This window comes from Phoxinus phoxinus (genome assembly GCF_949152265.1).
Source record: "Phoxinus phoxinus genome assembly, chromosome: 6".
Classification (NCBI taxonomy): Eukaryota; Metazoa; Chordata; class Actinopteri; order Cypriniformes; family Leuciscidae; genus Phoxinus; species Phoxinus phoxinus.
This window is the reverse complement of record NC_136881.1, coordinates 25,893,834-26,181,281: the sequence shown is the minus strand read 5'-3', so window position 1 is coordinate 26,181,281 and position 287,448 is coordinate 25,893,834. Positions and strand designations below refer to the sequence as shown.

General features: G+C 38.1%; 5 protein-coding genes across 22 annotated transcripts; 1 reads left to right on the top strand and 4 right to left on the bottom strand.

The window, feature by feature from the left end:
- Positions 1-14,534: 14,534 nt before the first annotated feature.
- lmo7b (LIM domain 7b) lies at positions 14,535-53,971 on the top strand. Of its 14 annotated transcripts, XM_079616888.1 has the most exons (31): positions 14,703-14,835; positions 15,678-15,767; positions 18,290-18,360; positions 18,484-18,553; positions 18,952-19,058; positions 21,153-21,183; positions 21,984-22,097; positions 23,810-23,999; positions 25,789-25,948; positions 31,653-31,682; positions 32,303-32,510; positions 34,705-34,850; positions 37,053-37,455; positions 39,053-39,322; positions 39,590-39,704; positions 41,368-41,529; positions 42,131-42,303; positions 43,389-43,452; positions 43,575-43,634; positions 44,608-44,633; positions 44,765-44,872; positions 46,201-46,290; positions 46,425-46,627; positions 47,290-47,334; positions 47,793-47,848; positions 47,944-48,115; positions 49,615-49,881; positions 49,992-50,021; positions 50,799-50,907; positions 51,965-52,070; positions 53,472-53,971. In XM_079616888.1, exons 2-31 carry the CDS (start codon positions 15,699-15,701, stop codon positions 53,492-53,494), a joined length of 3,678 nt encoding a protein of 1,225 aa, XP_079473014.1. In that variant the 5' UTR covers positions 14,703-14,835; positions 15,678-15,698; the 3' UTR covers positions 53,495-53,971. The 14 variants fall into 14 exon arrangements, with proteins under 14 accessions (XP_079473026.1, XP_079473021.1, XP_079473016.1 ...); XM_079616900.1 differs by lacking the exons at positions 43,575-43,634; positions 49,992-50,021 and adding an exon at positions 14,535-14,643 and having other exon boundaries at positions 14,721-14,835; positions 42,212-42,303; XM_079616895.1 differs by lacking the exons at positions 43,575-43,634; positions 49,992-50,021 and adding an exon at positions 14,535-14,643 and having other exon boundaries at positions 14,721-14,835.
- A 31,183-nt stretch (positions 53,972-85,154) lies between these two features.
- Positions 85,155-86,441, bottom strand: kctd12.2 (potassium channel tetramerisation domain containing 12.2). The gene has a single exon (XM_079616753.1). It carries the CDS (start codon positions 86,379-86,381, stop codon positions 85,569-85,571), a length of 813 nt encoding a protein of 270 aa, XP_079472879.1. The 5' UTR covers positions 86,382-86,441; the 3' UTR covers positions 85,155-85,568.
- A 16,334-nt stretch (positions 86,442-102,775) lies between these two features.
- slc5a7a (solute carrier family 5 member 7a) lies at positions 102,776-111,298 on the bottom strand. Its single transcript, XM_079616913.1, has 9 exons — positions 110,934-111,298; positions 110,399-110,649; positions 109,680-109,793; positions 109,400-109,555; positions 109,104-109,252; positions 108,493-108,642; positions 108,097-108,250; positions 105,762-105,979; positions 102,776-104,910 (listed from the first exon to the last, which is right to left on the bottom strand). The coding sequence occupies exons 2-9, from the start codon at positions 110,580-110,582 to the stop codon at positions 104,257-104,259; spliced, it is 1,779 nt and encodes a 592-aa protein (XP_079473039.1). The 5' UTR covers positions 110,583-110,649; positions 110,934-111,298; the 3' UTR covers positions 102,776-104,256.
- Positions 111,299-114,921: 3,623 nt separating this feature from the next.
- arl6 (ARF like GTPase 6) lies at positions 114,922-121,210 on the bottom strand. 3 transcript variants are annotated; one of them, XR_013798133.1, is made up of 9 exons: positions 121,049-121,116; positions 119,174-119,319; positions 118,985-119,046; positions 118,826-118,894; positions 118,614-118,708; positions 118,373-118,502; positions 117,462-117,517; positions 115,696-116,868; positions 114,923-115,636 (listed from the first exon to the last, which is right to left on the bottom strand). XR_013798133.1 is itself a non-coding variant. In XM_079616915.1 (8 exons), the coding sequence occupies exons 2-8, from the start codon at positions 119,294-119,296 to the stop codon at positions 116,843-116,845; spliced, it is 561 nt and encodes a 186-aa protein (XP_079473041.1). In that variant the 5' UTR covers positions 119,297-119,319; positions 120,917-121,056; the 3' UTR covers positions 114,922-116,842. The 3 variants fall into 3 exon arrangements, 2 of the variants coding, with proteins under 2 accessions (XP_079473041.1, XP_079473040.1); XM_079616915.1 differs by having other exon boundaries at positions 114,922-116,868; positions 120,917-121,056; XM_079616914.1 differs by having other exon boundaries at positions 114,923-116,868; positions 121,049-121,210.
- A 1,761-nt stretch (positions 121,211-122,971) lies between these two features.
- On the bottom strand, positions 122,972-265,599 carry epha6 (eph receptor A6; the record flags this gene model as incomplete). Of its 3 annotated transcripts, none has more annotated exons than XM_079615760.1 (18): positions 264,926-265,599; positions 244,315-244,379; positions 217,182-217,851; positions 161,137-161,292; positions 158,858-159,193; positions 140,696-140,820; positions 140,431-140,593; positions 139,870-139,978; positions 138,296-138,366; positions 138,055-138,180; positions 137,382-137,567; positions 135,986-136,047; positions 133,358-133,567; positions 132,771-132,920; positions 131,789-131,982; positions 131,411-131,560; positions 124,432-124,540; positions 122,972-124,167 (listed from the first exon to the last, which is right to left on the bottom strand). In XM_079615760.1, the coding sequence occupies exons 1-18, from the start codon at positions 264,999-265,001 to the stop codon at positions 124,132-124,134; spliced, it is 2,994 nt and encodes a 997-aa protein (XP_079471886.1). In that variant the 5' UTR covers positions 265,002-265,599. The 3 variants fall into 3 exon arrangements, with proteins under 3 accessions (XP_079471886.1, XP_079471884.1, XP_079471885.1); XM_079615758.1 differs by having other exon boundaries at positions 132,771-132,935; positions 264,926-265,123; XM_079615759.1 differs by lacking the exon at positions 122,972-124,167 and having other exon boundaries at positions 124,426-124,540; positions 264,926-265,123.
- Between the last annotated feature and the right edge of the window lie 21,849 nt (positions 265,600-287,448).

Genomic DNA, 287,448 nt, shown 5'->3' with positions numbered 1-287,448 from the left:
ATTAGATAGCAAGATTACAGTTGTCAACACTTAGAAATGGAAAAATAAGTAAATAAAAATCCCGGTGTTAAGATGGTGTTTTTAATAGTATTTTTTTATATTTTGGATTAGATTTTATTTGTATATTTCAGGTTTCATTTTAATTCGAGTCATTTGTTGTGCTTTTGCATTAAAATATATATATATATTTAGCTAATTTTTATTTATTATTTGTAATAAAAATTCTTTCAATTAGATGCAAAGTTTTATTTTAAATTTTTTAAATTTCCACTTACGGAAAACAAATAGTTTTAGTTGATTACTGATTACAAAATGGACAATCATTAAACCGTTTTATGTTTGTGAGCTAGTTATATCACAGACCGATGAAGAAATGGCGCTCTAAGTCAGATGTGTTGTGATTTGGTGAAATTTCGCTTAGTGTCCCCAATGTACAAGGGTTGCTATTGTAATTTAGGAGGTATGTTTGTGTTTGTTCTGAAGCTTGATAATCCCCCAGCTTGACACATTTCTATTTGACAGCAACACTCACAAATACAAACAGCATGGACACATTTGTGCAGCATTATGGGTAATTGATTGCACTGGGCAGGGTGCGTAATATGATGTAACATATCGTGACAGAGGATGAGGAGACACTTTCAAATCAAACAAAATGTGATTCGGTTCTGAGCAAACTATAGATTCAATATAAGTGTACTATAGGTGTGTTTAACAACAGCTCTCATGTGAATAACGTTCACTAAACCAATGAACGACTCTCTCAGAACAAAATCAATTGCTTCGATCAGACCGTTCCTTAGTTCACCTCAAACTGAGAAGCATAACCTTGGACATCTTGTTCCTTTCAGTCTTATGTTCACTTCAGGGTTTCATTGTGGTTTTGCCGTCCAATATTTTTCTCAAAGTCTGGTGCTTTTTTAAAAAACCTAGATAATGTATTTCTCAGTGCTTGTACGACTCTTCAGACTCTCGCTGCAAAATCAGCCCGACGGATCACCCCCCACACAGTCTGCAGGGGGCCAGGGAGTGTGTGTGTGTGTGTGTGTGTGTGTGTGTGTTGTGTGTGTGTGTGTGTGTGTGTAAGCATCGGAATGTGTGTGTGCGCGAGAGAGTAAATGCATGTGTGTTTGAGGGAAGTACTTCCTCCTTGCCAGTATTCCCACAGCCTCCATTTTCCTGTTGTGCTCAATGTGTCCTTTAACAATGCATCGGAGCAAACACACACCTTTTAGAGGTGCAAGTTAGAGCTTTATAAGGCAAAATATAACTGCACACTTACTTCAGCATTTTCTTCTTTTTTCCTCAACATTTCACCAACAAGCTCTTTGTCAAGGTACCTTGACAAAGGCTTGTTTCAAAACGTTGAAAAATGATTAATTTTGCTGAAGTTAATGTACAGTTAAATTTTGCCTTGTAGTCAGACTGACACAGCACACATATACAATAAAACACAATCACCATCATATTAGTTTGACTTTCTCCTGTGTGAACTGCCTTTCTTCCCATTCCTTCCATGTCTGTCTGTTAGTTTATCCCCCCGTAACCTCGCCGATGGTTATTGAAATTGCATGGTTGGTATCAGTGAAATTCCTCTCTAAACTGATGAAGCTGTTGATGAATTACTGGCAGTCCTGGTAATTCATTCCAGAGACTGTAGTGGACAGAAATCATTTATGGGAAATGTGAACGAATCCATCGTATTCATTTGACTGCTCCTCATAGGGTGTGTGGTTATGCTGGTCGGCACATAGACGCACACATTCTGCCACGTCGTTTGGGGTCCGCACCCCGGCCCCCCTTTAAAGCCCCAGTGCAGACCAGAGCGCAGTGGGAAAATGAGAGACAGCTTTTCGGCGTGGTGGAGGGAATGCTCGGACGATGAGAACATGTAGTGGAGTGAAGTCAATAAGGAGGGGGAGCTGCTGACTGGCCTGTGGAAAAAGAGAGCAAAAGGAAAGGAGAGAGAGAGAGAGAGAGAGAGAGAGAGAGAGAGAGAGAGAGAGAGAGAGAGAGATGAGAGAGAGAGAGAGAGAGAGAGAGAGAGAGCACCATGTCATGATTCAGAGGAAAAATAGTTTGTTTTACAACCGTGTTCACATTTCAAGGGTCTTTCATATAGATCAGTCCATGTTAAACAAGACAAGGAATCAATTTCACGCCCGCTTTGTATGTTACATGTGGTGTACTTTTTGTGGTAATTGGTGACTTCAATTGTCGGGCAGGCTAAGGGATGGTTAATCAAAAACTCTGTGGTCATTTACTCACCCTCATTTGGTTTCAATCCCATTAGACTTTCCCAACAGAAATAAACAGATCTTTAATGAAACCTGTGTGATTTCTGTCGCTCCATTGAAAGCCCATTCCAACAAAAGGTTGACGCTTCAAAAAGTTCATAACGGCATCATAAAATTACCAGTGATCCAAATGAATCTGCAGCGACATGATCACTTGGTATGATTAACAGATTTTAAGAAAATGTAGGCTTTAATTCACATTTGAACACTGATCAACATCAACGCATAAAAATGGTAAATGGAAGCTCAAATGCTTGCTTAGAAGGAGCCTCATTGGTTCTTATGCATCAAGCAAGCACATTTGATCTACCGTTTACTATATTTTATGTTTTCTATGTGCATCGATCAATGTTTACGTAATAAAATAAAACAAAACCATAAAATAAACACGTGTCTCTTCAGAAGACTTGGATTAAACCATGCACTCCATTGATGTGGATTACAAATTTTGGTGGAATGGAAGGACAGAAATCTCTCAGGTTTCATCTCAAATGTCTCAATATGTGTTTCAAATGTCTTATGGGTTTGGAATGACATGAAGGTGAGTGAATGATGACCTAATTTTCATATTTGGATGAACTAAGCCTTAATATAGGGATAGTTTATACAGACATGACAATTCTGTCAGGACCACTATCGTCAAATATGATTGACAATTAGCATACAGTTTGGATTGGCGGTATGGTTCCGATCTGGGCAAGAATTCCTTGCACATCCATGCAGCCTAGCATGGATAATAACCAACATGAATGTATGCAGATATCATTCATTCAAGATTTTAAAGTACAACATAATTCGAGAATTTATTCTGATTCAAGGGGAATCAGAATGCCAAATCCTGACTGGACGAGAGGAGGAGCTGGGGATGGAGGAGGGTAATTCGCTCCTGAGAACGCGATAGCTGATAACACTGAAGGGGTTTATATATGTATACGGTGATAGGCGTCGTATTCCTATAGGTAGACATGGATCAGCTTGACTAACTTGACCTGCCAGAACTAACATACGCTTGATTTCTGTCATCATTTTACTCACTTTTTTTTTTTTTTTGCTAATACAATGAAAACTGATGGGTCTTTCATTGTATGGAAAAAACAAACAAACACAAAGACATTTGTTATAATACCTCCTTATGTGTTGTACAGAAGAAAGAAAGTCGATAAGTTGAATCGACATGAGGGTGAGTAAATGATGACAGAATTGTAATTTTTTGGGTGAACTACCCCTTTAAATGTCAGGACAGAATGTGAGTACTACTATAAACATTTGTCTGACTAGGGGTGCACACAAACTAGACCCATATGGAACCAAGCCGTGATGCCTATTACATTGCATCACAGGAAATAAGCTTACGGGAAGCGTCTTTTGATAAACAGAACCTGCGCTGATAAAATTCATTACGGAATGTTTTTTAAAACGGATTTAGAGACAAGTTGCGGGGGTTACAGTTGAAGTGGAAAAAAATAAGAAGAGTAAAGGGGGAGGACAGTAGGGGGAAAGAGACGAGAGAAGCCAACAATGTGACACAGAAATGAAAATGATAGAGTGCCTGCGAAGAAGTAAAGGATGAGTGAGAGAGAGCATAAATAAGAGGTTATTTTGAAGTGAGTGCCTCAGTAGGAAGACAAAAGAGAGGGGGCGAGAGAGAAGAGTGGTTGGCAAGGTCCGGAGGCCCTGGCTTAGCTCTGAGTCTGTCTCCTAATGGGCTCAGGGCTCCCTGATTTTCAAAACCAGAGGGAAACATGAGCGCAGACTCCAACCTCAGCATTCCAACACACACACACACACTCTCAGACCAACCTCGATCTCTCGCTCTCTTTCTGTTTCCCTTCTCCCCATCTTACAACAAACACTCTCATCCTTGCGTTCCCTCTCATTCCAACCTCAGCCTTATCCAACACACTTTCCCTCTCGAACCCACTTAACCCTTAAAGGAACAGTTCAGCCAAAAATAGAAATTCTGTCATCATTTACTCACCCCTCATATCCTTCTAAACCAGTGTGACCAACTTTCTTCCATGGAACAAAACATTATAAATTTTAAGTTGTTTTTTGTTGATCAAGATAATCTTCACAAGTGAACATGTTCATTTTGAAGCAATCGCTAAAAGTAAAAAGCTAAACTTAGGCTATAAACAAACTACATCACAGGCACATGGCTTCACCAACACTAAGATTTGCAGCAACTAAATCTACAAGTTGGAATAGTTTTCATGAGCGAGAGTATAAACAAACCTCATGTGTAGATGGGTTTATGTTTAAATCAGCATGACTTTTAATGCCACCAACATCCATAACCCCAATTACCCACTTGTTAACAAGTGCTTTTTTTCAAGACATAAAAGGATGGGTATAACTGATGTATTTTATGTTGTAGAATAAAACGTGAAAATATCTTGAGCTTTTGTTAACCACAGACCTAATTTCAGGCATTTAACCCCCAAAAAAACATACTCATGGACAATGAAAACGGAAGATCCAAAAAATGTTAAAGGGTAACTAAACACTAAACCAACTTTTTTTAGTTAATGATCTGTACGAATGGAGCTTCATAAATGCTGTTCATTGATTCGAGTACTTTTTTTAACATTTGAGTATAAAGTGTTTTAATTTTCAAATATATGGTGTAAAAACGTCTGAGTGCTGCCCTCTTCAGGTTAAACGGAATCTCCTGAAGCAGGGGTACTCTCTGACGTAGGGTACTCTCTGACGCTGCGAGCTCACCACGCCCCTGGCTGCCCCTGCTATAAAAGCATCTGGTTCCGTCAACACCAGAGCGAGTCAGGAGCTGGAAATTGGAATTACGAGTTTTGAAAACGATCAGGATAGCGTATTTTAGCATCTAGTTAGCATAGCATTTATAGTTATTTAGATTATTTCGTGTAGCCTAGGTAGTTATTTAGCATAGTTGTTAGTGTTGTTAGAAGCATAGTTAGTTAGTAGCATAGTATTGCATCAGTTAGGATAGTGTAGATTTTTAGCATTAGTTTTGTCTGTGTTTAGTACAGTGGTTAGGCTGGTATAGGTGTAGTGTTGCCGGTTGCAACAGCGCTGCTGGACTGTATAACTTCCCACCAGACTTAGAAATTAGCGCCAGTGTTTACATGCACTTGTGTGCCAAACGCTGCTCTTCCTGCATGGACTCCACAACCGCCGGCGCGTTTTGCTGGATATTTTTTTTCACATAGCGGCAAAATATGCTTAACGTAGGTCAATAGTAATAATAATCCACCCAGATACTGGACCCATTCTCTCTAGCGCGGCTGCTTCGCTAGCATCGTCGGATGCCGATCGCGATGCGGGAGTTAATGCGATGCGACACCGCAGTTTGAGCTAGTGGCTCGAATTGATATGATTTTAGCTCTGTGTCCACAGACAATTCCTCCACTTCAGGTGAGAAAAGTCCTCAACTTTAAATGACCGCTCTGTTGCAAAGCTACTTGCGTCACTCTCCATCTTAGCGAGTCTGACAGCAGCTGTCAGTCACTGCGGGTCTGTCAATCACCCGCTCAGCCCCGCCCTCGGTTCGTCCGTTGGGCTCTGCCCACTTTTCCAGCATTTTTCAAATATTGCCAGTGGGTGGAGTCAGGCTCTGACCAGGGGTTTAGTTACCCTTTAACTTGTTAGGTTTTTGGACTCATACCTGCAGCTCTCTGAGGACTGGAGCTTTCAAGCTTCAAAAAGGCTTTTTTCATAAAAGTGATACATATTAAAGGTACAATATGTAAGAATTTTGTAAAAAAAAAAAAAAAAAAAAATCACTTGCACAGTATGATATATTTCCTGCAGTTGTGTACTTACAATATCCCAAAAGTTCCCAAAGATTTTTAATTTCAGAGAAATTCCGAAAAGATTCAGCGCAAAGAGGAGGCGTGTTCCGGCGCAAAAGTTCCCTGGTGCTATTTTCCAGTTTTAGAAAGCTATTCCGCCACTGACCAGGAAAAGGACAGTGGCGCATTGTGCGTTAGTCATATGGTATTTTAAGGGCGCGTGCTTGGCCATTATGTAGCGTGTGAACAACGTGCATGTACTTTGATTCTCTAATATAAACAGACGCAGCTGTTTTCATTTTTGCAAATCATGCATTATTACAAGGAAAAATATTAACACACGAGGGAAATCATTAATTGTTGTGTCCGTGAAGATGTAAAAAAAATCTATCTAGATTAAACAAAAAATAATAATCTAGATTACACATTTACCCAAATTATACGCCTGTTTAACCGAAGCTAATTCGGGTGGGTTTCTCACATCATCCCCAATGTCACTTCTCTGTATTTTACGGCCCTGACGAGACCGTCGGTCTCCTCGGCTGTGAACCGCTCCTGGACATAATCCGCCGTTATAATAGCAATCCACGTTTGAACAAGCGCGCCTGCTCTTAAAGGGAATGTGAGAGGACGCTCTGATTGGTTTATTTCACGTTACGCCCAAACCACACCTATGAATAATGAAGCTACTTCAGACCAACCCCTTTTAGATTTGCGCCGGGCGCAAGAGGCATTTATCCCGCCGGGAAAATAGCAACAGCGCCGGGATCTGCCCACAAAGTTACTTGTGCTTTGCACTTTGACAATTGCGTTCTTCTTCCATATATCTTTAATCTGTGTTATATTAAATCTTCTGAAGCCATATTATGACCTTTTTGTAAGGAACCAAGTAACTGTTTTGTCAATTGTTAGCGATGTATGAACCAGTCTTTCTTTGGACTAAAATATTTTCAGTGAACCATTTGATTCTATCCCCAAAATTATTCAGATTGATTAATTCATATATCAGAGTCAGACGGTTCTAGAGTTCAACTCATTAACATCTTTGCAGTGATATAGGGCTATATAGTGAAAGATTTTCAATGAATAACACATTCGTTGTTTGTTCCTCACACATTTTTATTCCTTCAGAAGATTTGGAAATCAAGTGGACTATTTTTAAGGCTACTTTTATGATGAAGCTTGAAAAAAATAATAGACAGTCTTAAATAATTGTCCTTTTGTGTGTGTATATATATATATATATATATATATATATATATATATATATATATATATATATATATATATATATATATATAAAGTTGCTGCCTTTAATTAAGTACAATTAACTTGAATGTTTAAGTATTTTCAACTTACATTAAAGTGCCCCTATTATGGATTTTTTGAAAATGACCTTTTATGCAGTGTGTAAGTTACATCTCTCAGTGAATGAAAACATCCTGCAAAGTTTTAAATCTGAAAGTGCACCATATATAAAGTTGTTGTCTCACAGTTGACTCTGAGTCAATTAAATGAATAGTTTTTAAAACCAATCCTAAGCACCAAATCCCAATTCCACTTTTTGAGCGGCAAACCTTGAACCCCCTCAAACACTGCAGCTGATTCCTGTGGATACTGGATAGCATCATGTCGAGAAGACGCTCTACAATGTGAATCTAAAGCCAGATTTTTTTTCACTGCCCAATGATGAGCATGGAGCAAGATTTGTTATACCAACTTTTATGTTACATCAGTCATTCACGCTAGAGCTCAGCTAATGTATGCACTGTTATTGATACAGTTCCAACATGTTCACCGCAATAATTTAGAAATATACTCATCGGTTTGTTGATGGACATAGACTTGTTAATGCAGATAATGAGGAATTACAGTTGCAACATCTCATAATTTACCTCAAAATGAGTAGCGTATCACTGAGAAACGTCCAAGGTTCGGGTTGAATAATAGTTCTTCCAGTGTTTCATCATCAGACTCATGCTTGGATTGATATGGTAAAATCGACATCATCGTTCGTTACTGTCTTTAGTTTACGGTGTACAGTCACTGAGCTGACGTTTTTATGGCAATGGGCGTTTTTGTTTTCGACATGCGCGCTGTAAGGGGTAGACCAATCACAACAGACTGAACTGTCTGGCCAATCAGAGCAGAGTAGCTCATAGAAAGTAGGGATTTAGAGACACTGATTCATCAATGGAGTCCTTTGAGAATCATTGAAAAATGTGGTGATGACGTGCAATGTATATTATGAGAAAATGAAAAAAAATATTTTTACCTTTGATGTTGCATGTTGTAGGAGACTCTAAAACAACATTAGGAAATGTTCAAATAGCATAATAGGGGCACTTTAAGTGATTTTACATTAAACTGACATAAAATATGAGTTGAATCTTGTTCAACTTTAAAAAGTTGAAATTGCTTAACTTATTTTTATTAGGTGAAGCAATGTAAAATCATACATTATCATTATTGATCATATAATTTTTTACAGTGTACTTCTGTGGAACACAAAGGAAAATTATTTAAGATTATGTAAGACTGTCTGTTATATTTTGAATTTGGCTTAAACCATAGAATTGCTTTATTAGTCATTCGAGTCATTGTTCCACTGATACCTCATTATTGACCATTCAGCAAATGACAGCAGCAAACTGTCACTAACTCATGGGTGCTCTGACATGCAGCCCATACTTTATTGTTGTACAACCACACGACTGCATGTTTTCTCTCTGCAGCACAGCCTTCATAATGCCACTGTGAACAGACTGCCGACTGCCTTCCGCTGCTTCACCACAACCTGCAATGCTTCTGCCTGACCAGCCTCAGCCTAACAACTGCCTCACTACTCTTCTGAGTCCCATCAAAGTGCCTCACTGGCTATATTGGCTCAAGAGTGAGATTACAAATGATATCAAATTTGTCTCTCTTATTACAGACATTGGAAGTTGATCAGTTGGTGTGTAAGTGAACTCTCCTCCATCTGACACATCAGTTTGTTCTCACTCCTCTGACACCACAAGGCATCACTATAGCAACTTCTCACTCTATCACCCTCCTTTGGTCCTGTTGAGAACACATGATATGGTAACACACACACACACACACACACACACACACACACACACACACACACACACACACACACACACACACACACACACACACACACACACACACACACACACACACACACACACACACACACACACACACACACACACACACACACAAGGTGACCTCACCACATCTATATTGTTCAATAGAGATTTGGAGTTATTGCACTGAAAATTGCTTGGCCAGGACATTTTAATTATTTGTGCTTGCTAATACAAGCATCATTATAGCTCTGTTCCAAAATCTAGTGGGCTGACTCACTACCTTTGAAGACAGTACCCCCTAACCGTCATGGTGGAACCTTGAATAGCACTCTACACTTGTATGTGTCATGAAATGGGAGCAAGGAATGCATGAGAAGATGAGGATCTTTTTTCCCCTTTCCTTTTTAAATGCCACGCCAGCTTCTATGGCTATGTTCATGGCTAGGGCCAGGTTTCATTATAAAAAAAAAATAAGATGTTTAAGATTATATTTATATATTTTTACACACAAACATCCGGACAACAACCTACAAAGAACATAACACCGGGGTATATATAAGGGGTAATGAGACAAGACACACTTGGAAACAATCAGGGAACACTACAACAGACTAAAAACAGGGCACTCGGGACAGGAAGTAGAGTGCAACTGGGGTAAAAGGCGCATTTTACTTTATTCTCCTTCAAACCACTAGATATAACAAAAATTCACCTCAGCACTTAACCACGTTTGACTATGCACATGGAAATTTGGCATATCCTTGACAGGATTGCGAACAGCAACGCAAAGTTGATCTAATGTTTAGTGTTTTTCAAAATGTTGTAGATTATTGATGTAATATATCCGATAAATTTCCGTGAACCGGTTCTTTACAACAATTCGTTTCAATGAACTGGTTCGAAAAAACGATGATGTGGTTCCTTACGCCATCAATCAATGATGACGTCACTACGCAATTCTTTTCTGATAACTCAGTGTAAAGTTATGTATCAGGAGAGCCATGTTGTTATGTTCCTGCATGTCTTGTCAGGACTTTTGTTATTGAGTACAACAGGTCCAAAGGCACAGGAAAAATGCTTTTCACTACTCCCATATTGCAAAATATATATTCCCCTCTAACAAAAGTCCTGACAAGACACAAAGAACATATAACAACAGACTCACAACTATTTGATTTCAATAGAGTTTGCTATCAGCATGTTGCTAAGCTAAAGTTTAATTAGCATAAAAATGCACAAATATTTGGTAAAATAATACGTCTTCTTAATCACATCGGATATTTTTAGCACTACCTTGCAGTATTACATAGGGCATACATTTGTTTATAATCTCTGGTCCTATCCCAGCAAACAGAATGCTCCTCTAACATTAGCATAAGGTTCCCATTTGATTGTTTTTGTGAACTAATTAAATTGTTAGCTGCGATCATTAAGACTTGAGGGTATAGGCTTCTTTGAACAAAGCCAGTAAGCAAACAAATAGCAATCAACCTTTTTAATTCAAAGATTCCCTGTTGTTCACAACAATATTCAAAGGCCCCATAATTTGTACAGTGTTTATATATATCAGTATATATACTTAACCTTATCCTTAACCTAAAACACAAACACAGTTTTTTTTTTTTGCCAATCAAATATTTTAGAGATTGGCATTTCTAGAACAATGCATATTCATCATTCCAGTTTTAAAATGATGCTGCCTCACATATCCCAGTTCTTCAAGACATTGAGAATCCTGGTTCTTCAAGAAAAAAAGAATGTTGAAGGGGTGAGTAAAATAAGAAATTTCTAGTTTTTAGTCATTTTGACTTAATTTAATACGTGTTTTATCTTATTTTAAATAACCTTTCATTTAAGTCATCTTGACACCCTCTTGGAAGTTTGTTGAGGCCTCCTAGTGGGCTCCGGTCCCCTGGTTCAGAACCACTGACATAGACCATGAACCGAACATTATAGCAGAACATAGAAGAACATTATAGCAACCTTCTATCCCCCACATCATCAAAAGCACCGCTTATTTTGTTACATTTAAAAATCTATTCTAGAAATTGTTGGTGATGTAACAATTTTTATTTTATTTTATTCTGATTCAAACAGTTTTGACTTTGTCATCAAATATTTGCTGAACCTTGTAATGGGTGTGGGTCTGGATGGTAGTGGTTTAAGATGTGTGTGAACAGGAGTTAAATGTGCCCTTGGCTGGACTAACACATCTGGACGCCCACCATCCCTCTTCTCATGTGTCTGCTGGGCAATGGCAGATCAGGACAAAGCTACAGTGTTCAGGGAACTGTACTGCTGTTCCAGCTGTGCAGCTCCAGGTGAAATAGACCACCAGTCAGTGGGCAGGGACAAAAGAAGCACACTGTATATATATATATACACACACACACACACACACACACACACATGCATACACATACCCTGAGGCTCTACAGCAACTCTAAATGAGGCATTGCAGAGGGCCTTCAGAAAAAAAAGACATCTAAAAATCTTTGCTCAAAATAGAATATTGTTGCAAGAGGATGATATTTCAGACTTTCAGAAAGGTTTCAATCCATTATGTAGCTGAAAACAATGAAAAATATGAGAGAAAAAGTTCTCCTCTCAGCAACCTTTGTGAATTGTTTAGCGCTGTGTGTAGCACTGGCTCTGCTAGATGTTTGTTTTAGAACCAAACTTCATTGTTGACTGAAAGAAAATGCCTTTCTAGCAAATGTGCCTTGCCAAACCAACATTCATTTATCTATTCATTTCTGGTACACTTTGTCATATGTGTATCCAGCGTATATCCAGTAAGTAAGAAAAAGAGGTTGAACAATAGAAACAACACTTCACCTCTAATATATATGTGGTCAAGCTCTATAGCCACTCCAAACTGTAAACAAATTTACTTTGTATGTTTTTAGTTTAGTTCATTCCATCCAGTGGCTTTAGAAACCAAGAATTACAATCAAAAACACACATTTCAAAAACAGAATGGAATAGAATTCTGGGCCGATGGATGTGCAAAAAGATTATTAGAGATCTACTTTTGCTTGCTAAAGATTCTAGAACTTCTAGCATGTTTACTTAAACTCTGCTCTGTTGGCTGTGCTTAAACTAACTTTAAATACCAGTTAGATGTACCCACTGAGAAATCCTCTGATTTTGTACAACTTTTCGTCTGAATAAGTGCACGTTCCATACATCACCAATCAGACTATTGGCCTCTCTGGTCAGGTGTCTTCACATATTTATTTAGGGTTTTATATAGCCTATATATATATATATATATATATATATATATAGAGAGAGAGAGAGAGATTACAGCCACCCTTTACAACAGTAAAAAAGTGCATTTAAGAATTCATTAGTCTACTTATTTTTATCATTGCAATAAATAGGCTAATTCAAAGCTTATATATCAATAGCAACACCTTCCACAAACATCCTGTGCAGAGATGCCAGCATAAAACCTATACTGCTGTCTTTTGGTTCATCAGATGACAACAATAGTGTGATAAAGTGCTGTGTGTCTGACAGCAGACGAGTCACACAGGAAACCAGTGGGCAGACAGGCTTGTACATTGCTCCAGCTTTGGTTAACACTTCCTGTCACTGGATGAAGCACTTCCTGTTTTAGTTCCAGCTGTTGAAAGCACCTCTCAGTCTTGCATCTCACCCTACTTCTGGGTTTTCATGTCTTGAATAATCATTACACACCATTTTCAAATAATAATAATTATTATTATTGTCATATTATTACTATCATCTATTTTGCAATTATATTCAATATGATATTCATATCTCAGCTACCTCAGTTAACCCTCTGGTGCTTTTCAGTTATGAAAAATGATATATATATATATTTTGAATATGTATAGGCCTACTTCATCAGAATAGCTCGGAAATTGGTAAAGGTTTTGGCTCTTGCTATGCAAACGCACACACACACACACACACACACACATACACACACACACACACACACGCACACACACACGCACACACACACGCACGCACGCACGCACACACACACACACACACAAATTAGCAAATTAACTTGTATTAGGCTTGAAAAAATAACTTTTAATTTAAGTGAACTTAAACGTATGATTTCACTTTTCTAACTTTAGTTAATGTGTAATGTTGCTGTTTGAGCATAAACAACATCTGCAAAGCAGCAGATCATTTGCATTTAAAGGGACACACACAAAACTTCGCGTTTTTGCTCGCCCTCAAAAAGCGACAATTTTAGCAGGCTATAAAAAAAGATCTGTGGGGCATTTTGAGCTAAAACTTCACATACACACTCTGGGGACATCAGAGACTCATTTTACATCTTGTGAAAAGGGGCATCATACCACCCCTTTAAAACAATTCTTACATAGACACATTATAATAAATGACATAGCCTACTTTGTCTTATCGCGCTTGAATGGTTTAAAAGCATATGCATGCATACGAGCCTGCAATTTGCAACACAACTTGTTTAGATTTATGACTTTGATTTTCTTGCAGTTTTAGAGTAAAACGTGTTTTGGAAAATATATATTTCATATAAATATTTAAAATTATATTTTTTATTTTTCATAATAAATGTAAAATTCTACAACTTTTGTAGTTCTTTTTCCCCCCCACTTTTTTCACTTTATCAATAATCTGCCAAGCGGTGTCCTTAAAACGAGACCAAACTTAAGTCTGTGCTCCAAAGCATTTAAAGCAAAAAAAGATTTATGACAGTTTAAGTTGGAAATGTCATTTTCAGGTCCATGCTCAAAAAGGGAATACATGGTTTGTAATTAAGCATAAATATAATTTAGTTCAATAAAATCCCATAAGAATATAAAATAAAATAAACACTATTGAATTAAAATGTAGTTTATTAATTTATTTGAAATAATAATAATAATAAAAATATTCAGACATTTTTCTGGCCATAAATTAGCTAGACTAATGTCCACAACCACAAATCAGCATCAGTGTTCTTATTCAAATAGAATCTAAAATGTAACATGTTAAATGTTAAAAGATACAATTTTCATAGTAAAGTTCATTAAAACATATTTATTAGCTGAGGGTGTGAAGTCATGTTTGTTAGGCCTACATCAGTCCATTTTGTTTAAAAACATTTATGGTTGAGCCTTAAAATAATTCAATTGAATACCCCTGACTGTGTTAGCATAAAATCACACAGTATTAAGGGCTATTTTTAATATAAAAATGTTATAATTCAAGTGCTAAATCGTGAATTGGCCCTTATAGCGTTCAACAGCATGATAACGTTGTTGATTGTTTGTCGCCATCTGCTGGTCGTTGTTGACATAGCTCGCGAACCCATGTCATCACTTCTTATCAAGGGGGCGTGGCATATATTTAAACAACTCATCATAATCATTTGCCTCTGCAAACACGCAGCTGTCCTGTGCACTTATCGTCCCTCTATTCACTGAACGACGACATTTCTGTTCCTGCTTGCAACAATCACGTTCGGTGGTAGGAGAGCTGCTGGGCGTTCAAGGTGTCAGTTTGTAGCGGAATGTTTGCAACTGATTAAAAGAGTTGTGTTGCAGGCACGCGCGCTGGTAGCGGGAAAAACACCTTGCGGTTTCGAGTCGACATCTGGGAAGTGAAATTTAAGAGTAGTTTCAGGAAATCAGAAAACATAATTAAAACAGTTGCTTGCAGGTAAGTTTGGGAGGGGGATTATTGCAGGGTGCCACAGGTGCACAATTATGAGTCATACCATATTTTGGGGTTGCAAACATGGATGATGGTGATGGAAGTTAATTTTAACCCGTTCAGAGTCACTTTTGGTGTATATACTCTGGTGTATTTGTCCTTTGGATTAGATTAGACGCTGGTAATTGCTTTTTTGACACTAAATGTTATTTTAAATCCACATCAATAATAGTTAGACTGTTTTAAAATGAAGTTGTAGGGTTAACATTAAAAAGACCGTAATATGAATGAAGTCATTATGAAGATGACATTATATTATGAAGTCATAATATAGTTTTTTAAAAACATTTTTGAAAATGTACAATATATTATGTTGCAAAACTGCTAATGTGATTTCAGCTATACTTGTCCTGCACGCTTTGTACCAAAATTGATTGTGTGAAATATAAGCGTTTACAGTTATAATATTAAGCCATATCTTTAGGCTATATGCTTCCAACACTGAAATTTAAAATCAGTGTTAAATGTCAGCTATTTTCTTTTGATGTATGTATGTATATATATATATATATATATATATATATGCATTTAAATTCACTTAATTTGTTAAAATCAACCTGAACTATCTTTAATGTTGCTTCTTTTCAGAAACAACGTGTCTTATAAGAAATTAGAAATAATTTGACGCATGCTTATCCTTTTTTTATAATTTATATACACGTGTATATAAAGATGAAATATTATACATGTAAATATTGGTATAAATTAATATAAATGTAGATGAATATTTGTGTCCTTGCATATAATCTGTGAATGTTGAAGTGAGTTTGATTGTGAAATGCACACAGGTGTGGTGGTTTGGAGCGGTGATGGAGTGGCGTCAGCATTCTGCAGTCAGCTGTGAGCCCGCGTTCCAGGAGGCACAACGATGGCTTGAGGTAATGACATCATCTAATGTACTTCCTGCAAGAGTGCAGGTCTTTTTTTACCCTCATGTTCTGTTGACAAGATTGGCCATGTTCTATGGGCACCCAGAAACACCAGTGCTATTAATGTGTAAACAATTAGTCAATTTTACCTGACATATATTATTGAGGCTTTACCCCTTCGGTTATATTACGCAAGCATTTTTTCAGCATGCAAAGAACGTGTGTGCGCTTTATTTCCTGAACGTTATTCAGGAGGTCCAATTAAATGGAAACTTAACAAGATAACATTCATCATGATGTTTTCAAAGCCGCTTTAGATGGCCTCTACCATTGTGGTTGTCTTACTTTATCAGTTCTGAACCATTTGCAAAGTAGCCAAGTTCCATCAGCTCCATAAAAGATACCATGTGTCATCTTTTATTCAACTATTGATTGTTTTGAATAATGATGTAATGCTTTGTTTGTTTTTCATCATGGTGGTTTTATTAGTTCACAGCAAGACATTACTTTGAGCAATATGTGTACTGTGATGACCTTATAATAAAGTACCATCACAGTTAGCACAGAACAGTGATTGTATCAGATGCTTGATGGTGTAGTATTTGTTTAGTACCATAATATATATATATATTTAAGTACTATGGTATTTATATGAAACTTCGAAGAAATACAGAGTTTTTAACCAATTGTATATGTACACCAGCATTCAAAAGTTTGGGGTGGGAAAGATTAAAAAAAGTATGTTTGATTGAAATATCATGTTTACCAAGGCTGCATTTATTTGATAAACGTACATTAAAACACTAATATTGTGAAATATTACAATTTAAAATAACTGTGTGTGTTTATTTATATATATATATATATATATATATTAAATAAATAAATAATAATTTGTTATATTTATATAGCGCTTTCCTGGGTACTCAAAGCGCTTATATACGTGTATAAAAATAATAATTATATGAACTATTCCTGTGATGGCACAACTGAATTTGCAGCATCATTCCAGTCTTCAGTGTCACATGATCTTTTAGAAATCTGATTTGATGCTCAAGAAGCATTTCTTGTTACAAATAAAGTTTTTGAAGACAAACTTTTGAATGGTAGTGTAGTGCATGTCCAGAAAACATGGTAGTACATTGGTACTTGTTTTTGTTAGTGTTTAGCTTTGCATGGGGAATGTGTTCTTGCTTTCAACAGCCTGCATTGAAGTCTCACCTCTGAGATCTAACCACCATTTCCTGAAGACCTGTCGCTCACCTCCTCTACCATCTAGAATGCTGGCGCTTTTTTATGCTTCCATTTTGTTGCATGCTTTTCAAACCTAAAACTATAAAACTAATGCTTTTCTTCACTATTACATATATTTGCAATTGTATAAACTGGGATAGAATAATGGAATTGTGAGTAGTAGTTAGATCTCGCAGGTTCTGCTTTGGCTCTGTTGTGACGTAGACCTTACACAAGCAGCTATTGATGGAGTACATTCCATGTGCCCAAACAAGCTGATGATCAGGATGCAGAATTGGGCAGGCACCAGGGTAAGCATGGATGCTTCAGTGCATCTCAATCTGATTCTCAACACAAAGGACCCCTGAGCTGTTTGCAACATTCTGCGTGCCAAATGCCCACTCCAACACATTACTTGTACAGTCAGGAGCCTGCTTGCTTGGGCACCTCAGTCTCCAAACATGATGCACTGTGTGGGAGGGTCTGAGGCCCTGTTTGAGTGCACCATTACTGTATGTGTGGATGGTAAGGCATTAGGCAATGTTTTGGTTACAGAGCTGCCTAACTTTAAGGCAGTGATGGCATGGATTGATTTGTGACTGATGTTGGAGGTTAGCAATGGAGATATTGGTGTTTTTTTCTTCTTGTAAATCATAGGACTCTTGTTGAATTTGCTCTCAGGTTGTTTTGCTTGCTTAATGGCTGTAAAAGCAATTATTTGGTGTATTATTGTATTGCATGTGATGAGTGAAGATCATACTCTGGTTGCAATATATTAGGTTGGAGTGGAAATAGCATGTGTTTTTGAGAGGGCCTGTGGTTTCCTGTTTGCGGACATTCGTTCACTCATTCATATATATATATATATATATATATGTGTGTGTGTGTATTTATGTCCAAGTAAAATAAATAAATGTATTACCTTGAGAGTTTGGCCAAAAAAAACAACCCTTTGACCATTGTTAGATGTTAGTGTATGTTAGTTTCTGCATGGTTTTGAGGTTCCTTCTCATTTAAAATAAAATGCAAGAGTAATTCGTTTTTCCTTTCTAATCGTGATTAATTCGTTTTTTAGAATTTTAAATAGATTATTGACCGGAAAAAACAAATATTTCATGATTCTAAAATCCATGTTTCAAGATCGATGCATATGCATCATCAGGATTTGTAATCCATGCATCAAGAAAACGAGTGAATCGTTTACACACCTTGTGTGTATGTATATATGTGTGTGTTGTATGTCCTGTATATAGTCCTGATTTGTACCTGTGATCCGTTTTTTTTTTTTTCCTTAACAGGAAGTGACCAACAAGCGTTTTGGAAGCAAAACCTTTCGAGTGGCCTTGGAGGATGGAGTCCTTCTGTGCGAGTAAGTGCTTTTTCTATGATTTTTATTTCTTTGAACATAGCAATGGGTCATTTTGCTAAATTTCAAGGTTTGTCTAAAATAAGCAACTTATTTTTTTTGTATATATATTCCATCTATTTTCAGTTTGATCAACAAACTGAAGCCAGGCATCATCAAACGACTTAACAGGCTGTCCACCCCTATTGCAGGCTTGGTGAGCATATTTTAAATTACATCAAAAATAGATTTTATTTAGTTAATAGAATTAAGATTTAGTCAATCATTTACTCGCCAATGAAACAATAGTTTTTTTCATCAAACAATTCAGATATACTTGTCTAAAATTGTGCATATGCCAAGACATTTTTCCCATGAGTCCTGAGTATTCCATTTATAAATGCTGAGTGTGTTGGACAGCACCTGACAACTGTCTCCTAAAGTTTCCACCCCTTTTCTGTTCAACTTGTCTCTTGTACTAGTTAGTTCTCAGTGGAGCTTTATCATACAAGCTTCCCTACCTTGTAGCATCTCAACTTTTTGCTTAATATTTGAGGATGATGTTTAACTTTTCGTTTACCCTAACTGCAATAGTCAATGCTGGTTTCTCTTCAGGATAACGTGAATGTGTTTCTCAAGGCTTGTGAGAAACTAGGGCTCAATGAAGCACAGCTCTTCCATCCTGGAGACCTGCAAGATGTGTCCACGCGTGTGACTGTCAGGTGAGCAGAGAGAAGTGAAAGTGCAAGTTCTTATTTCTGGTTTGTTTGTTTGTTGTGTTTCATTGCAATGTAAGACCTGTAACTGTAATGAACTGAGATGGCTGGATTTGCTGCCTGTGCCTTCTAATGTCTCTCTTGCATTATATTTGCACAATTCAATTATCCTTACTGATGCAAACTTATCTGTATTTAAACTTTATTACTGCATTTGCGGTTTGTGTGAGTATAAAGAACGAAGTAAGTCTTTGAATAAGGTTCATTTGAATAGTGTTTGCAGTCTGATTACATTTTCATATTCAATAAAAGGCTGGATGAGTCCTGTCACACATTATCTGTCCAACATCAAACTCAAACAATGATACCTGACAAACCAAGACCCATGTTTTAGTCAAGCTGCTTTATGAAAATTGTATTTTGAGTGATGACATTTAAATGGCGGAACAGTCAGACATGAAGTTTTGACTGATGATCAGTCACTAATAAATGGTTTGGTCACCCAAAAATGGAATTCTGCTATTTATTCAATTACTGTCATTACAAAGACTTTAGTCACTTTAATCATAAATTAAGATCCTGAGAGGTTTCTGTTCTTCCATTGAAACTTAAAAGATCCAAAAAGGTCATAAAGGTTTCGTAAAATGAGTAAGTCTTGTGAAGAGATGGATATGATTGTAAAGATTTAATTTAGTCTTATTTGCGTCTAAACAATGAGTGGCACACCGAACACATCACATGGTAAACACGGAAGCTTAAAAATGCATGTGAGTTTACCAAATGTGATGCGCTTTATGTATGTGCGGTTTTATGTGAATATGAAATTTCAAAGATTATCTATAGTCTTATGGATTTGGAATGACACGAAGCTGAGTAAATGACATATTTTCATTTTTGGGTGATCTGTCCCTTTAAGATCAGGGCTTGATCAAATATACATGGAGCATAAACTTTACAGCCAACATGAGATGTTCATAGCTTATTTCACTTTTGATTAAATTGCGATTGAGCTTATTGAAATGTGAAAATGGTCTTTGTATGACAGGTAGTTGAAGGAGGAGGGGTTCAAAACTATTCCTTCTCTTTCTTGTCCTCTCTCTACCACAGTGCTTCTCATCCATTTTGACTCGATTGCCTTCTGTATGGGAGAAATATGGTTTTAGTTCACATCTTGATGGTAGTTTTTCATTATTTGAATTTGGATTTAAATTTAGATTATTAATTTATTAACAATAATGTATTGATTTACATACTGTTAAGTCATGAGGCCCTGGCATCCAACTGCTCTACTATCCTGATCAATACAAAAAGGTATTTTCAAGGTATACCTAGACCCAACTCTTGAGCTGTGTATTTCATCACACAGCCTAATTCGTTTTAGGTCCTGACCCTAACCCTGAACAATAAATCTTGTCGTCCACCCTGCTGAGAGCTTCATGTCCCCACTATTGGTCTTGTGGAGGGACGAGGGGGCAAGAGTGGGTGGAGATGAGGCACGGCGACCTCTAAATTTAGCCCCAAATGACTGTCCCTTCAAACCAAATGCTATAGTGGATCTGACTGCTATTTTTAACTCGCATGCTTTCTCGCGGTCATGTTGTTTTAGGGCTTAATGGAATAACAGAAACACTTTCACTTAATAACCTCGGATCAAGTGCTGTTTCTTATAGCGCGTCTGACTTATTTTTAAGATAACGCAACACTGTGTAATGAGCGTCGGGTGTTTAGGTGCATTCCTCTGCAAATGCATGTTTGCTAGTCCATAGTGACAAACAGATGGCTCACATGTCCCGTGTCAGCACGCTGTGGAAACAAGTATGTTCCCCTGTCAGATAGGTTACGGGTTCTTTTTGAGCACTTGCCGATTGTCTTTATTGGACATAATGGTTATTGTAAATAAAAATCAGTGTACATGATTAGTGACTTACAGTAAAGCTTATGCGGTATGTAGTTGAGGTCCATTTATAGCAGTGACTTAATTTTATTGGAGGGTATGGGGTGGATTTAGTTGCTGGTCCTGTTAGTGTAAGCTGGAACTGATCTGTGTGTCTGACAGTGAATGCTCGTTGCATTTTAACCTCCTTCTCTCGTTCTGCTTAGACGTGAAGAGACGAGCAGGAGACTGAAAAACGTAAGTATTTATTTTCTCTCTCTCCTGCTATTGAAAACTTGGTATTAACCACAAACTAAACGGTAAATCAAGTGTCTATGCATGGCTTGTGTTTGATGTGGACTGAACGTGGCCTTTGACTCTTTAGTTTGCATACCAAACAAGTTGATTTGTAATTTTATCTCATTACAGTCTTCTCTGGTATTCTCAATGCGGTTTCATTTAAAAGTGGACATTTAAAGCCACATATACTGCTTTGCATGCACTATTTGGATTAGGGATTGCTGACTAACATTTTGAAATATGAAGTGTCTTGATACTGATGACAATGCATGTAAGATATTGGAACTGGGGGTACTCTGCATCTTTATTTAATTGGTAATATTATATAGACAGACATACTTTTAAAAGTTGAAAATTATCTTGTATTTGATTCCTTATTAGAATAGTTCTAATGATCTTCGAGATCCAACAGGCACTACAGAGCCCACTGTTGTCTTCATTGTCTTGTACGTGTGCCACATTCCTACCCTGTTGCCACCCTGTGTTTGTGTGTGTGCGCGCAAACGGTCATGGTTTTCTAGATGGGAACAGAAATGAAACTGGGACACAGAAGCCATTCATGCCACACGCTAGCATGCACTACATTAAATTCTCAGAGGCTTTGCTTTGGGCTTGTATCATGTTAAAACTTATGAAAACTGATATAAGTCGTATAAGCTATAAACTAATCTTTACATGTTAAAAAAGTTAATCATCTTAAAATATTATTTTGTCCTCATTTGTGTTATCTCACTCTCACATACTCTTTCTACATACAGGTTTTGATCACTATATACTGGTTGGGGAGGAAGGCCCAGTCTGATCCGTTTTACACTGGACCACAGTTGAACTTAAAAGCCCTTGAAGGTTTGCTCGGCATAGCATTATCTAAGGTATTTACTTTTTTGCATATTTAATTTTAAATGTCCCCTTTTTCTTCATTTTCTTTTAAAGGAAGTGCAATGTAAGTTTGAGTGTTGTTGCATGATCTAAATAAAAAATGTACAGAGGTGGTTTTCCATGGTGGTGGAAAGAAATATGAGATGGGAGGTAAAATTATTATTCAAGGTGTTTGCGTTCCCTGATAAACTTTTTCACGCACAAAGAATTCAAAAGTTTTGGGAGTGAACATAAACTTTTTTCCCTTTTTTTGCGAGGGGAACTAAGGATTTGTGGGCGCAAGCTTATTATTTTTCCATCACCATGTCCCTTGAGGGGGTCCGTAGACATTGTACATTTTATAGCATTTTATTTATTTTTGTTTTAATTAAATTTTTCATTTATAAAAGTATATAAAATATTTATAAAATCTTTTCATTTTACATTATTATTATTATTATGGCTGTGAACCGATTAACATTTTTTTAATCTAAGTTATTACCTGATGTGCTGATTAATTAATCACATCAAATTTGGCTGAGTAATTACCCTCAAAAGATGATTTAAAGTCATGAATGTGTAAAGAGCATCATAAAGACATCACAAAAAGTTGTTTTAGAAAGAAGTATTTTATTTGATTCAACAAATTTATTAGACCATTAATTTTTTTTTCAGAAGCTATATCTGGATTAATGTGTGCGTGTATATATATATATTTTTTCAAAATCACTTTTGATGTTTTGTTGGTGGCCATGATGTTGTGGCCCTCCTCCCCACGGGGTTCGGGAAAAGTTAGCGATTGGTTATGGCAAATCCAGAGTGGCTCTGGGCAGATCCAATAGTTTTAAACTTCAACGAGTAGCCGCCTACAAGGAAGTTAACGCTTGTCAGTGGAGAGTGGCCAGACTCTTTGTACAAATTAAATGTACGAGAGTCTGGTAGGACCAGGCTAGTGATGCTCTTAAGACATTAAAATTGCCTGTAGTTGGCAGAAAATGTCTATGGTAAATTTGAGTCATTCATTCGATTCGTTCAGGAATGCAGTAAATGGGTGTGTTCAGCTTGAATTCATTCATTCAGAAAAAAATACCACTGTCTTGCTCGGAGATACACAACAGTTCTGCTCTGGCTTTATAGGTAATATGTTCATGCTAAATTGACAGCCCTAATTATTATACAATATATTTATAAAAATAAACAAGGATGTAAGTCAAGAGTTGTCTTGTAAACGATAAATTGTCAATTTGATTTGTATAGAGCTTAAAATGCCTCTTGTTTAATTGAAACATTTCACATAGTTTTTACAACTTCGACTATCAAGTGTTTACATTGAATCAAATCCCCTCAAGTGTTTATGCATTGTAACATCCATAAGTCAAATAAGCCCCTAGAGACAGATTCATTACATTACTGAAATAGGGAAATGTTACTGTACATTTGAGTCTCATGCGTTTTGTGTTCTCACTAAGGACGTCATGCAGGTCCTGAACTCCCTGTGCATTTTAGCCGCCGATAAACTGATTCACTCAGGCGTAAGTCTGTGTTGTCGGTCCTCGCATGATAATTATCAGAGCACTGACTGACATATTGCTCGGTGTGTAGCTAATTTCTTCAATCAACGAAATGGAAAAACTACTGTAAAAGTCCACTGGAGATCAAGTCTATTCTCTAAAAATCACTCATTTGCCTCTCTGAAGTTTTCTGCTCTTTGTTCACCTTCTTCCAGGCTCTGGAGGAGTCCAGGTCGAGTGTGAGGGACAGTGGGTACGTGGAGGGCTGGCTTTCTGACAGGGAGGATCTGTTAAGTCTGAAGCAGTCGGGCTACAGGAGGGAGGACTCAGTCGAGAGCCTGGACTCAGTGGAGTTTCGCACACACAGTGTGGCTTCAGACTGCACCATCACAGCCGGCAGTGAAGGTAAGACTGGGCAGTGTGTGTCTGTCTGTTAAATTAATCATTCTTTTTGAAACCAATTACAATTGTTTTTTTTTTAGATAAACTTTACTGTGGATATGTAATTAATGAAATCTTTACGGATATGTAATTTTTATTCCTTTTTATTGTACTAGTGTGCTCTTTTTAATATGGTCATCACAGTGAGAACTTTGCAGAACTTGTATGTCTAACGTCATTCCGAATGAATCCAATCACGTTTCAGGGTCTGAAAGTAAAGTTTATGCACTAAATCTAGTGTTTTTCAATTTAAGTTTTAAAACTATTTTATTCAGCAAGGATGAATTCAATTGATTAAATGTAACAGTAAATACCTTTACATTGTTAAAAACAAAAAACAAAAGCAAAAACTTTCTATTCAAAGAATCCTAAAATAAACTACAGTTTCCACAAAAAATATTAAGTAGGACAACTGCTTTCAACATTGATGGTCAAGAAACAATTCTTATCAAATCAGCATATTAGAATGATTTCTGAAGGATCATGTGAGACTGAAGACTTGAGTAATGATGCTGAAAATTCAGCTTTACCATCACAGGAATAAATTGCATTTTAAAATATATTAAAATAGAAAGTTATTTTAAGATAATAATATTTAACTTATTTTTTTTTTTACAGTTTATTTATTTATTTATTTTGATCAAATAAATGCAAACTTTGTAAGCATAAAATACCTTTTAAAAACATTTAAAAATCATATCAACTCACAACTTTTGAATGGTAGTGTGCTGTCTTTGGTAAACTTTGCCATCTAATTTAAAATGGTTGTTTGTGGCCATTACATCCATTTCAAACTAAATTTCTGTGCATATGTACTCCATCAGTAAAAAACAGGGAACGCGTTAGAATTTCACTGGAACTAACTGCGATATCTAAAACAAATAAAATAAAAATCAGACATGCCTTTTAGCAATTTTTTTGCACAAATTTAGTCTCTTCCACTGACCATTTCATAAGATGTAGGTAAATAAATAAATGTGACACCATGACACTGATTTTAAGAGTAGTTGGAGTCAGAGGCTTTCATATTTAAATTATTTAATATCTACACAAACAGTTTTAATCTGATGGGAATTGTTGGATTGATTGAGGTGTTTACATGAAGGCTTTTCAGATCCGATTATTAGGTTGCATGCATATATAGCCATTGTTTCTTAATCTCAAATGAGCAAAATACCTCAGGGCATGATGGTCCATACAGTTGCTTAAATATTTCCAAATTTTATCACCAAAATCACAGTGTCTTGTTTACTTTGTGACTTCGATATTGCATCTCTCAAACACTTGGTAATGAAAGTTCAGTGCCTAGACCTTGTCCCTTCGCCCTATCCATTCACGTAAGTGTGACATTCCCAAACGTTCCACACCCATTTGGTAACGCGCAGAGCTGCTGCCAGATGAAGGCAGGCTTGTGCCTGAGAGACTGCATTACTGCATGGAAGGCCGTTTGCTGCTCTAGCGCTGTCATCATGATGTCAGTTGATCGCAATAGCTGTGAAATTTCACAATGCATAATTTCACAACGCATAATTTCACAATTGATACTACACTTTTATTTGAAAAAGATGTGTAATATAACAAGCATAAGTGTAAATTAAGTTATCGGAGGTCCACTTATAAAGGGCCATTTATTTCAAAATTTTCTACCCAGATTTTGACCCTCTGGTTTGAACACAAGCCGCATATTTCATTACCCGAATTGAAACTACGCCCAATGGAATCCTTTTTCTTTTTTGCTCTGGTCTTCACCCAGGTTGCTTTAGTGACGCAGAAGCTGAACATTGCTTCAGGATGGCGGAAGGCTGTAAAAGTGATGCCCCCATCAGAGGAAGGGTGCATGTCCCATCTGCCCTGAGGAAGAAAAGACCGGAATACCCGCCGGGAGACAGGAGTTATGCAGGCCACCTCATCAGGTATGATACTCTATTCTGCCTCACTTTCGCTTCAGAAACTGACTCCGCATAAAAATGTTGGATGACACATTTTGCTAAGCTTATAACAGATATTCAGCAGGGTGACAGTGGGTTCTTAAGTTTTTATTCGTATTCAATTCTTATTCATTTTAATTTATTCCATCAGAACATCAGAATATCATTTAAAAGACTTTAATATTTTTAAATCACACAATTGTTTGGGTCTTGACTTCAATTTTCAACAATGCTTACTGAACCTTGCTATAATAAAAACAAAAATGTGCATATAAAATTATTTTCTTCAGTTAATTGTAAAAGGTTTTGACTAGCACACCTTTTCTCCGTGTAATTCGAGGTGGTTTTCTTAGTCTCTCCACCTCATGTTTTGGCTGTAGCGAAAGTGGGCGGGGCTTAGGCCACAACCTCCCACCTGCTTCTGCCTTCCTCCAATGGGCAAGCAGTTACCAGAGTGACAGTGACTCTGACACGGACCACCCTGAACCAGACCCTGTGCAGGACGACCTAGCGAGTCGCAGATTTCGCTCTGTAACCTCTATGGCCCCTGTGAACTTTGCAATCCCTTCAAAGCCCTCGGGCCCCAGGGTGGCCACTATGGTGACCCCAAGTGCTAGGAAGTCATGGCTCACCTTTTCAGATGCTTCACGGCTAGCTGCAGTGCCACCACACAAATCAAACCAGAGGTCAGAGTTTAGAGTGTGTTTCGTATATACAGTGTGTCTGCAGTGGTGCCCTAATATTTGTGTGCTTGTGTTCATCCAACTGGCCCTAACCACTTTGTTTTGCTCATGAAAAGCAATTATGTCTTGATTGCAAATAAATAGGCTTTATTAATTTAGAAGATGTGCTTAGTTTTTTCTGAACTCACGTTCAACTCTGGAGCTTGTTTGGAAGCATTATTGCTTTGCCTGATCCTTCGATTTCAAGATTCATGTTGGCATTGTGTGGGTCTTCACTAATTAGCTGATCATTCATCTCATTACCAGAACTAATTGTGGTTTGATGTCGCTGTGCATTCCACTAACTAGCACTAAAAACAAAAGAGCGGTTAACAGGTCTGAGGCCTGTTGCATGAAGCTGGTTTCAGTTCCTACAAAGGTAAGTTTGAGATTAGTTTGAGTAAACAGTTTTTTTAGGATCAAGAAGGTGAATTGGTTTTTAGAGGTGTTCATCGGCATTATAACTTGCGTCACATGGCTAACCTGTTCCATAGTGTTTAAAGATGACAAACCAAACCTGGACCAATCAGCTGCAGCAAAGCGACACAGTATAGTTTCTGATGCATTAAAGCCACTCCCACTGTTTCTCTAGCTATAATTTGTTATATACTATCATACATTTTGTTATATGAATTATAATTCACACTGTCAAATAATGATTATTATATGAATTGATAATTAATAATAAAATGTGCATTTAAAAAAATATATTATACATGCATATAAATGATAAAAAGATTGAATATATAAAGCCTTTGGAGCTCTTTGTGAACCTATATAAATGATTTAACACTAGAACTGCCAGGGGTCGTTGTACCAGGAGGTAAAATTTGCCTATGTTAAATAACACATGACTATTGTTTTGATATGGCTAATTTTTTAGTCATCAACTGTTTTTGTCCTGTTGTCTTATGTTCGAGGCTATTTTAAGCAGGCAACACTGCAGGCTGATTTAGCCTATATTCAGCGATTAATGACTGAGAATTAGAAGGGAATAAATGTTTTTACATATTCGGATGGTGTAACATTATAATAACATGCCATTAATCTTATATTAAGATAACCCATGTTATTTAAATGACTAAAATACCCTAAATAGACAATGTGCAATAATAATTAACTGCACTACATAGGATGAATGATGCAACGGCAAATTCAATCGCAGTTTCGTAATTTGCCTTCATTTGTTTAGTTGTATAATTAATAGGGGTGTAACGATACCCTTATTTCACGATTCGATACATATCACGATACTGAACTCACGATACGATATTATTATGATACTCCCAAAACATATGATAAAAGGTTATCAAAAAAATGTATTGTTAATTAAAATGCTAACTTTGATTTTATATTGTGAAATTTTATCTGGTCTGTTCATGAATAGGCTTGGGCTTGGTGCTGGAAACCTAAGGTCAACAGTGACACCAGATAAAAAATATTAATGATTCTGAAGCTGAAAATACTGAATTATTTTAGACAAATATCCTTAACATTCTGGTAACATAAGACGTTTGGCATAATCATTACATATGCAGTAATGGGGCAAATATTCCCCCATTACATTATTATACAATCAACATCATATATTAGTTTAATGTAGCCTAGTACTGACACTAAAACTCAGAAAATATTCATATTTTCTCACACAGTCATTTTTTTATTTTGGGTGAACTATCCACGATACATATTGTCACTATCCACGATACGTATTGTTGCATTTTTGTATTGCGATATATTGTGGCACGATATATTGTTACACCCCTAATAATTAATAATTTGTACGAGAACATCATTACAACATAGATCAGATTTTTTTTTTTTCAGGAAACTGGCAGACTTGAATAAATAGCAACATAGTAAAGAATACACCAATACAAATTGCAAAAAATAAATAAATAATTTTAGTAGGGTAAGACATCTTCATTTGAACATGCCTTGTGCGACTGTTTACAGTTAATCACAAACTCTAGATCAAACCTGAGTTGACAGAGGATGTTTATACAGAGTGCTGTGACCCAACTGAACCTGATCTAAACCAGGCTTGATGTGCATGGGTTTTTCAAATCCAATCCTTCAGAAACTCCGGTTGTTCAGCTAGCTTCTTGCAACAGGCCTCTGCATGCGTGTTCATGCATGTGCTTCTTGGAGACATTTTTTCTCTCATCTCATATGGATGGCTCTTTCTTGGGAAGCAGTGTGTCCTCCATTCCTTCTGAAAATGGATCCCCAGAATGTGAATCTGCTACTTTGGAGGAAGAGTTTCTTCAGCGATCCCTGAACAATGGCATGAGTGACTCCGATGAGGACAGAGGTTATGCCGATCCAGTGCTGGACGATCTTTACACGCGTCGGGTGCTCATCTCCGACCATCAGACCTCCATCAATGCTGATTCAGACAGGTTTCTGCCCAAATATTGGACCCCTGAGGAAGCTCTACATGTGAAAAAGATCAGGCTAGGGTCTCAGCGCAGGCCATGGTATAAGAAGATGCAGGGCTTCAGGTTTGTCTTGTAATATAGAAAGAGATGTAATTATAGGACAGTTGGAAATCCTAGAGATTTTTTCAGATCAATATTTAAATGCATGTTAGATGTACTCTAGGTAGTGTCTGAAATGAAATCTATAAAATATCACACTTGCTGTTAAAAACTAAATTTGATCATATATGCTTGTTTTTCAAATAATGTTTTCTTCACATTTTCCATGTCTCAACCCTTATAGTATCAAGTTCTCAACCCTTGTTTTTCTATTGTTTTTGAGTAAATATTATTTATATCAGAACGATAAACTTGATATAAGTTTATATCAAAACTTTATGAAAATTATTGCTGACTGGTATGGATTAGATTTTATATTTTTTTTAGAGAATTGCCCACACATTTTTGTCTCAATTTGCAACACTTGTTATAGAAAAATAATAATAACTTAAATTCACCCCATAATGAAATACACACGCACGCCTCCTTTTCCATACACACGCGTATGACGACTTGTGTGACCATCCTATGGTCTTTATTTTTTGTTGTATTTAAAATGTCCCTGTTGTTTCATCTTTTCCTTTTCCTCTGCTTTTGCTTTCTCCTTTTTCCCCTTCACTCTCTGTCTCTCCTTTCTGTAGCCGACAGATGTCTGGTTCCTCTGAGGACGACACTGATTTTGACATCACTCCTTGGCTAGCTGCACCTGATCCAAACTTTTTTCATGATCCCAAATCCCCCCACACCTTTTGAACCAATTCTTGCGCTTTTATTTTCTTGTGCTGGAGTGCATTTGATAATTAACTCACACATATATATTTTGAGAAGGATATTGTAATACTAATTAAATGCAGATAATGTTTATATTAAAATGTACTTCGTAAAAAATCTGTGTAATATTGAAAGCTTAATTTTGCTAAACCATTTGTTTGCAATATTGATGTAGCAAAGTTTTAGCAAGTGCAAGCAGTTTATACAGCAGATACTATGTATGTTTGTATCACAACTTTGCTTCCTTTTTAATGAAGCTTGATTTTAAGTCTAGCAGTTGTGGCCATCTTGAGTCTGTAGCAAGTTGTAGCTAATTTGGTAACATCCATTAAATATTGGATTGTAATTTCAGTGTTAGACTCATTTATTTATAGGTGTGAGATGGCTTGGATAGAGTAGTCATCTACCACATTTATATAGAATAATAATGCCAAAGAATGCAAGCACATGTCCTTTGTGAACAGTCCCTAAGACTACATTTGTGCAATAGCAATTGAAATGAAACCTAGAGCCCATTGAAACAGTTAGCGATTGTTTTGCTGTGGTTTACATTTTAAAGGTAGGGTAGGCAATTTTCAGAGCGGCTAGTAATGGCAAGTTAGCTTTAAAAGCATGAGATCCCACCCTCCCTTCAGAGCGTCTCCAAGGCCACATCTCGAAACACATGATGCATGACACAGCAGAGTTTGCAAAGCGTCATGAGACCAGAGATGGTGTTAGAGACTTGAAACTACTTCAAGTCTCAAAGCACATATACAATAATAATGAACATAAACAACAGAGAGCACTGACTTGTACCACCTGACTTCTGCAGATTAATTTCGGCATTGATAGTTGCCATTGAAATGCATACATTTGAGTAATTAACCGCTCAGAGTGTAACGTCACAGGTTTCCATCTCTTCCAAATTACAGTAGTTATGGTGTGAACGGTATGGAATGGTATGGAAATAAATACTTTGATAGGATGTCCTACCTGCCTGTCAATGCATTCGAACCGAATGCAGTGATCGAACAAACATTTTATGGTCCTACGACTTATGTATACATTATTTAGACCGCTTAACTTAGTGATTTCTATCAGGATATGAAGAGACCTTTGCTTCAACTCTAACACATCTGTGGCCGTTCCTTGCACGTTACTTGCTAAATTAGTCTTACAGAATTCAGTCAAACATATTTACTATTATCTGGGTTATGTAACAAATGATGTTAATGCAGTCATTACAACTGCAAATTGCTTTTTCACTTTTCATACACACAATTTATTTGTGCCTTTCTGATATGCTAGAGTCTGAAGTCAAGCAACTTGCACTGAAATGTCAAATCAACTTGTTAAATGTTCTAAGCCAATAAAAAAAAAACAGCTCAGTAACGTGTCATTCGTGTGAATTTTTGCAACTTATCTCTGAGACTCTTATTTGCATTCACTTTTGTATAGTATGTACTTTACATTTAATGGAATAGTTCACTCTAAAATGAACCATTTGAAAGCCTATCTTCATTCATTGTAATTGCATGGAAAACAGCAACTGGTACCATTGTCAAATTTTTTCCAAAAGACCAAAGTTTCATTTGGTCCAAGGCTTTTTGGACAACGTTGGTGGGTAAATAAATTAATTTGTGGGTAAACTTATTTTTAAGTGAGAAAAAAAAATCTATATCCATCTGTACTATAAAGAGGAATTTACAATCAAATATTTCCATGGTTTCCCAGATTTCCCATCAGACGCTCTCGGTACACTGGGTGAGTTGAGCATTTTGAATGTTGCTTCAGTGGTGGTGTCGTCATGTGCTAGCAAACGCCGGATATCTTTTGCATTTGTGGCTTCATTTTGCAGCCTGCTTTTTAAAAAAAATTAGTTTATTTTATTTTTTATTAAATTACTTGTCCTTCAAATAATTAGATCGTTACAAAACATTTTAGAAAGTGCTGCATGCTATAGCATTGCCATGCGTGTGTGTCTCTGCAATAATGTACATACGCTTATCTTTGTTTTATTTTGTAAGCTTTAATGCATACGCTTGTTATACATTGTATCATAGTATTCTACTGATTATTTCTCCTTCATTGTTGGGTCTTTGTGAGCTTTAAGCAAATGGGGACTATATACTGATACAGTATATGTATTTACAGTATCTTTGTATGCGTGAGTTTCTGCTTATCTTTTTATTTACTTTATGCTGCTAATGGCATTTTGGCAGTCTTTGAGGCTTGAATGGAGACACGGTACTGTATCAGTTCTTATTTAACCTCTAGATGTCAGTATAACCCAATTGTATTTTTGCAAAATCCAACATTGCATCTTTTTGGTGTTTTGAATGAAGATTAGCATTTAAATGACCATGTCCATCTCCACTCAACAGAAGCAAATCCATGGGTGACATCCCATTGGAGCCCATACCCCAAGAATCTGACAACTGCTCCAGCTTTGACCCTCTGGGGTCGCGCCACGTTCACCAGAGGTCTGTTGGAGAGCTGACCCTTGAGCCCTCAGCCATACAGAGAGTTCAACAAGAACAGTTACAGAACATGAGGGCCAGAATGAAGGAAAGTGAGGCCAAGTGGCACGAAGTGAGTGATGCTTAGTTATTTGAGTAACACATTCTATGTCTAGAACATTCTACAGTGCTGGAACTACTGAACACCAATTATAATAGGCAACATTTTTTTAAAGTCCCCCTGTGGTGAAAATCAAGCTTTTAATGTTGTGTACTGTATGTCTATTTGGTGTTTTTAATATGCTTTAAGACATACCATGTGCAAACTCATAGTCCACACCATTGCAGAGTATTTTCTCTTTAAAACTGCACTGAACCAAGAATGCGGTTTGATATCGCGTGTGTTTCTGACATCACAAACTATCTTGTGACCAATCACGTAAACGTGTGATCGACAACGAGTGGATCTCTGAGCTGGTGTGAGTGGAGGCGGGGCTAATTTGCATATTCATAGGACCGCGTTTACATTTAATCATTTAGTTAGTAGACTCTTTTATCCAAAGCAATTTACAGGAGGAGAGCAATAGATGCAATCAAAGTAACAATAGGATAGCAATATGCAAGTGCTGCGACCCTTCCCAGTTAGTCTTGCATAGTACACGTAGCAAGGCTTTTTTATTTTGTATTAATAAATAGATATAGAATGGTAAGTGTTAGTATTAATGCATCAAGTGTTGCCGAAAAAAGATGCGTCTTCAGCAGTTTCTTCAAAATGGCTAAAGACTCAGCAACTCTGGTTGAGTTGGGCAGGTTATTCCACCAGCAGGGAACAGTGAAGGTAAAGGGCTGTGTGGGGACCTAAATTGAGGTACACAAGCTTTTATAAGTGAGTCAAATCTTCTGACACTGTCAGAATTATGTCGGAGATCAAATTTGATCGCAACGGTCATTAATCGGCTGTCGGTGAACATCTCAAACTAACGTTCAAAGACCTCAGATTTTAGCCTAGGATCAGAGGATTCTTTTAGGATTTGCTAAATTTGTCTCAGATGGCAAAATCGCGGCCAAAATCATACCGTGTGCACCCAGCTTAAGGCAAATCTGCAGGACTGGGCAGTTCTAGCAATGTGGTCTGTGAGGTTTAACTTATCAATCACAACTCTAAGGTTCCTGGCTGTCCTGGTTGGAGTTATGGATGACGAACCTATCTGAATGGAGCAGTTGTGGTGAAGTGTTGGGTTAGCTGGGACCACAAGCAGTTCTGTCTTCGCAAGGTTGAGTTGAAGGTGGTGGTCCTTCATCCAGCAAGAAATGTCTGTCAGGCAGGCTGAGATGTGAGCAGCTACCATATACAGTACTAAATGAGGCAAGGGTGTAGAGCAGAGGTCTTCAATCCTGCTCATGGAGAGCCACTGTCCTGCAGAGTTTAGTTCCAAACCTAATCAAACTCAGCTCAAGCTCTTCAGGATCCCTTGAAAATACAAAGGCCGGTGTGCTGAAGCAGGTTGGAACTAAACTCTGCAGGACAGTGACCCTCCAAAAGCAGGATTTCTGTTGTAGTAGAGTAACATTTTAAGCAATTTTAAGGCATGAATGTTTTTTCTTTCAAGGAAAAATTTTTCAATGTCATTTTGGTGTTTTAAGGGATACAATTATTGACTACAGGGAGACTTTAAAGGAATAGTTTGCCTAAAAAATACAATTCTGTCATTTATTCACACTGATATTGTTCTAAACTTCTGTGACTGACTTCTGCTGAACACAAAGGATATTTTGAAGAATCTTGTAAACCAAACAATTTTGGTTTCTATTGACTTTCAAGACATTTTCTCAAAATATATTTTATTTCCACAGAAGAATGAGTCTCACACAGGTTTGCAACAACATGATTGTGAGTAATTGACAGAATTTTCACCACTTCACCTTTAAACTGTAATGCTTAAAGGAATGGAGGCAATAGCAGCAATCTTATATAATTGCAAAAATAATGACTGTTTCAAACAACCGTCTGCTATTTTTCGAAACAAATAGTCCCTCTACAAACTTATGTTAGCCATTAACTTAAAAATTGCTGGTGACATTTTCTGTATGTTCCATAAAATATTGCTTTAGCATAAAAGTTTTCTCGATGAGGTTGCTACTTCTGGATTGGCACTGTGGGGGGCCTCAGCGAGCCAGATAATAGCAGAAATGGTTTCGACTGGCCTTGGAGAAAACTCTTACCCGTCTTCTATCATTCACACATCACACTGATGTTATTGTCTGACTTTTTTTTTTTTCATCATATTTTTTCATTTATCACTCAATTTTCATCTCTGTCATTGCAGGATCTGAGCAAGTGGAAGAGCCGGCGGCGGAGCACAAACTCTGACCTCCACAGAAAGCGTGAGGAGAGGGAGCAGATTGAACTTATTAGTGGTGGAGTGCCCAGTGACATCAGGACTGCACAGCTCACCGGGGGGCCGGAGGAGAGGTGGTTTATACTAGAATGTATTTTACTCTCAATAATGCTCTTAGAACTATTCCTTAAAAAAAAATTGTACTTGAACAGATTCAATTTAAACACAAATGAAAATATTGTTAATTATTCAAACTTGAATTACTGACTTTCTTTTGTGGAACACAATATAAGGAATTAAGCAGAATGTTTGAGTTGCTGTCTTCTATAGGGTACAATGGGGCAAAAGGCTCCATGAGGTAAAAGGCTCCTTTTTGATTTTTATTTTCCTCTAATTCACTTGATGGCACAAAAGCTTGCCGAAGCACTTTCCAAAACATCCGCTTTTCGAGATGCACGTGGACGTTTGTCTGATCCTTGACGCAATTGTGGGCAGCAACACAAAGTTGATTCTGCATCTGATATATATTTTTTTTTATTATTTTTTTTATGTTGGAGATTTAAGTAGCAAATGAAGAATTGCGCAAATTTTATGATTTTCAGTTTTGTAGTAGTATTTGGATAAATAATGTGTGGCTTTTGTCCCATGCTGCTGAGCCATTTATCCCGTGTATGGGGATATTTTAGAATTCATTGATCTGTCTGTCATTTATAAGATTTTTCACAATACTTTGTGAATAGCTTTGTGTTAAGAACACTAAAGGTTCAAGTGAAAATCTTGTTTGATAGCTGTGGTCACATTTACTGTCTTCATATATATGGAACCCCCCCCCCCCCCCCCAGATTTGTCATTCTGCTTAACTCCTTTTGTGTTGGTAGAAAGTCATGTGGGTTTTGAAAGTCATGTAGATGATAGATTTGTGAATTTATGTGCCAGATTTACAAAGGAGGCATGTTTGTGCATAAAGGAATGCAAGTAATATTTGGAGACATACCACATGCAAAAAAGTTCAACTGTTTAGTGAATTTCCTTAGTCTGTAACACTTCACAATGAGGTGTTAGTTATTATTTTGTATGTATATACCGGTAGTTGTATTAGTTACTTTCATAAAAACGGCAAAAACCCTGTAGTCCATTTACATAATTTATTAATCTGAATGATAATTTCTACATATACATTTCAAGTTCCAATTAATACAATAGTGCATTGATAAATTAACAGATTAAAGGGCAATTCAGTAGTTCTCTAGCTAGCATTAGCATCGCTGTTCATGTATTTAAGTATCGTTACCACAATGCTGTTTAATGCTGGGGCCGGTTGCATAAACCGCTAAGACTAGTCTTACAAGTTGATTAAGATTTTTTTTTCTTTAAGACTGTTCATAACTTTTTGGAGTCAGTTACATGAAGATTGGTTTAATTTGTCCCCAAAAAATAACTGCTAGTGGGTCATAGATCTTAAGACACTGGCTTGACATAATGGCTCCGTTATCTGTCTAACAAAAAGACGCTACCTTGGCGTTATCACTCATAATGTTCTGTCATCAGCTTGTTTTTTTTTTTGCTTTCAGATCTGCACCGCATATAATTTTTTTTTTTTTAAAGATAACTATTACATACAGAACAGCTTTCATCTTATTTTGAGTGTACGCCATTCAGATGGCTCTTCATAAAAGCAATTCATTTTTTAACATGTAAAACTTTTTCAATTAGCATTAAACTACTGAACGCACCTTTAACAATGAAGAATAATAAGTAAGGCATAATGTAGAGCGAGGCGGTTGTTATAGCGAATACAACCCTGACAGGCTGATCAGGATCAGGTCTTGAATCGGCCTGAAGGGGTTGTATTTGCTATAATAACCGCCTCGCTCTACATTATCCCGCTTATTATATGGCTAACTACCAAATAGATCAATAATTTGACACAAAATATTGATTTAAAAACGATTGTATTGCTTCTGCTAAAGAACACCGTGTCCATGGCAACACTCTGTTTTTCATGGCAACGGTGTGTTATCCTTAGCAGCGGTCTGTTATCAAGAAATAACAGACCGCATTCTACATTAGAATTATGTTATATATTAGCATCCACCTAGATTTAAAAAAAAATAATAATCCTAATGCATTAAGTGCTGTTATCAAATTCTAAAGTGCTACCACTTGTTCACGTGTGGCTAATAGAGACATTTGATAGTTACACCTGTCCTCCAAGCCCTCTCCACCCCCACTCCCCTTCCATTATCAGCCATGTGCTTTCTAGCAGAGTCCTGCCACATCCTTAAACTCCTACCCTGGGATCAGACATTCATTCCTGTTGGTTCACTCTCTTCCAGCTCCAACATGCCTGGACCCATGAGTGAATCGGGGTCCAGTTTCAGCAGTGCTAGGCTAACTGGATGGTCAACCACCTCGGCTTCACCCCTCACGAACGGGACGCCATCTTCTCTGACCAGAGGCACTGACATAGAGACACCCGACTCAGCCCAAATGTGCACCGGTGAATTCTTTAACCCTCCAGCAGCTGTTGTCTCTGAACCCTACGAGCAGCAGGGTCCAGACTTCAGCCGCCGCGCTGGTTTCCTAGAGAGCTTCTATGCAGGGGGAGCACGCATATCTGCCACTCTACCGAGGGGTTTCAGAAGGTCAGAAGGTTGCTCGCGCCTCTCCACAGGCATCACACCACGTCTATTTGGAGCCAAACCCTCCAAAGTGTCCTCACTACCCAAAGTGTATTCCGTAAGTGGCCATTCTCAGCCTTACGTGTTGCTCTATAGATGCTTTATTCATAAAAAAAGTCAGATCTGAATGTTAAGTCTTGATTATGGTTCTGGATTCTCAATGTGGAGGCTTTTGATTCTGATTAATGTGTTTTTGTGTGTGTGTGTCCATTTCACTTGGTATTTAGTATCCCTCTGTCTGATTTATTACGCAACAACTACTACACTTTCTCTGTGATGTCCTCGTTTTTTTCCTTTTTATATAGTGCAGTTTTATTTTTCTGTTCCCTGAATTTTCCACTCCGACAGAACCATGATCTCGTACAAAAAGATTATTTTATGCTTAAAAGGTTTGACCTTTTGAACGTGCACATCCCTATTTACAGAAAACCTCTATACAAGTACCCGAGTAATCCAAAAGTGACAGCAATGATCTTAAAAACATACTTTTTTTTTTCTTTTTTTTTCCCAGATTGGTTTTGGTGGCATTTCAGTACCTTGAGGTCTGATTAGTTTTGGGACCACATGCCATCCAGTGGTCAGTTGCATAAATGTGTTAAGACACTGTTAAGACTTTGCCTAGTCTGACCAATTAGCAGTTAGCCAAGTGGTAATCAGTCTTACTTTTCAGATTCAAATTAGATATATTTACGGTTTTATGTAAAGAACTTAAAGTTATGGCTAGTCTTAAAGAAAAAAATAAATAGACTAACTTGTAAGACTAGTCTAAGCAGTTTATGCAACCGGGCACAGATCGTAAAACTAAAGTGAAACTCTTCCAAAGCGCATGGTGATGAGCATACATTGGTCATTGGTAGAGCTGAGAGATGCAGCTTAAAAAAAGAAAATCATAATAATAATTGCAGAACTAGTGTAATGTCATGGTATTTAGTAAACAAAACCACCTATTAAAAAGATCCACTGAAATTGTTATATTCATGTTTTTTTTTTTTTTTTTAGATCAGAAGTAACTTCATGTATAATGAGAATATTATATCAATATTGGCCAGACTTATTATTCAATGACAATGTGTTCCACCTGACCTTGACCTACAGTAATTGTTAGTTTCTAAATAGTACCTAGTGTTTCTCTCTGTGATAAAGGAGTGGGGGATGAGGAAGAGTGTAGTTTGTGCAGTGTTCCGTGTGTGAAGTTTAGTGTTTCTCTTCATCACTTGATCATCTAGCGGCTGGCTTATAAATAATGAATCGAGCCACTACTACAGCTCTGCGCTGGGTGCTTTGTGAAACCCAAGCTAAGACTTCGTGTGCCTTGTGTGTGCTTTTCCATGACGGGCTTCTCAACCATGTGTGGACACGCGCACTGTTTGGCCACTGTGTCTCAAACAAAAGCAATTATGTTGCCTCTCTATATTGTACTGTGTGTGTCTGTTTAATTATTATGTGGCTTTATACATTTGAATTTAAGATTAAAGTCAACAAGAAATGGCGCATGAGAATTTTTCAGAGAAAAGTTATTTCATGGGCTTGTTAAAACCAATTTGAGACATATTCAAATTTTCAGTGCTCTTAAATTGAACAATTCATGGTTGTAGAAGTGGTTGTTACAGAAATAAGCCACTTTATTTATTTGGTTTTATCTTGTGTTTCTACAGATTGATGACTCTCATAAAAGCCTGATCAGTGGACACCGAGACTATTCAATCATCCCCTCTTTCCTCAGCGGTCAAGGAAAGGTCACAGCCTCTGCAGAGACTGGTCACTCTCGTTCAAGCACTCATCCAATCAACCCTAAGAAAGCGGATGAAGACTGGAGAGATGGAAGGTCATCAGCGCCTCCCATGAACTCTTTCGTCACTAAAGTGACCATGGCCGCTTCCATGATACAAACATCTCCTGTTGTCTCAAAAATAAGAGAAATTAAGGTAGGCTCCTTTGACGATCTGAACCAATCCAATCATGACGTCCCTGACCTACCTGGAATATTATATTATAATAATGCGGTATAAAAATGTAATGTTATATATATGCCTAGAAGTCCATTTCAGACATGATTTTCATTTATGCAGGTATGTGTGATAGTGGACACAGTTTGTGTTGTACTGACTGAAGCAGATTTCTTAAGGAAGGTGTCATGGGATCCTCAGGTGTCACATTCTCTCTCTGTATCTCTCCCTCTCTCTCTCTCTCAGGTGGGTCAAAGTGAAATGCGAGTCTGTTTGAATCAGAAGCCTAACAGCGGGAGAGACTTTGGATTCAAGGCTCACTGGGACTCAACTGGTGCTTGTGTGAAATCAGTTCAAGCAGGTAAGACTTATAATTCAGAACGGTTCAAAACGGCAAACTGTTTAACTACAATAATTGCGCCTTTTAAATGCATATGGGCTTTGCAATTTCACTTTATAAGAGTGAAATGTGAACCAGCTGTAAATCAGTCAGGTTAGATGCCTATTTCTACCATACAGAATCGGTTTAGAGATATTGGGTGAAACTTTGGTGTATTTTTATGGAAGAATGGGGTTAATGGAGGTGATAACGGAGTATAAATTACATTTCAGAAAATGAAAGGAATTCATGATGAAAGTTTGAAGAATCTTTGCATACTTGTCGCAGATGAAAGAGTTTGTGGATCTTTATTGTGTATCACACCGTGTGCTTGACAGTTATTTTTGAATGCAAGGAGTGTTTGTATTGCCATGTACGTTTACGTTCAGTGACAGTGTGTCATTCTCAGGATTCCGGAGTGAGACCGAGATGAATGATTTATAGAGAACAGTGAAGGTGTGTTTTACTGTGCATTAGTCTGATTGGTTAAACTGAAGAATTCTTGGAACCTGTCCTGAAGGGAGTCTGGTCCTGAGCTTAGGATATGTCATCATGAATGAGAGGAGAGGCAGGATTCATCTGTGACCTGTGCATTTACAAAAGCAGGTTAGGGTGGCCATGCATGTAGTAAATATAATCTAAAGCACATCTCCATTATATCAGCTCTCATCTGTATCGTTGTATAGAAGATGCAGTGTGCGGTTGGTTCTGACTCCCGGCATCCTTTAATCAGATGTATTGTGTTAACAGAGTTAACAGACAGGCTGAGGTAGAAGGCTCGGGTTGATCTCCTTCCCAGAATTCCATTAAACACACTAACCTACATTTACAGCCTCATCAATGATGCATGAACCTGTTGTGTTCTTTTCTATTTAGGGCTGTCAGTCAGTTCATATATCACGATTAAATATGTAGTAATGATTAATCTTTTTTTTTTTGTAGTTAATAAATATGTAGTAATGATTAATCTTTTTTTTTTTTGTAGTTAATGCATGCATGTTTAATTCTTTTTTTTTATACAGTACTTGTGTGGAAAAACTGCTCAAATGTTGGTTTCAGGGTTAATTATATGTGCATTATAAATTAATAATTTATAGACACCAGGCAAAGTATTAAAGTATTTTTGTCTCACTTGCACAAAAATCACAGATTCTATATCTGAAATAGTTTAATAACTTTTTGTTGGCCACTGACAAGCTGTGATATTACATTTTAATAAATTTAATTATTTCATTGGTGTAATTGAGTTAAGAATATTATTCTATGAAATACATAGAAGCCTATGTACAATTACATTTATTATGAAATTATACAATGTTAAATGTACAAAAAAGTAAGTGGAATAACTACCAGGAACAGAATAAATATACAGAGAAATACAGCATTATGCTCTATGAAATTGTACAATGCAATGTTCTACATACAGTAATTCAAGTTGAATAAGATTGAAGAGCCGACGTCCTGTTTGCCTTTCACCAGATTAAGATCTCAGTAAATGAAAACCTACTAGAACTTTATTTCTTTTCAATGAATATCCTATTGGTCTATATCAAGAAGTACATTTGATTCTGTACTCACAAACTTTCTCAGTTTAGCTTAAAGTCCCAGCCTTGACCTGCTTCATCTCTGTACCTGCATCACACAGGCAGCCCAGCGGAGTTGTGTGGTCTGCTGATGGGGGATGAGATCGTGGCGTTGGGTGGATGCAGGGTTGCCGAAATGAATTATGAGCAGTTTAAGGGCAGCATGGACTCAGCGCAGCAAAACGGCACTTTACTGATGGACATCCGGCGACATGGCCAAAATGGTGAGTGCATGGAAACTGTGAGAATCAGCCCTCTCGGTGTAAACTGAGCATTATTTCACCAACTTTGTACTACCTACAAGGGAATGTGTGAATATAAATCAAGTAGTAATATATTGCAATTTCTAAATCACACTTTAATGACACTGTTCATATTCAGAGTACAATATTACTACTTTAATTAACAGCTGTTGCAATTTGATGTTGGGTATTTTGTCTTTATATTTTCTGCCACGGTTCCTTCTGCTTTTGAGCTGAGAAAATGAAGGTGCCATTCCAGAATCAGATGCTTTATCTTTTGCTTTCTGTTACTGTGGGAAGGTGGTCTATCTGTCTGTCTGTCAGTCATTCTCACTGTCCGGTCTGATAAAGTTGGGTTTTCTCTATTGCATAAGTAATCTTTGCTTCAATATTATCAAAGGGAATAATTATCACCCTTTAATTTCGTTTAATGCTCACTTTTGTATTAAACCGTATCATTTTACCCACTTAAAATTCCCCTTTTACAAATTACATCTAATTCTGATTTAAATAATTGGTCTAAATCACTAACATGTGACCTGGCATTTCTGAATTGCTGATGTATGTTTTGAATACTGGACAGACTGGGGCAGTGGCCATCCTTCCCTACCGTACAAGAGCCATAAGACCATCAATTTGACCAGTGCCAATTCAACACTTATAGGGCGACCTGAGCAATATGTCTCGATCAGCACAACCTCAAACTCTCCAGTGGGGACTGTGGTGAAGACACAGGTCAACGCACAGCCTGCTAATGTGAGTCAGGACAGGAATATAATGAAAGTAGTGGACTGTGGGAAATCAGTGAGTTTAACTGCTGTTGTTTAAGTTTGTTCATTTTTAGTTCTTGACCAAGTTGGTAATTAATATGCTTGTTTGTACAGTGAGTGTTAAAGGTACACTATTGGTCAAAAGATTAAAAAAAAAAACATTTAAATATGTGAGGATGCATTAAAATTATCAAAAGTGACAGTGAAGACTTGCATTGTTACAATTTCGGTTTCAACTAGGGGTACGTTTACACAACAACGATATGCTTAAAATGGAGAAGTTTTTCCTTTGTTTTCCGTGGACAGACGACACCATTGTCAAAACAATCCCCATTCACACGGATCTGCGAAAACGACTAAAAACTCTGTATTCTGCTGTTAGATGCATCGATTAGATGGCGATGAAACACTATAGACTGAACACGTTATACGCATGTGCATGACGTAATCGGTTTCAGAGATTTGCGAATTCGGTTTCAAAAGTTTGCATTTTCAGGCACCCAAAACTCTGTTGTCATGTAAATAAGCGGGCAAAGCGCATACGTTTTATTTTTTTATTTTTTACTTGTGTAAACAGCCCCTAAATTTCTACCATGAAAACAGTCTTGTGTAAACCACAAAAACGCAGTTCTCTGACGATGATGACCACATGCCATGCGTATTACGTGTTCAATCATTCTATAGTGTTTCATCGCCATCTAATGGCCTGGCAGCAGAATACAGGGTTTTTATTAGTTTTCGTGGATCTGTTTGAATGGGGATCATTTTGACTGGTGTCGTCTGAATGTGGAAAACTCAAACTTCTCCGTTTAAGCCTATCGTTGTAGTGTAAACGTACCCTAAATTATATACATTACATCATATTAAAATAGAAAAGTTATTATAAATGATTATCGTTTTTAACATGGCTGTTTTTATTATTATTAATAAATGCAATTTTGGTGTGCATAAGAGACCTGGAAAACATGTTAAATCTTACTGATCCCAAACTGTTTAATGGTAGTGTACTTTCTAATTGAATTAAATTCATTTGAGGTATTTATTTGTTTAATTTTATTTCACATTTTTCAGAAAGCACTAACTAAAATGGTGAATGGATGTATCCAGGACAATCCAGTTGCTCTAAGAAACAAAGGTGGGTGCTTTAATACCGGTTTAGCAATCTAATCTTTGTTCTTGTTTAGAGTTAAACCTAACAATTTCCACATTATTTTTAATGCATTTATTTGCATTGTTCTCTCCCCACCTGTGTTGTAGACTATGAGAAAATAGCTTTGAAAATTCATAGAAGAAAGTTAGAATTTTTCATGCAAAAAGGTAACCGCATTCGTTCAGGCTGTAGCAATTTAATGGTTCATGGCTAATTGATCACTGCAGCTTATTAATTGAATCATGCTGTGACTGATTTGTATCAAGCACACTCTTAATGGAGTGTATTGGTGAGGTCTGTTCTGTTCAATATGAATGAATTCACTCAAAAACAGATGGGTTTGCTTATTCTGCATGCTAAGGGCCTGACTAACTAAAGCATTTAGTACATACGGTACAGTACATCTGTCACCCAGTTATGTTAAGATACTTTTCTTTTTTTTTTTACATGCTCTTTTCTAAATACTGTGTGTACCAAAAGCTTTTAATGGTTAAGCTCTAGGCCTGGGTATAAAGATCTGAAATCGCTCCATGGGTTTCTTTTGCTTTCCATTTTTCTAAAAGCTAATGCTCTGTCCATCAGGTGCCACTGTCAGCTCCTGGGTCTATCTCTGTGGTAAATAAAGATGGTGTGCTTTCAATGTGCATGATACACTGTAATAACTAAAATATGAAGACTGTTGTTTCTTTATTTCTGTTTCTGTCTGTCTGTAATTGGTGGTGTGTGATTCCTGTCTTATTGCAGAACAGTTTACAATGAGAACCTTGAGTTAGTTTGTCTCTAATAATTTAGTTTTTCAAACCAGAAGTATTACATAAAGTATACAATCCTTTGTAATTCACTGTTATTGAACAAATGCAATTCTTAAGGGATTGCTCGGAGATGTTTTTTGCACGTTCATTGTTTTCTTCGGTCTTGCGTGTTGTTTAAAGCCTGCGTACCAGCATGCGAGTGTGAATTTGTTGTGTGCTCGCCCGACCGTGGTGGCTTTGGTTACAGTTTTGTCAAATGAGCTGTGTGTGTGTCAGAATCACTGAGCAGCATGAATCAACAGGTAACAGGCTTGGGAAACTCATAGCTATGTGAGGACTCTGTTATACTATTTTAACGGATAATCTTTGTTTCCACCTCTTTTACCAGGTGGCTCGGAGTCTGCCATCTCTGATGTGAGTCACTACTGTCATTCACGTTTAGTCTTTATCAATATTAAAGCCTGATTATGATCTATTAGTATGCTGATACTGTCTAAATGTGACTTTTTGGATAATTTATTCACATTGTTACTCTCTGGTATCAGCTGCAGGTTCCCTCCATCAGTTCCACCTCCTCTCGCTGGTCCTGGGATCATGAGGAGGAGAGGCGGCGGCAGGAGAAATGGCAGATGGAACAAGAGCGCCTCCTGCAGGTACCACCAAATCACACATTCTTTCTTACCATAACCAGATCTTGAATGGGAGATGTTTCAGAATAGTTTCATGGTGACTTGAAGTAATGATTCATTTCAGATATTTTAGTTTAAGTTTTAGCTAGTATAGTAATTTGTTGATTTATAATTAAGTAAAAATAAGTGTGTGGATTGCGCCGACTGGAAGTGAGGTTTGGGGTCCACTCAGTAGTGATCAAAACCACACTAGATGGGAAAGAAGCCCTACACAGAATTCTGCAAACTCGTTCAAAAACTACAAAGGAAAACACCCAATAATGCATGTAGGGCAGAATTAGGCTAATTCCTATTGATTGTTAATTTGCAAAAAAGATCCCTCAAATTTTGGATGCTGTGGGACTCTGTGGGACTTGATTTTAGTGTCCCACAGAGTCCCACAGCATCCAAAATTTGAGGGATCTTTTTTGCAAATTAACAATCAATAGGAATTAGCCTAATAGCCTAATCGCTACATTTAAAGCATTACAAACAAGAACTGAACCCTGAAAAAAGTCCCCTCAGTCAGCTGGTCTTTTAGATTTACTAACCTGACTAACTCTTCTAACATTATCCAGTCTCAGACCAGCACTGCTTCTCACACAATTCAAAATAAACCAAATTATCAAACAGTCTAAAAATACATATCTGGAACATTAGGATCAGGAAACTAAACAACAAAGTAAATTACAGTTCTATCGAACTCTGGAGATATTCTTCCAATTCATAACTTGATTTCAAAGTGTGAGAGAGACAAAGCAGAGACCGAACCTGAGCAAGTACAGGCTGAGTGAACAGTCTAGCCATCGAGACCGGCAGACACAGAAAGAGCTGGTTACTCCGAGAGCAAAGGGTGTGTGTTCACTGTAGGACAGGAGAGACCGAGACCGAGACGCACGTCCTCCTTCACTGTCACACATACAGTTCAATCAGAAACCTCTACTTTAAACAAGTTCACTAACTTAATAAAGAACTTTACAGCCATGACTGAAATAGAACCGATAAAGATAATATTAGGAGAGGGACAGACAGCAGCACTGGATGCTAGGTACGTGTGTGTGTGTGTGTGTGTGTGTACTGTGGTATCACATGTTCTAATTTGTTACACTGTTTATTTAAATTTAAGTTATAATTTTCTTCTATTATTTTTATTATTATTCTATGTATTCCAAGCTTTGGCAATATTGTATTTACAGTCATGCCAATAAAGCAATTTTGGGTATACACATACACTGATGGAGGGAATTTGTTTTGCTGTTAAAAATGTTTGTAATAAACTGTTACATTAAAACAATTGTCTGCGCTGGTTTCAGGAAAAGTATCGACATGATCAGGAGAAGTTAGATGAGGAGTGGAGAAGAGCTCAGGAGGAATTTTATGGAGAGGAGCTCAGTGGTCCTGAGGTCAGAGGATTGTCATAACTTGAATGTAAATTGTAACGTTGTATAAAGTGTTTGCATTACGTTTGTCTGCAATACTCTGCAGTCATTCTAAAATGGTGAAGAGTGAACACTTATTTACTTTCTGCTGGTATTAGGAGCAGAAATGCCTTGCTGTGCTGTCCAATGGAAATACTACATCTCATATTCCACCTCCCATTGCTACCACTTCAGTGGCATCCAATCAGATTGCAGAGAAGGTGGGAGCAGAACAGAACAGACAGGCCGCTGTGCAAATAGCAGCAGGACACCAGACACTTAAGACAGAAGTGGAGTGCGATTCAACCACAAAGAGTCAGTGGTAAGAAATATGCCAAGCACAAGCTGAAAAATAAGTTGTAGCTTGTTCATGCCGAGAAAATATTAGGATTTTGCATTTCCCTAAATAATTAGGCAAGTCTGGCAAAGCATCAATGCATATAATTTTAAAAGACAAGCCCACAAAATGAAGATGATTCAATAATTTCATTAAAGACATTCAATAAAAATGTTATAGACATAACATGATTGTAGCAGAGAAGTCTTAATATATAGTATTCAACAGAAATCATTGGTTTTTTTGCATATAATTGAACATATCACTGGCGCCGGTACAGTCCACAGGAATCCATTCGAGTTTGCCAGGCATTCTGAGGAAGTAGTCCGTTCACACAGGACATATCTTCAGGATAGTTTTTAGCTGATGTTGAATCCAGCTGTTTTTCAGCATCTTCCACTATGATGCTGAAATAAGCATGTTTTTAATAAGGCACAATAGCATTCGTTTTTTTATTTATAAATCACACTAAATTACCATGTTCAATTGACAGCCCTAATTAATATGTATTGTCAATTTCTCAAGTAGTCGTGAAATATTGTTGTATTGAGTGCAGTGTGGAGTTGCATGTACATGTTACTGTTGCTTTGGTCATTGCTTGCATGTCTATCTACTGTATGTGCTGCTTCTGCTCTGTCCTGCTTCAGCTCAGAGGAGTCCTATGGGTTTGCCAAGCTTACAGTTTCCGACAGGTCAGTTTGCTTTTGTGGCTATATTTGCTTCTTTTAATGGCTTTTGTGGCATAAGGAAAGATGTGGTGATATAAATCTGGCTGCACTTATTTCTGTACTGAAAGATTTTCCAGTGTCTTAAAGGGAACGTGTGTATTTTTTCCATTATTAAAATACTTTCTCACTTTAATGGGAAGAGAAAGTTATCAGTAATTCAGAGTTTTATTTTCCATGAGAAATGTAAGCAAGCGAATGTTACCAATTCTGTTAACAAACATTAATTCTGAGTACAATTCCATTTAGTAATGTTTCACTTTGCCCTATCTTTCTCATCACATTCAGTTCTGTCCTCATTGCCAGATATTTTGCAGGCGTTTATTGTTGGTGATGCAAAAATAACACTTTACATTTAAAGTTAGGCTTGCAGTAGTGATGTTATTTTTTTCACTCTTTTTCTTTCATGTGCTCATTTTGCATAGGACAAAGTCGAAATCTACCCCTACGCTTGAAAGCCTTCACAAACAAGATGCTAAAGGTCTGATTACTTTTCATTTGATTATTCCTATGCGAGTTCCTGTGAGTTGACTATTAGGTATAATGCTGCTCTTCTCTGGCTTGTCCCTTCATTAGTTGCAGGGAGCAGTAAAAAGAAGGGACAGCTGTCACAGGCAGAAAAGGAACGCCTGCAGATCCTGGAGGAGATGAGGAAGAAAACGCAGCTCCTCACAGACGGCAGTTGGATCCGTCAGCGAAATGCCAGCATCAACAAAGAAGCCATCACTGCGGGAACGTCAATCAAGAGGTCCCAATGAATAAACTGAATAAACATTTTCCCTTATACTGTTTAACACAGACTCTCTTTGTCAGCTTACAATGTACTACTGTTTAAATATAGTTAAAATATATTAAAATAGAAAACAGTTATTTTAAATTATAATGATATTTCTCAATATTACTGTTTGTACAAGTGGTCGACTGATACAGTTTTTTTTGATTGCCGATATCTTAGAGAGCAGGGTGGCCAATGGCCGATATAAAGCATATATATATATATCTTTTTTTTTATTTTTTTTTATTGGTGTTTAATAAATTAGAAATAAATATGAAAAGACATTTTTAAAATAAATCTTTTAAATATCCTTATACTTTAGATGGCAACTTCTTGAGTCTTCAGTCCTATTACAGTACTTTTCACAAAGTAATTGTTTAAAAATATATAAATAAAAAGGTAAACTGCATGGGACTCTAGTAAGTTTGTGCTCACTGGGAATCATATTTTGTCAAATAAAGATAAGGTAACGCAATTTTGACTGTGCTGTATGTAAAATTAGCATCAAAATTGCAACTGGATATAGCGCTGCATATTTTTAAATCAAGAGTTTAAAGTTTGTCAATCGTGCGTCTCCAGTAAAGCTGAACTCTCCTGTCTACATTTAATTCTCACGGACCGAACGTCACGCACGGAGTAACACGTTTATGCAGGCATTATGCACACGTTTGTAGGCTGCAAATGCACACTTCAGAATATTTGACAGCTGGGTTTGACTTAAGTCTGCAAGGTTTGTGAAATTAAATGTTTATTAGATATTCAGAGATTTGTTTTAAATTATATAAATGCGTATTTGCTGAATGCTGACGCTAAATGGGGAAGTATAATAGTGTTTGCCTTTGTTACTAATAATATAAAAGCAAATGCTATACTTCTTTGCATACTTTGTTTAACAGTTCTATATAATAACGTATTAAATATGACTGTTAAACAAAGACTGTAAACGCTTCTAACACATCGGCCAATTAGAAAAATTTGTATATTGGTCGACCACTAGTTTTTACTATATTTTGATTAAATGCTGTAAATGCTGTCTTGTTGATGTCTTGCCGATCACTGTTTATATAAGCTCTTTCAGTATTATCAGCAGCTATCGTGTTCTCAGGAGCGAATTACCCTCCTCCATCCCCAGCTCCTCCTCTCATCAGTCAAGATTTGGCATTCTGATTTCCAATGAATTCGAACAAATTCTCGAATAATGTTGTCCTTAATCTTGAATTAATGATCTGGATACATTCATGTTGGTTCTGTTCTGTTTACCCTAAGGGAGGTTATGGTTCTCCCTGCTCTTATCCATGCTAGGCTGCATGGATACGCAGGGAGTTCTCGCCCAGAACGGAACCATACCACCAATCCAAACTGTATGCTAATTGTTAATCGTATTTGACGACAGTGGTCCTGACAGAAGTGTACTTTGTCAACCAGGAACGCATCATTTCCAGTCTGTCTTTAACATCTCAATCTCTTCACAGACATGAATCGCTGGAGAACCTCCACTCGACCAGCTCCTGGTCCAGGCAGTCCTACACTTCAGGCATCACAAACAGGCCCCATTCTGCTCTGGGAAGCACTGGCTCTTACAGGAGTGGACGCAGCAGCTTGGGCCCTGGCTCAGCGATCTTCTCTACTGGTCTTAAACAGAGCTCCTTGTCAGCCTCCAACTTTCACACTCCACCAATCACAACTACGCCTGAGCCCTCGGCCCCTGAGTCCCGTTCAAACTCTCAGCAGTGTGGCAGGTATGGACTAGTCAAAGCAACCAAAACATTGCTTTATGTAAAATGCATATTCAGTTTAAACACCTTTAAGCCAATTTTAAGTGCAGCTCTTTTATATTTTTTTTCTTAAGGATCTCTCTCTACCTGACCTTTAACCCCAGGTATTTTAGCAATCAGTGACTATGGTCGGAATGGTATACTCGTGTACTGCATATTGCAGCATATAACGTGCCGTACAATACCGTTCAAAAGAAAAAATAATAATACTTTTATTTAGCAAGAATGGATAAATTGATAAAAAATTCGAGAAATATATTTCAAATAAATCTTCTTTTGAACTTTCTATTCATCGAATCCTGAAATAAACTATCTTATCTTAGTATCTTAAAATAGTAAAGGATTAGTTCACTTTCAAATAAAAATTTCCTGATAATTTACTCACCCCAATGTCATCCAAGATGTCCATGTCTGTCTTCAGTCGAAAAGAAATTAAGGTTTTTGAGGAAAAGTTCCAGGATTTTTTAATGGACTTCAAAGTTCAATGGCAACCAACGGCTAATCTAGCAAAACGATGGTAATTTTCTAAAAATGATATACTTTTTAACCACAATTGCCCGTCTTGTACCATCTCTGAGATGCGTCACGCATTACGTCATCACGTTGGAAAGGTCACAAGTGGAGAGTATTGCATTGTTGGAAGCAGTATCACACACAGCATGCATTTTGACAATTAGTGTATTCCATGGAACACTGTGCATGCTGTGTTAATGTGTACAGTATACATGCATCATAGTATGGTAGTATGCTATTCCGAACCTTTCAGTACGCTGCCGCCAACCTCTTCTGTTAAATGCAGTCAAATCAGGGAAATGCAGAGCAAATGCTGTCTTGTTTCTGACATTGACCCTGACTCTGACACTGGCATGTGGTGCCTGTAGGCTGCTCAGTGGCAGGCGGATGTGCTCGAGGTGCGAGCAGCCTCTAGGGAAGGGAGCCGCCATGGTCATCGATTCCCTGGAGCTCTGCTTTCACATTGGTTGCTTCAAGGTGAGACTAGAGGTCACCTGAAACTAAGAGCGAGCAGGCCCTTCCTGGGCCTATCTGTTGCACCTAGCCTGGGTTTTTAACCTTCAGCTTTTGGGGCAACAGGAGATCATTAGCCACCTAACATCAATAAATTATACTATTTTGCTGTAGGCAATCAGATTACAAGCATTCAAAACAAATTAGAAATGGTGTCGATTTCTATACTAATTCATACTTTGATTTAAACCTGGGATTTATGTAAGAAAATGCATCACCAAATCATTCCAGAACTCTTATCTGAACATGTTTAAAAAAAATTTTTTAAATTTGAAGACATCGTAAGTCCAGCCTGTTTTCTGATTGCCTTATTGTCAATTAACTTGACAAAATGAACACTCCTTCTGGCTAACCTCTGCACAACCACTTAAAGGCTAACCTGACCAGAACCCTGCCAGTCACTGAACACACAGGCTTTTCTAAACGCACAACTATACCGCATTTTCCGGAATTATATATATTTGTGTAATCTAAAACATGCTGAGATTTATATTCCAAAATGACGCATGTAATGATTTGTTGTTAAGTGAGGGGAACCAAAATATGTATTTATAGTGTTAATAATGGTTTTAAAAGTTACTTTCTTTATTTGTACATTACATTGTTTCAGAATGTAATACACCAATTTAAACTCACAACTAATTATAGTGTGACTTATAGTCGGGTGCAATTTATTTTCCGGAAAATAAGGTATTTGCTTTGGTCTCTTGCGTTCCTTCTAATGATGTTTGTCCCGTTTAGATTCCTGTATGTGGTTGCAGGGGTTATTTTGTTTACGGTAACTGCTTGTTTCTTCACTGCAGCACAGGACTGTTACATCACTGCTTCAACAACTTTGACTAAAATAATCATAATCACCTTTTCAAATGTAGCTATGGTGGAGGATCTGCTCACACTGACCCAATAATTAGCATTGCTGATTTGGGAGGCTTTGACTTTCTGCATAGAGTCATGGGAAGAAAAGGGTTCTATCCTCATCTTGATGTGTGTCCGGACTCACTGTTTCTTGTTGATCTTGCAGTGTGTCAGCTGCAGGACTGACCTTGGGAGAGGGATTGAGTCCGGAGCTCAGGTCAGAGTCAGACACAGACAGCTCTTCTGTAACAACTGCTACAGCCGAATCAGAGGTAAGCAACAACCAACATGCCATTATATGAGCGTATACAATTCAGCGGTTGCTTTGAGTATCCATACTAGGATCAGTGTCAAGAATGCTAGTCTGAAGACTTGCCTTTTATCCCATGATTAAATGACACTGCTAACACTGCAAATAGTTACAAACTACTGCTTCATTCTATCCAAATGATTCTAGATCACTTGCCTTCACATATATTATATTATATTCAACACTTTACAATAAGGCTTCATTAGTTAGCATTCGTTAACTACTTTTAGTTAAAACAAACTAAGAATGAACAGCACTTCTACAGCATTTATTAATCTAATTTAATGTTAATTTCAACATTTACTAATACATTAAAATCAATAGTTGAGCATCTTGGGGCTACAATTAAAGGGAATGAAGCTGAATTTTACAATTTATGTCCCCTTTTTTAGTAGTCTCTAAATGTATCACAGGTTTGTGAACAAGGTCGACTACAATATTAATGCACCTCTATAAAATGCAGTAAGGTATAATCTGTATATGCTATGTACAGTATATGTAAATCTGTTATATGAGGGAGTATTCCCCCCTCTGTTTTTGTTTTGGATCATAATTTTTTGTTTTCACAGTGAAAACAAATGAATGACTATTTAACATGAACAAAGATGAATAAATTCTGTAACGATGCATTAAGTAACATGAACGAACAATGAGTAATGTTAACAAATGAGACCTTATTGTAAAATATAATATTTATTATATTATGGCGTGAGTATGATTTTTATTTTTATGTCCAACACTTACCAACTTACCAACACTGCATTTATAAAAACAGTAATATTGTGAAATTATAAATATTGTATAAAAATAGAAAATGTTCATTTAAATTGTATATAATTTTAAAATGTAATTTTATGATGGCAAAACTTAATTCAGTCTTGAGTGTCACGTGATCTTTCAGAAATAATTGTAATGTGCTGATTTGGTTTTCAGAAAATATTTCTTATATCAACTGAGTATAGAAATGTATTTATTTTTATAATGTAATTTCTTTCTGTGTATTATGGAACACGAAGACATTCATCAAGAATCTTCACATAGATTTTTTTTTTATATGATTGTCTAAAGTGATCATGTGCCTAAAAAAAAATCACAATTGAAGCACAGATTGTCATTATTCACAGATAATCTCAGCTGAATCTTTTGAAATGGTTTGGCGTCCTGACATTTGGTTTGAGAAACACTTGTAAATAAGTTGTCGAAAACATCAAATGTCATTTGTCAAATTTTGTTTGAAAATTCCATTATCGTTTTGATCCTTAGCTCAGTTACATTTATAAATGGAGGGCTCTCAATGAAACCTGCTATCGTTTTTATGAGCATCTCCATGCTAACTGAAAGACTCTATGCATTTTTCTCTTAGTCTGTCCCTCCTTCTCCAAGTGACCAGAATGCCTTGCAACAGATCGAAGAGGAGTGTACCACAGAAACGGCCTCAGGAATCACAACTATTAGTGCAATCTAAACACTGCAGCAGGCTTTATCCACTGCTTACTTTCACGGCTTTGACAATCAATACACTGAGACTGATATTTCTGTGATTGTTCTCATAGTATGACCGCTACTTAGTGAAGAGTTCGAACATGTTATTGTGATCGCTGCTGAAACCCCTGAGGTTGTTTCTGTACTGCCTGACATCCGTGGTGAGATGTAGTAAGATGTTATGCTGAACAGTTATGCATTCCACGTGGCAAGTAATAACATGTCTAATCTGTCTCACGACTCCCTAAGAACTGTTTTATATTTAATTTTTTGACGCAAGTCCTTGTTGAGAACTAATATGTTTAGCATAGATGTTATTCTCTCATGTCTTTAATATAAGCTTTCCTCTCATAATTATTTAATAAATGTTCTAGCACACTTTATTTGGTAATGAATCACTTTTTTTCCCCTCTCATTGGTAGACATCACATAGTGGTGATGGTGGAGGGAACGGTCACTGTTCTGTATCAATTAAGAGGAATATTATGCTAAAGTTTTAAACGAGCTGCTTAACAATAGATGGTAATAATGTCAAATTGATTTAGGCTTCGAGATTTTGAAATGTTCTCCAGTAGATGACGCTCTGGTTGTAACTGGCATGAATCTGTTTTTTTCCATTTAATAGATGCTAGCTTCTGCCAATCAGATGGCTTGCTAATAGAGGTTCTATTGCATATAATTGTAAGATCAAATTACCTGGGATGGTTCTTACCAAGCCCCTATGCTGGACGCTTCTGTTGCAAATTTACGTGGGATTTCAGTCTCTCTCCCTGTATGTCATAGCCTAGTTAAAACTGGCTAAACTAATAAGTGTTGCCATGGAAATAAAGCTTCATTTTAAATACAAAATGATGGACTGAAACTGTTTTCACTGAAGCACTAAACCCCCTTATTTCTTTGGAAAACATCTTACTGCAGCCCATTTTGTCTGTATCATTATCTCTTCATATCCTGCAACAGATAATACTTCAGTCCTAATTTGGGTAATTTAACCCGTTTAATCCCAAATTTTTTCTTGCAATTTGAATACATGCATTTTACTCCTTAGACCTCCCTAACACACAAACTTTATGCCCTTATTGATTTTATGTTGGTTAAGTTAGTGAAATATTAGGTTTTATACTCGGTCACAATAGTGACCGGTGGGAAACAACATAGTCAGAATTCATACAAATTCTTCAATTAGGCCTATTTACGCAACACATTCCAAGACATCCATAACCTCGCTTTTTCATTTCATAAAGGAGGTTTAGTGAGATGAAAAGGTTGTCATGGACAAAGTTACACCCTGGATGAACTTCCGCTTGTTCGGCTAGACCTCTATGGGCTAGAGTAGACCAAAGACTACACTTGGACCCTGCCTATAGGCCAGTTTCAGGGAGATGTGTGTGCACTCATTCAGTGCACTAAAGATGGGCCGTACATTGTAGAAAGGGTTGTTTGTGGTGATGTGTGGCGCACATCAATTGGTTCTCATGAACATGCCTCATCCTCCAGATGTTTCACCTCTGCATCGCCATTCAATAATCTACCTGGCAAATAGGCAGTTTCACCCTGGTACTCCCTATCTGATCCATCACTATCAATCACTTTTAAATGCCTCTGTTTGCTGCACACAGCACTTGGGGGGGTCACGTACGTCTAGAAGGTCCAACACATCTGATAGTTTTAAACTGTGTAATAATAAACAATTGATAACTAGGATTAACAGCCAAAACCTGTGTTTTCAACTGAAACACTGTGTTATACTACCGGTCACAATTGTGACCGTTAACAAATTTACATGTCTTACGAGCAAAATATATATGCATGATTATAATTCTCAAAATATATCAGTAGTAGACCCTTTAAAGAATATATGTACAAAATTTGATAGTTCTATCTGTTAATTAAGGTGTTTTATATACTACTTTTTGTAGTAGTGTGAGGAAGACATCTTATTCTAGATGTGCAAGCAGGAAATAAACTGATCTAGTCATGTGACCTTTCACACCAGTCACATGACATTTATAAATTTTAATCAAAACAATCAATTTTTTCTTTTAAAAGTTGAATTTCTTGCCCAAAGCCAAAAACAACACTTTTAGAGCTTCCAGAAATAAGAAAAAATATGCGGTCACAATTGTGACCGGTGGGATTAAACGGGTTAAGAGTGGCTGTAGAGCATCACCAGACTTTTCTGCTTCCTGTCATTAACTTGCTCCCACAGTCGTCTCCATTCCCACCACTGTTAACTCATTCTCAATGGCTCTACAGTGCAGTACTTAATTGCCCTCTGGTGTGTTGGCATAATAACAGATTCCTGCGTTGCTTTTTTTTTGTGCTGAATTTACCGTATTTTTTTATTAAATTCGCACGACTAATTGCTCCAATTGGTTTTGATGGAAAACAACCCAATATTTAAACAAGGAACATCATCTGCAGTGGTGGGAATGCGGCTTTGTTCTGGGGTCTCATTTATAAAGCGTGCGTACGCACAAAACGGGGCTGGAAACGTACGCACGCCAGTTCCCACGCAAAGGTCGTGATCTATAAAAAACTAACTTGACGGGAGAATGTGCGCACCTTTAAGCAAACTTTGAGCGGTGCGTACGCAGATTCTGGAGACAAAGGGAATTGGTGACACTGATGGTGAGCTGGAGTTAAATGTCTTTTTGGTCACTTTTAGACAGAAAATCGAAATAAAATTATACATATACAGAAATATAATTCAAATATAATTTCACTCACCAAGCCTATCACTTGAAGCAAATATCCACACCTTAAATGTGAGCGCGTTGGGCCGTTTACCCATATCTAACGGCAGATGAAGTAAAACTGTAAATCTTCATTATGTGTCCTAATCATAAATAGGCTACAGTGCATGTTCACAATAACAGTTTAAATAAAATAATGATTTAAACGGTTTTACTTCTGATTACTAAACTATGTCATATTACATTTAGATTAAATATGACATTCTCATTAATGGAGTTAAACACTAGCTACATGCAATTTACTGAAAAGTTAAAATAGCCTATATATATAAATAGCCTATAAATATTTGTCGTGGATGCAATGCTTTTGAACACTTTTCCTTTGGCATGCTGTGTTTTAATGTTTTAACTACAGAGATAATTGCTGCCTATGATAATAGCAGATTGTGCAAATATAATGCACAACAAGGTTGATCTGTTTCCATTAAAAATATAAATCAATTAAAAATACTATTTGGTCAGTGGAAAAGATTGAGAAACTTTCTTTGAAATGTATTTTACACTATTTGATTTATTTATTCAAAAACAAGGCAAGGATAGGCTACTAAATGATTTGTATTAATGTAATGTGACGGCACATCCGTATTTCATATTTTCCTAATGTCTTGTACCGTTAAACATGTTATCACGTGGATGAATAATCATATGCAAATGATATGCAGATGAGGATATGCATAGTAAAACTAGCTGTTGTAAGCTCCATATATGGTTATTTCGGGGAGGAGACGCATGTGCGCACAATCTTCCGCTGACTGGGATTTCTAAAGTGAATCCTGCGCAGTTTTTGCCGTACGTTTTATAAGTCTGAATATTTTTTTGCGTACGCCATTTTGGGCTTTTGCGCGCACGTACACTTTTAGTAAGGATCCTACGCACAGTTTTATAAATGAGACCCCTGGTGTTTTTATCCTGGCATATCCAGTTGATTAGCATACCAGTGTAAATGGTGCACATCTGCCACCTACTGGCCTGGAGAGGGAAGCACTGGATTTTCGTGTGAACGGTTCCTTTTAAAGGAGTTTACGGCTTTAAAGCTAGGGTAGGTAATGTTGGAGAGATAGCCAGATTTGAAAGTGGCACCTCTTCTAAGCTCCGCCCCCTCCTGTCAGTGCTCCATCCAAAGCTACGCCCCCCCACAAACATGAACGCGCATCCACATTTGGAGTCAGCTGCATGTCCAGTGATGCGCGGGTTGATCCAAAATGAGCGGGTGCCTGCTGGTTACGAGTCATCCAAAAATATTTTTAATGATATTCGGGTCGCGGTCGGTCGGGTCGTTTGAAATAAAGATGCCAATTAAACCTTTGTAATTTATATAGTACTAGACACAATGTTCTATGAAATACATAGGTCTACACTTTATTGGCTGAATGCGCGAGGATGACGCACGAGCAGTCTGCAGAGATGACAGTGGGAAATCCTTATTTACCTGAATGTTGAGCGCGTTATTAACTTGAATAAAAGCTGACGCGGGACAAAATGCCCGATTTCCCAACACGTTGAACTGAGCAATGCCATTGTGCCATTTTAATAGGCTACTTTTAAACGTATATAGCTCAGTAATGTCAGTTTTATGTAGCCTATTTGCTGAGAGGGGGCGGGGTTTTTGTTGGTAAAGTCCGGGGAGAGACGCACACTTCGATTAGACTGGATAAACACATGCAGCATCTTAATTGTTAAGAAAATGAAATGAAATAAATGAATAAATCAAGCCTTTATTACAAAACACTGGCGATATCATACAGCATTCTGAAAAATGCGCACCCCTAGTTCCTCCGTCTACGGCCCAATGACGCTACGATGAGCATTTACTATAGCTGTGCACGCTCGGGCACGAGACATGAAGGCATCTGATTGGTTCTTTAAATTCGCACCGAATGGCAGTGATTGGTCAGAGTTTTTACTGTCCTACAGCTGCTACAGAGGTCAGATTTTTTTTCATTCCTTTTTCTGAACACATAATGTATTGACTACTATCAGAATGGAAGGACCATTTCACCCAGTATAAAAAAAATGTTTCTGAACAGGATTACCTACCCTAGCTTTAATTGACCCAGAAATCAAAGAATCTTTTATTTACTCAACTATGTCTTTACAAACTAGTAGGACTTTCTTTTAACCATTCCACACAAAATATGAAGTTTTGATGAATATCTAATTTTTCTTTTTGTATAATTCACTATTTGTATACGTAATTACATGAGGACTAGTGCACTGTGGGAGAAAAAAAACACACACAAAAAATGTGGCCAGGATACCAGACATGCACACCAATCTTCGGCATGCTTTCATTTAGTTTCAATGTGGATGGTGTCCGACGAAAACACAACATATACAATCAATACATTGCCAAATCGCAGACACTGCGAAGACTGCCCTTTTTAGTGTCAGGTAAGAGAAAGCCGGTTGTCTAGATGTCTCTGCTCGCGAATGTATGTTTGTTATAAACAGCAACTTCAATACACATGAGGTTTGCTTAAATCGAATAGAATGAGGCATTTATATAGCGCTTTCATATGTAGGCCTACTACTGTACACCCAAAGCGCTTTACAATCATATCAGTGGCTCTCTCCTCAACCACCACCAAATAGTGTTTATTATAATAAAATAAAATAATAATAAATAAGACATGCTTCATACGTGATGCACAGCACATGACCTTCTGTAACACCCATGAAAACCTGAGATGAAAGCACACCCCCATTTCTGTAATAAACACGGAGATGTTAGTCCCGTCCGTATCGGTACACATCACAGACGTTGAGTGATAATAATTCTAATTCAAACGTCATTTAGAAAACTAGTCCCGTCCGAATAGGGCAAATGGCTGCATCCGAAATTGCATACTCATGAGTAGGCTATACTTATTTAGAATAAGAAAATACCCCACGACCGCTAATAAAAAGTATGTTCTATATAGTAGGCTGTGTATGTGTGTAGTATGAATGTGTTTTTTAGTAATACGAAATAGTAAATCATATTGCTTTGGAACGATGAGAATATTTTATATTTGCACAACTGTGATAAGAAAATGCTGTTTTGATGAACATATGGTGCTCTTCCTTCCCTCTCAATACAAACGGATATATCTTCCCTCAGTAGCCTGTTCTTCCCAGAATTGTTGTGGAAGTTATGACCTTAGTGCACTAGCCGCAAGGGTTCACATCACCCATAAAGCGCAGCATTCCGCTCATGCGTGCAACCAAGTCTCAGATGTGTCCTCTCGCTTAGTTTGCCAGTGACGCTCGCTTCGTGCAATCTGAGCTTTATATCTGCTAGCTGAGGTCAACATATTCCCTCTTGAGAGACCAAGAGACAATTGGTATCATTCTTCAACTGATTTAAATATATCCAAATGACCCTGGAATTGAATTTTGTATATGTGGGATATAAAAGCCATGCCTGGGTCAGATGATGCTAAACAAAAGAAGGCCATGGCACTCAAATCGAATAAAGTCTCTTACAATGGTGCCTGCCACGGATTGTTTTTATTTGTCCACTGTCTGCAAAAGTCTCCCTATTTAATTAGCATAAGCTAGTTTAGCCCTTTTTATTTATTCACGTTGACATTTAGTCTCTCTCTGTTGTGCTCAAGACCTGTATATTTTTACCATTCCCTTTAGCCATTTCATAAACACATGGCCTTTTTTAAGGGCACGGTAGCACATCTGTGACTTTACATGGGAGTGCAGAGAGTATTAATTTATTTATCTTATTCTTTCTTTACCATCATGGCAGATCTAGGGCTTTCCCACTAAACCCCTAAAGCAGCATAAGGGTTCTCGGCCAAATTTGGGATGTTTTGCTTTACCTTGCAAGGCATATCCACAAACAAGAAGCAGCTCGGGATAGCTTGGGAACAGCGTTTGGGAAAATATAGGATGGTTTGGAAAATACCTCCCACCAGTCTGTGTATATTGTGGTCTTTCTGCGTATCACTCCGATGTGGTCTCTCAGACTATCTATTACAGGAAATTCTGAATCCACATGAAATTGTAGATTACTGTACCACAGAGCAAGTGAAATGAATGAATTGGTCTCGGCGATCACTTTCCTGTTACTGTTTTTGGTGCCTTTTGTGAAGAGAGTATTCCTTGAAATCCATGTAAACTGCGTTGTCTATGTGGAAAATGCGCATTACTGAATTTCCCATAGGAATGAATGGAAATTCAGGACACTATCCTTAAACTAACAGTTAAAAATAATGAAGATTAATGACCGTTAATAGTTTAAATCTAAATAAATGTCCTGTGGGTTAAATTCCTTTTCACATGACAGGGTTTTTCTTCTCTGTCTTTCTTTCTCTCGCTCTCTTCAGACTGTCTTTTTTTGGGGTATTCACAAAGAGATGGGATTTATGTCGACTACTGTAGTTCTCATTTAGGAAACCTTTTTATTTTATTTTTTAACTGGAATAAAAGAGAAAATCCCACAATTAATTCTGTCAGCCCATTAAATGTTTTATTTGTTAAGCATAGTTTAGCATGGACAGGTCATTTTGTGGTTGGATCTTAGAAAAGCAGGACAGACCACGGTCTTGAAAGTCCTCCAAGTATTGACTAGCAACAATTTCCACTCACATGAGCACACTTACAATCCTGCATAATTTCCAGATCTTTTCTTTAGTTAATATTAATAAAAGTAATTTTTAAAGGAATAGTTTAACCAGTCTTTCAACAACTGCATGGATGCGTCTGAAATCGCATATAGGTATATAGGTACTGGTTTTAAATAAGTACGTACTTTGTGATCATTAGAAATAGTAGTATGTTTACATTCACAGTATTTATACAGTCTGTTTTTCACCTGTATTTCTCTATAGTAGGGAAGTATTTTATTTATTTTTTTCTCTCGATGTAGCCTATGACTTTTTTTCTACCATGAAACACAAAATGTGTTATTTGTAGTAGAATGTCCAAACTGTGTTTTTCCATACAATAACTCGATCAACTCATATCTCGATATATCATGTAAGGGCAGTAAGTACCCTGGATCACAATATATTGGGTGACTACATTTTTGGCGACATGACAAAATCCTCATTATACAACATCACTACTGGTATTTATGAACCAATATCTTTACATACCATAAATAAATATATATATATATAATAAAGTACATTATGATAAATACTTTGCTTGTTACATTATATGTGCAACATTCCAGCTGTAAATAAATGATAAATGTTAGCTAAATTGTTTATTACCTGTCTATTGATGTATGTTTGCTGACATTAAATAATGTTTTGTATAAAAAAAAAAAAAAAAAAAATATATATATATATATATATATGAGAATATATATAAAAACCGCCACCCCGGTGCCTTTAGGGTTCCTGTGCACGACGGGCAATAACGTAACTCCGCTTTGACTGTCGAGAAGAAGTCTGCTTTAGAGCTTGCATCAGTGTGGGTTCTGCAAAAGTGCGCATCGAGGGCACATATCAACCACAAAGTATGCGTGAGCACCCTTCTGAAACCTAAAATGAAAAATTAGACACCCTACAGTCTCATGGACTTAACGGACACATGAAATCAGCAGCCATTGTAAGTACACAACACCGAAAATTCCTATGAAGTGTGGTATATATTCATTGAAATGACTGTACTTTAAAACACCTGTTTAAAAGAAAAAACGCATGTATACATAGTATAAAACACTAGATGGCACAATATACCTATTTTTAATAGTCTTTCTGCCCCCCTCCTCACACACACAGACACACACACACACACACACACACACACACACTCACACACACACACACACTGGCAGGGGGAACTCTGTCAGAGAGAGGCAGAGAGAGACAAAACCACATTCAAACCAAAATATCTGACTTCCTGTTGGTCGGAGCTAATGATTGTAAATTAGAAAGTTGTCCGGCTCGATGTGCACAATATACATACCAAGTTTTGTGACTGTAGGTAAAACTAACCCCCCCACTTTTGTCAAAAGTAACACACTTCCTGCTGCCAGTTGGTGGCGCTATAACTTTGACTCACATTAGTTACATCCATGTGATCGGCCTCTTACAACAAACACACTGCTGAAGTTTCATCAAGATAAGTTAATGTATGAGGATGTTATAACACACTTCCTGTTTCCAATATTCGCCATAAATTCGTTTCCTCGCCACGGCCAAACCGTTCGAGATATCAAAAATCCCCTGGCATTTTTTTCATCCTCAATGTCTTGACTTCATGCTGACCGAGTTTCGTGGTGTTTGGATGAATTCTCTGGGAGGAGTATTTTAAATGCCAGAACATGCGTTTTTAAATTACCCTAAATAGCCGACTTCCTGTTGGGCTGCCGTAAAAAGTAAAAGCACGAAGGATATATGAACCGATGAGATCTATATGTATACTGATTTTCATATCATTCCATGCAAGCGTGTTTGATTTATGGACCAAGTTTTCGGACCGCGTTCCAGGGGGCGCTGTCGAGCCCCCCTGCCACGCCCGGGTACCAGCTTCAGCCCGGTCCTAATGGCCGTGGGTTCTGACCTGTGTGCAAAGTTTCAAGAGTTTTTGAGCACGTTAAGAGACCCAAAAGTGCCCGAATAGTAGTAAGAAAAATAATAATAATAATAATAATAATAATCCTAAGGAAAACAATAGGGCCTTTGCCTTTTCAGGGCTTGGGCCCTAATAAACTCTTGCATTTGCTCACATGATTTGTTTTGTGATTAAATTATAGTGAGCATTGATTCTCCCTGGTTTTCATGTTGCATTGTGGGACTTTTTTTAGGGAGCGAATGTTCCAGTGCACCAATTTTGGAATTGAGACGGCCCTTAAAATGGCCGACTTCATGGTCAGTGCACTGACTACTGAACTAGGGAGCTGATTAAGACGCAGACAGAGAATGTTGCACATAAAAATGGGAAGCAGTTTCTCAGTCTAGTATTTATTTATTTAATTTGATTGGCTGACTTCTGCAAATAAGGGAACACGGATGTTGTTAATCAGTCCATCTGAAAACATTTCATACCAGATTGCTTTTGAGGAAGAAATTATTTGCCAGATTAGTAACATCTGTTTAGTTTTGTATCTGTTTAGAGTTATGTACGTATGTGTGAAATAGTTTGTAATTTTCTGTCTGATGTTGTATTATAATAATAGCTCAAATAACCTCTCTCCTAAATGGCAAGTATGAGCAAAACACACAGGAAAATATGTCCAAATAACGTGAACCCATTCATCTGTTAAAGTTGCAGTATATGTCTTTGTTGTCTGTAGTCAAAGTTTGGGTTACACAAGACTACCGGTATATTATAAATGTTTTTTGTCCTAATAAATGCTCTCTATTGAGCGGTTTCAAGGGTTATTTTGGTCTTCTCATTTTTGGGATATATTCTCATTATATATATTAGGTTTTGCAGAAAGTAATGCTCTGCTAAAGGTTTAGTTTTTTGAAATTGAGTCAGTTTATCAATTTATCAGGGCTTTTGGGACAAGCTCTCATTTTAGAGTTAAATCTCTAGTTGACAGAAGGAAAGCAGAAACAGAATTAGAAAAATTATGAGAGAAACAAAATCCATTAAATGTAGGACAGTGAAAAAAAAAAGATGGTGGAAAATTGAAAGGTTGCAGACCCTGTGCTGAAAGTACAATTGACCTATAGGGAGATTCATAAAAAGAGTTTGTGAGCTTGTTTCGGAGAACTGTTTGCATTCTCATGTTTGTCGTATGAAGTCATTCCCATTAGCATCTTGTAACCTTTTCCTTTCATTAATTTTTTCCCTCAATGTTTTTTGCAGAAATTCTGTGTATTTGTTGTGATCATGTTTGACCCTCTTTGTTTGTGAACTTGGCTGATATCCATTCAAGAACATTAACTGGTTCATGTTTTTGTACTATGCTTCAGTATCCTCCAATCTCAGAGGCTGCTTGACTACAGTAACTAACCTGTATGGTACTGTATAACACCTGCTCTGTAGGAGGGCCATTCTGCCTCAAAATATGCTTTATTATAAAATAACTCCATAACAATAGACCAGCTGTTCATTTCACGACATAGACAGGTGTGTGGCAGAGAATACAGAACTTTTCAAGAGACAGTGCTTGTCATATCCTGCACTAAAATAGTCAGTGGACACAATCGATCCTTTCTCAGACTGTGAGGAGTTTTAACTGTCATCAGCATTGTAAATCCTGCAACGTTTTTTTATGTCTATTTATAACGTAGCCTAGTATAATATTACCTATAATAAGATTACAAAAAACTAGTAAATGCTGCTGTGGGGATATTTCTAATAGAGCGGCTGTGTGAGTGACGGTAACGTTGACATCTTCAATCTCTCTATTTTCTTCCTCTTTTTGAAAGTGTAAACGCTATTGTGGAGTCTTGCTTTTGTTATTTGAGCAAATGGGAACACAATTATATTTTTTTTAATTCTCTCATTCACCGCTATAGAATTTTACCCAACTATGATGACTTCCGCTTCTGAAAAACTAGGAAATATGAAAGGGTTAATATTAAAATATCCATCATGCATGAAAGAAGAAAAAAGCTGAACTATAGTGATATATAAATGTCCTGTAGTTCTTAACAGGACCAGGCGAGTCCTATTTATTTTGGGTTTTGAGAATTATGGCACTTAAAGCAGTGGTATTCAAACGGCGGGCCGCGGTCCGGTTCCGGACCCCTGCTTTGTTCCCTTTGGACATAATTGCGCCGTTTTACCGTTTCAACAGTTTAAAGGGAGCAGTGCTTCAAAACAAAGGAGCGGTTCACACCACAAGAGCTCAGGGTCATTTAAGGTAATGATCTTTCGGCGCTAAATCCTCTTAATATTTTTATCTAGAGCCGAATGCGCTTCATCAAGCACTTTCCGCTCTGTGCGCATTGCTTCTCTCCCCCGCTAAAGACATGAAGCATCACATTAAGAGCTGCAGATGATATGGTTATTTTCACAACAGAAGCAGAAACATGATGAGCAGCAAATAGACTTTTGATAAGACGCTGCAGAAAACGCGTATGTAGCAAATACAATTATTTTCATCCACAGTCATAAGGATCACTCAGACTGGCCATGTTTGTGACGCTTGGCGCCTTTAGACATTTTATCTTATCTTATTTTATTTATTTATTTAACATTATTAATCTGCATATTAAGAGCATTTCTTAATGAACAATGTTATAATTTGAAAAGTTATTTAAAGATGACAAGGACAGACAAACTTTGAAATTACTAGTTAACTTTGATTTTGATTATTAGATAATGTAGCCTATATTCTATTTTAACTTGCAAAATATAAAAATGGCCCATATTTTTCTTAAGAGGTAAACCCTGCACCCCCAGTATGTTTTCTCAGTCCCAAGGCCTTCTATGTGTCATACACATTGGTGTCTAAATGTTAATAAAAAAATAGCCTGGTAAAATATCAGACAGAAAATTACAAACTACTTTTTTATATCCATATCCAGCTTTTTGGTCAGTATTGGTAAAAGTTCTTGGACATCTCACTTTGGCTCTCGGGGCTCAAGATTCCCATCTTTGGTGACTATTTTGAGTGTTTAGGATCTTTTACAATGCACTGCGGCTGCCACGATGGTAACTGTTCCAAAAAAGCACTGGGAAGAAAATGTTGACCGGATTTCTTGAAACTTTACTCCTGACTTGGAGAATTCATAAAAAAAAAATATTTAAAAGATTATTGGACCTGATTTTGAGAGTTGATCTTTTGAGATGGCGTTATAAAGAGATTTTTATAAAATATCTACAATTTAATGTAATAATGAATAATTCAAAAAGTAATAGATTTGGACAGTGAATAGAAATTTATGCTACAGCAATCACCCACTTATCGATTATACATGTGCATTTTTTCTTTTTAGTTTAGTTTGTTTTTGTTTGACAAAATAGTAGTGGGAGGGAAAAACACACACACACACACGAAAAATAAGGAGTAGGAAGAAATTGAATGTAAATAAAATGTCATGAGAACTGTATTGAACTGGAAGCTGTTTGTAAACTATATTAGTGATCTCATAAGCTGCACTATACGAATGGAGGAATGAACATCATGATGCCTTAAAACAGTGGTTCCCAAACTTCAGGTTCAGAGTAGTGTACCCCCTTAACATCTTTCCTTGTACCCCCTCTCTTCCACTTAGACTGCAGTCACTTTGCCATTAAGGGACAATATTATCCCCCTTAAAATCATTTTGGGGTGCATTTTTACCTTAATATTGCAACAAGGCAAAGTTTTTCTATAACCCTTAAATGTATTTCATGTCAATTGTCAAATTCTTACAATTCAGTTACAGTGTTTGCCCGTTGCTTAAACACTATAGACCCATGCTTAGACTAAAGTAACACAACATGAAGCTTTTGTTACCATACCTCAAACACATGTTATAATACCTTAAACAAAAGCGCTGCTTTGCACTCTAGTTGCAATTCTGCAACACACTTACTCCTTTATGCAACACACTTGGTCCTGCATACTACACACTATTTCATACATAAGACACTTCGTTCAAAAATGAAATCTCAGGGTGCCATTTGGAAAACACATGTATCCAAAATACAAAACACATCGGGTAATTGCAACCACTCAAATACAAACCTGAAGGCACTTACTTGCAAAACTGAACACCAATCAGCCAGCTACAAAAAGCCCTCAGTTTAGCCATTTCAAGAACTTTGCAAGCATGGATGGAGGGAGAGGAAGAGGAGGATGAGGAGGAGGACAAGATCAAGGTCGAAGAGGCCATGCACAGACCCCTATTTCTAATGATATAAGAGCAACTTTGGTGGACCATGTTATCAACCATGGCCTGACTATGAGGGAAGCTGGGCAGAGACTCCACCCACATCTAAGCCGCTTCACAGTGAAAACAGGTGTCTTCACCTCTCTACCTTTTACTTTACTCAGATGGTATTTACAGCACTGTACTACAGTATATCACATTACCACATCACGTGTACAGGGTATTGCAGGGTGCTAATGCTCCTTTTGCAGCCAAAGTGGTAGTTTTTGTGAAACATACCATGGCATGATTACTTACAGTATATGCCCGCATGCCTCTTCTGCAGGCAATGGAACAGGCCCGCGACGACATTTAGGTGACAGCAATCCATGGATGGTTTCGACATGCAAGGGGATATTTGGATCCATGAGCCCACGTATGCACAATTGCCATGATTTTCTGTGTTTACATAGTGTTTTTCTTTTTTTTTTTCTTTATCTGAATTCATGTTACTGCAATGTACAGTGCTGCAATGTACAATATTGAGTAGGCCTATTTGCTTTTTTGGTTGTTTGAAAATGAATAAACAGTGAAAATCAAAGACTATAGTGTTTTATATAAAGTAGACTAGTGTGTTCCACCTGATCTGAAAGTGTATGCATATGATGCAAGTCTGTGTCATTTTGTCATCAGAGTTACATTTTGACAAAGGAATGTTAGGTTTTGATAGCAGAGTTTAGGTTTTTATAGTAGAGTTTCAATTGGGCACAGATGGGAATGGTATATAGCCCAGTGTTGTGCCATGTTTACTTGTGTGTAGAGTTTTGGCACAATGAGCGACATTTTGCAAAATGTGTTCAAGCAATGGGCAAAAACTGTAATAATGAATAAAACAATTAAAGCAATTCATTGAACTAAATACATTTCAGTCAAATTAATTTTAAAATCGATATCAAAAGTCATATTTGCAGTGCAGTGGCACAAGCTACAGATGTTTTTGCACTGTTCAATCCTGCTCAGAGGTGGCATTAATGCAATTACAATGGCATAAATATGTTTATTTTAATTTTTTAAGTTCAATAGAGACATGAAATGATGGTAAAAATGAAGTGATTCTTTTAAATATTAAAACTGCTTGTAGGTGGTGGTCAGTCAGTCAGAGAGGGAGGGAAGGAAGTTTATGAATGGGTTATTAAATCTCGATTCGCTCAAAGCCATAGATTGGTTAACTAACGAAACTGATGTGTTGCTTGAAGATGCACAACAGCTCTACTGTGGCTTTCGTTGCTATAGCATTGCAAAATAGAGCTGTCAATATTGTGTTTAAAATGTACGTCACTTAATATTACAATTTAGTTTTTTTGAACTGTTGCATAAAATCAATGTCACATTTGCAATCTTGTTGATATTCAGCATTCTTTCTCATGTTTTGACTGCAAAAGATGAGGTAATTTGATTGGATGTCATCTACTGTACGTATTTGGACTTTTACGGCACTACTATTTTCCAGTTTTTACACTAAAGCAGCATTTTGCCTGTCAGAAATATGCCGTTTCAATGTTATTTTAAGGTGGGATACAATTAAGTTACCGGCAAAATTCTGCTTTTTGTTCGCATGCCCCCTCTGTCACCTCGTATACCCAAGTTTGGGAACCACTGCCTTAAAATCCCGGAATCAACTGAGAAAGGTCCAATAAATGTAACAAATCTGGAAGATATTAAAATACCAGAAGACTTGTGGTCTTTCCCTTTAGTTAGTGTTTATTGGTTTTGTAAAGATAGTGGGAGTGATGCATGAATAAAACACACAAAGGCGATTTTCATTGTTGTGTAACATTCCATTTTTGAAACCTGCAGCATGAGCTATAGCTTTATCACAAAGAATCAATTGAAAGAAAGTGTCATTTATACATGCACAAGAAATGGAAGAATGGAGTGGCTCCATAACCATGTAGGCTATATAAACATGAATGTGTTTTGTGTGCATTGAAATGGCTGTGTTAAGCAGGTCAAGTGCTCTGCCATTTCGTAAATGTCACAAGTTAGCATTATGGATCAGTGTCTTCTGGTGACCTGAGATTGTTTTTCTCGCTGGGTCACTGATATTTAGAATGAGAGTGCCACAGCTTCAGCCACGATTGGTTCTCATTTACTCTTGTGTGTGTGTGTGCGTGTGATCAGTGTGCATCAACCCACACAGAGCTCATTTCACACGTTTCTTGCTGTGTGAAGGGTTCAATGCAGTGCGGCAAGACATTCCAGCCCTCTCTGGTATCTTTAATTGCTCATTTATTTTCTCTCATTGCTCTAAAATATTCCCTGCTATCTCTTGATTTTAAAAGGTGCTTTTTAATAGGGCTGCACTGAGGACTCCATTAACACTGTGTTCTCCTCTTATCCGTTTTGAGAGAGAAAATAAGAGAAGGGCCATGCCAAGGGCTGGAGGAGGAGATAACACTTTTATGCAGTGACCTCCATTAGATGAATAATTACTTGGGGGCCCAGAGTCAAAACACAGCGATGCTTGGTTAGATGGTTTATTGACAAAAAGCAAGAGAAGAAAATTATCCAAAGAGGAAAGACATTCAGAAGCTCAAAATATGCAAAACATTACATGCCCAAACGTGATCGAATGCATTAGTGTGCGCTTAATTGCGTTACTTGTGCTTAAGTTGCACTTAACGTGAGCATTAGGATTGCATGGCTTTTAGTGATCTGCCCATAGCGCAGCATTGGGAATGTATTAGGCAGTTAACTTTCTCAATTCATTAAGCTGTATTGTTGCTTTCCGTTCACTCCTAATGCTTTCCGCGAATGTGCCCTGTGTACCATTGCGGTAAGTTGTTAAACAAGGTCAGTTTTTTTTCACACTGGTTAATTAATCAATCATTAGTCTCCGCCTGTGGATGTGACTAAGATGTCACATCCACAGACAGTTGGCTGAACGTCTGATGCATAAGGCACACAAAATTGGAACGACGGTCTTACGAAGTCGTCTTGACATGCGAATAAACTACAATGGAAACGCATTTACCGAATAAATCCCTCGATGCGATGTGTGATTGGATAAGACTAACCAGTCGGCCTCATTGCACAGCATCTGAAATGTAGATTTGATCATTCTGAAATGCCTGAGCCAAAGTCTGTCATCAGAATGATTTGGTATAATGACCTTCCAGAAGTGTCTCGCATGATTGGATTCCCAAACACCAGGCATCCGAACGCAAGCTAACATGACAGCGTTTATTGTGTTTTGTCTGCGTGCTCTGAGATGCAAGTTTATGATGTTGTGGCTCGAATGCAGTAACTTCCATTTTTGTTACAGATATTTTGCTTCAATTTTCCAGGAAGTGGCGATCTTGTTCTCTTGGACACATGGGATGGAAACGCTAATGAGAAACAGCTAATGAGCGCTTATCTGGATCAACTAAACGCTGGGTTTTCGAAAGTATGTAAAGTTCACAACGTAGACTCTTTAAATGACATCCAAGAGATTTGCTCGAGACACTATGGCAAGCCGTTTCATTGACTTTTCACGCCTCTCGACATGATGCTGAACAAAACAAAAGTTTTCATTTTAATTAGTTTTAGTAGGCTAATTGTATGCACTGTTAGCATTGAAATTTCCCCTCATATTTGTATTGTTAATTTAGTATAACTTCAGCTTATTTTATTTCAGAAAGTTGCCATGGCTAAATGTCAAATTTTCATTTAAGGGTTTAAGTTGATGTTTATCCATCTAACATTTTATTTTAATTTATTTAAATTAACAAAAACAATGTTTTAATACGTTTAGTTTTAGTCAACAATGACATAATCTGAATCACTTCCAACCTGAACTAGGTACATTAAATGGCTATTTGTATGTGGATTCCCATTTCTAATCAACAGGTTTGGCTATATTTCTGCAGTTTCTGTCAGGACACATCTAATTACTATGCCATTGACATTCTAAAATACTGTGGAGTGCTTTTTTTCTTTTCTTATGATTTTGCTCTCTTTTTTGTGGCATTAAAATGTGTGCAAATAGTAAGTATGTATAGAAACACTTTACTGGGTCTTGTGTAGAAGGACATAACAGAACCCAGATCTGGGATTATAAAGTGCCACATTCTACCATTTGGGCCGTTGACACGTCACTGTTTTAACTAAAAATGTGTTTTGGTCGGTCAGTTACACGGTAACGGCTTTTTGTGGGCCTGAAAATGCACATTTTTGTAAACTGGTTACAACGTGCAAGTTTTTGAAAAAGATACCATTATTGTATCTGTGTAAACTACAAAAATCAGTGATGTCATGTGCATATACATTTTGCATTTACATTTATGCATTTGGCAGACGCTTTTATCCAAAGCGACTTACATTGCATTATCCTATACTGTACATTTATACGTAGGTATGTGCAATCCCCTGGGATCGAACCCACAACCTTGCAATGCTCTTACCACTGAGCTACAGGAAAGCTTAATATATACGTATTACATGTTCAGTCTGTAGGTGTAGTTTTTATTTACAAAGTGACCTCGCCAACTACTGGCCTGGCATGCATAATTGCATTGTTAGTCGCTTTTGCAGATCCATTTGAACGGGGATCGTTTTGACAACGTTGTCATCTCATATGTACGTGTAAAAAGCAAAGGAAAAAACTTTTTGTCGTGTTTATACAGTACAAACGGTTGTTCAAGATGTTTGCAACATATGGAAAGCACTGCTTTCTATTGTAGCCATCTTCGTATATAAATATGGATTCATAAACGGTTTGTGAATATTGCTGATAATCATTCTATTATTTGAAACAGGGGTTTCAGTGATATATTCAATAAAAGACATTGAAAACCACAGGGTTTGTGGGTTTGGAGCAGGGGATTCAAGTAGCCTGAAGGAATTGAACAAATAAACAAAACACGTTTTGTTATTGGTTGAGACCTTGAACCTCTTTGATGAGAGACAATGGTGCAATGAACATCTATCACATCTACGATCACTTTTATGGACTGATTTTTATTCAAACTAATAGATTTCAACTTTGGGTTGTATGAAGGTCACATTTTGACTGTCGTAGAAACTTTTTACCTTGCCTTTATTGTCATTTCCATCACAACAAACCATTGTGTGAGTAATAAAGATGTATCTCTGTACTTTGAGGAGGCAAAGGTGTCAATGAAAAGAGATTGAGAAGAAAATAATGTGAAGAAAAATGCTTGTTGTTGCATTAATTATACGGTAATGATTGGACCTTATTGTAGAGTTGCCTCTATCCCTTGTGATGTTTGTACTGCCATTACACTCTAAAAAATGCAAATATGGACAAACCCAACCATTGGGTTAAAAATGTAATTAAAAAATGTAACCCAAGGGCTGGGTTTGTCCATATTTACCCAAATTTGGGTTGAAACAACCCAGCATTTTTTAAGAGTGTATCAAATGGTATTTCACTGAATATACATTTTGCTGAAATTTGGCGATCAAATTCTTTGAACATTTATTTTCACTTTAAATGACTCTTGCATGATTATCATATATTATATATATGGTCACTTTTGATTGAGAGACTAAACCACAGGCTATTGGGGAATTTACAATTTACACTGGCACAGTCTTCATAAGAATGTGAGGGAGTGACAGAACGTGTTGAGACGGCTCCAGTACACGGCCTGATCATGGTGTGCTGTAGCATTTCAGTGGTTTAGTGTGGGGTCTGGTGGACTCTGTTGACTCGGGGTCAGTGACCAGCCAACCACAGTCTTGGGTTGTTGTCATGGAAACAACAGCCCGAGAAGGCAGACAGCTGAGGGGAGTCTGGAAAGGTATGTAGATGACTCACCTCTCTGTGTGTGTGTGTGTGTGTGTGTGTGTGTGGGAGTATTCTTCTGAGATTTTCAGCTGACTTCTCCACTGAAGATTTGGCCGTGCTTCCCTTTGTTTGGTCAAAAAGCCTGCAGGGTTACAGATATCACTACGCAGGGCATGTACAAATAATATTATGTTTCAAACATTACAAAATTAGATTTTCATTCAACTAGTTCTTCGTCTATCCCTCGATACACGTCATAAGAGACAAACATAAGGTAAACAAAAATATAATGACTACTTTTATTCATAAACATGATTAGAAAATTTAGCTTGTTCCACTGTATTTTAGTTTCAACGTGCAGAAGGAAATAGCCAGGCTCTATTTCATTAGTGTGTCAATGCTGATGAAATCTAATGTAATTGTCTCTTGCGTCTGCCTGTTGCACTGTAATGTTTGTCCCTGCTGTCTCCGGAACAGACAATGGTCAGCTAAACCGTCTATTGTTATTATTTCGCTCAACCAGGCCCATTTTGACACTTACTGCCCTCATTGAGAGTTTTTGTTTTTCTCATAGCAAATCACTGTTGTGGCCTTTTAACCAAATTCTCTGCTTGCTATATTTGGCTCTTTATGGGGACTTACCATAGTCAAAGCCAGAACCTCCAAAGGCTTACAGGAAAATAACTCATCATGCAAAGAAATCATGGGTTGGATTGAATCATCATTTTTTTAAGCCACATAATAAAAAATGAAGACTAGCACTTGGCAAGCTCTCTCTCTCTCTCTCTCTCTCTCTCTCTCTCTCTCTCGCTCGCTCTCTCGCTCTCTCGCTCTCTCTCTCTCTCTCTCTCTCTCTCTCTCTCTCTCTCTCTCATTATCTTGTTTTCCCTGTGAATGAGTGTGTGTTTGTGGAGAGAGGACGTAATAAAGACATATTGCATCTTAAAATACACAAATTGGATAGCCGAGTGTTTTCTTAGAGACATGCATCTGGAGAGAAAATGTAACCTATTCCTTCTAACTTGTCTTATTATTATAGCACTGGCATCTTTTACAAACATAGCAATAGTGAAATTATAGTAATGCTATTTTTAAGAAAGCAAAATAGCCTGTCTTACAATGTAAATCTACATATGTTGACAATATTACTAATTGTTAACTTTATCAAACAGTTTTTTACATACAGTACACTACTTTTCATAGGTTTGGGTCAGTATCCCCCAGACTTAGATAAGTCCATACTGTACATACACTTTTCATCTCCGTGCGTAACTCTGTCTGACGCACCCACCGCTAGCCTAGCTTAGCACAAAGACTGGAGGTAAACGGCTCCAGCTAGCATACTGCTCCCAACAAGTGACAAAATAATGCCAACATTTTCCTATTTACATAATAATAATAATTAATAATAATAATTCGTTACATTTATATAGCGCTTTATCTAAGACCTCAAAGCGCTTTACATAGAAGCGGGAATCTCCTCAACCACCACCAATGTGCAGCATCCACTTGGATGATGCGACGGCAGCCATATTGCGCCAGAACGCCCACCACACACCAGCTTACTGGTGGAGAGGAGACAGTGATGAAGCCAATCAGTATATGGGGATGATGAGGAGGCCATGATGGACAGAGGCCACTGGGCAAATTTGGCCAGGATGCCGGGGTTACACCCCTACTCTTTTCGAAGGACATCCTGGGATTTTTAATGACCACAGAGAGTCAGGACCTCGGTTTAACGTCTCATACGAAGGATTTGTATACATGATTTGTATAGTAGTCACAGCGACAGCGTGTACAAATAACAATGTCACATGAGACACAGCCATCTTCTAACCGTATACTGGGAACTATATTCTCAGAAGGCGAAGCACTGCTACTTGGGCGGAGTGATTAGCGCAACACTGAGCGAACTCTCTGCTCCTCATTACGGGGCTTCTCAGCATCTATGGCTTCTCAGGTGCTGCGAGCAAATCACTCCGCAGAAGTAGCAGTGCTCTGCCTTCTGAGAATATAGTTCCCATGTATACGGTTAGAAAATGGCTATTTGTACACGCTGTGAATACAAATCACAACATGTAAATAGGAAAATGTTGGCGTTATTTTGTAACTTATTGGGAGCAGTATGCTAGCTGGAGCTATTTACCTCCAGTCTTTGTGCTAAGCTAGGCTAGCGGTGGGTGCGTCAGACAGAATTACAGCACGCACGGAGATGAAAAGGGTATGGACTTATCTAACTCTGGGGGATACGGTGAATAAGCTAAAGTCCTAAAACTCAGTGTTCCTTTTTAACTAATTATGAGCAGTATATTTTACAGCATTTATTAACCTTTGTTAATGAAAGTTAATACAAAAATACAACTGTTCATTGCTGGTTCATGTTAGCACAGTGCGTTAACAGATACAAAGTTTGATTTAAAACATTTATTAGTAAATGTAGAAATAAAGAGAAAAATACTGCAGAAGTATTTTTTATTGTTAGTTCAAGTTAACAAATAGTTAATGTCAACAAATTAAATCAAAGTGTTACCAAAATCTTCATGGTCACCAAGGCTTACAATTCATGTTTGATCATGATAAATTAATAATGTTAATTTACACAACTATTAAAAATGTATTCATATATAGAAATCAACAATAACCTACATTAATACATTTTCTTATTTTACCCAATGCATTAAAAAAAAAAAGTAATATATGTAGAAATCAACAATAACCTACATTAATAAATGTTCTTATTTTACCCAATGCATTAAAAATGTAAAAGTGTTAGGCTACCAAATAAACAGTTGTATAAAAATGGAAAATCAAATCTAAATTCAATTCAGGCTTGTCTCTATCCTTAAAATCAAAGCATCCGGTGATGCCCATGCCTGCAGATAATAATAATAATCATACTTTTTATATATATAAATATATTTAAAATATTATATATTATAATATTATAGGCCTATATTTAAAATGCAATAACATCAAGAATCTGTGATTTGATAATTTTCTTTAACTGACACAAGTATAAAGAAAAGTTGTCCAATGTTTTCAATGACCAACATAATTGTATTTTGTAAATATGAACAAATTTTGATTTTGATGGCTGCAACACACTCCAAAAAGTTGGGACAGAGGCAAAATAAAAGTGAAGAGATAATCCAAGTTAGATCATCCAACTCCTTTGAAACAGTCCCCAATGAGCAGGTGAATTGGTAATAGTTTAGGGTATTGTGTTTTGGTGTAAAAGAGCTTCTCAGTCTTTGTAAGCAAATATGGGTCATGGCTCATCACTTTGTGCCAAATATCACGAGAGAATTGTCAAACAATTCTAAAATCACATTTCTCAATGCAAGATTGCAAATAATTTATCTTTCATCATCTTCTATACATAAAATTGTCACAAGATGGAGGTAATCCAGTGACATCTCTGTCTGTGTAGGGCAAGGCAGGAAACCTCTGTTGAATGTGTGTGACCTTTGAGCCCTCAGATGGCATACTCCATTAAATAAAGCCATGTGCTCAACAGTATTGGAAAACCGTTTTCACTTAAAACAGTCTGACACTGCATCAAGAAATGCCACTTGATTCTCTGTTACGCAAGGAGAAAGCTATACTTCTATGCGGAGATGCTGCCGAGTTCTCTGGACCCGAGCTCATCTCAGATGGTCTAAAAGACAGTGGACAGTGTGCTGCGCCAGTCAGATGAGTCCATGTTTCAGCTTGTTTTTGAAAAAAAAAAAAAAATGGACATTGAGTTCTCAGTCCCAAAGACGAAAGGGACCAACCAGACTTTCATCAGTGACGGGTGCAAAAGCAAACATATGTCATGGTATTGGGGGGCATCAGTGCAAACGACATGGGTAACTTGCATTATTGTGAAGGGACCATTGACATGGAGGCATATATTTGGATTGTACAGAGACATATATTGCCATCAAGATGACATCTTTCCTGGGAAGCAAGACAATGCCAGGCCTCATTTTGCACATGCTAAAACTGAGTGGTTTCTAGACACTCTCCACAATAGAAGAGATGTGCTTGGTGGCCTGCCTGCAGTCCAGATCTGTCTCTTATGGAAAATGTATGACCCATCATGAAAAGGAGAATCGGGCAATGATGACCACAGACTGTTGAGCAGCTGTCTTGTATCAGACGAGATTGGGCAAATATTCCACTTGCAAAACTCCAACAATTAGTATCCTCAACTCCCGAATGATTAAAAAGTGTAATTGAAAGGAAAGGTGAAGTGACACAGTGGTAAACATGCCTCTGTCACAGCTTTTCTGGAGTGTGTAGCAGCCATCAAAATCAAAACATGTTTATATTTACAAAATAAAATTAAGTTGGTCAGTGAAAACATTGGAAATATTGGAAACAGGAAATGGGTTCAAGAGAATGAACAAATCACAGATTCTTGATTTTATTGCATTTGACAAAATGTCCCAAGTATTCTGGAAATGGGGTTGCACTAATGTACTGCCTCATGTGAAGCCACTGACAGATGGGAAGACACAGCTGTTATTTATGAAGGCCAGAGGGTTAAACCCAGAATCTTCCCGTCTCAGACCCAAACATGTCGGATCTCATGTCCTTATGCTTATTTAGATCGTCCTGTTGTAGCGCTGCTTCAGTACTCATCCAGAAAAGGTTCATTTATCAAGGCAAAGGGACTTTTTAAATTCATTTTAGACTAAATCTCTATACGGTCAACTTTAGCTCACAGCACATTTTGCGAGAATACACTGGGAATGTTTTAGTTATATTCAAGGCCGAAGCAGTGTGGATATATCGCTGTACTGACTGCAATAATTTTAGCCACGAGCTCCAGGAATATCTAATAGAGGCCTTTGTTAACAGAGCGAGATCATATCATGACTTTTAAAGTTGGAGTGCGCTCTGATTATCTTTTGTGAAATATGATTTCACCCACAAACAAGCGGCCCTCTCACAGATAAGCACTAGCATGAGTAGAACTAATATAAGCAGCATGGCACATTAATTAACGTTGATATGAATAGTTCCTGTGATTATGCAGACGGCCGTCATTTTCATCCTAAAATCGTATGCGTCACAAATTGCCATGGAGACTGCCGCTGCATAGCTTTTGTGAAAACGTCCATCTCTCGTGATCAGAATTGTTGAGCTAACCCTCCAGCTGAAGAAATAAGAAAACTCTTATCAGTGCCGGATATAAGCTACAGCTCTGAGCAGATGTGAGCATCTGCACAACGTCTTGTGTAGTAGATCCCCCCCAGCTAATACTATCCAGACACAGACACATTTGGCATGCTTCATGTGATGGTAACTGGCTTTGGGCTCATGCTACATCTCTGTTCTACCACAAGGATTTGTACATCTTCAATGTATTGGCTCTGCGTTATAGAAGAACTTCTGTTGAAGCTGTATTTCAGTCCAAAACAATATACGATTCATGGCTTTAACAGTCAGACATTAGCCTGAGGTTTCAGCAGGCCTACACTAGGGCATTTATTTGCCTTTATTAAAGAGCCCCTATTATGTTTTTTGCAAATAAAAATGTTTCTTGCAGTGTGCAGTATTGTTGTTTGTGAATGTAAATGTTCTAAAAAGTTGTTAAGTCGAAAGTTATTTTCTCCCAAAAGAAAGAATCGACTCTGAACCTTCTAAACGAGTTGTCTGTAATTCAAATCCCACTGCGTTATGGTCCGCCCGCGAACAACTTGACCGGCCCTCAAACGTCATTTTACTGACAACTGCTTCTCAAACGCGGGATTCGCAAAATGCTTGCTCTTGAAAGATGGGTCAGTACCCAGTTTATTTGGACCAGCTTGCTCAACAGAATCACAAACTGTAAGTATGAATAATTATTGATGTAGATATTTTCTACCGGGTGTTCAAAATACAGACTGGGCCATCTGGCCAATCAGAGCAGAGTAGCTCACTAAAAGGAGGGATTTAGAGAGACTGATTAATCCATCGAGTCGTTTGAGAATCATTTAAAAATGTGGTGATGTGGAATGTTTATTTTCAGAAAATTAAAAGTGTTTTGTTTTTTTTACCTTTGATGGATGTAAACCTGTTTTAGGAGACCTTCAAAATAGAATTGGTAAACTTTAAAATACCATAATATTGGGGTATTTTAAGAAAGAGACTGTATAGGGGAACATTTTTTTATTTAACTTTCTAAGTCTCTGAAGTGTCTTTTTTTCTCTCTTTCAAAAAAGTAACAACATTTTTATGGTACTTTGATATGTCTGAATGATTAGTCCATTCATAAACCATGGTTTATTCATGAAAATCTCCATGATAATTAGGTACTTCAAAGATAATCCAATTTTTTTTAACTTTTTTGTAAGTGTCAGCTCATTTGTTTTAACACATATTTTAACGCCAACTTATTTTTTTAACATCTCTGGTGTCAGCTGCTTCAAGTTATTTTAGCATGCAAATTTTTTGTTTAATCATATTTTCATTTATTATCGTAATCATAAACAGACTGATTTTGTAGTGCAAGTAGTTTTAGCATTTAGTGCACTTTTGTTATTCTTCTAGTTATTTATAGTGGCTAATGAATCAAAAGTATTGCATAGTAACGGTAACCTGCATGTTAAATAAAATAGTTAGTTTAGGCTGCTAATGAGGCATCTCATGATTGTGAGTGAACATCATTTTCAGAAACACATGGTTCAGTTATTAAACTAGCTGATTAGGTAAGCTGATTGGTTCTTCAAAACCAGCAGCACAGCCAGTCGATCTCTCTTTCCTTGAATATAACAGAACTGTATTATTTTCCTGTCCTGACCTGATCCAGCTTAGTACTGCACACAGCCCCTGTCTATCTTCTATGGTAAAGTCCTTGCAGCAGTTCTCTAAGCCACCAGATCAAAACCTACACTCCATTCTTATCAATACGTAACAGATCTACACAGGTGGTGCTGGGGAGGAGGAGGGCTAAAGAAAATCCCCATGGAGCACAATACTGTGCTGGACCAGGTCGGGATGGAAATAAATAAGGTTGTGTAGATACGAAAGAGAGATTGATTGGTTATGCTGCTGATTTGGAGGAACCAATAATCTACTTGGAAGCGTTTTATGACTGAACTATGCAATTCTGAAAAATGTTGACTGATGAGATGGCTTCACTCATATCAGACGCCTCTTTTGTTAGTAACTTTGGATAAATGCATCTATTAAATGCATAAATGTAAATTAATTTTGAGAGTTCCACAACTGATTGAACTACTATTAATATCTTCAGTGTTAAAAAATGAGAAAAAATATATTTTTCCTCAATCCTATGAAGTTCACAAAATTATTAATTGAAATGAATTGACATTTAGCTCCTGGATCGTTCTCCTTTTTGTATCACTTTGCGCGTGTTGACGTGTGCAAAAAAAAAAAAAGTTATGGAGAGATGATGGATTCTTTGAGAGAGTTATGGCAAGTGTTCCGATATTCATTACTTCTCTGTCATCTCCCTCTGTGTATGTGTGAATTTTCTAAAATGAGGTAAGGCAGCGTGGGTGTGTGTGTGTGTGCATGTGCATAAGTCCATATCTTTTTAGATATCAACACCCTTGAGTGCTGGGGCAGTAGGTTTCCTGGCCTTTTTACAGTCGGCAGGGGTTCCTTTTTCTCCAAAAGAGCCCTGTGTAAGAGCCAGCGGGGCTGCAGGATGCTGGGAGGTGTGCGCCTGAGCTCCTGCTTTTGTTCCCCACCGCTGATTGATGCCGGCGGCCTTTACCACGCTCAGAAAGACCAGCGTGAGACTAACCGGACCTCCACGGAGCGGAAGCTTGACTTGGCAGAAGACACAGTGAGAGGGAAAGCAGCAGCAGCGACATTTACAGAGGACACCAGCACCAGCGAAAAATTCCCATTTGGGAATGGTTTAGGAGCCGATCCCTGTCAACAATTCCATTATCTACCATATCCTCACACCAGGCCTCATTTATAAAACATGCGTATGAACTTAGAGTGTGCGTTGGCCTACACTAAAATCCACTCCCATGTTCATATTTATAAAAACAGTGTGAGCAGACGTACGCACTTTTCCTTGTGGCAGAGAGCAGAACTGCAGGTATTTGGGAATCTAAAAAAATCGCTTTTTTTTAAGTAAAGGATTTTAATGTTGACCGGTGCTCTTTTATATGTCAATTGCATTAATTAGGTGTCGTTTACATCTGAAACCATTCAGCCATGCACAATTTCACAATCATTTGTGATTTATAAATTTCACTTCTGGAAGAGAGGCGTACGTACGTTTATTCTCAGATCATTTCTCAAATGTGCGTACGTCTGATTCAAAGATTTTATAAATGAGGCCCCTGGTATGTGAAGAGCGGAAAAGTCAACTTGCATCCATCTTAGCCGATACTCTCTGCCCTGATATTTTTTATAACCGATCCCAGGTCAGATTCCTCCTCCATAGTGGATATATACTAAAGACAAGTAGCCTACAAATCTCATGTCAGCTTAGTAGACCACATTCTGTCCTAACCGTCTGTGAAGGAAAAGATCAAATCTGCTCTTTATTAAACCCACAAGGCTACGGAGGATACCAGTGGCTTTATCTCATATCGATTTTCTTTGATGTGCTCAGTGATGTTATATTAAAATGCAATATTGACCTGTTCCTGCTGAACTCAGTGAGATGTATTCATCGAATGCACCTTATTTAAACAGTCTGGGATGAAAAAATGCCTGATGCCCTGTGGATTTACAAGGAGCCTCTTTCTATTGCCTATGTTCTCCATAATCTTTGTGTAATAACATAAATGGGCCATATTTCAAAGCAAATCTGTTCTATGAAAAGAAGGCTGACCAGATTTAGCCAAAGGCAATAATTAGTTAGAGGTAAGAACAAGCCTCCAAATCCTTCCTCCTTAGACTGGTGGATTTAGTGGACTTTGATTCGTGCTGCAATTTATCTAGGCTGGGTATAGACCCAGGGCTATGCTCGGCTTCAGAAGCTTTGGGATGTCCCCCACACTGGGACCAGCAAAAGACTCCCTATTTTCCAAGCCTCCTTGTGAAGACTGCTATAGACATCCTGCCAACAAAATGTTCTTTAGTCTGCACACTACTGGCAAATACGCCTCTGGGTCTGAAAGCCTAATTTTACAGACTCAATATCAGCTCTTTGAAAGAATATGAAATGGACGGTAAACATTGTAAGAGTGTGATGGTGCTTAAAGCTATGCACATATATTTACGGTACCACAATTACCATCCTTTTTTGAAGATGACATGAGCCGACACGTACTCGGTCTGCAGACACGCAAGTGAAGCAAAAAGCTCATTTGAATAATGACAATAATGTCAGCAGTATAAGCATTTATAGGTGCTACTGGCTCCTGCTGTTATAAAGCGACTTTGTAAACACACTAAAAGTGGTTGTCATGGCGATGACGTGAAGTCTTCGCCATCCTTCTCATTCTTTTCTGTGAGTCAGCTGGAGTTCACCATCATTAAACCTGGCAATCTTCGAAGGATATCCAAAGCCTTTTGATTCACAACACCGGCATTCCTATTTTTGCCACTGACCTGTGTTGATTATTAAACAAGGCGAATGAAGGTACGAGCCTCCTGAGCATGCAGCAGGACATTCGATTATATTGATCTGGGCTTGTCGCTATGGAGTTGGTTTACATAGAGGCTCCCTGCGGTTTATGACAGAGGCTCACGGAGCGATATGTCAAATTGCTGGAAAGGTTCTCTCGACCGTTCATAACTGTGCACTCGGGTCCTTCTCTAAATAAACAGTATGTGCAAATATGTAATATACAGGAGCTTATTTATATTTGTCTTGGTCAACAGTAGGATAAAAGGCTATAAAATCCAAGCATCCATCTCACATGTGCTGCAGCCCTGCTCCAAATCCTTAGTGCGTGCTGTCATTCATTTAAATGTCTTTCTGATGAGTACTTTTCTCAGTCCATTCATGTATTATGTTTCATTCTATAACTTCCCAGTTATGTTATGTGCTATGTTCAAGAGATTGTTCTCCCAACAATGAACATTCTATCATCATTTACTCACGCTCAAGTTGTTCTAAACCTGTATGAACTTCTTTCTTCTGCTGAACACAAAAGAAGATATTTTGAGGAACGTCAGTAACCAAACATTTAATTGGACCCCATTGACTTCCACAGTGTGGCAAAAAAATAAAAATACAAAACTATATATATATATATATATTACAATTGATGGACCCCATTGACTTTCATAGTATGTTATTATATATTGTATATAACTCGGCTGAAAGAAGAAAGTAATATTACACCTATGGCTTGAGAGGGAGTAAATTTTGGAACATTATGTTTTTTAAGAATGTTTCTCCCTGTTTACATAAATGCTTTGGCTTACATTATAAAAACATTTTATTTTCTCATAACACAAACGTCCTGTTAGCGTTCCCTCTGGAATGTTTGTATTGATGTTGTTAATCTACCACAATTGTCCTACTAAATATCATCTATCTATCTATCTATCTATCTATCTATCTATCTATCTATCTATCTATCTATCTATCTATCTATCTATCTATCTATCTGTCTATCTGTCTGTCTGTCTGTCTGTCTGTCTGTCTGTCTGTCTGTCTGTCTGTCTGTCTGTCTGTCTGTCTGTCTATCTAATCCATCCATCCATCCTGTCTGTGAGGATTTTCCCGCCAAATGTTTTTCAAAATCCTCCATCTTTAGTGTTTAATTTTGGATGACTGAAAGAATGAATGAATGCATATGTCTAAAAGAATTCAAGAGAACAAATAGAGTGTCGTCCAGCTAAGGAATGCATTGACCAGGACCATCTGCTGTCTCCTCCATAGCGTACAGTATGTCTCCGGTCTGGCAGAGAGAGACAGAGTATCCCTCTGAATTATTACAAGCAGTAAGAGAGTCACTCCGATACTGTTTTTTAAAACTCTGGAAATTAGTTTGGAAGCATCCCTTTTCTGTCTTTGTCTTATGGAAAGGGCAGTTGCACTTTACATGTGGAAAACACCTTTTGCATGAAACAGGAAACTGAGAGGGGCAGAGTAATGTTTTTCCAAGATTCGTAGCCTGTTATGCATTTGCTTGTACTTCCAGCGAGTGCAGTGAGAAACTTCAACATGGTAATCTTTTCTTAAATCTAGACTTTCCACATCTATCGGTGACTCTGGCTTTAGGGTAACCATGATAACAAAGCAGGCTGTTTTAACTTCTGTGTTTAGAATTACGGTAAGATCTATTTTCACAGAGTACTTTTGTGTGTTTTGAGGAACAGATAAAATGTCATGATAGTGTGTCACTTGTGTGGGTCGAAGGCACCAAAACGGAACCATGAATTGAAAGTTCAAAAGGTATCCACACTAAAGTTGCATGAAACAACATGTAAAGTCTTCTATCATCGCAGCATCATAAGTGACAGTTAAAAGTTGCAAAAACAGTGTTGCAATCTTGTATCAGTAAGCAATTTTGGTAATTGCAAAATGCTTCATATATGTCAGCCTTTATTACATTCTAGCTGTAAAGTGCTGGAACGTAAAATGTATTTTATTTTGTAATATTAGAATTAGAATTATAGATTATAGAATTATAAACGGATAATAATTCGATTTTTTTAACCTGTAGCTCTTTCACTCATTAACACTGACACATACACACTTTAGAGTTAAAGAGAGGGCTCTTTGTTTTTTTTTCTGCTTATCTGCTTTCTCTCTTCCTCTTGATACAACTTCCTCTGAAGAGAGAATTTGTTCCTGTCTCTGTGAGACTGACACTCTCCAGGTGGTCCAGCATTCAGTAATACACTGTGCATGATACCTTGCAGTTATAAATAAAAGCATGTTTATGTGTATGATATTTTGACCACTGATATTTGCATATTTTTGATTGCATGTAACACAAAGAAGTAAAAGCATATTTTACATGGTTCCATTTATATATGTGTGTGTGTGTACACAGGACTGCTGGCAGACACAGGCCTAGTTCCTGTTCTCTGTCTCCTAGTTGTCCATCTGTTTCCTCAGGCCCGACAGTGACTCTTCTTCACTCACATTCACATCTCCTTTTTGGAGCTTGCACTAACCCAACTCTTGCACCATCACTAAAGGTGTTCAGTTAACACACACCAGTTTGTGTTCTTTATATGTTCACACTGTCATTTCACACGATCTGTGACAGGATATCAGCTGTGGTTTACCGCCAGCTAGTTTTATACTAGTTGCCCGTAGCTTGTTTGCCCATGCACATTTTTATGTGGGACACATTCAATTGGAAAACTGTATTTTAATTATTGAGTGTTACACATAAATCAAAATATACCGTAATGGGGCATTATTCAGAGTCTCCATTCAAATATGTCTTTCATGATTAGTTTATTATGTGTGAAGCGGACAGACATCAAAACAAAACTTAATAATCCTGTATAATCTGAGGGAAAATTATATGCAGGAATGCAATGAAATTTTAATATCACAAATTATCAAGAACGTGAGTATAAAGGTGGATATTGTGCTTCTTCCCGAACCCTTTGAAGTTATATACTGGGAATTGCCACCAGTGGCTGTTTTGTATTCTGGGAACAGACGTTGTTGTTAAATTATTACTTACACACAAATATGCACAGAACGTCTGCTCAGCGATTGAAGGTCCCTAATTTTTTTCCTTTACATAGAACATTGTGGCACAAAACACATTCGTGGTGCGTAACGACGGGGAAGGTGAGTGTCCAAGAAACGTGTTTGAATAACAGTTCAAAAAAGTGAGTCCACTTCAGTCCCTGCTGAAAACGTACTCGGTGTAACTCGTCCAGATTTTGTCCTCGTTGGGGTCGTTACTCGCGTACGCGCAGGTGCCCGTGGAGCTACAAGCAACCATGTGGAAGCCCATCTCCGCCAGCCTGTCAAAGGCTTGCTCCAGGAAATTATACTTCAGGTAATACCGAGACGTGTATCTCTCTGGGAGTCTGTCGGGGTCTCTGCTCTCGTTCAGAGTCTCCCCGAAAACTTCTTTGGCGAGAGACGTTTTGCCGCACACGGTGATTCTCGCGACCCTTCGAAATTTGGCGTCCTGTTGGATGTCTCGTCCTATGGTGTAGGAGCCCCTGTACCCGATGGTTATGTAGCCGGTTTTCTTCGCGTCCAGAGACGGGGAGCGAGGTCCGGTGGTGGTGAGACTGGTGCCGGCGTGCGCAGTCTCCTCTGGGTCACTCTGGCACACCTCCTCGCTGATAGAGTTGTCCTTACTGACCGACGGTCTCAGGCGTCTCGCCAGCTCTTGAAGTTGAAAGTATTCCGCCTCTTTAAGAAGGCTCGCCTTCTCTTTGAAGTAATCGGGCAAAACCAGAGTCTGGTCTCGCAAGTAATCCAAAATATATCTGAACAAAAAGCCGTCCCTGTCCAAAAAGAAGCGTCCTTTGCTGTCGGTGGTAAGTTCCGTGGGTGTTTTCTGACTGAACATGGTCCAGAGCAAAGAATTGGGCACGGAGAGTAAAGTTGAGTGGCGCGTAACGTAAACTTGCCCTCCGACATTGAGCTCAATAATTTCGGAGAATCGCTGTGAAGCGTCCGCGCGACTTTTATCCATCTCTGCACAACTGCGCGAGACCTCCGGTGCAATCACGGGACTGAAGAAGAGTGGAAAGAAATATTTCAGCTTTGTTTATGTAGGCAAAACACGGTTACGTAGGAGGAGGAATCTGACGGCTGTATTAACTCTTTACTACCACTCTGTGAGAAAATAAAATAAAATATTAATAATAGGGCCTAATAATTAGTAGCATATTAGTAGGCTAGTAATAATAATAACGATAACAATAATGATAATAATATTAATAATAGGCTAATAAGTGAAATCCCTATTAAATGCGCCCATGAGTGGTAGAAATGTTATTCTTATTCTTATTATTTTGTGATAAGACATTCTTTTAGAGGACTTTCAATGTCATTTTTACACACACAACTGTTATTCAGTATGATTTGAGGAGGTTCCAAAGATCAGGAAATTTACTGTAGCTATATGGAATCAAGGATTCGGCGTCACAAATGTGTTCCTCTGATTAGTGACAAAGAAATAGTGCAGAATCTGAAATTCCTGTTTTAAGATGTCTTCAGTGAAATTATACAGTTAAGCACTGAGAAATATTAACTAACAACATGTTACTCATTATAAGGTTATGATTAGGGCTAGTTGCATGTAAAAGTGGATTTTTTTTCTTCCGAAAATGAGTTGCCATTTCCATCAAAAATTATACATTTATAATAGTAAAAATGCCCAATTGTACATCAAAACATTTTCTTTGCCAATTGTTTTTCTGATCCATTTCAGCAATATGCCTTCGCTTTTAGTTAATTATGCTGTTCTAAAGATAACTTTGAAAAAAGAAAAGAAAATATAGTTAAACATTTTTAATAAATAAATAAATAAATGGGGCAAGGCCAAATACTGTGCCTACAGGTGAAACTCCAAAAGTTGTATGGACTCTTACAGCTTATGTAAACCCCAAATTAAAAATGAGAATATTGTGAAAAGGTTTTCATAGCTGTAAGCCATAATCATCAAAATTATAACAAATAAAGGCTTGAAATATCTCACTGTACATGTAACGAGTCTATATAATATATTAGTTTCACCTTTTAAGTTGAATGACAGAAATAAATGAACTTTTGCACGATATTCTAATTTTTCGAGTTTCACCTGTGCCACAGAAGAAAACAATCCTTGCATATATCTATACACAATGAGGAAATATTCTATTTCCTTTAGCTCCTCATTCATTATTAACCAAACAGGTTGCACTTTGGTTAATAATTTGGCTGTTTATGCAAAACTTCTAGATAGTGGGAACAGTCAGATCAATGTTCATAACAGCAGTGCTTCTATAGCGACATCTAGTGGGCAAGAAAAAGAAGCAGTTCATTGTGCAAACTACTTGAAACTACTGAATTAACCACATCGTTGAATTCTTGTTCAGTAATAGACAATGTTTTAATAGTAGTATAAGTTATAATATATCATTTTTAAAAAAAAAGCAAAAAAAAAAAAGTTTAACAAAGTTACACCTCTGAAATGTTACTTCTAACAGTCAGTACAAGTAAGACCATAAATGTCAGACAAGTAATAAATAAATAAACTATGAAACTAGATAAGAACAGTCCAACAGTGTTCACATATGTGCACACCCAGACAGTTTAGTAAGGGGAACTCCCTTTAAAAAAATAAAAAAGGGAATTTTTCCTTTGGGTGCTGCAGCATAAACAATGCACAGCTTGTCCTTTATAGACTATTTTATTGGACTCTTGATTCTCTTTCCACATTAACTTATTGTATTGACTTTAAAATGTCTTCTTCTATCAAGTTTTTAGATTTGTTGTAGAATATAGCTTCATTTTTAGCTCACATATGAGATTTTTAAATTTCATAAGGCAAATAAGTGCGTGAAAGCTAGAAAATAATAAGCTAAGACATGTATGTAGACTATGTCTTATTTTGAAATAAAAATAAATAATTAAAACATTTTACAACTAAAAAACTTAAATTGTAAACAGAAGTATGCCGTATGCCCAGTCTCACAAACAGGGCTTTGATTAGGCCTTAGTTCAATTAGGGCGTGTAAGTATAGCTTTTATAAATGTGCCTTGGAAAAAAAATGACGGGTGTGCATATTGAGACAAAATAATGACAGTGACATATTTTAATATATGGCAGTGCAAGTTGCTTTCAGTTAAACCAGAACAAACATGCATTTTAGTCTGAGACTATAGTCTTAAGCCGGGCAGAAATGTAACACACTGGACTTAAACTAAAAAAACAAACAAAAAAACAACAACCCTATTCTTCGATTCAGGAAATACAAAGCATATGCTGGTTAGCCTCCTGTAAGCAAAACATTTTATAAACAAAATGCAAAATGCTGTCTAGAGAGCGGTCCACACACATCATTGACTCCTAAAAAACCTCTTGGTAAATTTCCCAGAAGGCTCATTCCGTGTGCTGGAGTGTGGGAATAGTCCTCCATCATAAGACCATTGAGACACACTTACGACTGTGGGCAGATGGGAAACCACTTTTTGTTTATAAACCATTTCCTTCATCTCCGTTTGCTACAGTTCATGCCTTCAAGCATAACTGAGAGAAAAAAATGACTTTTTATTTTATTAGGGACCAAGCACAGAAGGTGCGTAGGGGCTTATTTTATAGGGGCCTATTTTATCCCCTGGCATTAATTCTTCTTCCTCTTCTTCTTCTTGTTCTTCTTCTGCTCTTGAGTTTATGGCAGCCCATAGAGCCACTTGTGGGAAAGTTATAAAATTTGGCACACTGATAGAGAAAAGTCTGAATAGTCACCAGAGCAAATTTTGAGTCTCTAACTCAATCCCTCTAGCACCACCAACTGTCCAAAGTTGTGCTCGCATTTATGATAATAACTTTTGAACCGTAAGGGCTACAAAACAAAAATATTTCCCCTCTTATCCTTTGGCTCGGGTCGATTCGATTGCAGATTCATTTTCATTCATTTTCATTCAGGAACAAATTTCCGCCATTTTTAATTTTCCAAACTCGGCTCCGTTCCAGTCCACTTTTAGACACGCACTTGAGAACTTCCCTAAGCACTTCCCCTCGGGGGAATCCCTGCCGCCATTTTGAATGGCGTTCACTTCGTGAAGTGGACGAGGGAAGTTTATATGGACAGATCCTTCGTTCCCTCGATTTTGACAGAGGGATTTTGACATACTTCATATGTAGGCCTACACTTCAGGCACCTATACAATGCAGCACGATTGTGACATCACCACAGATCTCATCTAATCACCACCACAACAAACAACTCTATGATATATGAATTATATTTTTTTTAATTTAAAACCACCCAAACACACCTATACATTTGGATGCTGCATTAAACAAATTCTTACAGGGGATTTTTTTTTAAATAATAAGTCAACCCCACAGCTGATTCCAGGGCTTAGGATGTTCCAGTTCAGCCCATTGCAGTTTCCGCCTGTAGTGGGCACTCATGCAACGTAAGCAATGACGTACATCCGAGTGAACGAGATTGAGGGAAGTTAGCAAGTGAAGGGCATGACAATTTTGGACTGGAACACAGCCTTAGTCTAGGCCCTGTCCCAAGTGGCACCCTACGCACTCCGTACTTTCGTGACGTAACGCCGCTTTGACTGTCGGGAAGAAGTCTGTGCGGGCTCGGCAAAAGTGCGCATCGAGGGCGCAAATCGACCGCAAAACAACCTTCTGAGAGATAAAATGACAAAAGGGACACCCTACGGTCTCACAGACTTAACGGGCACACGCTTGCGGCAGCCATTGTAAGTCCGCAAGACAGAAAGTGCATATGAAGTCTGCCATTTGGGACAGGGCCTAGACAGATCATCTTCAGACCATGCTGGCAAAAAGTTATTGAATGAGTCTTGGTACATGTCATAACAAGCATGACCTGAGGCTCCATGCAGCGTTTCGGCACAGCACCACCTACTGGTGAGGAGATATGGAAAATGCATGACATTTTTTTGCTTCTTAACTTCTGAACGGTTTGCCATAAAAACATAACACGGGAGTCATCTCCTTAGATTCCTGAATCCTTGCCCAGTCCAACAATACCAAACATGCTACGTTTCGCCTTACGGTTTGTTAGATGTTGTTGTTTCTATTTGTAAGCATTTATATTTTTATGGATATGCACCCAAAAAATGGTTGAGCTCAGTGAAATAAATTTTTTGAGTGGTTTAGCATTTAAAAAAATATCTCCGAAACCGTTATTCTAATCGAGACAAAACCACTGTAGGGAAATCGGAAACAGCGGGTCGAAATTTTGATTGTAAATGGCAAAAAATGCAATCAAAGTCGGATGTGGGTCATGTTTTACTTGCTCATAAATATAAATGTCTGTAACTTCCAAACAATGTGAGATATTTTCCCAGAATTTGAAACGCTTATGTATGGGGGCACAAAAAAGCGGTAGGACTGCGCCACTTGGTGGCTCTATAATTGAACAAAACATGAAATTGGATCTAACTACATGTACCGATTGACTTCAAAATTGACATGCAGTGTCTTTGTCTCAATTGTTATCATAGTCCATTGTGACATTGGTGTACCCTGATAAACATGGCCGTCATTTCAATTGCAAAGCGGCAAAAAGACCCAAAGCTGTAACTCGACAATGGTTTTGAATATTGACACCAAGCTCTCCGTGTGCCGTTGTTATGCCACACTGACAATGAAACATAGATTTAGTGACAGCGCCACCTTTTGGTCAACTTGACAAGCAATTAAACACATAAAAAATTATTGTATTTATGTTTTTTTAACCATTTTGTAAAAATGTCTAAAATCAATCACTTAACATTAAGGTTTTGATGCTCCATGCCATGTTTGTTTTGCTTCTCATTTTGCCTCTGCTGTGCTTGGCCCCAATAATTGCAGCTGGCAGCTATATTTTAGACATATTTTCAATTTTGTATGTAAATGGAGAACAGAAACTATCAGGTTTAGTTACAAAAAAAAAAAGAACTAATAGGCTATAGGTTTTTCTGTTATAATATCCTCTCCATTTTCATTTTATACCAATCCATTAGAAAGATATCTCAAACGGCTGAATATTTTCTTCCTCTCAGTAACAACTGTCAAAACAAATTGAGATTTCAGTGAGCAGAGCATATTAAGCAATTCTGACATGTTGCAGTTTGTGACGGTTTTTATTATTTGACAGTCTCATGGATCATGCAAGGAAAAACGGTGCAAGTTCACCCCCTTGTGGCTGAAATGCTACATTGCAACACACGTCAACACTGGACTCACATGCACTAAAAAGTACATTTAGCTACATTTATGTCCTTGACAGACTTCCTATCACTTGTGCAAACACATCATTGCTCACTTGCAGATCTCTTTTGATTCAGCGCAGCACTTTTGAGACGCCACACACCGTGTCAGAATTTAACCACCAAACGGTTCAAAATGGAGCATGTAACCCTGAGATGTCTGAAGAAAGACAGCTGCCTCCATCTCAGATATGCATGGTGTCATTCTGGTGAGACGGACAAAGGAGTGGAGTAATTTCATGAAGCATGTTGCAGGGCATCTGTGTGAGAGTTTCAGTATTGATCCAATGTCTTTCCTATAAAGGTCAGGCACTGTTGGGAGAATCAGATAATTGGGCATCAGTGTAGATGAATATCACAGTGATGTTTTTGTTCACTGAATAGTGTCCGGTAAGGTGGATAGATTGAGCATGTAGCACTTAAACCTTAAATTTCCCCTTGTTCCGCCTTCACATTATTTCCTCGGGGGAAAAAAGCAGTTCTGTGAGTCAGAAATAATGAAGGTCATCCTCAGATTAGCCATTTGCCATAGTGGTACATTACTCATATGATTAAATCGTTTGAGTTTGGTGACAGACCTTAATAATTTAAAAGCTTAACAGCTAAAGCCGGATGGTCAGTTATTTTGACTGGAATTATTAATGTATGGCATTCTAATGTAATCATATTGACACAACGAGTGTACTGACAAGTTACCTTCGTCAAAGAAAGTCCATATCCTGAAGTGTTATATGTAATATATATAATTAGGGCAATTCATCAGATGAGCCGCAAGACTCCTGTACTGTTTTCTAATTGATTTCATTTCTCAGCAGCTGGTTTGTTCCACGCAGACTGACAGCCTCATTTGTAAACATAATGATAAGTCAATGAATCACCTTATACCAGTCTGGCTTTTTATACAGTTTAGTCGATGATTCGTTCCGAGTTCATTTTAACTGAAACAATGCAAACTAAAAGAAACGCAATGATTTGGAGTCTTAGAATCAGAGTTAATCATTAGTCATTAAAAATGATAATGGAGTTATACTTAAATTAATACTATTTATTATAATTATAGCCTAATAGTTATTATTTTAATTAATATTTATAATAGCTATAATTACTTTAAGTAATAGTATAGTTTTTATTACTTATAGTTCATATAAAAGAGTAAATATTATTGCAAGAACGGACTTACATTGCTTAATGTTCTATTTAGCAATTTTACAATTCACTTAACTGTACACCAATTTAAGGGGTAATGAAATACTTTTTATTTTATGTTTAATGGTAATGTTTGATGAAGATATAAATGTAGATTATTAAATGACCATATTTAATTTGTGCTTCCATGTGTTTTAAGCTACATATTGACACTATTTGATTTTTTTTTGCTTGGAAAATATAGGTACGGAAAGCTCATTGGTCAGCAGCAACCTCCTGGAGATCAACAAAGCAGTCTTTTAAAAACTCCCAGAATGCACTCTCTCTCTAAAACTGTCTATCAAACCCTTTTGTCAGGTGACACATAGGACTGTGGGCTGAATTTTAATGTAACTCTTTGCCCTGATTTATCAACATGTCAGTCTTTTCCTCTCCGCTCGTCACGGTTTGTTTTTCCCAGTCAAACCCTTGTCATTTAAATGCAAAAAAAGAAAGAAAAAAAAATCCCATAAATTTGTTTGTGATTTCCTGTCTAGCCTTGTCATGCACAAGCAATCACTTCTTGGTGTCGTGGTGTGTTTCATCTGGTTTTTAGACAGAAACAGTCATGACGTTTGCATGTCCAAAAGCTTGGGAAACTGTAGATTGTGACATAAATTTGTTGTATTTAATGACATTATATTATATACGGTACATAATATTTCGTAATATTTTCTTTTCGATTCTATTCTAGTGTTTTGACAGCATCTAAAGCCATAAAATACTAAGAAGGGCTCAGCTGGACGTACCCTGGTTTTATAGGGGAGATTTAAATATGTTCTCCATGCCAGTGAATGTATGAAATATTATCCTTTTATATTCTATGCTCATAAACCAGAGGGGAGCATTGATCAGCTGTGCATGCTTGTCAAATGAAGCCTCACTACAAGCCAAGGAAAGAACTGAAGTTCAGTAAACCCCTTTGAATTACATGCGCGCTCTGTTACAAATATCATCCTACTATGTCACTCTGACAGTGCATTCAGCCTTTGTTGTTGGCTTAAAGTCATATTGACCTCTGGCCTTTGAGAAAAGAGCCTTTTCCCCTGATGTCTGCCATTTGGAGATGCCTGTTAATTTCAGCACAGAAAGTCTCGGTCAAGATGTGCTACTGCAGACATATGCAAGTCTAATCAGTCTTGACATTTTCAGTTCTTTATCTGTCTTTCCTCTTCTGCATCTCCTCTGTCTGCTGCTGTGGCGTGAAGGTAAATGAGTCCTCATTAAGTCAATAGTGTGTGTTTGTGTTTTGGTTGGGCTAAGTTATGTGTTCGCCAGCATACCATTTAGTTTTGCTTCGGCTGGTTGAGAGCACAGCATAAAAAGAAGAGAGCATAATTTGATGTATAGTCTCATACGGTAACTATAATAAGCAAGTCCACCCTGAGGTAGGATCTCAAAGAAAAGCAAACCACATTATAAATGTGTTTTTATTTACACAAACTGTCAGATTTGAGGGAAAAAAAATGTGACAAGAAAGTCCCCCATGAAGTGTACAATATTTCTTTGAGGCTCCAGTCGCTTTCCTGCATATTATAGGTGGTGTTTTCATATACCTTGCTTTTCTCTCTCTGGGAGATGTTAGTCACACAACATTACCTTCCATCACTTCTCATGAGAGTCTTGGCATTTCAGAGTCTAAACTGCTGGAGCAACTCAGTGATTAAAACAACAGTGTAGAAAACAACAGAAACAGTATAGAGATGTTTTAAAGATAATCTTTATAGAATAGTACACTGAAAAATTACATTTAAAATGTTGCTCCAAACCTAAATGATTCGCTTTCTTCCATGGAACACAAAAGGAGTGCATATTTAATAATATGATCCCTTATTTACATGTTTAAACATAACAGTTCAGAACACAGATGGTGACATATAGTTAATTCATAGGTTCCATTAGTTACACTAATCCATTAACTTACATTTAATAACTAGCAATTAATATAGTATTCATTCATCTTTGTTAATGTTAGTTAAAAACAACTGTTCATTGTTAGTTCATGTTCATTAAATACTATTAACAGATACAACTTTTGATTTTAATGTATTAATAAATGTTGAAATTAACATCAATAAATAGAAGTATTTTTATTGTGTACAACTAACAAATGGAACCTTATTGTAAATGTTACTGTTATGTTTTATTTTTTATAATTTTCACCTGGGTTGTCTTGCCTTTTTTTGAGTTAATAAAACAAAGTGATCATATGGCTTCAGAAGACTTGGAATATATGCAAGTCATATTTAATGATGCATTTACAGTGCTTGTCATTTTTGCAGCTCCAGGTTACTATACTATTCACTTAATTTTATAGAAAAGAGCAGCATGAACATCCAACCTGACATCTAATCTACGAAAGAGAGAAAACTATATACCAAAAATGATACTAATTGTTGTTGTTTTGAAACAACATGAACATGATAGCAATACTGTTTGTTTTTGGGCGAACTATGCCTTTAAATGAACAACATCTGATTATGTGTCTAACAGATGTCATGAAACCCTTTCTCCCCTTTAGAACAAGGGTTATCAAAGTGAGACTGATGGCAATGAGTGGTGCAAGTGTGTGAGCTATATTTAGAAGACGTCATTCCTCATGCCCAGGGGAGCTGAGGGGAGTCCATCTTGTTTGGTGACATTGTAGCTACACAGTAATTCTGCCTGAAATCAGAGACGTTACTATAGTTGAAATTAAAGCCATAGCCTATATTTCTCACCATTACCATTTAAACGACTGCTATTTAAATGTGGAAAATGTTAAATTTACAACAAACTCCTTGAAAAATGGCTATTTTTCTATTATCCGGTCATATCTTCATTGATGCTTTTTGAGAATCCATATGAACAAAACCGATCTTTATCTAAATCTGCTTTGCACATTCAGATGTGTGGTCAAGCATCAGGCTCTTTAGAGTTTGCACCTGTGAAAACGGAACATGTTTTCATCAATACTTTTTCACAATCGTTTACTCTCGTATAGAACAAAATCATCAACCAAGATTTAAATCTTTTAATTACCTTGAACGCTTAGACGTGTGTCCGAGTCAGTGCATGCATGTAGACAACACTATAAATAAAAAATAGCTAGATCTAAATCCAAACCCAGGCCCATTGAATCCACATGTACTGTACCAGATGTGGCCTGGATCTGGGCCGACACTATGTTGCTGTCTGGGAAGCAACATTTGATCATCATCATATATATCGTGATAATACCCTATAATAAAGGGTTATAATAAAGCACTACTAAGGCATTATACATAGACATAACAGTATATTACTTTCTGTAAAGCCGTTTTAAAATGATGTGTGTTGTTAAAAGTGCTATTTGACTTACAATACATGAAGATATAATGACTTTACACACACATAAAATGTTTCATAATTTTAACCAACATCTGTTTAAATGCATACATATTCCTAACGTATCATCAATAAAGATCAATACTTAAACAATTGATTTAATGTATCATCTCAGCCTGTTTTGACCTTTAGCACATTTGAACCCTGATCTCCTTCTTCCTCCATCTTTTCCCATGCCCACTGTGTTCATTCTCAGAGACATTCTTTATGGTTGAGCTGTTCACCTTCTCTCAGGGTTACGGCTGTATCCCTTCGCTTTTCAATCAGTGCTAATGGATCTGCTGGCCTGCGTTCAGCTCAGTAAAAAGCTTCTGTACACTCATACGCACATTCATACACACTCCAAGACGCTTTCTCTGCCCCGAGAGAGTGGGCTAGCATTCCAATGAAGGGAAATAACCCTAAGGATGTTCTCAATAAGTGTTCTATCTCAGTGCGTCATTTCCACTACTACAAAAAAAAAAATCCAGGTACGCTAGCATTTTTAGAAATAAGTTTTACTGGTTGTGACTATTATGGAAGCCTGCCTTGCCTTTTGAGTAGAAAGTACAAATCACTGGAAAAAGCGCTTGACCGTTCTACAGTGGTCAATGTTTGTAGCATTCAGACAACACAAAAGCTTGTTGGTCACATTTGACTGGAATATGCTCATATGTCCGACCCCCTCCTTTTTGAGTGATACAGAGTGGTGAATAGCGGCACATGGACACTGCTTGTTGCCTTTAGGGGCTTTCTTTGTGGTCCCAGCACAGGGATCTCACAAGAAGGCAAGAGCCCTGCTACTGAATTAAGCTATGTGTGTGCGCGTGTGTGTGTGTGTTTGTTTTTCTATCCCGGTGGGGACTTTAACCTGAATGCACACAATGGAATTAATGGAAACAAGCTTATAAATCATACAGAATGAGTTTTTTTGAAAATGTAAAAATGCAGAAAGTTTTCTGTGGTGGGTAGGCTTATGGCCTTGCAGGACTTATCTTCTTGTGAAAGAGAATCACAGTCTTAAAGATTTAGCTCCATTCAAAGACAGCAGACATGGCCAATATAACAGATGAACAGTCTCTACTAGAGTAATCTGAGGGAAATGATGGTTTGATATCAGTTCTAACTCAAATATATTTGAACAATCCAGCTGGAAATCACATTTTGACCAGTGTTTTTGAAATTTGGACTACAGTATATAATTAGCTATATTCAAATATATTTGAGTTAGAGGAACTGATTTCCAACCATCATTTCCCTCAGATTACATTAGTGCAGACCGCACATCTCTGAACGAACAACACGTCAAACCTTCAAGCAGATGGGCTACAGCAGCAGAAGACCACATCGGGTGCACCTCCTGTCAGCTAAGAACAGGAAACTGGGGCTCACCGAAATTTGACAGTAAAAGATTGTAAAAACATTGCCTTGGTCTGATGAGCCTCGATTTCTGCTGCGACATTCAGATGGTAGGTAAACATCACGAAAGCATGGATCCATCCTGCCTTGTATCAACAGTTCAGGCTGCTGCTGGTTGTGTAATGGTGTAAGGGATGTTTTTTTTGGCACACTTTAGGCCCCTTAATAACAAATTATGTTTTATTAACAAAGTTCGGGTGGAACACGTTCAAATTATCTATCCAATTATCACATCATTCCAACCAGCTGTCAACAATCAGTAATCAACATGAGTGGAGGCCTACATATACACAGTCGACTCACCTATGTTCCTCGACAGTTTTCAGCATCCCTCCACCACCCCGTCTCCTCACTCTCGCCTGGTTACTTTCCTAACCAGAAATACGGGGGGAGTACTCTGGGTTCGGGACAAAATGCCAAGCTCTGAGCCCTCTCAACGGAAAGCACGCAAAAATACGCATTCTACTTTACTCTATCTAAGTATTTGTAAGTTGGAACTCGTGAATTGAGCATCGTTTGGATGCCACGGCTTACCTGAATGTTGCTGACCATGTCCATCCCTTTATGACCACAGGCATCTTCTGATGGCTGCTAACGCTAAGCAGAATGACATCCAAATCACAAAGCCTTTTCACAAAGCCACAAACACTTTTTATTTTTTTTTATTACATGACAGTTCACTGTACTCAAATGGCCTCCACAGTCACCAGATCTAAATCCAATAGAGCACATTTGGGATGTGCCGGAATGGGAGTTTCGCATCATGGATGCGCAGCCGACAAATCTGCAGAAAGTGTGTGATGCTATCATGTCAATGTGGACCAAATCTGAGGAATGTTTCCAGAACCTTGCTGAATCTATGCCATGAAGAATTGAGGCAGTTATAAAGGCAGAAGTATTTATAGCAAACGTGTTTATAAAAAAATAATCAAACCAGTCATTTCAGTGTAGTTAAGATTTTTACAAGTATACAAGATTTTGATAAATCAGGTTCATTCAGCTATACTAAACGGCTCTTATAGATCTAGTGTCAGATTCTGTTTCTCTGAGGCCAGCTGAGCATTGTGGAATTGACCCGGTCTCATTTCTCGGCCGTGTACTGCAGGGACCGTGTCGCGCTGTACGTCTCACACACTGCAATTATTGACTTTGCTAAAGGGGATGAGATAAGGGTCCACTCATCTAATCTAGAACCACTGAGACTTACTGAGAGAAATAGAGCCGGTGGTGTGTGTGTGTCTCTGTGTGTGTATGTCCGTCTAACTTGCTCTCGCTTTCTATCTTGGTACATTAGTCTCTCTCTCTCTCTCTCTCTCTCTCTCTCTCTCTCTCTCTCTCTCTCTCTCTCTCTCTCTCTCTCTCTCTCTCTCTCTCTCTCTCTTATCCCTCCATCCCTTTATCCCCCTTTCTTTCTTTGTTTTCCCTCCCTATTACTCTCCACCCCTTCTCTCTCTTTGGCTCCCTCCATTTTTCAATTAGATGTCCAGCAATTACATTACCGAGGCCATCACTTAAGGAACACATAAATAGTCCTGAGTCGCCCCGCTGGCTGAGAGTAAAAGAAAGAGATGAGATAGTACACTTTCACGTCAGAGATGGAAGGAATCTGCTGCATCATAAAAATTTGGGTTATCAACACTTATGATATGATTTAAATGCCATAAATAACACAAATAAACTAAAAATGACTATACTATACCTTACAGAAACTATAAAAAACATGTTAATTTAAAAAATATTATATAATAAATTGCACACTATTATCAGTGTCTATTAATTGTGGTACAAAACATATAATCTCCATAATTGTCATTCACCAGTGATTTTATTAGACCGTAAGAATAGATGCCATATTTAATCGAATAAAGGATTGTATTAAAGGATATTTAATAAAGGATGATGGCATAAACATATTTTGTGTGCAAAAAAAAAACCTCTACTTAATTTACTCACCCCCATGTTGTTCCAGACCTGTTTGACTTTCTCTCTTGTGTGGAAAAGAAGCTATCTTGAAAAATGGCAATATAGAATCTTAAAGGATTCTGTCAGTTGCTTCAAAACAAATGAGTTAAAACAAAACTAAAACTAAATCCATCAAATGGTCCCATGATGGGAACCCCTAAAAGGTTCTATATATGATTACATTTTATGAATTAAACAGCTTTATATATATATAAATAATGAAGTATATAATAAAAATTAAGTATTATACAATCATTAAGACATTTTTTCCTTATAACCTTTATGGCATAAACGTTCTTTAAAGGTCAAGAACCCAGGGTTTTATCGAGCCCCCCTCAGCCTTTTTTCTCTCTATATAAATTTTTTACAATATCCATGCTTTCCCCATTGGAATTTTCTTTAGAAAGACATTCTGGGTGTTGTACCAGTAACACTTTGAACAGACACTGTGGCTGACAGTGGAAATAAAGAGTTTTTGGACATTGCCTCTGGGTTTTTTGGTTTGTGAAAGAGTGTCTGTGACTTTTTTGTTGGTGTCTTATGTAACACAAGACATGTAGGACAGTCCCATGTGATTGTCCGCAGGGAGGACTGTGGTGAAGAGATTACGTGACTGAGAAACTGCATCATCAGAATGACAGCGGAAGAGGTTGTGACGGGTTTTATCATACAATAGTTTGGTTGGCAGAGATTTGCGAGTGGAGAGACGTGGAGGGAGAGAGGGGAAGTATAAGTCAATAAAGTGATCCCTGAGGAGTATTACACTTTAATGCCTGGATTCTTCCTCTGGGTCCTTTAAATTCATAGCCGTTGTTTCAGATATTGATCCTTCAAAACAGGGACATAAACCTGTTTGAACTGATCTGAATGCACCAGCTAAGTGACCAAGACTATTGGAAAGCTAATGATTGAATCATTGAATTTACAAGATCTAATCCACTTTTTTTATATTTATATAATAGCACAGTATGGCCAGCAGGACACAAAGCAGATGCTTCTATCGCTGACACTCACGTCTGATACTGATGTGCCCTCAGGGTCACTTGTTCTAGTCACTCCATGTCAAAAATAAAAGAAGAAATAAAAAAGGGTTACTCCTTGTCACCACCCATGACTTTGCTGTCGAAAAAGAGAAAGAGCGAGTGGGAAAAAGGAAGATGTTTGGCCTGCGGGAACAGGATGCACCCATATAAAACATGTTATGATGACATTCCAGATCTTGAGGGCGAAATATTGAGAGGAGAAACATTCTCAACAAACAGCTGTCCAAAGGCATATTTATATTTCCTTTTCTGTTGGTATTTTTTCTTCTTCTAAATGGTTATATCAGCGTCACCCCATCCCTAACTTGGAAAAATATACAAATGAAATTTGTGTGCGTGTGTGTCTGTATATCGTTTGTAAAGCCTTTCTGACATGATTTTCGGATTAATTCAATTTTTCTCATTTTCAAAAGTTAGTACAAATTTTTTTTATACGTCTGGTCCCAACCACATGTACAGTAAATAGTGCGTAAAGACGCTGCATTTTGATAACACTATTCACCATAATAATATAAAATCTAAATTTACAAAGTTTTCAGAAAGGTCGATTTATGCGAAAAAATAATTATGCATAACTTACTCTTGTTAATGTAGTAAGTACTTGTAACGTGTAACAAGATATTGTACAATAAAGCGTTACCAAGTATTTTATTGTCACTTTAATGCAAAATACAGTACATTTCTTTCAGTGCTCAAAATTGTCTATTGCTGTTCAGCATAGTCAAAAAGTCAACCATTCTTTGCTGATATTTTACCTCTTCTGTAGTCTCTTATCTTTCTCATTATATTATACCTACTGTCTTCTGGTAAGGCCCAGAACTATATTTCCCAGCATGCCCAATTATGCCCCTAGCTTTAATGAGAGCCAATCTAATTACACCTGCCTCCTTCAATAGAGAGATGACTTCTTGACAGATACATGAAGACTCTGGCATTAAGAGAAGTGCAGAGGAGGCATGTCCTAAGATTGTCTTCTATGGCACACCGGGGACTATATAGCCACTTAACAAAGAACAGAAAGGAAATTCTCACTGGGTGTAGTGTGCACAACATGATCTATATCCGTTGCTGATTTGCAGTAAAGGAAATTGTTCAAATAAATAATAACGGGGGCGAATACAAATGAACGCCGCCTGCTAGCTTCCGTCACAGGCTGTGCTTCTAACCGTCGTTGTGGGAGATTTGATCGATTGAAGCATGAGAGAGGACAAATGTCCCTCACTTAGGCTGATTCAATTAGACACACCATATTTCAGCCCAGATTCTTGTACCTCAAGCATTTCATTACTGATTTGTGAGCAGAGACGCGATCACCAAGAAAACCAGAGTCCGCCCATATATGAAGTAAGCAAAATTAATATCTCTGGTGAGTATTAAGTATTAAGCATAGAAGACATCTGGACATGACTAAAGTGCGAATCATGAAATGTGCTAACCATGAAATGTGTTCAAACTGTGTTCTTTGGCGAGTAAGTAGTCTTTGGGGTTTTTCCAGACACTTAAGATGGCCACAAACCCCTCATCAGTTGGAAGGATAAAAATGGCTTGACTTTTGGCTAAGCTAACAGTACCGCCCCATTGCGGTCATTATTAATCACCACAAGTGCTCTTCACTGTTCTTTTGTGAATGAGATCTCTGGCATATCCAGCCATGGCGATATAATGGGATTAAATTTTGGACAGCAAGGACAAAATGGAGGACAAGCTCGGGACATGGTTGGGTGGGGCGAAAACAGCGTCATCGTCCACCCCCAAGACATTGACGCAGTGTATGAAAAGACGCATAAGAGAACCGGCCCAACCCCCGCCTTTACTTCCCTCCTCCTTCTTCACCCCTGCCCCGCCCCGCTGAGACCAGCAGAGCACTTAGAGTAATGTAAATAACGTACTGGCTATTTTTAGAGTGCCGTCTCTTAACAGTGACATTGGAAGTTGAAGAGAGTTAACGTCATAAATTGTCACGTTTTCAGACACGCGTTTTCGTAACTACCCGCAGATCCTACAGCAGTCCGCAGACCTTTTTTGGCATACGAAAAGACTTAGAAAATGGGTTTGGTGTCACAAACGGGAATAAACATAACGTATTTAAACACAATTTGTCAAGTTTGATGAATTTAAACACAACGGAAAAAGCCTACTTAGACTTTTGGAGGACTGTATAACTTACAAAGTAATAATACACAACTATGAAAGTCTTAACAATAAAATTTATTGTCTTTTAATAATCCTATGTTTAATCTGTAGGCCACAATAAATAAATAAATAAATATAGATTTGTGTAGCTGGCTCCGACCAATTCAAATAAATATATATATATATACAGTATATACTTGTATATAGAACGGTAAAGTGATACTTTACATAAGTGGAATACTGGACAGTTATATTCATTGGAATATAAATACACACATCACACAAATTTCTGTATTGCTAAAGCCAACAAAATAACACAGCAGCTGGCTCATCCTGGAACCAGGTACAACGACTTCTTTTGACATCAAATCACAAAATATAACACAGCACAGACCCCGGAGGTTATTATTACATCTGGTAAATCATTTGCAGCAACATTCATTTTCAAGTACAACAAAGTGACGAAACGGCTTTGCATAATGTCCAATTACCTCCATTTAATCCACGCAGCTAGTTAAGGCGATTGAAAGATTATATTATATACATATTTCCATGTTCCTTGTTTTCCGTTCATCTTAATATTGCACTATGAACATGAAAAAGACATTTGCCACATGTGCACTTATGTCACAGTTGTTAAAGGTATTTTGTAGATGGGAAGCACATCACTTGTTATATCATTTTGTATTTATGGAACAGCATATAACTGTTTAGCTACATTTATGATAGGACGATAGGATAATCTGCACTAATATCTATGGGAGTTTGACGTACATAATGGCATGACACATAGACTTACACCTATTATTTACTCATATATAGCCTAGCTATAAATTTAAATATTATAATCACTGTTACATTTCTTCTTTTTTAAATCTGGACTGATCTGTGTCCAGATTCGCTGGAATTAAAGGAATATTTCTAGCAAAAATGTAAATTTTGTCCTCATTTTCTCACTTTCAATACTGGAACACACAAAAAAATATTTTGAAGAATGTTTTGACTGCTTTCCCCCACCCATACAAAGCTCAATAGGGTCCAAAACAGCCCACTCATTATTTTGTATGACCACTGAGACATTTTTCTGTGTTCCACATAAGAAATAAAGTCATGCAGGCTTAGAGCGACATTGAGAAAATGATGACAGAACATTTTTGGGTGAACAGTCCCTTTAACATTATTATTTCCCCAGGATTATCACAGTGTCTCATCATTTTCTCTAGAAGGGAAAAGAAAGTCACTCAGGTTTGTACATACCAACAGGAGTCGAAGAGCTTCTCAGGGTAAGTAAAACCATCAAGTCAGTTTTTTTCCCTAATATTACTCACACCACACGAATCTCTGCTGTTTTCTTCTCTCTCTTCCCGTTTTCAGTTGCTATTCAATTCCCTTCTGAAAGAAGTGATGGCAATTCCAGAAAACGATGTGGAGTGAATTAATTATGTAATTCAAATCTGATATTTCTTTACTTATCGTTAGAAGCAGTCCTTCACATTATGGAGCCACTAGAGAGTCCCAGGATCGGCCATGAAGCCTCTACTCGTTCTCGTGACTTGGTGACTCCGGGCTGGAGTCTTCCTCTTCGGTCAGGGTTTCTTTCCTGGCGAAGGTAGCAGCTAAAGTAACACTAAGTCTTGGCTTGACCGGGCCCATTTCATTCAGTCCAATGATGTTCTTGTTCACCAATGTGGTCTTGTCCATTATTTCAGCACTGTGCTTGGCCACCACTGCATCCAAGAAATCATATTTAGCCGACAAAGTGCCGTTCTCAAACAGGTACTTGAACAGGTGTGAGACGGCCACGTTGCTTAGGAACGAGGCCAGCATGGAAATTGTCTTAAAGGGAAACCTTTGCAACACCAGGTATTCCACTTCATTGGTCACATGATGGACCTTCTCCTCAATGGTCCATCCGGGGTAGTAGATGAACGGAGGCAGTTTGAGATAAGGTTCCCCTCCGCCAATGCGCAGGATCATTCCAAAGACGTATCCAGCCACCGCGCCATAGGTGTTTGTGCCACGGACAAACAGAACACAGATGAGTTGGGGGAAGATGATGACGTAGACCAGGTCAGAGCTCAGGTACCATAAACCGTAGACAGTCCCAGACAGGAGAGCCATGGCCGTCGCTAGAGCCCCGAACACAAAAATAGTGATCCGCATGACCCACACTATCTCACGGTCGGAAGCCTTGAGGTCAGTACAAAGATGAGAAGAGAGTTAGAGGGGAAATAAAGTGATAACTGAGAAAGCTACACATTTATATTTGATTAAGTTGATTGATATGCAGTTTTTAATAAATTGATATTGGTGTTTTTTTTACATACAGTGTCGTTTTGATGCATCCAAACAATAACATTTGTTATGTGGACAACAACATATGAGATATTATGCTAAATATAATGCCAATACATTATCCGTTAAGTTTTTTGGACATTTCCTTTACCACTAAAACACATATAGTGTTATAGCGTATACAGTATAGTGCCCTATTTTCTCACACTTTTCTTAAGAGTAAAGATAGATTTACTTAAGAAGCAAAATTACTTAAGATATTAAGTGGTTTTCTAAATTAAATGACTTTATAAAAAAAAAGAAAAAAGAAAAAAAAACTCACAATGAGGTAAGAAATATAGGTTTTTCTTAAAAACCTTAATACAATTTCATATTTTTTCTTAAAGGAACAGTTCACTTAAAAATTTAAATTCTGTCATCATTTACTCTTGCTCAAGTTGTTTCAAACCTGTATGAATTACTTTCTTCTGCTGAACACAATAGAAGATATTTGGAAGAATGTCGGTAACCAGACAGTTGATGGACCCCATTGACTTCCACAAGACATTCTTCAAAATATCTTCTTTTGTGTTCATGCTGGTTTGAAACAATGTGAACTTTAAGTATAAACTCACTTAATTTTGACGATTTTGCTTCTCAAGTAAATAGATCTTGATTTAAAATTATTTAGATATTTGTACTGGAATTTAGTTTTTTTTTTTTTTTTTTGAGTGAATGATTTCACAGTGAATTAGACTGGCTCTCACCGATTGCCGGAAAGCGAGCTGGTAGATGTTCCTAGCGAACATGGAGCTGGCCGATAGGATGGATGAGTCAGCGGATGACATCACTGCGGCAGAAACTGCCCCCAGACCAAAAAAGGAGATATAGGCTGGACACAGGTGCTGTAGCACGATCGGTAAGATCATGTCGGACTGGTCCCTCTGCATGGGAGGAATTGGCCCGTAGGTTGTTTGGTTCCAATCTATGGGGGTAGAACATACTTAGTGTAATATATATATATATATATATATATATATATATATATATATATATATATATATATATATATATATATACATTTTTGCATCATACATGAGGCTAATGTATAAATAAAATATTAACTTTCTATTTCAAATTCTTTTTGCTTTCAATCCAAAAGCAACACGCCTTGTGCTTGATTAGAGTGTTATTCCCAATAAGTTAAGTAATTTAAGTGACTGGCTGTGTCTTTGATGCTGAAAGTCTGTTGATTAAATCCCTCAGATGTAATATTTACAGGGTTCACATCGTTAAATGGATAATCTGTTAATAATGTATGAAGGAGACCAGCTGTTGTTATTTACTCATTTCTTTAGTGATCTGAAGGGAACATGGTTTCCACCCAGGGCTGATACAGCCTGGGGAACACCTCCCACAACACACCATGGCAAATCAGACTCAATAATGAGAAAAAAGTGATTACATAATTAGAATTACTGACGGTATGTACTAAATACAGTACACGCTCAAAGGGAAAAGGGCTTTAGGACAAGGAAACATTATACAGTATACAGGAAACAATATGAAAATTGCTTTGATGCACATTTTTAATTTGGATGAGCTGTGAATAATTATTCAGGGAGAGGGTATGTGGCATGTTATTGAGGAGAAAAAACAACAGAATAAAGTGTGTAATTAAGAGCACTTTTGTATTATCTGTTTAAATGAAAGATTTTCTGACTTGGTAAGATCTAAAAGTCCAATGTTGAAGCCATGCTAAGCTTTTATTCCTGAAATAGTGAGCCTTCCCATTTTTTTTTCTTTTTTTGCACTCCAAAGTCTCAGTCTATTGATCTGTAAGTGGATACAGCCTGTAAATCAGACTAATTAGACTGCTGGGGTGAATTTGTTTGCATATGTTGTTTATTTAACCCTTAAATGCATGAAGGTTTTGCCAATCATTATTTCATATGCGGGTCTTTAGCGTCCCGGATATATATCTAACACGGATGGATCTCTACCTGTCGTGAAAATATAAAACTCTCTTGATATTAGAGTAACAATTACAGAAGAATAAAATAAATCATATTTTGTTACTTTTGGAGCTTGGAAGGGTTTAATATGAACAGATGTTTTATACCATCATCATCATCACTGTGCTCACCAGAGCTCATTTCCCAGTACATTCAGCATCTGGCTCATATTTGCGATCTCAAACATATTCTCAAAACTATCATTTTCAAAATCAATATTTTGATCGCTGACGGCTTCTTCACCAGATCCACCATCACGTGACATTGACACTAATATTAGATTATTGTGTTCAGTACTTGCTCTGCAGTAAATCCCTGAGCCATTTCAAGTTTTGCTGATGATACTTCCTCTTCTTTTGTTTTCTGCCTGCGGTCACTATGAGTGAAACGTCACTTCATCATTGTGTATCAGACATTGCCACTTTGTGGAGTAAAGGTAAATTGCACTAATTCAGTCGTCAAATATACAATTATGGTTGTGCAGAAAAAAATATACTTACAGTTACACACCTTGGGTTGTTAGCAACTCTATTTGATTGAAAAAAAAATATGAATGGAAAAGCAGGCATTCTTTTATACTTTTATTTTTTTCTTGTTATATTGTTGATAATTAATTGATTGAGGAATACTAAGAAGATTGATGTCTTTAAAAAATTAATGAGGAAGAGTGTTAATGATGTCCCGGGTCACTAAAGACCTATAGTTAATGTAAAACTATATATGCAATTATATAACTGTTGTTAAAGTTGGTATGAAACAAAGTTGCGATAATATTTTATTCCTTATAGACTGCATCAATGCCCACCCCCTTTTTCAGCAGAAATTGTTCCGGAAGTATTCTTTTTTTATTAATTATCATTTTTCCCATAGGGATTTATAATATTCTCCATTAAAGAGTTATAAGTCATGAACCAAGCCAATTCATGTTATAGTTGATTGAACATTTTAAATGTATAATGAAAGTAATATAATTGAATATCACCAGGAGATGTATTTATACAGTAACACCTGTTTGCCACCTGCTCACCATTCCACTCTCATTGAATCATGATCTCGTTGAAAAAATGTCCGGTTTCAAAGGTCTTACCTGTGGAAGCCCCTATGGCTCCGATCAGGACGGAGGGAATAGCCATGATGATACATCCAAAGGCAGCCAGGAATGAGAGGACTTGAGCATAGGTAGCTGAAGAGGCAGAAAGAACCCTTTGAAAATACACCTGCCAGGGAATCCCCCCCAACATCTAAAAACAGAAATGTAATTGTAAATACAGACACCAGACATCATGATACAGATCCATAACATCAATCTATCTCTCCATTTTGTTTTTTGTTTGTTTTTGTCTTATTTAGTTTTCCTCCCTGCGAATGATTGCATTGTTCAATAAAGTGAGAAATTAGGTTTGGCCCTTCAGAATCAACAATCATCCATTGGCAAAACGATTGTGTCTCCATTCCATCATGCTACAGTGAGTTGTCCACTCACCAGAAGGCAGAAGTTGTCAGCCCACATCCATTTGTCAGCGCTATCTATCTTCCCGAGCCATGCAGTCTGATTAGCATGGAGCTGCTTCACTGCTGTCACTCCGATGTCAGACACAGCCGGGTTCGAGAGAGCAAAAGGGACGCTCACCCACTACGAAGAGAACATTTTACACTCTATTACCATGTAATGGACTATCTATAACTTTCTAACACACCGTATTGAACTTAATGTGTAGAATGTGCAAAGAATAATAGATAAGCATTATACATGTTTACAGTTTGTGAAATTCAATTACATTTTTTTTACATTTCTTTTTAAATTATAATTAAAATTATGAAATAATTTAATTTTAATTTCCACAGCAATGCAACAGCTAATCAGTTGCTAACGTTATATTATAAATTGAATTCAATTAATAATGCAATAAAAAAAAAATACTATTACTTGTATCTACGAAAAGTGATTGATGAGTCGTTACTCTCAAAACTGCACAGCTGACAGTCACTTTGATCAATCACAGTGTTATTTGCTGCTGAAGACATGCAGACATGAATTAAGGGGAACATGACATCACCGCGATGACTTCACCATGTGGCTCTGTGAATCCTTACCAGTCCTATAAAAATGCAGAAGAGCTGGACAACATCAGTGTAGGCCACTGAGTAGAGTCCCCCCACCAGCGTGTAGAAAATGGCAATAAGAGCCGAAATAATCACAGACATATTGATGTCGATGTCAATGATCACACTCAGTGTGGCCCCTGTGACATAAAGAAAGATTTATCATTATGTTTAATTAAGCAGTATTTACAATGTATTATTTTGTACAATTATGGTAGAGCTTGCAAAATGTACGGATTGCTTGAGAAAAGGTCTGCATAAGATATCATTTCCCTCTCTATTCTTACCAAGGGCAGATAAGATGGCGGCTGACCAGAACATTTCCCCCATTAGAGCAGGGATGAATAGCAGACCACCCATCCTTTTTCCGTACAGTTGCTGGAAGGGGTCAAGCATGGTGACGTAACCCCGGGAGCGCATGGGTTTAGCAAAGAAAAGGCCACCTTGACATGAATCAATTCATAAAAATTATACGTTTGACAGATATGTTACTAGTTCTGGATGTTAACTTGAACTCTGAAAAATGTATTTCACCGCTTATTAAAGCTGCATATACACACAACATACCTAAGACAAGGCTGAGTGCGTATCCAAAGGGAGCCTGTGCCCATGCCAAGCCGTATCCGGGAAGATACACATTCTCTGCAGTGCCGTTGATATAACCTCCTCCGACCCAAGTTGCTGGAATGAAAGAGGATTTAAAAAAATAATATTGTTCTCTCTCTGTCTCTCTCTCTCTCTCTCTCTCTCTCTCTCTCTCTCTCTCTCTCTCTCTCTCTCTCTATAGCCTATATATATATATATATATATATATATATATATATATATATATATATATATATATATATATATATATATATATATAGTTGTGTATGTGTGGCGATACCATATTTGGTAACATAAATAATTACATAATTAACACTACACACTACATGCACATGATAACACATATAATATATAGCGATATAGTAAAATATAAGTTCATAATGTATATTCCATTTAGGCCTACACATTTCAGAATCCCCCCCCCTCTTTCTCACTCTTTCAACATACTCGATTTATAACGATACGATTAATTTGTCCCCCTATTATTTATTTTGCCTGTCTACTTTAATGTAGAAAGACATCAAGAAAACTTTTTTATAGGCTACAGACAGAATATTTTTGTTATACAACAAAATCTATAAACTAAAGAATGTAAAAATAAAACGTCAGTCACGTTATATCGCATATCAGACTACATAAATCAAAACGCACTTTTCTCTTCAGTTCTCTCTGAAACTCACCAGTCATGGTAAATGCGCCGACAAATAATCCAATATCCCTTCCGCCGACCATAATAGTCTCACTGCGATCAGTTCCCTCCATCACGCCGGAATTCTTGTTCTTCCATGCTGCCCAGATTCCCACCACAAGGATCAGCAGGTAGAAGATGACAATCGCCACCAACCCCTCCACATGGATGTTCATCTTCTCTCTGCTAAAGTCGTTGTATTTCTAAAGAACCGAAATGCATTGAGACCTAAGGAAAACAGACCTAAAGAGACGCATAAGAAAAGAGAGAAAATAAAAAAAAAGTATATTTTGCTTTTCAACACAAAGAAGATCCAGGATTCAGAAATATTTTGCATCAACTGTTGTTGCACAGAAGATTTGAAATGCGTAGCATATAATCTCTTAATAGTCTAAATCAGAAGGTTATTTCAGTCACTCCAAGCTTTGTTAAATTTCATGCTAAATTAATGGATTTCATGTTTCTTGTTTAGTTGGGGGAAAATGACAACTATTTCATAATTGAACATCAAATGAAAAGTGGCTCACCTTTGTGAATCAGCCGCTCAACTGCCACCAAGAGTGCGAAAAGCCCAACTGTCGCCTCAGGAGAGGAGCAGTACAGCACATTTCAGACTGAGCCAAACTTACTGTGAATCTTATAAGAGCAGGTTTCGTCAGAGGGTCGGTGAACGTCAGAGAGATGTGAATGGGGGCTATTTATGAATAAAGATGTCAGATCGCGCAAACGAGCCGCGCGTCACAAGAGGTTCACAAGTCAACTGAAAATCGCAAGACAGGGGGGAAACAGCTGTAAATCAAGAGTAGCTAGTGAAAAATATCGGCTCCATTCATGTTTTTTTCGTGACTGGTGTTTTAAGGCAGTCTGTTTGAGTAAGCGCGCGCTCTCTCTCAGTAGCAGGTCAGGCGCTGTCCGGAGTGCTGAACCTCGCGACAGGGCTTTTAGGCGACACCCAAACTCTCCAAACTCAAGTGTATTGAGTAGACAAAATAGAAAAGTCAGGAGGTTGTGTAGGCTATAGTCAAACTGAACAGGCACATCAAATAACGTTGAACACGACAGTAATCCAACGCAATTGTGCTTTTTTCTACGTTGTATAGCCTATTTTTTTTTCTGCTGTATTTTCACACGGTTTCTCTGTTTTTGAATTTGCTATATGGCTAACCTAAGCGGTAATGCAAGTACATCTTTGTTTATTTTGTTTTCGTAGATTTTTGCAAGTAGTGAATTAACGAATTCCTTTTAACTAGGTATCTATTCAAATTATTAAAAGATTTTAGACATGTTTTACTCTTTTTGCAGGAGTGCTCTATTTTATGAATTTATTTATTTCATCAAATTTATTTATTTATAGATTTTAGAATCTATTTATTCTTTTAATTAAAATCCGCAAATGAAATTCTGCCATTCTGCCACCCAGTGGCAACATTTCATGCTGTTGGTGGCTTTCCTAGTGGCTTAAATTGCTAATGTTAGCTAGCTTTAATGCATTGTTCCATCAAGGACAAAAGAAAAATGCAGAGAAAGAGTAAACATGGCAAACGAAAAAAGAAAAACTAAGAGTTCCACTTTATTTCGATAGCCCACTCCACTTTAGACATTCTACTACCTATATGTAACTTTGCAACTATACTGTTGTATACTGTATACTGTAGTAGACTGTTAGGTTATGGTTAGGTGTTAGGGTTCGGGTTAGGAGACTAAGTTGACTTGTAGTTGCAAAGTTACTTATAGTCAGTAGAATGTCTGTTGGGGGACCATCACAATAAAGAGTTAGCAGATATTAAGCAGACAGTCTACTAATACTCTAATGACAGTTAGTTGACATGTTGAAAAGTAGAATGTCTCAAGTGGATTATCAAAATAAAGTGTTAACAAACAAAGGCCACATAAAAATGAATTAAGGAAACACAGGAGAGCATGCACTTCAAAATCACCTTACTAAGTCAAAGCCGATGTCTATTACCATTCATGTTTTTGTGGTAGGCTATCCAATTTGGTCATGAGAGCTTTTATAGACACTGGACATTACTTCCCGACTCGAGGACAGACTTGCTTTCCGCAAATAAATCTCCAGGAATCTGAGACTTTAGTTTAGATGCTAATTTGTTTGACAGTTCTGCAGGCTATTCTAAATAAAATCGTATTAATTTCCTTGAGAAATAAGAATCTGTTAGCTTTCATAAAAGAGAAAATGCAACTCTCCAAACGAGCCAATTTAATGGAAAAAAGAAGCCAGATATCTTCTACCTAGCCTATATCAGACAAGTCGACTAATTTAACTGGTAACATTTTGACAGCTTGCCAAGTGAGTCCCAATTAAAAGCAGACGGTATACTTCCTGTACAGATGTCGAAGTTCTTTGTAGTTTAGAAAAGGCCTGGTCAAGATCCCTAAGCAGTTTTCAACAGCAAATGTGGCATAGGTTCTGAAAAAAATAATAGACCTAGCATTTTTTATTTTTTTAGAAAAAGTTATGTGTCCGTTTAAAAAGTGCAAGAGAAAAGTTAGTTTAAAAGTCAGATACAATATAATTTTTTTTTTCATGATTTGTTATCACAACATTTTTTTTTTTCAAATCAACTTGTGGTTCAGATAGCATAATGTTTTGAGTTTCTGTATATTAAACCAATCTCCATTGTATTAACTAATTGTATTATTTTTTTCTTCAATGAACACTAAATTAAGGCAACCAGGTTACTTACTTTTTTATTTTTTTAAACCAACAATACTTTTTTTTTCAGTGTGCGGAGGATGACTATATGCTTTTTTAAAATGTCTCCAAATGTTTATCTGGAATCACTTGATGTGTTCTTCTAGATCCCTCGTGCATGCGAACAGTCATGGCGCGCAGATTTAGCTCAGCTAATGAGCATGCTTCACATCTGTTTCGTGTTCTTTGAAGTGTGTCGCCGAGAGATGAACATGTAGTTTTTCATGGACAAATGCACAGCAGATTTGACAGTCTGTCAGCAATAATAATAAAAAACAGCAATACAATATATAGGCTATACTAAACGTTGTATACTTAGGCCTAGCATAACAATGTGCATTGATGTGATAAAATGCATGATCTTCGAAATGCAACTCGGATGATATATTTGTGGGGGGGAAAAAAAACATTAACTTATTTATTTAAAGAAAAACATGAAGGTAAATAAATGTATATTGTGTATATTTCAGCACTTGTTTAACTACCTGTTGTGTCTTTCAAAAGTGAATTACAGAGAAGACTGATGCTGCCACCTAGCGGCAGAAAGAAGCTGCAGCGAGAGCGGGCGCTAATTTCAGTTGTCCGTCTGTGAAACGTCTGTCGTTGATTTGGAAGTTCGACAAAAAAAAAAAAACTCAAAAAAAAAAAAAAAAAAAAAACCCACTAGAGCCTTCTGTTCAGGGACCGTAGCTGGAGCAGCGGAGAAAACCCGGTATTTACACAGAGAGATGGAAAGTGGCAAGGCAACGGGCACTTACAGGGTCCCGCATCACCGTCACGTCTGTTACGCATGGCTAAACGAGACGATCTGACTCTGTGCACGGAGGCTCGGAGTCAGAGCACAGTCTCCACTGTGTTTTATATCTACTGTCACTTCTTCTCGGGGATCTGCACAGACTGTCTCTGGTGCTGTCCCTATTCACTGGCACCACTGAGAGAGAGATTCTGTCATCATTTACACTCAAGTTATCTCAAACATGTGTGACTTTCTTTCTTATGCGAAACACAAGATATTTTGAAGAATGATGGTAACCAGTTATTTTTTGGAAAATAATATATTTCTCAAAATATCTTCTTTCGTGTTCCACAAGAAAGAGAGCCATAGAGGTTTGGAATGGTACATTTTGGGGTGAATCATCCCCTTTTTAAATTAACTTAGAATTAGGTAAAATAATTTGTAAACAATATTGTTTTGCTAGTTAGGAAGATTCATTCTTCTGCTCAAACAAATTCGACCTAAACTTTTGACGGAGAAGAACATACTCAGTAACTGCCCATATTTTGTCTAAAAATGATGCTACTCACTATCTTTTTGTATTCTGAACCACAGTAATATCACACTCGTGGTTGGTAAAGCTTAAGTCGTCCTCATAAACATAATTGAATGAGATGAAACCCCAGCTGAAGTCTCCAATCACAGCACAACGCCATCTTGGCAGCACTTTAGTATTTCAGCAACTGGAAAAGACATAAATGTGTGCGATTCCATTAAAACGGCAGATGGCTCTATGATTAGATGAGATGCTGCCATTTTCAGTAGCCTACATATCTGTGCTGATGTTGTGGTTTTAATGAGCAAGGGCATTGGATTTTCCACAGCTATAATCATGGACATGGTTCAGCCACCCTATAACAGCTGTCCCTCACACAGTTCAGACTCAAAGAGCTCCGGCCAGGCTGATTATTTAAAGAGAAAGAAGGATGAAGCTCTGTGCCACACTCGGGCATTGACTGGTCAGTTGACTACTGGAAAAAATATATATTAGAGAGAAAGTTATATAGACAGAGAGAGACTCCCTTTATACAGAGATTAAGCCCCAGAGTTTATTCTTTAAACATTCTATTACAAGATCCCTTAATGATGAATAAAAACAGCAAGAAAAAAAAATATTGCTATATATCAGTCAAATGTTTAGAAAATAAATTATTTTGTGAAAATGTATCTAGACAAAACACAGGACAAAAAAATGCAGCAAAAATTACTTTACATATACCGGTACTCGAGAAATACAATAATATTGGAAAATAAATAACTCCAGAACAAAGAGGAAATGTTTCCTTTGTGACGGTTTGAAGTGTCATACTTTCTGAAAAAACAAAAACAAAACACTGTCCATTGTAGGCAACATGTATGCAATGCATGAAAACATAAATCATAGCAAAACAGTGACAAATCAGCACTGCTATACATTACTACAGTAACAAGCTTTCACAATTTTACATTCCAGAGCAATGACATAAACCCTGCACAGGAATGTTTTCTATATATTGATAAACAAACAAACATAGCTATGATATAAAATATTAGCCACTGTACTTCTCTGTCAGAGAAACAGTTTCTCAACAGAATTAATCTACAGCATTGGCAGCCAAGAAGTGTAGTGGAAGTATTTAAAGGTTAAAATATGATGTATTTTGACAAATTTATTGCATATAATATATATTGTTGTGGAATATTTATGAAAGAAAATTCATCAATAAAGAGGGTGCAATGACCTTTGATGAATTGTCAGACCACTTTTGATCACCTGAGCTATGATGTCATCAGGTGTAAAGTGGTCTGACAATGTCAGCACACGTATTCAAGTCATGTCAAAAAGATGGTATTTATGAGTTGAACGCACATGAACGCCACCACAAGTCGTAAATACGAGTGGGAAGCTTGGGATTTTCTTTAATCTTTACGAATCGGTGACGTGTCAGTGAGAAACGTGGCGGAATACCGCAATATTTATAGGTACTTAGCAGTGACATTGTCAGGCTTTTTTATTTACAACAAATTAAGCTAATTTCCTGCACAAAATATAATAGCATTGTAATTAGACTATATAATATATAATGATCAATTTTACAGTGGCTTCAAAAAAAAAGCAAAAAACACCCAATGCACATTCTTTGTTCTTAATTTTTTAGAAGTAGAGTTTAAAAACCTTGCTGTATTTTTGTTGTAGTTAATTGAGACACGTCATCTTTCTCCGACGTAAGTGACTTGCATGCACCCGACGTCGTAAATACGACTTCCCAACTCGTAAATACGAACTTCCCAGCAGGACTTGAACACTTTTGCAGGTATAAATGGGGTCAAAATGTTTCGCTCATTTGGAGGTAGTCAGAAATCCATATGGCCATTTTGGCCACAATTGCATTTTTTTGGTGTAAATTCGAATCAGTTTATATGAATCTGCCAATCAATCATTGCGCAAATATGTTAATCTTCACTAGTAATGTGCAGCTTTAAAAGAAACCAACTGTCCGAATAATGTTTGTGGTGAGATTTAAAAAGGAAAGTCTCGACTGAACACTTGCAATCAGAGGCCAGTTGCAGAATACATATAGCCACTATGTTAGGATTGTGTCTTAATAAGTCTGACCAACTAGCAGGTAGTTAGGGGTAATCAATCCTACTTTTTGGATTCAAATTAGACCAATCTATACTCTTATGTAACTGACTTTTAAAACTTGAGAAAAATAAGTTACTGACTGATTAGATTACTAATGTATAAGACTAGTCTATGCAGTTTATGCAACCGGCCACGGATCAACTGAAACAGATGTTCATACCTAGTGCAAACATGGCCATAATCGAAGCCAAACAGTTTATTACTCTACCGATCGAACTGTTTAAAGTCAGCACAGACAGTAGGTGTCCAGAGGTGAAGATCTGTTGTGTCTGGCTCCGCCATTGCTGCAGGTGACCATGAATTTTTAATTTTCAGGAGGCTTTTACGTTTTCATCGCTCTGATTTGATCTGTTCATGAGAGGGGGGGGAACAGAAAAGTGATTTAATACTTTATACATTTTGATAACTGTATATAAAGGTTTCCGATATGAGTGAGATGATGGATTGATTGGGATAAACTACTGGGTAGAAGAAAACAGACGTCTGTGAACTTCATTTAATCGTCACTGACTTGACTGAATATCCAAATACACCTCAAACAACGAGGAGAGGGGATCTGAAATAGTTTAGCATCAATCTGGGCTGTATCTCATCTTTGAGATATAAATTTTAAAGGATTATTTGCCTTTGAATTTCTCTCAAAAGGCCAAATTGAAATGTAAAAATCTGCAAGAATAAATACAGCCCAAAAGGGAAATCTAGCAGTTAAACATAACTGTACAATTAACTATGAAATCACAACACATCTGCTAATTCCAACTGCAAGTACTTACTGTGCAATTTGTTCTACGGATGGAACGGAACACAAGAATAGAAATGGCATTGAACGTTTTAAATGGTACAGTTGTTTCGACACCCTTCTGAAACAGTATTTGAGCTTATCTCTGAAGAAACAAACAATTTAAAGACGAACAGAAAATCCGCATGGAATGTGTGTTTACCTTGCAGCCAGTCTACACCCTCCTGAAGGCCTTCTCCTTTCACTGCATCGCTGGCACTGTAAAAGGCATTTATTTCAGATCAATTTGATGTATGCTTTGTATATAAATAATTTTTTTAGCAAGTACACGCTAAATTGAATAATAAAAAAAGCTGGTTACAATTTAGATAAAATAAATGCAGCCTTGGTGAGCATTGTAGTACACACACACACACACACACACACACACACACACACACACACACACACACACACACACACACACACACACACACACACACACACACACACACACACACACACACACACACACACACACCTCATCAGCTCTATTCGGATGGGGCAGGTTTACCCTGAGGAGATCACAGATGTACTTTGTGATTGTGTTATTCCCATATGAATTGAACACGTCTGTAAAAAACTCACGCAACCTTTGTAAAAATTAAAAAGCAAATTGCCTACCCTGGCTAGCACAGGGTTCCTCTGAGAAATCTAATTCTGTCCGGATATGAATGCTTGTCACTGTGGTATGTAAGCCTATTCCTCATTTATTATGACATTTATTGAATACTGTAACTAAAGCTAAATATCTTAATGTGCTGCCTGGTTTATTAGCTTGGTGATTTATGTACTTCAGACATCCCATCCAATGTACAAAGAAAATTTAATCAGTAATGAGAGTCCCCTAATTGTGTAACATAATTAAAGAGTTCCTTTAATTACATAATGTTAGAATTATTTCACTTATATAAACCTTGTTCATTTTTACATGACCTTCCATTTCGCCCACATCCAGACAAATAGACCCTTCAAACTGCAGACTTGCTGTTAATAACGAACTCAAACACGAAATCCTGTCAGAATAGTGCTTTGGGCCTATAAATTATACAAATAATTTTTTAGTTTTCTTACCAGATATGCCATGGTTTGTCCTTAATGTTTTCCAGACACAAGAGCTGAGAGACCTTTACTGCTGACAACGCATCCCTGAGGTCCATCTTGTTGGCGAAAAAGAGTATAGGTATCCTTCTGTGCTTAATATCTGAGAGTACATTTCAGGAAAACATACATGTGTATTAGGCTGCTTTTAATTCACACTTGAAAATGATGACTAAAATATTGATAAATGAAACGGACAAAAAGAAAGATCTACCAGGGTGATTCAAAAGAGTATCCAATTCCTCTTTTGCCACCACCATTCTTAGTTTATCTCCACTGTCAATCACAAAAATGATGGCCTGACCCTCCCTGCAAACAACATAACACAGAATAAACACAAACCACACAGATCGATTCTAAAGTGGGCGATGACACTCCATTAGCTCAGTAAACATAATAAAACAAGCTTGAAAAGGAGAAACTCACTTGTAATAGTGCTCCCACAGATTTCTGTATCTTCCCTGTCCTGACATGTCAAACACTGTGAAAGAAAGACTTTGGGGAGAGGAGGGAGTTACTGTGTTAGTAAGATTTTGAAAAAGGACTAATGCTTTTCAGAGACTAACCCCTCATTTAAATATTCACCTTGAGGTCCTAAACTTTTCTATGCTGAAGCCTATAGTTGGGACAATGTCTTGAGCCTGAGCCTGAAAGGAAAAAAAAAAAACAACAACAGTGAGCTCACATTCAAAACAGAAAACAGAAAACAAAGAAAAAGAGAAAGGAAAATACAAAAACATGTATTTTGGGTGTACAGACAGGAGAGTAACATACATTGGATGGCTTTAGCTGGTTGATGATGGTAGTTTTTCCACTGTTGTCCAGACCTAAACACAGCACGTTCACTTCCTTCTTCTTCAGACCCAGCCACCCTGCAAGCTTGTCAAAAAGCCCCATTTGCCTAGTTGGATGGGGCGCTTCTGGAAAGAAATCACATCAAAGACAAGCTCCATTAGATGATTCATTACATGCATCCAGAGGCCGACAAACACTTGGGACAACAGAAACATCTCTTCTTTTCACAGTCTAGAGTCTACGTAGGACACCAACTGCTGAGGGGAGATCTCAGTAACTCAAACGAAGAAGACAGACAGACAGACAGACAGACAGACAGACAGACAGACAGACAGATAGATAGATAGATAGATAGATAGATAGATAGATAGATAGATAGATAGATAGATAGATAGATAAGATAGATAGATAGATAGATAGATAGATAGATAGATAGATAGATAAAGCATACAGACGGGATAGACAGACACACATCTGGGAGACTATGATGCTTGTCTCTTATGCTCACCAAGGCTGCAGTGCATTCATTTGATCCAAAATACAATTACTACAAAAATAACTGTTTTCTATTTCATATTTTAAAATGTAAATGTAAAACTTTTTGTGATGGCAAAGCATAATTTTCAGCATCATTACTCTGATTTGGTGCTCAATAAACTTTTATTATTATTATCAATGTTAAAACCAGTTGTGCTGCTTAATATTTCTGTGGAATCTGATCTGTAAACTGATGATTGTTTTTCACGATTATTTGATGAATGGAATGTTCTAAAGAATGGCATTTATTTGAAATAGAAATATTTTGTGACATTATAAATGCATAAAACGTGTGTATTATTTTATGCATTTTATGTATTATATTTTAAATCATAATGTGCACAAACCACTTAATATGCACTTAAAATTCATAAATATATTTAGATTTGAGTTTTTTTTTTTTATATAGCCTAGTATAGACCTTGAATTGTAAACAGTTTAACAATAAGACTGATTTATTGGGGGAACCGTTGGCTCTCAGCTGCCAGAGGTCTGATAAGAAAATAAGCTTGTTTGATTCCTTTTTTAATCCGATTTAAGTGAATTAACTTGAGCTGCGAGAAGACGCACAGCTAGCAAGCAACATGGACTAAAATCTGCAGTAACGTTACATGAACCCAATTATTTACGTGCAAATATTAACGTTATTTGAATTTGTTAATTTGGTATATTTATGGACGTATTTTGAGTCTAAAGAAAACACCAACCTGTTGTGTATCGGTCTAAATGAAAATGACATTCAAGTCGCATAATATAAGTTACGTTACACAATCATCCATTCATCATCAACAATCAGTCCAATGACAGTAGCGAAACGGACACCGTTTAATCCGCACGTGTCACAGTGTCGCAGGTCAGAAAAACATGAACGGACTAGAGTAAAAGCGTACGTTAATCTAACGTTACCAGAACAGCCTGTAATCCTCTCAGCTCATTAGCACACATGCTAGCGCTTCACATGTACGAGGAGGATGCTCAAATAATTCTAACATTTCTGTCTTCTGACGTTTTCTTTCTTAAAAACTCAAATAAATACACATAAAGACAACACAAGGTTGACATTTTTCTTGTAATTTAAGGTTATCGTTTAACCCCGTAGCGGACGACGGCTAACGTTAACTTAGCTGTCTGTCTGGCTAACCTGCTCTATCAGTCTGCTGTACATGGAACGGTTTTCTTTCTTACTTTTCTGCTCCGGATCGGGCTCAAATTGTATGTTGTCTGCGTCTTGGTTTTAAAAAGTAATTTCGCATACAGAAATCTCAGTCATCTGAATGATGGTGTGTCCAGTGCATATGGAGATACGTAAACACTTACCTAGTGTCTTGAAACTCTCACACGCGACACTCCGCTGCTAGGAGACCGATGACGCTCTTTGGCTCGACTCGATCTTTACTTAATAGCGCCATCCGGTGGACGATATCAGAACAGTGGCTTTACTCTATTCTTTCTTTCTTTCTTTCTTTCTTTCTTTCTTTCTTTCTTTCTTTCTTTCTTTCTTTCTTTCTTTCTTTCTTTCTTTCTTTCTTTCTTTCTTTCTTTCTTTCTTTCTTTCTTTCTTTCTTTCTTTCTTAATTCATGATGATGTTCATGACTTTAAGAGAAAAATGCCAATTCTTAATCTGTAGCCTATCCATTGCTGGACATTATAGACAAATTAAACATATTAAAGTGTTTTGATAGAGTTTGTTTTCTTCCAAAATTTCAAAAGTCCACAGGGCTAAAAGTTCTGATAGTTGAATAAATTCTCATTATTAAAAATGTCAAGTTTGGTTTATTAAAATAAATGAATAAATTATTGTAACACAGGTAAGATGAAACAATGCTTTTCACACAACATGTTGTCATTAATGTCTATATCCCATCTTTGTTTCAGTGTCACATATACTACAGACCAAAGCAACTCATACATTAGTCAAGGATTTTTCATTTCCTGCATCAAGCCCATTTCCCTTAACAGGAATTAGTTATTTTGATTAGCAAAATATTTATTTTAAAAGAGTTTTTCATGATGTGCATTTTAATCATGGTAATCTCAAACTATAATTTGTAACAGCACTGTAAAATAAAGTTGCTGCCTTAAAATGTTAAGTACATGCAATCAACTTGAATGTTTAAGTCATTTCAACTTAAATTACATTTAACACTTAAAAATGAGTTGAATCTTACAAAAACAGTTGAACATTGTTTAACTTATTTTGATGAGTTAAAGCAATGTCAAAGTTTGTTATAACTTATCGATCATATCATTTTACAAATTAAGTTATGACAAAATGTTTTTACATACAAAGGTATGTACAAACATTTTGTCATAACTTAATTTGTAAAATGATATGAATAACCCATCAAAATAAGTTAGGCAATTTTCATATCTAAAAAAAAAGATATACAAGAACACATTTTTAAGTCAGTTTAATGTAATTTAATTTGAAATGACTTAAACATCCAAGTTGTACTTAAAAAAGTTTAGGCAGCAACTTTTTTTTTTTTTATACAGTGAGCCAACTATACTGTAGTTCAATATAGAAAGCGGTGGAGAGAGAATAATAATTTTTGAAAACCAACATTACACTCATTATTGACAATTGTTTTACAGTTGAGTTACAGCAGACATTTTGAAAAGGCTGCTGTTGAAGTCAGTCAAACCTGTTACAACCTGGTTCAGTTGCTTTGTCAGTTTAGGCAGATAACAGTATATCAACAATGGAAAGAAAAAAATATTTGTAGGCTGAAACTGCAGCCATGTTCAGGTAACACTTAGTTTGTTCCTCAGAACTGTTCAAATGAAAACTGCATTAGATGTTTGCTTACAAATGAAATGTGTTACAACTACCTTGCATGTAGCTATGATTTCGTATTGTAATATTGGTAACACTTTACAAAAAGGTCTCGTTTGTTACCACTATTTAATGCATTAGCTGACCAAACAATGAGCAATATGTGTTTTACAGCATTTATTAATCTTTATTAATGTTAGTAAATAAAATAATATTGTTCATTGTTTGTTCATAGTGCATTCAGTGATGTTACAACATTTGATTTTAAAGATGTATTATTCGTTTAAATGAACATGAATGAAGATTATCAAATGCTGTAGATGTATTGATCATTGTTAGTTCATGTTAACTAATTTAACAAATTACATCTTATTGTCATGTAAACGTAACATTTTAGAAAGCAAACCCACAGTTGATATTGGACATTTTTTGAGTGTGATAGACTCATAAAAAACACAAAAATATCTGTTATCATTTATTTGTACAAACATTCAACCTATATCACCTTTATCTCTCTGTACTCTTTATAAATTATAAAAAATAATGTACAATTAGTTTACTATGAACAATACATTATGACCTGATAACCCCGAGGTTTCCCTTGCCCTGCTTGAAGTAAGCACTCGGATCTCTTGCGCTTTTGACATTTGCACATTGCAACTTGAAGTTTGTCAAGTGGCCTCAGTGTCCCGAACATGTGTTCAGGTACAAAGAGCCAGTCAAAGAATGTGGGGGGCATATACAGTATCTGCTAAAGAACATGGTACGGTATTGTGCGTTTGTTTGTCTGGTGGAAGCGAAGGAGACTGCAAATGTGTATGTTGCCATTGAAGTTATGTGTGTATGTAGGTCTGCTGTGTTGGGAAAAAATACTTGCCAACATGCAGAGTGCTATATTGTCATGCTCTCTATACGAGAACATTTTACTGCAACCCGTTACCTCAATGTTCCTCCACTGACAAAAGTTAGTCGCAAGGCAAACTGATAAAATATCAGAGGTGTCTATAGATACTGTACACCATAGCAGACTGAACAAATGTGTGCAGTTCTCAAATCTCGGTCTGAGTGGATTTGTATAAGTTTGTTCAATTTGACTGTGGTGCACAGGAGTAAGAAAATGGCTTACAGTCTTCTGAAAGGTCAGACTTTTACCACCTCGCCGACAGCCTGAGGAAGTCAATGGTTTTGTGTGGCTTTTCTTTTTTTTTTTTTTAAACAGAGCAAGATAAAGCTCTCACTTCCCTACCTTGGCTCTTTTCTTGGTTTTCTAAAGACTGCACATATTGCTTAGAAAAATAACTAAACAAAATGCAACCAAAAAGAGAAACAAATTCACATGTACATATAAATATCAGGATAAATATCAGATGTGATAAACAATGTATAATAGCCATTTAAAGCTGAAGACATTCAACAGATCCGTAGTCTCTCGTTTTAGAGGCTCGGGAAGAAGCTCGATGAATAAACCAGAAAAAATCTCTTAAGACACATAATTTAATACATTAAAATAGCAAATATACTATTCAAAGTTCTCGGATTTGGAGTCCAGTCAATCACAGAACTTGCAGGATGATTGACAGATGACATCTTCATAACAACAGAATGGTGCCATTGTTCCATTGTTTACTGTGGTTCCTCTGGGTATATGGTCCAGTTTTCCTGTTACACACAGTTTACCAAGAAGACAAACAATTCATGATATTTAGCATGTTTCTTCAGGGTCTTTGAGATTGCTTTCTTATGTATGTGTTTCAACTGGAAATCTTCACTGGATTTTGATTGAAACTGAAGCTGTGGAGCACTTTCTCATTTTGACAGTCAGTCAGCCCAGACCTCGAAGGTGTGTGAGAGGTCTAGCGTTGCTGGGATAAGCGTTTGTATGAGTGTATGTGTATGTGTATGTGTATGTGTGTATTTTCATACATGGAAGCCATTCTGTTGAATGTGGAGGAACTGCAGTCGTAGTGCTTGTATGCTGCTCACTATCCTCCTCTGGTGGCCAATCAGAGTCACTCCGATTCTTCTTACATCACTGTTTAGAAAACAATGAAGGTGAGACATTTCAAACTGGGTTACATAATTGGCAAGTTCATAAGATAATAGTGATTAAGGGTGTGAATATGAATATAAAAGTAATTTAAGCCATTCAATGTTAGATCTACACTACTGTCTATAGAGTGAGGGAGCTTAACCCCTTATTGGCATAGCTACAGCCATTACATATTTAAAACAGTAATATCCTATACTAAACCTAAACTAATATTGACAAACTATATATCATTTGAAAGCTTACAATCTCTAGTTTACATATTTGGTGACTGATTTTCAAAATAAACTACAGAGTTCCCTTTCGAAGGGAACTCGACAATACGTCATCGACGCTTTGGGGAACGCCTCAGGCGTGACAGGTGTCTGAAATCACAATCAAATCACGGCAATCACATTGACCGGCGACAGCCCGTGAATCATTACGTGAATGATTAACGTGCGACCTGGAAGTATATAAGGGCGCCTTGCAAACATGACAAATCATCCTTTTCGTCTTCAGGGACTGTTTTGTCTGTAACCGCTTTTGAAAATCAGGTATTTATGAAATGCACTGAGAAGGCTGAGTGTTTTCAACTGTGCTTTTTCTGTCTGGAGGAAGAGCGCGCACAGGCAGTTCTTGAGGGAACTGCCTGTACAATTGCGAGCGTTTTTCTTTGAGAACGCTCCGATCTCGTCTGACCCTCTCCTTGAGAGAAGAGGGCTCAGCATCTGGGTGAAAAAAAAAAAAAAAAAAAAGGGATCCCAGATGAAGCCCGCCGATCGCCTTGAGAGGGGTATAATCCTCTCAAGCGATGCGGCGGCTGACGAGATTAAGCAGTGAGTGCTTTTCCGGACAAACAGGAGATGGCTGATGAGGGTGGTGATAATCAATCTTCTCAGCCACCCTGCCCCGTGTATGCTGAACTGGTGGTTTTATGGTAACGTTGGGGGAAAATCGCTCACTATGAGAGCGTTTTTTCCTCAGTCATAAAACCACTAGCTCAGGTGAGCCTTTCATTTCTTCCCGATCTCATACTGAGATCGAGAGGACATGGAAGAACCCATACTCTGCCCGTGTCCACCGACATCAGCGGGCTAGTCTCACTGATGTTGAGGTGATAGGAGAGCATGGGTATGTGTCGATGCCGCCCATTGACGAGACGTTTGCAACTATCTCGTGTCTGGACAGGCGTCTACACTGAGAGCTCAAACCCTGCCAGTTGAATGGCAGAGCATACACGCCAGCGGGTCAGGCCGGTGCTACCCTGCACATCATGGTGGTGTTGCAGGTACACCAGGCCAATCTGCTGGGGGATCTCGTCCAGGGGGTGGGGCCCCTGAGGCGGTTACTGAGCTGCGCCACGGAGTGAACCTGGCCGACATCGGGGAGAAGAGAGAAAGAAGAGAAAAAATCTTTCTCCTCGATTCGCCCTCGCCCTCTGAGCTTTTTGGCACCTCCGTGTAGGCGGTGGCTGGAAAGTTCAGAGAGGCGAGGGCGCGCTCAGCTGTATTAGGACAAATACATACCGCTGAGATCCGTATCCACACCCAGACAGACGGGAGGGCCTGGCCCATCATGGTCCGGGGACCTTAGACAGGGCCAGAGAGCCAGTGTCGCCTCTCGGGCGCCTCCTCCGTGGAGGAGTAGATCGCTGTAGAGGTGCAACTCCCGCAAGAAGAGGGATCTGAGGGAGGTGATCCAGCACGATTGCACACAGCATTGGCATGGATCACCTCCCCCTGAGGGCGTGATTATATCTTAGCCCTCTCCTCTCTTCCCCGACTCCCCAGACACTTTCTACATCAGGCCTGAGGCTGGGCTCATGGTTAGAACAATGTTCTGTTGGCCTGCCTCTGCTTGGTTAGGAGAGTGCCTCTTTCAGGCATGTATAGGTGGTAGACCCCATGTTCATAAAGAACTGTCTGGTAAGTCTTCACTTCGCACGCCGCAGGTGAGCTGAGTGGTCTTCTTTAAGAGTAATTTGTGTGCAACTAACACTAAAATTTATCTCTCTACAGACCTCGTTCCCTGTATAGAGCTATGGGGTCATGTAAGGTACATTTTTGGATTATTAGGGCCCTGAAGTCCCCCTTTAGGTGGCTAGAACGACTATCTTAGCCCTCGGGTGTTAGCCACCTCAGGGTAGAGTAGTTGGTCTCCCTCCCATAGGATTTTCATCTTGGAGTATAGACTGACGCTAGTGCTTCAGATAGATCTTATGTCCGGTCCATGGGACCGTCTGACTTCCTTCCTGAGTACATCGCCCCCTTGAGCTCTGTTTGGGTTTTCAGTGGGCTGAGCGATTCTGCAGCCAGTTGTATGAAATAATAACTATTTTTCTAGTAAGGCTGTGGCTCCTCCGAGCCCTCAGGTAGATCTATGCTTGCAGGCTGGCCCTCACCAGGGCCGCCTCTGTAGCTGGCCTAGGCTGTGCCAGGGATAGTGGAGGCGCTCTGCTTAAGCATTTCTGCCTCTGAGCCTTCACTGTGTGAATATAGGTTCCTAGCATCCCTGTATGACAGCCTCCTCCAATGGGAGTCGTTAGGCCAAGGCCCGCCCCCTTCTCTGCATTCTGGGGCGACAAGTGTAATGCAGCGTGGTGCAGAGGCATGGTTTATAAAGATCCTGGGTTAGGCCTCAAATAGGCCTCCCCGGTACAATGTGTCTTTATTGAGCAGGGTTAGGCCGCCTTTCGCCTCACGAAGAGGCTGGGTCTGTCTGCCCGACCCTGCCGTGCAGAACTAGCATACGGATATGGGCTGCCAGTATAGGCTTTACTCACCTCGCTGAGCTACTGCTCAAGCGTCGGGTTGTAGGTGGTTGGCTCACAAACAAGCCCCACTCCCCTAGGTTGGGCACAGATACTTTTTCTGTCACCCCTAGAGCCACTGGCGGGCCCGCACCCTGGTAAACCTCAGGGTGAGGTGGAGAGTATTCCCCTGTGATACAGGGCAGGTCTGAGTCCTTCACTTTCAGTTCTGTATTATCCTACCTCGCACCACTATGGCTCGGGTTGAGCGGAAAGTTCTAGCCTTCACTTCTTTTTTGGTCGAAGTACGCTCCCCTGAAGCCAGAGCATTGCCATGAGCTGACGCCCATGCTTACAGATGGTAGGCCCCTGGCTCTGGGGCCTCCATTGAGGCAGAGTGGCGTATGTTGTACTCCCCTTGCTCAAAGGGTGCTAGCGCTTTTGCTGAGTACACTGCCATGGGCAATGTGATTAGGTACCAGAATGCTGTAGGCGCTGTGTAAACAGCTTATCTGCCAACGAAGGCTGCGCCATTAGGTAGTAGGCCTCAGCAGGCCTCCTGTATGGGCAGCCCCCAAGTGGGCGCTGTAGGCCAGCTCACTTCAAAAAAAAGTGTTGCTGGCCTTGGTGGTTCGGGCAGTTGACTCACTGATGGGTAGTAGGCCCTAAACAGGCCTCCTCGGAAGTGAGTCCCAACATTGTGGGACTTACTTGTTGGTGTGGTATGATTCCCAACAGTGTACCTTTGGAGCAGATTGACTTGCTGTCAGCTAGTAGGCCCAACCAGGCCTCCCTGATAGGCGAGTCCCCAGTGGGCTGGCCTTAGCAGGCCGCCTTCGAACCGTCACCCAGATTCAGGGCTCATAGCTACCAGTTGTTTAAGATTACTTTCAGGTAGTAGGCCTCCTCAGGCCTCCCTGAAGGTGAATTCCCACTTACGGTGGCTATCAGGTAGTAGGCCTTACCAGGCCTCCCTGTAGGCAAGCCCAAAGGACAGGCAACTGGACAGCTAGCCTGACCTACTATCAGGTAGTAGGCCTCACCGGGCCTCCCTGAAGGCATGTTCTCATGTAATGTGATTATCAGGTGGTAGGCCGCTAACCGGGCCTCCCTGAATGTGAGCTCCCAAGTATTGTGGCTGTCAGGTAGTAGGCCTCACCAGGCCTCCCTGAAGGTAGTTCCCACATACTGTGGTTATCAGGTTACAGGCCTCACCAGGCCTTCCTGGTCATGAGCTCCCACATGCTGGGGTTATCAGGTAGTAGGCCTCACCAGGCCTCCCTGAAGGTGAGTTCCCTCATACTGTGGTTATCAGGTTACAGGCCTCACCAGGCCTTCCTGGTTATGAGTCTCCACATGTCAGGTTACAGGCCTCACCCGGCCTTCCTGAATGTGGGCTCCCACATATTGTGGTTATTAGGTTACAGGCCTCATCCGGCCTTCCTGGTTTTGAGCTCCCACACACTGTGGTCGCTAGGTTACAGGCCTCACCAGGCCTTCCTGGTCATGAGAGCTCCCACATACTGGGGTTATCAGGTTACAGGCCTCACCAGGCCTTCCTGGTTATGAGCTCCCACATACTGTGGTTATCAGGTTACAGGCCTCACCAGGCCTTCCTGGTCATGAGCTCCCACATGCTGGGGTTATCAGGTTACAGGCCTCACCAGGCCTTCCTGAATATGAGCTCCCACATACTGTGGTTATCAGGTAGTAGGCCTCGCCAGGCCTCCCTGTGAGTGGTTCCCCAACGATGCTGGGTTCTGGAAGCTAGTGGCCGCCTGCTATCAGTTCAGCTGGCCTTATTAGGCCGTTGCTAAAGCGAGCTCGTGCCCTGGCTCAACTAAAGTGTTCGTCCTCTGCTACTGGTTCCCTCCCGGAACTTCTCTGCCTACAGCCTGGTTTCCTACCAGTCAGTCCATTGCTCCCCTCACTGAGGGTCTCTATGAGTGTTTGGACTCCTGAGTCTGGTCAGACGGTCGTAGGCCTCTCGTGAGGCCTCCCAGTTAGATCAGCCCCTAGGCCTTCACAGGCCTCCTCAGTGTTTCAAACACAAACACTGGGTAGATCCGTGGATCGAGTAGAGAAACTCCCCTCTCTAGCAAGGGTTTAAAGCACTATGCTGAGTCATACTCTCCGGGATATCCCGTCTCTGAGATCCGGCCTGAGGTTCACTGCCAGCTTCGCAGTCCCTCGGGTTGGATGCTTTACCTAAGGCAAATGTCCAGAGGCTCTGTCTCCGGACAGACAGGAATTTGGCCAGACTGAAGTGTCCGACGTAGTGACACCAGGTCAGGCCGTCCTGGTGGCATTTCGGGTGGTATATTCCCCCGAATAGTGACTGGCTGGGGTTCCCTCGGGTTCCCTAGCCACATTCCCTAGAAGGGACCCCTTCTAATTTGAAGTTGTGGTCCTAGGCCTTTGAGCAGGCCCAGGTAGGCCTTCGGATTACATATTTGGAGTTCCTCCTGTTAGGCTTATAGCTTGGGCTATGACCGTAGGGAATGCTGTCACTGACAGCCCAGTGTGACCTGAGGGTGAGTGGTTCTTGCATTTCATTTGAATTTGCTGGTTCTGACAGTTGTCACTGCCTCCTGGCATGCACTCCCCTCAGCATGGCGGAGTGGGTATTTCGTTCCCCAAAGCGTCGATGACGTATTGTCGAGTTCCCTTCGAAAGGGAACGTCTCAGGTTACAACTGTAACCTTTGTTCCCTGAGAACAGGGAACGAGACAATACGTCTCCCTGCCATGCCTCGGGGCCTGCCTACCAAACAGTCCCTTCAGACGAAGGATGATTTGTCATGTTTGCAAGGCGCCCTTATATACTTCCAGGTCGCACGTTAATCATTCACGTAATGATTCACGGGCTGTCGCCGGTCAATGTGATTGCCGTGATTTGATTGTGATTTCAGACACCTGTCACGCCTGAGGCGTTCCCCAAAGCGTCGATGACGTATTGTCTCGTTCCCTGTTCTCAGGGAACAAAGGTTACAGTTGTAACCTGAGACGTTGTCGTAATTTATCAATTTGCAACAATAATATTTTCATACTCCTATAAGGCGTGGTCAGACCTTTATTTTGAAATAGTGATGAACATGAAAAATCATGAAAGAATGGTAGAAACCTCAGTTTGTTTTCATGCCAAGAGTTCAAAAGATAGCATCCATTCAATTGTTTTAGAAAAAAAGGTCTGAAAATGTTTTAAATATAAAGAAAAATAATAATAGATTCACCATTTGTGATGTGGCAGCGAGCTATAATGCACATACATGTTCTTTTCAAAATCTGCCAAATTTTTGCCAAACCATCCTATACTTCTGAATAGGATGTCTAATTTCATAAATTGTATGAAAATTGTAAACATAATGGTTCAGATCACTCATATGGAAATGGAGGCGCCCTTATATGGGCAGTAATAAAATCTCACTGAAAGCTTGTTTTTTGAGATATCAACCTACAATTTAATAATGGTTAATAAACCATACGCATCGATTTACGCCGAAAGAGTAACCCTTGTACTTGATGCACAACGTAATGATGAACGCGGTTGCCCAGCCCTGTTTGTTTGAACCGCGAGAGGCGTCAATTGCCGTCATTACATTGTGCGTCGTTTCAAGGGTTACTCTTTTGGCGTAAATCGATGCGTACGGCCGTCTGCCGGAAGCTAGTTATTTTAGTCGATAAAGTTTTAAATATAGATATTTTTTCTTACACGAACGCATCGCTTCACTTCAGAAGGCCTTTATTAACCCCCGGGGATACGTGGAGCACTTTAATTATGAATAGATGCGCTTTGATGGACTTCCAAAGACATACAGCCATTCACTCCCATTATCAAGCTTGGAAGAGCCAAAAAAAGAGGACATTTTTTTAAATAACATTTTTGGGTGACCTAACCCTTTAATGAATATGAATTAGCTTGTTTTAGGTTATTTACCTTGGCTAATCATTCATGTTAGCAGTTTATTATTATTTTAATCCTATAAAGCCTACTGCCTATTCTATTATTATATTTTATATAATTATATAATACATTAGAATTTCTAAGGCTCATAAGACTAGAAATATTAGAAATATGATGTTACAATGTACAGAGCAATGAACAGAACTTGCAGTAGCACTCACTCAATACTCATGGTGGATATGGAATCCAGGGTTGTGTACCCTGCTGCTATGAAGCTGTTCTTGTATTGACTCATTTTAATGGAATCCAACCAATCACCGATGGATATGAAGAGAGGGTATTCTGGCAAATCCTCAGGGGATTCAGGGAAGCTGTTCAAACACGCAACACATTATGTATGTGAAAAAACAACAGTCTGGCACACAAAGACATTCTAAAAGATTATTTACAGTCTTTTCCACGAGACAACAGTCAAGTTTAATTAAGTAAATACTAACAATTTCAGTTTAAAATGGTCATTTCAATACTGGCACTTGTTTTGATTCTAGTAAGCAATTAAGTAAAATGTAGATTTTATAATGTTGTTGTGATCGTTCTACCTATTTACATCCTCCACCAGTGTGAGCAGGCTGCTGGGATTGCGGATCAGCTTGTCTAGGAAGCTGACCACGTCACTAAAGTGAGGTCGTCGACTGCGTTCCTTCTGCCAGCAGAGAAGCATGAGCTGGTGCAGGGCCACGGGGCAGCCCATGGGCGCAGGGAGCCTGTAGCCCTCCTCTATAGACAGAATTACCTGCAGAAAAACACACAGAACCTTACTGGGATACAAATTCTACAAGTTCATTTTATTAATGCAATTTTAGGAAGGCCATCATAAAATACTTCAGCCAATTACTGGATCCCTCAATGTTTGGGTGTTTAAAATAATTAGCGAGGACAGTAATGAATAAACTAAAGGCATAATTGAACAGAATGTGTGTTTTAAATTGAATTAGAATTGGCCACATCCATAGGGAAGATGATTTAAAATTGCAATTAAAACAAATAGAATATACATTTCAGAGAAATATAACAGGAAATGGTATTCTGGGAGATGAAATATATTTGCAGATGTATTTTAAATATATTAAAAAAATATTAAATGTGTAAAATATTACATATTACACACACGCACGCATGCACACACATATTACAAAAATTTAATTTATATAAATATTTGAAAATGGCAAAATAAATACATTGCTAATACTAGATTTTGAAATATATTTAGATAGTTACATGTCATTTTCTCATTTATATTTATATTGTTCAAAATATATTTTAGAAAATACATTTCGCATTCAACCAAATATGTATTTTAACACTGAAAATGTATTTTCTGGCACAATTTGAAATATAATATAGCATTTGAAGGTTTAAACGATTAAACAACTTTGGCCAAATCTCCTAATCTCCACAACTGAATTCACATACATATATATAAAGTCTAATTATGGTAAAAACAACAACAACAACAACAACAACAACAATAACTGCCTGCCTGCCTAGAATTTAGTAATACGAATAGCCAAAGTTACTCACATCTTGATTGGACATCTCCCAGTAGGGCCGTTCCCCATATGACATCACTTCCCACATGACAATACCGTAGCTCCAGGCATCACTGGCTGAGGAAAACTTTCTGTATGCAATTGCCTCCGGCGCAGTCCAGCGGATAGGGATTTTACCCCCCTGACGAAACAAAAACTTTTCTTTTCATGATAATAGCAAGCAGCCAATAGATTTGTGTGTATAGGCAATCAAAGGAGATGCAGATTGCTTGTTATGTAATGATGAGTCATAATTGAGTTTTCTGTGGAATGTGATATTCTGTTTAGTGAAGCAACACACTCAGACCCCTGTATAAAAAAAGTTCAGAAGTATTCAGACTCATTTAGCATCTTATTATAAATCTAATTACTTAATCACTACTCGGAATAAGCCCTTAATCTCATATTATACAGCTTAGATCAACCCAATCCCATTCAATAACACACAACAAGCAGAGTAGTGCTAAGCTCCAGAGATTCGGGATCAGCTTTGGCTGTCTAAGAAGCACAGATTGTTATTAACTCTGAACAGCCCTGAATTTAAATGCACCAATATTGAAGTGGGTGCATGTGGCTTACTGTGGTGGTGTACGCTGCCTCCGGGTCGTCCTCCAGCACCCTGGACAGACCGAAGTCCGACACTTTACACACCAGGTTGTCATCCACAAGAATATTTCGTGCTGCCAGGTCCCGGTGGACATAGCCGATGTCGGACAGGTACATCATACCGGAGGCAATGCCACGCAGCATACCAACCAGCTGGATCACGGTGAAGTGCCCGTCATGCTTCTACAAAAGGCAAGAAGAGGAGCCAAAGGATGGAAAAGAAGACTTGGAGATGTCTATATTTTATCACAATGAACAAAAAAACATATTACACTTTAACCAGACCTGATTGCAACAACAAAAAAAGAACATTAGTTTTTGTTTGGGTAGTTAACGCATAAAAAATGTTCATTGGCCTTTTTTAATCAACATCAAAAAACAAAACAAAAATGATTTTATAAATAGTATAAAAGATTACAGTCGATGCTATGAATAGATTAAATTGCCATTTATCCTTGACTAGTTCATTTCAGATGCTGTGGTGTGATAAATTGCCTTCTGAAAATATAAATATTCCACATAGTCTCTCAATAAAAGTTTGGTCATGTAATAAGTAAGGGATAATGTATAGCGAGGCGTTTGTTATAGCGAATACAACCCCGACAGGCTGATCTTTACATGGCTACCTACCAAAAATATCAGTCATTTGACACAAAATATTGATTTAAAAAAGAGTTTATGGATTTAAAAACGATCATATTGCTTCCGTTAAAGAACACCGTGTCCATGGCAACGCTCTGTTTTTCATGACAACGGTGTGTTATACTTAGCAGCGGTCTGTTATCAAGAAATAACAGACCGCATTCTACATTACAATTCAACCAAGCCATGTAATAACTGGAGTTATGAACTGGTTCGATTCTTTCAAATACTGAAACCAAATTATTTTAATGACGTTCGGTTTATTTAAGGTGCGTTTGTGGTGGAATGTGGATGAAACCATAATGAAATACTTTCACCATTTTCCCTGCATTGCTGTTCAACAACACTACTGAATCTAAAGCTGGAACAACGTGAACAATGTAGCCCGATTCCTGAACCAATGACTGGCCTACAAGCAGGTTTGTTTCGTAAATCTAAAAACAGAACCATTTAGTCTGATACACAAACATATGACTATGAACTGGATATTTTTAGTCCATGACAAAATCTGTATTTCTTCTTCAAAATAAATAAAATAACTATTAATATAACAGTTAAGAAACAGTAATCAGAACCAATGATCATACCTACTGTAGTAAAATAACAAGCAAAATGGCATTTAAAATAAATATAGACCAGTGGTTCTCAACCTTTTTGACTCCAAGAGCTCCCCCATCCAAAACAATTCAAAGGCCCCATGACTTTTCCAGTCATTTGTTATTCACTAGATAGTATGTATTCAGCAATATTATTGATTTGACTGTACTGAGACTAGATGAGAACTGAGCTGAGCTGACACTGTTTTCTCCAGAAATGCTTATAGCTGAATTGAACTAATTCCATAATTGATGAACTTTACACAGTCAGTGAACAGTAGTGAATCCACACTGAACTGACCTCAGCGGAATCACTATTTTCTTTTTAGAGCTGCTCTACAGCATAATTGAACTATGTTTTTATCAGTGAATCATTATTTTCCTGTTTACTCATGTAAAGCTGATTTGAAACAATCTCTATTGTATAAAGTGCTATATTTGTGACTTGACTTCACTTGACAAATGCTCATGGAGTGATGAGACTTTAGCTGCGGTCCAATTCAGAGGCTGCATCCTTCAAAGGGCGCGAAGGTTGGACCGAGCGCTGTTAAATGGGACGGTCTAGCCTACGGAGGACTGTTCTTGTCTCCTAGCAACTCCGAAAGCTGCCGTTGATGAGCGGCAGTAACGTTCGTACTGGACTTTTTATATTCAACTGCCTAGAAACAAAACAGGGTTCAAAACCGGTCTAGATATGTTCCCCTTGGTGCATTTATGTACACAATAAAGAACATAAACTATATAAATTTGCATCTTGGTAAGCTGTAAGTAAACATTTGTACCGCTTTATATATATATTTTTAGTTTCTTACATTTGTATCATTAGATACATTTATCGAAATGAACCCTAACCCAACACTTGCATTTAAAAATCTGGCAATTTCTCTCAGAAAATGTGTCATCGTTGACACGCGATGAATTCTGGGATAGAGCAGGACGCGAAGGATCCATCTCTTGTATTATTTATTGCGCTCGAAACGAAGGCCGCATTTCAAGGAGCCTTCGAACTGGGACAGCCTTCGTAGCGCAGCGGTGAAGCAATCGGCCTTCGAATCAGATTTTATTCCTATACATGTCGTTTACAGTTATATAAATCACACTTTTAAAATAATAATAAAAGAGGGGTGAATTAAAATAAGAAATATCTAGATGTTTAGTAATTTTGTATTATTTTATTGCTTGTTTTGTCTTGTTTTGACCCCTGGTAAAGAACCACTGTTTTAAACTGTCACATTGCAGGACATTTCCAACAGCATTTCATATCAACTATACATCTGCTGGCAAATTACAAAATGCTCTTTGTAGTTAGGCGCTGTTTATGAGGAATGTCGAGTGTTGTATGCCATGTTAGTATTGAACGTACCCTCAGAAAAGAGTCCAAGGAGCCATTCTCCATGTATTCCACCACTATCATCACAGGCCGACCTACAAAGAGGAAAACAGGACACCTGTAAGTAATGGACTAAGTTACAGAGGGAAATGGGACAGACATTGCCACATTACTCATGCCTGTCTTTGACTACAAGTCAAACCAAAAAGTTTACATTTGCCTCCGTCATCAGTACTACGTTTCTAATCAGTGTAATGCTGCTATAAATCAGTGTATTATGCTGCTATAATGGAGTTAATATCTAGTAGCATGGTAGTGAATGGTAGAATAGATGAAAGACATGATATAACACTAGACTCTCAGACTGAGAAAGTTTCTGGCTCATTATGGAGGTTGAAGGCAGTTCGATGTGTAGGGTGAAATCATTGATTGTGTGCGTGTCAGACAGAGTCTGTGGGTGTAACAAACTTAGCAGAGAAACATGTTTGTTTTTTTACAGAGAGAAAACAGCTTTTGGCAGATGATGATCCAAGTTATTCTGTAATCAGTTTCATCCAAACAATTTGTATCTTCCATCAGCAAACAGCAAATCACAATTTCCGTATCTGTTTTATTTATGCATTTATTTATGTATTGCCCGCCATGCCTTTCAGACACTGTGTTTGCTGGAGTTGCATTAAACTCAATAATGAAGGGTATTACACTACAGTTAAAATGCTTGGGGTCTGTAAGACTTTTTTTTTGAGAGAAATTAATACTTTTGTTTAGCAATTATTAATTAAATTGATCAAAAGTGAAAGTAAATGCATTTAATGTTTTCTAATGATTTCTATTTCAAACAAATGCTGCTGTTTTACTGAAAAAATGCATCACTGTTTGCACAAAAATATTAAGCGGCACAACTGTTTTCAACATTGATTATATTAAGAAATGTTTCTTGAGCAGCAAATCAGCATATTAGAATGATTTCTGAAGGATGAACCCGAAGACTGCACTTTTTTGATTTCAGCAAACTATAATTCATTTACTGTCTTTATCCAATTATTATGTCCAATGTATACTGTATGAACTGAATAAATTAAAATTATCTGAACTTTTGAGAGTAAGTAAAACTTACTGCCCATGCAAAATAAATAATTAAAATTAAATAGATAAATAATAATAAAAAATACGAGTTTTTTTACACGTTTTTCTTTAATATTACAAATATAACAGTATTGTTATTATTATTTTACATTTTAATAATATTACACTATATTAATTATTTATTTATTTAACATTTTTGCATTTTTGATGGAAAAAAAAAATCAGCCTTGGTTTGAAAAATTACGGACTCCAAACTTTTGAACAGTAGTGTATATGTTATCAGTGACCTATTCAATATTTGTTTACATCTTCAGAATGCAAAAGGCGGCAGAAAGTTCCTTACTCTTCGTGACTACGCCCTCCAGCCTGATGATGTTAGGGTTATCAAACTGTCCCATGATGCTCGCCTCTCGCAGGAAGTCCCGTCTCTGACGTTCAGTGTATCCTCCCTTCAAAGTCTTTATAGCCACGGGAATTTCCTTTTTTCCTGGGATTCGGAGACGGCCACTACACACCTCCCCAAACTCGCCTGCAGAACACACTAAAGTCCATACTCACTGTCGTATTATTTAGGGTTACCGCTTGCACTTGTATATACTTAACACTAGGTGGCAGTCAAACTATATCAAACAAACATGTTCACTTTACAAAGGCCTTGTGTCTCCTTATGACAATTATTTCCCATTGAATTATTTCCTACTTATATCACTGAAGATTAGATTCGAATCAAGTGATTTTTCAGAGAGACATTTAAGATCTTAACTCTGAAAATGATCTGAAATATATTTTAATTAGACACATAAGAGAAACCATAGCCTAGATCTGACTAAAAGAGAGAAAGATGAATGAAAAATGTTTAAGCAATTTTTTATTTATCGTTGGAGAACTTTATCTTCCAACTATTTTATTTCTAACTTCTAACACATTTTCAGTTTAAATCATGCTGCATAAATAGCTGGAGTGGATTGTGGGCTGCTGAGGCACAGACTGAAGTGTGCTGTAAAAAGAGGTCTGACCTGCTCCGATGACCCTTTCGATTCGGATACGAGATGGATCGATTTCCTTGGCAAACTCATGAACGGCCTGTGAAGGGTCCTCGTAAGTGTCTGGGTCAATGTAAGTCTTTAATCCTGGGAATGGCACTATAAAAACATGTCAAAGGTTGAAATCTGGATTTTTTTTTTTTTGAGAAGAAAATATGAATAAATAAGAATATACAGTATGCATTTGAGTGAGTGTGTAATTAAGGTCTCATACCATGACCATTTTGATACTGCGTTCTCTTTTTGTCTTCTGACTTTATCTTAGATTTTATGTACCACTGACACCTGTTCAAGAAAAGAGAAATGTAATTGATCAATGCTTTTGTTGACATACTGTCCACATTTAACACATTTAGAGACTTCAGCACTGTCCGTGGTTCTGAAGTCCGTGTTTCTGTCTGTGGTCCTGAATGGACAGCACTCATGATCGGTAACCATACAAACTCAAGACATATGGGTGAATGGCTTCTCAGAACCCTCAAATGTTGAAATTAAAATGATGCTACTCCAGAGAGAACTTCTCAAAAGTGTTCATTTGTAATTTAATTTCTTTTCTCGAACAAATGAAGACACTGATTCTGTCCGTCATCAAGGGCTCTTGATTTATTTGAGAGAAATCTGCAGGAGCAGCTGAACACGGACCCATCAGCCCCTGCAGCTGTGCGAGGATGTGATGGCACAGGGTCTGGCTGACTGAGGTTTCACACAGCGCGCTGCACATGCTGATATTGCGAATCACAAGACTGTGTGGCATGTTTAAGCTTGCTGTCAGTCTCACAGCAGGCCATTTCATGGCAGCAGACACGGCCGCTGCCGGGAGGCTGCAGCATTCCGACTAATTAGGCAGCGACATGGCTCAGCCAATCGGAAAATAGAAAGGTGCTCCGTGGCCAACAGGCCTATTAGGAGATGGATGGATAAGCAAGGAGCTAAATTAAGGGTAAATTAGTGAATGAAAGAAAAGACATATCCATGACATCCACAGAAAGACAGACAGACAGACAGACAGACAGACATAGATAGATAGATAGATAGATAGATAGATAGATAGATAGGCAGACAGAGATAGATAGATAGATAGATAGATAGATAGGCAGACAGAGATAGATAGGCAGACAGAGATAGATAGGCAGATAGATAGTTAGATAGATAGATAGATAGATAGATAGATAGATAGATAGATAGATAGATAGATAGATAGATAGATAGATAGATAGATAGATAGATAGATAGATAGATAGATAGATAGATAGATAGATAGATAGATAGATAGATAGATAGATAGATAGGCAGGCAGGCAGGCAGGCAGACAGACAGACAGACAGACAGACAGACAGACAGACAGACAGACAGACAGACAGACAGACAGACAGAGATAGATAGATAGATAGATAGATAGATAGATAGATAGATAGATAGATAGATAGATAGATAGATAGATAGATAGATAGATAGATAGATAGATAGATAGATAGATAGATAGACAGAGATATATAGATAGATAGGCAGACATAGATAGATAGATAGATAGATAGATAGATAGATAGATAGATAGATAGATAGATAGATAGATAGATAGATAGATAGATAGATAGATAGGCAGACATAGATAGATAGGCAGACAGAGTTAGATAGATAGATAGATAGATAGAGATAGATAGATAGATAGATAGATAGATAGATAGATAGATAGATAGATAGATAGATAGATAGATAGATAGATAGATAGATAGATAGATAGAAACAACATCTGTTCATCTGCCCTCTCATTATTTGCTCCCTAATTACCTGCCAGTGATGAGAAGGAAGAGGGTGAGAATGACGAGGAGAGAGAAACCCCCCACTGTGGCTGTAACAATCACCAGCACCTGGCCCTGATCAGCTGCCTCCTCAGAGTCTGACATAGTGAAAGATAGCGAGTGAGTGTGTGCGTTTGTGTGCATGTGAGAGAGAAAAAGAGAAGAAAAAAACAAAGAAGCACAAAACAATAAAGTCACTTTTTCACACAAGTTCATGTGATCGGTTTGGTCAGTGGGAGACTGGCATTCATGTGATGTCCACAAGCTCATTCTATCAGACTCAGAAATAGCATTAATGCCAGGAGAGAGGTTGGTAGGTGCTCACGTACATTCTGTGCACTAAAATAAGCCAAACAGCAGTTGAAAAATATTCAAGACCTGAAATCATAGGTTATTCATGGTAAACAGAAAATGTTCCCATCAAACATTTTTTTTTTAACTCTACTCACGCAGTCGACATGGTATGACCACAATCTTAGAAAATTGGACATAACTGCAGCGTTTTAGGCTAACAGGTATTGAAATGAGGCATTTTTAGAGAAATGCTTACTCTCGTCTCCTGTGGCGAACTCAAACTTGGGGCTGTAACTGCTGAAGCCAGCGAGGGTACGAGCGCGCACATGGAACGCGTAAACCGTTGAGGGCTTTAGTCCTGTCACTATTGCGCTTGGAGATTTTGTGCGTGTAGAGGAGTAACTTAACTGTTCCTGTTCCTAAACATAAAGAGAGTAAGACATTTTATTTGGCTTTATTTAGCATAATTTTCATTATGTAACGTTTATTATGTAAAGATGTTTTCAGTCTTGTTGAGTTACCTTTTCATAATATTTGATCTCGTAGTCCAGGATGGCAGCGTGTGGCAGTTCAGTTTCCTGCCAGGAGAGGGCGATACTAGTTTGAGATGCCCAGTCCTTTCTCACCACACCTACCAGAGATGGACCTGAGTGGCAAAAACAACTAGTTAGTGAGGGTGATTTGCAGTGGGGCTTTCCATGCGAATGTGCTGAAAATGGGTTTGTTACTCCAAGCTTTTCTACACAGGTCACTTTACTCCCATCTGGTGCTCAAAAAGATGAACAGCACCAACAAAGCCATTGTCTCATAATGCCATGTGCTATAATGGGTCCTTTTACAATATGCTTTAAAATAATAAGCGTGGATGTCTCTAATTCAATTGTATATAAAAAATTAAACAGTAAATGCACGCAATGTAAACACCACTTAAATGTCTTTAAAGGTGACATATTATGCCTCTTTTCACAAGATGTGTGATGCCCCCAGAATGTGTATGTGAAATTTCAGCTCAAAATACCCACCAGATCATTTATTATAGCTTGTCAAATGTGCCCCTATTTGGGTGTGAGCAAAAACACGCGTTTTTGTGTGTGTCCCTTTAAATGCAAATGAGCTGCTGCTCCCCGCCCCCCATTCAGAAAACGGTCGATCCTTTACACAAGCTTCGGATGCTCCGGCAATAACAAAACACGCAAATAATCTCACTCATCCAAAATCTCAGAAATTACCATTAGCGGAGTGCAGCCTTACGGAGAGACTCAAAAAGAACTTTTAGACTGCGGATGTTTCTGAATGGTTAGTGGATACATTTATGTACATGTAGTTGTTGTGGAGTTACACAGATTCATCTCATCGACTTGCATATATCGTCATGTCTAACTTTTGCACAAGTTTACACGTTTCCCTGAGGTCTTTATAAGACAGCTGTGACATTGTTTGATCAAACAGTGTTCTGTACTTGTCTGTGCAGCCAATGACAGAACAGTTTGCATGCTTTGCTCCAACTTTTGCCATTGCGTTAGAACTGGTAACACTGTTGTCACTTGCGAAACCAAATGGCGGCGCCATGGGTGTAAACGTGCAGATTAAGGGGTGGTAAGATCCCCTTCCTACGTCAGAAAGGGTGCGAAATCTGATCGGCTTATTATTTTGAAATACTTGCAGAGAAAGGCTTACCAAAACAGAGTTACCGGGATGTCACTTTTTTATGCACAAGGGACCCGATTATAGCACCTAAACACAGAAAACGTCAGTTTTTCATGATATGTCGCCTTTAATCAATAATTGAATGTTTATTTACTGTAGGTACAATCTCAACATATATTAATAAGAAAGCAAAACTTCTAGAACTGCATGCATCTTGCGGAAGAACATTGTAGTAACATTGAGTTACTTCTCTCAATTTATGTCTATGACGCATGTATTGGGCTACTCCGCAGTGTTACGACCCAGACTAAAATAGTCTGAATATAAACACGTATTGTAGGTGTACCGTAGTGATTCAGGATAAGACAAAAACACGGTTTGAAAAATGGATTCTTGATGTAAAAATGGATTTGTAAATGTCATACGCCAAAAAGTTACGGTTAAAAGTTAACTTGTTGTGCTTAAATCGGATATACTGTAAGCAGTCACTTGGGTAATGTGGTTTTCCGCCAAAAAGCTTTGGTCATCATAGCACATGTAATTGCAAAACAAATCAAGCTCTGATACTTTGTTTCAATTTAAGAGAAATGTGTGTGTGTTATTTTTTCTTTTAACACAAGCTTTTGCAACATAATTGTAATTAGCCAGCTCTGCTTATACTATCTGAAGATAATGCTCTCAGTCATGGCTCAGTCAGGTGGAAGAACCCAAGAACAAAAACACAAGGAAAATCCATTAAGGCTCTGTGTCTAAAGCCATTTGCAATTAGCACAATTAGTGAAGTCTATAAGCCTCTGCACTTAAGATGATGGTACGTGCACATATTTAAACACGCTCGAACAATCGTGTACGACGCAACAACTGTTTGCTGCTTCTTTCTAATACTGTACGCTTTAACAGAAACCATTTCGCTTTTTTTCCTTCCCCTTTCACCCCAGCGACTGAAATGACGCCCACAGGTAGGTGGAGCCGATCTCTAATTGAATCCTGGAGCAGATTAAAGTAGTGGGTGAATGGCATTAGCCAGCTTGATTGAATTTCTCCCAGGTAAATATTCACTCTGGAAGCCCACAGAGACTGCCAGCACGGTAATCACTACCTCTGTCAAAGTAATCAATCTCTCACTGTTAAAACAGCTGGGAAAATATAAGGGGTGGACAGGGAGCAGGAGGGTTTTAGCTATAGCAAAGTTGCAAAGAGAGAGAGAGATAGAGAGAGAGAGAGGGTAAACAGCAGAGAGCGGCGTTCAGTGATGTGCAGTATTGGGCGCAACTGCCTGAAATCCTCTGGGATATCAGCAAAGTGATTAGAAAAGAAAATAAGAGAATAAGACATCGGTTTTGCTGAGGTTACCACCCGTGACACAATCTATCGGTCTGTTTGTGTCTCTCTGTAACCACAAGGGCTTTATCTGAATGCGCAATGCTGTCTATCTTCTATCTATTATGTCTCTACAAATTTGCGCGTTGGAGATATACTGGAACGGTGTTTGATGAAAACCCCATGTTGTTTGTCTGATTTGACTGCGGCGGGAGAAGCTACGTGCTGGATCTCTCTCATGAGAGATAGCTCATCTTTTATTGAGAAGGGACGGACAGTGCAGCCTGTGACATCTGACTACTTTAGACATGCGTGAGGAGGAAACATGTAGGTTTGCACAGAAATATTGAAGTCAGAGCGACTGTGGAGAACAGGCAGCACCTTAATAAATGATGAAGCTTCATCATGTCTCTATTTACAGAGCTAGAGATTGATTTCAGAATGGAATATTATCCAGGAACAGAGAGGGCAAAAAGAGAGTCTTATTTCTGATTCTGTGACTGCCTGAACTTAGCTGGAGTCACTAGCCAGTGAAAGGGCAGGAGGATGAACTTGGGTGCAAAAACAAAATGACATTATGACTCAAAACAGACCCAGTGAAGGACAGCTGAGGGTTAGTTCACAATTTATTCAATATGTATCTTTATCTATCTTAATCATTAATGACACGTTGGACAATAAGTCAGAAACCATTCTGAAACACATTCACTACCGTTAAAATTTTTGGGCTCAGTAATGTATTTATGTTTTGATAATTTTATTCAGCATAGATGGAATTAATTGATCAAAAGGGACAGTAAGACATTTATAATGTTACAAAAATGTTGATTCATCAAAGAATTCTGAAAAAGTATCACAGTTTCCACAAAAATATTACGTTTTTTAACATTGATCATACACTCTAAAAAATGCTGGGTTGTTTCAACCCAATTTTGGGTAAAATATGGACAAACCCAGCCGTTGGGTTAAATGTTTACATTACATTTTTAACCCAACGTTTGGGTTTGTCCATATTTTACCCAAGATTGGGTTGAAACAACCCAGCATTTTTTAAAGTGTAATAAGAAATGTTTCTTACCATATCAGAATATTGGATCATGTGGCACTGAAGAGTAATGGCTGCTGAAAACTCAGCTTTGTCATGACAGGAATACAGTAACATTTTAAAATATGTTAGAAAACAAGTTATTTTACTTGTAAATTACTATATGTTTGATCAAATAAATGCAGCCATGGTGAGCATAAAAGACTGTTTTAACATTAACAGAGGTGTAACGCGTACCTGAAAACCATACTTAAGTAAAAGTAGAGATAATCTACAGCAAAAATGACTCCATGCATTACAATTGACAAGTCACCAATGCCAATACTAAAGTATTTTATTGGTACTGAATTTAGGCTCAAACATGTACTAGTCCTCAACACCTAAGAGACATGCCAGTGAAGAGATTGGGGAGAAAAATCACATTGTTTCTGAAATCGAAATAAAACTGAACAACCTAATATTGCAATAAATCAAGGTCGACACAACTTAAACGTCTACAAACACAGCCTCAGTTAAGCTCAAGAGCTCAAAACCAGTCCACTATCCTAAAACAAGTCTCTTCGGTATAAGGGATACATAAAACATGTCCTTATCTTATACGCGATTCAGTATACCTGCTAATGCACTCACATTCACATAAAGTAGCCTTGTTGACAAGTTTGGCTGAGAAAGGGCAATAATAGGGATATTTTGTAATTACCAATTGTATACAGTTTGTAGCTTATTTAATAAGCCTGAAGCACCAAGGATCACACAAGAAGAAAGTGAAAGGAGAATTGTACAGTCCTTATTACACGTTAAATGTTACTGTGGTAATTACATGTAGCTAACCCTAAACCAACCCCTATTCCTAAGTACATGTAGTTAATTATTATTACTCAGTACTTAAATATATTATTACACTGTAACACGGACATCTTAACATAAAGAATAACCGAATAAACTGCTAACGCAAACACATCCAAACATATACGTCCAAAGAAGAGGCAAAAACGGAGGCGCTAATGTACAGTCATTATGCGGAGCTGACCTGCAGTTTTATTTTAATTAGCTTTCCTGCTCTTCTAAGGGGATCTTCCATTGACTCTTATACACCCAAATCATTTCAGACTCTTTATGGATGCTGCACAATGCCTAAATTATGACTTCCCCCCCGTAATCAGAACTCATACCACACTAGTGAAGCAATCACTAAAGCCAGATTAAGGATAATTGGATGCTGCTTGTTTTCGCAGGATACATTTTTACCTTGCATTCTCTCAGAGAGTTTACCAAAATGACAGTAAAAGGAAATGTGGGACAATAAAAGAGACACAGTAAAGTGCACATGCACACGCTTGTGGGCACACATAGTGAACACGCAACGTAAATTCTTGTTTTATTGAAGACAGAATCTGTCCTTACACCTACATGTCTAGACGATTTCTTGCATGAGAGGAAGTAGGGGAAAAGAGAGCCCTGTTAATGCACATAGCTTATTCTATTTCCCATTGCTGTTTGACAGACCCCCCCCTTTCCTAGAGTTATATACAAGATTAAACATAAATGCTTCCCTATAGCTCCTATAATCTTCTCCTCTAAGTGTATCTCATATAGTCAAGTTACAATAAGTGAACACACTCTTCTGAGAGTGCGAACCTGAGCTCACTACAGATAAGCAGAAATGTGTAGGTGGAGTTATGGCATAGTGGTTAGCGTACAGGCTCCAGACATAATGAACTGTGGTGTGCATGTGAGAGATGTAGGTTTGAATCCACTTTATATATAAATAATATAATACAAAACAGTTGCTGGACCCCATTGACTACTATGGAAGTCAATGGGGTCCATCAACTGTTTTGGTTACCGACATTCTTCAAAATATCTTCCTTTTGTGTTCAGCAGAAGTAAGAAATTCACACCAGTTTGGAACAACTCGAGGGTGAGTAAAGGATGGCAGAATGTTCATTTTTGTGTGAACTATCCCACTAATAAAACAAGATCAAGTATACGAAGTTCATTTTTAAATGAGTCGGGTGTAAAGTAACGCATTAACAATCAGGGTTAATCAAGTTTTATAGTGTAAGGCTGAATTTAAACGTGTGGAATGTTTGCTTTCTGTTTACAGCAGCTGAGGTTTTATCTCTCCGGCTGTGAATGAGTTTACCAGGTGCTCTGAGATCGGGAAGATCCAACACGGAGTTTGACAAGGCCATGTTTGATTTGTTCTCGGCAATGAAAACAACTCCAATTCAGATTCAGTGATGAATAATGAGAGACGATCAAGTATTTGTCTAAACACACTCAAAAATCATCCACCCCCAGATACACACGCGGGTCTCTCAGAGGCTCACAAACAGCAGCAATTAACTGGAGAATGAAGCAGCTGCGGTAAATATGCAGTCGATACGGCAGAACTCAGGATGAGTGCAGACCATGTGATTACAAAGGCATGTGAGATGTGCACAAGCTTATTCTTTCTGTAATGACCGTGTGCGTAGATTCATGGGTCGTCACATGTTTATGAAGTGAGTAGGGAGTATAACAGTCTCTAATGATTTGAGAGTCAGAATACCCGCTTATAGGCCAGTCGATATTTTTTTCAAATAAACTGACTTTTTGGTAAAAGCTGTGAGGCATTACTACATCGAACACAAGCAGTTTGAGCTGAAGGGAGTCAGGTCATCATAATCAATATTAATTCACTCTTTTTGTAGTTCAGGGGTAATTAACAAGCTACAGTGAATTAGCGTCCCACCTCTGTCTCTTCAAGCTCACTGGCGGTGATACGTTTCAGTAAAAATGTGCAATTTATATGTTTCCGATACTAGTATAAATAGGACAGCAGACAGTGCGGCAGTTGTGTGAAATACAATGCGATTGGAAACTGAAAAAGCCAATCAAACCATCAGCTCAGTTCAGCTCCTAAGCCAGCTGTGCCAAGCAAAAATAAGATGAAAAGAGCAAGAGGCTGGAAGTGAGTGAGAAAGTAATAAAAAAAACAACAACTGTATATTGTCTCTAGGAATAATTGTTAGTTCCGGTAACAGATTTGTCTTGGAGTGCGGAAAAAATAGATGATATTCTGTTCCCCTCCCCTGTCCAACCAGATCTTAATTACGGCACCTATATGGGCCATTATGTGCCAACACCTGGCCTCATGGGGAAAATTTGTACATTGCATAATTTTTCACTTCGAGCTGTTCCCACTGCCAGGAAAAATAAATAGCTAAATATATAAATAAAATCAGAGAGCCACAGAGAGAAAGTGAGAGAGTGAGGGAAAGAGGTGGTAAAAAACAAAAACATAAATAGGCTCTCTAATCCCCCTTTTCTCTCTGCTCTGGGTAAAGACACAACAACAAAGATTAGAAGAAAATTGCAGAAGTGTAAATACGCTCGCAAAGCTAGATGTCTAGAGAATAAAGCGTAAAAAAGCTTTGAACGCCATTCTAAGTGAACTGAGCGAAGAAAATAATGACTTGAAAAACAATGTGCTCTACATTACTGTAACAGAAGCAGGGTTGCCTTAAACTACAGAGGAAGCAAAACATTAAATAAACAATCCCGTTATATTACCCAGGCAGCACTCCTTTGGCCTGCAAGGATTAATATATCATTGCAATATGCAATAATAACAAAAGAAGAGTCCAAACATCCAATGAAAACATCCACTGGAAAGATCTACGTTCTGAATTACATGTCTGATTGTCAGACTAGAAAACGTGTGTTTTATTCTGCTGACAAGCCTAAGTCCACCAATGAAAACACCTTACGCAACTAAAACCAAAAATAGCTTATGGAAAAGTCCTCCAGTGCATGTTCACGAACAATGCAAAGTTACTATCGGTAGGCTCACACAGACTTTTTCTGATTTTCTGAGATTATTTTGATGGAACATTCTATACAGTAAACATGGCAAAATGTTCTAAATGGAGCTGACAGTACAACAGTAGCCGTGTCTATATGAACCCTAATAATCCAATTGTAATCGAACTAGTAGCACAATCAGAATACAAAGTCTCATGTAACAACGTCAATCAGAATGAATTGGCCAGATCTGATTAAAATGTCATTATTGTAAGGGGTTTTATTCCTTAAGTAATCCTATCAAGATTACATGTAAACAATTGATCGGATTGAAACCCGAAACTGGATAGTGCTGCGCATGTGCAATGACATAGAAATAATGCAATGACGTGTGACGCGCGGAACGACCTGTTCTTCTTTTTGAATTGTGTCATAAAAGACTGTAGTCTGTGTCATTCTGAAATTCTTCTTACACTCATCTTCAGTGAAGTGGAGCAGGACATTCCCAGAAGTCCTTGTTTCAGACTCTCATTCACAGATGACTGGTTTTGGGTGCGGGAAGGGACGTTTTTACCGCTTGATAAATATAAGTCTGCTTTTTAAAACAAACAAAAGGAGAAGGGGTAGTATGCAACAACAGCAGGAAACTCTGTATATTTGTGCAGTGTGCACATGTCAACAGATGAAATCCAATCAGAACCTTGTGACTTACAGAAAATGCACACATCAACCCGATCACTTGTCTAGCGTTCATGTAAACACTAAGGCCACATTTACACATAGCCGGGTATTTAGAGAAACGAATATTTCCCCCCTCCGTTTTCAATAATAACATCGTGCACACAACCCGCATAAATACGCCGTCGATCGCCATCATAATCATAACTATGCCAAACCTATGGGCGGCAGTGTAGGGAGAAGGATAAAGCCATGCAAGCCAATCAGAATCCTCAGAATCGACAAGAGAGAACCTAAAACCCCGTTTCTCCCAGTTGACACGACAACACATAACCGGCGTTTTCAGAAATCTCCACTTTGGCCGGAGTTTTTAGAAATAATCGTTTTCTGGGATAAAAACGGCGTTTTCGTGTAAATGACAGGCCAAAACGCAGAGAAATATCTGCGCTTTTCCATCGTGTAAACGGGGCCTAAGTTCGGATTCATCAATCGGAATGAATTCACTCAGATTGAAGGGGGGAAAAAAGTGTCGTATATTTTAGCATTACAAAGTAACACTTTTTTCATTTATTTTTCACTTTTTTTCTAATTACAATTGGTAACACTTTACAATGTCTTCACTGGGCATGACCATTGTTCCGTCGCTTTGTGTTGTGTCACAACAGATTAAAGCGGTCTACCAGTGGTGAGGCCAAACATTTTAAAGTGAGTGGACCTTGGTGAAATATGGTGGACCTCAATGCCTACTCTCAAAATTACATAATTTTACAATAAACGAAGATAGAAATAATTTGAGAGTTAAGATTAGTTAAAGGTTATTTATTGTCAGCCAAATGTTTTATGAAACAACAAAATCCATTTATAAATAAAATAACCAATAACCTTCTTCTGATTGTTTTTAGAGGGAAAAGCTGCATAGCTCCATGCTGGTCTAGGATCAGTTTTCTCCGTAATAATAGCATATTGGCGATTTGGCAAATTATCTAGTGCGTAGCCTGTCTATCTGTGTTTGCACTCTGGAGAGCGCCAATGATTTATATTTACAATGTGTTTTCGCAGCGTATAGCAGTGGCCAATTAGAGGTGTTTAAGTTAGAAGCCACTCACCTCTCAAAGCCAGAGTTTTTGTCCAGTGCTGACTTCTGAGGATTTCGTTCTCAAATCCTCTCATTATAACAAAGTGTAAAAAAGGCTATTGTTTGCTGTCACCCTAAGCCCTCTCTTTTAAATATCACCATCTGTACATCGAGTCACACGCTTACATAGCACTTTGCCTAAGCCAATCAGCGTCCAGAAACATTGACCACGTGATCTCAGTGATCTCCACATACTTCAGTACAGAGTGTTTAGTGTTTATATTTCACCTAATTGACGAGACGGAAGCTTGATTCCGTCACAGAATAAAACATTTTAAAGGATATTTGTAAACTCTAAAATTGTGAGATAGAAAGGGACATCTCGCAATTATGACTTTTTCCCCCTCAGAATTGCGAGATATAAACGTGCAATTCTGACTCTTTTTTAACGCAATTGCAAGTATTGCAATTCTGAGAAAAGAAGTCAGAATTGCGAGAAATAAACTCGCAATTGAGAGCTATAAAGTTATATAAGGTTATATCTCACAATTCTGACTTTATAACTCGCAATTACGTGTTATGGCGCTTTCTTTTCAATAACTGCATAGCAACGACTCAATTTTCCAAAAAGACGCTTTGGTAATAGGCTAATGGAGGTTTGGGCTGTTAGTAAGATGCAAAAATAGTTGTTTCATGTCGTGGCCGCACTACCACCTGGGGTGTGCTTTCTTATTCCACTTCCACTTCTCCTTCTATTCTTTATTCTTTTATTAAGTTTATCTGTCAATACTTCAGAGTGTCTTCGCACAACCATATTTCTTATGCCATGTCCGCTCTGTGCTTTGTAGCGAATGTAAGTTGATGATGGGCGGGAAAGGGTAGAATGATAGAAATGAAAATGCACCAATTACAACAAAGAATCGTTAGTTTACACCACACGATTGGACACACAGTTAAATGGGAAGCTAACATGACAGTAGATTATGGAATTTCGAAGCCAAAAAACAAAAACAAAAAAACAAGTGAGTATACATAAGATCAGGGCTCCAGTTTTGCGTGGGTCTGCTCATAGGAAATCACACTGAATTACAGAAACATCTAAAAAGGCACAGACTGAGGAGGCCAATTTCACATTTTGATAGACTACAATCAGACGGATGAAATCATTATGATGTCTGACAGGATTAATCTGGGCTTATTAAGTTCATAATTGCATATTAATATGCAACTTTGCCAATGCTATCAGTGGGCAAGCAAATAAATCTTCATTAGAGTTTAAACAGGTGACTGCCATTTCACTCTTATGGTCTGTGTTGTTGACAGAAATTGTACAGGAATTGCAATCCATCCGTCATCCTCTTAAATTCAAAAAAAGAAAAATTGGGGGAGAGAGAGAGGGGGGGGGGAGAGAGAGAGAGAGAGAGAGAGAGAGAGAGAGAGAGAGAGAGAGAGCATAAAAATTGCAACAGTTCTTGTGTCTCTGTTCTCCGATTTATTGACAATGTCCAGCACATATACATTAGCATTCATTCAAACAATATGTGTGCAATCACCATCAGCCTGCCACTTACTTGCAAAGACACGGTGCAGTTAACTCTCCATTATAAAGCCCTTCAGGGGAGTAAGAAAGCTCTGCACAGTCCCGAGTGCTTTCAGGGCTGCCGTGGGGGTCAGAAGTCTGGATGTCTGTCTCTGTGTTCTGTGGCACAGTCTGTCAAAATGGAGGCAGTCACCCTCCTCTTTCCCCTTTCCTTGTATCTTTCCGTCTATCTGTCTATCCCTGGGGGACTGCGAAGTGTCAGTCTATGTCTTTTCCTCTGCTCGGCTCGGCTCGGCTCAGTAAGGTCTATGGACATTTTGGCCTCAGATACATTCAAGACATACTCCTCACCCCCTCTCTTTGTCCCATACAGTCAAATATATTATTTTCAATCAATTATGAAACTGGCATGAAACTGATACTGACACACACACACACACACACACACACACACACACACACACACACACACACACACACACACACACACACACACACACACACACACACACACACACGTTGACGTAATTTCCACTGAAACAGGAAGCTAAGGCGGGACTTATTGAATGGCCCCTCCCCCTTTTCAAATAGCCAATAGCGTTTAGTTTACCTCACAGACTGCACGTCGTACTCGACAGCACCATGGAAGCGAATCCGAGCGCTGATGATATGTTGGATTCAATTGTAGAAGTGTGAATAAATCCTAGCCATTTAATTTGTAACCAAGCCATACAGTTGGAAAATGGAATAAAACTTTAGCGTTTGAGCAACCGAACACACATCTCCAACCCATATTGCTCTGTGACGTGTCAACGGTCGCTTTGGCCAGGTGATATTTATAGCATATAGGGGGCAGGACGCTTTAGATTCTAGAGAGCATTTGATTGGACAGAAGATGTGATGAGAAGCTGAAGTCAGTGGTAATGTCATAAAAATCAGTGATCCATTTTAGCGGACGTGAGAGACAGTAAGTTTTGAATGCTTATATCTTCTAAATGCGAATTTTGTCATTGATTTGGAACACACCAGCTTATTCATTACCTTAAGGCTAACATATTCATGCTAAAAAACTTACATTTTGATTTCAGGGGTCCTTTAATTAACTTCAGTTTCTTTAATTTGGCTCAGGTGTGTTTGATTAGGGTTGGAGCTAAACTCTGCAGGACAGTGGTCCTCCACACCGGCATTGCCCATCCTTGCCCTACAGTCCTTGTAGGGACATTTGGTCCCCATAACATAGAGAATACCAGGTACACACACACACACACACGCACGCACACACACACACAGCCCAACCCCCTGTCACTTATCTATCTCCTACCACTGGTCTGAGGTGCTCCGAGCCTCCCAGCTCTGTCTAAAACTGACAATGAAGGGCTCCGTCGAGGCCACTGCAGCTAAAAGCCCCTAAAACACACTGGGATGTAATGTTAAATAAATGACAAACGGCTCAGGGATGAGGGTGTTCGGTCAGTACTCGGGGGGCATATTGTCTGAATGAGGACAGTTTGAGGAAGTAGTGTAAACATCACAGCATTAAAAAATCCAAATGACTATGGATCTAACTTATCTCACGAGAGATTGCCGTCAATTGCCAGCATGCAAAATGCAATAACTTTCAATTTTGCTATTTATTTTCCCTTTTCTTTATTAAAGTTGTGTACGTTTGGAATAGTGTGTATTTGAATTACAATATCATAGTGCATTATTTGTCATTTTTCTCATGCGCCGTCTCATCGCTAAAGTAGATTACGGCTGGCTGAGTAATTTTTTTTTAATGAGATTTGGCCAGCTAGTTTAATATCTTAGATTGTCATTTTATTAGTGTGGGTCTTATTGGTGACGTACAAAGCTTGAATAATTTATGATTTTTTACACATTTTTCTTTATGAGAAAAGCTTTTTATTGAATAACCTCTATATTTCAGTGCAATGGACATTTTTATACCAGAGCATCTGAGAGTGGTTCTTTCATCAAAATAACAGACGCCGCCTGGAATTGATTTGGTCTGAAATTCTACGGATAACTATAGACAGATGAGAGAAAATGAGGAGGCTGAAGATATAGACGGACAATCACACAAAGACTATAATTCCCTATATTTGCTATTGCTGTGATTTGATTAGCCACGTAAGTTAGTACAGCAAGACTATCAAAAAAACGAATAAACCATCATTTTAAATAATGGTTTATCTTGGATAGTGCCAGACCAACATGTCCATTCAGCCATGTTCCACAAAAACAGCTAATGAAACTGATTAAACAATGAAATCGTGTTATAGGTTCAGCTAGTTAAAAAGACCAGCATCCCAAAAAGCAATATTTTACCATTTAACCTTTTAATATTTGGTAGATTTTCCACTAAAATCATAGTACTAACATATGCATTATTGACTAATTGTTGCTGTTATAATACATTTTTGGAATCCCTGCTGGGGAAAAACAACTGCTGTTGGCTGATTTTAGAGGAGTTGTGGATGCTTATCAGCTTGGCCAAGCTGGAAGACCAGCTCAAACCAGCAAAGACCAGAAAATCGAAGCGTTTTTTTTTTTTTTTTTAGCAGGCATGGTGTGGGAAAAAGGTTATGTAACTTCACTGTGGGAAAACAAAACATTAGCACCGCAAGGAACAAGTGGTAGCATCGGTTTCAGAGAATTAACCTGTTAAAAACCTGCACTGCTGGCAGAAATGCTTGTGAGTGAACGTTTATAAATACTGGAGGACTCGAGGAAAAATGTGTGTGTGTGCTTGTCTTGTCGGCCTGCCAATGTGTCAGCAGTATGCAGGTACACATGGATATGCATGCATACATCAATGTGTCCAAGCATGTGTATGTGTATGTGTGTGTGTGTGTGTGTATGCTTTGTGTAATTTAGAGTTCCTCTGACATTATGCAAGCCCACAAACATTCTGACACCTTGCTTTTGACGATTCAATCCAAAGTCTAAAAATAATAAATAAATATATAATTCCGAGTTAGGAACTACTGCACAACATGTAGCCTCTCAGCCCCTGGAGAGAACATTTTCATTTGATATGTCTCACACACACATACTCATCCACTCTTCAGGAATACCTCTAACACACATACCTAAAACATGCCATCCACCCACCCATTCAAAAGCAACGGGCAGCACAGAAACAGTGTTCAGCATTAATGTCTGTTGCACTTTCAGCTCCCCACTAGTATTTCTGACAGTATATTTGTGCTGTAACTTACTCTGGCTGTGTGCTTCTTCTTAAAGACATGGATGGGTCAAACAACATCTGCCAGCCCCAATATTGCTTTATGTTTAAAGTGAATGACTGCACAGTGCGTTGAAAACTTCACCATAGAGCTTAACACATTCACATTACTGTACAGTTGCATCATACTGTGAGCTTTACGCATGTATTGGCTTATTTAAAAGTTGCAGTTTGTAATTTCTGTGCCATTAGCAGGACCAAAGATAATTGCACAAAAATTACGGACATGGCTCAGATTAAGCCAGCATTAGGCCATATTAATTAGCTTTTATAAACGTGTCTTAGAAAAAAAAAGTAATTACTCTTGAGGCAAAATAATTAGTCAACTGTGTCAGTGCAAGTGTCTTTCAGGTAAAACAGCAGACATGCATTTCAGTCTGGGACTAGGCTAAAGCATTGTCTGTGAAACCGGGGGATAGTATTACCATTATTTGGGAAAAGAAGATGTCCCACCCAGGGTTCATAGAGTTAACTGAAACTTAAAAAACAAAGAAAACCATTCATTACTTGAAATAAAATTAATATTAACTGAAATAAAATAAAATATATAAGTAACTTACATTTATTTAACCTGAGTTGCCAAGATAAAAACAAAATAGTATTTTCATTTAGTAAACTTGATGTCCTAAAATAACTAAAACTATATATATGTAAATATATATATATATATATATATATATATATATATATATTAAAAAAAAAATATATATATATATAGATCTATTAAACATGCTTCAATCACTCTGTGAGACGCTGAGGGTCTGATATTTTTGATGTAATATGAATGTGTCTGAGTGGCAGTGAGAGTTCACCATTAAGGCTTGTTTGGATCTCTTGAATCATGATTGATTGGCTAAGCCCTCTCCGTGGCAAGAACCTCCAGCTCATTAATACTGCACTGGTTCTGGTTAGTATTGGTGGTGGAACTGGAGGTTTGCTGGCCCCTTGCCCCATCGTCACCCTTGTGGGGTTCTCCGCAGAGCCCAGCTCAATCCCAGGGTCACTCCCCTCAATCTGACCTCTATTAACATTTGATGCAAGGCTAAATAGACACTGGGGAGAAAGATTTGCAACTACGAATCTTACTGAGATATATTGTAATGAGTTGCGGGTTTTAACTTCGGCTACTTTGATGTGATCTTCAGTACAGGATGTTGTGAATTTATAGCATTAAGCATTTAGATGTAGAATAACATACAAATACTGTGTGCACTGTCATTATTGAAGCTATTGCAAACATGCCATTGAATACTGAAAAATTATGTGGGACGTTTACATATTTATGATCTTGCTTTCTCTAACCTAAACCTATAAATAAAGCCTTAAATCAAGTATAATTTACAGTGTATTAAAAAAGCAGACCTTTCAAGCAAACAAAATTAAGTTTGTTAGGTTTTAAATGATAAAAAAAACATATATTCTCTTCAGAATGACAAAATATCCTTGGACACTATCTGTTTTCCAAACCTAGTGGAACATAGTCATAGTTAGGGCATAGTTAATTTTGCACGAACTCACGTTATGTCAATCACGCTTACACTTTCGTCCGTCATAAACATTTTTTGGAACGGGTTCGATTTTCTGCGTTTTTCGCATCCGAAACAAGCATGACTGGCTTTTTGACAATTCGGAGCCACCGAATCACGAATACGATAAAACGCATGCAAAATTTACGGGCTCAGTGTGCAAGGACCTTTAGTCTTGACTCAGACTCAACCTACTCAGGTCTTGGCTGTCAGGGTCACATTATGTATCAACGTGTTTTCGTTCATGTGTCAGTTTAGTTCCAGTCTCCTTAGCTAGTAATTCCTCCCTGTTTGTTACCTTGGTTTGATTAGTCCCACCTGTGTCTAGCTTAGTTCTCTCTGTGTTGTACTGTTGGTTTTGGGTTATTGCTGTTTCTGAAGAATCTCCTTGTATTTTGGTAAGTCACTCATGTTTGGATTGCACAGCACCATGACAACGGCCAGGACTCGAATAAGCTAGTCTCAACAACAATACTGTTATTGACTTTTATCGTAAGGGCAAAAACAGCAGAAACATTCTATAAAATATTTTATTTTGTGTTCCGCAGAATAAATAATTGAATACAAGTTTGGAACGTCATGAGGGCGAGTAAATGATGACAGCATTTAAAATGTGTGTTTCTATCCATTTAGGGGTCCCTGCTCTAAATCAATGAAAATCGTATATATTTTAAATCCCAACTTCATCGCACTCCAAAATGGCTCTGAATATTTTAGATGCTAAATATACACTGTGCTGCTCCATTCCTTCCCTAAAATCTGCATCTCCTTCCCACTCCACAGGTGGTAGATTGAGGGCTTGAAGGAAGGGTGTGAAGCTCTTAACTGTGATTACATCTCACGGGGGAGATTGATCATATCAATCAATCTTTTTTTTATTTCTCACTGATATTGATGCTGATGAGCTCCCGTCTTTACAGCAGAGTATAAGACCACCTGGTCCAAATATGACTTTTGACCTCTAACACTTCTCCAGACATAAAATCATTCATCATGTTGCAGTACTTCATGCAACAAAATAGTTGACTATCACTGCTTTTCCACAGCACAATCCAGCCAATGAATGTGAGTAAATCATCAGTCAGAGCACAGGAAATTGGCACACAGAAAGAAACTGATAAATACGGTGTGCGAATAAGTCCTGAGAGTCGGGAGAGCTGTCCAGTGGAAACTTGGGCAGATTCTAATAATGAAGTTTGGCCATATCTGCGGATACGGAATCCAGATATAGGAAGACAGCGGGCTTTTAGATAAAGCCGTGTGTCTCTATTAGTGTGAAACTGAGCTTAGGCCAGGAGATATCCCGCATTTGATGTGCTGAGACAATGCCTCTCCAGGATGAAATGAAATTTGCAGTTATCATCATTACCATGATAAACGATGAGAGTCTGGCCAGGATGGCAATAGTTATGAATACGTTGTGCCAGTAGTTTTTTTTTTTTTTTTTACAGACAGGGGAAACATGCTAGCAGGTCTAAGGCTCAGAACATCAGGAGATAGAGGCTGGAATGAGAGTCTGGAATTTAACCAGTCAAGATGCCAGCTACAAAAAATATCTAAAATACAGTAATATTGTGAAATAATTAATAAAATAATTTTTATTTTTTTATATTTTAAAATGTAATTTATTTGTGTGGTGGCAAAGCTGAATTTCAAGCATCATTACTTCATTATTCAGTGTCACATTATCCTTCAGAAAACATACTAATATTCTGATTTGCTCCTCAAGAAACAAATACATTTTTTGTTGATTTTTTATCAAATTTATTATTAAAAAACTTTCAGTTGTGCTGCTTAATATTTTTGTGTAAACTGTGATACATCTTTTTTTTTAATCCGAAAGGATAGAAAGTTCAAAAGAACAGCATTTTTTTTAAACAGTAATCTTTTGTAACTTTACAACAGTGTTTACTATCTCTGTTGATCAATTTAAGGTGTCCTTGCTAAATCAAAGTATTAGGCTACTTTCTTTGAAAAACTAACTTTTGAACATAATACTCTTTTTATCATGTCTCTCAGAAGATTTTTATCATGGTAATGAATATGACAATGTCAATGTATTTGGTCTTGGCAGAAAATATCTGCTACGATACTGCTGCCGCTGATATTGCTGCTGCTACAGAGTATATTAACAGAGTATAGGAACTTGCTGCTGCCAATACATAAACCGATACGCTGCTGTGAGCATGTAAGACAAACTGCTCACAGCAGCACATGTGTGATATAAAAATTACAGATAGCAGATCTATACAGGTGGAGCTGGGGGAGGTGGAGGGTTTCAGGGCACCTCTGAAAGCGCACTGCAATCTGACTGCTACTGTATAGTGACTGAACGCTAACCAGCTATTTAAATATTGAGCAGCAAGGTCATTGGCTGCAGATGTGACATGAACCAATCAGCTTGTGCAATGAAGGTAAATATGTAAATATCATCAGTCTGCATTTAAGACCCATCAGCCAGCGTCATCTAGAGTTTCATCACAGAACTTGTTAATTGAATTATTTTAAAGTATTTTCCCTTAATAAATACTTTTTTTCATGAGCTGTTGGAGGACTTGTCACAGGCTGAAAAACAACATTTTCAGTTTTTCTCCCATGAAGCCCTCCCTACACTATACAGTTATAACTTTATTAAGGTATCAGATTTCTTTTTCATTATTTTTAATGCACCGGAATCACATGCAGAAATCCATTCCTATATTCCTCTGTAATATGAGCTGTGTCTGTGATCATAATAACATAACTTTACACATAAAAAAGCCCATAAGTTCAATGATCCACTTATGTCAGTTCAGTGTTAAAACCGCTGTACTCACCAGCCTGCTCTGTGCTCACGGTGATATTGGCAAGCGGTCTCATGGATCTTCCCAAGCCTGACACTCCATTCAGAGCCTCGATTTGGAATGTGTAGTTGGCATGTGCCACAAAGTCCTGGACCACCACAGAGGTGCTTGCGAGGCCTGTCGGTCTGGGTACGAAGCGCACATTGCTGTTGCATGGCTCGCAGGCCTGTCCATCAGCTCCGCATCGAATACATAAGACGTTATAGGTTATATCCTTCCGACCACCTGTGTCACTGGGCGGAGTCCACTCGAGGAAGAGGGCGGTCTCATTGATGTTAAAACCCAAATTTCGAGGAGGTGAGGGCGGTCCTGAAAGGAGAGACACCTTACACATTAGCAACCATAATTATCATGCTGGGAGAAATCCATCCTTGAGAAAATGACTATTTGCGCAAAATATGATGCATATACAGTTTTGATATTTTTTTCCCCTCTCTCAAAAATGTGCTTATGCTTTAAATAATGAATCCCACTAATGCCTTAAAAATCACGCGAGAGCTTTTGCCATCTCTCTTTCACACCCTTCCTCTGGTTTAGCTGATATACAAATGTCTCTGCTCTAGTACCCTGGTTCTGCTTCCTATAGAACCGCGGCTCAGAGCCAGGTACAGGGAAGTCTGCGTTTATCTTCTGTTTCCCAGACTCAGCTAATGATGATAATGAGAATATGTCCTAGACATGATTATCATAGTTAATGATAATTGCACCCACTCGTGAATAACAAGGAAGTAATTATTCCTCCTCTCCTGTTTTTAATGCAGATTGCTGCTGGTGAGGAAAAGATTGAGTTTGGTGAATAATTCGAGTAAGCACTATGGGGGGGCAGAAGGAGGGAATGAGAAGAGGATGATGAATCAGAAGACTGAAATAAGAGAAATTCAGATCGATAGAATCAGAAACAATAGAGGAAGAAGAAACAGAAAAGAGAATGAGAATGATGAGAGAATTAGAGTGATCTGACATGATCTGTGTCTTTCTTGTTTTGCACTGATCCTTATCTTTACCTTTTTGTAATCTTATTGTACATATTTATTTCTCTTCTGGGTAACTGAAACCAGTGCCATGAAAACGTTCACGTCTCTTGTATCACATCGCAGGCTTGTTCTGTCTCATTTCATTTCATGTCTCAGTTATAGATGGTATAGAAAATAACATGAGAAATTTGCCTAGATCTTTTGACATATGTGACACTGAATCACAAAACCAGTCACAAGTCGCACGGGTATATTTGTGGCAAAAGCCAACAATACATTGTATGGGTCAAAATAATAGATTTTTCTTTTATGCCAAAATCATTAGGATATTAATTAAAGATCATGTTCCATGCAGATATTTAGTAAATTTCCGACCGTAAATATATAAAACATTTATTTTTGTGAGTGAATGCAGCACAATCGCGAACATAAATGGACAACTTTAAAGGCGATTTTCTCAATGTTTTGAATTTTTTGCACCTTCAGATTTTCAAATAGTTGTATATTGGCCAAATATTGTCATATCCTAACAAACAATACATCAATGGAAAGCTTATTTTTTTCTGCTTTCATATGATCTATAAATCTCAATTTCACAAAATTGACTCATGTGACTGGTTGCAAGTATTGCTTAAAACACATTTATCTAATCAAGCTCCGAAAACAGCTCGTTTTGAATTGTGGGATTTGTGATGTCACACAGGCAAAGACATTTGTATATGACTGCTTCCAAAGCAAGACATCGACGAAAGATCATCACACCATAGGCCCCGCCCACTAGCATTCCGTCGCTTAATGGCTGACATTTTCCTACACTGGATGTGATCGCGACAAAAGCAAATACAGCCCATTATAATGACTGACGCTGTCTACACTGGCTTCAGTATACAGGTACGAGTTCAGTTTCTGACATGTGAGTCTGTCGACAACAGGACAAATGAAGGAGTGCAAGAATGCTTGCTTTGATACATCCAGTTTAAATAGTTAATTTGTGTCTCTGCTCAGACTTCAGAAGGATCCCAGTATCGGAAACAAGTGGATGGTTTATATTAACGGCATCCCTGATTGCGTCGGAGGATTGCATGTTTGTTCGGAGCATTTGACTGCAGATTTTTTTTATTTGTTGCAAAAATCAGTACATTCACTGATATTCATAACAAAAAAGATCTAAAAAAAAAGGCAAATATGTTATTTGTCAAATTAAACTATCGGTATTTTTTAAATTCTGTAACCAAATGTTTAGTGAAAAAAAAAAGCGATAAGAATGAGCTGACTAACGTGTACAGGCCATGGTGGGAGGGTCCTTGCTGGATCTGTAGTAGCTCTTCTCGCAGTGACACTGTGGCGAACCATCGGAATGGCTGGAACTGTGCGGCGGACACTTTGAACATTTGATGTTTCCTGCAAAGGCTTTGTAGAACCCAGGTCTGCAGGCTGTGTGGAAAACATAAGAGAAAAGTTAAGGTGGTGCATTCCAGGGTTTAGTGAAAGTACAAACAGACATATCTAAGGGCTGTCAATCAAAAAACATGTTTAACTGAAATTAATTGGCAGCTATTTAATCAAATTAATCACTATTATTCACATTTAGCAATAGTTTATGTATATACATACCCCCCCTCACACACACACACACATACTCCCCATACCCTTACTCATCAATTAATTAAATTGATCAAAAGTAACAGTAAAGACTTACTGTTAGAAATTATTCCCATTAAAAAAAATATATATATATGTCGTTCTATTTATCAAACAACCCTGGAAAATAAATATCATGGTTTCCACAAAAATATAAAGCAGCACAACTATTTTCAACATTGATAATAATACAAATGTTTAATAAAAATGCAAATCCGCATATTAGAACGAAGAAAGAAACTAAGAAAATTGTGCTTTGCCATCAGAGTAATAAATAAAATATATTAAAATATATTAAAATTGAAAACAGATATTTTAAATGGTACTAATATTTCACAATATTACTGTTTTATTGTATTTTTAATCAAATAAATGAGGCTTTGGTAAAAAAAATAAGACTTTTTTTTTAAAACATTAAAACATCTTGTATCTCTTGTATGTTGTTTGTAGCGCTTTGAGTTTCAAGAAAAGCGCATTATAAATAAAATGTTTATTATTATTATTATTTATCTTACAGACCCCAAACTTTTAAATGGTGGTGTATAACAACACGTTGCAATCATGTTCACACAAGACACTTTTAGCATTCCATCTATGCAAAATAAATGTTATTTTTTATCTTAAATATTATATTGTATATTTTATATGTATAAATATTATATTATTTTAAATTGATGCTCAAAATACACATGCGGATGAATAACCATAAAAATGACCAACTACAATATGGACACGTGAGGCAGATAAAATGTGAGGTGATGTTTTCAATCTGTCTGTCTCCATGGAACTGCTAGCTTAAGAGAGACATTAAAAGCTTCTCCTTGGCCCTTTCTCTCTCTGTCTCCCTCCAGTGTGCAGCCTAACTCATTTGATCTTTTCTATGCTCCAAACCATAGCAGTTCTCTTAAACACTCTATGTCTTGGACTCCACGCTGAAAGACTCGCCAAGGCCCAGGAGAGCAGCCAGACGAGACTGAGTTAAGTGGTACACACACAAGCACACATACTTACACACATCATAAATGTAAGATAGCAGATCTCTTTCTGAAGTCTCTCTCTCTCTCTCTCTCTCTCTCTCTCTCTCTCTCTCTCTCTCTCTCTCTCTCTCTCTCTCTCTCTCTCTCTCTCACACACACACACACACACACACATGCGCGTGCACGCACACACGCACGCACGCACGCGCACACACACACACACTTTTTATTTTTACTTTTATTTAAATTTGCTCCTCAGAGGTTAGTAATTCTCTACAGCCACAACATTACAGGCATTGATCTGTTTCTCTCTGACTCCAGACACCTTCTCCAGTAACAGGGCCATTCCCACAGAGCTTCGCAGCTTTCCCAGCAGCCTTTTGTCCTTATTGTGAAGCAGAGCAACAAGGTCTGTGCGCAGGACCTCTGTTAGCATCTTTTAAAATCGGTACAGGCGTTTGGCAGTGTTCCTAGCAAGGAAAACAACTCCAACGTATAAATCATTAATGAGGGTTCTTACTTTTATTTAGATCTGTTGTAAACAAAGTCAACTTCTATTTTACGGAAATGGAGAGCGTATGTTATGGAAGCACAAATTCGACAAGCAGTCAAACAAATGAGCCACCATCCAGATCTGAGAACGTTTAGGGAAGGGAAGGGAAGGGAAGGGAAGGGAAGGGAAGGGAAGGGAAGGGAAGGGAAGGGAAGGGAAGGGAAGGGAAGGGAAGGGAAGGGAAGGGAAGGGAAGGGAAGGGAAGGGAAGGGAAGGGAAGGGAAGGGAAGGGAAGGGAAGGGAAGGGAAGGGAAGGGAAGGGAAGGGAAGGGAAGGGAAGGGAAGGGAAGGGAAGGGAAGGGAAGGGAAGGGAAGGGAAGGGAAGAGAAGATTTACACATTAAAGTAATTGGAAATGCTAACTGTAATAGCTAGGTACTGTATTTTTCAGTTTAGTTTGTGCAAGCCAGTGATGGAGTACTAAAGTCCTGTACTCCTACTTGTGTCCGACTCGAGTCCCTATTCTCTGGACTCGTGACTTGACTTGAGCATTCATCAAATAGGTTATACAAATTTGATATGATGTTACTATTTTCCTGTTTTGGGCTCCAAGACCAGCCAGGATCTCTTTTTTCCCTCACAGCCACATACGCTTCTCAGTCCGACACTGCTACCACTCGCTCTCTTTAACAACAAACTCACTGACGTCACTCACTAACTTACCGTTAATGTTACCCAACAAGCATTAACTACTTGTTAACGAAGCACATTGTAACATTAAGCTGGATGGATAGATATTGAAATATATCAATATATTAGGTTGCTGTGTTGCAAAGTGTATGTAATCAATGAAAAAAATATGCTGTGTGGCATATCAGTAAATAAACTCCATTTGCAATCGTGACAGTGGTGTCATTTTTGTTAAATGTAGACCCTATTTTATAATTTATCAGCTCTTTAAATGTGCCATAGTGGAATAACAGACTCAACCTTGATGATTCAACTTGGACTCGAACACTGGGGGCTCGAGACTCGACTCGTACTCGAACTTAGGTAATGGTGACTCAACTCAGACTCTTCTCTGGTGACTTGGACACTGGGGACTCAAGACCAGACTCGGACTCCACAGTTGGTGACTTGACTACAACACTGGTGTAAACCCTTGGTTTTAGGCACCATGAGAATGGTTCAGCTTTTAGCGGTGTTCATAGCCATAGTAACTTACACTCCACAGCTAACCTGCTCCGGGGCAGGTTATGTTCTGAGTAAGAGATCTCAAACCCAAATTGGACCAATCAGCTGTAAGCAAAGTGACACATGTCTGATGTAAAAAAAAAGGCCACTCCCCTAGATTGTCTTGCACCAAATTAAAGGTCACTTTAGTAACAGATTTTTAAAGACAAAATTGTCTAGCAATTATTATTTATTATAATTATTTTATATGATTGATATATGATTTATATGATTATTATACCCCTAATCCATTACCATTACACATGAGCAATTTTAGTTAAACAATTATTTTTAAGCATTTAGTTTAAATGAATATAAACATATACAGATAATACTGTATATAAAAAAAAGTTTTGGAATCAGTAGATACAGCTTTAAAAAAATGAATAAATGTGAACTTACATATTCCATATGCCTAATATAATCAACTATTTAAACTAACTTCACAAGTTTATTCTTGCTGTGCAAATACATTTATGTACATCATATTCTTCCATCTTCTAATCTTCGGCAGAAGAGAGAAATGAATGTCGCTGATTCTTTTGCAAGAATTCAAGTTTCAAGGCATGTGATTGGCTGTTCACTACTGACGTCACACTTTCATATGCATGCGCTCCATGAATTCAGGATCAAAACCTGAGTTGACAGAGAAAGTTGATGATCAACGTCATGGTACAAACAAAGCCTGAATTGGTTTGGCTTTTTCAATTTGAAACTAATCCCGTAACCCTGTGTCAATGGTCAAATAATATAATACAGACATACATATATACATACATATAACAAAAAGAGAATACTGAAATATTTAAAATAAAAACATAAAAAATAAATAAATCAACCCCTGGGATATAAGAGTGTCCAAAGTTGAAGAAACACCTATTTATATTTATTTATTATTTACCAGTATTGTCAGGTTTGGTGCAGGATGCCGAAGACGAGGACACGGGTATTCGAATGCAGTTAGTTTATTAAATGAATAAACTCTGAAAACAATCAAGGATTTCAGAACACACTACCTTATACCGACGACGACCAACCAACACTAAGGGAAAACACAGGGCTTAAAATAACTGGGGTTAATGGGAAAATTAACAATATGCAGGTGTCGGAAATTACTAATTAAACAGACAGGGAAAAACTAACAGGACTAAACCAAAAATCACAAAGACAGGGGGAAACAAGATCACAACACAGAACAAAACACATTAACAATGTTACAAGTATTGCTCCAGTATTTATGCTTTTACTATCTGACCCGAACCACAAGTATTGACACTTTTACAAGGCCCATAGTTGCTCTAATTAGGCCGACAGAGGAAGTAGATCTGCCTCAGTGAAGTGAAGACCAGTGATACCAAGAACGGTACGATTCTGCAGCATTTACCTTTCCCCAGAGGATTCACAGGCAGCCATGCTGCAGAACGGTTCAGCTCTCAATATCAAAGGATGCAAAGCAGGATGAGGCAGCGCTGGAGGCAGGCGTGATAACAAAGTGGTCGTTTAGATCAAGGAAATTAGTTCAATTTTAATTTGCTCACATTGTAAAATGACTCCCGGTGAGGCTCTTTGAGGAGCTTGTAATTTCACAGAGGGAGAGAAAATAACATTGGTATGGGGGCACTGGGAAAATAAAAGCAACAAAACATAAAAACAATACTACATTCACCTTTAATCAAGCTTCATTTTCAGTACAGTTCATTTGGCTTTATTTTTTTAATGATTTCTGTTGTTTTTAGAACAATTAAGACTCATTTATATACCACAGTCTCCACTGAATTTCAGGTGCTAAAAGAGTCGTTTCTGCTACTTTCACCTCAAAGCAAGCCAATACCTTTCTAAAAAGCCAATTAAATACAACCCTCAGTGCCAGTTAATGGACTCCGTAATGGCTATGTCAATATGAATATATATATATTTCCCCCTCAGACAGACATGTATTGAGTATCAGCTGACATACTGTCTGAGCAGGGAGTTAGAACAGCAGGGAGATGAACAGGAGACAGTAATTTAGAAAATTGATCCAATTCCCTGCAACCACGCTTTAAACTTTTCTAGAAAATGGCAGTGGCTTTGGGAACGAACCTCAGGAAAGTTGTTCGGTTGCCTGACCTACAGTTCAGGTTTTGCCTAATGGTCATGTAGTGCATAATAACAACAGCGAGGGGGTTTAGGTGGTCCAGTTAAAAGAAAGAGAAGGGTTTAATATTCTGAGTGTGTCTGAATTGTTACAATGACAGACAGCGTAGAGAGTAAGTCGCTCTCTCTCTCTCCCCCAGCAATCATCCCATCTCAACGGCACTTTTCTTGCCCCCGAGGACAAGACCTTTATGACAGGAGGACAAGAGAGTGTCTGTGTGGAAGATATAGTTCTAGAGATTCTTTCTCTCCTCTTCTCTCTTCGTCTTTCCTCTGTGTCTCTTTTCCTCCTTTTCGATGACAGTTTTGGGGCATTTTCCAGCGCCGCTGTGTTTGTGTGTATGAGGTGTAAGGGTAGGAGGACACGGGAACTAAGAGAAAGAATTTTAGGGGAGAGAGAGAGAGAGGAAGAGATGTAGTCCCACAGGTAAACAATTTCATCGTTAACACAGGGGACTGCCGGTAGGAAATGCAATTATGATTTGGTATTCGGTTTAAAATTCTCATTCGCCTTTAATGAATGGTCTCAGAGCTAGTGACCTGACGGTGCAATGCAGTCTAGGCCTCATCATCTCTCTTTTCTTTCTCTCTCTCTTGCCTTTTCTTGGTCTCTTTATCTCTTTCCTTCATTCTCTCCCTTTGTCCCTCCATCCGCCCACCTCCCTCTCTGTATCTGTACTCTCTGTTGACAGTCTATCTGGGTATGGAAATAGGCAATGGAGATTGCCTCCAGCAGTATGTCAGTCCCCAGAGGAGGAAATAGACCCATGATAGCACAATTACTTAATACACTAAAAAGCTGAAAATAATAGCTTTGGTGTGTGACGGAAAACAAATCGGAGAGCTTTGATAGGCAAAAAAAAAAGAGAAAAGAAATTCAATCAGAGGTCCATTTCGGGCAGCCCCGGATCCTGCTGATTCCACTAATTTGTGTTATTCCCCACCCTCAGCATTTAGATATACAAATCCTACTGAATGGTCTTCCTGAATGCTAATCATAACTGTCAGTTAGCAGTTGGCAAACAAAGGGTAGAGTGACAGATTGCTGGAATATACTCAATGCTTCATCACATGACAGTTTTACAAAACGCAGAGTATTAACAGTCATTATTCAATTTGGAAAGGCAGTCTATAGTGAAAATTGTAATAGACTGCTAAATGTGCTGCCGTCCTCCGACTCGCTGCCCGGAGCGAATATTGAACAAAGAATTATAAGCATTGAGTTTTAGGACAAATGATTCATTTTTAATCTCCGGTTGGTATTTAAATGTTATGAATGTGATTTTCTACCTCTGCGAGGGAAGAAGCGTGTGTATTTTCTGCCTTATGCAGAGCAATAGCCCTCATTGAGCGGAGGAGGAATTCTGCTTTCCATTTATCTGTGTCAATTTGATGTACATTTAACTGGCTGCTAATGCAGAAGTTGCAGTTTTGGTTCTATATGAAATGTTACTGTGGAGTTGTTGATATAGCAATCTTTCTCTATCAACATGTGCTACTGAGCAAGACACTTAACCATGGGTTGCTCCAGGGGTGCAATATGCCTGCAAACAGTTTACTCAATAGTAGCACAGGGTGGAATGATATATATATATATATATATATATATATATATATATATATATATATATATATATATATATATAAATGTATGTATGTATATAACATTATAGAGTTACAAAAGTGTCAAACAGCAGAGATTATGCTACTGTACATATAACGTTTATTCCATAGTGTCTGCAGCAAAATAAAAATAAAATAAAATCATAAGCATGCAAAACATTAGCAAAACTGTAGACAACTTACTTGATTTTAAAGGGAGCAAATACATTGGCATATCATTCCACACTGCATCCCATAGACAGTATGACAGCAGGTTGTTTACGGTTGCCAAGTAACATCACAACTTGCATAATAAATATAATAAAATTTAAATTAATTAGAAATATAATTTAATTATCTGTTACAACCATGTGCAGTTTATTATTATTTTGAGTACTGTCTGCAATTTGAATTATGAATCTCTTTTTGTCTATCAAGTAAAAAAGGATCAATCCATGATGAAAAATAGACATTGCTGAGTGTTTATGGAAACTATGGTTTGACACTTAGAAATACATTTACACAGCTGTAGTAGCGGACGACGAAGAGGGAAATAACAATTCAAGGAAAGCAAGGGGGGGGGGGGGGCTACTCTTTTATGCCTACACTTTTATGAGTACTGTGAATTCAGACATACGTATTTTGTCATATACTGTTTTTGACCTACTAAATAGCAGGAAATTATCCGATTTCGGATTAAGTCTAAGCACAAGACATGATCACATAAGGGCAAGGAGTCACATGACAAGAAACCAGGAACAAAACATGAACATGAAACGAAACCCAAAACTAAACGTGACATTCATGTTAGTTCACAACTTTTGACCTTAAAAATGTATTAGTGTTGAGATCAGATTAATAAATGCTTTAGAAGTATTGTTTATATTAATTCATGTTAACAAATGAAACCTTATTGCAAAGTACACTTTATATACCATCAGCCTGATATAAAATGACTTAATGGCTTTAATGACTTCATCATTATGAATGGATGAAAAAAAGTAAATCTTCAAACTACAATGGCCACATCCACACTTCTATGAAACTACATTTGACAGATGCTGATGGACAGTTTGATGCAATGCTCTTGTACTCCTTCAGCTCATAAACATGTCTTCGCCCTTTATCTAAATTTGTATTCGCTTTCCTTGGTTCCTCCTTTCATCTCACCTCACTCTCTTCCTCTGTCCCTCCTCTCCTCTTCTACCACCCTCACCCCACTCTCCTCCCATCAAGCATACCTTTCTTTTTCTCTCACCACCTTTCTCCCTCCATCATTAAACTTTAAGCTCTCATTGTTTTTTTCAGCCCTATTTGACTATAAGTCCACTTTTTTCTTTCTGGGTGGAATTAAAGAGAGGAAAAACAAAGTTAATGAATTCTTAATGAGAAGCACCGAGGCTGGAGGTGACACAGGGGGAAAATACTTCCCTCCCCCTGATTGATGATCATAAAAGCACATTCAAATAAACCAAACAGAGTGATTTATTTCCTGCTGTGTAAAACCTCAGCCACTGGCATATACAGGAAACATATTTGACAGACACAGAAAGACAAAGCGCTCGACTGCAGCCATCAGTTAAGGCTTAACTGCATGGTCCTTAGGCTGCCGTGGATGGGCATTTGCTTTTGACAGTTCAAGGAAGTGCTCCGGTCATATGGGAGAGCTAAGACAGCTTCAGGGGTTTGAAAGATGGATACGCACAAGCCTATAAGTGCACTTAAGTATGTATGGCAGGGTAAACGGCGACCTGATGCATACCCTAGGTAATCTACATTGCTTAGCAGTCTCCACCAATTAGTTTCATTATCTGAGTGGCCAGCCTATGACCTAGTAATAAAAGTGCTATTCCAGAGAGAAAACACTATACAGCGCAAAGTTCACCCATCTGACAAGCTTAATTAACATGTAACAGGCTTAATGAGCTCCTCTACACATACTGACATTCAATCGATTTGGATTCAATTATCATTTATGGTGCAATCAAATCTAAGCCTGCTTAGAGAGTGTAATAGGCTCTTAATTGAGAATGATAGTATTATGCAATTTTGCATTTGAACTTTATGCTGTTAAGAAATCTAAAGGCACCATTAGGCATGTAGAAATTAGCAAAATACAACTTAAATTAAAATAAATCTGAAAGTGTGAGCATCTTGACGTTTGGTCTTGAGACAATATTGTACTGTAATGTCAGCTTTTTTGTGTCTGCTGAATCATAAAGAAGCAGTATGATAAGGATTTGTTTTTTATTTACATACAAAGAACTGTGCAGTAAACTTTTACGCAGCTATGATATTTGATGCTGTTCCCTAAACACGGTACATTCTCTCTCCACTATACTGAATTCTGCATTACTGTATTTTTGGAGAATTGGGCATCCTAACTGTGGATAGTGAGGTGTATAATTGTAGTATAAATCTAAACATTTCCCTGAGGTGCAGACTTGTCTGAATGGCTCCAGTTTTCAAGCCCGGTGCTCGGTACGCTTTACTGCAGGGCTCAATCCACAGAGAACAAGGAGAGGAACAAGATGAGGCAACTGAAATGAGTCCAAACAAATATCTCTTCCTGATGATCTGCACGGTTCTTTCTGAAAAAAAGCTAATTAATAAATGAAACATAAATGTTTACCTCTAAGCACTGCAAGCTTGAGATATTCCTGGATGTTCAACCTCTAGTATGTTGAAAGTTTTAATTTAGTTAGAAGCAAGAAAAAGCCGTAACACTACAAGGATATGCAATTTTTATAATAACTCCCTGGCAAGAGAAATTAGAATAAAGTTGTCACTAGTGAAAATGCTTCTATCTTGCATTTTGTTTATTTAATGCAAACTTTTCACTACAAACTATATTATTAGCATAACAAATGGTATTATATCCAAAAATGCATTGGTAATACAGTAGGTGGAAAATACTGAGATTGCCGACTACTTACATTACATACATTATATATATAGGCTATGTGTCAGAAATGGTGGTGACTTATATGTTTGCACATGGTGGTTTGTCTTAAGGATTTCACCACAGGGGGACTTTAACATGATTTACCATGTTTAAATCAAGTCCACTGATTGTTCCCTACAGATCAGCTCAGATAATGTGAAAACAGTCAGCAGATTCCATCAGAGAAAAGAGTATAAAACAGAAAACAAACCAATACTTTTATTCAGTAATCAACAGCTACTGCGGAAGAAACAAACTTTAAAACAGTATTGTAACTGTAATACTGCTGCACGTTAATTTAATTATTTATCTACATTTGAGTTAGAGTACATTGGACTTTATTCCTAAAATATAAATAAATAATGTTGTTGTGCATTATTTTGAAAAGAGAGCCAAAGAGCCACTGTTATAGGCCTATGCTAACAGAGAAAGAAGATTGTGTACCCTCTTAACACCAAATCCATATCCACAGTCTTAAAATGTTTTTGTGAATTAATGGATGGACAGGTGTAAAAACATTTCCAAGTGCCCACAGGCAGAACGTATAATAAATACAGTCCTAATGACAATTATGAACTAGAGCCTGGATGACTATTTAAAAGTCAGCAGTGTTTGTAAATGAGAGATAAGTGGAGTGATTCTGCCCGTGTAAAGGTATATGAGAAGAGAGGGAGGCAGACAAAGAGATGGGAATGCCTCTAAACGTAATCATTTCAAAACGATGAACTGCCACTCACAGGAGGAGAGAGAGAGGGGGGTAATTGGGTGTCATTTGCAAGTAATTATGTGAATCTGAATGTGTGAACTCAAACGTGTGCAGATTTCCTCATTAACAATTGTCTCTGGAAGTGAAGAGCTCACTGATTCAGCATTGTCTTTGTGGTTTATATTCTTTTAAGCAAGATCTAAGAGCCCTCAACCATGCTAAATACCCCAAATGAGGTACTGTAATGTGTTATCGCACTTCCTTGTTATTATAAATGCCACTTCAGGCAATAGGGCAGAACTGGCTCGTCATTTGTAGTGGGATGCGAGAATGCCAAAAAAAGAATGAATCAATAAATAAACTTCAAATATTTATTTATAAACTATTGATGATAAAAATAAGACCATTGATATGCATACTGCAAGTCTAACCCTAACTCTATCAGGACATATTTATGGGCCGTTAAAATGGTTAATACAATTAACTAATTACTGCTAAAAAAACACAAATGAAGGAAATTTAAGAGATTTACACTATTATGGCAGACGACTGAATACATATATTATATTTCCATATCATTAAACATAAGTCCACAGTATTTTTTATACCATTTGTGTTATTTTCAGCTGTTTTTTTCACCATCTCGTGTCAAAGATGCCACATCATTTTACTTTAAATTTTTAACACATATATTTTAATTTCTTTTATTAATTATTTAACTAAATTAAAATGTTAAAGTGACAATTGTAATATTTATACTTTTTCCCCCTCCATTTTGTCTTAATTGCTTGTGTGGTAAGATCATAAGCAACACAAAGCTGTCTTCAATTCTAGGTGCTGATCCTGTCTCTGGCTCTTCCTGTCTGACTTGGTTACCCAATAACCCTCCCCACCAAACCCTGGATGCATGCAGGCATACACAGGGATCATTTCAGCTCCCATCTGCTTTTAGTATTGCAATATGAATTCTAAATATTGCCTGGCCAGGAACAATAAGAAGGGAAAAATCGTCTATATTTACATAAACAGCCTGGACCCATCACATTTCACAATCCAGATATATATTTTACAGAAAGCAATTCCATTTCTTCTGAGAACAACATTAAGGGAAAACTAATCCAAAACCCTACATTTTAGGTTGCACTTTTTCTAATTTAACAGTTTTAGAGGAAGGGAGGTGACGCAGATGATAATCATTGCTTATTTTGAATATGAGTATGATGAAAGTTATGCATTTAGAAATTGCATTTCTTGTTTATCTTTCCACCCGAAACTCACAATCATCAGTTTGAAAGTCTGACTCTCCGGCAATGAGTGAAGGCTGAAGCGAAGCCAAGGCTTCCATCCGGAAAACAAAGAGAACATATGGGACAAGAGGAAAGAGCGGATCGTTCATCAAGAAATCCTGATGCATTCTGAGGAATATCCATCATACCCTAAGAACAAACTGCAGGAAAGAAATAAATGGAAAGAAAGAGGAAGGTTGCATTTGTCTATTCCATAGAGGATATCTCCCAAGGACATACCTATGGATGTCTCTTAATTTATAGATCTCTGAATCTGATGACAGCTGGATGATTAAAAAAAGAAGGAATAAAATGGATCTGAAAAAGCTAGGAGATTGTTCTTTGGAATGCAATTTACAGCACATGGGCATTTTTCCGTGATGAACAGGTCTGCCTATCCAAATAGTTTGGAGTGCTTTTATCTAATCACATGATCATGTAAGGCTGTCTTTGTCTATACAAACATGAGTAGGTGCATGTTATCACAGACATTTTCTTAAACATTACACAACATATTAGGGGTATCGCAACATACCTGTCACAGTTATGTTGAGTTAGTTAGTTCCCTTTCGAGGGAACTCGCGCTGCGTCGAGAATTGACACTTTGGGGAACAAGAAGTTCAGTCCCTCTTAGCAAAGGAAGCCTTAGAGCAGGTTCCTCTTTAACCCTTTCACACGTAAGTTTAAAATATTCTAACTGACCCCCCAGCGTGAGTTCTTCAAGGCGACCGTTATTTAGAACCTGTCACTTTATCGTTTCCATGGTGACGCGTCATTGCTTGTCACGTGACACAGCGCAAACACAACACAGCACTGAATGAATGATGATCTGCTTTTATGTAATTTTCTCTTTTTGATTCAAAATATTCAAAAATATGTTAGATATAGCATGAAACACAGATATTCCGATTGTCAAATATGTGCATGTGGATGTGTTTGGTTGTTTAAACACTTTTATAACGATCGCGTTAGTTGAGCTGTATGCGCGATGGGCGGCGCCATGTTAGTTTGTGCTGGATTTACAACACGTCAATTCCTCCACTTCTCACGAAATACATGAAAGTAAGTGGCAGGTTAACTGGGAGAAGAATAGGGTAAAATGGAAAGCTACTTACACATTGTGTAGCCTTTCTGATATGAATAAAACATGTCGTCTTATTATAATGGAAAGGATTATTATTGGCGCTTCCATAGACATCTGTGTGTATTTTACAAACTCAAATTCATTGGTTTGCTAGTACTTATGTAATTTTAAATGCCTGAAACCTAAAATAAACATTATGTGGTTGAAAACACTGAATAGTTGTGATATATGACAAGTGCGATCGCGCACGTCCATCTCTGGCTCAGCGCCAGCCAACGTGCGAAAGCACATTTGAATTTAGCAGTTGATCACGTGATGCGCTGACCGTTCTAATCACACCGGTGTGATCGTACGCTCCAGGGACCAGCCAAGACTGATCACACCGGTGTGATCGTACGTGCGAAAGGGTTAAGAAGGGGAATCCGGCTTCTACAGCCGGTACTTCATAGTTCCCGTAAAGGATGGGGGGTTACGCCCTATAATAGATCTCAGGGTGTTGAATCGGTCTCTGAGAAGGTTCAGATTCAAAAGGCTAATCATACCTATTATCGTGAGTCAGATAAGGTCCGAGGACTGGTTTGTCACGATAGATCTATAAGACGCGTAATTCCTCATATCCATCCTTCCCCATCACAGGAAGTTTCTGTCAGGTTCGCTTTTGGGGGAAAAGCATCTCAATACCAAATTCTTCCATTCGGCCTAAGTAAACTCAAGACTTCAATCGAGGCGTATCAGGGATTTCAGAAGCAGTGCTTCTTGATATAGAGAATATATCCCTTTTGAGTGAACTTTTTCATGCTCAAATAGAAAAATGACATGCTAAACATAGGTTCTCTTAAATTTTTGTATTAATACAAAATATATGATAATATCACAACCCAGCCCCAGTAACTCTGGCTCTACTGAGGAGATGACAGATAAAAGCAAGATACTGTACCTGAAAAAATGTTGCTTGCCAGTGTGGGAGATTTTTGTATTCCGTTTTTGGGTGGGGTGTTAAGGGGCTTTCGCACCGGGTAGTTCTAGGAACTAGCCACCAGGGTGGTTCCCCGGAAAATTTTCCTGGTTACCAGTAGGAACTAGGGCTGTCACTTTTGAGAAAAATTAAATTCGAACGGATATCAAATACCAAACTATGTAGCCTATTCGAATATATTCTAATATCTATACACACCCCACCACCACCACCCCAATTTAGTTTCTTTACTTTTAATGAAGATTATTATTATTGTGTGTTAAAGCATCTGCGACTTACTTTCACTTTGATTTGCGATAGTTTGCACGTTGGCTTGACACTTGATGAATAGATAATCTGCGGTGATACGTGTTGCAGCGCGCCGTCATATCTGACTATAACAGCCTATAGCCTGTAACACGCTTTCAAAATAACATGCTTTTTTAAACTAAAAAAAAAACGGTCTAATCATAGACTGTAAAAAAATGCGCTAAATGCCACTTTAAAAACCGGATAGTTTATTTGAAGTTCGATTACGGATATTTCACGTCATGTTCGAATGCATATTCGATTATCGAATAAAAAGTGACAGCCCTAGTAGGAACTCTGAAGAGACGTAAGCCGCACTTGATGTTGTGACTTTTATTTTGACGGTGCTGAGAACACCAGCCAGAGCCACACAGTGCTCGCATTCTCCATGTTCATTAGTTTAAGATCTGTCATATCCTGTCTAATACGCTATTATATAGAACTGTTATACATAGAAAGTAGACAGTATATGAAAAGGTATTAGCGTATGACGTGTGGTTGATGTGCAGTTTCGATTGCTGAGCAGAAATACATAATCATGTGTAACACAGTTAGTTGTTGTGGGAAGAAGGAGGTGGGAACCGGCAAACATGTAATAATCATAAAAATAAACAAATAGAAAACAAAAGTAAAGGCAGCAGTCCCTCACGGACGACTGCTGCCACATATATTAAAACAGAAACAAAACAAAGTCCAGGCCTGTCCTCTCTCGTTCTTTACTGTCTTCACTCCTTTTATGCTTCTGCTCCTCCGTGAGAGATACGAGACCGGTGCGTCGCTCAGGTGTCGCTTATTAGTAATCACTGCCCTCTGCCTCGTCCTGCTCGCCACATCATGTTTCTCTTGGTCCCCTTATTTTCTCCTCAGCGTAAAGGTTAAGAGGATCACAAGAGGACATGTTCGTAGAGTTAATTTCTGGAGTAAATATATAGGCTATAATCCGTGTGTTTACACAGCCTTTTTAAAAATGGCAGGTGCTGGTGTTTTGCATGCGTTCAGCCAATCAGCGTGACCTAATGTCACGGATAGTTCCTATAGTGCTGGTTAAGACCTGACTCTGAAGTAGGAGCTAAATTAGTTCCTCCAAAAGGAGTTCCTAGAACTAAAATCGTTCCTAGTTCCTGCAGGGCAAACACGCCAAAATCCGGGAACTTCCGCCAGTAGTTCTAAGAACTATGAAAAGTTTCTCCGGTGCAAAAGCCCCTTCAGACACCCCAGTCAGCAGAAGGTGCTAATGAACAAAGTTATTTTTGTACTATTTTGTGAATTTTTCGTCCTTCTACAAAATAATACGACATAGTCATGCAGATAAAGAGTTTAAGTTAAAAAAAAAAAATCTGGAATGTAAGAGCAAATAGTCTCAGTTACATTTCCACAATGGAAGACTTACTTCACCTCTTAATAATACCACATTGTTATATCTAATTTGTCACTCTCTTGTTCGAGCTTCACTGATTTAAACTATGCTCAAGTATCATCCTCATTATTAAAACAGTGGGAATTTATGGTGATGTTACTCTAATCACAAGCTACATTGATTATGCAGCATAATCAAATGCTTTTAGAGAAAAGGTGACAAAAAAGTTACAGTTCATAATTATCTTCTGATCTGCTGCTAGTGAGAGGCTGGAAAAAAATGTCAAAAGGAATATCCAAATAAGCCTTCAACCAAATCAGACTAAAGTACCCACATAAACCATCTGGCAGGAGATGTAATGAACAGCAAGACAGTGAGTGTCAGTGATGCTTGCAGCTCTCCTTTTTGCAAAACCACAATCCGACTGGTTTTTGAAGACAGTTGTGAGACATTGTTCAGAAACTATTGAGATCACAGAGAAAGACATAAATCCTTTTTTAAATGAAAGTCATTAAAAGTAACCATAGTAAAGACCATTCTTGTGCTATCTTCCCTGTCATAATCCACTCTAGAACAGTCTTGATGCCCAGAGTAGCTGTTAACATCTCAAAGGACACAAAAAGTGTGGTGGTAATTAGGCACTGTGCTAATACCCATTAGCACTCTCTGTTTCATTAAAACTTAGACAAGGAAACAAACTGAAGCAGTTTCATGAAGCATGGAAATTTAATCCTAACAATTTTTAGTAACATCCAATTTCTTCAGTAAAAAACTAAACAACAATAAAGAAAAACTAACAGTGTAGTCAGTAGCCTTAGCTCAAGCAATAATATTGATTGTTTTTACATTTATTTATTTTGCATTTTATCCAAAGCAAGAACATACTGCGAAAAGACAGTGTTTGAGTCATTCCATTTAATCCTCAAAACATGTTTCTGTCAGGACCACTATCGTCAAATATGATTGACAATTAGCATACAGTTTGGATTGGCGGTATGGTTCCGTTCTGGGCGAGAACTCCCTGCGCATCCATGCAGCCTAGCATGGATAAGAGGAGGGAGAACAGCAATAACCCCCCTTGGGGGTTCAGAATCAACATGAATGTATGCAAATATATTTAATTCAAGATTTTAAAGTTACATAATTTAAGAATTTATTCTGATTCAAGGGGAATCAGAATGCCAAATCCTGACTGGCGAGAGGAGGAGCTGGTGATGGAGGAGGGTAATTCGCTCCTGAGAAACGCGATAGCTGCTGATAATACCGAAGGAGCTTATATGTATCACCGTAATACGGTGATAGGCGTCGTATTCCAGCCCGGTCTCACCCCAAAACGTCATATACTGACGGGTCTTGACCATACGTCAACATACGACGAAAAGGGTACCCCTATAACGTCAATATGAGACGCAGACATAAGCGCACCAGCAGCGCCTCCTAGCGGTACCCTAACGCATACCTAAACCCAACCATACCCGAATCGTCACACATGGACGTTAAAGGGTACCCTTTTCGTCGTATGTTGCCGTATGGTCAAGACCCGTCAGTATGTGACGTTTTGGGGTGAGACTGTGTTACGTATTCCTATAGGTAGATGTGGATCAGCTGAGAGTCAGCTGATGCGAGCTTGTCTAACGTGACCTGCCAGAACTAACGCTACGCTTGATTTATCTCCTTCAGGGAACACAAATTCACAAATTTCCAACACTAAACCAATTTTTCAAGGCGATTTAGACCAGTCACCAAAAAATATTAAGAAAAAGGAAAGTCAGCTTTGATCATTTCTGTGGATAGGACAACAGTGATGCAAACTCATCGGTGTAAAAGGTGACAAAAATGTGACATGCAAACCTCTCAAGAAGATAATATTTAAAATACCTGCTTTAAATATTGGTTTAAAGTAAATTTTAGCATGAGGATATAGGGGAAAAGTCTTGGTTATGACTGTAACCCTAGTTCCCTGAGAAGGAAACAAGTCTTGAAGCACGTGTGAAAACAGTCCAATGGCATGGCAGGACGTCATGCCATAGAGGAAGCTATAAATCACACCTTGACTAAACAATGTCAGCTTCTGATTCAACTGGTGATCTCTGCACCACGAAGTGGAAACGCTCCACTTCAAATCATATGTGATGCGATCTGGGAAAACCCGTTGGATGTCGCACTGGCACGTTTTCAGTAAGGTCTAAAAATAGATTGAATGTCAGTTTTTTGTCAAAATTGGGTTTTCATTAAATTATTATTCTATAACATCTTGTCTATCATCTCTGAATATATCTTAGGAAAATTTGCTAGTTTAGTGCAGAAAAATGGCGATTTATAGTGGCAAGCTGAAAAGACTGTCTTTCTCTTTAAGAACTGCACGCACGGCGGAGCGGAGGTGCAAAAAAACTTAATCGCGCACAGCTCTCCTACAATACTACAAAGACAGTTCACCTATCAAAATAAACCACAAACCAGAAAGGTCCCGCCAGTCCTGTGAAAACTACAAGAGCACGCAAGTTTTTATTTATTTATTTTTATCCAACGTTATTGTGTGATGCGGAGCAGAGCACAAGAGAACAACGGAGTCTGAAGTAGCTGCTTGCTTAAAAGATCTTGCTCGCCTCTCAATCGTCTAATTTCAAAACGGTTTTCACAGGATGAATTTTGAGTTCATAAGTTTTCGAATGATACCTAATCTATGTTCATTACTAAAATATGTAATATGAAAAAAAGGCAATAAAAAAAAGAGCGCCAGTCGTCCCGCTAGAAGGACGGGACAGTTATTTAAATCTGTTTTTCTCAAAATTCCGTTTCTGAAAATCATAGCGATCAGCCGACTTCAGATGACCATAACTTTAGTTTAGTAAAACTTTATTTAAACGATAAAATAAATAAAAACATATTTGGAAAGGGCTTGAAAATAGCATTAATATGGTATCAAAACCTGTAATATGTCAAATTTTACCATGTGGTGGGTTTTCTCAGATCGCATCACATATAGTTTCCTTGTGGAGGAAGATCTAGAGTTAAGGATGCTCAACCTCAGTTGACAGACAAGAGTTAAGGAGTTAAACCATCAGGGGCTAAACCTACAGTTTCCACAGGTCTGGGCAGAGGTTGAGGATAGCACCTCCTGCCTGAGACAGAAGTTCCCTTTTGATGGGAATCTCCCAGGGAAAGTTGTTGAAGAGATACATCAGGTCCGAGAACCATACTCTGCCCAGCCAGAACGGGGCTACTAGGAGTAAACTGATGCCGTCCTGGCGAACTCTCTCTAGAACTCATGAGAGCGAAGCAGGGAGAATTGCATAAATATGCAATACCAGACAGTGTTGATGATTTATGTATGAGACTGATGGATACGTGAAAGTATGTGTCTTTAAGATCTATTGTGGCAAACCAGTCCTTGGATCTGATTTGAGTCTCGGTTAACTTCAGAGTTAACATTTTGAACCTGTATCTCCTCAGAGAATGATTCAACTGTTGTAGATTGTAATATTTATCTCTGTTGTAACATGGGACGCAACCCCACATCCTTCTTTGGCTCAATGAAATACTTGCTGTTAAACACAGAGTCTCTTTCTCTGGTGGAGTGACACGTTATGTGGCCTCCTTTACCAAAAAAAAACTTGACCTCTTGTCCCATCACCTTAGCCTGCCCGGGACCAACCACTGTATGTAAAATCCAGCTGAATCAAAGTGGACGAGAACCGAACTGGATTCTGTAACCTCTTTCTATAGTCTGGACGACCCATTGAGACACATTTGGAGACACAAGTCTCCAAACTGCAAGATAATCTACTAAGGGAACCGGCCTCTCGAGACTGGTCTCTGGCGTCTTTCGAGTAGTTTGTTTGACGCCCTGAAGTGGACGACCGGCAGGGACCAACGGGGCTGGCATCTATAAAAACCCTCCACAGACGGGACATGTCTCCTATTGCCAAAATATCTCTGGGCAGATGCTGAGACATGAGCTCGCTGGAAACCACTGTGCCCTGAAGCACCAGAGGTGCCAGGGTTGGCAGAATGGCTCCCTGAGGGCACAGAGAAAGCAGGCACCCATAGGTGTGGTGTGAGCCACTTCTCCCCAGAGGAGCCTACCTCCAGTGGCTCCTGAAACCTTTCGACAACTGGGGCGACAGCTTCACCGAAGAGGCCATGAGGGCACAGCAGGGTGTCCAAAAGGAAGGATATGTCTTTATCTTTTTCCTGACATATTCAACCACAGATACCTCTCTGTGGCCACCAGGATATTTTGGTGGCTCCCATAGATCAGCCTATAGCCAGGTCAGTGGCCCTGCACAGGATGATGTCTTCAAGATGCAAACTAGGGATGCACCGATATAATTTTTTCCCAGAATCGATCTGATACCAAAAATTTTGAGGATCGACCGATACCGATCCGATACCAGCGCAGTTTTTTTTTTTAAATCAAGTAGAATTTCTATAACTCTGTGTGTTGAACTGTGTGTTGAACTGAAAACACAATCTACTTAAAGGAACCGTATGTAAGATTGTGGTCAAAACTGGTACTGCAATCACTTTCAAATTACCCCCTTCCCCCTGACTCGAGGTTGCCAGATAGGCTGCAGGATCCAGCAGGAATGTAGGCTGCAACAAGGAGCTTCCAATGCCAAGACTAGAGCAGAGCTGGCAACCACGATTGCCGAAACACTACTGACTTCGTGATTGGTAGATAGGTGGAGGGTGGCGCATCAGGCCAAAACACAACATGACAACATCAACATCAGTTGAGGGCTGCAACTTCACTTTTAAATGACAATATCTTGGCCGGACTACTGTTGTCAGTGATAAGTATTTGAAATGAACATGATTTCTTAATGTCTACTGACATATCAGGGCCATTTTATGATTAATTGAAATACATTTCTTACATACGGTTCCTTTAATAAAGATAACTTCATTATAAAAAAAAAAATATATATATATATATATGATCAAATCTATGACAAAATGCTATTATAAACTAGATTAGTGGATAATTCAGCAGTAAAATTTAGTCTAGAAAAATCACGAGTGCACAATAATTGTATAAAATCTGAACATTTGGTGAAAAATACATTTAGTGGGTAACAAATATGAGACAATAAGTGTAACACTATACCGGGTAAAAACGTTACACATTGCTCTTTGTATTGTTGTAAAATATATTTTTGAAAAACAAGATAAAAAAACTAAAGATACATTATTTTATATATAGCCTACTATAAAATTGAGTTTTAAATGTATAGCACAGCTGTTTAATGAGGCATATGATACATATGATAGATAGGACAGAACAAGAAAGGCTATTAATAATCTTTCATTGCGTCACTGTGAAAGGCTCCAATAAAGTGCGGCACAAAGCGCTTATGTGCATCCCGAGCGCAGAATGCGCAGCTTGAAGCAACATGCGCAGCGCTTCGAGTCCGCATTGAAAAGTTCAAAGCACAAAGGAAAGACATATTGATGCGTGGTGTATTATACAGTATCTATATATCTAGTTTATTCAGCATTTTCTTTTAAAACAGTTTTAAATTGCAGTTACTAGTTTATAGATTTAAGAGAGTCACAGTTACTCCCGCCAAACTTAAACCCTCTGGAACCGAGCCGAGCCGAGCCGAGTTGGGGCTCCGTACTCTGGGCACGTGGGGGTCTCCTTGTCCTAACAATTATAGTGCTCTGACTAGTGTTGTGATCTAACAGACACCCGGTAGAAAGTAACATGATTAAGTTACAGCAATAAAGTCCAGCAAGATAGTTTTTTTTATGTGAAATCATAGAACTTTATCTACAGATCAAGTATAACATTGTAGTAACATTGAATCATCTTGGAGAGAGTTTCATCGTGTTGACTGTTGTAACCGAATTGAATGCTGAATGAAGAATGACTGACAGCCGCAGCGGAGGGAAAAATGTACGTGATTTTGAATTTAATGACTTAAATATTCATTTCTATCTCACATTATACTATATAATGGCTTTCGAACACCTATAATATAGTGCACGAAATCTTTATGGTGCTTTATAATATTTTTGTGCCTTTTGTGGGGTTTAACAATAACACAGAATAGTATACCACAATATCGGATTTGGATCGGCCTTGTCTGACAGATAGCAAAAATGGCAGTATCGGAGCCGATACCGATACTGAGTATCGGATCGGTGCATCCCTAATGCAAACACACAGAGGCATTCCCATATTGTTAACATCTGACGCAGTGTGGAATTTCCTCGAAAGCGAAACTCACCCAAAAAAATATTGGGGGAAATTCTATGATATAATGAGATAAAGAAGTTGTCAGACACATTAAGGAGGATGGACCAATAATACTGATGTAGGACGAAGATCCATAGTTGCCCTCCTTGTGATTCGCAGAGAAGTTTGAGAGAGTGAGTCTGAAGGACATGAGATGAGTTGAAGTAGGAGCATCAAGTGAATATTAAGATCACCAAGAAGGATGAGTCTTCTGGGACGAGGGTAAGAAGAGTATCAAGTTCATCTATAATGTATGGCCACAGCGTTAAATTCAAAGGAGTGGATGGTTAGATCAGGAAGGGGAAGATATGGAATTTCCAAGATGATGTGATAAGACCTGCACCCTCTCAATGACCTAAAGTGAGAGGCAGTGAGAGGAAATGCAGAAGATATAGTATTGCATGCAGTAGCCAAAGTGACTTGACACTTCATTCCTACTACAAAACAGAAACAGCAACCTTGCACTGTGGTGAATCTCTGTTTCTCAAAGTAAAAGTATATACATTTACTCTTCTAGAACTTGTGTATTAAGTGAGCTGGAACGTGTATTTTGCTGTTGAAATAACGTTGCAAAATGGCATGTAACTTTACAAGTTTTTTTTTTTTCTCTCTCCACACGTAAAATATGATAACCTGCATATACTGTATATGATTTTTTTTAAAGAAAATACAATTCTTTTTTTTTGGTAATCAACACAATTGAAAAGATAACCAACTATTTTCTGTAATCTTCAAAATACAAATTAAGATATATATTTTTACTGAAACATAATAAACTTCTGTCTTTCCTTTAAAATATTTCTCACCAACAAATTAATAGTTAATCTTCTCAAAAGATTCTCAAAGAGATCATAAAAGTAGGCTAATCCATATGAATCAAACATTTTACACCAAGTCTTATGAAGAGACATTATCACTTTACATGATGAACAGATTGAATAGGCTTACATGATAATGCTAAATGATAATATAAGTAAAAAGGAATTAATTGAAAAACTGTTTTAGGTTTTGGCATTTTAAAACAAATGATAATTATTTTTACAAAATTCCCCAGCTGTCATGAGACATTTTATCTTAAGCAGCATGCCAATTTATGTCTTGTACACTGTTACATCTGTAACACTATTACAGGCATGAAAGAATATTCAGCAAACAAACAGTCAACAAACATTCCCTCAGACATCAAGCTAGATATAATGGTATGTTATGTGTTCTTCTCATATCAAACACAAATTCAGGTAGTACTAACTTGATACTCTAAACTTTTTAAAATTATTTTAAAATTATTTTATAATTTTACATTAGTATTTGATCACACATTCCTCTTGTACTAATTCAAGTTACTGAATCTGAAGTTGGAGTCGTTAGGATTGTTTTTTCTATAGTCGGCTCTTTTTCTTTCTTTCTTTCTTTCTCTTTCTTTCTTTCTTTCTTTCTTTCTTTCTTTCTTTCTTTCTTTCTTTCTTTCTTTCTTTCTTTCTCTCTTTCTTTCTTTCTTTCTTTCTTTCTTTCTTTCTTTCTTTCTTTCTTTCTTTCTTTCTTTCTTTCTTTCTTTCTTTCTTTCCTTTCGACTCCAATGTGTAGCAGTTAATCCTAAGTCACCATGTGCATGCACAGAGCCAATTGTATTTTTTCTACCAGCCTCAGCTGTTTTTACTTCACAATCACTCACAAGCTTATTCTGCTAAGGCTGCATGAGAACAGAAAAAAAGAGGGGGAAAAAACAATCCCCAAATATCAATTACTGGTTATAGACGGAGAGGGAAAAGGAGGGAGGGAGAAAAAGGGAAATGGAATCTATTGGCTCCGTGTTAAAAGGTCTCCAGCATTCTATGAGAATGATACAGATTTATTGGGTTTAATCCTCAGCTATGAGTAAGGAGGCATTAGTGGAAGTATTTGGGCATTAGTGTTAATGGAACAGGAGTCTGAAAGGAGCTGAACTTGAAAAGGTTGAAATAACCTCTACACAGATTGAGGTGGGGCCAGCGATCACCTGGCTATGCACTGAGTGTATTTCTTTATTATAAAGTCAGTGTCCCGTTACATTCTCATATGAGTGTGTCACAATACCTTTGCTTTATAGTGGCTTTATTTTTCTTTTCTATTACATCTTTCTATATCATGTGCACTTCAGTCTATATATAATGTGCCTTGCTCTATCTCTCTGACATAACTAGTTGAGTAGAAAATTAAGAAATTGCTCTCTATCCCCATTCACTCACTCTCTGTCTCTTAAAGGCACAGGAAAATAAAATGTCTACCGTCCTTTATGTGTATGTTGAGTTTTTTGTTGTTGTTTTGAAATTAAAAGCAGACAAATTAGAAATATATAGGATGAGTTGACTTTTGGTTGTCCAATCAGTGAAAAGGGGTCATGCCTGGTGGAAAATGTAATAAAAAAGTAATAATAATAAAAAAAGTGAAGCTAAACTTTTTTTTTTATGTATAATAAATGATAATTCTGTTTAAAAAAAAAAAAAAAAATTAAGCAAAATACACAGACCCTCATAATTAAAAACCCTTATGACATTCTTTCTGTGGAGCACAAAATATGTTTTAAAAGTAAATTGGGGTTTAAACAACATTAGAATCAATTGACTTTCATTGTATGTGAAAACAGGGAAGACACGGCAAAAAAATAAAATAAATCTAAATGTCTTCTTTTGTTTTACACAGAACAAAGAAATGAAAGCTTTAGCATAAGTTCTGCCAGGAAGACTCAATTGTTACATCGCTTACATGCTCATCTAACCAATCATGATCTAATACTTGTAGTATAAAAGATTGGTTAGACAGGTCTGAGTTCGCAGATGCTGACGCCAACATTCACCGCCATCCTCCCCACCACCACCAGGATGTTCCCTTCCTATACCTCCCAGGGCTGTGCCCGGCCTTCGTCTTCAGGCAGGACATGCAGATTCCGTTACCCTCTGATCGCGAGCAACGGACTACGCCAAAGAACTTTATAACTCAATATTTGCTGGCTGGTCTGTTAATAAATGTATGCTTTGCTACGTCATTTTGCTTCCCAAGTCTTTCTGGTAGAAATGCATACAGGTTTTTGATGAAATGAGGGTGAGTAAAAGATGACATAATGTTCAATTTTGGGTGAACTATTTCTTTAAGTAGCCTAGTTATCCCTTTCACTCTTCCAAAGGAGAGTAAAGAGAAATAAAGAGACCCGAGACCACCGAATCGAGCGATCAATACCTTAGTAAATGAGAATCACATGTTCACAACAGGCTTATTGGTTAGGTTCATGCAGGTGACCCGTGTTTAGTGATTCTCCTATAACTGTCTTTCCATGCCTCACTGTACTCTCAGGGGGCCCGTGAGCCTTATTTAAGAGCCCTGTAGACACAGATCTCTCTGTGGTGCTGACCCAGAGGGAAAATAAAAGCTGTGTAGGCGCTTCCATTTTAGGTTTCCGTAGGCTGTAGTAGTTCAATTTGTTCTTATTTTACAGTATATTTCACATTTACAGTAACTGTGGAGAACAATAGTATTTCACATAATATAATAATATTTTACATATGGCATTTCATTATTTTGTATACAGTACAGACAAGTATTCATGTACATTTGTTTACTCACACATAATATGTGCCTTTTGAGGATTATTGATTATTTATTTATTAAAAACATGTCTTTAATAAATGTATTTCAGAGAAATAAAAGTTGGGGGATTCACTAAAAATGATGCTGGATTCAGGATGTTCTTGTACAAATTAAACCCTGGAAACAGGTTATGGCAAACAAGGTCTCAGCAGACAGTGTTTATGGAGTCAGTAGGTCAAAAGATAGCCCTACCTGTAACTAGGTCAAAGTCAACATACAATTATGGATCAGTTTAATTATGAGGGATTAATCTGTGCTACTGCTTAACAGAAAACTTTGAGCTTGAAGAAGAAACTCATGAATACTCCTAAATGACTCATAGAAAGTTCAAGAGGAACTTCATTGTTAAGATCTAAGAGGCATTTGCAATAACAATAGACATGCAATATACCGTATGACCTGATTGGGTTTTAGACGTGCTTTCCTGCTGCAGTTTTGTCCATTCAAATGAAAGGATACAGTTCAAGTCACAATGCAACAATGACAGATCTTTTCTTCTGTATTGTAATGTACATCCGACTGTAATGGGATTGACAAATAAAAATAAGTAGGGTGGTGACTTCTATCCATCGGTTGTTGATTGGACTTTTTGATGTGGGTGTTGCACTCAATGAATGCAAGCTTGCAGTCGATAGTTGAGGGGCGGATAGTTAATCAAAAAATGTAAATTCCGTCATTTACTCACCCCCATCCCGTTCCAAACCCAAAAGACATTGGTTAAACTTTCTAAACACAAGATACGATAAGATACTATATTTTTAATGAAACCTGAGAGGTTTCTGTACCTCAAAAATACAAATTATGTCAATAAAGGGAGAGTTCACCCAAAAATGAGACATTTACTCACCCTCAAGTCATCCTAGGTGTATATGACATTCTTCTTTCAGACGAATACAATCGGAGTTATATAAAAAAAAATGTCATGGCTCTGTCAAGCTTTATAATGGCAGTGAATGGCTGTTTCTGTTTTGAAGTCCATAAAAGTTTGATCCATCATAAAAGTAATCCACACGGCTCCGGGATTTAATAAAGGCCTTCTGAAGCAAAGCGATGCGTTTGTGTAAGAAAAATATCCATATTTAGACATTTATAAAGTAAAATAACTAGCTTCCGGTCAAACACACAAACAGATTCCACTTGAGTCTAAAGCGCAACTTATGGGAGTAATGCAACATACTGCTGATATTTACGCTGGCCGTATGGCCGGAAGCTAGAATTTTACTTTGTAACGTGTTAAATATTAATATTTTTCTTACACAAACTCATTGCTTTGCTTCAGAATGCCTTTATTAACCTCCCGGAGCCGTGTGGATCACTTTTATGATGGATAGATGCACTTTTATGGACTTCAAAACAGAAATGACCATTCACTGCCATTATAAAGCTTGGAAGAGCCAGAACATTTTTTATATAATAATATATATTAATAATATATAATAATATATTCATTTACATTTTTGGGTGAACTATCCTTTTAATTACTCACATTCATGACGTCCCAAACCCGTAAAACATTCGTTCATCTTCAGAACACAAATTAAGATCTTTTAAATGAAATCTCTGTTTGGGCAAAAAAACTTAATTTACCACTTTATTTACAAATATTAATCTCCAACACACATTTACTCAACAACGTCTGCTCTCAGGTCAACCCCAAACTGCATGGCACTCTTGTGAATGCACGTTGAAGATTAATATTTTCTAAATAAAGTGGTAAATAGTTTTTTTGTTTTTGTTGTGCAAAGCACTTGTGCAAAGCTTCATAAAATCGAGGTTACACCACTGGGGCCGCATGGATTACTTTTACAATACCACAATGTGGTAGTTGCGTAGGCTGTCAATGGAGGGACAGAAAGCGCTCAGATTTCATTAAGAAGATCTTAATGTGTGTTCTGAAGATGAACGGAAGTCTGAAGGGTTTGGAATGACATAAGGGTGAGTAAATGTTGAAATTTTTCACATTTGGGTGAACTATCCCTCCAAGCTGGCTAAATCATTGTCTGGCGTACATCATCAAGAGAGAAGTTTGGCGTTTTTACTGAACGATCAAGTTTTGATTTGACATTTTGATTAAAAATGAATTACTAAATTGATACATTTTCATTTCATGCTGACTAATTGACCAAAACAAAAAATCTGGTGCTTCTTGTGATGATGCCATGTCAAATAAGCATTTACAGACAAAGGCTTACAGACCACATTCCACAGAAAGCATATGCTTTTCTTTTTAAACCAGCCTGTTCTCACCCAAATGCGTCTCTATAGCACGCAGTGTGTTTATCGTGCAATTTATACGCGAAAATGAGTTTTTACGTGGATATGATACGCAGTTTTGCGCGTGCATATGATACGCACTTAATTTCGTGATATACACACGCACCCCACACCACTAATCCTACCCAAGCGTATAATACACACGCACCCTACCCCACCCTAAACCCAACCATGTGCTATCCATGCGTATACTATGCACGTAAAAACTCATTTTCGCGTATATATTACACGATAAACACACTGCGTGCTATATAGACGCATTTGGTGAGATCGGGTTGACAAACACATGTGCAATACCATAAACAGTGACTCATAGCATTCATGTCAGGTCATAACATGAGCATTCTGTTAGGACAGTGGGCTGGGGAAAAAAAACACAGGCTGTTCTGCCAAATAAATCTTTTCATTTACATTGAGCCCCTCATTATCACAACACTATAGAGCTCAGAGCCAGATGTGCTCCTTTAAGAGCACAACAGAGTGTCTTAGATCCCATGTTAATTGGCTGTAATTTCCTTCCTATAATCTTGCACAACAATAGTCATACATTAGTATTCAAGGCTGCCTGCGGTCTTTCTCACCTTCTGAGAATGAAAATCAAAGACATCATGACTGTTCACAACTGTCTGTGTGTTCAAGAGGGCGGAATATAAGTGATATTGTCTGCAAGCATAGTTTGCTCCTATTTGTTTTCTTAGTCTACAAAGCATCAATAGAAGGAATACAGTAGTTTGTGTTTAAAATGTTTTGATATACTGTAGTTCTAATTGTAACACTTTTGCTGCTGCTTGAGTTTATATAATTAAACTGATCCAATTCAATCCAATTCATATTGTTTGAACTGTGTGCAATCAATTTAAATTATTTCAAAAAATAGAATTTGCTTAATTTATTTTGACTGCAAGAATAATTTTTATTAGCAATAACCACATGAATGGAAAATCATATCCAGACCCAACATAGACACAATGAAAATTGATTTGAGTATTGTTTTTTTATATAAACATTGTAAACTATCAGATTAATGATTACAAATGCGTAGTAATAGAATCAGTTTTGTTGTTTTAATTAAATTGCACTGTGTCATGATTCCTGTCTTGTGTTCCACTTGTCTTGTGTACTTTTGTCATTTCCTGTCTTGTGCTAAGTTTTGTAGTCCTATGTAGTTTTTCATGTTGATTCGTCTCCCCAGGTGCATCTTGTTTCAGTTGTTGTGCATGTATGGTTGCTTCTAGTTCGGTCCTTCTCGTGGTTTTGTTTCTTTGTCCCTCTGTCCCTCGTGTTCTTTATTATTTGTTCTATGTGTTAATTCATTAAAACCCTGCAGATAGATCATCGCCTTCGCCTGCTTTCTCCAGCACATTACACACTGAGAAGTTTTTATTTGAGTGAAATTTAAGCTTTGTTACTTGGACTTTTATTTGAATTTTTAATTAAAAAAGTATCACAGATTTCAGCATAATCAGATTTATTATCAGAAACCTATGCAGCGAAAACTTATATAACATGACACTTGTTTGTATAAATCTGCGCTTGCTGTCTCTAGCAATCAGTGAGGAACGAAAACTCCCCTGCCATCAGTAAGCGCTGTTTTCCCTCATTTTTAAACATCACAAATGTATCTCTACCGCGTCACAGGCAACATGATGTCTTATTTGGGTCATGATAGAGCTGCTATATTATGCACTTGAGCTTGGGGGTCTGAAATTGAATTGACGACAGGGAGAGAGAGTGTCAATTGAGATGTTGAGTCTGTCTGACAGATATTTTGCTCTGAAGAGAAAAAAGAAGGTGCGAATATGTGGTGCACTGCTTTTGTTTGTGTAGACAGCCCTGTTTGCGCATTCTTCTGTTCGTTTGGGAGTTTTCATTCGTTTTTTCTTTCCCTGCCTCTGCTTCCCTCCCTTTCTCTCGCTCAGACTGCTTTGATCACTCTGGCCTTTGAAGCAGCGCTCGGGAAAAAAAAGAGAGAAAAAAAAGAGGGGGGAAGCAGAAGTCATCGTAAGTTCAGGCTTCAACTTGGTGCGACGCAACTGCTGGCAAACTGCAAATCTGCATAAGCTGAATATTTTTGCATATGTTCACCTGGGTGAAGGGGAAAAAAACAAGTTTGCTCTTATTAAACACTTTAAAATTAAACACATTATACATCGGTTTGTCATTTCAATCAGAAGCGCACAGGCTCAGGTTCCTCAATGGCGCTAAACGTCTGGGTTTTGTCTTGTTTTAGCATTTGTCTCTCGCAATAAACGATACGGGTTCTTCCGCTCTCTTGCATATTCACCTGTCAAAAGACTTTAAGATTATTTGCAGAGGAGCTCTGCAGGAATTGAGCTACTTGCTGAGTAATTCCTCCACTTTATAGGCTAAAAACTAGACTTCACCCAGCTCAATTAAAGCCGTAGAGTTCTCTTCATTCCTCTGCCTGACATGTGCACGGGTAACTTGGCTACTGAATTATTCCACACCTCCAATTACTGCACAGCTACAAAAGACTACAGCATTCCTTAACATAATAGTCTCGATACTTGGCTTTCGGACTCAATTGATGACAAAAAACGAGGGTCTTTCTGCACATCCTCCTTATTCTGCTGGTTCTCATAAGCACGAACCATGAAAGCATGAATCACTCTAAAGCTTCCTCCATTTATCCCTTCACCTCTGTCAATGTCATCTCCTCAGCAGAGGGATGCCTGCAGTGTGCAATTATCACATTGGAAAGTTCTCCAGCTCTGCATCTTCATTCGCAGCTCTGAAGAGTCTGGCTGAGCTTAACGAATGAGTAAGCCGAAGTGAGAGGATTCTTCCGCCCCCGTGCCGCCTAAAGGAAACAGGTGCCTTGTAAACTGAGAGATTACTCAGTTAAAAAGGGTTTTGGGTTCTGTCAGACGGAGGGAGGATCTGGAGCTGCGGGCTGGCGTGGTGGTTTGAATACTATACGGAAGCTGAAGGGTCGAGTGGGGAGCGCAGATCCACTCACAGGCATGAAAGCTCTGCAGGGGCAGCATGGAGCGGCACTCCAGCTTGTTTGTGCAATGCAGCGCTGCCTGTGATGGATGGCCCTACAGCAGAGAGCGCAGAACAGGTACAAATGGTGAGAGGAGAGAGAAGAGCAGAGCTTTGAACGCTATACAGAAGGAGAGGGGGAAAGGAGGGTAGGGACACCGCCAGACAGTGCAAGTCTATCCGGGAAACATATCCAATGCTAAATCAATCCATACAAGGTTAAATTCACTCTCGCACACTTTTATTCAGTTAAATTCTACTCTAAAGAAGTTAATTTAATGCTGGTACATTTTAGTATGTAGACTCAACTGATCTAAAGTCTTATGTTTCTCAGTCAAAGGTTCTCCACAGCCAGACTGATTAAATGCAGGATCACCTCAATTGGAGGTTAACGCATGTGCTCCAGACATGTTGAGCTGTGTTGCTTTTGAGAGTTGGTTTCAGGCTGGCCCATGATGTGTCCTAATCATATTCCCCCTCGCTCTACTTAAACAGCTTCCCATACTTGACTTACTGGGTCACTGAGGATTTTAAAGATAAACTCATGATATCTAATGGAACAGTTATCCTCCACTAACTGAAGATAATACTAATAATACAGTAAAAGCTTGATACGCTTTAAGCTTGCTACTAAGAATGGAAAATCACAAGTTTGAGGGAAGTCATCTGGCTAACCAAGTAAGCATTTAAACTAAAGTATCTTTCAAAGCCCACTTGTCGTTCCAAATCTGTATGACTTTCTTTCTTCTATGGAATGTAAAACAAGATATGTTGACAATTGTCTCAGTGTTTTTGTATACAATGAAAGTCTTTGGTCACCAAAACTGTTTGGTTACAAACAATCTATAAAATATCTTTTTTTTTTATTCCATAGAAGAAAGTTAGACAGGTTTGGAATTACATAAAGGTAAATTATGAAATAATTAGAAATTCTTGGATGAACTATACTTTAAAGCTAAAGACTCTAAATATGTCATACGGAGTAACCATCAAGTGAAAAGTAATACAATTTTGTCCTTATTTTCTGTACACCTTAAGCCCTATTCGGATGGGATTAGTTTTACAAGGAGAGGTGGGGTAAACTAATTATACACAGCTTCTCAGTGATTTTAGTCCCTCAGAATGTGCCATCCCAGTAATCATTACGGACAATGTCAGTACAGATACTGTGACTTTTACCTTCTATAAAAAGGTCCAGAAAAATTACCTCATGTAATACTAATCCTGTCCAAATGTACATAGAAATAACCAGTTCTTTATTAAAACTTGCACTGCAAACAAGCAGAAACGGTCCAAAATATGTGCAGCACTTCATTTACGATAGAGGCCTGGTGAAATTTTGCTGACAGTTTGAGGAACCAATGGAGTTACGAGGTTTAGTCACAAGATATTTTAAATACTTTTCATTGGTTAAATACATGTAAGTGCCCACATCTTAATCATTATTGTCTTGTCATAAAATGGTCAAATTGTCAAACTGACATTTTTAAAGACGTACTGACACAGTCAAGTCTGCAGGGATCCTCTCTAAGATTTTCTTTTCTTTTTCTGGTTGCACCTCATGACATTGATATGGTATTTTTTCAAATATTTATAATATTTTAACAAAACTGATTGACAGATGTTTTTCCCCAAAGAAACAGAAATACAAAATGCAAAAGATAAATAAATCATAATGCGCAGCCTCCTCCAATAAGTTAGAAACCTGTCTTGTTTCTTGAGTTTTTGTCTTTCTGTCTGTCTGCATCTATGTTTATCTCTCTCTCCTTCCTGATGCTATTCACCCCACCAGCTCTATCCCTAAACACTGCTGCTAATATTTACACATCAGATCAGCATGATGAATGACGCAAGTTTGACGGGCCAATAATGGATGGGCGAGCTATGATGGCCTATGGCCAGCCGTTTATCACTCTGAGGGGACTCAGTGGGTCTTCTGAATATCAACACGAGCAGCTTTGAAAGGGAGCAGAACTGCTTCACATTCTACGTCAGATGACTATATGGATTTATACAGGATTTATGAGAGTGGCTTCAACAGGATTTGGTGCACAATGTGTAGGAGTCTGAGGAGGGATGTGTCAAGTGTGTGCACAAGTTGTGGGTATTTATGCATGTCGGTATCTGTATATATCTGGTTTCCCACGGAGGTATTAGATAGATGAGAAGAACAAAAACAACAACTTATTCTGTAGCTACTGTGTCTGGTTAAATATAAACACACAAACACACACATACACACACACACACTGCTTGTGGGTAAACAATGTACAAACAATGTCTGAGTGCACATTTCATTTCATACGCATCACTCCACTTGCTGAGTATTAAAGAGTCTGCGTAGACAACAGACAGGCATCCTACGGCAATGATATTTTCATTAAAGGTAATCAACTTGTATTTTTTTTTTAAACAGCAGGCCAGAGGGAACATTTACCATCACCTATCAAACATGCCAAGATATCCTCTCCTCCCCACTAGGGAGTACACAGCCGGTCGACATTTGTTGACAGCCTTTTGGAAATTGAATCCTTATGTAATTTGCATTTCCACATGCAAGCGCTCTCCTTACAACCAAAACCTGTGATCTATTTTCAAATATCACTGTCTCTGTGAAAAACAGTGTTTGGGAAATACTACTGTATATGACTAACTGCACTTGACTACTTACCCTCATGTAGCCTTTCTTCGAGTGTCTTTCATTCATCTTCAAAAAACAAATGATGATATACTTTTAATGAAACCTGAAAGATCTCTGTACCTCCATTGAAAGGACATTCCCCCAAAACTTTCACACTTAAAAAGTTCATAAAGACATTTTAATAGTAATCCATATGGTTACATTTTGATAGTCCACTTTAGACATTCTACTAACTATAAGTAACTTTGCAACTACATGTCAACTAACTCTCATTAGAGTATTAGTAGACTGTAGTAGATTGTTAGGTTATGGTTAGGTGTTAGGGTTCGGGTTAGAATAAGTTGACTTGTAGTTGCAAAGTTACTTATAGTCAGTAGAATGTCTGTTGGGGTACCATCACAATAAAGAGTTTGCAGATATTAAGCAGTCTACTAATACTCTAATGACAGTTAGTTGACATGTAGCTGCAAATTTACTAATAGTTAGTAGAATGTCTAAAGTGGACTATCGAAATAAAGTGTTACCATCCATATGAATGGATCGGTCAAGCTAGCAGTCGACTGGGGTCAGCGTTTAAAGGGATAGTTCACCCAAAAATGAAAATTCTGTCCTTATTTACACACTCTCATGTTGTTCCAAACCCAAAAGGCTTTGGTTAGTCTTCAAAAAAACAATATAAGACATTTTAAATTAAGCCGGAGAGGTTTCTGTAAAGTCCAGGTAACCAAAATCAATAATATCCATAACATTTAAAAACCATCATACAAATATTTTTTGTGAAACACATCTATATAAATAGAGCAATTTAATTAAATTCTGGCTTTATATGATCAATAATGTATTTAATTTAACTTTTATACACATAATAAACATTGATTAAAGCACTTATATAGAGCACATCAAATAGTCAATGGCATCAAACCCATACTAGCTTGAAGCACGAAAACAACCCTCATTGCTTCTCGCACACCAAACAAGCACATGTAAGCTTTCGTTTAACCAGTGCTGGGTAGACTACTTACAAATTGTGGTCTGTTACGGATTACATGACAAAAAGTGTAGTTTGTGTAGTAATCTATTAGATTACTGTAATGGTTCCACAGAAGTTACCTTCGTTTTCTGAAGCCAAGTGTAGTTTATTCCATGATTCAAAAGGTTTACAAAACAAAATGATACATTGAAAGTAAACAACTTTAACATAAACTTGACTTGGTAAAGTATGGGGTGGCCAGGACATGAAAACCACAACAGTGAACTACTGTAACGGTTGCTCTGTTGATGAAGTCACAACGACGACAATGAATGGTTTCCAAGATCATTTAATAATCCACACGGTAATACAGCTAGTGCAGACACAACCAAACACATACGAGACCGGACAAAGAACAACAGACAAGCAGGAACTTAAAGGGATACTACACCGTTTTTTCATATTAAACACGTTTTCCCTATTTAAATACAGTTACTTGAGTAGTGTAATTCGACCTAGGACGGTGACACAAAACAAAACGTTGCACTTTTCTAAGCGTGTAAAATGGATAACTATATTGTATGGCGGAATACCATAGCAAGTGCTTGGGAGCACTTCGACTTGGCGCAGTAATATCTTCACTCGTGAAAAATCCTCTCACCGGCCCCCGCTCCCTCTCCCAGAAGATATTACTGTGCCAAGTCGAAGTGCTCCCAAGCACTTGCTATGGTATTCCGCCATACAATATAGTTATCCATTTTACACGCTTAGAAAAGTGCAACGTTTTGTTTTGCGTCACCGTCCTAGGTCGAATTACACTACTCGAGTAACTGTATTTAAATAGGGGAAACGTGGAGGTGTTTGGTAGCTTCTCTGCTTGGCCCCTATTGAATGAACTGGGCTAAAGCTAAGTGCTAACAAAGTGTCGCGGCGCGCCAGAGCGATTAAGTGCACACACTGAGACGAGAGAGGTATGTATTAACTCGTCTTAGGGTGCTTTCACATCTGTAGTTCGGCTCATTTGGTCCGGACCAAGGGAGAAAAATTATACTTTGTAGCATTTTTCAGGCGTTTTGGTTCCTTTTCACACCACACTGATTGCTCTGGTCCGAATCAGTTTATGAAACGAACCAAAATGCAGTCACGTGACAACATCCACATCACTCGTTGGCCAGATGGGTCTTGAACGTATTTTCATAACTGCACTTTTATTGTCAGAATTAACGTGCGGGAAAATTCCAACAGAACTGACGGAAGTAAACAAAGAGGAGGAAAATCCGGCAGTCAACACGCGCTTTTTACTGTGGAGAAATGACTTTGTGGGCTGATTGTATCCCTCGTCATAGTTTATTATATTATTTTGTCTACACCACTTTAGGCAAACAATAACATTTGAGAATGAAGCGAGAATGCGGCTTGAAAATGCAATGCACGCAGCGAGTCACTTCAGGAGGAGGCAACGCGTGCATTAATGTTGCTAAACATTGACATAATGCACAGCGCGGCTGACTACGGCAGCTGGTTTAGTCCAAAAATGCGCAGTTATTTGGCAGTTGGGTCTGTTCGAGGTCGGATTACGTTCTCACCACAAACGAACCGCTCCAGAGTTCGTTTGAAAGCGTACCGAGACCACCTCTCCTAGGAGGTCTCGGTACGCTTGTTTGGTCCGCTTTTGGTGCGCACCCGAGTGCGATTGCTGCATTCTCACCTGCCCAAACGAACCGCACCAATTCGGAAAACGAACTCTAGTGCGATTCAACCGAACTAAACAAGACAGGTGTGAAAGCACCCTTAGTTAAGGGAATAACATAGTTTAATATGAAAAAAACGGTGGAGTATCCCTTTAAAGGAGAACTCCGGTCAATTTTAACATTGAGCTCAATTTTTAGTAAATTTGGAGTGCTGTCAATACAGAGAACAACGACAAAAATCGGTGTTGCCTACACCGTGTTATCTTCTTTTTAAAATTTGCACCTTATTGACTTGAATGGGGCAAATTTTAAACCTGTTTAGTTACCTATGATCACGCGCGTGAACTCGACAATCGACTACTTTGGACTTCGACCGAAAACAGGAACTAAATACAGGTATGTGCGCTGGCTGATATAACATAATTTTTATTCATATCTTTCACATCTACTGCAGTCAGATTCACTCGTGTTCACTCTGAAGGAATCACTCAACATGGCTGGGCACTTGTATGACACATCAAGGATGATAAGAGAAATAAAAGCAGGTTTAAAATTAGACCCCATTCAAGTCAATAGGGTGCAAATTTTAAAAAGAGGATAACACGGTGTAGGCAACACTGATTTTTGTCGTTGTTTTCTGTATTGACAGCACTCCAAATTTACTAAAAATTGAGCTCAATGTTAAAATTGACCGGAGTTCTCCTTTAAGTACACAGATGATGACAAGACAATGACATACAGCTGTGATAATGATGATCACTGGCAGGTGTGGGTAATGGTGTAGTGAGTGCAGGTGTGAGCCGGAGAGGATGATGGGACATGTAGTGTAGGTAGTGACAAACAGAACTGTGATAACTACAGCGTCAAATGATGACAAAGCTAGAACAAGACACATGGCAACATAAGGGCTATAAATACACAGACTACTGATAAGCAACTGAACAAGACCTGAACGCAATGCAACAAGAAACCAATGATAGCAAAACACAAATGAAAACAAAACCACAATTTTGATTCTGGCAAGTAAATGCATTTTTTCCCCCATTTAATTATTTGTATTTATTTAGGTTAACTGTAATGTTGAAGCATGATCATTGTTTACTCATGTAGCCAGCTAGCGTTTTGATACACGTGAAGTGATAAAAGGCCATGTTTTTATTTCTGTTTCACTTCTCAATGTTCTGTTGGCTAATTAGGAAAGCTGAAGTTAACATTAGTTGTCTAGATATCTAATCAGCTGACAAATGTAATGAATAACATGTTACAATAATGTTGTATTGTGTAACATTAGAATTAGTACAAAAGTTAACGGTAAACATCATCACTTATTACGCTGGCTAATGTTAATTCCAACATGCACTGATGGATTAAACAATAACAGTATTTTTTTAACGATAATTGTTTTTCTACTTTTGTCTTTGGGAAAGCCATGAGATGACCCTGTAAGTTCAGACTTACAGTAGACAATTAAGGTTACAGCTACAATAACTAAAAATAACACTAAAGATACCTTTCTACCAACTCTGAAAAACTCTAAAAAAATATTTGAATGTGTGTGAATTGTGTTGCATATCTGTATGTGAATATGTTGCATATATAGTCATTCATCCGGTATCTGCAAATATTTCCCTTACCTTCAAGAATCTAAAAAGTATACTCTGAACTGCTCTTAGTCTGACTGGCTTGGAAAAGTCAATGTCTGCCACTGGTTTTTTTATCAATCTAAAACAATTTGGTATTGTACATTTACTAATCTGCAAGTATATATTTTTATCTAAAAGGAGTAATGCATGTTTATGCATTAGAAAAGACACGGTAGCCAGCATTGAATTGCATGCACCTTCTGTGTATTGGTGACCACACGCAGGGCTCAGATGTCACAGATGGAGCACTCAAACCCACTTTTCCACAGTGTAGCAACATGGCTACAAACTTGACCTAACATAAGCAATCAAATTTTGAAACTTATTAAAGACGCAAAAATGGCAGATAGCAATTAGTTTACTAGCATACAGATATTAATGTAATTTATTATTTGCATATAAATACAGACCAACCCAGCCATGCAAGTGCAATATCCACTAATAACCTCCCCTGGTACCTAAACGACGAACCATGAGGAGTACATTTTTGACACAATTTGACTTGCTTCAGCTTCACCAAAGACAAGAAAAAAGTCGTACACATGGTATGAACAAATGTTGCCAACCTTTTCGCTAAGAAAGTAATTAAGCATCCAGAGATGATATCTTACCACACAGACCAGGCACTATCAACCAGATAATGATATACGTCTAGATAGGATATTTCAGGTAAAAACGCTTGTTTTGATAGAGCTGAGATTTAAAAATGGCACCACATGGAAATATCTCAGGACCAGACATGCGCAGAAGCATTCAGAAACGTTTGTTATTGTTCATGTCCTTCAAATGGTCTATAATTATAAAAGTGTCACAGTCATGTTCTGTTTCAGTGTCTTGTCTTGTCTTGTTGTCATGGTTTCTACTTAGTTCTCACCTGTTCCCTGTTCTGTTAATGCCCATCCTCCTGTGCATATAAGTCCCCTGTGTGTTCAGTGCATTGTTTTGTGTTAGTTACATTGTCATGTGTATGCTATCACTCTTTGTGTAAGTCTATTATTATCGTTCATCCTGAGTCATGCATCATTCTTGGATTTAATTACACACAACCCCTGACGATAAGGCTTTCTAATATACAATTTTTGTTTGTAAATATATTTTTCTTAAAAAATAAAAATAAAAAAGGTTTGTTAAATTTATGATCAGAAACAAAAGATTAATTAGTAGACTACAGACACAAAACATGTCAGGTTGGCTTTGATGTAAAGTAGTACTTTATAAATGCTACTAATAAAGGCGAAAGGCTACAAATAAGTATTATATTATACTTATTTGTAATTCTTAATAAATAAACAAATAAACACTTCTGGCATACATTTGAATTGACGCCTGCCATGGTGTATTTGCCGTCTCTGATATTAGATGCGCACCGATGCGCCGTAACGTTTAAAGGTGACGCATTTTATCTCCGCGACATTAGTGCTAACTAGCGGAATTACAAAAATACGACACATTTTGAAAACCCCCCTTTCGTGCGTTGTGTGTGACTCAACTCTTTACGGGTGCTTGTGAGGCATCAACTATTTTCTGGAAACTTTTAGCTGTGTTGCCATGTGTCACGAGACTAAGCAACTGAGAAGCTAACACTCTTGTCTATAATAAGAGCGAACGCGCTTATTATAAACCCATCCAACATGCGCAGGGGCATTTTTGACATAACGCATCACCCAGCATAAAGCAGTTAAAAAGTTAGCGCTCGCCAGTGAATACACATGGTGTAAGTCAATCATTTAATTTCAGGTTGAGGTAGCTCTGCAATGCATCGGAAATAAAGACAAGGCTCTTATCAACTGACGGCACATTGCAACGGGTAGCAACGGAGGTCTTTGGTGTACTTATTTTTTTACACAGCATTTACATCCAATGTGGACAGAGTTTTAAGAAGCTTCAGTGTAATTAGCCTCCCCAACAATGATATACACCCCATGTAATAGTCACTACGGTTAGTGAAGTTTTATGCCATCTCTTGCAATATTTGATAGTTTATGTTTGTGGATGACAGCTATAATAAAGATCACTTCATTCTACTATAGACAAATGTCTACATGTCTAGAAAAAAATGTCTACATTGCATTTGGAACAATCAGTTCTGTGGTAGGTTTTCTCATTGTACACTAGGACAATGCAGATAAAATGTTTTATTTTATTTTATATAACCTGAAATACTGTCTGCTGCAGATCTCTAGAGTGATGGCACTTACTAAAATGGTAAGCGTTTCCTTATTCCCCTTCACCTTGGCTGCACTGCTTAAACAAAGAAAAAAAGTTTAGAAGAATATTTGAAAAGAAAGCGTCCCCACCTTCAGATTCTGAGCAGCGTTTGAAGCTTCATGCGCCTGATATGACTAAGCAAAAAGAAAGGAGGTGGAAGGAAAGGAGAGAAACACTAGGCATCTCCTACTGTGCGGGTGTCCACTCATCTGCTGTTTTAGTAATAAGAAGAGAAAAAACAGCAAAGGGGGACAAAAAGAACAAATAAAATAGGAATGTCACTCTTAAGTTGCTCTCTGAGTGACATTAGTTGGTAAGATTCTGAATTGTCTCTTTAACTGGGGTAAGCCATAGTGTCCATAATTCAGTAAGAAATCTGACTGAGGTCTGAAAAAAAGAAAGAAAGAAAGAAAGAAAGAAAGAAAGAAAGAAAGAAAGAAAGAAAGAAAGAAAGAAAGAAAGAAAGAAAGAAAGAAAGAAAGAAAGAAAGAAAGAAAGAAAGATGCAAGAAAGAAAAGAAAAGACAAAAGAAAACAAAAACACAATTATAAAAATAAAGCGGCCCCAGATGACTGTGGCAAACTTAATTAAGTGTATTTTGTACAATTCATCATTGTGTCTTTAGCCTCAGTGACCTCACAGGGAGGAGAGGGACTGAACATTTGATTCTGTGAAAACTACACCAGAAAGAAAAAAAGTGTCTTGCTTCTGCAGAAAGGATTCAGAGCACTTAGGGTCAAGCTTGTGTGCTTGAATGCCAGGAATGGCTTTATTTAGCAGATGGTTTAATTAAAATGCACAATGAGGGAAAGAGAGACATAGACAGACTGGCAGAGGAAGAACGTTAGAGGGAGAGAAAGAAAGAAAGAAAGAAAGAAAGAGGTAAATTAGCTGTGAATCTAACAAATGACTGTAATTAGCTGGTAGCATGCCGAGATGCAGAAATGGGGCCAGTTATAACTGCAACTTAACTGGAACACAACAATTTTGAAGTCCATATTGAAAACAAATGGATTTAAATATTTCCAAACAGCCGGATGTCTTTGTTGATCTGTTCAATGCACTTTCCAGGAATCTCAGTCCAACATAGGGCCCTAACTAAATGAAGGAGTTTTTTTTCCCTTATACTCAGCTAAATATTATAGCTGGTTTAGTTTCCATTCATTGTCAATGTGCTTTATTGTACTTGTTACATGTTCAGCAGCAATAGCTGTGATGTATACATTAAGCATAGGCGCTGCTCCAGGAGTAAAACGCTCCTGCAGAAATTTCAGCACTGGACCCACAAGGCATTGAACTGGATCCACTCAGTGTTGTTTGCACTATAGAAATGAATGCCACATCAAAACAGATACTTGTGAGACTTTGTTATTTTCTAGTAATTAACATTAAATAAAAATATAAATTAACAAATTAAATATACACATTTATAAAATGATGTTAATAAACAAACAAACATAAATATACAAACAACAAACAAACCTATGACAGAGTGAGTAACAGTATTGCAAATATAATCCAGTAACATAATTACAAAAGAAGCAATCATTCGGTAGGTGTTAATTTGGGACCAAATTATGTTGTTTCGGGTTTTTTTTATTCTAAAAATTTTAGGAAAAAAGATGGATTCTTATAATACATTAAAACATGCTTCTGAAAATAACTTTTGACCAGTTTTACAGCAGCCATATTTATTTTTCCAATTCAAATACACAAAATAACTCCGTATACATGGAACTGAAGAAACATGCAATAACCTCTATAAATAAAAATTTTATAAAATAAAAAATGCCTGTTACGATGTAACTTTGGTTCTATGAGAAGGGAAAAAGCCCATTTGTCAGTAGCTGTGGGAACTATGTGGAACTATAGGAACCCTCTGGTGTAACAATTGCCTGAAGTCGGTATAGAATCACACCAATTTATTGGAAAATGGTGCTAGCACCACAAACTAAACAAAAGGATCAAGGGTTAATACAGTATATAACTGAGACGTTCCCTTTTATTGGTTCCTTTTGACACTGTGCCAGTAGCTGATGCTATGGGAGCACTATACCATCAAGCCATAGCTACCAATTCATCAGCCCAATGATACTCCTTTGACCAAACCTTTGATGATGCAACACTTCTTGTAGAGCATGCACAAATGCTTAAAAGTCAAGCGACACACCTCATAAGCTTTCAATATTGCATTCCTCACTCAATGTGACATCCTCTGCCTCAAAACCATCAAAACTGTAACAAGTCTATGCAACCTCTATTTCTCCTGCAAATCAAAGGGAGGAGGAGAGACTGCAAAACAACAGTATGTGAGTGAAACAAAGAAGAAACTACCTTGGGAAGATAACCACATCTTGGCCTCAGTAAGACTTTAACGAGACTGGGAGCAAAATGCAAACAGATAGGGATCAACGACAAAGCCTACAAGTCCCTAATTCTCTTGATAAAAATGAGGGCCAGCAAGAGAAACTTCAAAAAGGTAATTTGAGGCTGACTCTAGTGGCTCAAAATGGGCCTGTTAAAGCCTCCGGACAGAAATGCCGTTCCACACATGAACGAGACACAAGAGAGTGTCTTTTAAGAGGAACATATTCAGCAGCAATAGCTGGTCTGCCATAATAGAACAATATTCTCCAAGAAGGCTTCTTTAGAAGAGAGACCAGATCTGAGAACCACACATGAGAAAGGCAAAACAGGACCTTTAAAAAAAGATGGACCTCTTTCTTCCAAACTCTCCACAGAACAGCCAGAAGTAAAGCCAGAAGTAAGCACACTGGTGGAAAGGCATACTGATTGCCCTTAGGCAACACCTGCACCAAATCATTTATTGCCAGGGGTGCTGAAGGAGACACAGTGAACCAGTTCTGCTCTGCCAAACTTTTAAATTAGGTTGACAACCTGAGGGTGCAACCTACACTCCCAGGGCATCAGCCTGCATCTCAAAAGATGGTCCATCCTATGATTCAGACCTCCTCAGAAACTTCTCTTAGAAGCAAAATATAATTGTGTGACTAAAACATGCTAGAACACATCCCTCTTCGGTGGTTCAGATATAAAACCACATAAATTGTCCATCCTCACCACAACAAGGCAGCCTTTCAGGTCTGGAAGAAAGTCTCCATTCATCGCTAGGCTGATTGGAAGAACTTGAACTTGGCTGTCTCTGGATGATCTGAATTTGAAAATATGCATCCTTTAGATTAATTGTAACGAACCAGTCTCTGGATAAGTTTAAGCGTCAACATATTGAAACTGCAGTCCCTGATACAGCCAGATATGATGTAACCCTCTTTCCTTTCCGGCACCAGAAAATACTGACTAAAAAATCAGAATTCGCTCTGGGAAGGATGAACCACCTCTTTAGCTCTTTTTTTCCAGATGGAAACATATTTCCTGACTTAAAATTTGAGCTTCCCAATCTCAAACTAGTGTGGTAAGCACTCCACTGAAATTAGGCGGACAATACCAAAACTGGATAGTATACCCACCGTTGTATGTTTTTCAGAACCCAGCTTGATATGCTGCCGGGAAACTCGTCAGTTGGACCAGCAGTGACCTCCTAAGAGTCAGATGTTCACTCAAAAAAATTACTCTTTAAAATAACTTAATTCAATTATGGACAGTGGTTCCACACAAGCAAATTAAGTTGTATTAACATTAATGGATTTGTTTGACTCTATGTAAGCTCCTTGTGTTGTTACAACACAACTGAATTAAAAAATAGTAATGAACAATCAAATCCATGAAATTGATTCTCTGTAACTTAAACCGGTTAAGTTTAGCGAAAATGCTTTGTTTATTTAAAACTGGACTGAACAAAATAAAGTGTGATGGATTTAAATGATTTCTCAATTGAACTTCTAGATTATAGCTATGAACTAATAAGAGCACTTATTAACATTTTAAATGTTAAGTTTTACAATGCTCCTTCAGCCACATTAAACTAACTTATTTGAATCAGTCCGCACACTAACCAAATGCTCAACTCTTCTCCACAATGGTAACCCACTGTAATTTAAATGGTTCTAATAATCACAATGTAATCGAATATTAAACACAATTACACACTATCAAGTCTTCCTCTTTTCTCATTTTCTCAAAAACACATAAAATAACACTTAATTTCAACATTTATTCTCTCTTAATTTAGCTATATGCAAAGCATGCTGGGAACTAAGCACCGCCCAGTTTCAGATAATGCAACACAAATCATTCATGTAATCCAACGCAAACAGATTAAGTAAACTTAGTTTTTTTTTAAATTCCAAAATTAAACCCTTTACATTAGTTTAACGATTTATAATTAAGTATAGTGGAAAATTATACAGGTTAAGTTAATTAAACGCAATATAATAGTGTTTTGGAGGTAAAATAAATATATCTGTGTTACTTTAACAAAAAATTATTGGGTAAAAACAACAGTGCCACAAAACCATTTTTTTTAGTGTTGCGGTGGACAACACATCATCGAATTCAAAAGAGATCGTTTTGTGAGCTTCTGATCTTGGGGAACAAATCCTCATGTGCAGACTTCACCGGAGTCATATTCAGCACACCATAATTAGAATGTGAAAGAGATACATTTGTAGACTCAATCCCCCTAGCTTAAAGTTGAACATCAGATCGACAGGATGCAAGCCAATGTGGTGCCTCTATGGCGGCAGAGCAAGCAACACAGGTACGAGTCAATTTGTCTAGAACAAAGCATCTTCATCTTAAATTATTCATAGTGTGGGGAAGTGTTACTTGAGCATGACAGAAACCAAGTCTCTTGTCCTCTTCATAATATAATGAGAACAGAACCACACACTTATGCCATCACCATCACATCCACCATCACATCACATTCACCATCACATCTGCTCTGAGAAGAGAAGACCACTCGATGTGAGTAGCTGAATATGACGGGAAAAGAACACAAATCTATCTATAATGCACAAGCATGTCCTTATGAGGTGTTTGTAAAGTGATGCCTCAGCAAGTGTTGCTAGCTCTATCTGCTAATACATTTCCATTATACTATGTGGGCTTAAGTCAATTGTCACACCAGAGGGTGTACTCATAGCATCAGCTACTGACGCAGCGTCGAAGTGAACCTATAAAAAAGGCACATCTCTTTAGCCAAGCATTCACATAATACATCCCATTACCTAGTACTCAGTTATATCAGATCAAATGCACATAATTATATTTCCTTGAAAAGTTATGAACATCAGCAAAGCTAATTATTTTCCATTTGCCTTTCTGTTTTATCTCGGGATGCCCATCTCGAGGTAACTAGAGAGTACGACAGCTCCAGTTTGGATCCAGCTTCTTACGAAGACTTCAGATGACCCAACACCTGTGAAGAGATGAATCCAACTCCTGCACCAATGCTACATTTTCTATATTGTATTCATTTTATTTGCAACTTGTAATAATTACTTCAGTGAGATTATTGTATTTGCCTAAAATGAATGCATCACATTAGCTAACTGCATCATTTGTACTATGTACATTTCTAAAATACATAACTCGGACACAGTCACCTCTGATAACAGATCACTCTGAATTGTAATGTAGACATGCATTTTCTGTAAAGCTGCTTAGAAATATGTATTGTGGAAAGCGCTATACAAAAAAAATGTGAATTGATTTGATTTACAGATTTAAAGTAAACTAAACTCAAAGCACTGAGATGGTTTATTTGGAGTGAATCTTGCAACAACAACAAAAAAACTGTTGAGGCTGTTGACAAATAAAAAAATCCTTACATTTGTTTGTTCAACGTAAACAATAGCATGCATGAGCAGCAGAGCACCACTGAATCCTAGTAACAGGAAATAAGAGATTGATGGCTTTTGTTTTGTATGCTCAAGATATGATCAAATGTGTTTCTTTAAGCGTGCATCTTTGTGTCGATGCAAAAGCAATTCTTGTTAAATGTCAATCTGAACTCTCTTAAAAAGTCACCTGCCACATTAGCTTAACTTTGACACGTGGTAATAAGAGAAATGGTGGGATGCTAATGCTTTGCTGCTGAATTTGAATAAGCTATTTGGCATTTACTTGATTGGTTCGATGTTGCCTCTTTCAGTGGAGCAAAGTAAACTTAAAGGCAGAACACACACATTCAGTATGTACCTTTCCAACAATTCCTCACAGCTGGCAGAACAGATCATTGATGCAACACAGTGGAGAATCAAAACATGGTAGGAAAGGAGAGCAAACGGCAGACAAGTGTTGATATAATGGATAAAAAAATGGTGCATGTTGGAGACACCTGGCAGAAGAAAACAAAACAAAACAATAGAGAGATATGCCAAAGGAACCTAGTGTTTATGATCAGAGGATAAAGATACAGGAGACCAGAGTATTAATGCAATACAGATAAAACAATATTTGCCTTGCTTTCCGGTTGCAGTCAGCGCTGATTAGGATCAAAACTAAAGAAAGCTCCTTCCAAGGCCTAAGTAAACAACAGGCTTTGGGGACAAAGCGCCTTTTGCAGGCTTAAGAATCAGCCCTGCTTGTGTTTTCCATCATCCATATCAAAATATATAAATCCAAAAGCTGGTTATTACATTTCCCAGACATATGTGTACACACAATTTGGATAATTGCACAACCTGAGAGATTAATGTGAAAAATCTGACAGATTGGTATAGATGCTAAATCTATATATAAAAAGGGACGTCTATGTAAAATACATTTTATACGGAACCAACAATTCTTGATTTACTGGCACAAAATTAATAAGGAACCTCATGCCATGATCAAGGTATGTCACACACTCAAAATAACTAGGCGCATTAAAAAAATTGATAGGAAAATTGTAATATGTTAATTTGAAGTTCTGCATATATTAATGCATCGTGTTAAAGATGAACTGTAATTACTTCGATATTAGCGGCAATATGGTGGACATATTTTACTCCTGCTAATTCTAATATGACAAATGTGCAATTCATTTATGCATACAATAACTCAATGATAAAATGTGCATTATACAACTAGAGCAGTGGTTTTCAACCAGGGAGCCTCAGCAAACTTCCAGGGGGCTCCAGTAAGATGATAAAAAAAATGACAACATTAAACTGACATCATATTGACATCATACTTTTTTTTTTTTTTTTTTTTTTTTTTTACAACAGAAGTATATATTTACACATCATGGCCTTCGAAAATGGTGGCCTCAATGTCTAAAAGGTTTAGAACCACTGAACTAGAGCACTGTAAGGAATACTGTTTCCCATAATACAGTGCAAACATAATATAAACTTTCCTCATCTCTTTAGGACTCATTATTTGATCAAACTACCAAGAATAAAAAGATAATTAAAATGCAAAATAATGATACAGTACGTATCTCCAACTGGACAACACTCACTTAAAAAATGCAATGTTGTGAGTTTCAACAATTGTCATGTGACAAATTTGTAGCAAAATATAGCTTCTGAATTTGTTTCTGTAATTGATACTGCATATTAGAGTACTTAAAGGGTTAGTTCACCCAAAAATAAAAATTCGGTCAGTAATTACTCACCCTCATGTTGTTCCAACCCCGTAAGACTTTCGTTCATCTGGCTGTTGTGTGTGCATTAATGTGTGTGAAATGCCTGCTAATTACATTGCTTATATACTGTACGACCACTTATATTGGGCACTTTTTGCTCTTAAATTGGCTTAATGTTTACTGTTGACATTAAAAATTAAGCGTGTGTTTTTCCGAAGGTTAAAGTCATCGGGTAATTTCTTTTTTTTTCTTTTGTTTGGACCGTTTCCACCTGGGCATTTTAGTCATATTTGCTAATTCTCTTGAATGTATTTGTGCTGTTTTGATCTGTTCTTCCTGGGAAATTTATTTATTTTTTATATAATTTTGTCATCAGTATTTTATTTTAAGGAGATAAAATGGTGTTTATCAACCTTGATTGACATAAATCAAATAATATCACATTATTTCAACAGTTTTCTTGGAGTGCGCGGGTTTTGGTGAGCTTATTTTGGGCTGGAATTCGTCAACCCAATCTGGCAACAGTAGTTATGTAAGGTAGGCCAATTTTTTGTGTGTTAATTTTTATTTCCTGCCACTGTGCAGGCTCTCATATTGTAAATGACAGTGTAAACAGCATAATAACCCTTTTATTTAAAGGCTTAATTTATGTCCTGTAGTCTGTTGCATTGCAAATGACCCGGTCTGTGTATTCCGTTTAAACGAGTGTTCTCACGGATACGCTTGTTGTGCTTTGTGGAGTTTTAATGTGTTTTATAGACTCGATATTGTTTCTTATTCAAATGTATTGACCCCTCCCCAGTCCACCCACACACCCACACCACCACGGCAAGTGAAAAAAAAAAACACCACACAGCATCCCCAACCTAAAACATCTTCCTGCAACCCTGAAATGTTGTATTGTCTTAACAGAAAGGGCAATGTTCCGAAAAAGTCACAAAACCACAAACCCTTTAGGAATACACCCTAAAAATGGCTTACTTGTAGTTGTACATTAAACAGTGATAGGATTAAGTATTTTAACATAAATAATGACACACTTCATCTTTAAGAGGTTAGAAATGTGCAATGAAACGATTAGGCTAAGTTGAAGTTGAAAAACTTCCTTGGCAAAAAGAGCAACACACAAAGAGAACGTGACAAGCTTTTAAACCCTTACGGCTACAATCTCTACTAACAGAGCTGTGGACCACAGGCTAGCAGCGGGCAGTGAGATTCTAAAGCGCCACAGCAGTGGGAGGCGCCCCAGAGCATTAGCCCAGCAACAGCAAATACAGTCTCTCCAGGCACATGTCAAATGAATAGAATGTAAAAATCCTTCATGATACATTAGGCAAACAATATCAGGATGATGTACTGCATCTGATGGGATTCTGAAGTGTGCAAACAGTGAACACTTCTGATGTCCCATAATGCCAAGGGAGCTGAAGAGTAAACAAATTCAGAAAGTTGGCAGAGAACCATGTGAGGAGTGTTTAAGAGCTACTAAGAAAGTTGTTTCTTGTGGTTAAAAACAACTTTTTTAATAGGGATGCACAGTATATCGTCACCATATTGCTTAGCCAATATTGGATTTTTTTATTAGGTATCGTTTAATTTTGAATATTTAATTGCGCATGCTATCCCAGAGGAAATAAAAATCAAAAATGAGATCTCTTTAACATCTCAAATGTTTCGCCTAGACAAAAATGAGGGTACTTCAATATCAAATGGAGATTTTTACTTGAGTCTCCTGCTTCTCACCCTTGGTCTCTCACAATGGTCTCCTTTAAAGTTTTAGAAAAGATCTCATCATATTCTAAACTGAAGACCCCAGTGGTCTCATATTTGTCCATGCCTAACTTTCTGACAAGATCTCAACAACATTACACATAGGCTTAGACTTTTCTCAAGCTAGAGGAGCTCTCACATTTGTCTCATTTTATGTTTAGAAGAGACTGAAACAACTTTACAAATTGTGCACCAAGTCAAGTACTTTACATGCTCCAAAGTAAAAAACAAATTCATACATTCAGAGTTTAAGCATATACAGTTAAAGAACAATTCCGGCGAAAAATGTACCTAGGGGTTAATAACACATGGTTACCGAGTCGACCGTTCTCTGGGATGTGTTTTCATGATAATCAAATGTAAAGAGTTGTATCTCTAAAAACTGATTAGCTTATAACACTAGTATATGGGGCATCGGATATAAGTAAAAAGAAATCGCTAATACCACTAACAAGGCTCAAAATAGCCTCACACTAACATGGTAGCATAATGAGGGTCCCTACATGCAAACCGAAGTTTGAGAACTTTGTAAGTGTACAGACAGTTTAAAGAAATTTTAGGAGAAACATCTGAGACACTATTGATACTTAAATTAGATATATTTGAGAATCTTAATTAAGCTTAAAAAGGGCAACATCTGAGCAATAAAATATTCCTATAATTGAGTCTTGAAAGAGATTGCAGCAAGACAATAAAGAGATGTTTGTTTCTTCTACCAAATTCTCAGTTGTGACACTTTGTCTCTCAAATATTTCTCATGTCTCATTTGTGTCTATTTTTATTTCTCCTAGGAATTTTAGGAGAAACATCTGAGACATTGTTGATCCTAAAATGAGAGATATATTATGAAAATCACAACTAAGTCTCATAAGCGTAAAAAGAGCAACCTCTGAGCAATAAAATATTTCTATAATTGAGTCTCGAAAGAGATTGCAGCAAGACAATAAACAGATGTCCTATGTTTCTTCTGCCACATTCTGTTTTTATTATTTGGCTCTCAAATATTTATCATGTCTCTTTTGTGTCTATTTTTATTTATCCTAAGAAATGTTAAGATGCAAATTTGAAATGCTATTAATACAACAATGAGATATATATGAGAATCATAAGTCTCAAATCATAAGCTTAGAAAAAGCAACTACTGAGCAATACATTTTTCCTCTGGGATTTTACGTCTGCCATCATCTAAAACTTATTTAAAGGGACAATATGTATCTTTTTAGGTATTTTATTATCTAAAATCAATATTTTTATTCATAAATATGTCCTCAATGGTGTACAAATACCTCGGCCAATTATCTGACTCATCCTTATAAATGAAGAATTTATTATCTTTATATACATGGGACGGGTAGGTCCACGGAGGCTTCCATGTAGTTCCGCCATCTTGCAAAACTATAATAGTAGAGAGGGACAAAAAGTACTAAGCCAACGCGTTTCCACAACGTGTTTTCGTTCAGAGCCAGCCAGTCACGTGACGTGAAGTTAAAAAGTCTAGATTGCATTGTTATTATGGACCAAACATATGCCAAGCCACAGGAGAAGAAAACATTGTCGCCAAAAAAGTCAAAAATAGAACGTAAAAGGAAACGTGACCGTAGATTACAGAAAACAAGAGTTAATGTCGCCAATGTGGCTAATTTTATATAGCTCTCCTTTTTCAAAAACAAGGATATTTTGCTACGTGCATAGAACTGTACAGACAATGAAAATTCATTGCTATTGCTAGACATAAATTGTATAAACCTCGGTCGCTTCTCTTCTCTGCCTTTGTAAACCTTCAATTCTATCAAGATCGTCTCTCGTAGCTGCCGGGCATCTTTGTCGTGGTATTGACTCTCGCTCTCCTCCTCTTCCTCGTCGTCCACCTCCTCGCCTAGATCCCACTGATCCACTGCCTCTCTTTCCTCTACCTCTACCTCAACCTCTACCTCTTCCTCTCCCTATTGTTGAATCATCTGATGATGATATCTAACAATGAACATAATTCAGAAAATATAACGAATAAAGAAGGCATAACCTATAATAAGAAGGGGGGGATGCGTGGGATTTCCCCCTTTCTAGTCAATGTATCCCTGCCTCTGCTTAATTATATGTATCCCCGGTGGGGATAAATTTATCCTCCCCTCAAAGTGATCATAGTGCTACTATATAGTGGCGAGACGGATCACAAAACTTATCACGGATCCGTGGTTTGATTAAAGTCAATTTTATTTTAAAATGATTACTCACTCACTCTTGAGCGTCTGGCGCGAGTGATTTCAATGTAAAGACGCGTTTATGCGCTTCTAGAGGTCCTGCGGCGCGGTGTTTAGTGCGGCGCGGTAGACGCGAGCCTGATTCTACTCCAGTTTGCTCGAATGAGGCGAATTGCTATCACAGATAATGTCTTTTCTATCATTTCACTGTAGCTCAGCATCGCGATGTCAAGTTAACGTTATTGCATGATCAGAGTTCATATGTGTGGGTAAAGATAAGCTATTAGAGTAAAAATATTGCGTTAGGCTACTTCAGTTAATAAGAAAAAAGATTTTACAATTCCTTCAAATGCAGTGACGAAGTTCATGTTCTCATGATTTATTTTTATGAATAAAAATGTTTCAAAACATCCCCCCCTCTGTTTTTTTCCACAAATCGCACCCTGGGCATAACTAATTACAATATTTCATGTTTTTCACAGTCAGTAATTCTGTAACATTCGTTTGTTTGTTGTCATGTTGCAGTTTGTTTGAAATAACACACCTGTTCACCTGAAGGAAAACTCGACGAAGTGCTATAAGAAGACATCCTGTCAAAGCTTTTTGGTACATATCGCCTACCGTAGACGCAACGCGCATTTGAAAAAGCGAGGCGCTGGAGAGCAAAATTAGTTTGAATGCAAAATACAAATTCACCACTAGATGGGAGTAATTCCTACATATTGTCCCTTTAAGGCTAACCTTTAGCACTAATAATTTAAGAACACTATTACATGTAATCTTTAGCAAACCTAAAAAAAACCGAGTGTCCATATATTAATATATTTTTCATATTTTATAATGTTGCAATGTTAAAATTCACTTTTAACATATGATTAACATATTTTTAATTTGATTTATTTACATAAAATAATATATAATTTTTATATCTGCCATTTATCAGCTGAGGTTGGGTCAAATTTACTTCTGCTTGGCAAACTTTTGCATTTAAAACACCGTCATTTCATAGGAATCCACATGAACAGGAGTTTCGAGTGAGGGGGAAGACATTTTCCATTTTACACCAAGTTCAAGTTGGTCACATAAATTCGCCGCATTGTCCAAAAGAAAGCTACTTGATTGTAAAAGTGAAGTCTTTGTGAGCAGTGCCTCATTGCTATACTATTGACAGACAGCGGATTATTATTGTACTTTTTTTGTCCAGGAAATTACGCACAAATTTTGGTAACTGCACCTTTTGCAGTCATAACAAAAACATTATAATCAGTTTATCAGTATTGGCCAAAATGTTACCATCATTGCATCCCTCCTGTTAAAAAAAAACAGTTTTTCTGTTTTTAATGATGGTTATAAGAACATACAGTACAATACCAACCTGGAACTTACACAGCTGGATCCCTAAAGATCAAACTTCACCAACAGTTGAGAAGTTTTTCATGCAATTCGGTACATACTCTGAAAGTCTCTCTCTCGATTTCTCAGCTTCTGTCCCTGACTCACACAAACACACAAACACCATGCTGAGCAACTGGTCTCTGATGGGCAGGGGAGAGCTGATTATGGATTCACTTTGCAGCGGGAGCCGCCCTGACGCTGGGGATTTGATTAGGGCTTTGACAGGTGCCAGTGCGATTGCAGGCTTAATCTGAGGAGTGATCTGCTTAGATAATGTGCAAAATGTAAGAAAGAGACAGAGGTGGCAGGAAACGGGGGGAGGCAGGTTGTAGAGATGCACTGAATGGCCCCGTGACAGCAGAGCTTTGCTTTTGATGTACTCACTAAGTCTAAATCATATCGCAGACAGCATGCTATCTTAAGAGTGATACTTCATCTGGTGCATCTAACAAATCCCGGGAAAGAGACTGAAAATGAGTGCATCTCACACTACAGAATCTTTAAAGCACTCGGAGAATGGTTGAAATGCTCAGTTACTGTATGGTAATGAGGGGAATGTAATGATGCCTCTGACTGCCATTGCCATCTCCTATTCTCTCACATGTACAGAAAACCTCCCCACAGGCTGTGGCAGCATGAACCGGGTCAATCACTGATGTCTCTATCATGGCTGTCCCTTCTCTCATCTACTTTCATCTGCTGTCAGAAATTGGGCTTTTCTCAGTCAATCAAAAACGAAGTAGAGATGGGTGGTGTGACCAAAATCTTAGGTATGAGTAATTTTGTACCTTGTTAACCATAAGCAATGTCCTACCAGCAAGTGCTGTTGTACGGAATATCACTTTGATCTTGCTTTTTATACTATATACAGGAGCTGATATCGAGTGGAAACCCATTTCAGAAAAAAAATATGGCCGGTTAGTCCTTACTTGTTCTCCAACAGTTACAAGAAGAAGAAAAAAAGTAAAGTCTCAAGCTTTGCACATTGGCAAGCAGCGTTCAGACTGGAATACAATATGCGAGTGTGGAATGGAGTGACAGTAATTTTCCTTCCCGTCTGAAATTATTCTTTAATCACTTCGCTTTTTACTCCAGGTTGCCCATTTCCGAGCGAATCTGAAGCCAAAGAAAAAAGACACTGCATTTGCTCCTGGCCACCGGCAAAATCACAGCTTGCATACCCTGATATAAATTATACACCGAGAACACAGGCAAGCTGAGTGATCAAATAGTGAAACATCCCATTCCCAATGGTGTTATACTTAATATTGGCAGTCTTGGAAATACACTTGACTAATCAAGGGTAATAGGGCCAGACGGCCAGAACTATTATAATCATTATAGTTATTTTAAATTATATATGACATAGTTCTTTTTCAAAACGTGTTATATATAACAAACATATTTTTGGATAATCCAATGAAAGACTTACTAATTACTATTTAATCAATTATTAATTAATTTACAGTCAGAATCATTGGCACCCCTGGTAAATATGATCAAATATGGCTGCAAAATAAATCTGCATTGTTTATCACATTATGAAATTGGTAGCCCTATATTTTTTATGAGTAAAATGTATCTGAATTTCTCATTTATATTTCAATATTTTAGTACACCAGGGTGACTAGTAATAGTCTAGCTATGACTTCTTGTTTCACATGAGTATACGTATGAGGAAACACAAAGGCCAAATTCCCTTAATCATTCATCACAATGAGTAAAGCCAAAGAATATAGTTCTGATGTGCAGCAAAAGATTGTTGAGCATCACAAAATAGAACGTGGCTGTAATAAAATAGCTAAAGCATTTAAAATTACCCCATGCCCACGGATACATATACAGCTGTATCTTTAATGTTGTGGGCCTATTGTTTTGCTGGAGGTCCTGGACATCTTGTTCAGATAGATGGTATCATGGATTCTTGCAAATACCAACAAATAAAAAATCTAAACCTGAAGGCCTCTGGTAGAAATCTTATAATCGGACTCCAGGTCCAGATCCGTGGTTGGATCTTGCATCAGGACAACAATCCAAAAAAAACATAAAAATCAACACAAAAATGTGTCACTGAGCACAAAATGAAGCTTCTGCCATGGTCGTCCCATTCCACTGACCTGAACCCTATAGAAATTGAGTGGGCTGAACTGAAGAGAAGAAGCACCAGCATGGAGTTGGGAATCTGGGAATCTGAAGGATCTGGAGAGATTCTGTATGAAAAAAATGGTCTCTGATCTCTTTTCAGATGTTCTCCAAACTCATCAGGCATTATAAGAGAAATCTTGGCAAAAAGAGGTAGCAAAACGTATTTAATAAAAGGGTGCCAATAATTATGGCCAACGTGGTTTGGAGAAAAGCATTTATTTCATAATGTGATGTCCCCCCCACTCTTAATTATTTTACTTCAATGAAAGGTTAGATTTTATGTGAGTTTTTTGAATGAAAGATCAACAATAAACAATGCGGATTTATTTTTACAACCATCTTTGATTATTTACCAGGAGTGCCAACAATTCTGACTACAACTGTATTTAATTGACTTTGATGGACCCAGACCAACATTTTAAATTATGCATAACAAATGAGTTACAAAAAGTCAGGCATCAGTACAAAAACAGTGGCTTTGCATTAGGCTATAATAACACTGTTAACACCAAAGGTCTCAAACACAATACAATTCTGAGTCACGTAAAAATGTGTTGCAAACAGATATGCACACCTGTGACCACACATCAGTTGAATTCTATAATAATGTGACAAGTTGCCATGTTGCATGGTAAACATTGACAACATTACACCACATCCATACTGGACACGAGTGGCATGTCAAAATTAATCGGTCCCTTAATAATCAATAAGACTGCACTGGAAGCGCTTGTCCACCATACAGTTTGCAGATAGAGTAAACTTTAGTTTTCTGCTTGGTGACATATTTTTAAAATTAAAAACCACAGATAGATTAGATTACAAATTCCTGCAGTTGAAAATGTTATACATATACATACACACTACCATTCAAAAGTTTAGGGTCAGTAAGAAAAGTGACAGGAACTGTTTAAAAAGATTTATATTTCAAATTATATTTCAAATAAATTATGTTCTTTTGAACTTTCAAAGAGTCCTGAGAAAATTTATCATGATTTCCACAAAAATATTTATCCGTTTGTTAAAATGAACACCAAATCAGCATATTACAATGATTTAAGGATCATGTGATGCTGAAGACTAGAGAAATGGCTGCTACAACAGCTGTGCCATCACAGGATAAAATATATTCAAATAGAAAACCTATTTTAAATTGAATAAAAATACAAAAACATTTTAAAATATTAAGACCCCAACCTTTTGAATGTAGGGTATTTATACAGTACATATACACATTTCTGGCTAACCCTATAGCGGATAGAGAGCGATTTAGAAAACAGGATTTAGTGTTAGAACTTACCAAGACAGAGACCGTCACTTTCCTCATATCCAATGCTGCAGACACAACGGCCCAGCGGCACCAGCCAATCACCATCAGCGCCACAGTACAGCTTGGGTGTGTCACGTTCTTCTGCGTTCTCAACACACGCCCCCCTGACCTCCACCAATGAAGAGGAATCCACCCGCGGGACAGTGTCGGGAAAGGCGGCAAGGTTTCTCAGGGTAGACGGACATTTTTTGTAATAAACTCTCACAGACACCAGGGCGATACATGCGCCCACATCCTGGAAGGCCAAGTAGAAACCCTTACGAGATATTGGTCCTACTTCCCGCACTTCGGTATTCAGCCTAAGAACACGATCGCCCAGATCTGTCTGTGTGAAACTCTCATCGGCGGCAATAGTATCGATTTTAGCATACTCGTTAGGATGAAAATGAGCGTTGGCACCATGTGGCTCATCTGTCTCAAAGTAGTGGAGGTTAAAAGTCTCCTTACAGGTGCCAGAGACCCAGGGGATGCTGTTGCAGTCCCGCAGAGTGAAGCGAAGCTCTACATAGATCTTCTGTGCAGCCTGACGGGGTATCCAGTTTGTACGGAGCCAGTTGTTCTGGTTGGGTTCCATTACGTGGCACACCTGGAAGGTGTGGATGGGCCGGTTAAGCTCATCCATCTCCGTGATGGCGTCCCACTGTGGAGAGCAAAGGACAAAGGAATGAGAAGATAGATAGTGGGATAATTGGAGAAAGCAATAGAAAGGAGTGAATGCTCAGGAAGGCTACTCTGTTTATGGATATCTCTATGGGATTCAGAGCAGCTGGAGCCCAGAGAAATCAAATTGAAGTTAGCTTCATAAAATTAACATAACAAACTTTTGTTTCACTGTAAAATGAAACAAACATGAAACAAAAAGCTATTACTAAGGTGATAGCTTGCTTTTTTGACATACATTTTCTCTTTTTTTTAATAAGCATATGTTATATTTTTTATCCTGTCTCATATTAAATATTGAGAATCTGTAGTTATAATATATATAATTTAAAATGAATTATATATAATCATTGCTTCATGTGTCATGGCAGATTTCCAACTTCCCACCTCTGAAGTCGTAATTATAAGCTTGTCACATTTAAGTGCTTTTTGTTATTGTTTTCAACAACAACAGCAAAATTCTAAAAACCAAAGGATTCAGTTTAATTTTTCGTTTTCCGTTCTGAGGTAGAAAAATTAAGAAATAGCTTGAATATTCGATTTCTACATGTGGGCGGGAATGACACGGCCCTTTCCTCTGATTTGTCAGCCGAAGATCAAACTGTTCCGTCATCAGTTCTTCCTCAGTTCCGGTCACTAAAAGTCCTCCGCTGCTGCTGCAGTTGTGCGGTTTTTTATCATGAAGTATGCTGTGATTTACTCCTAAGTGACTTAGACCTATATTATGCATCTCAAAAAGAAGGGTATTCGCTGTATTTTGGTTCATTTTTGGTGTGCGCCATCAAGGAGACCGAGATGCTAAAAGCAGTGCATCATGTTGTTTTCTTTATTTTTCAAAAGCATGACATTTTGTAGTCATTTTGAATGTACACAAATAAAAATATACATTTTATTGTTTCGAATATTATTAAACGATAGAGTAAATTTTTACCCCTGCTAAGGAACAAATCCAAGTGATGGCGCCGGCGAATCGCGCTTTAACAACATATTATCAGTTCACTTCTGGCATTGCTAACTTGACATCACAGCCTGTTCATTATTAAAATAAAACACAGTCAAACATACAGATAAAAAGTTATTCTGCTTAATTGAATTGGTCTGTTGTACAATATAAAGGCGCTGTTCCGTCAGTCACCATCTACGTCAGCAAATTACTTAGTGATAAAACACCTAGTGATAAAATACGTTGTTCATTTACAAATATGATATACTTCATCACTTGTTTAGTGATAATGCACAGTGTTTCCACTTGTGTGTTCACATATAATCAACATCTGCGCATGTGCAGAGAATTTTCAATCTCCCTGCACATGCTCTCTGGTCTCCATCGTCTTGAAGGCTTGCCTGCACACAACGGTTCAAGGTATATTATTCTTAACTTATCAACTTTTGATTTATTTCTGAACTTGTATCTTCAGTTAAGAAAATTTTATTTATTTAATATTATACTGTTTGTGTGAAAAAAAAGTTCTTCGCAAATTCTCGGGCCAGCAGTATGTGTCCAAATTTCAATCTTAACCGTTTTATTTCATGAGAAACGATCTGAAAACTGGGATTTAAGTTATACAGAAATTGTCCTTTAAGGATTGTTCCTTTGTTGCACAGATGTCCTATGGTTGAGTCGTTTTTTCTAAAAATTAACTTGTTTAAAAAACACTCAGTAGAGATTTATGAGATTATTTAACCTATTTATAAAGGAATAGTATTATTTATCAGAAGTAATATGTATTTTCAAACCAGACACAGTTAAACATTGATGATTTGAAGGATGACATTTTAAATTGTTGTTGTATTTTCAATTTAAAGATGTTATTGCTGTGTATGTTTACTTTTTAAAATACTTTGAGTCCACTTCGATTGAAAATTTCCATGCAGATTATTTGACAAAGCATATCAACATGTATAGGGAACAAAGACAACTTAAGGAATGTTTCTGTTTGATGTAGACTCATTTGTCTACATAGTTACAAAAAAATAACTTGTTTGAAACCCAGTAGAGATTAATATTTATAAAGAAATATTTATCATAATGAATGTGTATTTTCATACCAAACAGTGTTAATATTATTGCTTTGGAGACCAACAGTTGTTTTATTCAATTGTATGTTTGATGTATACACATTTCAATAAATGTTTAAAGAGGTGGTAAAGAATGATTTCACTTTTCTAACTTTAGTTGGTGTGAAATGTTGCTGTTTGAGCATAAACAACTTCTGCAAAGTTAAAACGATATTTGCTTTTAAAGAAAAGGACTACAACAAACGGCTGGTAGGAACTATACGACATTCCTCCGGGGTTATTGACATCAGCAACCCTAAAATGTACATAAACCCCACCCCCGGGAACACGCAGTCCATGTTGAGAAAAGTAGGCTAGTTGTATAAGAGTACATTTGTGAGTCAGCTCAAACTTTAGCATCCATCTTTTGTTTTCACATGCAATAGAAAGTCACTCTGTGTGCATCTCACAACAGTTCCTATACGAGAGATGTAAATATTACCATGACAGAATATCCCAATTGAAGATAGCACATCAGCAACATACATTCATCAACTAACCTTTCAGAGACGCCCTGTTGCATTCTACATGTTGTCACTTCTTCTTGAGTCTCTCTCCATCTTTGTCTGACTCCGTTTTAACATTAAAGACAGATAGGGTTGCCACCTTCAGTGTGGCAAAATAAGGGACACCCATTCACCCCCCCCCCCCCCCGCCCCCCTATAGAGCTTTTCGACTTTTTCCAATTTCAAACATCTTTTTTATATATCATCTGTAGTCTGCCACTTTGCCACTGTTTATGTGTGTTTTGTATGGAGCTAAATGAGTCTCAATAAAGATAAATGCACACACTACATTCACATATGCACACACAGGATTCATACATGCACACACATGATTCATAAATACACACACAGGATACACAAATGCGCACAAAATTCACAAATGCACACACAAAATTTAAAAAGCACAGAAGATTCACAAATGCATACAAAATTCACAAATTCACACAAAATTCATAAATACACACACAATTTAGAAATACAAACAACATTTACAAATGCACTCAAGATTCAGAAATGCACAGGGCAAGATTCAGACGTGTATTTCTGATGCACACACAAATATATATTGATTTACAAACTGCTTGCGGTCTGTGAACTTCACTGCATTTGTGTGTGAATTTTGAGACTCCCTTGACTTGGCTCGACACACAAATGCCTTTTTTTAAACAGGGAATGATCAGCAACCAATCAGATATCTCCCTTGGTTTAGCCAATCACAAGAACGCACCCCGCGTGGGGGATTGTTTACTCATAAGCCAATCACATGAATGCGTTCACACAGCGCGATATGCATGTGGCGCGGGCGCGGTGGAGTTCTGTCTGTCAGGTTGAGACATAGACATCATAGATAGACGCCCTATCGACCGCTACTGTATGGGAAGCCAAACAAACCAAAAGTGGGACGAGACAGCGGGGGTTTACAGAGCTCGCGCCGCGCTGACATGTCATCTGCGCGGTTCAATGGTCCGAGCCGCGCGGCCGACTCGTCAGCGCAGCGCGGACGTGTTTCCTAGCGACAACCAATGGGCAGCGCGGCGCGAACAATTCTCACCAGCGCTGCACTGATCAAACAGCGCAGCGCAAACCATACATGCAAATAAATGTACAATAAAGAAACCCCAGCTTCCTTACAAAAAATTGGTTCTCTGCTGAAGTTTAGGAGTTTTTCCCTACAGAAGACAAAGAAGAAGAAAGACTAGATGAAATGCATACATTTCTTATGTTTATTATAGCTATTTAATACTGTTAGTAAAGAGTAGTGTTGTGCGTCGATACTTTGAAGAACTGCACATATATAGAGGCTACGGAAAGAGCAGTACAAAGCAGAAACTTCAATGACTTTCAATTTCGTAGTCGTCTTGAGGAGCACGCCAACCTTCTGGAAATTATATCGGACAGTTTACATGTTCAGGTAATGTATGTTAGTAAGTTTTGCATTCAGCCATCATTTGTAGACTTTAAGCTTTTTATGTCTGAATTCCATAATCATTTGTTAATTTTGAATAAAATGTTAAAACTAAAGATCAATTTTATGTTATTGATATTTTGTGATATTGATTTATAGGGTGAATTCGGTGTGATTTGGACATTGTCAAATTTGTTATTGTCTTAAGAATAGTGAAACCATAACATTTTAATTCTAACTTCCAGATATCACATCACAGTGGTGATGAGGTCAAGGTCATTCTAAAACATTATCCAGTTTTAGACTAGGCTATATATAGGCGACCAGGTTGATTGGGAGGGACACTTTTTCCAATTAATCTCAATAGCAAAAAGTGTCCAAATCACACTGAATTCACCCTATAAATCAATATCACAAAATATCAATAACATAAAATTGATCTTTAGTTTTAACATTTTATTCAAAATTAACAAATGATTATGGAATTCAGACATAAAAAGCTTAAAGTCTACAAATGATGGCTGAATGCAAAACTTACTAACATACATTACCTGAACATGTAAACTGTCCGATATAATTTCCAGAAGGTTGGCGTGCTCCTCAAGACGACTACGAAATTGAAAGTCATTGAAGTTTCTGCTTTGTACTGCTCTTTCCGTAGCCTCTATATATGTGCAGTTCTTCAAAGTATCGACGCACAACACTACTCTTTACTAACAGTATTAAATAGCTATAATAAACATAAGAAATGTATGCATTTCATCTAGTCTTTCTTCTTCTTTGTCTTCTGTAGGGAAAAACTCCTAAACTTCAGCAGAGAACCAATTTTTTGTAAGGAAGCTGGGGTTTCTGTATTGTACATTTATTTGCATGTATGGTTTGCGCTGCGCTGTTTGATCAGTGCAGCGCTGGTGAGGATTGTTCGCGCCGCGCTGCCCATTGGTTGTCGCTAGGAAACACGTCCGCGCGGCTCGGACCATTGAACCGCGCAGATGACATGTCAGCGCGGCGCGAGCTCTGTAAACCCCCGCTGTCTCGTCCCACTTTTGGTTTGTTTGGCTTCCCATACAGTAGCGGTCGATAGGGCGTCTATCTATATGATGTCTATGTCTCAACCAACTGACAGACAGAACTCCACCGCGCCCGCGCCACATGCATATCGCGCTGTGTGAACGCATTCATGTGATTGGCTTATGAGTAAACAATCCCCCACGCGGGGTGCGTTCTTGTGATTGGCTAAACCAAGGGAGATATCTGATTGGTTGCTGATCATTCCCTGTTTAAAAAAAGGCATTTGTGTGTCGAGCCAAGTCAAGGGAGTCTCAAAATTCACACACAAATGCAGTGAAGTTCACAGACCGCAAGCAGTTTGTAAATCAATATATATTTGTGTGTGCATCAGAAATACACGTCTGAATCTTGCCCTGTGCATTTCTGAATCTTGAGTGCATTTGTAAATGTTGTTTGTATTTCTAAATTGTGTGTGTATTTATGAATTTTGTGTGAATTTGTGAATTTTGTATGCATTTGTGAATCTTCTGTGCTTTTTAAATTTTGTGTGTGCATTTGTGAATTTTGTGCGCATTTGTGTATCCTGTGTGTGTATTTATGAATCCTGTGTGTGCATATGTGAATGTAGTGTGTGCATTTATCTTTATTGAGACTCATTTAGCTCCATAGTTTTGCGTTGTTTCTGATTTTGAGGATTTGAGGAGGTAAAAAATGTTTGAGGAAAAATGCTCAACTTAGACAAAGTCATTTTTATTGTTATAATTGTGATTTCATAATATGTAGATATGAATCCAACTAAAAACTAGTGAAAATATGTATTTTAGTCAAATAGCAAATGGTGTAGCTCTGCAGCCATCTACTAAAGTGATAATTTCTTTACTTTTAAAACGGCATTTTCCAAAAGATGGGCAAAAATCTTACCCTAAACCATGTCAAATTATCTATATCCATGAACGTTAGAAATGTGGGTCTTTTATAAAGTGAATTTTACTTTTTTTTTTTTTTACTGTTTTTGTATAAAAAATATTTATTTATTTATTTATATAGCCTAAATTAAAAAATATAAAATAAATCCTCCTAAAACTATAAATCCTAAAAAAAAAACTATTATGTTGTTTCAAAATGACATTTTGTTGAAACAACACAAGTGTGACTTTTTTCCCCCCACACTAACATAAAAAACAGACATTATTCAAATTGATTTAAATTTTTTGTAGATCTAGAAAGTGTTGTCAACCGTGCAAAGTCTCACATCATTTAGACAAAGATCATTTATTTATTTATTTCGGCAAACGTCATTTGGGGTCAAAGACCTGAACAGCGCACGAGGGGTTAAAAACGTGCAGGTTTACAGCGCATGTTCACGAGACTCAGTCGCTATAGAAACAAAGACGCTAAAATGCAATCACGCAATGAGCTTCTCTACTACGAAATTGATTTCTTTATATTTGCTATTAGTATTATCCATACTGCAAAATCCTTATGTTTTTATTCAACTATATGTGGGCCTAATGTAAAATACGGGACAAATCGCGTCCCTTATTGATTTGATACGGGACGCATCATCTTACTTGTAAATACGGGACGATTCCGTATTTTAAGGGACGGGTGGCAACCCTAAAGACAGAACTGATGCTGTCATTTTAGTGTGTCTGCGTGAGGTAATTGCAGTTGCTAACACACATGAGCTCTTGAAACCCCGCCCTCTGCAGCAGCTCATTTGCATTTAAAGGGCCAGACACAAAACGGTGCGTTTTTGCAAACCCTCAAAAAAGTGACAACTTTAACATGCTATATAAAAATATCTGTGGGGTATTTTGTGCAAGAAATTCACACACACACACACACTCAGGGGACATCAGAGATTTATTTGACATCTTGTGAAAATGGCATTTTACCACCCCTTTAAACAAATTAATATCACTTGGTTTTCAAAAAATATCTATAGATTTATGTTTTAAATTTAATTTGCATTACTATTTTAAAATAAGTATTTATATTAAATCAACATACAAATAACACTGGGTGTGTGGGATTAATCACCATAAAGTGTTTCTCAACACTTTGAGTGATTAAAATGCAGTTATTTGGAAAGTAGTTAATTAGGTTACAACGTTACCATCAATTAAAAGTAATCAGTTATGTTACAGCGTTATCTATTCATAAAAGTAACGCGTTAGAGTACTCATGCGTTACCAAAATTTAAAAGCCGTTTGCAGCGCCTCACACACGCTGCAGCTTAATTGACAGACACGGCCCCCTTTAAATGCACCTATAAGTCGTGACTCCTGGCAATGAATAACGGCAGTCATCCGACTAAATGAACACTGCAGGATAGCAATAACAGGAAAGACAGTCATCAATAGGCTATTCCACATAGCGTTTTATTTATTTATTATAGTAGTAGAGATAGTAGTAGAGATGCGCGGATGGGCTATTATTTCAATAAAAAAAATCAATAATGCCGATATTAATTCAGTATAGAAATGCAGACATCCCAAGTCTACCGGAAGTTCCGGGAGTCTCCCGCATATTGATAGCGGCTCACTGATGCCCGCGAATTAGTTAAAATCCGGAATCTAGAGCGAGCGCGCCCGTGAGACAGAGTCTGTGCTCCAAACCGCGTAGCGCGTGTACAGCAGAGAGGGAGAGAGAGCAAGAGACCGCGCGCGTGTGCCTTAATGAAGCGCATGTAATATGATTCATTCCCCTATTTTCTTTTTTGGATAGTCAGATAACAATATTTAACAATGTATACATATATTTTTCATTTGATTGGTTCAACCGCCCGCCACCCGCCCGAATTTAATTAAAATATAATTTTTTGTCACGTCATCCGCCCGATCCGCGCATCTCTACTGGGTAGCCTAGGCTATATGAGCACCATACAAGATAACTCCTGATTTTTTCTTTAACTCTAATGCAGTTCGAGTTCTTCTTTAACCCTTTAGAACCGAATGTGTCGTCGCCGACACAGATCAGCTAGCTGTATTCATTGTACCGTAACTCTTCAACCGTTTGCACTATCAAAACCATTAAAAATGCGCAGAAACACTGTCTTGATCCTGGGGAAATTTTTTTATTTCTTTATTTCTTTGGGATTTTCCTTTCCTTAAAATAACGGATTACTTTTTAAAAAAAATAACGAAGTTACTGATTACTTAACGCACAAAACTAACGCGTTAAGTTACACATTTCACGAAAAAGGTAATTAAGAGTACTCTAACGCGTTACTTTATAACGCGTTACCCACAACACTGTTAAAATAAAACACTAGGGGCCCTATTTTAACAATCTGTAACGCAAGTATCAAACGTGAAATGCAAGTAACTGTGGCCAGATCTAAAGTGGGTTGGTCTGAAGTAGCTACATTACTAGGTGTGGTTTGGGTGTAAATAAAAATTATGTTATTTCAGCCAGCGCAAATACCTGTATTTACATCCGGTTTTCGGTCGAAGTCCAAAGTAGTCGATTGTCGAGTTCACGCGCGTGATCATAGGTAACTAAACCTATGCGCGTGAACTCGACAATCGACTACTTTGGACTTCGACCGAAAACAGGAACTAAATACAGGTATTTGTGCTGGCTGAAATAACATCATTTTTATTCATATCTTTCACATCTAATGCAGTCAGATTCACTCGTGTTCACTCTGAAGGAATCATCTAACATGGCTGGGCACTTGTAATAAAACATTAAGGATGTTAAGAGGCTAAAAGCAGGTTTATAACGTGCCCCATTGAAGTCAACAGGGTGCAAATTTTAAAAAGAGGATAACACAGTGTAGGCAACACCGATTTTTGTCGTTGTTCTCTGTATTGACAGCACTCCAAATTTACAAAAAAATTAGCTCAATGTTAAAATTGACCGGAGTTCTCCTTTAAGAGCAGGCGCCCGTGTTTCATGGCGGATTGTTATGCCAGGTGCACGCAACTTACATGATGGTAAAGGTGATTTCGCAGTCTTCAGAATTTTGTTTCCTAGTTCTTGACGGACAACCCACTTTGTCAGATGTCCTTATATGCCTACGTGTCTCGCCACTATTGATCAAACAGGTTTGATCCGTCATTACTATTAGCCTAAATAATTTGGGTAAATGTGTAAGCTAGATTTATGCCTATTTTTTCACATCTTCATGGACACCAGAATGATTTCCCTTGTGTGGAAATATTTTTCCTTGTAATTATGTATGGTTTGCAAAAATATGATCTGTTGCGTCTGTGTAGATGAGAGAAGCAAAGTGTATGCACGTTGTGCACACGCTACATTATGGCCAATGTGTAGTCAATTATTCTTTCCTTTTTGTATTAGTGTTTAAAATATTTAATTTGCAACTAATTATATTGATTTATATCTTCATTTATTATTATTATTATTTTAAACTTACTGGGCGAGGGCGACCATGCTAGGCTACCATACCAAGCTGATGCAAAGCGTAGGTGAATTTACAGTATATCTATACAGAAGAAAGCCCTGTCTAGGCTCTTCCCCGGTACGGGTTGTGTCGAGCTATTTGTTAGTCTGGTTGTTTGATGAGAAAAATATTAAATGTAGTTGCAATAAATGCGTTAAGAATCCGCACAACTGCAGCAGCAGCGGCAGTTAGTGACTAAGACCCATTGTTTGCTCCCACTCAATATGTATCTGCCCATTTACTTCATTGTCTCATCCAGGCACTATGAGACTCCTTACTGCCATTTTAAATCATTTTTAGGTACAGTACCTCTATCTTGTGATGTGCTACACATAGACTATGTTGGGTAATGCTGAGGCTGTGAACACAGCAAGGCAAAAAAGCTTAAAGGGATAGTTCACTTTGAAATTAAATTTTGGTATATTTTAGCTTACCTGAAGTGCATCCAAGATGTAGGTGTCTTTGTCAAACCGTTCTTGTCTGTCAGTCATATAATGCAGGTAATAGCCTAGGTACTGTATCCAAAAACATGCAGAGATGTCTCTAATAGCATGCAGAGAAAAGTCCAAATTAAAAAAATCCCCATCGTAAGTGCACATTAATGGCCTAAGACACGAAACAAGCGGTTTGTGTGATAAAACGAACAGTATTTATATCGTTTTTATCTCTTTTACACAACCACGTCCAACTGATCTGTTTACACTGGATTTCTTCCCTGGAAACTAATCTAACCGCCTTCAATTGGACGTTGCATTTTTAAACTCAGCAGAAACGCGTGTGATTGGCTGTGCGGCTCAACGGCTGAACAATGAAGCGAGTAGTGTGTCAAGATAGAAGGCTTACAAATTGGGAATAAGTGAAAACTCAACACTCCCGGATGAGTTCACGCGAGCTTAGGCCATCAATGTGCACTTACGATGGGGAATTTTTTTAATTTGGACTTTTCTCTGCATGCTATTAGAGACATCTCTGCATGTTTTTGGAGACAGTATATATACCTGCATTATATGACTGACAGACAAGAACGGTTTGACCTAAAAATATCAAAATTGAAACTACTGCGGAGACAAAGACACCTACATCTTGGATGCACTTCAGGTAAGCTAAAACATACCAAAATTTTATTTTAAAGTGAACTATCCCTTTAATAGATTTGCCAAAGCCATGAACTACAGCTGTTGTACAACAACAGTAGTGAGAGGACGTCTGGCCATCACATGCTGCTCTGCTTTGAGCAACTTTCTACATTGTTTTCTCTTTCACACTTCATTTTCTTTCCAAACACATTCTTTTGCAAACATTTTGCCTATTTTTTCAAACACTTCCAAAATCTTGTCAACATGCTCACACTCTCTTTCCGACGTTCTCACTTTCTTTTTCACAAATCCTCTCTGTTGTGACTTTTTATTTTCCAAACATTCACTCTCTTTTCTCTCATCCAGTCTTTTTCTTCACATTTTTCACTCTTTTATTTACTATTCCTTTACTACACATCTCTATCCTCCAATCATCTATTTCCTCTTCTATGTCTTTTTATTACTTATCTCCCTAATCTTTCTCCCTCTGATAATTAATTAGGAAGGACGCACTTCATTAGCACTAAAGCCTCTACTTATTCACTTTCATTATTGCAGTGATAAGCTTAGCCTTCCCTAATAGCCTCTCAATCAGAAACTTGCTGTATCATAGCCCTGATGTGTGCCGATAGATCCTCACAATAGACGTCTGTTTGCAACCATAACGTTTGATTGAAAGAGCATCTGTAGAGTTCCATTTCACAACACAGCAGGTCAAGTCAAAGTTTACTTTATAATGTATGTCATTTGCATAGCTTAGACAGAATATACAAAGCATTAAAATGCTTGTGACAAGGCCCAGGTCCCGGTACCACAGACATAAGATATGTAAAACAAACAAACAAACAAATAAATAATGTACTAAGTAGTGAACATATTTATTTACTGTCACACATAGAAGTGGTCACAAGGGCTAAATCTAACTACTGTACACTGTAGATGCTATACAGGTATGCTTTCTTTCTTAAAATATAATTATTTTTGTTACGTCTACCAAACTAAATTTCAATGTTTTCATATTTCTTGTACTTGAAATGACATGCAATTTTAGATTCCTTGTTACAACTGACAGATAAATTGAGAAAATGAAACACCCATAAGTGTCTTGATGGTCATTAAATGGTACTTTGCAAATGTATTAATATTAGCTACCTCTCTTTGAAAAAAATTGTTTTGTTCCAAACATTATCAACATCATACCGTATGTGAGAAACTGCAGTTGTCATATGACCCATTGTGACTTTGTACTTTACATTTCTGTTCAGGCAACTTTAACGCAAGGAAAATGTTCCATTTACAGATACCAGCCAACTGGCAATTAACCGATTTATTTACTCACCACAGCCAGTTGTTGCTCACATTTGACACTTGTTGAGTGTTCATTTTGGACCCTGTAAGTAATTATTATCCATTGTGCCCTTATCTTTTTCAGTAAATGTTGGAGCAGTGGAAATCTTAGTTTATCCCGATTAGAAGCTATTAATAACAGATATACTGTATGTAATACAAACCAGGGCTCAACATTAAGCCTTTTCATGCTTGTCCTTTAGACAAGTACATCTGTCATGTACTTTTTAATTGTCTGAGTGCATTTTGTTTTTTGTTTGTGTGTGCAATATATATATATTAGGGCTGTTTTCGACTAAGGATTTTCATAGTCGAATCTGATTCGTTAGATTTTGCCATAGTCGACTGATAGTCGAACCTTTTTTTTTCTTCTTTTTTTTTTTAGATAGCAGCTAGATTTTTTCCATTTCAAACAAAAGAGCTAAAAAACACATATCATACATATATCATAACATTTCATAAACATGAGGAGCAATATGAGAGAGAAATTTGGCGATCGTTGTTTAGGTAGGCTACATTAAACCACGTAAAGCTTTTTAACGCACATGAGAACCGCGTGGAGTCAACTCACAGCCGCTCCGCAGCCCTGCTGAAAATGTGAAGCAGAAACGCTTAATATCAGATAACGTCCATATTAATTGGACTCCGGGTTCGATTTTTTTACCATTTTCAGTGGTTATGAGGAGCAATATGAGAGGGAAATTTGGTAATCGTTGTTTAGGTACATTAAACCACGTAAAGCTTTTTAACGCACATGAGAACCGTGTGGAGTCAACCCACAGCCGCTCCGCAGCCCTGCTGAAAATGTGAAGCAGATTTTTGAATACATTTTTATTTATTTACATTAGTAAGCTACAGGACATCGTCTTTCAAAACATGACCTGCGCGAAAGCGAAAAAATAAATAAAATTGTACCCAGCCCTTCTGAAAATGCGAATGCGTCTCTGTCCCCAGCACATTTCAAACCAAACTGACGCCCATGTATTCGACTATGAGGTTCATAGTCGAATCAGACCTCTCCGAATCGAATCGTCGAATCCTCGACTATTAGAAGTCAGCCCTAATATATATGTACAAGAATATGAAAATAATATTTAGGGCCCGAGCACCGATGGTGCGAGGACACTATTGGAATTGCTCTGTTTATTATTGTTTATTGTCATTGTCTTGTACATTCGTACTGTAAGTTTATAAAATACCCTGGAACCTGTGGAGTGTGAACAAACATTATTTTACAGTTGTAGAATAAAATAAAAAATAATAATACTCTAATGGTGATGATAATGTTTAGCAAACTTGTCATTATCCCCTGACATGTCATATAATGTCATTCATAAAGGCATGAAAGATATAAATTGACCTGAGTGCAGCACACTGACTCTGGGTAGTTTGATATATGTCCTGATACTATAATCTCCTCTCACCCTGCCACTGCCTTCCAGCCTTTTGTTTCTCATCAGCTTTTTTGTTGGTGGTAAAATGAGGCATTTAGCAGAACGGGGAGGCAGCAGCGTGCTTTCAATCTCCTGCTAGAAAGTGACCGGATACATCTAGGAACACTGCGGCGGGGATGAGATATCAGCACGCGGCTTAAGATGCTACACGCACTGATAAAAGTGGCTGAGATGGATGAACCTAAAATCGCTGGCTACACATCACATTAAGTTGGCAGGGGTCCACAGAGGAGGATTCAAAAACGGCACAGATCGGTGTGATAGAGACAACATGGAGGAAATGCATCTTGCGGCTGAGGGGGGATTCATTGCTTTTAAAATGGTTTAAAAATGGTTTCTATCAGCAGACGTCTAAGATGCCTGACTCTCCTTTGATATCTGTCATCATTTCACCACTTGGAAACTGACTGTGAAAAAGGCATATCGCTTGTGCAGCCGCTGACTAGAGCCCACACGCAATCATCAAGACATGGGATATTTTAGATAATGCCGGTATACTGTAATGCATATGAAAAGCAATATGCTTATAACAACACACACATAAAAAAAAACACAGTTGAATCTGTCAGTGGTGGTCCTCTGTTTGGAATACAGCTTGTTTCTGACTGTATTTGGCTGTAAATTAACCTTTTCAGCAAACGTCTCTTAACTGACTAGCATGTCAATATGCACGCTCAATAGCTTAAAAGCACCTATTATTACCATTGATTTCTGTTTGTCAGATCCAGCTTAGGATTGATCGTTAAAGCTTTGATTTTTCAGCTCGTCTTGCATTGAAAGTGCACACTTCAAGACTCCATAATAGAATTTATACAACCCAAATAAAGGTCTTCTATCAGGGGAGTTGTGGAGGTCTATCAATTGCAAACGAGCCCTGGGCAAATGAAAATACAATTAGGCTTGAGTGTGAGTTTAATTATCTTTTAATTATTAAGTACACATTAACCTTGGGTAATGGAAGTGCTTTGTGAGAGAGATAACGACACTACCTTTGACTCGATAATTGATTAATTGACTTCCTCTTCAAACAGCATCAATGAAAGCCCCAAGTGAATGACAAGCATTAATTTCTGGGTCATGGATCTCTTAACCTTGTGCAACGCCCATGGCTCAAACACTGTATTTATTAATTTATTAATTTGCTTGTTTGTATAATCTATATATTGTTTATTATTTATTATTGAAAGTTATTATACAGTGTAACCGACACAAAGTCATGTCACAAGCATTAGTAAACAGTTAATTCATCCTTTATAAACACAACTATAAATGCTTTATTCTTGATTTATAAGCATATCTATAATGTGTTTAGTAATTGTATTATCAATTTATCAATTGTAAATGAAGTATTGCACTATTTACAAATCAGTTATTTAGGAGTTAACAGTGGTTCATAAGATCAATTAGAAAGTGTAAGAAAATTATTAAACTATTTGAATCTACATTCATACATATTATTATTCAGACATATAGTAATAGTTACTTAGTGTGTTAATAAAGGCTTTATTAACATGTATTTCTATTGTAATTCATGGTTAATGCAGGTAGTTATAAAGCATTTAGTGGTAAGTTAACTATTTTGTGAGCTCATCTAAAGTGAGGACTATTTATGCCTTGTAAAGCATTTACAAAGCAAATTTAAAGGGTCATTAGACAGAAAAATGAAACAAACAAAGCACAGTGATACAGAACATATAAATATTTAAGATGTAAGAATGTACATTTAAATAGTTTATCAATCATTTACTTACACTTTCTAAGTGATCGTTTGAATCTTATGAACCACTGGCAACTCCTAAATAACTGGTTTGTAAATAATGTAATACTTCATTTAGAAATTATAAATTGATCATTAATAAAGTATGGAAATACAATTATTAAACACATTATATATATATAAGTTAAGAATACATAATTTATAAACTGCTTATTAATGTCTATTAATGCTTTATAACTGATGAATTAACTGTTTACTAATGTTTAACTAATGATTAATACCATGCAGTTATTATAAAGTGTTATCAAATAAGGAAAAATATCACAAAGGTTGAATACTATAATTTTAGAATCTCACCTACTCCTATATATGATTAGTTTCAGTAATTATAGTACTGATTCTTTTGCAAGGTATCTGAAGGTGTTGAAATCTCATTTTGAACATGCAGTCTGGATTACAAAAAAGGACATGAAAAATTTCTAATTTAGCTCTGTGTAAAGTCAAACATACATCAATATGCCTTTAGGTCATTTCCTGTTTAATCTCTCTTGTCTTATTTTCCTTTCATTATCCCAGACTGTTTTACAACCTATCAGATACAATCTCTATTCTGATATGACTTTATTTCCGAATTTAAAAAAAAGGAAGAGCAAATCAAAACCTTGTTTCTCATAAGAGAAACAAAAAGGAGAGGAAGGGAAAAATAGTGAGCGAGTTATAGAGAGAAAGAGGGTGAGATAGAGACAGGAAAATGTCATCTACCCTTAACAAAGAAAGTAAGTAAGAGGGACGGTGGATAGAGATGGAGAAAGATACTGTTCAAATCTGACATCTAGAAGCTGCAACACAAAAGGTGGACCGTGATAAAAGACTGCATTCATGGCCTGTGTATGGCCCAACAAAAAAGGTTTCTCTTCCATCATGCACCAGCAAAGGACAAAGCGAACAAGAACAGGCGAGGCCAACGGGACCTGTGACATTAGGGCCATTCTGGACAGTCCAGAACAACACTACATAATGTCCTACTTCCACCCTGAATCCTTCTGCACAAAGAAAGAAATATCTACATTCTTTTGTTATTATGACTCCAGTACAAGAAACATCCCAAGAAAACACCAAAGGGACACGTTTGACATTTCGTTCCGTCTGTTATCAAGGTTCTCCTCCCTAGTGACAACTGGAATGGCCACAGCCAAAGTTTTCTTTAGGAAACAGAACCTAATGGGGGGAATTCCCTCATAACTGTGATATTCATGCACACTGTCTGCATTGTTTTAGCCCCCAATTCGCTACAAGAATTATGCAAATATGTTATTAGTGCAAAAAACATCCACAACTTTTGCTGAATGCAATTTGCATGGAGCAATTCTTCCTCTCGTTGAGCTTTGTGAAAAATCGCAATCTAAAACAAGCCTAATTTGCATAGAAAGAAGGTATGCTGTCTTCAATTAAATACTCATTTAGCACCTGGTTAAACTGGATTTCAGGTGCTTACTTGAAGGCAATTACACATTCTGGTCACTTGTATTCAGCACAAATCAAATAGATTCTTCAATGTTTAATGTATTGTATTACCTGAAAAGCATCGAACTGATCTTGAGTGCAAACATAGGATACAACATGTGTCAATGCCGACCAGAAATGTAAATGAGAACCAACAGCAATTTTTCACTGTCTGTAAAGCAGAGGCTGCGTTCCCTTTTGAAGTCAAACTCAACACTGCATCTTGGATCAACGCTATGGGGAAAGCCATCAGCATGACTGGTGTCTGAAGCACGTGTAAACACACTCCAATTTCATTGGCTGATGTAATAAGCGGAGTGCCCGGAAGTATAAAAGGGCGCCCATGGCACACGTCATCAACCTTTTTTTGTCTTCATGAAATGCTTGTTTGTATGTGCTTGTAAGGCAAAAGCTACTGGTGGAGCACGTTCGACTCCTCAAGGTAGCTGGATGTGCTCATTATGGTGCATTCGCAAGACAGTAAAAGACTGATTAGAAGCTTTGTTCTTTCTTGATTCTCTCCCGCGGGAGCATGGGAGGAGCCTGATGAGAAGTCCTTTTACTTACATGACTCCTGATGATATCTATAATACTTTCATGTCAGTTTATAATATAAAAAAAGGACAGAGACTGTTTAATTGGAATATTTAATATGTAAGATATTATTATATTTAAGAGAGTTGAGGCAAATGCTATTGATAAATCCACACCTGCTGTCCACACACAGATGAAGGTTGATCCTCAGACAGATCTAGCCATCCATGCTACAAAGGTTGGTTGCTATAGTTGCCACGGAGATGCATCTGTAATAAGGAGAAAGATAAATTCTTTATCCTTGATGCTTTGATTTCAGAGTTTTCCAGGAGATACGTCCCTCATGTCCCTTATTATTTATGGACCTGCATATAGGCACAGATTATAGACTAACTTTAAAAGCATGAGTCACAAAAAAAAACCTAAAAAAAAAACAGTTGCGTTCTGCTATCTTTTATAGTGCAGAACAATGCTGTGGTTCTAGGTCCAGGGCCATATTGATAGATTGTAGAGATCCTTGATGTTTGGACCCTACATTACCGGCATGGCTCCATCCTGTGGAGAGCAAAATTGGCACAAAACTTGAAACCACACTTTCTGTCACCTGTTTCATACAGTATGTGCACTATTCTAGTGCTTGATTGCAATACATGCATACCAGCGCATTTTCTGCGATACTTCAGTTTGGATAGGAGAATGGGGACATCTCTGAGGACATCCTACCCCCTTCACATGCCCCACAAAGTACAAATGGCATGGGTCAGTGGCTGTGGGCGGAGTTTGATTGTGTCTGACATGTATTTTGTTCCTCTTTGATACCCTGAAATATCTTGTTTCCAAGGGTTGAGCTATATTTCCCCCTATGTTAGGATTTAAAGTAAAATTGCATGCTCCTCTGCGGATAGTTGCTTGGGAGATACCCCCTTAGCGTTGATTCAGGGTGAATGGAGTATGTAGGGCAATTATTTCCCCCTACTTCATTTACCTCAATCCCCAACCATTGTTGGGCCTTGAAGTTGCTCCCCTTTGGGTGGATGTTGTATAGGCCTCACTAGTTTGACCCATGTTAAAGCGCAAGCTATGGCGAGTCCTTATAGTTTAGTTTATAGTTTATTTATTTACAGGGGCAATGCACATTAATAAACATAAATGTAAATGTGCCAAAATTAGCCCAAAAGGCTATTTTTCATCTGTAGACCCTTGACATAATGTTAAAAAGTCACCCTAAAAACAGAGACAGAGCATCACACACTAGAGATGCGCGGTTGGCAGTTACAGCCGCGGACTCCGCGGATAAACCGCGGATCGGGCGGATGATGTGACGAAAAATTATATTTTAATTAAATTCGGGCGGGTGGCGGGCGGTTGAACCAATCAAATGAAAAATATATGTATACATTGTTAAATATTGTTATCTGAATATACCTACATCCAAAAAAAGAAAATAGGGGAATTACATATATAGCGCGTGCACGGCAGAGAGGGAGAGAGAGAGAGAGAGAGAGAGTAAGAGAGCAAGAGACCTCGCGCGGTCTCTTGCTCTCTCTCTCTCTCCCTCTCTGCCGTGCACGCGCTACGTGGTTTAGAGCACAGTCTCTATCTCGCGGGCGCGCTCGCTCTAGATTCCGGGAGATTTTAACTAATGCGGGAAAATATTGTACAGTAGCCTATCAGATAAGGTCAGGTTTGCCGAAGTGTGTTTAATTTAGGCTATTTATTTATTTTTGTCCCTGTGCGCCGATCGGAGACGGAGTTCACTGCTGATATTCTGAGGTAAGAGCTTTCTAGTCTCGCGGCTGTCATCAGCAGCGCCTTCCATCGCCCAATCAGCGGATGGCGGGCGGGTGCGGTTTTGAAAATTGGTCAAAAACGTTGGTGCGGATGGATGGCGGACGGATGATGAGTTTTGTGATGCGGTTGCGGATGAAATAATAGCCCATCCGCGCATCTCTATCACACACACACACACGACACACACACACATAATATAAAAAAAAAGAAAAAAAAAAAAAAAAGAAGTGCTTGAGAAGTGCCTTTATTTCAGTCAGGGTTGAGCTGCTCTCCCCCAGTGTACTGAGATGTTTTCAGTAGGGCATAGCTCCCCTTCGGCCCCCTTGGGGTTTGGAGTATGTGGATGAGAGTTATTGACAATCTGTATCTTACTTTTCTCTTGCTTGTTTACCTTTCTCCTAGTAATGACAAGGGACATATTTCCCCTTTGGATGGCCCCATGTGATGATGCTTAGGTGACAAACTAGATGGGCAGTATTTTCCCTCTACTTCATTCACTTCCCTCCCCAAATATGTTTGGGTCTTGAAATAGGGACCTTTTTCAAATGAGTTTAAGCCGCTTCCCCAGATTTTAGGGCTCTTGAAGGCTAGGCTACCTTGGGATTGAGCTTCTTTTGTGTTGAGGCTCCCTCTTGAAGAGGCAGCAACATTAGAGATGGTAGCCGCTGAAGATTAGCCCTTTTAGTTGCCCCTTTTGAGCCGTATATGGAGTGAGGTGTTTTACTCCCTTACCCACTGTACTGGGTATTCAAGTATGGTCCCTTGCTCCCTTAAAAAAAAAGCAGGGTTTGAGCTGCCTCTCATTCCTTGAGAGCTGCAAAAAGCAAGAAAAGTTTTGTTTTCTGTAAAAGCTGAGCCTTTAGGGCTGCAGTAGCCCGCAAGGGAGGGATAAAGGTTGTAGAGGCCGGAACTTCCCGTGCTATAAAGGCATATAAGCTAGAATATCTTCCATTCTTGTGGGTGACATTGGCATAGGGATGTTACCACTACACGGCTTATGTACGTCAACTTATGGATGTGTCCTGGGTTGACGCTCTGACTCCGGCAAACTAATCTTTTGAGTCAAGGTATGCCCACTATGTTTGTGCATATTCTCACCTAGTGAGGCAGGCATCCCCACGGCATGGCGGAGTGGGTATTTTTACCCATAGCATCGATCCAAGATGCAGTGTAGGGTTCCACTTTGAAAGGGAACATCTCAAGTTACAACTGTAACCATGGTTTACTGAGAAGGGGAACGAGGCACTGCGTCTCTTTGCCACGTCATTTGGTCTGCCTGCACATCTCCTTCAGACAATGAAGTTGATGATGTGTACTATGGGTGCTCTTATACTTCCGGACACTCCGCTTATGATGTCACGGGCTGTCGCCAGCCAATGAAATAAGAGTGTGTTTACACATGCTTCAGACACCGGTCACCGATGCGGGTGTTGAAATCAAAAGTGGAGGCAGATGAACGTGAACTTGCAGGGGTGAGTTTAAGTGGACTAAATGATTGAAGAAGTCTGTTTCACTGTAAGGTCCAGCTATGCCATTTTGATTAAACATTACAAGGTCAAAACATAAAAAAATAAAAAATAAAAAAAATAAAAAAACACTTGCATGGATTAAATGGTTCACAATAAGATCGATGACATGCATTTAGAACATATTTACGGTCAATTTTAATTTCATGCTCACCTTAAATGTACTGACTACCACCATAATAATACATGTGGTAAACAATAAAAAAGCCACATGATTAAGTGGCCTGTCCGTAAACCTTAGGCAATGCTGATGTATAGAAGTGCACTAAAAACAAAAACAAAACACCATCAGTGTAACGCATATAAAACTCAAATAATTAAATAAACATTACCAAACAAAACCAGAAAATGTTGCATAAATCATTTGAAAGATAGCACAATAGGTAACCAAACTGAGAATAAACTAATAATGTATATAAATTATAACCAAATGTGATTTGTCATGCAGGGACATGCAGGGAATAATAGGGTCGTTTTACTTGCAAAACCCATAAATTGAAAGCAGAGTATCACATACTATATAGGGCCAGCGGTGGCATCAGAGATGTAAATTGCTGATGTAACTTATATGTCAGTAGAGATAAATTCAATTCAGTCAGCTTACTTAAACCCCTAAATTGTATTAACCTGATTTCTGCATCACGCTAACAACCGTCCAAAGATTTTAAATGGCACACCTGTTTGATTACATGCTGTCTCAAAGAAAATATATTGGAAAAATTCAACTATCATGTACTTACATTCCCTGCTAAAAAAATAATATCAGTGAATCACATCATGAAAACAGAGATTTGTGTAGAGCACATCAGTCACTTTTAGATCAGGACTGTGAGTGTGAAATGCTGCAGCTTCAAATAGCAAAGGCTGAGTAGAACAGAAGGAACACTTGCTTGTGTTGATAGAGATGTTCTCAGGATGTGGGCGAGAGTTAAAATCAAGCTTTGTGTTTAGTGTCAGTTGCAATGATGAAAAGAAAAGTTCTTCTAAATCAGTGGGAGCTCCTGTTTTTTTTATATATTTTTTTATGCCAATTAGAAGTAACTCTCTGAACTCAATCAAGAACCACTGAATCAGCCGCATATATCAGAGAGCACATGCTGGTGTTACATTATCAGACTAGTACTACTATGGTGTTAACGTGTTGTATGGACTGGAATCCGGGGAATGCAGTCCGGGCCTGTTGGAAACTATATTTAAAGGCCCCAATATACTCGAAGCAAAGTCCTTTTTTTTTAATCTACACTTTTTATTCCATTGACTTGACATTTAAACACATGTAAATGTACGGAGCCCCTAAAGGGACGCGGTGGTGGAAAAGATTTAGGCCCCGTTTACACGATGGGAAAACGCAGATAATTCTCTGCGTTTTGGCCTGTCATTTACACGAAAACGCCGTTTTTATCCCAGAAAACGATCATTTCTAAAAACTCCGGCCAAAGTGGAGATTTCTGAAAACGCCGGTTATATGTTGCCGTGTCAACTGGGAGAAACGGGGTTTTAGGTTCTCTCTTGTCGATTCTGAGGATTCTGATTGGCTTGCATGGCTTTATCCTTCTCCCTACACTGCCGCCCATAGGTTTAGCATAGTTATAAAGGCGCTCGACGGCGTATTTATGCGGGTTGTGTGCACGATGTTATTATTGCAAACGGAGGGGGAGAAATATTCGTTTCTCTAAATACCCGGCTATGTGTAAATGTGGCCTTAGGATGGGGGGAGAAATCTTTTGTGTTCCCTCGAGAAACTTTGCGTTCCCTCGCAAAACTTTTGCGTTCCCTCGCAAAGTTATTCTCATTCCCTCGGGTTATATTGCACTTATATTCGTTTTTGGGTTATATTGCTTTTTGGGTTACACTTTGCAGACAGTCCCTTCGGTCTTACTCATAGACTCTCAGCTGCTCAGATCCATTTAGCCTATATATTATAAAGCTCATTTTGATGGAAATATGGTTGTAGCTCTACGTTACTGTGATTGTAAATAAGTATAAACTAATTTGTGTTTTAACAATGTTTAGCTCATGAGGTATTGATTCGAGAAGTTTGAATCTGTGAATATAAATCCACCTTGAGTTAAGCACTGACCGCATTTCTTTATTTGAGTCCAAGTTCAAACTCTGAAGCACTGCCAGCGGGACATTAAACAGGAAGTGTCTGTGCGAGCTCACAACAGGTTTTGCATGCAAATATCTTTGCGTGGGAACGCAAATAACTTTGCGAGGGAACGCAAATAACTTTGCGAGGGAACGCACAAGTTTTGTGTGGGAACGCACAAGTTTTGTGTGGGAACGCAAATAACTTTGCAAGGGAACGCAAATAACTTTGCAAGGGAATGCAAACGTTTTGTGTGGGAACGCAAATAACTTTGCGTGGGAACGCAAAAGTTTTGTGTGGGAACGCAAATATTTTTGCGAGGGAACGCAAATAACTTTGCGAGGGAACGCACAAGTTTTGCGAGGAATCGCAAAAGTTTTGCGTGGGACTCCCCCCCAAAAAATTCTCCCATCCTAAATTTTTTCCACCACCACGTCCCTTTAGGCCGGGCTCCGTACAAATGTGGGAGACTGGAAACGCTAAAGTTTGATGAAATCTGACCTGCAAATTTGTATCACGTGAAGACGCATCCTGTCCACACTGTTGGGGGTGGTGTTTAGATGAATATGTAAATATAAGCTGTGTGCTTTCCTTTCAATAACAAAATTAACACAACAAAAATTACAGTGGTAAGAAAACAGCAGTTAAGAAGCATCTAATAGTCATGTGGACATGTTTGCACAAGCTCTGAAACTCTGCACTTCATGCCACATTTATGTATATATATATATATATATATATATATATATATATATATATATATATATATATATATATATATATATATATATATAGCACTTTATACAATAGATTGCTTTAAAGCAAGCAGCTTTAAAGTGTTAAATATGAATAAAACAGTGCCAGTATTGCTTACAGTTAGAATTACAACATCAGTTTCTAGTGTAAAGCAGCTCTCCAGTGTCATCATATTTTTACTCAAGTCTGACCTCGATGGACTGAACAGAAGAAATGTATCGGAGAAAATTTCAGCCTCAGAGCTCCGCGACCTAGTAATTGTGTGGACCTATGGTAGTTTGAAGGTGTTCACAGGCAATTTTTTTCCAAAAACTTTGTTTTAGCCCAAACAAATTCCAAATGATGTCACACATTTATTCTTCGATTTTGTCTGAAGTATTTCAGAGCCATAAAGTGGAAGCATAATCCAAACAAATGTATAACATTTTATAAAAAAATTATAAAACTGTATAATCAGGAGCTGTTATATTTATCTTTTTGTAAATGTAAAAGTATTTTAATCTATTAGCAGCCCTATAATTTATCATTTCATTTTTGTATAACAAAGCAAAATCATAGTATGCACTTGAACCTGGTCTGCGTGGGGTACCCAAGTTGAACACGCTGGTATAAAACATCGACCAGCTGAGCTTGAATGGTTGAGGTCCAGATTTCGTTGTGATCTATCACTAAATACCAGATCTGTCCTACTGAAGGTCACTGAAAGTCCCATTACAGATAAGGAATTAACACTCAAAAGTGTGGCTTTCTGTCTCATCTTGACACAACTTCTAAAACAGCATGTATTAATCATTCACGTCCCAGTGCTGGGCTCTCTTTGAAAAGAGACGGACAGGCCTTTTTAGAAAAGGTCAACCTTTCAAATGGCCGACAGGGAATGAGAGAGCATTAAGAGATCATTAATCACTCTTTGATTGACACAGAAGTCTTTGTATCGTAACTATAGCAATGTAACCATGCGGACTGTTTTTTAATCACACTCATTTAAATGAATTGACCATCTTTGATGATTGTCACAGCTTTTTCATCTTGAAAAGGACAGCAGGACCAGAGCCAAGCTAAATGAGATAAAAATTCAGGAGTTTTTTTATTTTATTTTTTATTTAAGCCTAACTTCTTACAGCAAAAACTTATTTCGTCAAAAGATATTTGCACTTGTGACTTTTTAAATTATTTATATATAGTACTATTCAAAAGTATCGGGTCAGAAGTAACTTTTTTTTTTTAAGAAATTGATGCTTGTATGCAGCAAGGATGCATTTTTTATCAAAAGTGACAGTAGTGACAGTAAATACATGTATGATGTTATAAGCTTTATATTTCAAATAATTTTTTTTTTTTTTTACTTTCTATCATCAGAGAATCCTGAAAATCATGTTCTCATGGTTTTCACTAAAATATTAAGCCTCTAATAATAATAAATATTGCTTTAGCACCAAATAATCACATTAGAGTGGTTTCTGAAGGATCATGTGACACTGTTAACACGAGCAATGAGTGTTACAAGTTCAGCTTTGCCATCAAAGGAATAAGTGACATTCTAAAATATATTAAAATAGAAAGCCATTATTTTGAAATTGTAATAATATTTCACAATATTAATGTTTTATTGTATTTTGATCAAATAATGCCTTGGTGAAAATAAGAGACTTGATTTAAAATAAAATAAATATCTACATCTAAATCTATTTTTTTTTTTACAGTATAGTGGACAGAGTGGAAAGATTTATAGTGCATGTTTAATATTATATTATATTATATTATATTATATTATATTATATTATATTATATTATATTATATATAGTGCATGTTTAATATTATATTATATTATATTATATTATATTATATTATATTATATTATATTATATTATATTAATAGTTTTTCCTTGCGTTTACCTGTTTCACTGAACTATTGATGGGGTTAGCATGAGCAGAATACTTTCACAGAGTGTACACTACGTGAGGACACCAGGTCTCTGTGACACATTTGGTTATTACAGCACAGAATCTGCAGAGCTTACAGCGGAGGGGAGCCAAGAGAATAGTCAACGAAACAATGGAACAGCACAAACAAACCTGTTCCTTCAAACAGAGAAGGTAGAGGGGAGAGAGGCAGAGAGATAGGTAGAGAGATAGAACCCCCATAGGATATGTCTGTGCCAGAGTAAACAAAACACACGCTGGTCTCCTAATGCTAGAAAACAAATTAAATGGCGGGTAAAGTCTCCCCAGACTGGAAAAGGTGTGTTCCATCTGGCTATGGGAGAAAAACGAAAAAGTATTTGATTAACATTACATACCCTGACCTAACAGAAATAACTTGGAAAATACATTGTGGTAAATACTAATAGGAGGTATGTGACCCAGGATATTATAGCATGAATTATTGATTTGATCGGAGATATGCACCAGCCTCTTACAACAGGAAAAAAGAAACCCCAAGTGGTGTTTACTGTTGAGATGAACTCGCTTTCTTTGACATCATGGGCACCTGTGTAAGAGCAGAACTAATATGAAGATGTGCACAGCAACTCCTTTGGGAAATCATTTTATAGGCTATAGGTCATTTTACACAACCTCAAATAAATAAATAAATAATAATAAAAAACACTCTGTGGGCTGACTGGTTCCTCCACTACAACACTTCCACTCTACAGCTCAAGACAGGACTATAGTTATAGTCGGCCTCAGAAAAAGGGCAGTGATTGAGCATCAATCATTCTGTTCTTTATCATGAACTTGATTTAATAATAGGAGCTCTACTATTAGAAGCTCTTTTTGGGCTGCAAGATCACACTTGGTTGCTTTATTCAAATTGCTTCTAGCCCTTTGACTGGTTTTAATGTCTTGGAAAATCCCTCTAGTATTCACAAGAATGAAAGGAGGTGATTGAATTATTAAGACCTGTGTTAATAATTACCTTCTAAGGAATTCTCTGCATATACATTTGAATCACTAATGTCGTCTCAGTGGCTTGTTTTTATTCAATTTAATTAGAAACTTTTTTTTTTCACACAAATCATGTGCATTGGATTAACCTGAGATAAGTAATGTTTGAATGGGTATGGTGGAAAATCTCTTTTTGAACAACTGTATGCAAGCCTATCCTTAGGGCCAAAACTGAACGGGGGGTGAGGGGTAGGGGGTTGCCAGCTTCTGCTACCTCGTATGGCCCAGGTGGTACGTTTACCTTATGTACATAGTGCAAGGGAAATTATGTATAAGGTACAAAGGTCAATTGGAAATATTACTTACCCCATTCATTGGGTAGGTCTTCCAGCTTAGTTCTCCCAGCACAGCAGTAGTGTCCAAGAGAACGACTATGGAGAAAAAAGATGACAACTAGGTCAACTATAAAAGTCTCCAAAAGCACAATGAATCAATGGACCAGTTGCATAAACATGACCGCTAAATTGAGAAAATCTTTAGGATATTAAGTAAAGATCATTTTCCATGTATATATTTCCTAGCGTAAATATAAAAAACATTTATTTTTGTAAGTGAATGCAGCACAATCGCAAACATAATTGGACAACTTTAAAGGCGATTTTCTCAATGTTTCGATTTTTTTGCACCCTCAGATTCCAATTATTTCAAATAGTTGTATCTCGGCCAAATATTCTCCTATCCTAACAAACCATACATCAATGGAAAGCTCCATTGACCCATGTAACTGGTTTTGTGGTCCAGGGTCACATATGTTTTAGAATGTAATAATACAGTACATGCTAAAGAAATAGTTCACCAAAATTGAAAATTCAGTCTGCTCAATGTTCCGTCGGAAATTTTAATTAACACAAAATGACAAAAAAAACAACACAAAATAGCATAAAAGAGGTCCATGGAACTTGAGCGCTATATTCAAAAACGTATGAAGTCATAAAAAATAAGAAAGTCATAAGAAAACAAAATTATATCTTTTTTTATTATTAATTTAATTTTGACATTTTCACTTCAGGAAAATTCATGAGGTAACTTTGTTTTATTTGTGAAGAAACAGACAATTAGATAGTTTCAATTAATCTGTTTATCCATTTACAAATATATACAATTTAATTAAAACGATTCGTCAAAAAAACAAACAAGCAATGGCGTATAGCTTCAGAATATTTGGAATAATAGTCATATTTGTAACGGAGGCCAGCTAGTAAGAGCTGTGTGAGTAAACCTCACAACCTCACTCAAGAGGCGCACTATAATATAATTCTGTACTAGAATATAATTCCGCACTAGAATATAATATAATTCCGCATCAGAATTCTGATGCGGCCCTATAGCGGCTGCAGCCTTTTAGGGTACGACAGTTCGAAATACAAAAATAAGCAGCTAAAAAAAAACAAAAAAAAACAAAAAACACAATTAAGTTGTTGATGCCAACTTAAAGCAATTGATTAAGATTCAAAGAAATGAGACTTACAAGATTAAAGTACGAAACAATCAGGCAGTGAGACTCTTAATGGATCCCTTGAGTCTGACATCAATAACAGATACAAAAAACACTATGCAAAAATCACAGCAGAAGAATACAAATATGAAATTATCTACCACCAATCATAAATGAACACACCGCATTTAGCCTGCATGCTTATAAAATTTGCTCTTTGAAGCTAGTCACATCCATTGCCCCCAGCAGGTGATTCATCTGTTCAACAAAATAATAAGAATTGCTCACCCACATGTGCCAGTTTGATATGATGAATGTGCAATTTCCTTAGTCTCAACACCATGACTTAATTACAATGTCTATCAATAAGACTGTATCATAGGCGTAATATTCTCATCACACAAAGTCTGGGTATGTGTCATTCTCTCTTCTACCTAGCTAAAATTCCATATTTAAATGTTTAAAAAATATATTTCAACCGTAAGTCTTTTGATTTTGGTCGGTGTACAAGTGATCATTATTCTCACTCAGCACAGCGGTCTGTGTGTAAGACAGCTTCTGAATATGTGTTGTAATACTGAGTTAATAATCAGCTTATCCGTCTATGTGTTGTCAAAGAGTTAACGTAATGATCCTCGAAGAGTGCCTGTCTGTAGAGAGTCTGCAGACAGGCTGAGCACTACTGTTCGCCCTGATCAAATTTGCTTGACAATGCCTGATAATTCTGCCTGGAAGTGATGGATCTGTTCTACTAACACACCCAAACAGAAAAATGTGAATTAGAGGATTAGGCACTTTGGCAACTCATTCTAAATCACATTACACCTCTGTCTAGACCCAGTGTCTCTGTCTTGAGTCATATTATCCCTAAATTTCCGCACTTACTTTCTCCCTTACAATGAAGGGAGATTAAACATGTCTGCAAGCATATCGGGACAGAATGATCAATTTGTAATGACTTTATTAAGAGATATTTACCAGATTAGGCCTAAAACCAGTCAATGATGCACATTAAATTGGTGAAAGTTAGGTCTCAATTCTTGAATAGGATTCAATTCTTTGACATTTTTTTTGTCAAAACCACTTATTTGACGTATAAAGAGGGCAACCAACCATGACCCTTTGAAAATCATTAAGAATTCATAATTGGGACACAACGTGGTTAAACTTGAACCCTTTCACACACACGTTTAAATATTTAAAGGGATACTTCACCTCTGGAAAGATGAATGTGTATTTAAAATGGGTAATTTATGTAGTAGAAATGTGAATTTTTTTTTAATTTGGAGCCTTCTAGATTGAGAAAAGCCAGAAAATGTATTTGTGGCTCATGTTGGTGAAAGACAACAACTCCCAGAATGCACTTGCTTCGCTGCCCTACGAGGCCACTCCCAAGCCACGCCCGGTAAGAGCGCAGTTAAACAACAAGGCTAGGCTACTAGTGAGTCTCCGTAACAAGTCTGCCCGGGATTTCGAGATCGCCAAAAATGTCCGGGATTCGGCCTTTGCGTTCTACAGTCGCCATTCATCATGTTTACTGTGGCGAGCAGGACGAGACTGACGGCCGCGGGAGAATGACGCGAGGCCAGTGGCGTGATTACTGATGAGCGGAACCTGTGAGACGCACTGGTCTCGTATCTCTCACAGAGGAGCAGGAATTTTCTTAGCAATGTTAAAACGGACATTAACCCATCACTTGTTTATCATTCATGTAAACACTACATTCAGATTCACCAATCGGAATGAATTCAGTTAGATTGAAACAAACGGTGTGCATGTAAACAATGAATTGCAAAGAATGCAAAAGCCGAATCCTAGACAATTTTGACGATCTCGACGGCCGGACATGTCCAGGAAAAAGAGGATGGTAACCCCTACTACTCAGCTATCTCTACATAATAAGAACCTGTTAGCTAAGCTTCCAAATAAAAGATGGCTTACACTATTTGTACATTCTGTGAGTGAGATCCCACCCTCTATGGGCGGGTTGAAAACATGCGGATCTAGTGCCTTCTACTGGCAGTAGTTTTTAGCCTCTGGCCAAAAAAAGCCTCTGATGACGCACAATTAGGATTTTTGCATCATCGGAGGATTTTTTACAGACAAAAAATACATAAATCTCTTGTCTCAGGGGATATGAGGGAGGTAAGCATGGTAATTTGAAAATACTCCTACTCCCTCGAACAAATGCTGTTGTCACTGTTAGGTCATTCATGAAAGCCCTAATCGGTGGTTGTCGGACACCAGATTTTGAGAGGGGGCCTCTACACTGCACCTCAGCAGACTTCACTAGCATGTTCATGGCAAGTGCAAAAAGGATCATGGAAATGGTACATCTAGTGATAATTCCTTTCCTGAGCTCATGCCGCTCCAATATAGTTCAACACTGAGCAGTGAGATGGTCCTGACTTGATCTATGTTCTTTGACTCTCTCTCCTTCTGAATCCACAGCCCTTCCACATACCTCCACTGGATTGGCTACCTTGTCCCTCCCCCGGTAGGCTACCTTGCCCCTCCCCCAGATCACCTTTAAGATCTTCCATAGCCTGTTGAGTAGCCCCGGACAGTTTTTTATAAACCCTATAAGGTACCGCACTCTGCCTTGGGGCTGAGCTTGATCTTGCTTTATTGAAAACCTCCTGGGTCTCCTTCCAGCTGGGCTCCTTACTGTCAAATTCCACAGTTGGTGCAGGTGGAATGATCAAGGCCTTACAATGGCCAAGGTCCAGATCCCTGGCTTCATCTCTAAGGTTTTCTCTAAGGTGGCGGTCAATCTCATCTTTGGGGCAGGTGGGCGCTCCACTTCTGCCCTAGCTGCCGTTTTGTAAGTCCAAATGGATTTGCTTCCTAGCTCTCTCTTTCCTTTGCCTCTTATGCCACTTAGCCCTCCTCTAGGCCACAAGCTTCTTGTGGAAGATGTTACGCGGCTCTGCAAGAGGTCCCTTCTACTCCTCTGTCGCTGCCTTGAACCTCCGCCTCAGACTCTTCAGCTCTTGCCTCAGCTGATAGATCATGACTGCACTGTTGTTCTTAATGTAGGGGTGTTTCACTGCTCCCTTCTCCTCCAGCCCAAATCTCTCAGTTGCTAGGCTGACGATAATTAGTCATTGTTTGGAGGAGTTGATCAGCATCACCCTTGGTAGTTGCTTCCAAAATGGCATTGGCATCTTTGTCAAACTGGAGCCACTTCTTCTCCTTGTAAGTTTAGGGCCACTTAATCCATCTAATTTCAGATGCTCTGCATGGGTCTGGAGCTTGAGTCACCTGAAGGACCAGAGCACTGTGGTTTGTTCTTCCTGCATCTCACCAGGCATAGTTCCTGAGCACTGTGACTCTTGCACCATCTGCACGCATTTCATCTTGGCCTGATGGATCTTCAGGCCATGTAGGTTATTGCACACCTTGCCGCAGACACATTCTACACTCGTCATCGTATGTCCATTATCATGTTATCACATGGTGTCATATTAAGTTTGAAAAGTTATTATTTTGATTATTATTGCCGCTTGCATAGACATCAGTGTGCATTTTTAGAAATTATAAATGTTTTTGCTAGTTTTCATGTGTTTTTTTTTTTGTTTGTTTTTTGTTTTTTTACAGTAAGCAAAGCAGGAGAGAGAGAGGGGGGACGGGATCAGGAAAGCCAGGACTCGTACTCGGGTCACCCAAAGCGTAACTAACGGCGATATATGTCAGTGCCCTGCCCACGAAGATATCTCCGCCGACTCTTATGTGTATTTTATTGTCTGAAATATAGACCCATATTGATTCAATTAAATAATTTGTGTGAGAGGGGATTTTGAAAAGGGACCTAGATGATGTGAGTCTCAGACCTCCACAATAACTAGCTACAGTATGTGCAGTCACCATCATTTATCTGCATATTTCAATCCCTGTCTCATCCCCCTCCACAGGAGCGGTCATATGATCTTATAAGCAACTTAAATTAACCCACAGACATATTTAGTACCTGGTATTCCTGTAGCACAACCACCATCAGAGCCTCAATGATGGACATGTTAATTGCTAGTTCAACATAGAAAACCTAAACCTATTCTTCCCAGGTTGACAGTGATAAAGAGTCTGTTTTAGCCTTGCTGAAAATGGCTCTACATTTGTCTCTTAGGGGTACATGTTCATCTCACTGAGCAGTGACTACAAACTAGCATATTTGTACATGCATGAGCCCATTTCCAGTGAGAATCCATTCCAAAAAAAAGTACAGAACAATCAAAAATCATGGCTTTAAGATTGTTTTCACACTGTGGTAATTTTGCATTATCTGTAGCTATGTGCATACGTACCAGTATGTGTGTATGAAGAGAACAAATAGTTTACATACTGTATGTATTTTTCCCACATTTTATGTAAAAAAAAAAATACTTAATGCCAAATAGCCTCTTTTAAAGCCAAAAGTGAAAGGCTTCAATTGGTAATATGTTGGTAATTTTTGGATTATAATTAATGGTAATTAATGTTGTTCAATCCGTCGATGGCGCTGAGTATAGCAGCCTCGGTGTTAGGTGCGCTTTGTTTTGTTTTGTTTTGGTGTGTTAATTTAGTTTCCGGCTGTGATTCTCGGTGCTCTTTCACCAGAGAAGAGCTCATGAACATCAGGGGAACAACTCCAGCGGACTTAGTTCCCACTTTCCTCGCGTCATCTGTGGAATTATTGGACTTTTTGGTGAAGGGCTCTCTTGCTGTTGTTCGCGCTGTGAAGCGCCACAGGAGAGGAAAAAGAGCAGGGTCGCTTGTGCGTCTTCGCCGTCGGGGACTCCGCACACCGCTACCGGCAATATTTCTCTCCAACGTGCGCTCACTGTGCAACAAAATGGACGAACTTCAGCTTCTGGTGGGGAAAAACAGAGACTTTTATTTATCTTCTGTTCTGTGCTTCACGGAGACGTGGCTGTGTGAACTGATTCCAGACTCCGCGCTGCAGCTGGCTGGCTTCCAACTGTACAGAGCGGACCGCGACAAAGAACTTTCCGGTAAAACGAAAGGTGGTGGTGTCTGTTTTTATATTAACAATGGCTGGTGTAACGACGTGACAGTGATTCACCAGCACTGTTCTCCTGATCTGGAATATTTTATCATAAACTGTAAACCGTTTTACTCCCCCCGTGAGTTTGCTTCATTCACGCTGGTCGGTGTTTACATTCCACCCCAGGCCAATGTGCAGGATGCGCAGCGTATGCTGACTGACCAGATACTCTGTGTGGAGCAGACAAACCCGGACTCCCTTGTTATTGTTCTCGGTGACTTTAACAAGGGAAATCTCAGCCAAGAACTCCCCAAATACAGACAGTTTATAAAGTGTCCAACCAGAGAGGGGAACACTTTGGATCACTGTTACACCACAGCTAGCTGTGCCTATCACACCGTCACACGCGCTCCACTGGGACACTCTGATCATGCGATGGTCCATCTGATTCCTGCTTACAGACAAAAATTAAAACTCTGTAAACCTGTAGTGAGGAAATCAAAGAAATGGACCAGTGATGCTGTGGAGGATCTTCAGGCGTGTTTTGACTGCACTGACTGGGAGGTTTTCAGGACTGCTACCAACAACCTAGATGAGTTTACAGAGGCGGTGACGTCCTATATAAGCTTCTGTGAAGAAAGCTGTATACCAACACGCACCAGGGTAAGTTATAACAATGACAAACCCTGGTTTACAGCTAAACTCAGACAGCTAAGGTTGGAAAAGGAGAAGGCATTTAGGAGTGGTGACAGGGCCGGGTGCAGGGCGTTAAAGTACAGGTTTAGCAAGGAGGTGCGAGAAGCTAAACGGTTGTACGCAGAGAGACTAAAGAACCAGTTCTCAGCAAATGACGCCACTTCTGCATGGAGGGGGTTCAGACAGATTACAAACTACAAACCCAAAGTCCCCCACTCCATAAATGACTCTCGCCTGGCAAATGAGCTAAACCAGTTCTACTGCCGCTTTGAGAGCCAATCGGACACCATCCCTCGTGACTCCCTCGCTCAGCCTCTGCCTCAGTCCACCACTTTTTCCCCTCCCTCCTCACAGCTGGCCAGCTCTACCCCCTCCTCTCCTCTCTCCATCTCAGAGGGGGAAGTCAACCGGCTATTTAGGAGGCAGAAATCTCGCAAAGCAGCTGGGCCAGATTGCGTGTCTCCATCCACCCTGAAGCATTGTGCTGATCAGCTGTCTCCGGTGTTCACAGATATTTTTAACATCTCACTGAAGACATGCCATGTGCCAGCCTGCTTCAAAGACTCCATCATCATCCCTGTCCCCAAAAAACCAAGGACCACAGGACTAAAGGATTACAGACCCATAGCCCTGACCTCTGTGGTTATGAAGACCTTTGAACGTTTTGTGTTGTCCCACCTAAAATCCATCACAGACCCACTCCTGGACCCCCTGCAGTTCGCCTACAGAGCCAACAGGTCTGTAGACGATGCCGTTAACATGGCCCTTCACTACATCCTTCAGCATGTGGACTCCCCTGGAACCTACGCCAGGATCCTGTTTGTGGATTTTAGCTCTGCTTTTAACACCATCATTCCATCCCTGCTGCAGGACAGGCTCTCTCAGCTGAACGTGCCTGACTCCACCTGCAGGTGGATCACTGACTTCCTGACGGACAGGAAGCAGCATGTGAAAGTGGGAAAACATGTCTCTGATTCCAGGACCATAAGCACCGGATCCCCTCAAGGCTGCGTTCTTTCCCCCCTTCTTTTCTCCTTGTATACCAACAGCTGCACCTCCAGTCACCAGACTGTCAAGCTCCTGAAGTTTGCGGACGACACCACCCTCATTGGGCTCATCTCTGGTGGGGATGAGTCCGCCTACAGGTGTGAGATCGACCATCTGGTGACCTGGTGCAGCCAAAACAATTTGGAGCTTAACGCTCTGAAGACAGTGGAGATGGTCGTGGATTTTAGAAAGAGCACAGCCCCACCTTCCCCTATCACTCTGTTTGACTCCCAAGTCACCACGGTGGACTCCTTCCGCTTCCTGGGCACAATCATCTCCCAGGACTTGAAGTGGGAGCTGAATATCACCTCCATCACCAAAAAGGCCCAGCAGAGGATGTACTTCCTGCGGCAGCTGAAGAAGTTCAGCTTGCCAAAGAAAATGATGGTGAATTTCTACACCGCCATCATTGAGTCCATCATCACCGCCTCCATCACCATCTGGTACAATGCTGCCACCGCCAAGGACAAGTGCAGGCTGCAGTGTATCATTCGCTCGGCAGAGAGGGTGATTGGCTGTAATCTTCCATCACTTCAGGACCTTTACGCCTCTAGGACTCTGAGGCGATTAGGTAAGATTGCAGATGACCCCTCTCACCCCGGACATAAACTGTTTCAGACTCTCCCCTCTGGCAGGAGGCTGCGGTCTATCAGGACCAAAACCTCTCGCCACAAAAACAGTTTCTTCCCGTCCGCAGTTAGCCTCATTAACAAGGCACGGGTCCCCCACTGATACTCCCCTCCCCCCCCCCCCCCCCCGTGCAACTTAAACAAATGTCTTTGCACATGCAATTACTATTTTATTTGATATTATGTACAACTTGGTAGATTGCACATATTTGTTGTTTATCTTATTTATTTATTTTTAAATTCTTATTGTTGTATATATATATATATATATATATATATTGTCCATCCCAAAAATTTTATAGTTTTTATATTTTATGTCAACTGTATGTTTTGTCTACGTGTAGCACCTTTGACCAAAGCAAATTCCTTGTATGTGTAAAGCATACTTGGCAATAAAGTTACTTCTGATTCTTCTGATTCTTCTTCTGATTCTGATTATAGGCCTTGTCAGGCACTGTTGGTGTTGGTCGAAGTGTGTTTTCACCCGACTGAACATATACAATCAGTGTTTGTCGGGGGATCGTATTTTGGGGCAGTGTTAACATGACAGTTATTTTTCATACAATTCTAAATCCAACGGCCAACTTGTTTGTTGGTGTTTGTTGGCGTTTGTCTGGGGTTGGGGTTTTTAATATGCTTTAAGAAAAACCATGAGCAAATTCATAAGTCAACACCATTACTGAGTATTTACAACTTACAACTGAAGTGAACCAAAGATAGTCTCAAAAAGCGATTTGAAATCGATGGTGTTTCTTACTTGAAAAACTACCTTGTAACCAATCACATCAACATGTGATTGTCAACGAGTGGATCTCAGAGCTGGTGCGAGTGAGTAAAGGCAGGGCTAGTTTGCATATTCATGGTACTGCGTATATTAAATGAGGCAAGGGTGTAGAGTTACAATCAAGCTATTTTAAGGCATGAAGAATTTTTTTTTACAGGAAAAAAAATGTAAATACAGTATGTAGTTTTAGTAAAGTAAATGAGGTAAGAAAAATTAACTTGGTTTCCGTTTGAATAAAAGGTCATTTTTCGGACCCGATTAACATTTGATTGATTGATTTTTATTTAATAATTTATTTATTTTTTCATACTAATACAGTGTGAAATTTTTTAAGTGACCATGAAATCACGATAAACTATTCTTATTTTTTTATGGAATATTCAACCCGATAGCCAGCAGCCATATCACCCTGTAGCCCAAGACTGGTTGCCCACTGAAGCTAAGCAGGGCTAAGCCTGGTTAGTAGGCTACCTGGATGGGAGACCTCTTGAGAAAACCAGGTTGCTCCTAATCATCCCCATATACTGATTGGCTTCATCACTGTCTCCTCTCCACCAGTAAAACTGGTGTGTGGTGGGCGTTCTGGCTCAATATGGCTGCCGTCGCATCATCCAGGTGGATGCTGCACATTGGTGGAGGTTGAGGAGATTTCCCCTTCCATATGTGAAGCACTTTGAGGTCCCAGAAAAAGCGATATATAAATATAACAAATTATTATCTCAAGGAAATTATTTTATGAGGTGGCTATGAAGGAATTTGTTCGAATTAGCCACCTCGTACTCACTCTTACGAATTCGTACAAATTGGTAGTGAGATAGTGTCAAGGTGTGGTGTAGGCAGAGGAAGATGAAGAGGCACAAGCTCCAATACAAACTTTTACTTAACTCAGATAGGCACAGACAGGCAGAAGGTTTACACACACCAAATACAACGTAGAACGGACAAAGACTGACTGAACAAAAGGGAACTAAATACAAACACAGATGAACACTGATTAACAGAACACAGGTGATGCAGATGATGATGATAAAGATGAACTAAACCCAGGTGATATAGATGAACTGATAATGATGAAGACACATGACAAGATGACAGGCAGACAAGTCCAAACTAAACAGAACACAACTGTGACATTATTCCCCCTCCCGGTAGGCGCGTCCTCGCGCCATAGAAGACCAACTGCGGAGGGAGGGGACTCAGGAGAAGGACGAAGAGCAGGTGAAGGCATACAGAAGACAGGAGGGACCAGGGCGGAGCAGGCTGCGCAGGCGGCCAGGGCGGAGCCATGGAGGAGGAAGGGCTGATGACTCCAGAGGGCCGACTGATGAGAGCGGAGCAGGAGGGAGAGGAACCCAGGTTGGAGCCGGAGAGCCTTCGAGCCCAGGCAACGCCGAGGATCCGGCAGGACATGGCGGAGCCGCTGGCTCTGGCGACTGAGGTGCAGGCGGGGACACAGAAGGGCACGGTGGAGACAGAGGGAGTGAGGACCAAGGAGGGACTGAAGGGAGTGAGGAGTCCAACGGAGCCGCGGGGACGAAGGGATGAGGTGAAGCCAGAGTAGTGCAGTCCAGAGGTGAGGGAAGGTCGACCAACGTGAATCCGGGGGGACGAGGGAGCCTGGCGGAACTGATGACTTGATGGGCCACATTGGAGCTGAGAGAGGCAGAAGCCAAGGGGACGTTAATGGACCGTCGGGCTGAGGCGGTTGGAGGCGGAGACCGGGGATCCACCGACCAGGAGGAGCTGAGGGGCTGACAGGCAGTGGTGGAGGAAGGGTTGAGAGGTGGTAGATGGGAGTGGGAGGCTGGGTGGCAATTCGGAGACAGGCTCGGGGACGGAAGAGTCGGACCCAGCAGGGCCGACGTGAGCAGTCTCTGGCTCAGCGGGCACGACGTGAGCAGTCTCTGGCTCGGCAGGCACGACGTGAAGATCAGGCTGGTCGGGCACGACGTGAAGCGCAGGCTGGCATTGACGTGTACCTCAGGCTCAGCAGACATGATGTGAAGAAGCTCAGGCTCGGCAGACATGATCAGGCTCGGCAGACATGATGTGAAGGGACTCCGGCTCAGCAGACATAACTGTGGCACATAATCAATATAATGAGCAAGAGAACATGTGGTAGTTGCCGCAGTTACAGGGAATCGTCCAACCCACACCAAAAGACGGTCTTTAAGGTATCCTCGTTCCAAGGTACTTTATGCGCCTGATCAAGGAACTCTTCTACATACTCCTCGATCGGCCAACCATCTCGGAAGCGGGTGAGGAGAAAATTAGAGTTCACCGGAGTGAGGAGGATATCCATCCTATGCTTTTTTTGTGGTCAGTTCGTCTGTCTAAGCAAACTAAACAGAACACAACTGTGACAGTTGGAATATTGCAGTATTTATAATTTAAAAAAAAGGTTTTGCCCTCATGAACTTTAATCAAAATAACTTTCCCTCTCTCTTGCATGACCTTCTGATGTCGTGTTTGCTGGCGTGTTACGCTCTAGTTCTGTTTTGGCTTCATTTTTATTCTTTGCCGTCTTCCGGTTTGCCTGAGTTCAGGTTGCTAGTTAGTTTCTATCATCACTGATTCTTAGTTCTGTTAACCAATATGTGTGTGTTTAATCCCTTAGACACGACCACAACGCAGCCCTGAAATATCAGCAGAGACTGTGTCAACGACAGATAAAAACGTTATCAAAATGATTCCCTTTCAGATTTGCATTTGCTTAAACAACTAAACATGCTGTATTATGCATGCCAGAAAAATAATTGGCAATGTCAATTTGTAAAGAAAGACTACACACATGCGCACCTATGCATTCAAACACACATGCCTCTAGAGTCTAGACAACACATAATACACGTGCATGCCATCACCGCTTTCACAGATTCACGTTTTTGAAGTTTATACGGAGATGATACGGGTATTGCTTTCAAAACCAGTTTTCATACACTTTGAAACCTACTTCAAAGTTTGCGTTCTCAGGCCACCAAAACACAGTTGTCGTGTAAATGAATGACCCGAACGCATTAAAAGTTTTCTGTTTTCAGTTGAAAACGGTGTCGTGTAAGCAGCCCCTAAGTTAATAATGATTTTACAATGGAAATTAATCAATTAAAAACTTAAGCTAGACAACGACTTTCTGCTAGAGCTGTAAAGCTGCTTTGATATATGTAGTGTAAAAAGCTCTATAAATGAGGGTAACTTGACTTGACAAAATGAAGCCCTAAATTTTTCTAATTTGAGAAGCCGTTTCACTCAGATACATACAATAGGGAAGAAAAGACTATCACAACTTCCGTTTCATGCCGACTTTGTTTAAATGAATTGTGGTTAGGCCTAATTAATATATTGTATCTACACTCCCAGTTTCAGTTGAATTCAATTAGAAATACCAGAAATATGCATATTGTAGGTGGGCCTTTAAATATTGATAGTGAGGGGCCGAGTCAAAATGGTTGTGAACCACTGGTTATTGATGCTACAAATTCTGACTCTTTATAATTAAATAATTAAAAATGATGTGGTATTTATAATAAATTTCATTATGAAGTCATTTGACAATAGAAAGAAGGGGAGAGATGTTCATTGAAAACTGTACAACAACTTGAAATTAAGATAGTATGGTAAATTCAAATGATCAGCCATTAGAAGTATATAATAGAACTGGCAAGGGTAATAAATGGCTAGATGCTTTCCAGATGGGGCAATTATTGATGGTCTTATTAGAAAAAGCAGAGCAGGATGTCTTGCTGCAGCTGAATCTTTATAACTGGTGTTGACAAGATCCGCAAGCTTCATTTCAAACCAAATCAACTGCTGAATATTTGTTGTCTCTCTCCCTCCGCCTCAGCATGGAGAGTGAGACATCAACAGAGACACATCAGAAGTGGCAGCTAGCGCCTATGTCTGTCTGTAAAAATCTGGAGTCCCTAAAGTAGGCCACATGGAAAGGAGGAAAGTATAAAAAAGAAAAGAAAAGGCGGATAGAGAAAAACCTTGAGTATCTGGGCTGCCTCTATGGTTTAGATGTTTCTTTGATGTGTCATGTCAGAAGATCTGGATCTTAATGTGTTTAAGCTATATGAGTTGTTGAATGGATTCTAGTAGAACATCCCATAAAGTGACACATTTAAATGTAAAAGCAAAATCTAAACCCATTCAGAGTGAATTTAGCTTTACGATATGCATATAAATAATATTTCTTCTGATAAAAAATGCTTGCAGTGAAGCAGATCTATAGGATTATCAAAGAAAGACACCAAAGACATGAAGTTAATTTTTGAATTATAAGTGAGGCTTCTCTATTTACTGTCTGAATCAAAGAATGGAAGGGAATATATTTTCAAATGATAACAAGTACCAAACACTGATGTAAAGAAAAGTTTTTATTAACAATTAGGGACAAGTAGGGATGTAAATATAGTTTTATTCTGGTTCCTCTTAACAAGAGTCAGTAACTAATTTAAGCATCATATTGTAAAACAAAGTCTGTAATGTTAGCTAAATGGGATATGACTAGATTGGTATGCTTGTCAATTTCTGCTTTTGGTAGCAATGATGTAGTATTGATTGGTCATTGATCTTCAGTCAAGTGGGAATGAATCCAGATAGCATGGTGTAGCTACTGCCATTTGTCTTTAAATAATCATGGCCATGAAGACTGATTCAGGCTATAAATCAGATCATCTTCGTATCCACTATTGGAAAATACTGACAGAGACACTAGAAACTATAACTTTTTTTAAACAACATATAAAACAACCACTTGCTACTTAAATGTATTTTAAAATGTAATTTATTCCTGTGATGGCAAAGCTATTATTACTCCAGTCTTGATCCTTCAGAAATCATTCCAATGTGCTGATTTGGTGCTTACGAAACATTTCTTCTTTTCAGCATTTGTGCTGCTTAATATTTTTGTGGAAATCATGATACCTTTTTATCAGGAGACTTTGATGAACACTCCTCTGAATACATAGAGTTAAGTGCTTTACTCAAAGTCACAATGCTGATAGTGGATGTCAATTCTCCAGATGTAATTATCCAGTTCATGGGTCAATCCCACTTAGTACTCAATTCCTGAAATATTTATATTACGACATTAAGCTCATATCATGACTCTTTCAGTGGCAAATCAATCAGGTATGCAATGGCATACTTTTTCATAGCACTGTTGAAGTACGCTTCACTATTATCATACTTCAATAAGAATGAGTATGAGCTCATGAAGAAAAAAAAAAGAACTGATGCTTTGTATCACTGCATGTAGATATATTTTTTTATTGTATACACTTCAAACATCAGTCACAATAAATTCATTGTATAATACTCTGGACTATACCAACAGTGCACTGGCTTACTAAGCTCTAAGATTTAGGCCAACGATCTAAACAAATTCCTTTGAATCTTGGATCAAGGAGATAATCATGGTTGGAAAGAGAAAAAAGGTGTGTGCATGTGAGAGTGTGACAAGAAAGCAGAGATCCATGCAACTCATGTTCTCTCTTTTTTTTTCTTTGAGATGAGAGATGAAGACGAGAAAGGTGACATTTGGAATTTGAATGTCACAACCAGAGAAAAATGGCCCTTTGTCGAACGCTTGAGATAAATTGATCTGATAAGGACAGCACTGCATGCATTAGTGGTCTTTAGCCAGGCATTTAGTGTGTCTGAGACGATGTGGAGGAGTAGGAAAGGGAGGTGCAGGGGTTAAGGCTAAGATCACATTGCACAGACAGGCCCTGGAAATGTCAAGGTGCAATTTACAAATTGATTCCAGCGACAATAGAAAGTCAATGGAGAGGCACGAGCAGGTCTGTGTGCCACAGTACCCAAAAGAAGCTCATCTCTTCCGTTACTTACACTGTAATAAATCTTTATGTTTTATTCAGCTTTTGTAAATGTAATCTCTGAGCAAAAGGGTGAATCTATCAGATTTCTTTAAAACCAATACAAAACGACAAAATAAAAGAAAGTGATTTCTCTATGACCTTGATATGATGAAGAGAACAAGAAAGCCGGCAGACACACATAAATACCGCTGCTGCAGGCGGCACAAAGCCTTCTCCTGCTTCTTTCGCTCTCTTTGTAGAGCCAATGAAATGTTGAAGGTATAAAGAGAGACACCTCAGAGGTTTGGCTCCACGGTGTCTATAAAATCAATAAGAGCACTCCACGCGACGATGATAGCAACAAAAACAGGGCACTGGCCATTAACAGACCTCGGTTACTTACAGCACACAATTACTGTTTACATAGCACTTTTTCTCAGTCGCTGTAACACACTTTAAACTGCAGCTCCCTGGAGAAAGGAACGTAGAAGCGTACTTTAACCTATATTTCCTTTAAAGTTAAACAGTGCTCTGAACAAAAGAACAACATTCTAACCTCCTCAAGAAAGTCAACTATCTACATCAAAATAGAGGCTTTCTTTACATCAGCAAACTTTACATCAGACTTTTGCAAACTTTGTTAATGAAAATTGTAAAGAAAAATGTTCACTGACAACCTTTTTTTCCACGATTAAGATGAGACGACAATAAAATGACACCGACATCATTCAACTCTAACTGTGTCTATATCAACATACAAAATTGTTGGCGGAAAAAGACTAAAATGTAAAAAATAGAACAAAATCTCTTTATGATTCCTTCAACAAAAAATACTAAATAAAATGAAAATAAAAAATAATTCCCCAATCAGAGCTTTTCTCTTGTGTGCAACCATGCACACAAGCTCTTTCTACACTGCTGAAAAAAGTGCTGTGGATCTGAAAACAGACAAACATGCAAGTCGGAGTTTAGCGATATCCATTGAGATGTTTCGCTTAAATAAAAGTGTAATAAAGTCAGTATGTGTTCCTTTATGTAGCTAATTGTGCTGTTTGCTGCAACTAAATCTGTAAACAAACCATCTCAGTGATGAACTGTAATAAATCCAAACATGGATCTCAACTACATTTGTGATTGTGGTTTCAGAATAAATGCACTTATATAACCTATGTGTGACAATACACAGTCTTTTTTGTACTTGTTTTAATATAGAAAAACATACGCAAATTAGGGATTTCACTGTTTTAGCTTTTGAGAGAAGCTTTTAAACAAATAGCTGGCACAATGAACACTATGGCAAACACACATACAAGTATGTACCAGGGTGGTGAGTCAATCATGGGTGCGTTTCCAGTACAACGACGTAACTTGCTGCTTCTCTACCATACTATGATGCATCGTTGAAGAAATCAACTTGCTAGTCACGACTGTTTCCCGAAACCATAATTGTCGCAAAATGGTCGTTCAACCACGTTGGTTTATTACATCACGCACGTGGTGGATAACTTAATTTTAATTAAACTGTTTGAGATCGAATTAATGCTAGATGTTCTGATATAAATTACAGACATGGCATTTGAGTACTATTTCTCATTTTTCTCAGTTATTTTGCTTTGTTTCCAGATTCTATCATAGACTAGTTCTTACATAGGCCTAGTAGAGCATTTTCACACATATGCGCAGTCTTCAAAAACGGTGCTTTGAATCTCTTTACAAACTAATAGGCGTAAATGACATTAATTTAGAATACATAAAAAAGACACAGATTGTACTGAATGTCAGCTTGCTTTTTTTTGCTCAAGATAAGGATTTATTAAGTCCACATGTTATACAAACTAGAAACTACGCTTCTAACCACAGTCGAGCTGTCGTTCCAACCACACAAGTTTGCGATGCTGTTTGCGAATCTTCGTTGGTACGAAGGTTTCGGGAAACACCGACTCGTTGAACTATGCTGATAACAACGGAACTTGCAAACATAGTTGGCTAATTACTTTTGGGAGACGCACCCCTGAACTGAATCTAGAATGCCTTTTAAATCCCCCTTCAATTCCTGAATTGGAAATGAGGTAGCAAACAGAATGCAGAATTGCAATTCGAATTTGAACGCAAGGAAGAATTCAAATGAACTGAAACAAATTGAAATAAGATTAAGTCGAAGTATAGGCTACTAGAATTACTAAAACTGAATAATAAATTAAAGCTTTTTTTTTTAATGACTAAAGCACAACATGAAATTACTAAAACTTAAGGTTTTTACATTTTATGCATTTAGCAAAAGTTTTTATCCAAAGCAACTTACAGTGCATTCGTGATATGCATTTTATCAGTTAATGCATTCCCTGTGAATCGAAACCATGAGTTTGGCATTGCTAGTGCCATGCTCTACTGTTTAAGCTACAGAAATAATAAATGACAAATAATATATTTGTTTATGTTAACATTCTCTTTCCCCACCATTGACATCATTTTCAATCATTTATGACACAACGCTTCACCACCATCGATGGGATTTTACACCAATCCATGTTTTCACTGTTATACAGTAGGGGGTGCTACTGTAGTAGGCTACGCATTTTCTGAAATAGTACAGAATCTCTGGATCAAAACACTGGTGAAAAATAATCAGAAACAAGTGATAGAAGCATTGCTTATGCACATGTAAAATAACGTGATCATCAACATTTAACAGCATATAAATCAAACCTGCCTAACGTTACCGAATTAAATGTCGACCCAGGAAGGGTTAACATCTGTGAAGATTTGGGGGTGTTGATGGAAGTGATCTACACCATCTATGTTTTGATCATCGTTCTGAATCCGATCCCGATTATAATCTTTGAAAAAAATCAATTTGCTCAGCTTTTTGCTCAAAATGTTGCTTTTTCATGAAACTTGCATTCAAGTGTTGATTGAAAATGATCAAAAATACTGGGGGTGGCTGGTAACTTTCTAAAAAAAAAACACTGGTGAGTTAATAGACTAATAGTAGCCTACATCAAGTATACTAAAGTATAACACTGTTTGAAGACACACTTTTGATTGCTGGCATGACAAATGATTGTGTGTAACATTGTGAATAAATAAATTCCAATTCAGTAATTTTAATTCTGAATATTGTTCAACCCTGTTACAGGAAGCTATGAACAGCAATATAGATTCCAAAGTCATCCGAATCGTGCCCATTTTAGACGGTCCAACATCAAAATAGATTATGCACACTTTATCTGCTCACTTTTTGACCAATGACAGGCATGAAAAATCCCCTTGTTGAACACTTAAATACCACTTTGGACTGATTAGAGTATGGCTTGAGAACATTGCTATCTTACAGCGATCTAATACCCATTTTCTAGTTTTTCTTGGTTTGAGATGACAGTTGAGCATGATTGGCAAGAGCAGCCCGTCAAGCATCAGTGCAAAAAGGTGGTTTTAAGCGGGGCTTTTTACAGACCTGCGCTTAAATAGTGACTGGTTTTACAAGGGGGTCAAAGAGGCATTCGAGATTCAGCTACGAGCATGAGGAGGAGAGAAGACAGGAGATTGCGTGATAAGCTTATTCAGAGAAGCTTATTCAGACTTCTTTTAAATGGATTTTTAAGGGCTTTGAAGAGTTCTACAATGAATGCCCTGCAAAATGTTCCTTTTTTTTTTAAGTAAAAGAGAAGCATATGAAATACAAAATCATTTGATTCGTGCTACAGTATATAACAGCCTATTATTATAGTACAACAGTTGCATATATTGCGAGGTCATGTAGGGCCATCTCTGTATGCATACTAATTGGATATTATCATCAGTGTTAATCACGAATAGGGATTTATGTTTGAGTGTACAGCAAACCCTAAATTTACATTTTTATAGGTTCACACTGGAAAGGACTGTATCGATCTATTGTTTAATGTGTGATGGTTTAAACTGAGCAAACAGTGACATGTTAAATAACTGCTTTTCATCCCATGCAGCTCGGGAGAAATAGGCTACGATGACTCATAACAGGGAAAAAAGTTTTTAAACGCCGTGCAAGCCAACTCAGATGGTTTGAGTGTTCTCTTTATCTTCTGCACATCCCACACAAATATGCTCCCTCTTTCAAAACACACAGACATAACATAAGAGTCACTTGTTCTTGTAATGTTCGTATTCAAAATACTGCCATTTACCTAATTTGGTGTGTGAATGTGTGAACTGCGAGTGTAAACAGAAGGGAGGAGTAACGGGAACAAGCAGGGTGAGGATGAGGAATTGCCATCACTGCAATTCAGTACCTTAGACAGGTGAGAGCCATTGTTGTAATACAGGGTGAGTTGTAACACCATCAGTTTAACTAATTATAAATAATATAAATTAGGGTGACATCACAGTTATACATGCCCATCACCCTTCTGAGGTGATTGAAGTTTACGTGTAAACATATAAAAGATTTACTGGACAAAACACAATTTTGAGTTAAGAAGTTAAATTTCATGTCTGGTTTAAATTTTGTTTGTGATTATTTTATTGAATGTTAATGAACTGTCAGAAAGAAAATATGACAAATCTGTAAAACCTTACCCAAATCTGTACAACCTTACCTTTAGTTGCCCTTAAGATATGAAATACATTTCTGACTGATGTACTGCCCCATTAACAAGCGGTTGTACTCATTTTTTGACTTTTTTTCCTGACAGTTTATAATTAGAACCACCATGTTCTCTTTTTCTAACATCAAAACAAGCTTTTGACAAGGAAGGCAGCACTACTTGTCATTGTATTTCTACTAGAACCACAAAGTTGGCACAAAATTAGACAGCGTCACAGTTGTGAGAGTGACTAACATGCACTCACAAACTTGTTTTTAGAATTGTTAGCATACGATTTGTATGTATTTCTGTATTGGTTGCAGTTTCATTTGCTGTCAGTTTTTAAATAAAAATGTTTCTTAAAGGCCTTTGTTTGCAATTTTGAATAATGAAATGTATAAAATGAAGCAGGTTGGAGGTGCATTTATTATTCAACATTTAATTTGCACAAATTCATAAATAGAATTTCAAATCCCTATGTTTTCAATTAGTATAGCCTAACCACTCAGGTTGTTAAGAGCACTCTTAGTACTTGACCTTGATTTACAGAGTTGTAAATGTATAACCTATTTTAATATGACAGAAAAATGTGGGAATTTCCTATCAGTGGTTGAGAGCGCAAGACACACGGAGTTTTAGGCGTTGAATGTTACAACATTCCCCGGTCTTCCCTATGGGTACCCAGTTTGAGTGATGCTCAGTATTAGGCTAAGCCTGCAGAACTACTGAACGACAGTGAACAATGTGTTTATAATCGTTCCTGCACTGAGCTGCAAACCAAAACAAAGTGCATGTTCTGAATTGGGTACAAGTGTCATTACCCAAATACATATTCTGGTCAAATTGAAAGGCTAAATGCGATTTTAGCATCTCATCTGCACACAATACGCACAATAAACATGCACACTACGCATATGAGTAGGCATTATGCTATTATCAACCTGTTCATATAACTCACCTTGGTTTGGATGGCCGGGGTCCGACAACATCAATCCCGGTAAAGCAAACACGAAGAAAAATCTTTGAAAAGTCATTTTTTTATATCCAGTTGTGGACGTAAGTCGATGAGAGTTACTAAAGAAAATAGTCCACGACGAAATATCCAGTAATAAAATTAATTTAACTATTGAACACGATTTTGCGCGTCAGCCGCCTCGTTCCCCGCACCGCGAAAACGCGGACACAGAGCGACAGAAATGCCAGCCCATTACGCACAACTACCGGCGGCACTTGAAAAACTTACAGAATTTACCCATTAAATAGGATAGAGGCTGTGAGATAAGTTATCACTAACGATGTCTGGTTGTCAACACTTGAGATAACGATCGACTAGTTATGTTCTCCAGTCATCAATATCCATCAACGGGCTTCCCCCTTCTCTAAACGTTAACACGCGCTTCTCTTCTTGACTCTACGTGCCGTCGACACGAGCCTGGCGAGTATCACGCGCATAAACTTGTCAATTCAGTCTCGCGCACACAGACAGTCCTGGCTGGAACGAGAGCTTCCACTATACGCTTTCAGTCTCGTGCGCGCGAAACGCGATCCTGAGGTGAAAAGCCCAAGTGAGTTTTGAGGATCTAGACGGAAGACCAGCTCATCAGCACTAGAGGGTGTTCGTTTCCACTCTGTGCTGTCTGTGCCGTCCCGTGGTTCTTTCAAGGCTAGGGAAGTCCGGCTTGCTTATTTAAAACATGCCACATAAACAGTAAGTATTTGGTCTGCATCTCCTGTAAGGCTTACGGAACACCCTCAATCTGCATAAGTTAGGCTAGATGTAATTAATTTCCATCATGATTGACACAACTGCGGTGTGTGTACTTAATTCTACTTTTAAGATGTTGAAACATTTGCAGTATACGCTTAGCTTCCTTTACTATATTAATGCATGAAACCCATGGAATATATCCAAAATAATAGCTGAAAGATATTGTGCACTATAAAATTTTGGCAGAATGTATTTAGCAAGACTATACTGCCTACATAATACAGCAATTAATTACAAATTCAGAATTGTAATATGAAATCAATGCAGCCTAGATAATTTCCAGTCAGAACACAACAAATTACTGAAAAACAAATGAAAAAACAAATAAAGACAATTATTAAAAATACTATTGTGGCAAGCTAAATATTGTTTCTGATGATATTGGTCTGCTGTAGCTTGTTGTCAGCCAGGCATGCACTAATCTCAACACTCAGCATAGCATCAGCAATGATGGAAATCAATAAACTACATTTTAGTTAAATAAATAAATAAAACAAAACATCACAGGTAACTAAAAGTGACAACAACAACAATATTAACAACAAAACAGAACAGCAAATTGTACAAAAATGCAACCACATAATTTATTCATTCCACAATGCATGATGGGAATCTGGGCATTAGCTCAGTATTGTAGCCACTTTACAGTTAATCTGCAAAAATAGTAGCAGCATTGCATTAATTTAACTTAATCCTCTTCATCCCGTAGGCCTTGCTTCATTAGTTTTAATTATGCAATTGCATATAATGCAGATTACTCTATGCATTTTTTTTTTTACAGACAGTTCACCTCTGAATAAAAAACTGGTTATAATTCATTCTTAGAGCAACTGTGCAAATATGTGACCTGATTCATCTATTGTGGTCGAGATCCTATTAATTGCTGGCTGATGTCCTGCTTGTGAGTGTCCACTGCTTGTCATGCCCGTGTAATTCAGACATCTAACTGGCGTCTAATGGTCTCAGATGTGAAAATAACTCGCTCCTTCCCCCTCATATCCCCTACATACAATCCATTCAGGATGGTTATTTTTGCGCAGCCATTTAAAGGTCATCCGATGCCATCATGCATACACAATATGCTGAATGTAATTTATTGATTGACTGGAGACATGAGGTTTTGCGGAAAATAGGTTTTTAATATAGGAGCTTGCTTGAATTAGGTTATGCTGGCTAAGCAGTAGTAATACACACAGTGTGTGAACATCCGATATGTACTGTGGGCAAGTACAGAAGTTGCCAGTGTAATGAAGTCCTAACTGTGCAGAAGTTTTTTTTTGCAGAAGATTTAACAGTAATTTATTACAATAAAATACAGAATATTACTGTGAAATCAATATCAGGTTGATCATTTTCTGCTATTTAAAAAAAATATATATATTATAAACAATTAATGGTGCTGGAGTGTGTGCAATGCTTTAGGTGCTTTAAGGATAGCTCACCCAAAAAAAAAAAAAAAAAAAAAACATCTCATCATTTACTTATCCTCATTCCAAACCCATTAGACAAAACATATTTTTAATATGGTCTCATCAGTTGTACATCATTTGAAAATTGTATGTACATTTTGAAGCATTAGTTGAAAATAAGCAACTTAAATAAACAATAGAAGAATTGACGCAACAGTGTGCAAGTTAATGCAAAAAGAGGAACTGAAACAGCATATATAGGCTATTGAAGTACAGACAGGTGTGCGCTAATTAATAATAATGAAAAACAATGGTAACGGATGGAAACAGGAAGCAAAGATAAACATACTAAAAGTCCTTGAAAATGAAACCTAAACACATCAAACTAAGAATAACAGTGACAATCTGATAAACCTGGCCCTGCTTGCAGTAACATATATAGTATACTTCACAGTATAGTATATTGTATAGCAACTAGAAGCCAGGAATACAGTATACTGTACATTTGACCTAAATATTTTGCTTTGGTGTTGTACTACTGTTGTTTTCATCCTCTCTCAAAATGATGAAAGCTTCCACACTCTTATATCCACTGGCTGCCAGAAGAGCACCATTAGTTACCTGTAGGTCACCCAAAAATGAAAATTCTGTCATTAATTACTCACCGTCATGTCGTTCTAAAGCATTAAGACTTTATGTAATCTTCAGAACACAAATGAAAATCTTTTTGATTAAATCTGAGAGCTTTCGACAGCCACGCAACTGACACTTCGACGCTTCAAAAAGTTCATAAAGAGATCGTAAAACTAATCCATATGAAAAGAGCGGTTTAGTCCAACGTTTTCTGAAGAGGCACAATTGCTTTAACAAATTGGCCTTTTATTCACATAAAAACATTCATCAATTCACACATCAGTTGTGGTAAACGGAAGCTCAAGCATGTTCGCTTGACATGCGAGAAACAGTGAGGGTTATTCTCATGTTACGCAGCACGTTTGAGTTTCAGGATGAGGTTTATTTTTGCTCATCAATCAGGTTCGGTTGAGCTTCTGTTTATGTTCACTGATCAATACATGTGAACAAAAGCCTAAATTAAATCTGTTCATCATACAGTATAAATTGATTGAGTCTCTTCAGAAAATTTGGACTAAACTGCTCAATTCATATGTATTAGTTTTACGATCTCTTTATGAACTTTTTGAAGCGTTAAGGTGTCAGTTGCGTAGCTGTCAATGGAGGGACAGAAAGGTCTCAGATTTCATCAAAAAGATCTCCATTCGTGTTCTGAAGATGAACGCAAGTCTTACAGGTTTGGAGCGACATAAGGGTGAGTAATTAATGACAGAATTTTCATTTTTGGGTGAACTATCCCTTTAAGCTTTTAGACCTTGAGAGATATTTGTTGCAGTGGGCCAGTATTGAATTAAGGCCAAATGGTTATTTTACACAACTCTTGTCTTTAAATGCGTTTTCAAAAGTATATAATGAGAGTATAGTTAATAGTTAAGGATATACTGTGCATCCGAGATACACTGTGTATGACTTATAATATTGTTATTAATCAGGGGTATAGACTTTTTTCAGATTTAGGAAACCAGGCAAGATATTATTTCTGTCAAAAGCACTATGGGAATCAGGTGTAAATGCTTACCCAGTCACTACCCATTGAATACAATATTTCAGTACAAGTTTGGTTATTTTTGATTGGCTTTTGTAAGAATAGTTTGTGCAATATCCACTCAGGGAAGCTGCTGACAGAGTTGGGTATGTGCTGCAATCTCATTTAGGATGCTGTCAAAGTTTATCAGTAAATATGTAAAGAGATCTGATCTGACTGACACACTGTAATTGGCCTGATCACTTCATGATAAACAATCTAAATACCCTATCGTAATCAAATGTTTGTTCGTTAAATATTTTTACTGTAATTACTGAATGCCAGATTTTATATAACATTTATTTCTCATTCTTACAATATTAAAGCCGAGCTGTTGTCATGGCTGTGTTAAATTGTTTTTCCATCTATTTCCATTTATTGTTTGGAAAAGAACAGAGCTATATCACAGATCTATATTTTTGAATCTCTTCAGCAGAAAACAAAAGGACATATAGGCTACAGTAAATGCTTCTCAATGGTCCATTGTACCATTTAAAGGATGTGTGTTAGTGCGTGCGTGTGTGTGCTTTTGATTTCAAGAACATCATACCTAACACTGAGAAGATGACAAGATTTGTCTCCTAGTTGAAAAATGGATGATTGGCTGGGAAAAGAAAACATCAAATGATGGTTAAAAGGAGCACATCTGTTTGGTTTTCTCCACACCACGAGACACCCGGACTCTCATCTATGAAGCTGTCACTTGCAAGATTGATAATGCACATGCACTGGCAGTCTCTTTAAACCTGCCAGAGTTTTCACCCTCTTACAAAAAGATGAAAGCTTCCGCGCTCTGTCTTTCCACTGGCTGCCATAAGAGCACCATTAAGCTTTTAGACATTGGGTCCTTTAAAAGAGACATTTGTAGGCTATTTGTTAGGGTCAGTATTGAATCGAGGTCAAAATGCATATATTACACAAAGTTTGGACCAAATGGGGATTATATATTGGTACTATATATTGTCTTTGAAGGTATTTTTGTGAATTATTTTAACACATACCCACTCTCATATTCAAAGAGAGATAGGGAGACACTAATGTGAAAAGGCCTCTTAGGTCTATAATAGCATGGGTCACGGCACTGAATTTGACCACATTCTTCTATACGATAGGCACCGGTGCGAGCTTAATTATGTCTGATTACCTTTTATAAGTCTCTGTGCGCGGGCCTCTGCTCTCGTAATGAACCGGCATGAAATCGTTAAAAAGTAATTGTGCGTTCGTCCCGGAGATAAGCCGCCGCGGCGGGACAAAGCGATCCTGACACAAAGAAGATTTCTCGGCGCGGGATCCGCGCACAACACCCCACCGTGACTAATGGCGTGTGAACTCTAATCTGCTGCCGCAAAAAAAAAAAAACGAGAAGGCAGGAAGTGCAAATAAATGGAGAGAGCGTGTGCTTGGCATCATTGGACCAAACTCAGCCCACGGGGACAGCGTGACGATGTTGATTAAATAGTCTATCGGTCAATTATTAGCACCCCTACACAATCAATGTTCATTTAGATCATTAAGATCTAATAATAATAATAATAATGTGATTCTAACTTTTTCAGTAGCTCACTGACCTGCTCACCAGCTCACTACTGTGCCAGGATATCCCTTCAGCACCACGGACAGTGACACCACACTCATCGGCCAGATCATGTCACTCTTTTTCTGACTTGCTGTTAATTAGTTAATTCTTGCCTGAATGTGTTTTTTTATGCAAACATATGCCCGTATCTAATCAATCCAACAGCTGTCAAGTGAATGAGAAGAATCTATTTTCTGAGTCACAAATTTTCACAGAGTTACATGGAGATAAAACAAAGCCTTGAACTTCCTCTCATGGTTCTCAGCTCCAGACAGAACACCTGGCGTGTTTGCATTAATTACCGTATTGATTGATTTTGTGGCCTGGTGAAGTGTGGCTAAGGGGGAAGATTCACTAGAAGAGGTGATGCACTGCTCAAGGGGCGGAGGGAGAATCAAACGCACTTAATGAAACAGACACGGGCGGGGAATTTATAGCCTTGTGAGTGTATTGATTGAAAGTCCAAGAATAGAGTTCCGAGAGGAAGACTGACATGTAACAACAAAAAGGGCATACCTGAAACCAAAGGATTTCTAGCGAAAGGAGCTCTGTCAGTATGTGGTGGCTGTTGAGGTCAATAAACCAGTCGGAAAACCGACAAAAACAACCGTGTCTCAGATAACCCCTCAACCTCTTTTAAGAGAGAATTGTGTAATTAGCTCAACCCTGTTTTGATTCCAATTACACATAACACTTTAACTACCTCGTTCAATATGAGTATTGATTAAAACGTGGGAGCTCCTAGATTTCAGGAAGCCAAAGTAACAGCATGTGATTTTCTCAAGTTGACCTGCTGTTTAAAGCGTAGTGGTGCTGAATGACGTCTGACCGTCATGTTATTTGTTCTGTCTTTCACTAGCCTACCAAAGTGGCATTGTAACACACTGCGAGAACAGCAAGTAGGAAAGTGAGTATGTTGTAGCAGCATGTAAAATGTTGTGTAAAATTCTTCCTTAGATGGTGTAAAACCCCTAATCTCTCACCATCTGAACCGGTTCTTTACATCATCATTAAAGCATCAAAGGTGTTTTATATGCACTGTTTTCACATGTCAGTCTATATTTATACTACACCTCTCAGTCCACCCACTCACCTCCCATTACAAACAAATTATTGGACATTTTCCTCTGTCCATTACAATACTTACCACTTTAAACAGTGTATATTTGCGATGACTAGCTCTTGAAATCCACTCTCGTCTGAATGTGCACACACTCATCCTATCATAAAACAAACACTCCACAACATAATAAACTTATGGCAACAGATTTAAATTGCTTCCCTCTCGCTGTCCCCAAGGACTACTGTGCAATATGTTTCCGCAATCCTTCGTGTAATTGCAAAACTATTTATTCATGCACACTCTAACGCATGTTCACACATATTTAGAACATTTTGTACAGCAGTTTGCACACCTTCAAACACGCACATTGACACATCCCCGTGTTTTTTGACATTCAGATTCACACAAATATGCACAGTCACTTTGTCATGTCCACATGTTTGACTGTTTTTATATGAATGATGCGACTCCCCATATGGTGCTGTAGCCATAACAGCTGGACCCGCAGCTGCAGAAAGAACTAGCCACAACATCAGCACCAAGAGGAACGGCTGACTCATTTGGACATATTCTCTCATGATGCACAAGTATTCGAGAAGCGCAGCTGACTATTGCCAACGCTAATGCAGATGACGATGCTTTCTTATATTCATTAATCAGCATGCAACATTCAAGATGTGTGATATCTAATGTATTGGCATTTCAAGGGGTGGTATATGAATTGAGAAGATGGCTTGTAAATTAAAACAAACAAAGTGGTTTGTGAGGGCAGATACATCTTAAGATCAAGTAATGGCACATATGTGTGTGTTGAGAATCAGTATGTTTATGAACACACTAGTGTTCAAAAGTTTGGGGTCGCTAAGATAAGTCTCTTATGCTCTCCAAGGCTGTATTTGTTTCATCAAAAATACAATACAGTAATATTGTGAAATATTATTACAATTTAAAATGAATGTATTTATTAGTTTTAATATTTATTCGTTCCTGATCTTTTGTAACATTATAAATGTATTTACAGTCACTTTTGTGTAATCATTTGATTTATCTATAAATCAATTTTATCCAAACTTTTGAACGGTAGTGTAAATTTAGGTATGTTTTGGTCGCTTCTCATGTGGTATTTATTATGTTCATGTGTGTTGCCCTACATTAAATCCTTGACAAATACATGAGACTTAAACCCCCAGTAAATACCTTTTCTAGCAGAAACCTTCCTGAAACTAGACTTAATCCTGCAGACATCACTTTCTAGCTATTGTCATCCCATGAAAGATCTAGACACACAAAGACGGTTAGAATGTTGTGGAAATAAATTCTTTATTGGAGAACTGTCCCATAGCCCCCATACTGTCTATAGTTTGCTGCCTGGTCAACCTTATTGATGGAGGACAAAAATCTATAGAGTGATGATCAAAATGCATAGGGATGAAACATATCAAGACTGTAGACATTCAAATCCAGAGGGGGCCTGGAATATATAGATTTAATGCCAAGGTTAAACTTTTGACTTGCTGCTTAAAATCTAGTCCTCACTGCAGCTCATTCTGGCTGAGCAACCGCCCACTACATGAAGAGAAGGCCTGGTTAACATCTAAAGCAACCAATCACAATTGATTTGGTTTTTAAGTGCCATTTAGGGGTGGGGCTACCTGAAATAGAGGTAACACTTTACAATAAAATCTCATTTGTTAACATTAGTCAGTGCATTAACTATGAACAGCGAGAATACCTTTTCACAGCATTTATTAATTCATATATAACTGTTAACACAACATTTGATCTTAAAAAAATATATGTTAATTAATGCAGTTGACTAATGCCAACAAATGAAACATTACTGTTAAGTGTTGCCGAAATGAAGATAACAGAATAGGAGGCGAAGCCAGAGTACTGTGGCGATGCCGGTGTGACTGAGAACAGAGGCGATGCCGAGGGGAAGGAGAAGCCTGCTGCAGCCATAGGGGTGGAGGAACGGAGCGTAGCGTAGCGGAAGATCCGCTCTGGTGGAGGCGGAAGTGGGAGGAGCCAAGGCGAAGCAGTCAGGTTGACGGGTCGAGATGGAGCAAAGTGATCCGAGGGCGAATGCAGAGCCACAGGATACACTTGCACGGTGACGGGCGATGCTGGTGGTTGTACGACCTGAGGCTCGAGGTCATGGTAGGGCATCCCCAGAGACGGCGAAGGGCTGCAAGCTTCCAGCAGCAGCGGGGCTGGAGGACTGGCGGAGCTCTGTGGTGATGGAGGTGACACGAGAGTAAGGCACAGTCAACAGATCAATGAAATGCTCAAATCACCGTGCATATCGCTCCTAATGCTGTGTTTAATCAGCTATGAAGTTACAACACAACACTGTAAAATCCAACAGTGATTCTAACTAAAACTTTTTAGTTAATTTTACTTAATGTCTTAACTAAATTGTCAAAATCTAGTAATCTGTATTTTTCACATAATATGCTTTGTTTACTAAGAAAACCCAAGTTAAGATTAATTGATTGATTTGAGTTTGTTTTTTTAGGCGGTGAAATTCTTAAAGGACTTTTCAATCGTTTTCTCCACTTCTACAGTTTGTTTTGTCTTTGTTTGCATTCACTCATTTCCCAAAGTCATGTTGAATGTTGAATTGTCAATGAAAATTGAGAGAAAAACAGGAGTTGACTTCATAAATTGATTTTGATTTTGCTAAAATATTTTTAGTCATCATTATGGCGATTAGTGATCCCTTTGGTTGGTCACTTGGAAATTAAATTACTGTATTGTAATTATTTTCCTGATGCAGCGATGCAACAATAAATTAGTTGTTTGATGTCAAAGGAAGAAAAGTAATTCATACACACACATACATACATGTGTGTGAGTGTGTGTGTGAGTGTGAGTGAATGATGTATAAAATAACTATAATCCATGGAAATTAATGATCTTTTATTAGTCTGTTGCTAACACACAGTATGTCCTAAACACCTTGTGAAACCGTTAATTAGTTTAGATAATCCGTCTATATTTGTGACAATCTTGTAATTGATCATGCTTGAGTCACACAGATTTCATTCAGCATGCAAAACACAACCATGGTAACAATTAAATTAAATTTAAAGTAAATTATCAAGTACTCTCTACAGTTATTTTTTAGTTACTAGAACTCTTGTGTTAGTGAACTATACTAAGCATTTGTCTTCACTTTACTTGCTTTTTTTAAGGCAATCGGTTTCCTGATATGTTCCTCTAATGAGAAGTTAACACAACTAATGATTTTGATACAAGAGAACTTGATTAACAAGTTTTCTATACAAATGATATTAAGTTGTGCCAACTAAAAAATACAATACTTTACAATACTTTAATTTTAAGGCAATCAGTTTCCTCACTTTTTCTAAGTAAAGTCAACTTATAAAATTTTACAGTGAAGAGTTGTCATTCAGGTAGTTCTTAATGCTGTCTTTAAACTTTAGATGCTGGGTGGGAATCGATCCTTCCTCACTGACCTTCATCAGCCAGTCCTCGGTTCCCTCGGCCGCTGGTGTTGCGGGCTCACACCCCAAGTCAGACTCGCTCGGGGCTCCACTTCCGGGGCGATGGTAAGCGCTGTCCTCTTGTCCTCAGGCTCTGACTCACTCGTCACGGCGGGTGATCCCTCAACGTCAAGCCAAGCCATGTAACAAGGGATAATGTATAGCAAGGCGGTTGTTATAGCGAATATAACACCGACAGGCTGATCAATAACAGACCGCATTCTACATTAGAAGTTAACCAAGCCATGTAATAAATATAATTATTACATGGCTTGTTTAAATTCTATTGTAGAATGCGGTCTGTTATTTCTTGATAACAGACCGCTGCTAAGAATAACACACCATTGTCATGAAAAATAGAGCGTTGCCATGGACACGGTATTCTTTAACGGAAGCAATACAATCGTTTTTAAATCAATAAACTCCTTTTTAAATCAATATTTTGTGTCAAATTAATGTTTTATTTGGTATGTAGCCATGTAATAAGCAGGATACCTCCGCTTCGCGTCGGGGTCATAATCAGCCTGTCGGGGTTGTATTCGCTATAACCGCCTCGCTATACATTATCCCTAACTTAACTTTATTCAAGCTTTATTTCAATTACCAAAAAAAAAAAAAAACTGTTTTAGTTTCAGTTTTAGTAAATTATAATAACAACACGTTTTAATATTATTCGACCTACCAGAAGTAGTAAACATTATTTACAGTTTTAACTAAGCTGGGTGAGCAGTTCTGCTACTTGGACTATGGATAACCTTCATTGTGTGTGAATAGACCTTGAATGACTGCAGACATGGAATGGAATGAATATTGCGATTCTGTATGCACCTCTTAAGACCTATTTCATGCATTGATGACAACATGTGTGTCATTTTGTAATATTTGTGCACGAACCTGTCCCGGACAAAGGCAAAGGCCTTGAGTCTAGCCGTGTCGTCACTATAAAGGCTCAATGTCAAAGCGTGCAAATATATCAACGAGCTAAACAGTGTGGTGAGTAGATACGAGATTCATTTCTCTCTCTCTTTAATCCATCATCAGATAGAGGCTGTATCAGGTTCATGGCTACACTCAGCATCTGGCTCCAAGTGTTCCTCTAATTGTCCCATTAGAAACATGATGCACGCTCTGCATCTGTCCCACTGTTACTACAGCGTATTTGCTTATCATCACCATCTCTCACTGCCAGACAGGGGACACAGTTTTGACCTGTTAACAAAAAAACAAAACCCCCGCACAAGTACAAATCAATGGAATCATGATAAAGTACAAATTGAAAGATCATAGCTTGCTGAAAGTTAATTGGTGCAAAGTTTTAGTTTAATCTAGTTGAGGCCCGAGGGGGTTTACAAAGGACAAACTATAAACAAGTTGCAGAAAAAGACCAATTTTTGATAACCGAGAGAAGCTTCCCTTTTAGAAATGACAATAAAAGCATCATTAGTGTCCTTGCAGGGGTGCACAGTCAATAGTATTGATCGGAAACAGAGACACAAACACACAGACAGACACAGAGCAAAAGACAACAGTGCACTGATGTTGTCGTCTCACTTCCAGACATGGCCACAGAGATGGAGCCGGCACCAGCTTTTCCCCCCATATGGGTTATGATCCTGCTGGACCCCTGGGTCTGCCACCCAGTGTCCCCCAGCAGGCTGTACACTTTGCCTCAGTTTCCCCCACACAGCACGACACTAAGCTCCAATCTGCTGCTTCAGCCCTGACAGCTCAAGCACATGTTTTCCTCCTCTCCTGAACTCAAGCTGGGAGAAAGAGAGAGGAAGGAAGAGGGTATAAATGAGGGGAGGAGAGAACGCAGAGGAGGAATAGGGAGTTGAGGTGAGCGGTACAGTTTTTTATGGTCGGTTTTAATTACAAGCAGCCAGCCTGGTGGGGAGGATACGGCCACTCGACATTCAGAGGATCCTTAAAACAACACCTGTTCCGGGTGAGAAGAAGTTTTAATGACCTTCTCTACCTCTTCGGCACCTCTCTGCCACCTTCTCTTTCATTATCCGTATCTCAGCTCAACGACTTATAAGAGTTTCCATGATAAATCTTTATTTTTATTTCTTTATCTAGTTAAAAATCTATCTAGTTTATCTAGTTTTAAACACATGGAAAGTTATTGTAAAGTACCTTTAGATTTTCCCTTTGTATTTTAAATAAAGAATTTCAATGTAATTGACTATCTCACAATTTCGAGGTTACATCTCGCAATTCTGACTTGATTTCTAAGGGTCAGAACTGTGAGAAACTCACAATTGCGAGAAAAAAAAGTAAAAATTGCTATTTTATTTCTTGCAATTGTGAGTTTATGGGCCATATCTTGCACCCATCGCAATTGAATTTGTACGCCAATGCATGCATCATTCCTATTTTCCTCCACAGACGCACGTCAGTACATTAGGGAATGAACTTGCTCGGTTTAGCAAAAAGAGGAGGCATGCTACGGCGCAAGCGATCCCTGGTGCTATTTTGCCGTTTCAGAAAACAGTTCCACCACAGACCAGGAAAAACCTAGTCTAAAGTCAGTGGTGCGTTATTCAGATGCTATTTTAAGGGCGCATGCTTGGCCATAATGTAGCGTGTGCACAACGCGCCTACACTTTGCTTCTCTCATCTACACAGACGCAGCAGTTCATATTTTTTGCAAACCACACATAATTACAAAGAAAAATATTTCCACACGAGGGGAATCATTGTGGTGTCCATGAAGATGTGAAAAAATAGGCATACATTTATCCAAATTATTCAGGCTAAATGTAGTAAATGTAGTAAGGACACCTGACAACGTGGGTTGTCTGTTAAGAACCAGGAAACCAAATTCTGAAGACTGCAAAATCACCTTTACCATCATATAAGTTGCGTGTTCCTGGCAAATCCGCCGTTATTATAGCAATCCGCCATGGAACAAGCGCGTCTGCTCTTAAAGGGAATGTGAGATGACGATCTGATTGGTTTATTTCACGTTACGTCCAAACCACACCTATGAGTAATGTAGCTACTTCAGACCAACCCATTTTAGATTTGCGTCGGGCGCAAGAGTCATTTATCCCGCCGATATAATGGCAACAGATATGCCCACAAAGTTACTTGCGTTTCAGATCGTTAAAATAGGACCCTATGTCTCACAATTCTGACATTATAACACGCAATTCTGATTTTATAACTTTATAACAATTTCGAGTTTCTCACAATTCTGAGAAATAAAGTCAGAATCGCGAGATAGTAAACTCGAAATTGTGAGGTAGAAAGTCGCAATTATCCTTTCAAGTATTTTATTCTGTGGCGGAAAGAAGTTTCCATACTAATGAGAGTTCCTTGACATGTAGTTTATTATGATTTTTAAGCCATTCGGTTTACGCGGACACAGGGAATGTTTATGTTGTACCCATGTCACTATACACATTTGTGTCCGCATAAACCATATGTACAAGAACACACACACACACACGTCCGGTTTACTATCTTTGTGGAGACTCTCCATAGACGTAATTATTTTTATACTGTACAAACTGTATATTCTATCCCCTTACACTAACCCTACCCCTAAACTATACCCATCACAGAAAACTTTCTGCATTTTTACATTAAAGAAAATAATTCTGCATGATTTATAAGCTTGTTTCCTCACTGGGACCTCAATTTAGGTCCCCACGGTGACACTGGTCCCCATGAGTCAGTGTACATTCACATCCAAAACAAGCGCGCACACACACACACACACACACACACACACACACACACACACACACACACACACACACACACACACACACACACATGCACGCACGCACACACACACACACACACACGCATGAACTCACAGACACACATTATAGAAGAGGTGTAATCATGTTATTTCATGCGTCAAGTACATTTAAAAATATATTTTAATAAATTACATGACGTCACTGACCTTCTTAGCTTATTCTTAATTTTCACGCTGTAAAAACAGTTTTGTCATCAACTTGTCAAACTCTTTGTGTCATAGTTGATTTTAAGTTGTTCAAAGAAAATATCTAAACTTCATTTCTTTCTTCTTTCTGCCTAATGCATGCTGAGTAACCATTTAGAGAGACATATTTGTTCAAAATTCTGCCATCTGGAGCAACAAAATAAATTAAAAGCTTTTTAAATCCCAAGATAACAATGCATACAAACCATTAGATATAATTAGAAACAAACTAAGTCAGCTATGAACATATCATAAGAACACATAATCATTTAATCTCAAGAATGGTCTCTTGTGAATTTAATGCCATAAGCTAAATAAAGCTCATACTGCTCATTCTCCAGGACTCAAATTCAGCACAGGGCCCTTCATTGAGTGTTTTTAGTGCTGATCTACACACAGTTCAAGCTTTTTCAGTGCTAGCGGTCTGTGCCAAGGGGTAAAACTGATATGGGGTCAGTGACTTCTGTTCGACTACACAAAGTAAATTGGGGACTAATCTTATGACTGCCAGTATTAACTGTGAACTGCTATTACACCCCATCAACTCTTCCTGCCAACAGATAACCACGGGGCCATATAAATAATCCTCAAAATATTTAATATTGAATTGGCTTTTAAAATTCACTGGCCATAACCAACAGCAATGGAATGCTGATTAAGATTAACGTCCAATGACAAGGAAAGTGCGAGAGAGTGAGAGAGGAAGAAAGAAAGAAAGAAAGAAGTTGACCTGTTACCTGTTTTCTAATAGCGCAAGATACTTCTTTCAAAATCATTTAAAAACTCTTTCAGACTCTAAACATTTCAATGTTAGTGTGTATATATAAAAATGGCCAGGAATCATGCTTTTTTTGTGTCACAAAGCAATACACCGAAAAACTGGCATCAAATATGACGACACGAACCTCAAACATCATGATGTTTGGTCATGTGAGGTGTGAGAACCAGGGAGGTTCATGTGTCTATATTTTATATAATCTGTGCATTGATCAGTGTATTGATTTGATTTGAGAAGGAAACAAAATCGCTTAAGAAAACACCAGTCATATGGATTCATTTTGTCCTACTTTAAGGTCCTATTCTGGTGCTTGGAAGTTCTGGACCACATTCATTTTCATAACTGGATAAAAAAATGACTGAAACAATATCTTCTTTTGTGCTCTGCAGAATAAAGAAAACCATCATCAGTATGGAATGACATGCGGGTGAGAAAATGATAACAGGGTTATTAGGTGTTCACAAACTTCCTGTCACTTATTAAACTGAACATCATCGAGTTTTACAGAGACAAAAACTGTGCCGTGTATATCCGTCATCCACACACACCCGTGTGTGTTCTGCTCACTCTGTCCTTGCCAGCCACTGACACACGGCTATAGATTGCGCCTCCCTCTCAATCAATGCAAACCCACTTAGTCTACAGAGGCAAACACAGGCGCATTTCTCCACATCTGCGCTGACTTCTTTATTTTCATCACCAAAGCAAGGTCATTCAGGCTCATCTAATAAAACAGAATATGATGCAAAGATCTGTCTTTTCATACACCGCACGCAGATGAAGAAGATGTCAATTGTTCTGTCATCACTAACGTCCCTGTCAGGTGGGAAGGACAAATTCATGCACTGAGGCCTAGCGGTCTGAAAGCATTGGAATTGCAAAGAGGATTGTGGGGATCTTTTGTATAATCAGCCCCGGGAATGACTATTGATTTCTGTTAGAGCTTTCTGGAGAGGAACCAGGGGCCTGATTGTACATTCATGCCATATAGATATTCTGGAAAGTGTTGAATTGGGAGGGCTGTCTGGTCCAGGCATGTCACAAGTTTCTGGGTTGGGCCTTGCTGGTAGATATAGAAGGGGGGAAAAAAAACACGGTAAACACAAGCGCACATGCAAAACACTCCCGTCACGTATATTTTCCCACACACATACGCACCCCGTTGAACTTTGTCCAGCAACGGCAGTGGATTGTGGAAAAGCAATTAACACATTCATCAGCTGGAAAACATTCAGAACTCTGAATTGTGCCGCTTCCTGTCGACATCAGAGCCAGTTTTATTGTCTCCGCAAGCACAGAGCATTAAATGGGTGTGTAAATGCTGCAGGAGTGAGGAAGTGCAGGGAATAAAGGACTGTGGAGAGATTGATTTGGCAGAAAAGGTGACTCGATTATGACAGCTGTGAACCGGCACGGAATGTTGAGCTAACAGGCATGTGCAAATATGTCTAAGCACAGCGAGGGAAGAGCAGGTGTGCACGCATATACTTGCTGCTGTTTCAGTGTGTGTATGTGTGTGTGTGCCAGGACATTTATGCAAAATTTTACTCTTTCACACTCTTCCAAAAATTAGGCAACATATTTTTGCTCCCTCCTAAGTTACCTGAGATCATTTTTAGCCAAATTTCAAGGCAGTACTGCCTTTTTTCTTCATTCAGGCATTGTTTACACCTGGTATTAAGATGCGTTTTGGTCGATCGCAAGTGGATGAGGGAGACACATACACGTTTATACTTTTGTCCACTTTCAACCAACCACTTCTGTCCTGATTTCTTCGAGGGGAGGGTCTATAGGCCGGTAAATGTATGGGCTTTTTCACATCTTTCAATCTAATGGACAAAATAACTGTGAGTGTGCATTAGAAATCAGGAATGGTGAAAGAACTTTGTTCTAGCTACGTTTTTCATCTTCAAACCAAATTTGTGTCTTCAACCGACAATGTTTAAATCCCGTCCAACTAATGGGCTTCCCATACTTTTTATGCATTATGCTATAGGCGGAGAGTAGGTGGTCTTTTGTGGCTTTTCGAAAGCATTCGACCACATTGCATTTACACTACGAAATAATTCCGGTCGAATGCGTTGTTGACTACCTCTGGAAGTGGTCGAAAGTGGACAAGCTCAAAATGTTTAGACGTCTGTATTTAGCGTCGTCCACTTGTGATCCGATCAACCAAAATACTTCTTAATACCAGGTGTAAACAGGGCATTAGAAATAAGAAATAAAAATTAGACTACAACCACATTACTTTTGCATATGCTTAAAAAATGTATTACCAAAACACAATATCTATAAAAAGCATCAAGAATATATTAGGAGGCAAAAAGCACTCACTATAATAACACAATGTTTTCATCATCAGAGTTTAAGTAAAAGCAGAACACCTGATGCCATTTATATCTAAGAGTTACTTAATATAGCTATTCCAGTTACTGTATTTTACAAATATTCAACAAATGACACTAACAATATACTGTTAAAAATAAACAGGAATTAATTGAATTTTAAAATATATTGAAATATTTTTAAAAAAAACTCTTTAAAATAGTAATAATATATCACAATATTGATTTTTTTATCTAGTAAAGTAAAGCCTATCAATATATACAGTACATAATACACATCATCAATTAAAACACTGATAACAATGTAAATAGAAAACTTTCTGTGATGCATTGAGCCCTTTTTGGTTTCTTAATAAATATTATTGGTACTTTTTAGGGATATTTTGTGTGAATTATACATATAATTTCTTCAATATGCATAAGTATTGATAAGAAATGATTAAAATAATTAAAAACCTAATATTTCTTCTCCAATTAGTGTGTTGTATATATATTTATGCTTAAAGTATTCTGTCGTTTTGGGCACCTGTATTGAAACTTGTATTGTGATTTGTGAGTAATGACTTATCATTCAGTTTGCATTTGTATGACAGCTATTTGCATCATGTTCACTAAAGGGATGTTCTCACTGAAAGCATTTCGCGACAAAGCTCTGGGACATCATTCAGTTACAATGAGAGTTGGAAATAATGTTAATGCAAATGAGTAACAACAAATTGAAACAACAAAGGGAGGGCAAACAGGGATCCACCAGCTAATACGGCAAAATACAGTAGCAACGCCTACTACAAACCAACAGCACAGCGTTTCAGTGACCTCAGCGATTTATCGTTGTCAGTGTGAACGCCCCATTACGATGCTCCATTTCAGTTAGGATTTTGCCTATAGCCAGTAGGGAGTAAGGCAGCTTACTAGGTTTTGGAACAGATTCTTTCTCCTCCACACTCATCCTCACACTACCGAACAGGTAATGTGAGATAATTATACTTGAAAGCACTCAGCTACACACATACACAACCACACACACCAATACATAACCGCAGACGGATGAAATGTCCTGCTTAGCATTGACAAGAGCTCTCTGCTAACTCTTTTGCACTACACAGCTAAAAATACACCTGCCTCCATCCCCTAGTGTGTTCTCCATCTCTTCAGCTTCCCTCGAGAGCCTGGATGTAACAGTGTGTGTATGCATATGTGTGTCTTCGTGTAGGTGGTTGGTGAAAATGCAGCACTAAAACCCAAACTGTGGTACTTGAACTCAGCCCACTGTGATGAAATAAGAGGCTATAAGCATTTACTCCTCCGACGAACATGAGGAGAGTTATTTTAGATGAAACAAAGAACACATCTCGCCTTTTAAAAAAATCTTTGGTGCAGTACAACTGCGCAGTGTTCAGGAGTTACATCTCTTGGAGGAGAACATTCTGATTGTTCCTTCTTTTGTTCCACATATCCTAACAAGAGGACTTAGCTACCACTGAGAAACTGTGGGTACTTTGCATTTGAATAGGTTATGCAGGTCAGAAGAACTGCAATTTGCCAGCAGTCAAATTATGGTGTGAGGAAGTGCCCACGCCACTGTTGTTTACTTTATTTAGTGTATGCATGCAGTATATACACATACATGCATGCATGTTTATTGTGTGTATGTGTGTGTGTTCACTGTAAAAAAAAAAAATCGCACCTCCCCAACTCAAAATTGTGTAGTGACTGGTCACATCTACATTTTTCAATTGGCCCAAGTAAAATTCTGCCAATTTAATTTTATCAATTTGCAGAATTTCACTTGGGCCAATTGAAAATTTTAGATGTGACCAGTCACTACAAAATAGTTGGGGAGGTTAGAATTGTTTACAGTGTATAAATATATTTGCACACAAAGTATATGAAAAAATGTTTAAAATTCTGTAGTTATGTTTATGTAAAAATTATACATGTAGCCTACTGTAATATATAAATATATTATACATATTTTATTGTATAAAAAAGCATAAACAGTATATAAAATAGGTACACTACCATAATGTTTGAGGCCAGTAAGATTTATTTTTAAGAAATTGGTCATTTTATTTAGCAAGGATGCATTATTTTGATCAAAAGCTACAGTAAAAAATAAATAAAATGAAAAACTGTAAAAATTTCAATTCACAAGTTCACACTTACAAATAAGTTAGATAGAATAAATGGTATGCATATTTGGCGTGCTGTCCGAGGAGAGGGCTCCGGGCACGGTATTCGGCCCAAACCCAGAGTACTCCCCCCGTATTGCTGGTTTAGGAAGTAACCAGGCGAGTGTGAGGAGACGGGGTGGTGGAGGGATGCTGAAAAACTGTCGAGGAACGTTGGTGAGTCAAATGAGTATGTATATAGGTCTCCACTCATGCTGATTGGATAGAAATGTTGATTACTGATTGTTGACAGCTGGTTGGAATGATGTGATAATTGGATCAATTATTTGAACGTGCTCCTCCCGAACTTTGTTAAAAAAACATCATATAAAATAATCCAGTAAAAAAAGCATCACCGTTTCCAAACCCTTTTCAACCCTTTTTCAACACTGATAATAAGAAATGTTATTATCAGTAAACATTATCAAGTAATGTTGCTGAAATGTCAGCTTTGACATCATACATTACATTTTAAAATATATACAAATAAAATAAAAGTTATTTTAAATTGTAGTTTAAATATTTCACAATATTACAGTTTTTACTGTATTTTCGATCAAATAAATGCTTCATTGGTGAGCATAAAATACTTCTTTAAAAACATGAAAAAAAAAACACAAACTTTTGAATGGGAATGAATTGTATACATAAATATACATATACTGTACTGTATGTATATATATATATATATATATATATATATATATATATATATATATAAATATTAAGGTATTTACATCTTTATCCTTTCTCCCACACTTCCCACATTTCTCTTTCCCCTTCCCTACTTTTTTTCCCCTTCCCTACTTGTATCTAAGGCATTTAATATTTAATGGAGCAAGGGTTACAGGCAACCCTCAACAGTTCATGATTGCGTGCAAATATTTACTTCCACAGCAGTGCGAGGTGGGGTCAGGGGCAGAGGAGCTGGGGAATCGCTAAAGACATGCACACACTTCACATGCAAAGACCTCATCTGACATCATTGCATCTGACATTGTGTGTGTGTGTGTGTGTGTGTGTGTGTGTGTGTGTGTGTGTGTGGCGGTGGGGGACTCATGAGATTAGGGGTTGGGGAAGAAACAGAGAAAGATGAAAATGATCGGGAATTGGTTGGACAAATAATAACAGACAAAACTAAAATAGAAAGTGGCATGTATTTGTATGCACCCATTGCATATGGATGTATGCAAAAGTGCATGCAAAACTTGCGTGTCTGTGAGCTGACAGCAGGTTTGATGTATATTTGAAGAGACAACTGCATTTGTGTGTGTGTGTTCGTGTGAATGGACAACTCTCTGCTGTGTTTGGGCTTGAAAGGGTAGAAGCACCATCACAAGTCTGCAAGAACATCAAAACACAATTAACGGCTGACATGAAGCAAGAGACAGAGGAAAAGAGAGGGAGAGATGGATAGAGAGAAAGAAAAAGAGCATGAAAATGTGAGTTGTTATGACAAGCTGAACTACCCTGAAGAGACTATGTAGCATCCCTGAATCCTCCTTTCCCCACTCAAGTATTCTAGAAACTACATCCACGTATTCTAGAAACACCCCACAGCAGTTTATCATCCCGCAGCAAAGGATTATGTGAGATGCTGAGCTCGATGAGAATCCCAGCATTTTTATCAGTATGCAGAATAAACAGTGCGGTTCTGCTGCGTTACATGTCTGCAACAACAAAAGCTCCAACTGTATTAAATTTGTCTTCTTTTTTTTCTCCTCATCTTATGAATTCTTTCTATTCTGTTTTGAGCTGTCATCACCATTTAGGACTACGGATTAAAGGATAGACGGGGAGAGATTTAGAGAGAGATGGATAGACAGGTTTTAACTGGATCAGAGCTTTGGGTCTCACTGGGAATCTCTCACAGGTGTGTAGGCGTCCAACATTATGTTCTCGTTCTGTCCCAGACAGGTTAAATTACCTTCTTTCATCTAAAGAGTTGAAGGGGGGCTGAGCGCTAATTAAGTTTGATACTTTGGTGGGTTGTCTCCTGTGTAGGGAACTTTGGATAAGTTTCAGACGTTGAATTAGGTTCGACCTTGAATTAACTGGTTTGGCCTTTAAAGTCCGCTCAGGCCAAAGCAGAACATTGTGTTGCTGGTCAAGTGCTTCCATGCATTTTGAGTGTGTTTGTATTTTTTGTATTTACATTTGTATTCCGTCATTTTGTAGACTTTTATATAGAAAGATTTGATTGAGCAATATAACGTTTTATTCTAAGAAAGCAATACAAAACTCCAAATTGCTCAGAGAAGTATCAGCTAAAAAAAAAAGAGTTTTGTTTTTGTTATTAACATGACTGAATCAAGGTCTCCCAGTGTATTTAGACATTTCTTGAAGGGATTCAGTTCAGGAAGGGTTTGAAAGATCAGTCCACCCAGCGAGGAGCAGTTAAAGTTCAGAAAAGTGATTTTGTCTTTTTTGTTTGCAATTACGCGCATTTACTGAGAATATGCTTCTGGAAAAGATGAAGGTTTTGTGATTAAGAGTAGATAGAAAGTTGCAGAGGCAGGAATTGTTCTATATGCAAGTCGGTTCGAGCAGCAACTGACAGCCAGTGAAGCGAAGAGAGGTTTATTGTGTGATTCGCACGTTAAACCTCTCTTCGCATCACTGGCTGTCGGTGCGATAATTTGTAGCGCTGAATGGTGGAGTTGTATTGCATTGTTGGAGTGGCTGGGAAGACAAGAAGCACTTTCTAGGTTGAGTTGGAGAAGTTCTATTTTCATTCAAACCAAGATATCTTTCAGGCAGGCCAAGATCTGTGCAGCTACATTGTTTGCATTCTATTAACTATTTAACACTGAATAGACAGACCAAGGTTAAGGCACCTATATCATTCAGTATGCACTGACGCAGATGTCCAGTGAATATATATCTCTGACATATATACACAACATCCAGACGTAGATTTATCAGCTTTCTCCATCTCTCACTTCAATGCAGAAACAACAACAAAAAAATGCAAATCCCAGCATAATCTCCTGTATGACACAGTTATACTTGAGTGATATTCCATGCTTATGACACACACACATGCTGCAGTGAATATAAATTACACTTGATTATCTATTGTGCATCTTTATGAATTGGCCTGGGAAATCGCTTTGGAGTTTGGAGCAGGCACTAAATCAAGGCCAGACTGTCTGATCACTCAGTTGTTTCACCGGAACAAGCCTTGAAACACCATTCTGTGTTATTTACAGCTTTGTTTGGAAACCATTCTGAATGAAGCTTT

Bases quoted from the DNA above. Each gene is read 5' to 3' on its own strand.
- slc5a7a (XM_079616913.1), bottom strand. From the start codon at position 110,582: ATGAACATCCATGTGGAGGGGTTGGTGGCGATTGTCATCTTCTACCTG. The intron at 105,980-108,096 runs GTAAGACCTTTG...CTACCCCCATAG, and splicing joins AGCCATAGGGGCTTCCACAG to ATTGGAACCAAACAACCTAC. The intron at 104,911-105,761 runs GTGAGAGCCAGT...ACTGACCTCAAG, and splicing joins AGCTCGCTTTCCGGCAATCG to GCTTCCGACCGTGAGATAGT.
- kctd12.2 (XM_079616753.1), bottom strand. From the start codon at position 86,381: ATGGATAAAAGTCGCGCGGACGCTTCACAGCGATTCTCCGAAATTATT.
- arl6 (XM_079616914.1), bottom strand. From the start codon at position 119,296: ATGGGGCTTTTTGACAAGCTTGCAGGGTGGCTGGGTCTGAAGAAGAAG. The intron at 118,503-118,613 runs GTAGATCTTTCT...ATGTACTCTCAG, and splicing joins TACTCTTTTGAATCACCCTG to ATATTAAGCACAGAAGGATA. The intron at 116,869-117,461 runs GTAAACACACAT...TCTCATGAACAG, and splicing joins GGGTGTAGACTGGCTGCAAG to ATCAAATCAGAGCGATGAAA.
- lmo7b (XM_079616893.1), top strand. From the start codon at position 15,699: ATGGAGTGGCGTCAGCATTCTGCAGTCAGCTGTGAGCCCGCGTTCCAG. The intron at 25,949-26,343 runs GTATGATACTCT...TTTTGGCTGTAG, and splicing joins TATGCAGGCCACCTCATCAG to CGAAAGTGGGCGGGGCTTAG. The intron at 46,628-47,289 runs GTAAGAAATATG...GTCCTGCTTCAG, and splicing joins TCAACCACAAAGAGTCAGTG to CTCAGAGGAGTCCTATGGGT.